The sequence below is a fragment of the Sminthopsis crassicaudata genome, chromosome 2 (assembly GCF_048593235.1).
Source record: "Sminthopsis crassicaudata isolate SCR6 chromosome 2, ASM4859323v1, whole genome shotgun sequence".
Lineage (NCBI taxonomy): Eukaryota > Metazoa > Chordata > Mammalia > Dasyuromorphia > Dasyuridae > Sminthopsis > Sminthopsis crassicaudata.
Window position 1 is genome coordinate 213,721,639 of NC_133618.1, and position 288,358 is coordinate 214,009,996.

A 288,358-nucleotide genomic window follows, 5' to 3' on the forward strand; every position below is an offset into this window, starting at 1 on the left:
TTCAAAATTTACTACAGTTTGCTAATTAATAAAAGATCAGTTTGATATTTATTGCCAATTATCAATATAGTAGTGCTTACTGATCCTATAAGAGCCATAATTAGAAAACTATTTTGGGAATTATATATCTCACTCAGGTGATATGAATTAATTCATCTATTACCACCTTGGAAGAAAAAAATATATATTAATAGATTTCTCATCACAACATTTTGTCTATTCATAGGAAATATAAAGAGTGAATGGAATTTTGGCTCTGATTGTTGATTTTTTTTTCTATTTCAAGGGTTCTCTGACAAAAAACCAGCTTGTCCCAGTGGAAAAGAGGGCAATGAAAAATTTTCCAGTTTGGGCCTTTTTTGGTGCTTTAGATCCTTTTGAATATTCAATGTGTGTCCCAGAGTACACACATTGTTTTCTCAATTTTCAGGTTGCAGGAGTGGGAGGCGGAGCTGCATACATACCTATTTAGGTTTTCCACAGCTGATTTGAGTGTGTAATAGAAACTGGTGATTCTGCAGGAAATGAATACACTCTCTTAGACCTGTGATTACCCCAGATCTGGAGAAGCTGACTACCCTGAAGCTGATAAAGTGCAGATCTCTGATTTGTCTTGGAAATAAGAAAAGATAATAAAAGAAAAAGAATAATAACTGCAAAAGCTGGGAAGAAAGCAAAACAGGAGACAAGGAAGTAATGAAGTTATTAAAAACAAAACCAATAGCAATATTCCATTGGAACATTCACAAAGAAATCTATCTACTTATACATGGTTCAACAACATAGATTTGCTTTAGTTTTACATATTAGTACATATAATTATATTTATAATACAAATATGAATACATATCTGTTTTATAGTACGTGTGTGTGTATACACACATGCATATTGTTTGAATCTGGAAAATAAAATATATCAAAGACTATTCCAGTCAGTGAAATAATATGTACTATACAGGCACCTAAGTTATGCTTCAACAGTTTAGACTTAGTTACAAAAACTTGCAGTTGCAAATGAAGTAGAAGTTAATTCCTATAAAAAATTCAATACTCTAAGGATTTTTTTTTACAAATCACAATATCATAATGTAAAAGCTGAAAAAAAAGTTACAGATCAGTACTCTAAATTTTTCATTTTACTCATGAGAAAAGTGAGACTCAGAGACATTAAGTGACTTGCCTGAGGTCACACAGGTGGTATGGATCAGAGCCAGGATTCCAAATGCATTCCTTCTGATTCTAGAGCCAACAATCTCATTAGTCTCTTCGTGATAACTTTTGACTGTTTTCTCTTGGTTGATTGGGAACCACAGAAAGCTTCCATGCAGCACAGATCTTGTCATCTTTAGAAAGATAAAACTATGACAAGATCTTTGCAGCTTCGAAGCTTTCTGTGGTCCTCAATCAACCAAGAGGACACCAAAATTCTCATAAAGGAACTAAATTGATAATGCTTCCACAACTTGCTCTTGATGTATCACAGGAAAAAAAACAGATTTGGAGTCAGAGAATTTAGGTTAGAAGCACAGTCCTGCTTTTTATTATTTTTATGACCATGGCTGACTTATCCTGGTTAGCTTTTGGTTCTTTCATCTGTAAAATCAGGGGTAAGACTGGACATCTTTAAACTTCCTTTCATCTCTAAGTTCTATGAAATATCATTTATGAAATCTCTTTTGTGAATCAAATATTTTGATTTGGATTTGGGCTAGTAATCAATTCAATTTTCTTATTTATTAAAATCATCTGATATATACAAGAAATAGTGCTAATATGCTAAATATAAACTCAATATTATAGAGAGGATTCTGTGAAGTCATAATATCAATAAGTTGTAAGACAAAATAATACATTGATTAATTCAGTGTCTGTAGGCATTTTGTAGAAAATTAGTAAAAATAAATAAATGAAAATAAAACAGAAGCATATTGCTTTGATGGATTGAAAAACTCTACATGTGCCCACTGTTTTTTGGGTCTCTGTTATTGATATTTGCTCAGGGGACAATATCACAATCATTTATATTTAGACTAGGGGGAAAGAATCAGACATTTCAAGCTTATGAAAATCTATCCTGAAAGAATCAAAAATGTATAGAGAAATGGTTTAATAGGCTTCTTGACCTGAAAGATGATCTATTACCTCTCCATAATTCTGCAAATTAAGAAATCAAACAGATTAGATAACTAAACTGAGACATGATTTGCTTAAGGTCTTATACTCACTTAACAGAAGAATTGGAACTAGAAACCATGATTCCTTATACTCCTTCAAAAGCTTTGTTTCTGTTATACCATGATTCATTTCAATGAAACAATTTGTTAATAAAGAGGTGTGTGTGTGTGTGTATGTGTGTCTTTTTGTGAAAGAGAGAGAGAAAGAGAAAGAAAGAGGGAGGGAGGGAGAAAGGAGGGAGGACAGAAAGACTGACATATAATATTTATTTCTTACATAGATGTATGGAAAGGTCACTGAGAAACACACCTAAACCATTTTCTGTATCTGAGTGTTCTATATAAAAAAAAATATTTCTTGAATGGAAATTTTATAATCTTGTTATATGACCTGTTTCAATGTGTAACAGCTCTCAGAACATGTTCATCCATGTTTATAGGATATATTATGAATTCTTCTAAAATCCCAGCCTATTCTAAATCTGGAGACAAAATCAGCAGTTGGCATTTGTTTAGGGGGCACATAGCATGGAAGGAAACTCAAAGAGATATGTTTTAATGGATGTATACAATTATATGAATATGTACATATGTATATCTATATCTATATCTATCTATATCTATATCTATATATCTATATATCTATATATATTAAACATTTATGAATGCTGAAAAATTGACTTTCTGTGGCACACTGCAAATTATATATGTATATGTTACATATTATATACATATATATACATATATATTTATATAATATTACATATTATATATATAATATATATTATTACTAATTATATATATACATATATAATTACATATATACATATATTACACATTTTATATATATATACACACACATATATATACACATATATACACACACACACACATATATATATATACATACACACACATATATATACATATATATATATATATATATACACATATATATATATATAATTTGCAGTGTGCCACAGAAAGGCAATTTTCCAGCATTCATAAATGTTTAATATATATAGATACACACACACACAAACACACACACACACACAATTTGTGATTGAACTTATAATAATGGATATAATGACCATATTGGTCAAGTAGTTCACATGATATAGGAGGGACAGAATTATTGATGCTTTGACAAGGTAACTTAAAGGCTTCAAGGGGTTCATGACAATAGAGTCACTAGTTGGGGGTGGAGGTGGAAAGAGTTGGTTTGTGTGTGTGTGTTCAAAGGATGCACATAAATCCAGAACTCAAAGTGTGAGAGAAAGATATAGAAAAAAATATGACATCTTCTAAATGAATCTGAAGAATTATTTCTTTCTGGCTGCTTATAACCTTTTTGCCTTGGTCCATTAGTTCTGAAATTTAACCATGATATTCCTTGGAGTTTTAATTTTAAGGATCTCTTTCAAGAGGTGTTTGGTGAATTCTTTCAATGGTTGTTTGTTTTATCTTCTGATTCTATGATATCTGGGCAGTTCTCTTTGATGATTTTCTGAAAAATAGTGTCTAGGCTCTTTTTTTCATCATGTTTTCACGGAATCCAATAATCCTTAGATTGTCTCTCCTAGATCTTGTTTCTAGGTTAGTTGCTTTCCCAGTTAGGTATTTTACATTTTCTTCTATTTCTTTCTTTTGTTCTTTTGGTTTTCCTTGACTGATTCTTGTTGTCTTCAGTTCTGAATTTTAGTGAATTATTTTCTTCATTTACTTGTTTTACTTCTTTTTGTATTTGTCTGGTTGAATTTTTAAGTGAGTTGTTTTGTTCTATGGATTTTTTCCCATTTCACAACTTCTGTTTTTTTTAATGAGTTATTTTCTTTTTCCATTTCATAAATTCTATTTTTAAGGAGTTATTTTCTTTTTCTATTTCACAAATTCTGTTTTTCTGGGAGTTGTTTTCTTTTTCCATTTTATCAAATCTATCTTTTGATGAGTTATATGCCTTTTTCCAAACACTCTTGCAAAGTTTTCATTTCCTTTCCCCATTTTTCTTCTAGTTTTTTTTTAAAGATCCTTTTTAAATCCTTCTAGGAGAGTCTGGTGTGATGGGGATCAGATTATATCATCTTTTAGGGTTTCATCTGAAGACAATATTCCTTTAGTCTCCTCAGAGTTTGAAATATGTTCTTCTCATTCACTCTCTATGGTCAAAGTACTCCTTGCTTTTTTACTCAATTTTTTTAAAAAATGCTTTTAGGGTATGGGAGATTTTCCAAGCTTCCTTACAAGTGGCAGCAGCTGCCCTGAGTCAGTGCTGACTCATTCCAGGTGCTGGGTAGGTGTGGCCACGTCCCTTTAGATTCTGGTGTTTCAGGGTTCACTATTTTCCCTTTGTGTGTTTGGTGGTTGTTTTATAACTTCTCTGCTTATCTACTGGCTTGCAACCAGGGCAGAGTAGCCAACACTGCTGGTGATTCCTCCCCATAGATTCTTCACTGTATGTGGTATGCACCTCTCTTGGAGTTCACAGGGCTCCCTGTCTGTCCTGTCTGTCCTTGGTGTCTGTGCTCAGCCTGCTTGAGCTTGGTCCATCTCCCTCCATTTCTGATTGAAACAGATCTTCAAAATTATCTTCTGCTGGTAATTTGTTGCACCACTAATATCTGTGGGTTCTTCCAATCCAGAACTAATTTAGAGGCTGATTTGCTAATTACTCTGAGGACTGTAGAAAAATGTCAAAAAGAAACATGTGTTCTCTCTGTCATCTCGGCTCCCTCCAGGTGTACTTTGAATGCACAGAACTTTAAGGGTGAGATCTATGATTTCCAACCCCTGCTACCGTTATTGCTGATAGTTCAGTTCTTCTGAGTCCTCAGTTATTTAGTTAATTAAACATCCCCAAATAATGTTAACATGGTTTTAACAATATCAAATAAAAAATGATAAATCTGTGGCAAAACTGAATTTTCTCTTTCCCTCCTTTCCTTCAGAAAGCATGATTATTACTACCCCTTTCCAAAATGCCTTTTCTGAAAGGTATTTTTGAAAGCTCTAGGAATAAGCATGCTTTTCTTTTACATACATACATATGTACATATATTTATACATAAGTATACACACACATACACACACACACAAACATACATAATGAGAAAAGAAGGTTATATTGTCTAACCTTTAATTTCATTGTTTTGGGGAACTAAAAGTATGTAAACTCACTCCACAGGGAAGCTTGGTAACTCTTGTATAATATATTCTTAGAGAGTTGCTTAGTTCCCTGGTAGCTAAGCTCACATAGTCATAACTCTCAGAAGCAAAATGTGAATGAGAGATTTCTAAGTCTTTTAACTATTATGCCATTCTCTTTCTCCATTCCCCTTCCCCCTTCACTCTTCCTCCCACAACCCTTCTTTCTTTCTTTTCCTCCGTATTTCCTGTCCCTTTGTCTCTGTCTTTCTGTCTCTGTTTCTCTCTGTCTCTTTCTCTCTTTCTGTCTGTCTCACTTTCTTTCCCCCACACCAAGTGACTCACTGTCACAAATCCCTAGAAGCCTTTAAGTTACTTATTCTGTTCCTTCAATATCATAGGAACTTCTTGACCTATCTGATCTAACTAGTACTTATTAGATATTTATCCTGTGACTTACATGGTTCCACTAAATATGATACTTTAATAAAGAATGAACAACAAAATTTATAAAGTTCCACTCTCACCTTAATGATTTTTTTTCACTGAGCTACACTCTCACATTATATCTGCCTCTCTCCAGTCCTCAGACAATCCATTTAGTTGATTCCTTTATAGTCTCACAGGACACAATTTGGTCCGGTATTGGGTGCCTACTGGCACTAATATCCCGAGTGATTTCTAGGAGACACAAATTAGATATAAGACTTAAACAGCTTTGACATTATCTCTCTTCAAATACATCAGAGGAGAAGTTACTTGACTATTAGAGATATAGCTGCACAAGATCAGAAATTATTGCCCAGATCAGAATGGTTAATATTAACATTTTTCAATGACCTTTTCCCTTACATTGCACATAGAGTTCCACATCTATAAAGGAGTCTCTCTCCAAAAGCCTTAATCTGGAAAGTCTTGTCCAGAAAAGTTACTTGCTTATGATGTTTATGGGGAATAAGATAGGTTAGGTAGGAAGAAGAAGGAAAAGTTTGTGATGTGACAGAGTATTTGGTATTTTAAAAATAAGCACTCTGTTTCTATTTTGCTGGATAACTTTGACCTTCAAACTTCTAAACATCAGTTTCCTCATTTATTAATGAAGAAACTAAAGTCACCCATAGTTCTACTATTCTATGATTCATCTTCATGAAATTTGTTCCCCCATGGTAGAGAGGAGTCTGACTTGATTATAAGTTTTCTGAAAAAAAGAACTACATCACATTTTTATTATGAAGGTCCTTAGTCTAGCAAATTGACCTGCTCACAGTGACCTTTTTAAAGATATTTATTATGTTTCATTTAATAAGTTATAACTTATTTTCCAAAATTTTCAGCCTGATTCTTGACCAAATCTTTTTGTGTTCCTCTGAGCACTGACATTTTAAATTTTTCAAATGTTTCATTATAGATAAATGGTACTTAAATGAGGTCTAACAACAAATAACCTTAAGATATCAAAGCCTATGTAATTACTTAATAACTATGAATATTTTTCATCTAACCAATAATTACTGTCACACTGCCTCTTTTATATGGATTGCATGCCAAATGTATTAACATCTGAATCACTCATGACACTGAACATCTTCACCCTCATTTGATCTTGGGCTATATTAATTGGATTTTAGTGTCCAGAATAAGGGAGGTCATTCACCCATTGAACTCTTTTCTAGAGAGATGTCAGCTAATTCTAAAAGAGCAAGACATATTCAAACCATTTTGAATGTCTGGTCCTAAAGAGTAATGATGAATAGACTTGTATCAGCCTGAATGGTATAAGTGGGAAGACTCCAAGAATGAGTCATATGGCCTTGTCCTTGATCATTTTCTCTTTTGTATCTTTATCTATAATTCAGATAAAAGCATTAGTGACTTGTTTATCAATTTTTTTAATTACAAGAAGCATAGATATCATGATAGCTAATAGACCAGAAAGACTATAATTTGTTTATTCAGTTTAACCTTCAATAAAAATAATAAAAGAAAAAAATGTCATATACATAGTAGAACATACAAAAGGATTCTCAATATAAAGGAATACATTTCCATTTTAAGGAAACCTATTTAATAAATATCACACATTATGTTCAGAACTGACCATAATTTCTTTGTTTCTTTTTTTTTTTAGTCATTTTTCCAAATTATCCCCTCCCTCCCTCCACTCCCTCCCCCCAATGGCAGGTAATCCCATACATTTTACATGTGTTACAATATAACCTAGATACAATATATGTGTGTAAATACCATTTTCTTGTTGCACATTAATTATTAGCTTCCGAAGGTATAAGTAACCTGGGTAGATAGACAGTAGTGCTAACAATTTACATTCACTTCCCAGTGTTCCTTCTCTGGGTATAGTTATTTCTGTCCATCATTGATCAACTGGAAGTGAGTTGGATCTTCTTTATGTTGAAGATTTCCACTTCCATCAGAATATATCCTCATACAGTATTGTTGTTGAAGTGTATAGTGATCTTCTGGTTCTGCTCATTTCACTCAGCAACAGTTGATGTAAGTCTCTCCAAGCCTCTCTGCATTCCTCTTGCTGGTCATTTCTTACAGAGCAATAATATTCCATAACCTTCATATACCACAATTTACCCAACCATACAGGTCCCTTTCTGCTCTTTAGTATTTCTTTGGGATATAATCCCAATAACAGCAATGCTGGGTCAAAGGGTATGCACAGTTTGATAAATTTTTGGGCATAATTCCAAATTGCTCTCCAGAATGGCTGGATTCTTTCACAACTCCACCAACAATGTATCAGTGTCCCAGTTTTCCCACATCCTCTCCAAAATTCATCATTATTTTTTCCTGTCACCTTAGCCAATCTGACAGGTGTGTAGTGGTATCTCAGAGTTGTCTTAATTTACATTTCTCTGATCAGTAGTGATTTGGAACACTCTTTCATATGAGTGGAAATAGTTTCAATTTCATCATCTGAGAATTGATTTCTTTGTTTCTTTATAGGCTTTCTTTGGTTCTCTGCTGTGCATTTTATACTTTATCCTTTTTTGTCTCCTTCCTTCCCTTCCCTAACAAAAGCTACAATTAAGTATGGATATAAAGAACAGTATATGCATGTATTGATATATACATGCATGATGTATATGTACAAATATACACACAATATATATGTGTATATATATATATATATATATATATATATATATATATATACAGATATAATATAGACAGATACCTATAATCACACACACACACATACCACACACAATTACATTCATATGCATCCATGTAAGACCATACTATATTTGTTTATCCTCTATTTCTCTGAAGGTAGATAATAACTTCCCTCATAAGCCAAGTCTTTCCATATTTTTCTCACTCCACCAACTCAACCTTATTGCATCCTTATACTGTCTGGTTATTTTAAACAGTCCAAAACAATATCAATTAATAAAACTGATATAAAGTGTCATTTGGTTATTTTTCTCTTTTGATTAAATTATTTTAGTTTTAACTTTGAGATAACAATTATTACACATGCTTTTTTTACATAATAATTCTACTTCTGATCTTATGTTTGTGTATATCTCTTATTTCCTAACCCTCTTGATACCAGTGCTTTATTTAACATAGTTCTTCTTCTAGGATTCCTCACTTATCCTCTTCCCTCCTCCCTATGACCTTATTATTTTATTTCTTTCTGAATTTGGAAACTTTTATACCCTTCTATATATATATATATATATATATATGTGTGTGTGTGTGTGTGTGTGTGTGTGTGTGTGTGTGTGTGTGTGTATGCATATATATATAATATATACACATATATACATATATATGTGTGTATATATGTATATATATACATATATATGTGTATATATATACACACATACACACACACACACACACACACACACACACACATATATATATATATATATAAATAATTCCCTCTTTAGAAGGCGGAGCCAAGATGGCAGAGAAGAAACACATGACTCTGTGAACGTCCCTACTCCCTCACAAACAATTAGATAAATCAGCCTCAGAATTAGCTCAGGACTGATAGATACCACAAGGACTGGAAGCACAACTTACCACCTGAAGAGAATGTGGAGTTTCAACAGAAAAGGTCAGTTCCCAGGGGAGGAAGAAGAGAGGCCAGCACAGACTGCCGGGTGCTAGCATACTGTGTCAGTCGCGCTGGGAAGGGCTCTGGGATCAGAGAAGCCACTGAGGTAAAGGAATCTGGCACAGGCTGTTAGCTCTTCTCTGCTTATAAGTCAGATTTAAATAATTGGGAAGACATTCAGTGCTCTTGGATAGGCCAAGAGAATATAATAAAGATGACAATACTCCCCAAACTAATCTATTTATTTAGTGCTATACCAATCAGACTCCCAAGAAACTATTTCAATGACCTAGAAAAAATAACAACAAAATTCATATGGAAGAATAAAAGGTCGAGGATTACAAGGGAACTAATGAAAAAAAACTCAGAGGAAGGTGGTCTAAGTGTACCTGATCTAAAGCTATATTATATAGTAGCAGTCACCAAAACCATTTGGTATTGGCTAAGAAATAGAACGGTAGATCAGTGGAACAGATTAGATACAAAGGATAAAAAAGGGTACATCTATAGCAATATAATCTTTGACAAACCCAAACATACCAACATTAGGGAAAAAAAATTCATTATTTGGAAAAAACTGTTGGGAAAACTGGAAATTAATATGGCAGACATTAGATATGGATCCACACTTAACACCATATACCAAGATAAGATCAAAATGGGTCCATGATTTAGGCATAAAGAATGAGATCATAAACAGATTAGAGGAACAGAGGATAGTCTACCTCTCAGACCTGTGGAGGATGAAGGAATTTATGACCAGAGGAGAACTAGAGATCATAATTGATCACAAAATAGAAGATTTTGATTACATCAAACTAAAAAGTTTCTGTACAAATAATACTAATGCAAACAAGATTAGAAGGGAAGTAACAAATTGGGAAAATATTTTTTAGAAGCAAAAGTTCTGACAAAGGTCGCATTTCCAAAATATATAGAGAACTGACCCTAATTTATAAGAAACTGAACCATTCTCCAATTGATAAATGGTCAAAGGATATGAACAGACAATTCTCAGATGAAGAAATTGAAACTATATCCACTCACATGAAAGAGTGTTCCAAATCACTACTGATTTGAGAAATACAAATTAAGACAACTCTGAGATACCACTATACACCTGTCAGATTGGCTAAGATGACAGGAACAAATAATGATGAATGTTGGAGAGGATGTGGGAAAACTGGGACACTAATACATTGCTGGTGGAGTTGTGAAAGAATCCAGCCATTCTGGAGAGCAATTTGGAACTATGCCCAAAAAGTTATCAAATTGTGCATACCCTTTGACCCAGCAGTGCTACTACTGGGCTTATATCCCAAAGAAATACTAAAGAGCGGAAAGAGGCATATATGTGCCAAAATGTTTGTGGCAGCTCTTTTTGTTGTAGCTAGAAACTGGAAGATGAATGGATGTCCATCAGTTGGAGAATGGTTGGGTAAATTATGGTATATGAAGGTTATGGAATATTATTGCTCTGTAAGAAATGACCAGCAGGAGGAATGCAGAGAGGCTTGGAGAGACTTACATCAACTGATGCTGAGTGAAATGAGCAGAACCAGAAGATCACTATACACTTCAACAACAATACTGTATGAGGATATATTCTGATGGTAGTGGAAATCTTCAACATAAAGAAGAGCCAACTCACTTCCAGTTGATCAATGATGGACAGAGGTAGTTACACCCAGAGAAGAAACACTGGGAAATGAATGTAAATTGTTAGCACTAATATCTGTCTGCCCAGGTTACATGTACCTTCGGAATCTAATGCTTATTGTGCAACAAGAAAATGGTATTTACACACATGTATTGTATCTAGGTTATATTGTAACACAAGTAAAATGTATGGGATTGACTGTCATCGGGGGGAGGGAGTAGAGGAAGGGGGGATAATTTGGAAAAATGAATACAAGGGATAATATTATAAAATATATATATATATATATATATTTATTTTAAAAAATTCCCTCTTTAGCCTATTCCTAATGAAAGTAGAGACCTAGAATTACCAGCTCTCCTTTCCCATTTATTTCTTCTATGTGAGTTCTTCCTCTAATACCTCACTTGTATAAAATAATAATTTTACTGTTTTTACAATTTTACTTTTTAGAATCACATCATACTTAGCTCTATTCCAATTTTTCTTTAAAACTACTCAATTACTAATGACAATCTTAGACATAAAGTTTACATTTCTACATATATATTTCTTACTTAGTCCCTTAAAATTAATCTTTGAAGTTTACCATATATTTCTCTTGGAACTTCTATGTAATTTTTTCTATATATATTCTTAATATATATATATATTTTTTTTTTCTTATGAGATATTTCACATTGTGTACTTTTTTTCATTTTTTTATATATTTTTTTTGTGTGTATTATAACTTCCTCAACTTTGTCTTGCTCAATTCAGATTTTCAAAAAGTCATTGTTTTCCCCCATAAGATTCTAGTACTCCTTTTCCAATTGGTTGGGTATTTTTTTAAAGTCTTATTTTTTTCTTGGATTTTTAAAAACAATTTCTTTAATCTCACTAATTTGATTTTTTTTTGAGTTCTTGTATGAATTCTTTCTGAGCTGGTAGAAAGATATTCAGGGATAAGAACAACAACCAACTCTTATGTAAGACTTGCCTTACAGGCTCTCACAACATGAACAAACCAAGTTTTCCTCTCTGGTTCTCTAGAAAATTTGAAAAAAAAATCACTACTTGATTCTATCCAGAATACCAACACCAATTCCATTTACTAACTTGTAAATCAGTAAATTAACAAAGGCAAGCTTTTTTGAAAGGTACGTGGGGGGGGGGGGGCAGCAATTGGTTGTATCAGAGCACTTATAGAAAATAATCACAGAACTCAAGACCAGCTACCTATCAGGAACTCTGCTACAAAAAGAGCCAAAAGATCCTTCCTGATCTCAAGGAGTACACAATCAAATGAAAAAGACTGCAAACAAACAAATGTAAACAAGTTATGTACTGGATAAATAGTAAATAATTAGCAAAGTGAAGGCAATAGAATTTATTTTTTTTTATTTTATTAATTTTATAATTATACATTTTGACAGTATATATGCATGAGTAATTTTTTATAAAATTATCACTTTTATTCATTTTTCCAGATTTTCCCCTCCCTCCCCTAGATGACAGGGAATCTCATACATTTTACATGTGTTAAAGTATAACCTAAATATAATATATGTGTGTAAATCCAATTTTCTTGTTGCACGTTAAGTATTGGATTCCGAAGGTATATGTAGCCTGGGTAGATAGACAGTAGTGCTAATATTTTACATTTAATTAAGGCAATAGAATTTAGAAGGTTTCTTGTATAGATCTTAATTGGATCTTAAAGGAAGACAGTAAAGCTAGTAGGTAGAGGTTAGAAAGTGCATTCCAAACCTAGGAGATAACCAGAGACAATCCCCAGAGCTGAGAGATAAAATGATTTGTTCATGGAAAAACCAGGAAGCAAGTGTCACTGTATTGCAAATTAATGGGGAATAAAAAAAAAAAATAGAAACATGACAGGAAGCTAGCTCTTGAAGGTCTATATATTATAAATCTCAAACATGAAGAAAAGGGAAAAAAAATGCCTCCCTCCTTTCTTTGCAAGGTAAGGAACTATCAGCAAGGAAATTTTCATATCTTCTCAGATTCAGCTGATATGCTGGTATGTTTTATCTAATCACTTTTCTCTGTGTCTTTATTCTTTATTATAAGAAGACATGGATATGAGATAAATTTGGAAATGAATGTGTTATAATAATGAACTATATTTTTAAAAGGAAAATAAAGACATTTTCCAATAAGCAGTTCTATCTTCAAGATTTATATAGAACTCTTGTTACTTCCAACCAGGACTAAAAAGGGACCCCAGTAAGAATTGGCTACAACAGTTCCTCAGTGGCTCTGGGTGTACGATCACATTCCCTCCCTTGTCTCTTTCTACAGTTTTATAGGAGCCCCACCATTCATGGCTACCATTAGTCTCTACCACAGGTTTCAAAATCCCGAATCCTTCAGTGATCTTCAGGTATATGTAGCCATTATTGAATGGCAGGTTTGTGTACCATAGAGAGGAATAACTTTAGGGTATGTAGTCTAGTAAGATGTACAGTTATCTCTACACTTAAGGTCCAATGATGCATTGTTAGACTAAGGAAAATAAAAAGGACAAACATTTTCAAAATACATGGTATATCTATGTCATTCAGCTAGACTTTGAAAATACAAAAACAGAAAGAAAACTTTATTTTCCCTCAAAGAACTCAAAGGAAAAAAAGTAGTTACATGTAGAATAGCAAGTGGGTTCAATAGAAAAGAGAATTGAATTGGGAATTAGAAAAACTTGAAATCAGATATAACTTTAGAAATTTCCTGGTAAAGTTTAGAATTGGATAAATCATTTAACCTACTTCAGTCTTAGTTTTATGTAAAATGGTGTTACTCACACTGGCTACTTGTATAAGAATAGAATGAGATAACCTATGTTTTCCCTTGGCAAACCTATAATTATTAAACAAATTTTAGCCAATGTTATTATTATTCAAAATATACATAAAGAAAACAAAATAATTTGAAAAGATAATGTAATTTTATGGCAGAAAATTCCTGATATAGAAAGTGGCATCTGAGCTATATTTTGAAGAATAGAAGGCAATGGCTATGTTATGATGCACCTCTAATTTAGGTAGTTTATTTTTCTAAAGTCACACAGGACTCATAGTTTTAGAAACTCTAAAAATATTTTTCTTTCCTTTTCTACTTTTTAAAAACATATTGCTAAGGTGGAAATAGTTTTTACTTGATTTCATGAATATAATGTTTGTTTTTTTTCTGTCTTCTCGATGATGGGAGAAAGAAAGAGTGGAATGTGTTGGAGAAAGGTAGAGTATTTAGAACTAAAAATAAAATAAAATTAAGTAACAATAATATATATATATATATACCAATTATTTAATTTAAACATAATATGGCTCAAGTATTATAAATATAACTTGAATATGAAGATCATCTGACATCTACTTACTAGTGCAAGAGTCATAATTTGCTGACTTCCAGCTTCTTTTATATAGCCTATTGAATTAAAAATAGTTTCTAGGTTTTGAAATAATATTTTATTGTTCTGAAAATGCAAAAAAAAGGTCTTAGTTGTAGGACTATACAAAATTGACTGATTTAGCTTGTAATGACTTCTGCTTTTTTATCTTTTTTTTTTTTTATATTTTTTTTCTTCCTGGTTCTATGAATTCCAGTAGAATGAGACTTAAAGGAAATTAAAATATCATACTTTTTTTTTCTGAGAATGATGACACTCTCCCCAGCCCCATATTCATTTCCTTACAATTTTATTGTATACTGAAGGTTTGGATTTATCATTGATGGTTTATCACTTTGGGTATATATATATATATATCCCAGTTACTAGCGCTTTCCAACCTGTATCTTAAGTTTGAGCTTCCTTAATCCCAGGGCAAGCAAAGTAGAAACTGAATGTCAACTGGAAAGAGTTTGTTATCCAAGATCTTCCCTTTCATTGCTTATTAAAATTTGAATAGGTCAATCAGGTACCAGTCTGACTCAAAATCATTTCTTCTATCAGCTCTCCTCATCTGTTTAACTACTTTGAAAAGATTAATAAGAGAAAAAATGGAATATTAAAAATAATCAAGCAACACTTGGAAAAAATAAAATGAAAAAAAAACTTAATATACTCTATTAGATTAATGGTATAAATGTGGTCAAATCAATGAAAAATGGAATTTTTCTTTGGAAAGTGGTGACTTACCGATCTTATGGAAAATCTGAATCACAATATGTCCTGAAAATTAATTCTCTTTCTGTATATACATATATTAATATATATATATATATATATATATATACACATATATATATATATATATATATATACACACACACATATATATGAACAAGTTGAGATGATAAGTAGAAAGGATCCTAACATTGTGAGAACAGAGGTATTTTATCAATACACTATCCAAAAGAGACCACTTTAATCACATGGCATTTGATTCCATTAACAAACATCAAAAATTTTCTATGTTTGAATAATAATTGAAGAAATACAAATTACAAAAAGTCAATTGAGAGCAAGTACAATCTATTGTTATACTAGTATAGTAGCAGTAGTAGTAGTAGAAGCAGCAAGAGTAATAGTAGTAGTAGTAGTAATAGTAATAGATGTTGTTGGCTGCTACTTCTGTTTGTCCTTTATTCTTGAGGATAAATGCATCAGGGAGGGAATGCTATGACTTCAAAGTGAATTGATTTCAGGTAAGGAAGAACTTTCCAAAATCACCCAGCTTCACCTTCTCTGGAGCCTTTAGAGTCCTATGGTCAGAAATAGATTATGATGACTAGAGATGACCTGGAATGCGAAGAGGGTATGGAACTGATTTTGATTTGCAAAATTCACACTCTGAAACTCTGTCCCCTTTGATCCTCTCCTCCAGTTTCTAGAGAGTATATTACAGCACGTCCTCCAGGTTGGCCCTTTCTAAGGCAAACCATCCCCAGTGATAGCCTGATAGCCAGATCCACATTCAAATCCTTTTGGGATACCTGGGGTAGATATTGATTAGTATCTAGGCCTGGGGACTTTGCCTTTCTTTTCAACCTGAAACCTGAGCTTCAAGATTTATTTTTTTAAAGGGCAATTTCAAACTCACTTGTTTGCAGAATGTCCAAAGCAGGACTATGCCTTGTCCCTTGATGTAACTGCTAGGACCTTGCCCACTAAGAAGACATTCTCTTCTCAGTCCCTGCCTCCATTTCCCTAATAGGACTTTGCCACTAAAGAAGTCAGTCTCTTAGCAAAACTGGCTTCCTATCCAACAATAAACTTCTATTTTTGTCATTAGTATTTCAGGATTTGTAAATTCTTTCGAGGAGGACCTGCACATCCAACCAAAAGGGGATTTCCACAACTCTCTGACTACCACTAACCTCATCAGATGCAGTGGGAAACCTTGGCTTTTTAAAGTAAAATCTTCAGCAGGTCTTAGTTGGACTGAGATAATGCTCAATCACTAGTCTTAACTAGTGAGGCACAGAATGGCTTCTTTTAATTAGTCAAAAAAAAAAAAAAACAATAAAAAACAAAAAGCAAAAAAAAAAAAATCTCTGGGAGGAGACCCTCAAGGTTTCTATTCAAAACTTCAATAATTACTATTTACATTCACTCTGAGCCAATAACAGCCCAAACAATGACTAACTGGAGCTTGGCCTGCTACCTTTTGTTGTTTTTTTTATTGTTGAAACCTCCCAAGGAATTAACTGTACCAGAAAGAAAAAAGTGGTTTATCTCTTGCCTAAGTGAATGAAGAATGAATAAGATGACATAAAGAGGTCTTATAAATCACAGAACTGTGGAATAAAATAGAAGTAATCAAGTGGTATTAAAAACACAAATATGACTTTCAAAAAATGAAAATAATTTTATTTTTTTAAAAAATACAGATAAAGTAATATTTGGAAAAGTTTACCTAAAAAAATCCTAAAGGATATTGAGGAACAGTAAATAAAAAACCAACCTCAAAGTCAGAAAAACTGATTTCAAGTCTTACATTAATATATATTTATGCATCTCAGGACAAGTCACTTAAATTCTTAGTTCCCCCAGGCAATTCTCTAAGACTTTAAATTGAAAAGTTGATATCAATTTGCATTTATAGAGTTTCTTCTCTGAGAGTTCCCAGTGCTTCTATAGTGAATGATTTCCTGTAGAGAGTTGAATTAGAACTGAGTCTTAAGAAAGGATTTTTAGAGGTAAAGGTAAGGAGGACAAAGTATTCCGGGGGGGGGGGGGGAAGGATAGCATGTACAAAAACATATAAAAGTGATGAGGTAATAGGGAACCTCAAAACGATGAGGTACTTGAACCACATCATGAGATAAATACCTAATAATGAGGTATATACCTCAATAGGATTAAGTGAGGTCTAGTGGCAGGATTGGGGTACAGGGAGTCACATGGAGCTCCCCTGCAGCCCCCTTAGGATTCGGCGCAAGGATACAAAGTTGAACCAGGTCTAGTGGGGGCGAGAGTCCCCTGTAAATGAATTTACAGGCCCGAAAACCTAGATGGGTAAAAGATGTTTATTGCAGGGTTTGGAAGCAAGGTTAAGGTCTGGGTAGTAAAAGGCATTAGATAGAGGAAGATATACGCCGAAAGCGGCGGGGACAGAGAATCTCTGATGCAAGCATCTTGGCTGGCATCTTTCAAATCTCTGAACCAAAGATGATTATAGCTTTGCTCCTTTTATCTGCTTGAAGAAGTAATGGGCAGAGCTGAGGTTAATTCCTAGAAGGCCAGATTTTTGGCGGGCTTTATCCAAACCAGCTCAGATCCAGTGGGGGCTGGGTACAAGCCCAAACTAGTTTGATCAGATCTTGTATCAAAGGTCCAAGTCCCAAAGGAAGTTGTAGATTAAACAAGGAATACCAAGGGGCTACCGCCCTCAACAAAAAGGAGATAGAAAAAATATTTTAAAAAGAGCAATTAGACCAGTGTAACTGGATTATAGAAAATATAAGGAGTAACATTAAAATTCTGGGAATGAGCCAGATTATGGAGAGACTTCATTGTAAACAGAAGAGAGTATACTTAATCCCAGAAATAGTAGGGAGCCACTGAAGTTCATTGAGCAGTGTAAATTCTTTATAAAACAATAACCTTGGCAGCTGAGTGGAGGATGAATTGGAGTGAAAAGAGACTGTAGTGAAGGAGATCACTTAAATGATAATTCAATAGCCCAGGAAAAAAGTAATATAAACCTGAATTAAGGTATTGGCCATATAAGTGTAGAGAAAGGAATAGAAAATAAAGATCTTGTGATTTTATAACAAGAAAATTTGGCAACAGATTGGTTTTGAGGGATGAACAAGATTGAGGAGTCAAGGAATTCATGGAGTTTTCAGAGTTAAATGACTGGAAAGAAAATAGTACCTTCCATAGTGATAAAGACTTTCAGAAGAAAAAAAAAAGGTATTTGGGGAAAACATAATTAGTCTATTTTAGATGTGTTGAATTTCAGATGCCTATTTGAAGCATAATTCAAGACATCAAAAAACTAGTTAGTAATATATGACTAAAGTTCAGGAGATTATTTAAGGTAGATACATCAGTGAATCATCATGATAGAAATAATCAATAATCATGAAGCCTATTTTAGCTGATGATGATTAGTTCACTAATAAAAAGCTAATAGAGACAAGGTGTCAGGACAGAGTCTTGGTAAAGGAATGGATGGACAGATAAACAGATAAGCAAATTACTCCAGTTTAATATACAAAAATACATATTTTACACTCAAGAGAATTTAAAATGGCTAATTAAATTACAAAGGGTTTTCTTTACTTTGTGAAAAGATTTATCATGAGGTCATTTTATTTTTTTTTTCTTAATTTTATAATTATAACATTTTTTGACAGTACATATGCATAGGTAATTTTTTACAACATTATCCCTTGTACTTCCTTCTGTTCCAAATTTTTCCCCTCCTTCCCTCCACCCCCTCCCCTATATGGCAGGCATTCACATACATATTAAATATCTTATAGTATATCCTAGGTATAATATATATATGTGCAGAACCGAATTTTGTTATTGTTGTTGTTGCAAAGGAGGAATTGGATTCGGAAGGTAAAAATAACCTGGGAGAAAAACAAAAAAATGCTAACAGTTTACACTCATTTCCCAGTGTTCCTTCTCTGGGTGTAGCTGATTCTGTCCATCATTGATCAATTGGAATTGGATTAGCTCTTCTCTATGTTGAAGATATCCACTTCCATCAGAATACATCATCATATAGTATTTTTGTTGAAGTATATAATGATCTCCTAGTTCTGCTCATTCACTCAGCATCAATTGATGTAAGTCTCTCCAGGCCTCTCTCTATTCATCCTGTTGGTCATTTCTTACAGAACAATAATATTCCATAACATTCATATACCATAATTTACCCAACCATTCTCCAATTGATGGGCATCCATTCATTTTCCAGTTTCTAGCCACTATAAAAAGAGCCGCCACAAACATTTTGGCACATACAGGTCCCTTTCCCTTCTTTAATATTTCCTTGGGATATAAGCCCAGTAGTAGCACTGTTGGATCAAAGGGTACATGAGATTATTTTAAAAACTATGTCCTATATATTTACAAGGACATTACAATAATGATTTATTCAACAGCCAGTACCTGTCTAAGGTCCTAGCTATTGTGGGGATCATTAAATAGTATTGATGCAGGGAAGCTAGGTAAAGCAGAGGATAGAGCATCAGCCCTGAAGTCAAGAGAATCTGAGTTCAAATGTGACCATCAGACACTTAACACTTTCTAGTGTGTGTGTGTGTGTGTGTGTGTGTGTGTGTGTGTGTGTGTGTGTATGAGAAAGAGAGAAAGAAAACAGACTGCCCATCTTTTGTCATGAGAGAGAAATAAACTTTTTTTCCTGCACTTATATTTGGACTCTTGATTGGGTTAGTGGTCACTACTATCCAACACAATCTGACAATGGATGCCCATCAATTGGAGAATGGTTGGGTAAATTATGGTATATGAATGTTATGGAATATTATTGTTCTGTAAGAAATGACCAACAGGATGAATACAGAGAGGCCTGGAGAGACTTACATCAATTGATGCTGAGTGAATGAGCAGAACTAGGAGATCATTATATACTTCAACAAAAATACTATATGATGATGTATTCTGATGGAAGTGGATATATATATATATATATATATATATAAAATTAAATTGGAGAAATGACACAAATTAGAAAATTGAAACCCAGAAGCACAGCAAAGAATCATGAAGGGTAGATGTTATTACCTCCACCAAAATAATGTAAGAATATAAACTCCTTGGGGACAGACTGGATTTTGTAATTGGGGTGGTGGCCTGAGATTTCCTAGCTTTCCTCCTCTATCTTCCATTTCTAGAAAGGAACCTCCTTAGGGGCAGAGTGGATTAAATGGGATGAAGTTTCCTCAGGGATTAAGAGATAAAAAGAAAGAAAACAAACTTATAAAATAATGGATAATAAAATACAGCTAGATATCAAATTATATAGTTCACATTGTGTGCTTTGTTCAGATTCCTGTGCTCATGTGATCAAGGAACTGATGGATATGTAGAATTTGGAGAAGGAGAAGGGAGAATGAAGCACAGATGAGGAAAAATCTGAGATTAAGGTGAAAGTAAGAGTCAGAAGTATTCTGAATTTATAGAAGAGTCAAATATAAAATATAATAGTATAAAATAATATATAATAATAAACATAAATATAAAAATATATAGTATAAAAGTAATAGTACCAGATTTTTTGAGAGCCATGAAAATATGCAAAGAAATTTGTATTGTGCAATGAAATTAGATTTAACAGAAGTAGCATTGAAAGATTAATATTACCCCATCAGTGTACCTTTTACCCAGTGTTGCCATACTTCATTACAAGAAATTATAGTAGGCCTTTTTCACCACCGCTCTTTCTATTTCTGTTCCCAGAAAAACATTATTGGTCTATTGTTAATTCATTCAAGTAAAATCCCAATAGATCAAATGGAAGTAGCTTCCATCTCCTCAGATATCCGCTTTCAAGAGGAATATGGAGCAATTACATTGAAGTTATACTTGTCTATGTCATAACTCATTTTCCCTTTACAGGAAATTTGATTATCCCTATATTGCTTAAATTATATTGTATTTTATGCCAAGATGTCATAATCCCAAAATCTATGCAATGTCCTTTCAGGTAGTTTTGGGAAAACCTTTTCTTTGGAATGCTTAAATTGATCTTTTTTTTTTTTTTTTTTTTTTTTTTTTTTCCCCTAGGTTAATTTATGGCAAGTTTATCTTCATTTACCTCTCCCTGCCTCAGTGTCAAGATGGTTTTCTATCCTCCTCTGCATTAATACCTTTCTCCACAGTCTTTTGGAGTTCTAAATTAAAGGCTGTTTTTGTAATATTTTTCTTTACATCCATTGTCAGATTGTGTTGGATAGTAGTGACCACTAACCCAATCAAGAGTCCAAATATAAGTGCAGGAAAAAAAGTTTATTTCTCTCTCATGACAAAAGATGGGCAGTCTGTTTTCTTTCTCTCTTTCTCATACACACACACACACACACACACACACACACACACACACACTTAAGTAAGCAAACAAGGGGCAGTGCCTTTTTATTCTCTAACAATCTCCTGGCTCCTCTCCCCATAGCCTGGAATTCAAAGTTTACATTCTAAAGCACAGCTTCTAAGAACATGTGATAGTTTTCTGCCTGGAGATAAAGAACACCAAAGAAGTTTTGAAAATATATAAGGTGAGATAGCCTGCAGCTAACAAATTTTAAGTGGCCAGGGTCCTATTAACAAAGCATATAATTGACTGTTTGTGACTGAGTTGGGGCATTCTATCTCTTAATCCCTGAGGAAACTTCATCCCATTTAATTCACTCTGCCCCTAAGGAGGTTCCTTTCTAGAAATGGAAGATAGAGGAGGAAAGCTAGGAAATCTCAGGCCACCACCCCAATTACAAAATCCAGTCTGTCCCCAAGGAGTTTATATTCTTACATTATTTTGGTGGAGGTAATAACATCTACCCTTCATGATTCTTTGCTGTGCTTCTGGGTTTCAATTTTCTAATTTGTGTCATTTCTCCAATTTAATTTTCATAACTTTGGAAACCAAATAAATTCCTATCCATTTCTCACAATATTTTGGAGAGACTGAGATGTTATGAACCTAACTTCACAATGTTTCTGGTAAGATTATCAAAAGGAAGGAATTATGATATCTCAGAAGTCATCTAGCCCAGTCCCTTTATTTTAAAATGAAGAAACTGAGATAGAGTTTGAATGGCTCACTAAAGGTTGTTATTGAGGCATTCAGTAATGTCCAGCTCTTCATGACCCTGGCGTGATTCTGGACTCTGCCACACTAATATTGTCCTTGAGGTATTCTTGTCAAAGATAGTGGAGTGGTTTGTAATTTCCTTCTCCAGTAAATTAAGGCAAACAGAGATGAAGTACTGTGCACAGGGTCACATAGCTAATAAGTATCTGAGACTAGATTTGAATTAAAATCTTTCTGACTTTAGGTCCAGCACTCTATTCAGTGAGCCATTTGTTGTTTCTCTCTTTTTCTTGAAGAGGACCTTGATATCAGAGAGGCAATGCCATTGATGATGGGAGTCCCAAAATTCTAAAACTCCTTGAAGGATAAATTCCCCTTAAATCCTGCCACTGTAAGGACCCTGCCCAAGGACAAACAGCTTCATTCTGTTATCTAGGTGGGGCTGGTTGAGTCCTAAGATGGAGAATTCCAACACTATTGAATTGAAGGTTTCCTATTCAATTCCAGCTCAAGCTGAAACCAAGCTTGTAGATAAAAAGAGCCAACTTGGAACTCAATCCTTGCAGAGGAGCTACTATGCCATGCCAAGGAAACTCTCTCTTCTTGGCATAGCAAACTCTGGCCACTGGGATATTCTCTTTCAGTGTTACCCTCTCTTTGTCCTCACCTATTTCTCAAATGAGACTTTATATCTCTCTGTTGGGACTTTTCCACTAAGGAATTCAGCCTTTCTATTCATGCATAGCAAAGGCTGACTTCCCAATACCAATAGTAAGATAGTAAGATTCATTTTTATCAATCCAGCATTTCAGGTTCATAAATTCCTTTACAAAGGACCTCTGCAATGGCAGAAGGGGTGGGTCCCAAAACTATCCATGCACTGAATTCCAAGGGAATTTAAGGGAGCCAAAGCAATTCATTTAGTTTGCTGAACCCTGATCCTGCCACTAACCTCATCATTTAACTCCTTGACCACCAGAAACCCTAATCTCATTACCATGACATGCAACTGAATTGGATTGGGAGAGAGAATTAACCAACTTTCCCCTCCAGTCTCATCTAAGTCCTGTGGACAAATACAGATCAGGATGACTAGAGATGGCTTCAGATACAATGGAAGACCTTGGCCTTTTTAAGTTGAAATCTTCCACAAGTCTCAGTTTAACTGAAATTGCCTCCATTCAGTAAAGGTGAGGTAGCAATTAAGGCAAAGCATGGATTATTTCACTTAGTTAAAACAATATAATATAAATAAATCTAGGAGAGGAAGAACCCTCAGTGTTTCTAGCCAAAACAGAAATGACTGCTATTTACATTCACTCTGAACCAATCAGGACCTAAATAATGACCACTTGAGGCTTGATCTACTCGTGAGAGTATAAATTCAAGAAACCCTTATTGACTTGCTGTTTCATTGGCTCATTAAGAAAAAAAGTTAATTGTGGGATAGTGGATTCTTCATTGTTGCTGAACTCCCTCTAAAGGGAGCTGAGGAGCTAAAGCGAAGGCTTGGCCAATTGGGCCTTTAGAGACTAAGATTCCTTCTTTATTTCCTCCATCCCTATTTCAGCACATTTCTTCTTGATCATAGACCTGATCCCTCCTCAAGCTTCCAGCTTATATAACTGTAGAGCATTAGGAGAGGGATTTGATATTAGTGTTTTCTTCAAGTTCCCACATTCTATACTCATCATAGGATTACTATGATCCAAAAGGAGAAGGACAATACTTTAATGCAACTATTGCTACTAAATAATTAGCCAAATGCTATTTTCAAAGGTTCAACCTCTATTCCATTATTTGCCATTTGCTTCCTTGTGTAAGCTTGACTTTGTAAATTTTTTTTTTCTTTTTAAATTGACATTAATTTTTCTCTACTAAGCTTTAGGGACACAATATATTGATTAAATGGAGAAAGCCTAAATAATGTTAAAATACATAAGCCACCTCTAATTTATAAACATGTGTCGGTGAGTTTTTGTAAAGTATAAAATACGCTGTTTGCTTTACAGTAACAGATGAAAAAGAAAAATACTTTATCCCTACTGAATTTGAATATCAATTGCAAAGCAACAAGTTGATTCATTATATTTTAGCAACCTTTAAATTCAATCTTGTATGTAGTTCAGAAAAACATGTAATATGTAATACTCTGCATGCCAGGGAGAAAAGAAATCCTTTCAACAAACAGATGTACACTGCCAACTAAATATGCACATATGCTTTCTGTCTCCTTTGCTATCATTCAGAATCCAGTAGGCTCCAAAGAGAAAACACTGTCTGATCAGTTATCTGAGAACTCATTCCCCTCATAATCTGATTTTGGTAAGTCATACAACTGGAATTTGTAAAATGTCAAAATTGGTGCATACCAAGATGCTAAATGCATCCTGATAGGGATTTTTAAAGATATTTAAGATATTTTACGCAAGATATTAGTTCTTCTATACTCCCTTTAAGAAAATGAATATGCCCAAGACATTCTCATCTCAGTCAAATCTAATATAAATCATGAGAATTATAGTATGTATTACAATCATATTTAAAACAAAATAATCTGCAGCCCCCACTCCCTTACTGTATACATCATGCTTTCTTTCACTGCTTCTATAAAATATTAATTTCAATTAGGAAACTGCATGGTGAAATTAAAAGTCTTTTAATGCTAATTCTCAGTGGTACAAACTACCTGTTTACAACCAAATCATATTTGGCCATAGGAAGAAATAATTATCAAAATCAGCCAAGCTAAAAAGGGAAGACTGCATAAATAAGTGTTCAATAAGCATATAATGATATCATTAAAGTTACTATATTATAAAAGAAATATTTCCATAAGATAGATGGTGCAGGGAATTGTCTTTTACTAGAATGAGCGATAGAAAGAGAGCCATAAGTAGCAATTCTATTGCACAAAGGTAACAACATAATCTTTACCCTTAACTCAACTGATTCATTCATACTGAAGAAATAATGGAAGAAGCAAGTAAGGTCCATTCAACTAATGAGAGAAAGAACCTTTGTGTCAAGAACTGCTGAGAAGAATAACCCCAAAATGTTTACTCATAGGAGCAAAACCCTGAAACTTCTTGAGACCATTATGTGTGGGTGGCAAGAAAGATCACCTGTGATGTAACTTTTGTGGCAAAGAAGCATACACTCTAATAGCTTTATATTTTAACTAATTATTCTTTTTGACAAAGCACAAAACTCACTTCTTATTTCACTGCTAAATGCATCAAAAATTTTAAATTGTATTCTAACATTATTTGTTCTATGGGGAAGAGCAACAGGAGCTTCACCTTAGTTTCTATTCTCTTCATATTTGCCACACCCAAGGTTTCATAAAGTTCATAGAAGAAGAATAGTTTATAAAATATAGTTAGTAAGAGATTCTCCTGGGTCTTGAATACCAACCAAGTAGAACAAATGCTTTATTTATTAAGAAAAATAAAACTGCTTTTTTGTTTGTTTGTTTAGTCAGGGAGAAAAGTGATTAAATAAATTCTTTGGAGACTGAGGTCTAGGACAGAGCCAAGATGGTGGATTAGAAGCAAACCCAGGAGAACTTTCTCAACATTCCTCTCAAAAAACAAAACAAAACAAAACAAAAAACCTTATAATAACACCTAAAATGAAATTTTGGATTGGCAGAGCCAACACAACATCAGGTTGAAACAATTTTTCTGGCCTAATAAAACTTAGGATGTAACTTGGATGGAAATCTACCTCCGGTTCAGCAGCAATAGCAGCTACAGCAATAGTGGCTTGTGTAGCAGTAGTAGTTTTACTAGCTCACATCCTAGAGGCAGTGAAGGAATCACAAACTTGCCAGAAAGATATTTCAATAGATGTTTTCCTGGCACTGGGTATAACTGGTACATATTGACAACTCTACTGGTTCTACACAGTTCTGATTTCTGATTCTAGGGAAGAGAGAAGTGTAAGGAGATTAGTTACTAGGGCTTAGGGCCCTTCATCATATTTCTAAAGCAAAAAAAAAAAAGTGTAACTATTTGTGACTACAGGGGTCATTTCTGAATAAAGGCCAGAGTATAGAACAGGAAAACAGTGATTAAAACTCTCCCAAGATAATGATAACATCACCTTAAAAAAATGAAAAAAAATTAAAGAAGCCAGAATTAGCTCTGAAAACAACAATACAAAACAAACAAAACAAAAAACAAAAACAAAAAATACCAACTAGGGATTATGCTTCCTCTCTCTAGGTGGACAGAACCCAATTATAGCAAAAAAGTTACAATTCAACAATTAGCCTAGCAAAGAAAAATAATAATAAAAGAATTTGGCTATAACCAACTAATAAGAAAGGTGGGAAGAACAAGTTATAAATCCAGACAAAGATAACAAACTGAAGACAGCTACAATAAAAGTCTCAAAAAAAATGTAAATTGGAGCTAAGCCTAATAAGAATTCCTGAAAGAGGAAAGAGTTATAGATGAAAACTTTTTTAAAAAATTAGAGTGAAGCAAGAAATTATAAGGAACATTACAAAAGATAGAATCTAGATGGCAGAGAGAGGACAGAATGTTGCCCAACTTCTCCCCAATTTCTCTTGGAAACAACATTGAATGAAACCTCTAAATGTATCCTGGAGCTACAAGATCAACAAAAAGTTGGAGTTAAATGATTTTCCAACTTAATATTACTTAGAAGATCTTCAGGAAAGTAAACACAGCTCAGCACAATGCCCAAGCAAGCCAGTGTGAAGCTATTAGCCACAGCATAGATCAGCAACTGAAACCACTTTGTCCTGTTTCAGCAGTCTAATGGCACAGCAGGCAAGCAGTGGAATGTTTAGCACCAGAGCAGAAAGCAAATTACCAGCCTTGGAAACTAGATAATGACAAATGTGACAAGGGCAAGCTAATCCAAACCAATGAGCAAACCATTACCACCTGAGGCCCCAGATATAGCATTAAGTCATCCCATCTCTAACACTTAGGACAATAATCTCTAGACCATGGTCCTCAAACTTTTTAAATAGGGGGGGCAGTTTACTGTCCCTCAGACTGTTGGAGGGCCGGACTATAGTAAAAACAAAAATTTACACTCTGTCTCCACCCCTCAGCCCATTTGCCATAACCCAGCGGGCCACATAAACATCCTCAGAGGGCCTCATCTGACCTGTGGGCCATAGTTTGAGAACCCCTGCTTTAGACAATACTCACAGTACCCCAGTAGAGTTCAACTTTAGAAACCATGAATAGGCACCCAAAATGATCAAGAAACAAAAAAGAACCTTGACCAAATAAAGCTACTATGGAAATAGGAAAGATCAATTTCAGAAGACAACATTGTCAAAATGGCTACATATAGAAATTCAAGGGGGATATTAATTCATCTCAAGACCAAGTCTTCTTGGAAGATTCAAAATTTACAAAGAATTTTAAGTCAATATAGAGGAAAAATGTGGGAAATAAATAAATATTTAAGAGAGTCAATAGCTTGAAAAAGGGAGGACAAAATTGGCTGAAGAAAAAAATTCTTAATTTTTAAATTACAATTTAAAAATACAATTGACTAAGAAAAAAGAAAAAAAAAGCATTCTTAAAAAGATGAATTGAACAAATAGAAAAAGAGTACAAATCTATATGAAGAAAACAATCCCTTGAAAATTAGAATTAGGTAACTGGAAGCTAATGACAGTAAGAACCAGTCTACCAAAATTTAAAGACTAATACAATAAAATAAAATATAAATTATCTCATTGGAAAAACAACTGTCCTGGAAAATAGATTCAGGAAACAGAATTAAAGAATATTGGACTACCTGAAAGTCCTGATCAAAAAGGGAAAAAAAAGAACCTGGAAAGCATCTTTCCAAGATGATTGCCTTAATATTCAAGAAACAAAAGCAAAAGTAGTTATTGAAAAAATCCACCAATCCACCCCTGAAAGAAATCCTAAACTGAAAACTCCAAGGAATAGTGTAATCAAGTTGAGAAAGAAACAATTCTAATATTAAGGAGTCATAGTCACAGGACTGAGCAGCTTCTACCTTAAAAGATCAGACAGCTTGGAATGTAATATTTTAGAAGGTAAAAGATTTTGGATTCTAACAGATAATTGACTTATTCAACAAAATCATCCATAAACTTTCAGGGGACAAGATCAATGTTCAACAAAATAGAGGACTATCAAAACTTTCCAGACTAAAACACAGAAAATTTTATCTTCAAACAGAAGGCTCACAGAAACATAAAAAGGCAAACTAGAAAGAAGAAAATGTTATTCCATAAATTCCAATTGTTTACATTCCTACAGGGAAGATGATACTTAAAAGTCTTGAGAACTGTATTTTTATTAGAGCAGTTAAAGGTGGTATACGTAGACAGAAGACTCTTAATTTACATTGATGTGATGATATAAAAAATTAAAAGGTGAAGAAAAAGGATCCTACTTGAAGAAGAGAAAAGGAAAGGCAAAATAAAATAATTTGTGTGAAAGAGCTATTACAACAGTGGGAAAGAAATTGGATGATCAATACCTTACTCTCACATGATTTGGCTTAAAAAGGAAATAATGTACATACCCAACTGAAAAGAAAAATTTATCTTACCCTATAGGGAAATAGGAAGAGTAGAAGCAGAGAAAAAGGAGGAGGGCTGATAAAAAGGAAAAAAGATTGAGGAAGTCAGTGATCAAAAGTAAAATGCTGATGAGGAGAAACAGGATGAAAGGAGAAAGAAAAGTATACACAGGGGGAAATAGGATGAAGAGAAATATATAGCTTCTAATCATACATGTTAATGGGAATAGGATAAACTCTCCCATACAATAGAAACATATATCATAGTAGATCAAAAAGCAGAATCTACATTATGTTGCTTAGAAGAAACACATTTGAAATAAAGCAATACACATAGAGAAAAGTTAAGGGATTAGAGAAGAATCAAGTATAATAATTCAGCTGAAGAAAAAAAAAAAAAAAGGAAGCAGTATCAATCCTGATCTAAGACAAAGGAAAAACAAAAAATAGATCTAAACAAGGGATAAGAAAGAAAACTACATTTTGCTAAAAGATACCACAGAAAATGAAGGAATATTAAATATTAAACAAATGCACTAAGTGGTATAGCATCCAAATTCTTAAAAAAAAATATTAAGTGAGTTACAGGAAGAAATAAAAAGCAAAACTGTACTAGTGAGGGATTTTAACCTTCTTCTCTCTTATCATGAAATAAACAAGAAAGAAAGGAGATAAATAAAATTTTAGAAAAACTAAACATGATAAACTTTTGAAGAAACTGAACAATCAAATGATGAAAGGAAGAAATAATAGATGCATCCTTTTCAAATCACAATTCAATAAAAATCAAATGCAATAAAGGATTATGGAAATGTGACTAAAATTTATTGGAAGCTAAATAATCTAATCTTATGAGTTGGTCAAACAACACATAATAGAAATAGTCAATAATTTCATCCAAGAGAATGACAATAATGAGACAACATACTAAAACGATTTAGAGAAAATTTATATATATATATATATATATATATATATATATATATATATATATATATATATATATATATATATATATATATTTATAGGAATAACATAGAGAAAGGAGGGATCAATGAATTAGTAATGCAACTAAAATAAGTAGAAAAGGGACAAATTAAAAATCTTCAATTAAATACCAAATTAGAAATTTTAAAAATCAAAGGAAAGATTAATGAAATTTAAAGTAAGAAAACTACTAAAATAATAAGTATAATTGGGAACTGGTTTTCTGAATAAATCAATAAATAGATAAATTTTGCTTAATTTAATTAAAAAAATAAAGAATACCAAAACACAGTATCAAAAATGAGGAGGGTGAATTCACCAACAATGAAAAGAAAAATGACAATAATTAGAAACTATTTTGCCCAAATATACGCCAATAACTTTGACAATCCAAGTGAAATATATGTATATTTCCAAAAATATAAATTGTTCAAATTAAAAGAATATGAAACAAAATATTTAAATAACCTCATTTTATACAAAACATAGAAATTAAAAAAAAAAAAAAAAAACTAAGGCCAGATGGAGTTCAAGACAATTCTATCAAACATTTAAAGAACAATTTATTCCAAAACTATATATATATATATATATATATATACATATATATATATGTGTGTGTGTGTGTGTGTGTGTGTGTGTGTGTGTGTGTGTATATATATATTATGTGAAAAAAATAGGTGAAAGAGCTATACCAAATTCTTTTGTTTTATAAGGTATGGTACTAAGATGTAAACTAGGAAAAGTCAAAACAAAGAAGAAAATTGCACAGCCTAACAAATATTGGTGCAAAAATATTAAACAAATTTTGGCAAAAATATTATAGTAATTTATTATCAGCATAATACATTATAATCATGCAGGATTTACATCAGAAATTCAGGCTGGTCCAATTTTAGGAAAAGTATCAGGAAAATTGCAAATGTCTATAACAAAATAACAAGTATGAAATCATAACATTATTTCAGTAGATACAGAAAAAGGATTTGATAAAATGCTGCATCAAATTCTATAAAACTACTATGGTGTAGGAATAAATGGAACTTTTAAAAATTATAAGTGGCATCTATCTAAAACTATTAGCAAGCATTATATGTAATGGAGATAAACTAGAAACTTTCTCAATAAGAAAAGAGGTGGAGCAAAGATGGAAATTATCATCACTATTAACCAACAAAATACTATAGCAATAAGAGAAGGACAAGAAATAGAAAGATTTCAAATAGACAATTAGAAAGGATTATCACTGTAGATATGAGGACATATTTAGAAACAAACTAAAAAATGACTTCAGGAAGCAGCTAGGTGGCGCAGTGGGTAGAGCACCAGCATTGAATTCAGGAGGACCCAAGTTCAAATCTGGTCTCAGACACTTAGCACTTCCTAGCTGTGTGACCCTGGCCAAGTCACTTAACCCCAGCCTCAGGGGGGAAAAAATGACTTCAAATAATTAACAACTTTAGCAAAGTTGCAGAATGTAATATAATCCTACACATGCCATCAGCATTTCTATATGTTACTAACAAAGTACAGCAGAAAGAAATGAGATAGGAAATTCCATTTAAGATAACTGTAGACAATATAAAAATACTTTGGCATCATCTGGTAAGAAAAATCCAAGAATAATAAAAACATGATTACAAAATATTTCAAATAGTTATATTTAATTAGAAAAAATAACAATTACTCATGGATCAGCTGAGTTAATATCATTAAAATTACAATTCTACCTTTATTAATTCACTTACTCCATGGCCTCATAATCAAATTGCCAAAAATTACATGATAGATCTAGAAAATATTTTTGCTAAAGCTTTTTTTTTATTTTTAAAAGATATGCATAGATAATTTTCAACATTCATCCTTGCAAAACCTCGAGTACCAAATTTTTTTTGTTTTCCTTCCCTTTACCCACTACTACAGATGGCAAGTAACCCAATATCTTAAACATATGCAAGTCTTCTATACATATTTCCACGATTATCATGTTGCACAAGAAAAATAAAATCAAAGAGAAAAAAAAATGTGAAAGAAAACAAAATGCAAGCAAGCAAGAATAAAAATTTTGAAAATACTATGCTGTGATACATATGCAGTCCCCACAGACCTCTCATGTATTTTTTGTTAGTTTGGTTACTGATACAGTTAATTATGCTGATAGTTTTCCTAATATTGAACCAGCCCTATATTCCTGATATGAATCCTGCTTGGTCATAGTATGTTATCCTGGGGATGAATTTCTGTAATCCCATTGCTAATATTTTATTTAAGATTTTTGTATTGGGCGGAGCCAAGATGGCGGAGAAGAAACACACGACTCTGTGAACGTCCTCACTCCCTCACAACCAATTAGATAAATCAGCCTCAGAAATAGCACTGGACTGATAGATACCACAAGGACTGGAAGCACGACTTACCAGCTGAAGAGAATCTGGAGTTTCAACAGTAAAAGTCAGTTCCCAGGGGAGGAAGAAGAGAGGCCAGGACAGATGGCTGGGTGCTAGCATACTGCGCCGACTGCGCTGGGAAGGGCTCTGGGATCAGAGAAGCCACTGAGATAAAGGAATCTGGCACAGGCTGTTAGCTCTTCTATGCTTATAAAGCAGTTCAGAAGGGAAATCTAAACACTTTAAAAATTCAGATAGATTAGATTTTCCCCGGATCCTGGGGGTGACTCAGCAGATCTCTGCACCAGGGGGTGTGGCCTCAGCTCCCACCTAAGACTAGTTAAGAGATTGACAAGTGGGCGGATACAGCCCAAGGCAACACACACTGCCTAGCTTAGCTGGAGGGGGTGGAACTCAGGTGTGGAACTCAGCTCCGGAAGTCCCAGAGAAGCAGAACCTTTGAACTAGGGGCCACGGTTTCTGGCAGACACTTCCAGTTTGAGCACAAGGGCTTTTCACATCACCTGCTGCAGACATCCACGACCCACCAGGAAGCATAGGCCGGGCTTTGTGCCTTCTTTACTTCAATCTCAAAAGTCAGGGAAGCCACTAGAACACAGCGCCCTCAAGGCACAGCAGTGCTAGTCACCTCTGAGGCACTTCCAGGGAGGGGGTGGGGAACTCTCTCCCAGAGCTCTATCTTAGCTTAGGCCCAAGAACCGCTGCATCCATCCAGTTTGGGAGGAAGCTGGTAAAGAAGTAAAATAAATAATTTCCTACCCCAGGGACAGACCCCAAAAGATTTTTTAAATATGAACAAAAAAGCCAGAAAAACTGTAGATTCCTTCTACACAGAGAAAGAGCGGGTATCCAACCCCGAGGAAATTAACAGCAAAGATTCAGCAGATAACAACCTAAAGGGGAATGATTCCTGCCCCCCATCACATAACTCTCTCCTAGAAGACCCTATTAAAAAGTTAAGAGACTTTGAAGAAAAATGGGGAAAGGAAAGGGAAGCTATGATAGAGAATAACAACGTGCTGAAATTGGAGTTGGAAAAAATAAAGAATTCACAGGAGATGCAGGGAAACAAAATTTATGAATTAGAAAAGGTTAAAAAAACACAGAAAAGTAGGATATCTGAATTGAAAAAGATAAAAAAGTCTCAAGAAAATAGAATTTCTGAATTGGAAAAAGAAAATAATTCTCAAAAAAAATTAGGGAAAAGGAAAAAAATTCAATAGAGCAAAATAATTCATTTAAAAATGAAGTTGGGCATTTACAAAAAGAACTAAAAACTGTGAAAGAAGAAAATAACTCCTTAAAAGTCAGGATGGAACAAATAGAAATGCATGATTCACAGAGAACCCAAGAATCAGTCAAACAAAACAAAAAAAAAAAAAAATGAGAAGCTGGAGAACAACGTCAAATACTTACTGGGAAAATCTATAGACCTGGAAAATAGATCTAGGAGAGATAATCTGCGGATCATTGGACTTCCAGAAAACTATGACCAAAAAAAGAGCCTAGATTCTATTTTACAGGAAATTATCAAAGAGAACTGTCCAGAGATAATAGAAACAGAAAGGAAAGTAGATGTGGAAAGAATTCATCGAACTCCTTCTGAAATAGACCCTAAAAAAAGAACACGGAATATAGTGGATAAGCTGCAGAATTACCACACAAAGGAGAAAATCCTGCAAGCAGCTAGAAAAAAACAACTTAAATACCAAGGTGCCAAAATAAGGGTCACTCAAGATCTGGCTGCCTCCACATTAAAATATAGAAGGGCCTGGAACCTGATATTCCGTAAGGCAAAAGATCAAGAACTGCAACCAAGAATGAACTACCCAGCTAAGTTTAGCATCTTTTTCCATGGAAGAAGATGGCCATTCAATGAAATAGAGGAATTCTATATGTTTCTAAGAAAAAAACCAGACTTAAACAAAAAATTTGATCTACATCCACAAGACTGAAGAGAAACAGAAAAAGGTACACAGAACCCTTGAGAACTGTAACTCTGTTGTGGGTATATAAAAAGTACTCAAGGATAATTTGATTTTACTGATATAAAAGAAAAAAAGGGGGGTGTAGTAAAGGGAAGGAGGTTGTTTCAGAAAAAGAGGAAGGAATGATAAAAAGAGGGAAACTACATCCCAGGAAGAGGCATAGAAAATACACCATATCTGAGAGAATTTAGTAAGGGGGAGAATCATTGTATGAATCTTACTTTCATCAGGAGAGGCTCAAAGAGTAAATAATTAACATATTTGTTTTTCAGAGAATTTTCTCTCACCTCATTAAAAGGGGGGAGAGAAAAAGGGAAAAGGAAAAGGAGAATAAGTGAAGGGACTTGGAGGGAGGGGAGAGGGATACTAAAAAAAAAAAAAAAGAGAGGGTTGGGGCGTCCACAAGGGGGTCTGTAAATTAAATATCGGGCAGGGGGATCAGGGGGGTCAAGGGAAAAAGCATAATCTGGAGATAATATGATGGCAGGAAAATACAGAATTAGTAATCTTAACTGTAAATGTGAATGGGATGAAACGATCCCATCAAAACAGAGGACGGATAGCAGATTGGATCAAAAAATCAGAAACCCTATGATATGTTTGTCTGCAGGAAACACACTTAAAGCAGGGAGATACATACAGAGTAAAGGTAAAAGGCTGGAGCAGAATCTATTATGCTTCAGGTAAAGCAAAAAAAGCAGGGGTAGCTATCCTTATCTCAGATAAAGCAAAAGCAAAAGTTGATCTAATTAAAAGAGATAAGGAAGGAAAACTATATTCTGCTGAAAGGTAGCATAAATAATGAAGCCATATCGATAATAAACATATAGGCAGCAAGTGGTATAGCATCTAACTTTCTAAAGGAAAAGTTACGAGAGTTGCAAGAAGAAATAGACAGTAAAACTATAATAGTGGGAGATCTCAAACTTGCATCTCAGATTTAGACAAATCAAACCACAAAACAAACAAGAAAGAAATTTAAAAAGTAAATAGAACATTAGAAAAACTAGGTATAGACCTTTGGAGAAAACTGAATGGCAATAGAAAGGAATATACTTTCTTCTCAGCAGTTCATGGATCCTATACAAAAATTGACCATATATTAGGACATAAAGATCTCAAAATTAAATGTAGGAAGGCAGAAATAATAAAATGCCTTCTTCTCAGATCACAATGCAATAAAAGCTACATTCAGTAAAAAGTTAGGGGTAAATAGACCAAAAAGTAATTGGAAAACTGAATAATCCCATCTTAAAGAATGACTGGGTGAAAGAGCAAAATTATAGAAACAATTAAACAATTTTCAACCAAGATAATGACAATGATGAGACATCATACCAAAATCTGTGGGATTGCAGCTAAAAGCAGTAATAAGGGGAAAATTTTTCTATCTTTAGAGGCTTATTTGAAGAAAAAAATAGAGAAAGAGAAGATTAAACGAATTGGGCTTGCAACTTAAAAGGCTAGAAAAAGACCAAATTAAAAACCCCCAACCAAATAATAAACTTGAAATACAAAAATTAAAAGGAGAAAATCAATAATATTGAAAAGTAAAAAAACTATTGAAATTAATAAATAAAAACAAAGAGTTTGGTTTTATGAAAAAGCTAATAAAATAGATAAACCTTTGGTAAATCTGATCAGAAAAAAGAAAGAGGAAAATCAAATTGTTAGTCTGACAAATGAAAAGGGGGATCTTTCCACCAATAAAGTGGAAATTAGAGAAATAATAAGGAGTTATTTTGCTGAACTTTATGCCAATAAATTTGATAACTTAAGTGAAATGGATGACTTCCTCCAAAAATATAGGCTCCCTAGATTAACAGAGGAGGAAATAAATTGCTTAAATAGTCCCATTTCAGAAAAAGAAATAGAACAAGCTATTAATCAACTCCCCAGGAAAAAATCCCCAGGACCAGATGGATTCACATGTGAATTCTACCAAACATTTAAAGAACAATTACCTCCAATGTTATATAAATTATTTGAAAAAATAGGGGACGAAGGAGTCCTACCAAACTCCTTTTATGACACAGACATGGTACTGATACCAAACCAGGTAGATAGAAAACTGAGAAAGAAAATTATAGACCAATTTCCTTAATGAATATTGATGCTAAAATCTTAAATAAGATATTAGCAAAAAGACTTCAGAAAATCATCTCCAGGATAATACACTATGATCAAGTAGGATTTATTCCAGGAATGCAGGGCTGGTTGAACATTAGGAAAACTATTAATATAATTGACCATATTAATAATCAAATTAATAAGAACCATATGATCGTCTCAATAGATTCAGAAAAAGCATTTGACAAAATCCAACATCCATTCCTACTAAAAAAATCTTGAGAGTATAGGAATAAATGGACTATTCCTTAGAATAATCAGGAGCATATATTTAAGACCGTCAGTAAGCATAATATGCAATAGAAATAAACTACAACCTTTCACAGTAAGATCAGGAGTGAAACAAGTTTGCCCACTATCACCATTACTATTCAATATAGTACTAGAAACGCTAGCCTCGGCAATAAGAGCCGAGAAAGAGATTCAAGGAATTAGAGTAGGAAATGAGGAAATCAAACTATCACTTTTTGCAGATGACATGATGGTATACTTAGAGAACCTAAAAGACTCTGCTAAAAAGCTACTAGAAATAATTCAAAATTTCAGCAAAGTGGCAGGATACAAAAAAAATCCACATAAATCCTCAGCATTTTTATATATCACCAACAAAATACAACAGCAAGAGATACAAAGAGAAATTCCATTCCAAACAAATGTTGAGAGTATAAAGTATTTGGGAATCCATCTACCAAAGAAAAGTCAGGAATTATATGAGCAAAATTACGAAACACTTGCCACAAAAATTAAGTCCGATTTAAATAATTGGAAAGACATTCAGTGCTCTTGGATAGGCCGAGTGAATATAATAAAGATGACAATACTCCCCAAACTAATCTATTTATTTAGTGCTATACCAATCAGACTCCCAAGAAACTATTTCAATGACCTAGAAAAAATAACAATAAAATTTATATGGAATAATAAAAGGTCAAGAATTGCAAGGGATCTAATGAAAAAAAACTCAGAGGAAGGTGGTCTAAGTGTACCTGATCTAAAGCTATATTATATAGCAGCAGTCACCAAAACCATTTGGTATTGGATAAGAAATAAAACGGTAGATCAGTGGAACAGATTAGATACAAAGGACAAAAAAGGGTACATCTATAGCAATCTAATCTTTGACAAACCCAAAGATACCAACATTAGGGATAAAAATTCATTATTCGGAAAAAACTGTTGGGAAAACTGGAAATTAGTATGGCAGAAATTAGATATGGATCCACACTTAACACCATATACCAAGATAAGATCAAAATGGGTCCATGATTTAGGCATAAAGAATGAAATCATAAACTGATTAGAGGAACAGAGGATAGTCTACCTCTCAGACCTGTGGAGGAGGAAGGAATTTATGACCAGAGGAGAACTAGAGATCATTATTGATCACAAAATAGAAGATTTTGATTACATCAAACTAAAAAGTTTCTGTACAAATAATACTAATTCAAACAAGATTAGAAGGGAAGTAACAAATTGGGAAAATATTTTTAAAAGCAAAGGTTCTGACAAAGGTCTCATTTCCAAAATATATAGAGAACTGACCCTAATTTATAAAAAACCGAACCATTCTCTAATTGATAAATGGTCAAAGGATATGAACAGACAATTCTCAGATGAAGAAATTGAAACTATATCCACTCACATGAAAGAGTGTTCCAAATCACTACTGATCAGAGAAATGCAAATTAAGACAACTCTGAGATACCACTACACACCTGTCAGATTGGCTACAATGACAGGAACCAATAATGATGAATGTTGGAGAGGATGTGGGAAAACTGGGACACTAATACATTGCTGGTGGAGTTGTGAAAGAATCCAGCCATTCTGGAGAGCAATTTGGAACTATGCCCAAAAAGTTATCAAACTGTGCATACCCTTTGACCCAGCAGCGCTACTACTGGGCTTATATCCCAAAGAAATACTAAAGAGCGGAAAGAGACATATATGTGCCAAAATGTTTGTGGCAGCTCTTTTTGTTGTAGCTAGAAACTGGAAGATGAATGGATGTTCATCAGTTGGAGAATGGTTGGGTAAATAATGGTATATGAAGGTTATGGAATATTATTGCTCTGTAAGAAATGACCAGCAGGAGGAATACAGAGAGGCTTGGAGAGACTTACATCAACTGATGCTGAGTGAAATGAGCAGAACCAGAAGATCACTGTACACTTCAACAACAACACTGTATGAGCATGTATTATGATGGAAGTGGAAATCTTCAACATAAAGAAGAGCCAACTCACTTCCAGTTGATCAATGATGGACAGAGGTAGCCACACCCAGAGAAGAAACACTGGGAAGTGAATGTAAATTGTTAGCACTAATATCTGTCTGCCCAGGTTACATGTACCTTCGGAATCTAATGCTTATTGTGCAACAAGAAAATGGTATTTACACACATGTATTGTATCTAGGTTATATTGTAACACAAGTAAAATGTATGGGATTGCCTGTCATTGGGGGGAGGGAGTAGAGGGAGGGGGAGATAATTTGGAAAAATGAATACAAGGGATAATATTATAAAAAATATATAATAAAAATTATTAAAAAAAAGATTTTTGTATTAATACTCATTAGAGGAATTGCTCTATAATTCTCTTTCTCTGTTTTAACCCTACCTGGTTTAGCTATTACCATCATATTTGCGTCATAAAATGAATTTGGTACAACTCCTTCTTTCCCTATTGTTTCAAATACTTCATATGTTATTGTAATTAATTGTTCTTTGAATATTTGGTAAAATTCACATGTAAACCCATTTGGTCCTGGAGATTTTTTCTTGGGGAGTTGATTAATAGCTTGTTCTATTTTTTTTTTCTAAAATTAGAGTATTTAAATAATTTATGTCCTCTTCTGTTAACCTTGACAATCTGTATTTTTGTAGATATTCCTCCATTTTTTTTGTTTACCAAATTTATTGATATATAATTAGACAAAATAACTCCTAATTATTGCTCTAATTTTTTCTTCATTGTGGAGAGTTATCATTTTTCATTTTTGAGACTAAAAAGTTGATTTTCTTCTTTCCTTTTTTTAATCAAATTAACTAAAAGTTTATCTGTTTTGTTGGTTTATCATAAAACCAATTCTTAGTTTTATTTATTAATCCAATACTTTTCTTATGTTTAGTTTTAATAATCTCTTTTATTTTCAGAATTTCAAATTTGATATTTAATTGATCATTTTAATTCATTCTTTTTCTAACTTTTTTAGTTGTAAGCCCAGTTCAATGATCTTTTATTTCTCTATTTTACTCTGAGAGATCAAGGTTGAAATCCCGTTTCTGTATAGTTTTGATCTCTATTATCTTTCTTCTCCTCTAGGAGTTTGTATGCTGTAGCACTTAGTGCAAATATGTTTAGTATAGATATTGCTTCATTATCTGTAAATTCCTTTAGTAAAATGTAGTTTCCTTCCTTATCTCTTTTAATTACATCTATCTCTACTTTTACTTGATCTGAAATCAGTATTGCCACCCCCGCTTTTTTTTTTTTTTTTTACTTTACCTGAAGCATAATAAATTATGCTCTAGTCCTATACCTTCACTCTGTATGTATCACTATGCTTTAAGTATATTTTTTGTAAACAACATACTGTAGGATTTTGACTTTTAATCCAGTCTTTTATTTGCTTACATTTTATGGGAGAGTTTATCTAGTTCACATTCCAGTTAAAAATAAATAAATAAACAAATAATTCTGTGGTTTCTGCCATCTTATTTACCCTGAGTTATGCTTTTCTTTTTCCTTTCCTCCTCCTATCCTCTCCAGCATTTTGTTTTTGATGGCCACCAATCTTAAACCATCCTTCCTGTTTAGAGCCCCCTTTTTAAAATCTTTCCCCTAATACTTTTCTTTCCCCTTCTATTGGTCTTTCCCTTTCTTTTCCCCTTTTCCCTCCCATGTTACTATAAGGTGAAACCAGTTATTTCTGTTATTCCCTCAGAGTCAAATGTAATGAGAATAAGATTCACACAATGCTTGTTGTGTGAGCATTCTTTCCCTCAATTATAATAGGTTTCATTTGCCTGTTCCTGAGATGTAATTTCCCTTATTTTATCTCCTTTTTCTAATTTTTCCAGTATTCCACCTTTCCACCTCTAGTTTCTTTTTCATATTATCATAATAAATAATCATCATTTAATCATAATAAATAAATATATTATATAATAATATATAATAAATAATAAAATCAAAGTATATCCGCATTCTTTAAGTATACCCATAACAGAAATGTAGTTCTCAAGAGTTCTTTCCTTTTTACCATTTTATGTTCTATGTTTAGAGATCAAATTTTTAATTCAGGTCTGGTATTTTCATTAGAAATAGGGGAAATCCACTTATATCATTGAATATCCATCTTCTTCTCTGAAATATAATGCTCATTTTAGCTGGATAGCTAATTCTTGGTTGTAATCCAAGTTCCTTTGCCTTTAAGAATATCAGATTCCAGGACCTTTGATCCTTTAAGGTAAAAGCCATTAGGTACTGGGTAATCCTAATTGTGACTCCTTGGTATCTATTTTTTTATTTATTTATTTATTTACTTACTTACTTACTTATTTATTTATTTGTTTGTTTATTTGTTTGTTTGTTTATTTATTTATTTATTTATTTATTTATTTATTATTTTTTTATTTATTTTTCTGGCTGCTTGCATTATCTTTTCCTTAGTGCAATAGTTCTGAAATTTAGCCATGATATTCTTTGATGATTTTAATTCTGGGGTCTCTTTCAGCAGGCGATTAGTGAATTCTTTTTATGTCTATATTTTACTTCTGATTCTAAAGATAGGGCAGTTTTCTTTTATGATTTCCTGTAAGATAATGTCTAGGTTCTTTTTTTTTTTTTCTTTTTTTTTATCATAGCTTTCAGGTAGCCCAATAATCCTCAGACTATCTCTCCTAGATCTATTCTCCAGTTCAAGTTATTTTTTCTAGGAGGTATTTCATATTTTCTTATATTTTTTTCATTCTTTTTGACTGATTCTTGGATTCTTATTGAGTCATTCACTTCCCTTAGTTTAATGTTAATTTTTAGTGTATTTTTTTTCAGTTACCTTTTTTTTAAGCTCCTTTAGAAGTTTTCTAGTTGGATTTTTTTTCTTTGCATTTTTTCCATTTCACAAATTTTGTTTTTCAGTGAATTGTTATCTTTTTCACATCTTTTTTGTAGGGCATTATGTGCTTTTTCATCCCTTCTTGCAATATTCTAATTTAATTTCCCCATTTTTTTTCTCATTCTCTTTTAAGAAAGCTTTCTTTCAAAGAAAGCCTTGTGAAATGGGGACCAACATTGATATCTCTTTTGGGGGCTTCATCTGGTGTTGCTTTGCCTTTAGGAACGTCAGGATTTGAGGCCTGTTCTTCTCTCTCTCCATAAAAGCTCTCTATGGTGAGAGTTTTTTTTTTTTTTAATTCATTTTTTAAGGCATGAGGTCTTTTAAATGCAAATGATTGACAGCTGCTTTAATTTGCTCTGGGGCAGTTTTGCTGATTGATTTCCAGTGCTGTGTAATCAGGGATAGGCCTGGTGTTCTTATGGGGCTCAGTGGTTTATAATTTGCCTTTTTAGCAAATCTGCCAAACCATCTGCTTGCAAAAAGGTCAGAGTAGCCTAAGAGACTCACAGAAGATTCCCAGGTGAATGGGAACTGCAAAGCTTTGACTCCATGCTCTAATTTCCCTGTGCTGTGGTCTGGGCTAGGCAGACTGTCCCTTTACCCATTTGAAACAGATCTGTTCTGAAGTTCCTTCACGGTATCTTCTTCTGGAAATCTGTTAAATATTTGTGGATTTTTGACTCCAAAACCAGTTTAGAGCCTTAATCTACTGTTGGTTCCAGAGAAGGTCAGAGGAGGTAATAGAAAGTTGTGTCTGCTGTCTTCAATGTTGGCTCTGCCTCCCCTATTTTTTTATTCTTTTGAATTCATTTTATTTATTGATCTTGCTTGAAACAATTAGTTTCCACTAATTTTTAGAAAAAAATTTTATTCAGGGAATGTTTATATCTCTTCAGACATTTTTTCACTTCTGTTTTTAAGGTGTTATTTTCTTCAAGATATTTGACCAATCTGTTAATTTTCTTTTCACAATTTTCTTTTTGTATTTTCATTTCTTTACATAATTTTCCTCTACTACTCCTATTTAATTTTGAAAAAAAAATAAAGTTATTTCAGCAATTCTTGTTCATCTTATGAAGAATTCACTTTTTCTCTGTGTAGAGATTTTGATTGTAATTGCTTTGACTTCCCATCTCTTTAAGGTTGTCTCTTGACCTTCTCTATCTTAATAGTAACTTTTTATGGTCAGGTAATTCTTTTGTTTGTTTGATCATTTTTTCCAACCTACTTTTAATTTGAATTGTATGTTAATATTGGGTTTTGTTGCCAGTATATAAGCGGAGGGTAAGGAAAACTGTTTCATTTCAGGCTTTTTAACACTGCTATTTTCTAAGTTGACCTGAACTTGAAGAATGTCTTGCTCTGATCATTTGTTTGAAAATTGAGGTGTTAAAAAAAAAAAAAAGAAAAAAAAAGAAAAAAAAAGAAAAAAAATTGAGGTGTTATATTAAGATTGTTTGTAAAGTGAATGTTACACTAGGAATTCCTTTCATGATGAAGGAAATACATCATGGTTGATTTGGTCCTTTCTAGTTTTAAAATTATGTGATTCTATTCTTTTATGTAAAAGATTCATAAATGGCACTTCATAAGGAGTCCTACCAAACTCCTTTTATGACACAGACATGGTACTGATACCTAAACCTGGTAGATCGAAAACTGAGAAAGAAAATTATAGACCAATCTCCTTAATGAATATTGATGCTAAAATCTTAAATAAGATATTAGCAAAAAGACTTCAGAAAATCATCTCCAAGATAATACACTATGATCAAGTAGGATTTATTCCAGGAATGCAGGGCTGGTTTAATATTAGGAAAACTATTAATATAATTGACCATATTAATAATCAAATTAATAAGAACCATATGATCATCTCAATAGATGCAGAAAAAGCATTTGACAAAATCCAACATCCATTCCTACTAAAAACTCTTGAGAGTATAGGAATAAATGGATTATTCCTTAGAATAATCAGGAGTATATATTTAAGACCGTCAGTAAGCATAATATGCAATAGAAATAAACTGCAACCTTTCCCAGTAAGATCAGGAGTGAAACAAGGTTGCCCACTATCACCATTACTATTCAATATAGTACTAGAAATGCTAGCCTCGGCAATAAGAGCCAAGAAAGAGATTCAAGGAATTAAAATAGGAAATGAGGAAATTAAACTATCACTTTTTGCAGATGACATGATGGTATACTTAGAGAACCCCAAAGACTCTGCTAAAAAGCTACTAGAAATAATTCAAAATTTCAGCAAAGTGGCAGGATACAAAATAAATCCACATAAATCCTCGGCATTTTTATATATCACTAACAAAATGCAACAGCAAGAGATACAAAGAGAAATTCCATTCCAAACAAATGTTGAGAGTATAAAATATTTGGGAATCCATCTACCAAAGAAAAGTCAGGAATTATATGAGAAAAATTACAAAACACTTGCCACAAAAATAAAATCAGATTTAAATAATTGGAAAGACATTCAGTGCTCTTGGATAGGCCGAGCGAATATAATAAAGATGACAATACTCCCCAAACTAATCTATTTATTTAGTGCTATACCAATCAGACTCGCAAGAAACTATTTTAATGACCTAGAAAAAATAACAACAAAATTCATATGGAAGAATAAAAGGTCAAGAATTGCAAGGGAACTAATGAAAAAAAACTCAGAGGAAGGTGGTCTAAGTGTACCTTATCTAAAGCTATATTATATAGCAGCAGTCACCAAAACCATTTGGTATTGGCTACGAAATAGACCGGTAGATCAGTGGAACAGATTAGATACAAAGGACAAAAAAGGGTACATCTATAGCAATCTAATCTTTGACAAACCCAAAGATTCCAACATTAGGGATAAAAATTCATTATTCGGACAAAACTGTTGGGAAAACTGGAAATTAGTATGGCAGAAATTAGATATGGATCCACACTTAACACCATATACCAAGATAAGATCAAAATGGGTCCATGATTTAGGCATAAAGAGGGAGATAATAAATAGATTAGAGGAACAGAGGATAATCTACCTCTCAGACCTGTGGAGGATGAAGGAATTTATGACCAGAGGAGAACTAGAGATCATTATTGATCACAAAATAGAAGATTTTGATTACATCAAACTAAAAAGTTTCTGTACAAATAATACTAATGCAAACAAGATTAGAAGGGAAGTAACAAATTGGGAAAATATTTTTAAAAACAAAGGTTCTGACAAAGGTCTCATTTCCAAAATATATAGAGAACTGACCATAATTTATAAGAAACCGAACCATTCTCCAATTGATAAATGGTCAAAGGATATGAACAGACAATTCTCAGAGGAAGAAATTGAAACTATATCCACTCACATGAAAGAGTGTTCCAAATCACTACTGATCAGAGAAATGCAAATTAAGACCACTCTGAGATACCACTACACACCTGTCAGATTGGCTAAGATGACAGGAACAAATAATGACAAATGTTGGAGGGGATGTGGGGAAATTGGGACACTAATACATTGCTGGTGGAGTTGTGAAAGAATCCAGCCATTCTGGAGAGCAATCTGGAATTATGCCCAAAAAGTTATCAAACTGTGCATACCCTTTGACCCAGCAGCGCTACTACTGGGATTATATCCCAAAGAAATACTAAAGAGCGGAAAGAGACATATATGTGCCAAAATGTTTGTGGCAGCTCTTTTTGTTGTAGCTAGAAACTGGAAGATGAATGGATGTCCATCAGTTGGAGAATGGTTGGGTAAATTGTGGTATATGAAGGTTATGGAATATTATTGCTCGGTAAGAAATGACCAGCAGGAGGAATATAGAGAGGCCTGGAGAGACTTAAATCAACTGATGCTGAGTGAAATGAGCAGAACCAGAAGATCACTGTACACTTCAACAACAATACTGTATGAGGATGTATTCTGATGGAAGTGGAAATCTTCAACATAAAGAAGATCCAACTCACTTCCAGTTGATCAATGATGGACAGAGGTAGCTACACCCAGAGAAGAAACACTGGGAGGGGAACGAAAATTGTTAGCACTAATATCTGTCTGCCCAGGTTGCATGTACCTTCGGATTCTAATGTTTATTGTGCAACAAGAAAATGATATTCGCACACATGTATTGTACCTAGACTATATTGTAACACATGTAAAATGTATGGTATTGCCTGTCGTCAGGGGGAGGGAATAGAGGGAGGGGGGGTAATTTGGAAAAATGAATACAAGGGATAATATTATAAAATATATATATATATATATATATATATATATATATATATATATATATATATATATATATATATATATATATATATATATAATAATAAATAAAAAAATAAATAAATAAATGGCACTTCATAAATGACAATTTTTCTGAGGCCACTACTATGCATAAGTGTCCATACCAACAAGGGTGAAAGCAACAAGAGGTGTAAGAAGTATCATAATCATATTCATAAGTTCTGAATCTTCACTTATTGCACAACCATAGAGAATACATGAACTGAAAGGTATCATATTGTCCACATTTCTATATCTTCATCAACATGGGGGCTAAGCAAACTGAAATGAACATTTTCCAGAACTTCTGAGTTCAGAGAAACAAATGTATTGTTTAGAAACTGGGAGAAACTATGTAAAAAATTCAAGACACTTTATCATATATTGTTTATTTCCTTTATTAGCTTGATGCTAAGAGCAAAATAGTCTATTTGGTCAAATCTGTTTTATGGATTATTGTGGATAAGCAATTCCATTATGACATGGTCATGAACTAGGACTCTGTGAGATATAATAATTTCACAGAAGAGATATTGTAAAGGGCTGAAACTCTGAACAGGTACACTGGAATCAGACAATGAACACTTAAGGTAATTACCAATTGGACAATACTAATGCTTGGAAAACATGGCTCTTCTCACTATTCTGTGCTGGCTAGTTATTTTGGTGTATACAGATAATCCTATGAGGGATTAAGGGGTGGAGTAAGACAAGCCAGAGTCACTTTGAAGGAAGATGAGAAGAAGGGAGGTCAGTGGAGAGCATGTGATGGTTTTGTCAATCCCCTTCACTTCTCCCCCTAAAGACGAAGGACTTTTGCTTATCCTGACTCAGGCTGCTTCTGAGGCCTCCAGGGAGCTAATCCAGACTTCATAAGATATGATTATTCATTAATCTATTATATAGATACTGTGCCAGCCAAGTCCACTGAAACATGTAGAGATGGAGTATAGGAGATTGTATATTCTCTGAAAACCACAGAAAGCTGGACACCAACCTAGATTCCCCCCATGTCCATCTGTGAGGAGTGGAACACCATAAGCAACAGGATGAAGTTCCATGATTTCTAGTATTTCTTTTTGAATAGGATCATGTTAGTGGCTAGTATTGCTATCTAGTGATTATATATTCTGCTAGAGATGTAACTATGTCATACTTAAATATAAAACATGATCATATAAAATAAAATAATATCAAAATCATAATCAGTTAGTTCTTAACCTCTAGCATCTTAATAGTAACTTTATCTTCATTTTATTTAGGTTTCTGTGACCTATATTGGTATCCAAACATTTGAAAAAATATGATTTTCAAAGAAAAGTTGAGTGTTAGCTTAAAACAAATGAGATGCATTCTCAGATATAACAATCTCATGTAAGCAAGGCCCCATCTCTTTGATTTCAAAGTAATAAGTAATTTTCTAGCTATGCTAATTCTAGATAATCATCAGTTTTCAAGTTTAAAAAGTTTTGTTAACTTTGGAAAAAGGAAAAGGTCTACTTTGACTTGGGGAAGCTCTTCTATTCTATAGCAGAACATAGTACAACCTGATAGAGAGGTGGGGCCTTTATTAAAGGAAAAAAAACAAACAAAAATATAAATTATATTATTAGTGGTAATTAATTTTTGTTGTACAATATCAAAGATATAATTTTGACTTTCATTTTGCAAAACTTTTAGTAGATTTTTCTTTTTATTTACATACCTACTCTATTATTGCCTGTTGACAAAAAAAAAATACTGGAGATAAACAAGTACATAAGGTTTTTCAAGCTAGGTGAATACAATTATGCTTTTTTAAAATTATTTTGATTAATAGCAATATAACAAGACAGATATGTTTACAAAAGTTTAAGTACTAGCTTTCACTTCAATGAACTTCTCATTATTTTCTCCTACAGTGAATTGATCTCTGTTATGAAATATGTTTTGGTAACAGAATTTCTCTCTCCTGATATAGAGTGATGGGGTCATTACTCATATTTTATGTCAGCCTCAATGGTTATGATATTTTATGTTCATTATCATATTTCACATGAGGACTTTGTGGGGGAGCTAAAGAAAATATTATTGATTCATTTTACTAATTATTAAAATGAGACTCAGTGACGTTATATGATGAACTGCTCATATAATCTTAAATGTAAGCAGTAGTGTTCTAGAGCTAGAGAGCTCTGGGTTCAGAGAATTGACTGTTAAGTTTATAATGTGAGCATTAACACTCAAAAAATCACAAATAATACAAATTAGAGATTGATTTATTGTCTTATTAATTTGTCTGTATTATTTAAGAAAGTAATAGAGATAACATTGCTTATGGAGATTTAACCCAAAAGTTTTTCATGCAGATTTTACTTTTCCTACAAAATGCTAGATTGTTAAACATTTACTATTATATCCCTTGTTGTAAAGTACCTTAGGCATCATCTTGTCCAGCCATTTTGTTTTTCAGATGATAAAACTAGAGTATAAAAGATTTACAGCAGTTGCTCAAGATTGTAGGAACTATTTCTAGGTTACAAAACATTAAGTTCATTATTCTTTCAATTATACTTAAAGCCTTCCCTGATGCCACTTTGTAGCCAGTCAACATTTTAGTTTAATGAAATAGATGAATGGAGTTACAAAAACATTGTAGAATTACTATTTTATTATTTTTACTATTTTATTTTTTATTTATTTATTTATTTTTAAATAAACAATTGAGATCAATGCATTGAGTTCCTAAAATACAGCATGTTTTCTGCCTTTTATGTCAAAATACTGGAGTTATTACAAAATCAATGGCATCAATAGAGTAAATTCAATTATTAGACTATTTAACATCTTATTCTATTCATGTTCACATGGACTCTGTTTCCCTCCTTTATCAGCCAATTCATTGATTCTGAACTACACCCCAATATATTGATCTGAAAGTCAAATGAGTCAAATTATTCTGCATAGCAACAGCTTCTCTAAGGTCACAAGTTTTTGACCATGCATTTTTGAATTTAAATTAATTGAGTCATACATAAAAAATCTTAAGGGTGTGTATGTGAGTGTGTATTGATACATATGTGTGTTTTATTATCCAGTCTTATAATTGATGTAAGAATACTAACATAATAAGAATGTTTAAACTTATGTTTAAACTTTTTGTATGTCATGAAGTAATTTGTTAGTTTTGTGAAACTTAACTGTGAACCCCTACTCAGAAGGAGTTAAAATTTACAAATTATATACTCATTGCAGAGGAAATAAATTTTATTGAAACTCAGTTATCAAAATATTTTTAAAATAAACTTGCAGATCTCATATTATGACTATTTATCTAGAGCATTGATTATACATTGTTAATCTAGCCTTTACTTAATAATATCAATTGCTGGAGAATTAATTTCACTTCATGACTATGAATTCTATTTTTGTGGGGGTCTGTTTAATTTTTAAATTTTGACTATATGAACCAAAAATTATTTCCAAATTATATATATATATATATATATATATGACAGCTATACTATTTCTTACTTTAATTTTGGATAGCTGCATGCCTCTAGTATATAACACAGTCAGAAAACCATATACTTTTCAATTGGGAGTTTAATATTAATAAATTTAGTTCTCACAAAATCCCATTAATCTAATAATTCTTATGGGCCAATTGTACCAAGTTTAATAGTTCTTTTTTGTGAAAACTTTTAAAATGTTTGTGAGATTTTAACCATTTCTTACCATTATTTCTACTTCTAAAGTTTTCCCTTCCCTAGATAAATATACTCATCTTTTAATTGATCCATTTATAGTACAATAGTAAGCTCCTTAAGATCTGGTAAATTTCTTTTTGGTCTATATGCCAACTCCCACAATTTCCATTTTAGACATATTTCTCCAAACTAAGCCTAACTGTCCTAATATCTCCATGACACTCACTACTATTTTTTTTTAGTTTTAATGTTTTAATGATCATTTAGTAACCACTTAAGAATACTTTATATAAGGATCATTCAGCATTAATTTTCTATAGGATTTATCTAGAGTATAAAGGCTGGTGCCCTTTAGACAGATGTTATCAAATGGTTGATGATGATGTACTCATACATCTTCAAACCAATCCAGTTGACAATGTTGCCATTTTCATGCTTTATTTCTCCATAATTATTTCACTTTTACTGTGGAGGAGGATGTAGTTATAAAACTAATGCGTTTTATCCACAATAAATTAATTCAAGAAATTGAATATGAGAAATAATGAAAATAAGGATGATTTTGCTCTTTATTGAGCCACTAACTCGGTGTCAGATCTTATTCTAGCTCTCATGCTATCACTTTAATATGCTTAAATCATTTATAGAAAATCTTAAAACTTGGTTCAGATGTTCAAATAATTCTTGATGATGTCATATGTTAAAAGATACCATTTGTTACCTTAATTTAGGTCACTGGCATATCTCCAATATATAATATTATCAAGAAGTCTTGTATTTTTAATTGGGAATTTCAGATTAATGAATTTAGTCCTCAGAAATACTTTATAAAATCAGAAACTCTCAGAGTTAAAAATGATTTCTTGTCAAAATCATACATTTTTTTGAATAAAAAAAAGAAAAAAAAATGCAGCCAAGATTAGAAAGGAAGCAGAAAACTCAGAGTGTGAAAGAGAATTTATATCCAGTATTTCTGCTAAAAGTCTCATTTCTAAAATTTATAGAGAACTGACTCAAATTGATAACAATATAAGCCATTCACCAATACATAAATAGTCAATGACTATAAACAGACAATTTTCAGATGAAGAAGTTAAAACCATCTATGGTCATGAAAAAATGCTCTCAATCACTGTTGATTAGAAAAATGCAAATTAAGGCAACTCTGGGACACTACCTCACAACTTGGGGATTGGCTGACAAGAAAAGATGATAAATGTTGGAGGGGTTGTGGGGAAAATGGGACACTGATACACTGTTGTTGGAGTTGTGAACTAATCCAACCATTCTGGAGAGAAATTTGGAACTATGTTCAAAAAGCTATCAAATTGTGCATATACTTTGGTACAACAATGTTTCTTGTAGCTCTGTTTCCCAACAAGATCATAAACAGGAGAAAAAGATCCACATGTGCAAAAATGTTTGTAGCAGCTCTTTCTGTATTGGTAAAATACTGGAAATCGAGCGTATCCCCATCAGTTGAGGAATAGCTGAATGAGTTGTGGGATATAAATGTAATGGAATATTATCGTTTTATAAGAAATAATGATTAGGCTGATTTCAGAAAAGCCTGGAAAGACTTATATGGACTGATTCTGAGTGAAGTGAGAAGGATCAAGAGAACATTGGACACAGCAACAAGATTATATGATGATCAAGTGTGACAGATTTGAGGTGATAATTCCAATAGACTTGTATCCATAAAGAAAACTATGGAGACTAAAGGTGGATAAAAGCATAGTATTTCCAGCTTGTTGTTGTTGTTGTTGTTGTTGTTGTTGTTGTTGTTGTTGTTTGCTTGTTTTTTTTTTCTTTTGTTTCCACTTTTGATCTGATTTTTCTTGTGCAGAATGACAGATACGGAAATATGTTTAATAGAATTTCATAGGTTTAATCTATATTAAATTGTTTACTGTCTATGTGGGTGGGAAAGGGAGGAAGAAAAATTTTGAACACAAGGTTTTGCAAAAGTAAATGTTGAAAACTACATTTGCATGTATTTGGAAAAATTAAAAAGTTATTATAAGAAAAGTATATGAGGAGCATCTAGGTGACACAGTATATAGAACACCAGCCCTGAAGTCAGGAGGACCTGAGTTCAAATATGGTCTCAGAAACTAGCTGTGTCCCTAGCAAAAAAAGTAAGAAAAAAAGAAAGTAAATGAAACACGAATTGGGAGAATTGGCCCAAAAGACAATTTTGAGGGAACAGAAAGCCTAGTACTTCAAAATAAATAAAATAAATCTGAACAAATATTTTTTATTATTTTGCCTTCCCCTGAACTCCCTCTATAATAGTTACAAATGGTAACAGACCAGATATATAATCGAATATTCTGAATAGCATAAAGTTTTCAGTTGACATTTAGAACTCTGGTCTATGGAAAACTAAACAAGTTTTCAATGAATAAGGAAATATTTAGTGATTTTCAGTGTTTGTTTTCTAGTGTGGTCATTCTTTTCCAGACACGGAAAATAAAAAAAAAAATAAAAAAAAAAAAAAAATAAAAAAAAAACTTCACATGATAACTTGACTAGATTTTGAATGACCAATTTCTGGATGTTTCTTGATCCCAGATATAGGAATCATAAAATTTTAAGTTGAAAGCTGTTGTTATGACCTTCTAGAACAAGCTGCTTTTTTGCAAATAAAAAATAGAATAAAAAAAATTTTGTTGAATTACCCAAGCTGGAATTTGAATGCAAAGTCATCACTCTTTCCATTATACCATACAATCACCTCTCTGTCTCTTATATAGAGTCTTCCTTCAGGTTTTGACTACTTCTCTTGAAGTTTCATTTCATTCAACTCAGTTCACTTCTAATTTCTTCCTCCAGCTTTTACTTCAGGTTTAACATTTCCTATTTTATCTTTCTTCTCATTTTTGCATCACATGTATCATAGCAGCTACTAACATCCCACAGCAATTGTTTCTTATTCTAAAATGTGGTCTTTTAACTGATGGGTATTCAACCATCAATTCTCATTATTCATGAGTGTGACTTTCCCTTTTTCTTTTTTTATTACATTATTTATTTACATTTTTATTAAAACTTGCTTATTGTTATATTTCTTAATATCTTTGAATAAATCACCAAGTCTACCATGGCACGCCTTTGTCAAAGTCTAAACCTTATAATCAATAAATACATCTGTAATACATTGGAAATGAATCTCTATTTTCAAGTGGTAAATCCAGTCTTGTTAGTCAATATGTACAGGACTAACCCTTTGCAAAATGAATAAGCAGGTCAAGGCTAATTATTTTTATGTTTTCTAGAAGGTAAATGTATGTTCCAAGTCCTTGTACATACTAGTCCCTAACTCAATTTTTGTGAAATGAAAAGATGAATTGAAAGTACATTGGAAAGATTAATAATGGGGTTAATCAGGAGGATTTGAATTCTAAACTTTACTATAATATCATGTCACTATAATCAACACATTTAACTTATCTTGATTTTCTTCCATTGCCTATAAAATGAAGAGGTAAGAACAGATAATTTGTAATTTCTCTTTCTGCTTCAAATGAATGAGGCTTTAATTAAATGTCTATTGATCTACTTATAAATATATGTTTGTATATAGGTGTATTATTAAAACATTTATAGACATGTAAATAAAATGCATAAATATGCACATGTTTAAATGCATGCATATATAATCCCAGTTCAAGATACACTCAGTGTCTTGGGAAAACCCAGCCAAAAGGCCAAGATATACCTTCTAAAAGCTTTCTTTTCCAACTCATTTCCTCAATTACAATTGGCATTTGCTTTTTCCCATTACCTCAGGGATTTATTCATTTCTACATGACAAGTCATTTAATTATATAAACATATATTAATTAGTTTTAATGACTAATATCTTAAGTATACATAATTTTTAAATATTTAATGACACTTTAAACCTGTGGATCATGAGAAGTAGGAGATAATGAGGAATCATTTTTATACAGGCTGACCTTTCATTATGTTTTCATTACTCTACTTTAGGCCATCTTAAAGAATAAGGTTCATTTATTGAAATAGGAGTGAAACATCCATTCTCAATCCCAGTAGGGATAGAATGTCTCTGCATTGTACTTGGTATAGATTAGGAAGGTTTTATAAAGGAAACCTGAATCCAACTCAATTGCATGTTATGGCATCATTTTCCCAACATCATTGTTGTTTTTGAGAGTGAAGAACAGTTAGAAATGACAGTTGTAAGACCCTTCTTTTCTCCTTCCCCTGCACAAAATGAGGGGTTACTGATCTCTCTTACCCCAACCAGAAGATTATCAGATCTTCATTATGGAATCCTGACCCCCCCAAAGTGTTCTTTATCCAAAAGAAGCCTGGGAGCAAATAGGTGACCTTTATGGAACAGAAGTATACAGGATTGAACACCTGACTCAGAGGCACTTGATTTGATTTCAAATTCATGTCATGGCAGTGAGTTTTTGTCACTTTGTACTTGTCTCAGACTTCCAATGCTTGAAACAAAGAGCAAGGCATATACAGGCTTTGTGTTGAGAGTTGTGAAAGGCTTCCTGTGGTTTGAACTCCTGGTGGACTGAAAAGTGGCTTTACAGTGTGAGAATAAAAGCCAAAGCAGTTCATTATATACTCACTATATTTTTCTCTTTTGTGAGTTCAGTTATTTGACAGCAATTGAATGTCACCAATCCTTCTGTCCCTAAATGACCTAAGCTGCAGCCTTACTTAAGTCAAATTAAGAATTTCCTAGTCGAGTGTACTAGTATCCTTATGTGTTGCTTGTATTTTGTGCAAAGGAATTGTCAAAGGGCACAAGGGCAGGAATTTTTAAATATTTTCAAAATATATTTTAAGCTCTGAAATATTATTTTAAGCAACAAGTAATTTCTTATCTCAGTTTAACAGTTTTTTTTTTTTGTTTTGTTTTGTTTTTTTTAAGTGGATAGTATATGTAGACTACTGTGGTGGGTTGTGGTTACAGATAAAATAAAGCATAAAGCAAACCAGTCTGGCCTGAAGGAGCTTATATTTCACTTGAGATGTATAGCATTTATGAAAACAAGTTTATTCACTTATCCCTATTATCACTTTTTCGGTCTCTGTCTTTGTCTCTGTTTCTGTTGTGTGTTCCCCCTTCCTTTGTATTCTATTCCCTTCCCTCTTTCTCTTTTTAATACTGTAATTTTGGCAATAATACAAATTTCTAGTGAAGAAAGTTGTTATTTCATTTACCTTGTTAGTACGTCCAGCAACTGTCTTAAGCTATAAATTTGAGAAAGTTTATTAACAACTTGACATCATTATTACGAATGCTCCTGGCTTGACAGAGGTTATAGAACCATTTGCATAGATTCCAGATTGCATTTTTTTTGTTTTTTTTACCATCTCTTGACTCAATTTTGTTCTTTTTTATTAATTTTTATAATTATAACACCTTCTTTGACAGTACATATGCATATGTAATTTTTTTTACAACATTATCTCTTGTACTCCATTCTGTTCTGAGTTTATCCCCTCCTTCCCTTCACACCCTCCCCTAGATGGCAGGCATTCCCATACATATTAAATATCTTATAGTATATCCTAGTTACAATATATATATTCAGAACCGAATGTTGTTGTTGTTGCTGTTACAAAGGAAGGATTGTATTCACAAGGTAAAAATAATCTGGGAAGAGAAACAAATCAAAACAAAACAAAACAAAACACAAAAACAAAACAAAACAAACAAACAAAAAAACAATGCTCACAGTTTACACTCATTTCCCAGTGTTCCTTTTCTAGATGTAGCTGACTCTGTCCATCATTGATCAATTGGAATTGGATTAGCTCTTCCCTATGTTGAAGATATCCACTTCCATCAGAATACATCCTCATACAGTATCATTGTTGAAGTGTATAATGATCCCCTAGTTCTGCTCATTTCACTCAGCATCAGTACATGTAAGTTTCTCCAAGCTTCTCTGTTGGTCATTTCTTACAGAACAATAATATTCCATAACATTTATATACCATAATTTACCCAACCATTCTCCAATTGATGGATATCCATTCATTTTCCAGTTTCTAGCCACTATGAAAAGAGCTGCCACAAATATTTTGGCACATACAGGTCGCTTTCCCTTCTTTAGTATTTCCTAGGTATATAAGCCCAGTAGTAGCACTTCTGAGTGAAAGGGTATGCACATTTTGATAATTTTTGGGGCATAATTCCAAATTGCTCTCCAGAATGTTTGAATTCTTTCACAACACCAACAATGCATCAGTGTCCCAGTTTTCCCACAGCCCCTCAGCATTCATCATTATTTGTTCCTGTCATCTTAGCCAATCTGACAGGTATGTAATGATATCTCAGAGTTGTCTTAATTTGCATTTTTCTGATCAATAGTTATTTGGAACACTCTTTCATATGAGTAGAAATAGTGTTAATTTCATCACCTGAAAATTGTATCCTTAGACCATTTATCAATTGCAGAATGGCTTGATTTCTTATAAATTAAAGTCAATTCTCTGTATATTTTGGAGATGAGGCCTTTATCAGAACCTTTAACTGTAAAAATATTTTCCCAATTTGTTACTTCCCTTCTAATCTTGTTTGCATTAGTTTTGTTTGTGCAGAAACTTTTTTAATTTGGTGTAATCAAAATTTTCTATTTTGTGATCAATAATTGTCTCTAGTTGTCCCTTGGACACAAACTCCTTCCTCCTCCACAAGTCCGAGAGGTAAACCATCCCATGTTCCTCCAATTTATTTATGATTTCATTCTTTATACCTAAATCTTGGACCCATTTTGATCTTATCTTAGTATGTGGTGTTAAAGATGGGTCCATGCCTAGTTTCCCCCATACTAATTTCCAGTTTTCCCAGCAGTTTTAGTCAAATAATGAATTCTTATGCCAAAAGTTGGGATCTTTGGGTTTGTCAAACACTAGATTGCTATTTTTATTCTCTATATTGCCCCATGAACCTAACCTATGCCACTGATCAACTAGTCTATTTCTTAGCCAATACCAAATGGTTTTGATGACTGTTGCTTTATAATATAGTTCTAGATCAGGTACAGCTAGAGCACCTTCATTTAATTTTTTTCATTACTTCCCTTGAAATTCTTGACCTTTTGTTGTTCCATATGAATTCTGTTGGTAATTTTTTCTAGGTCATTAAAATAGTTTCTTGGGAGTCTGATTGGTATATCACTAAATAAATAGATTAGCTTAGGGAGTATTTTCATCTTAATTATATTCGCTCGGCTTATCCAAGAGCACTGAATGTCTTTCCAATTATTTAATTCTGACTTTATTTTTGCTGCGTTTTGTAATTTTGCTCATATAATTCCTGACTTTCCTTTGGTAGCTATATTCCCAAATATTTTATACTATCAACCATTATTTTGAATGGAATTTTTCTTTGCATCTCTTGCTCTTGGATTGTGTTGTTGATGTATAAAAATGCTGAGGATTTATGTGGATTTATTTTGTATCCTGCAAATTTGCTAAAATTCTGAATTATTTTTAATAGCTTTTTAGCAGAGTCTTTGGGGTTCTCTAAGTATACCATTATGTCATCTGCAAAGAGTGATAGTTTGATTTCCTCATTTCGTACTCTAATTCCTTGAATCTCTTTCTCAGCTCTTATTGACGAGGCTAGCGTTTCTAGTACAATATTGAATTGTAATGGCGATAGTGGGTAACCTTGTTTCACTCCTAATCTTATAGAGAAAGGTTCTAGTTTATCGAAATTACATATGATGTATACTGATGGTTTTAAATATATGCTCATTATTATTTTAAGGAATAGTCCATTTATTCCTATATTCTCAAGCGTTTTTAGTAGGAATGGATGTTGGATTTTATCAAATGCATTTTATGCATCTATTGAGATGATCATATGGTTTTTATTAATTTGATTATTGATATGGTGAATTATACTAATAGTTTTCCTAATATTAAACCAGCCCTGCATTCCTGGTATAAATCCCACTTGGTCATAGTGTATTATCCTGGGGATGATTTTCTGAATTCTTTTTGCTAATATCTTATTTAAGATTTTAGCATCAATATCCATTAAGGAAATTGGTCTATAGTTTTCTTTCCAGGTTTTCTATCTACCTTGTTTAGGTATCAGTACCATATATGTGTCATAAAAGGAATTTAGTAGGACTCCTTAAATCACTATTTTTTTTCAAATAGTTTATATAGCATTGCAGTTAGTTGTTCCTTAAATGTTTGGTAGCATTCACATGTAAATCTATCTGGTCCTGGGGGTTTTTTCTTAGGGAGCTGCTTAATCGCTTGTTCTATTTCTTTTTCTGAGATGGGACTATTTAGACTACTTACTTCTTCCTATGTTAATCTGGGCAAGCTATGTTTTTGAAGATATTCTTCCATTTCATTTAAGTTATCGAATTTATTGGCAAAAAGTTGAGCAAAGTAGCTCCTAACTATTGTTCTAATTTCCTCTTCATTAGTGGTGAGTTCTCCCTTTCATTTTCAAGACTATCAATTTGCTTTTTATCTATCCTTTTTTTTAATCAGGTTTACTAAGAGTTTGTCTATTTTGTTGGTTTTTTTCATAGAACCAACTCTTAGTTTTATTAATTAATTCAATAGATTTTTTCTTTCAATTTTATTAATCTCACTTTTTTTTTTTTTTTTAATTTCAAGTTTTGTGTTTGTCTGGGGGTTTTTAATTTGTTCCTTTTCTAGCAATTTTAGTTGTAAGCCCAATTTGTTGGCCCTCTCTTTCTCTATTTCATGCAAGTAGGCCTGTAGAGATATAAAACTTATACTGCTTTGGCTGTATCCCATGTATATTGGTATGATGTCTCATTATTGTCATTTTCTTGGGTGAAGTTATTAATTATGTCTACAATTTGCTCTTTTACCCAATCATTCTTTAGTATAAGATTATTTAGTTTCCAATTATTTTTGATCTATTTTCCCCTCGCTTTTTATTAAATATAATTTTGATTGCATTGTGGACTGAAAAGGATACTTTTACTATTTCTGCCTTACTGCATTTGATTTTGAGGTTTTTATGTACTAGTATATGATCAATTTTTGTATAGGTTCCATGAACTGCTGAGAAGAAAGTATACTCCTTTCTGTCTCCATTTAGCTTTCACCAAAGATCTATCATATCAAACTTTTCTGGTATTCTATTTACCTCTTTGACTTCTTTCTTATTTATTTTGTGGTTTGATTTATCTAATTCTGAGAGTGCAAGGTTGAGATCTCCCACTGTTATTGTTTTGCTGTCTATTTCTTCTTGCAGCTCTCTAAATTTGTCTTTTAAGTATTTAGATGCTGCACCACTTGTTTCATATATGTTTAATATTGATACTGCTTCATTATTGATGCTACCCTTTAGCAGGATGTAATGCCCTTCCTTATCTCTTTTAATTAGATCAGTTTTTTGTTTTTGCTTGATCTTAGATGAGGATGGCTACCCCTGCTTTTTTGGCTTTGCCTGAAGCATAGTAGATTCTGTTTCTCCATTTTACTTTTAGTTTGAATGTATCACCCTGTGTCAGGTGTGTTTCCTGTAAACAACATATAGTAGGATTCTGACTTTTAATCCAATCTGCTAACTGCTTCCTCTTTATGAGGGAGATTACCCCATTCACATTTATAGTTAGAATGACTAATTCTATATTGCTTGCCATCCTGTTAACCCCTGCTTATGCTTTTCTCCTTTCCTTCCCTCTTAACCCCCTACCCAGTATTCAACTTGTGAACAGCACTTGCTTTTCACAGCTCTCCCTTTTTAGGATCCCTCCCCCACCTTAAAGTTCTTCCCCTTATTTTACCCCTTTCCCTCACAATTTCTGTTTTCCCTTCCCCTTAGCTTACTCCTTCCCTGTCACTTTTCCATGAAGTGGAAGAAGTTTCACCATAAATCGAATATATCTATTGATACACACTATGTTCATCTCCCTCCTTTATTTCTCTCAGATATAATAGGTTACCTTTGCCTCTTTATGACATGCAGTACCACCACTTTACACTTTTTTATGATATAATTTCCTTTCCACCTCTAGTTTCTAGGACAGATTATACATATGTTCTTTACATATTTTTTATGGCAGAAGTATAATTCTCAAGATTTCTTTTTACCTTTTTAGAAATCTCTTGAGTTCTGTATCTGAAGATCAAACATTTTATGTAGGTCTGGTTTTTTTCATCAAGAATAGATGGAATTCATTTATTTCGTTAAATGTCCACCTTCTTCCCTGGAAAACAATGCTAATTTTTGCTGGGTAAGTTATTCTTGGCTGCATACCAAGGTCCTTAGCCTTTCAGAATATCATGTTCCAGGCCCTTCATTTGTTCAATGTGGATGCTGCTAGATCCTGGGTTTTCCTTATTGTGGCTCCTATATATGTGAATTGCTTTTTTTCTAACAGCTTCCAGTATTTTTTCCTTTGTCTGATGGTTCCTGAACTTGGACACTATATTTTTTGGCATTTTGATTTTAGGGTCCTTTTCAGTAGGTGATCGATGAATTTTTTCAATGTCTATTTTACCCTCTGTTTCCAAAACGTCTGTGCGGTTCTCTTTGATAATTTCCTCAAAAAGAGTGTCCAAGCTCTTTTTTCCTCACATTTTTGAGGGAGTCCGATTATTCTCAAATTGTTTCTCCTGGATCTGTTTTCCAGGTCTGTTGTCTTTCTAATAAGGTACTTGACATTCTTTTCAATTGTTTCATTTCTCTGGTTTTGCTTGATGACTTCTTGGTTTCTTCTTTATTCATTCATTTCTACTTGTTTGAGTCTAATTTTCAATGAAGTATTTTCTTCACTCACTTTTTTATATCTTTTTGTAATTGTCCAATTGTGTTTTTAAGTCAGTTTTTTTCTTCTATGGAATTTTTTTCTATTTTATCCCTTTTATTTTTTAGAGAGCTGTTTTTTTTTGTTTGTTTGTTTGTTTTGTTTTCCCAGCTCACTAATCCTGTTTTCCTTGGAGTTGTTTACCTTTTCCAATTCACTAATTTTGTTTCTCAATGATTTGTTTTCTTTATCCACTCTGTGTTTAAATGCATGGAATGACTTCTCCAGGCTCTCTTGCCAAGCTTCCCATTTCTTTTCTAACTTTCTTTTGAGAGCCTTTTTGATTTCCTCTATGAGATTCTTTTGTATTGAGGAGCAGATCATATCCCTCTTAGGGGATTCCTCTGGGGACAATCTGCTTTTAGTGTCCTCAGTATTTGAAGTCTGCTCTCTCTCCATACAGAAGTGGTCAGTGGTTAGAGCCCTTTTGAATTTTTTGTTCACTTTGTCAGAGTGGAATTGAGGAAAACAAATTTACAAGAGAAACAATTGGTCTGTTTTAGGGTGGATGGGACTGGATGGTATTAATGGGCTTCCTCTACAGACCAGGGGTGAGGGCAGCAGTGAGCCACTAACAGGACAGCGATAGTTGTGCTGAGTCTGTGCTCTGAGGCTCTGAGAATGTGCTGAGTCACTCCAGGGAGTGGTTGGGTGTGGCCCGGTTCTGAGAGATGCTAGCTTTCTGGGGTTTTATTCTTCACCTCCTGTGTTTACACCCTCTCAGCTGCTCCTGGCTTGCTGCTAAGATGGAATAACCACACTGGGGTAAAAGTCTTTTTGCAGAAAGCCAGAGATCATACCCTTCCCCCCTCTGGTCTGAGCTGTGTGAGCTATCTGTCTCACTCTGGCTTGACTGCCCTTAGTCTGCACCCAGTCTGTTTAGCCCTCCCCCAAGCAAACACAGACCTTTTATGCTGAATTTCAAGGATGTCTTCTGTTGGTGATTATTTATGGGTTTCTTTTCAGGTCAAGCATTAACTCTGAGGCTTGTCATGAAGTAAGTCCTGAGAAAAAACACGGAGCTCAAGCAGCTGTCTGCCTCCACGCCGCCATCTTGGCCGGAAGTCTCTGACTCAATTATAATTGATTTGAATCAGTCTATCTGACTGGTAGCTGAGAAGAGTTTCATATATCACCTTGAAGGGATCTCCCCTCACTAAACTGTTCTAAGTCTGGGCAATTTGTCTCTGAATTCTTAGGCTTGGAATAATGGTGCTAATAAAATAAAAATTAATATGATTAATTTTAGCACAAAAGATAATGCATTAAAATTATGAATTTGTTGCAAGGGTCCAGTCTCTGCAGGGGATCCAGGGGATTAAGCAGGAGGAATAGGATAGGCGTCAAAGGAAGACAGTAGTTGTGGGGTAGTTTGGGTGAGGAGCTGATGGAAGTGATGCTCCCACTTCTCTCAGGCTTCTTCAGGCTTTATTTTATACTATATCATGATCATATAATTTTCCTTAGGTCAACATAGTCTTCAGACATGTGTCTGACTTATTGATTGTTATATGTTACTACATTAGAAATTTAATGTTTGAGTAAGTTTTTTTTTTGTTTGTTTTGCTTTGTTTTTTTTTTTTTTTTTTTTTATGGCAAAGTGTTAATTGTTGATTACATTATGCGAAGACAATAATGAAAGGTAAATGTTATACAAGGTTAAATGTCAATGAATTTTGTTAGTTTACTTATGTCTTCTTTGTCAATTCTATGGATTGTTTCATTCTTGACTTGAAACCATATACATAAGCATTCAGGGTAAGTCCTAGTTATACTTGAACCATCTTTTGGTTCTTAGATATACTTATCTTTTCTGAGTCTAAATAAGTAAACACCATTATTTCTTGGACCTTTGGATTCTCTCCCATAATGACAATGCTTTACATGATGTTTCCTCCTTTATCATTTGTCTCAGTGAGAGATTAGTTTTAATAGGATAGAAATATGCATATGGAATTGTTTCTAGTTAACTTGCCCAAATTCCCCTTTCACCAGATTTTTTAGATAATGTTTTAGTGCTGTAATTAAGCCAATTATAAATACTATAGGAAATAGTAGCCCACTAATGAGAATCATAGAAGGAAATGTTGTTCCTGCATGAGTTCTGTGCACATCTGATCTCAGTGCTGGGCTTTGCCAATCAGCTTAAAGATTGTGGCTTCCAACACTCTGTTATAATTTCTACTTTGAGATCTTTACAATTATTTTATTAGATTCTCTTCACTTGTTATCTATACTGAATGTATGTCAACATGGTCATAATTACAAATAGAAACTGCTTGTTGTCTCTAAAAATGGTTGAGATGACACCTAAGAACAATAGGAAGCTAACTTGTTGTCCATCATGAAGCTGTGAAGTGTTATCCTACTTTACAGATGATATATGCAGCTACCTCAATCATCTCAAAATCACATGTTTTCTCTCTTATCATCTCTTTTTCTTTGAAAACTAGTTTCCATGTTCTTTTCCTCTATGCATCTCCAGAATCATACTAGGTGTCAGGAGACAGAATGCCATAGAGCTATAATTCTTACAAATGTAACCACCTTCCAGAAATATGGCAAACGAGCCAATGAATTTTTTTTTTGTTTTGTTTCTTTGTTTGCTTGTTTGTTTTTTGAGTGAAGACAGATATAGAAATAAAGGTATTCTTAGCAGCTTTCAAAAAACAAAGGCTTGTGGGAAAATTGCATCACAAACTAACTTTAAATTTATTGCTTCTGAAAAGATTCTTGACTATCATACTAATTATATATGATAAACTTAAAAAATATATATATCCTCATCCTGTCCTGCCACTGAAATACGCCTAATCCCATCTCATTTTGGTCCCTTAACAATCTCAAATCTGTATTTCATCAACTGAACTTTACATTGCCCTCCATACTTGACTCCCTTGTCCCTTTAATTTTTCAATATTTATAACAATTTTCTTCCTTTCTCAAACTGTTGGCTCTCTCATGCATACCTCACATTTATTTTCTCATTTTTTCTACTATTTCTCTTATTTACCTTTTAAAATCTTTTACGAGTATTTCCAAGAAGGCTCTTTGGGCTTGAGACCAATTTATAACCTTCTTTGAGATTTTTTCTGTAGACATTCTGTACTTCTCTGAGTTTGTGTTTATGTCTGCCTTCTCACTATAGTAGCTTTCAATTTTTTTTTCTGCTTTTTGCTCATTTTCTTTCCTTTTCATTTGGTATTTCCTCTTTTTTTCACTTTTAAGATGGTGCTCTGCTCCTGGGTTGAAGGTGGTGCTGTCCCAAGCTTCCTGTGCAGCCCTTAGCCTTGGCTTTGAGCACAGGGGCAAATTGTGTCTGATTTCTGAGCTGGGACTGGAAGCTCGTGCTGATTTACTCCTCTACTGAGCCAGGACTGAGGGTCTTAGTTGCTGATTTGCTGTGATTAAGACCCTCTTGCTGGCTTTCCAGAATCTATCTGACCTGGGATGAATACCCTTTTCATCCCAGTAAGCAAGCGAGACCTTTCTTAAAGTTTTGCAGTCTATATTGATACCCAGAGAGTAGTTTCATTCCATCAGAATGTTCAGAGACTTGGTTGCATGTGAATTTTGAGGGAAACTGTGAAAGCCTGAGCAACTTCCTGACTTTACTCTGCCATTTTGGCTTCACTCCCAATTCTCCAGTGCTTCTTCATGTAATGTAATTTTTAATGTAATTTTACTTCTCCTTTTTTATTATCCCAGTATAATACTTTTACTACTTTTTTTACTTTATTTTTTATACCATCACATTAAAGCCAACTTACACCCACATCCTCCGTCTATGTATACCTTTTCTAATGGTCCTGAAAAAAATATAGTTCTCAAGAGCTACAAATATCATCTTCCCATGTAGGGATGTAATTATTTTCACCTTTAAAAAACATATTTTTTCTTTCTTGTTTATTTTTGTGCTTCTCTTGAGTTTTATATTTGAAGATCAAATTTTATATTCAATTCAGGTATTTCCATTGGAAATGATTGAAAAATCACCTATGTCACTTATCCATCTTTTCTCCTGAAAGCTAAGGATCAGTTGTTCTGAGAAGTTGATTGTTGATTATAATCCAAGCTTCTTTGCCTTCTTGATTATCACATTCTAGGACCTCCAGTCCTATAAAGTGGAAGCCGCTAGGTCATGGGTAATATTGATTGTTGCTCCTCAACATGTGAAATGTTTCTTTCTGATTGTTTGGAATATTTTTCCTTCGTCTGATAATTCTGGAATTTTGGAAACTCTTTCAGGAGATGATTGGTAGATTTTTTCAATGATTTTTATCTGCTTCTCAGATATCAGTGCAATTTTTCTTTCATGATTTCTTGAAAGCTGTTGTCCAGGCTCATTTTTTGATCATGACTTTCAGGTAGTACAATAATTTCTAGTTTATCTCTCCTGAATCAGTTTTTTTTCCCAGATCAGTTGTTTAATCCAATAATGTATTTTATATTTTCTTCTATTTTTAAATTTTGTCTAACTGATTCTTGATGCCTTCTTGAATCATTAACTTCCATTTATCCAATTCTAATTTATGATTTTCTTTGATGAGCTTTTTTTAACCCCTTTTACATTTGGCCATGCACTTTCAAAGGAGTTGCTTTATTCAGTAATTTTTTTTTATTTCACCAGTTGTTTTTTAAGGAATTGGTGTTTGTTTTTTTTTTTTTTCCCATTTCATCAATTCTATTTTTTAAACTTGTTTTCTTCAATATCTATATCTATATATGTATACAGCTATTTATTTTTCCATTTCACCAAATTTATTTTAAGGAGTTGTTTTCTATAGTCAATTTATGTGCTTCTTTTTTGAAGATATTGGATTTTCTCCCCTCCCCCAATTTCATAATCTTACTGCATAGCTATCATTTATATTCCACATTTTTCTTCTTTCTGCCTTTTAAGATCATTTTTGAGCTTTTCCAAGAGAGGCTTTTGAGCTTGAAATCAGTTTATATCATTCTTTGAGGCTTCACTTGTAGGCATTTTGCCTTTGCAATCATCTTCTGCATTTCTGTTCTGACCTTCCTTGTCTCTATAGTAGATTCTAGGATCACAGTTGTTTCTGTGGTTTTTGCTAATTTTTAAAAGTTGAGTTCTGTTCCTAAGGCACATGGGAGATTATTCCATCTCTTTTGCAGAGACAGGAATCTTTCACTGAGTTTCCATTATATAGAGCTTTATTACTGTATAGTCACTGTATAAGATTGTGATGGTTTGGCCTGTCCAAGTCTCACCTGTCAGGCCAGATTTAGGAGTTCACAATTTGCCTTATATGGTTGTGTTGAAGATCACACAACAAAACTGCTGATTTAGTAGTCTTCTGAACCAGGACACAGTAGCCAGCACTACTACACTCCTCCCTCTATCACTTAAACATTGATTTTTTTTTCTTTATGAATAATGTTTGGAAAGAAAAATCAGAACAAAAGAGGAAAAATACGTGGGAGAGAGAAAAAAATAAAGAAAAAGAAATAAACATAGCATGTTTTGATTCACATTCAGTTCCTACAATTCTTTTTCTGTATGCAGATAACATTTTATAATCAAAGTTTATTGGGATTGTTTTGGATTACTGAACCTGTTATGAGCCATAGCTCTGTACTTTAAATAAGGATTCTTGCAAGGTGCTAACTCAGTGGAATTGATAAACAATGGTTATCTAGTTTGGCAAGGTGATTAATAGTTCTCTAGTTAAGTACATGTACTTAGTACTTAATATAGTTACAAGATTCATACCTATTCTATAAGATTCACACCTATGATAATGTAATTATAATAGAGCATATAAGCTGTGAGAAACTCAGCCAGACAGATTAATTTCATACCCCACCTTTGTGGTGGCTGGAGGCTGGAGCACAGGCCCTCTAGGACAGATTTCAAGACAGAGACCGTAGTGGTGGTCCTCCTGCCTCCCCCATAGAAACCAAGGAAAGCTAACCAGGCCTGAGGCAAGTAAACTAGACTTTGAAGAGGATAATAAAGAATTTGGGCTTTATCCCTGGCTATTCTTGTGGTGATTAATCTATTAAAACGAAGGCTGCTTCAAGATCTCCAGAAAACCAATAATAACCCTACATGAACCAATGAGAAGAATCAAGTGTTTTATTGTTGATTATTGCACATTATTCCTGTTATTGTGTATAATATATTCCTGGTTCTGCTTGTTTCACTTTAGCATCACTTTGTATAAATCTTTCCAGGCCTTTCTAAAATCAGTTGATCATCATTTTTATAGAACAATACTATTCCATTAACTTCACCAACCATAACTTACTCAACCATTCTCTAATTGATGGACATCAACTCATATTCCAATTCTTTGCTACTACAAGAAGAGCTGCTACAAACATTTTTGCACATCTGGATCTTTTTTTCCTCCTTTATGATTTCCTTGGGATACAGACCCAGTAATGGCACTGCTGGGTCAAAGGGTAAGCACAGTTTGGTAGAACTTTGGGCATAATTCCAAATTGCTCTCCAGAATGGTTGGATCAGTTCACAATTCCACCAAGAATGTATTAATGTGCCAGTTTCCTACATCCCCTCCAACATTTATTATTATGTTTTCCTGTTATCTTACCCTCTGAGAAATACATAGAAGAATTGTACATGTTTAACTTTTATTGGCTTGCTTACTGTCTAGGAGTGGGGATTGGGGAGAAGGGAGGGAGAAAAAATTGGCAGACAAGGTTCTTCAAGAATGAATGTTGAAAGCTATCTTTACATGCATTTTGATAATAAAAAGCTATTACTTACAAACAAAAAAAATCCACGAAAGAAAAAGCAGTGGGCATTTTATCAGCGATATATACTATAGACCATCTAGATTGAAAAAGGAAATGAATGATGAAATTAAGAACAGGTTTTAGTCTTAGTGTAAAGAAATGATTTAAAATTGATGGAGAACTTCAATATTTAAGATATCTCCTAGGATTATCTCTCAGACAAAAACAGAACAATCATAAATTTTCAAATTTTATTAAAATTAATTTTGTTTTTTTTTTAAATTAAGAGAATTAAAGTTGTAATATCCCAATGGATCTCTAATTTTAAGAATGCGTGTATTCACTTCCACCATAAAGCTTGTAATTCGCATATAATAATGAATCCTGAACAGCTTTGACATGTGCTCACCCATAAAATCACCAGTTAGAGCACAGCCAAAAAGAACAATATCAACTCTGGATTTGTTTCATATCAGTAGGGTGGAATCTGTTGCTAGGGTGTTAATGATGTATAGTTTTGAGAAAAATAACTTTTTTCTTTCTGATTTTGTAATGAAAGAGAAGGAAAAGATGAACATAAACATATTTACTCTAGATTTTTGAGATAGAATTTTTCAAAATATTTAGAGTTAGGATAGGATAGAATTTTGGCAAGCTCTCCATAATTAAATCTGTAATTCTAGTAAGTAGGAAAAAATGTGAGTTGTCTAAATAGAATAATGGTCTTGAATAGATAACTCATCATCTGACTTAAATTTAAAATAGACATGTACAAAAATGGGAAATGATCATGAATAACAGAATTGATATAAAAGCACAGTACTAAAAAAACAGTGTCTAAAGAGTAAGAGTACTAAAGAGCAGAATTATCTAAGTCTAGCAAGGAAAGCTAAGAACATAAAAAAAATTATTTCAAAGTTATATTGGGGAAAAAGAGGAAAATGAAAGAAGGGGGGAAGCTACTTCTCTGGCTGGCTGGGGCAATGAAAGTTGATAAAAGAAGGAAAAGCTGTTCAATTCTTAGGGTCTCTCTGCTTTCTCTACATTGATTGGCTTGGAAAAGATAGAACAAAAGTAGTTGATAGTGAATATCCAAGATTAGTAAAAAAGAACATAGAGAACACCTATTGTTCTTGATGAGTCTGAATGAATCACGTGCCTCAGATAAACTATGTTCACTTTTATGAGGAAATATGTGGACATTATAGTTAACCCTCTGTCAATGATATCTGTCAGATTGAAAAGAATGGAAAACTACTGCTGGCTTATCAAAAGACAAATGTCCCAATTTCAAAATAGACAAGTAAATAAATGAATAAATAAAAGGAAGAATAGAAAATCTGAAATTCATTTAGGAGATAAGCTTTGATTTGTGACATATTCATTCCTGAATCCTTTGCAACCTGGCTTCAAGATCAGTTCTCAAAGTAAACTGCTTTTACCAAAGTTTCTTAATTGTCAGAACTGAAGGTTTTTCGTCAACCCTTATAGCTCTTGACCTCACTTTTTCAGCTGATATTTCCTGTATAGAATTATTTTGGCTAATTTAACCAGAAGGAAAAACTCATGGAGGACATTGATGTCAATCTCCAAATATTTGAAAAGTTATTAATTATGTAGAAAATAATATAATATTTTTTTCTGTTTGGATAAAAGAGGAGAACTAGGAATAATAGGTGGAAGTTGAAAGAAGGCTAATTTAACCATAGTATGTATGGGGGGAAAAAAAACTAAAGACTTTCCCAATAATTTGTGTTATCAAAAAAAAGACCTGCCTGAAGTTCCAATGAATTCCCATTCCTTGGAGACAATTAAGCTGGATCACTACTTGATAGATATATTATAATGGTAATTTCTTTATATATGAATTTATTAGTTGCCTGCTGAAATATGCTGCAATACAGATTCTATGATGCTATCAAAATGAAGGATAATATGAAATTTTAGAACAACTACAGCTGGAATGAGTTTTTCTTGGAACATTCCTTGGAGTTCATGAGTCATAAAAAATATTTAGTGATATTGAAGGGAGAGAATGCTACAAATGGTGGCTAATAGGATATGTAAAGATTCAGAGATGAAAGCAAGTATATGGGACCATAAGGATGTTTTCAAGTTTAATATTAATTAAAAATCATAGATCACTGGAAGGAAAGAATTGATGATGTAATTTGAAATTCTAGGCTTCCAAGCCATAAGATCTATATTTAGGAAAACTATCCTCTGAATTCCTAGACAGCAGGGCATTCCCTTTATCCTTTCTTTGAATACTCAGAACTCAGGGCTAAGTCCCTGAGCAAAAAGGCAATATTGTACAGCAAGAAAAGTGATGAAATAAAAAGCAAGAAGACTAATTAAAATTTCACTCATATTCTTTCTATAGGACAAGTCCAAATGAGTCTCTGAGCCTCAATTTTCACACCTGTAGCACAAGAATAGTAGTAATATATACTTCCCATAGAAATATGTATTTCTAGGAAAAATAAAATGTGATACAATAGTATATATTTTAATGGTATTATATATATATATATGATACTCATATTATATATCATATATAAACATATACCCATTTAATAGATATACATTTTCACATTCTATACAAATCTCTCACCTCATTTCTCATCTTTTTTGATTTATTCCAGATAAAAATGCTTCTAAGAATTTTTTTCTAATATTTTCTATATTCCTCATATATCAATTCAGTAGGTAATTTGCCAGTTTTTTGTAATCAAAAGAAAATTTTAAATAAAATTATATATATATATATATATATGTATATATATATGTGTGTGTGTGTATATATATATATATATATATATATATATATATATATATGTTAATAAGAGTATAAGGATATAAAGTTATCCTATGCAAACACGCTATTGACTCTTGGTAGAAAACCAGTACTCCTGTAGGAGGCTGATGATATATAACTCATACTGTTTCACATGCTTTTTTTTTTATTAATTTCATAATTATATATTTTTGGACAGTATATACGCATTATCCCTTGTATTCATTTTAACAGATATTCCCCTCCTCCCTTGACTCCCTCCCTTAGATGACAGGCAATCCCATACATGTGTTACATTATAACCTAGGTATAATATATGTGTGTAAATCCAATTTTCTTGTTGCACATTAAGTATTGGATTCTGAAGGTATAAGTAACCTGGTTAGATAGACAGTAGTGCTAATATTTTACATTCAATTCCCAGTGTTCCTTCTCTGGGTGTAGTTGTTTTTGTCCATCATTAATCAGCTGGAAGTGAGTTGTATCTTTTTTATGTTGAAGATATCCACTTCCATCAGAATATATCTTCATACAGTATTGTTGTTGAAGTGTAATAGTGATCTTCTGGTTCTGCCCATTACACTCAGCATCAGTTCATGCAAGTCTCTCCAAGCCTTTCTGAATTCATCCTGCTGGTCATTTCGTACAAAGCAATAATATTCCATAGCCTTCTTATACCATAATATACTCAATCATTCTCCAATTGATGGACATCCATTCATCTTCCAGTTTCTAGCCACTATGAAAAGAGCTGCTGCAAACATTTTGCCACACACAGATACCTTTCCCCTCTTTAGTATTTCTTTGGGATATAAGCCCAGTAGTAGCACTGCTGGATCAAAGGGTATGCACAGTTTGATAACTTTTGGGGCATAGTACCAGATTGCTCTCCAGAATAGTTGGATTCTTTCACAACTCCACCAACAATGTATTAGTGTCCCAGTTTTCCCACATCTCCTTTAACATTCATCATTATTTGTTCCCGTCATCTTAGCCAATCTGACATGTGTATAGTGGTATCTCAGAATTGTCTTAATTTCCATTTCTCTGATCAGTAGTGATTTGAAACACTCTTTCATATGAGTGGATATAGTTTCAATTTCAATATCTGAGAATTGTCTATTCATACCCTTTGACCATTTATCAATTGGAGGATGGTTTGATTTCTTATAAATTAGGATCAATTAACTATATATTTTAGAAAGGAGACCTTTATCAGAACCTTTAACTGTAAAAATATTTTCCCAATTTGTTACTTCCCTTCTAATCTTGTTTGAATTATCATTGTTTGGACAGAAACTTTTTAGTTTGGTGTAATCAAAATCTTCTATTTTGTGATCAATAATGATCTCTAGTTCTTCTCTAGTCATAAATTCCTTCCTCCTCCACATGTCTGAGAGGTAGACTATCCTCTATTCCTCGAATCTATTTATGATCTCATTCTTTACACCTAAATCATTGACCAATTTTGATCTTATCTTGGTATATGGTGTTAAGTGTGGGTCCATATCTAATTTCTGGCATACTAATTTCCAATTTTCTCAACATTTTTTTTTCAAATAATGAATTTTTATCCCTAATGTTGGTATCTTTGGGTTTATCAAACACTAGATTCCTATAGTTGTACCCTTTTTTGTCCTTTGTATCTAATCTGTTCCACTGATCAACTGGTTTATTTCTTAGCCAATACCAAATGGTTTTGGTGACTGCTGCTATATAATATAGATTTAGATCAGGTACACCTAGACCACCTTATTCTGACTTTTTTTTTTCATTAATTCCCTTGAAATTCTTGACCTTTTATTATTCCATATGAATTTTGTTGTTATTTTTTCTAGGTCCTTAAAATAGTTTCTTGGGAGTCTGATTGGTATAGCATTAAATAAATAGATTAGTTTGGGGAATATTGACATCTTTATTATATTCGCTCGTCCTATCCAAGAGCACTGAATGTCTTTCCCAATTATTTAAATCTGACTTTATTTTTGTGGCAAGTATTTCATAATTTTGCTCATATAATTCCTGACTTTCCTTTGGTAGCTATATTCCCAAATATTTTATACTATCAACCATTATTTTGAATTGAATTTCTCTTTGTATCTTTGCTCTTGGATTGTCTTGGTAATGTATAAAAATGCTGAGGATTTATGTGGATTTATTTTGTATCCTGAAACTTTGCTGAAATTCTGAATAATTTCTAATAACTTTTTATTAGAATCTCTGGCATTTTCTAAGTATATCATCATATGATCTGAAAAGAGTGACAGTTTGATTTCCTCATTACCTACTCTTATTCCTTTAATCTCTTTCTCAACTCTTATTGCCGAGGCTAACATTTCTAATACAATATTGAATAGTAATGGTGATAGTGGGCAACCTTGTTTCACTCCTGATCTTACTGTGAAAGGTTGTAGTTTATTTCTATTGCATATTATGCTTACTGATGGTCATAAATATATGCTCTTGATTATTCTAAGGAATAGTCCATTTATTCCTATACTCTCAAGCATTTTTAGTAGGAATGGATGTTGGATTTTATCAAGTGCTTTTTATGCATCTATTGAGATGTTCATATGGTTTTTATTAATTTGATTATTAAAATGGTCAATTATACTAATAGTTTTCCTAATATTAAACCATCCCTGTATTCCTGGTATACATCCTACTTAATCATAGTGGATTATCCTGGGGATGATTTTCTGAATTCTTTTTGCTAATAGCTTATTTAAGATTTTAGCATCAATATTCATTAAGGAAATTGGTCTTTAGTTTTCTTTTTCAATTTTTGATCTACCTGGTTTAGGTATCAGTATCATGCCTGTGTCATAAAAAGAGATTGGTAGGACTCTTCAATCCCTATTTTTTCAAATAGTTTATATAACATTGAGCTAATTGTTCTTTAAATGTTTGGTAGAATTCACATGTAAATCCATCTGGACCTGGGGATTTTTTCCTGGGGAGTTGATTAATAGCTTGTTCTATTTCTCTTTCTGAAATGGGACTATTTAAGCAATTTATCTTCTCCTCTGTTAATCTAGGAAGCCTATATTTTTGGAGGAAGTCATACATTTCACTTAAGTTATCAAATTTATTGGCATAACGTTGGACAAAGTAACACCTTATTATTTCTCTAATTTCCTCTTCGGTGGTGGAAAGATCCCCCTTTTCATTTGTAAGACTAATAATTTGATTTTCCTCTTTCTTTTTCCGATCAGATTTACCAAAGGTTTATCTATTTTATTGGCTTTTTCATAAAACCAACTCTTTGTTTTATTTATTAATTCAATAATTTTTTTACTTTTAACATTTTTTGGTTGGGGGTTTTTAATTTCGTCTAGAAAGCTTTTTAAGTTGCAGGCCCAATTCATTAATCTTCTCTTTCTCTCTTTTGTTCTAATAAGCCTCTAAAGATATAAAATTTCCCCTTATTACTACTTTAGCTGCATCCCATAGATTTTCGTATGATGTCTCATCATTGTCATTATCTTGGGTGAAATTATTAATTGTTTCTATAATTTGCTGTTTCACCCAGTCATTCTTTAAGATGGGATTATTCAGTTTACAATTATTTTTGGTCTATTTACCCCTAACTTCTTACTGAATGTAGCTTTTATTGCATTGTGATCTAAGAAGAAGGCATTTATTATGTCTGCCTTCCGGCATTTAATTTTGAGATCTTTATGTCCTAATATATGATCAATTTTTGTATAGGATCCATGAACAGCTGAAAAGAAAGTATATTCATTTCTATCACCATTCATTTTTCTCCAAAGGTCTTTCATACCTAGTTTTTCTAATGTTCTATTTACTTTTTAATTTTCTTTCTTATTTGTTTTGCGGTTTGATTTGTCTAAATCTGAGAGTGCAAGGTTGAGATTTCCCACTATTATAGTTTTACTGTCTATTTCTTCTTGCAACTCTCTTAACTTTTCTTATAGAAAGTTAGGTGCTATACCACTTGGTGCACATTTACAGTTAAAATTAATAATTCTGTATTTCCTGCCATCATATTATCCCCAGATTATGCTTTTTTCCCTTGACCCCCCTGAATCCCTTCCCCGATATTTAATTTATAGACCCCATTTGTGACGCACAGCCCTCCCTTTTTTAGTATCCCACCCCCCTCCTTCCAAGTCCCTTCCCCTTTTTCTGATACTACCCCCTTCCCTTTACTACTCCCCCCTTTTTTTAATATCAGTAAAATCAAATTATCCATGCAGACTTTCTATATATCTACAACAGAGCTATAGTTCTCAAGAGTTCTTTTTACCTTTTTCTGCTTCTCTTCATTCTTGTGGATGTAGATCCAATTTTTGGTTTAAGTCTGTTTTTTTTTTTTCTTAGAAACAAATGGACTTCCTCTGTTTCATTGAATGACCTTCTTCTTCCATTGAAGAAAATGCTAAACTTATCTGGGTAGTTTATTCTTAGTTGCAATCCTTGATCTTTTGCCTTTTGGAATACCAGGTTCCAGGCCCTTTGATCTCTTAATGTGGAGGCAGCCAGATATTGAGTAACCCTTATTGTGGCCCCTTGATATTTGAATTGCTTTTTCCTAGCTGCTTGCAATATTTTCTCCTTTGTGTGGTAATTCTGCAGCTTATCCACAATATTCTGTGGTGTTATTTTTTTAGGGTCTTTTTCAGAAGGTGTTCGATATATTCTTTCAACACCTATTTTCCCTTCTGTAAGAAGTTCATTTATTTATTTATTTACCAGCTTCCTCCCAGACTGCATGGATGTAGCGGCTCCTATGCCTGAGCTAAGAGAGAACTCTGGGAGAATGTTCCCCTCCCCCTCCCTGGAAGTGCCTCAGAGGTGATTAGTATGACTGCACTGTGAGGGTTGCCCAGTGAAGGACCCTGCTGTGTGTCCTAGAGACTTCCCTGAGGTTTATGACTGAATAGTAAAGGCGACACAAAGCCCAGCCAAAGTGTTCTGTGGGGCGTGGATATCAGCAGCTGATGTGAAAAACCCCTGCTCTAATACTAGAAGTGTCTGCCCAGAAACCGCGGCCCCTCTTTCAAAGGTTCCACTTCTCTGGGACTTCTGTAGCTGAGTTCCACAGCCTCCAGCCAAGCCCAGCACTATGTGAATTAGATGTTGTCTTGGGCTGTATCCCCGCTGTTCAAGCTCTTAACTACCCCAAGGTGAAGCCAGACAGTAGAAAGTGGCTGCACAGCCTTGCCGAGGTCTGTTAGGTCACTTCCAGATAGGGGTGGTTCTAGTATCTGGCTTTATATTTTAAAGTGGCTTGATTTCTCTTCTAAAATGCTGTTTCATAAGCAGAGAAGGGTTAACAGCCTGTATCAGATTCCTCTATCTCAGTGGCTTCTCTGATCCCAGAGTTCTCCCCAGCTGGATTGGTGCAGTGTGCTAGCACCTAACCCTGTCTGTGCTGGCCTTTTTTCTTCCTCCCCTGGGAACTGACCTTTTCTGTTGAAACTCCAGATTCTCTTCAGCTTTGTAATGAGGGAAGAAGGGAGTTTACAGATTCTCGTGTATCTTCTCTGCCATCTTGGCTCCACCGATCTGACCTGATTATAGGATTTTATGAACAATGTATTCAGTGTTGGAGTATTTGTGTTTTTCTGACTGTAATGACAAAAGAGTAATAATTGTTTAAGAGGAACAATGTGTTATTCCTTCATTTTGGGGTTCAGAACAGCTGATACACTCAGGAAAAAAAATCTATATGCCACAGTTCCTGAAAAGAAAGCTTTTTTAGATAATTTCCAAATTTTTCATATATAAGGAACTCTTGGTAAGATCAAATATTTTTTTTTCATATTCCCACATTGTAATAAATGGCCAATCAGTATTTCCAATCATTATTAACTAGTGGGAAAGATTTATGATTATCGAATCCACCAAATTTTGCCTCTAGATAGTTGTAGTAGAATTCAGTCCCCAATTTCAATGTAATTTGAAATGAAATAGCAGAAAGTACCTTTAGCAATTAAAGACACATCTCAAAGATAAATTCACTAAGGATATATATGAGTTCATTTTGTAGCCAGCAACTTTGCTAAAGTTGTGAATTATTTCTAATAACTTTTTATTAGAATCTCTAGGGTTCTCTAAGTGTACCATCATATCATCTGCAAAGAGTAGTAGTTTGATTTCCTCATTACCTACACTTATTCCTTTAATCTCTTTCTCGACTCATTGCCGAGGCTAGCATTTCTAATACAATATTGAATAGTAATGGTTGCACTCCTGATCTTACTGGGAAAGCTTCCAGTTTATCTCCATTATTTATTATGCTTACTGACAGTCTTAAATATATGCTCCTGACTATTTTAAGAAATAGTCCATTTATTCCTATACTCTCAAGCGTTTTTAGTAGGAATGAATGTTGGATTTTATCAAATCCTTTGTTTTTCTAAGAACCCTATATTTTTGGAGATAGTCATCCATTTCACTTAAGTTATCAAATTTATTGGCATAAATTTGTGCAAAGTAACTCCTTATTATTTCTCTAATTTCCTCTTCATTGGTGAAAAGATCCCTCTTTTCATTTGTAAGACTAACAATTGGATTTTCCTCTTTCCTTTTTCTGATCAGATTTACCAAAGTTTTATCTATTTTATTGGCTTTTTCAGAAAACCAACTCTTGGTTTTATTTATTAATTCAATCTTTTTTTTTTTACTTTCAATATTATTGATTTCTCCTTTTAATTTTAATATTTCAAGTTTAGTTTTTAGTTGGGGTTTTTTAATTTGGTCTTTTTCTAGTTTTTAAAGTTGCAGGCTCAATTCATTAATCTTCTATTTCTCTATTTTATTCAAATAAGCCTCTAAAGATATAGAATTTCCCCTTACCAATTTAGCTGCATCCCAGAAATTTTGGTATGATGTCTCATCATTGTCATTATCTTTGGTGAAATTATTAATTTTTTTGGCTTTACCTGAAGCATAATAGATTCTGTTCCAACCTTTTACCTTTACTCTGTATGTATCTCCCTGCTTTAAGTGTGTTTCCTGTAAATAACATATTGTAGGGTTCTTACTTTTGATCCAGTCTGCTATCTGCCTCCGTTTAATGGGAGAGTTCATCCCATTCACATTTACAATTAAAATTACTAATTCTGTATTTCCTTCCATCATATTATCCCCAGAATATCCTTTTTTCCCTAGTCACCCCTGAACCCCCTCCCCAGTATTTAATTTATAGAGCCCTCGCTTTTTAGTATCCTTCCCCCTGCTTCTAAGTCCCTTCCTCTTACTTGTACTCTTCCCTTATTCCCCTTTTCCTTTTCCCTTTTCCTCTCCCCCCTTTTAATGAGTTGAGAGAGAATTCTCTGAAAAACAAATATGTCTATTATTTACTCTTTCAGCCTATTCTGATGAGAGTAAGATTCACGCATTGTTTCTCCCCCTCTCTAAATTTCCTCAGATGTGGTAGATTTTCTATGCCTCTTCCTGGGATGTAGTTTCCCTCTTTTTATCTCTATTTTCCCTTTTTCTGATACTATCCCCTTCCCTTTACTACTTCCCTTTTTTATATTATATCAATAAAATCAAATTATCCATGTGGACTTTCTGTATATCCAGTGCAGAGATACAGTTCTCAAGAGTTCTTTTTACCTTTTGCTGTTCTCTTCAGTCTTGTGGATGTAGATCAATTTTTTTTGTTTAAGTCTGTTTTTTTTCCTTCTTAGAAATGAATGGAATTCCTCTATTTCATTAAATGACCATCTTCTTCCGCGGAAGAAAATGTGAAACTTAGCTCAGTAGTTCATCCTTGGTTACAATCCTTGTTCTTTTGCCTTTTTGAATATCAGGTTCCAGGCCCTTTAGATCGTTTAATGTGGAAGCAGCCAGATCTTGCATGCCCCTTATTGTGGCACCTTCATATTTGAATTGTTTTTTCCTAGCTACTTGAAGTGTTTTTTCTGTTGGTTTGGTAATTCTGCAGCTTAGCCACAATGTTCTGTGGAGTTCTTTTTTTAGGGTGCTTTTCAGAAGGTCTTTGATTAATTATTTCAACGCCTTTTTCCCTTCTGTTTCTATTACCTCTAGACAGTTCTCTTTGATGATTTCCTATAAAATATAATCTAGGCTCTTTTTTTGATCACAGTTTCCAATGATTCTCAGATTATCTCTCCTAGATCTATTTTCCACGTCTATAGATTTTCCCAGTAAGTATTTGAAGTTTTACTCCAGCTTTTCATTTTTTTTTTTGTTTGACTGATTCTTGGTTTCTCAATGAATCATTCATTTCTATTTGTTCAGTCCTGATATTTAATGAGTGATTTTCTTCATTCACGTTTTTAAGTTCTTTTTGTATATGCCCAATTGAATTTTTAAATTAATTATTTTGCTCAGTTGAATTTTTTTTTTATTTCACTAATTTTTTGGGGGGAGTTATTTTCTTTTTTCAATTCACAGATCCTACTTTCTTGTGATTTTTTTCACCTTTTCTAATTTGCATTTTTTTCCCTGCACCTCCTGTGAATTCTTTATTTTTTCCAACTCAAATTTCAGTACGTTGTTATTCTCTATCATAGCTTCTCTTTTCATTCCTCATTTTTCTTCAAACTCTCTTAACTTTTTAATAGTGTCTTCTTGGAGAGAGTTATGTGATGTGGGGCAGGTATCATTGCCCTTTAGGGTGTTATCTAGAGACTCTCTGCTATTAGCCTCCTCAGGGTTGCATACCCGTGCTTTCTCTGTATAGAAGGTGTCAATAGTTCTCTTCAGCTTCTTACTCATTGTTAAAAATCTGTGGGGGTCTGTCCTTGGGGTAAGAAATTTATTTACCAGCTTCCTCCCAGACCGGATGGATGCAGCAGTCCTTTTGCCTGAGGTAAGAGAGAGCTCTGGGAGAGAATTCCCCTCTCTCCTCCCCAGAACTGCCTTAAAGGTGTTTAGCACCGCTGCAGCCTTGAGGAGTGCCCAGTGAAGGACCCCGCTGTGTGGCCTAGCTACTGCCTTGAGATTTAAGGCTAAATAGTGAAAATGTCACAAACCCCATCCAATGCGTCCCATGGGGCGTGAATATCAGCAGCTGACATGAAAAGCCCCTTCGCTCAAACTGGAAGTGTCTGCCTCTAAACTGCGGTCCCTACTTCAAAGGTTCCACTTCTCTTGGAGTTCTGCTTCTCTGGGAATTCTGCTGCTGCTAGAATTCCACTGCCTCAGGATAATCCCCACTGTTTGTGGATTAGAGGCTGCCTCGGGCTCTATCCCTTGCTGTTTAGGCTGTCAACTACCCCAAGGAGAAGCCCTGGGAAGCAGAAGGCAGCTGCACAGCGGAAATTGGCGTTAGGTCACTTCCAGATTGGGGTGGATTTAAGAACTGGCTTTATATTTTAACGTAGCTTGATTTCTTTTCTGATCTGCTGTTTTATAAGCATAGAAGAGCTATCAACATGTGCCAGATTCCTCTATCTCAGTGGCTTCTCTGATCCCAGAGTTCTCCCCAGCTGGATTGGCACAGTGTGGTAGAACCTAACCCTGTCTGTGCTGATCTTTTTTTCCTCCCCTCAGAACCAACATTTTGTTTTGAAATTCCAGATTTTCAGCTGGTAAGTTGTGCTTCTAATCCTTGTGGTTTTTATCAGTCCAGCATTATTTTTGAGGCTGATTCAGCTGGTTGGAATTGAGGGAAGTAGGGAGCTTACAAATTCGTGTGTATCTTCTCCACCTTCTTGGCTCCACCCCCTGAAATGATAAAGTTAATATTCACTGTGTCCTGGCTTTTTTAATGACAAGGAGTTCAGTGAGAGATCTTGTTTCTTCTCCACCTAGTTCATATCATTGAAAAAAGATTCGTCAAAGGATACCAGATTTTAATGCAAATATTTACTTTATGATTCTGGCCTTTGCTAGTTTGCTACCATCCAAGCTTCTTTCTAATTAATTGATTTGTGTATTCATTCAAGTATTTGCATTTATGCATAAAAGTTATACATTTACCTATGCAGTTATATGTGGCTATATATATGGCTATTAAACAATTTTCCTCTATATATCTTTTATAGGTACCAGTCTTCTCCTCTCATAATATAAACTTCTTATAAGTAGGGTTCATATCATATTTTGTATTTGTCTCACCGTCGCCTAGAATAATCTTTGAAATAGACTAAGCACTTAATAAATTCTACTATGATTCTCTACATTTATTTATTCATCCACCGATTCTTAAAAAAAAAAAAATCAACCTATCATTTCCTTCAAGACTCAGCTCAGGTACCACCAATTGCATGAAGGACACTGCTAGTGCCTTTCCAAATCCCCATCTCCAAATTATCTTGTTTTTGTTTGTATAGACTAATACAATAGAGAAATATAAAGATAGAGATAAATTATAATATATAGAAATACATATATAGATACATTAATATTAATACCTTATTTCCTGCATTAAAATATAAGCTTCTTGAAGTCAGGGATTCTTTAGCATTAATCTAACCCTGTTTGTCTCAGTTCTTCATCTGTAAAATGAGCTGGAAAATGAAATAAAAAAAACTGTTCCAAAGTGTTTGCTAAATGTTATCACAAAGAGTTACATAAGAGTGAACACACACATTTTTTTAATTGATTTTATAATTATAACTCTTTTTTTGATAGTACATATGCATGGGTTGTTTTTTACATAATCCCTTGCAGTCACTTCTGTTCCAAGTTTTCCCTTGCTTTCCTCCACCCCTTCCCCTAGATGGCAGGTAATCCCATACATATTAAATGTGTTATACTATATTCTAGATACAATGCATGTGTGCATGACTGAATTTTTTGTAGCTCAGGAAGAATTGGATTCAGAAGGTAAAAATAACTTCAAAAGAAAAACAAAAATGCAAACAGTTTACACTCATTTCCCAGTGTTCCTTCTCTGAGTATAGCTGATTCTGCCCTTCATTGATCAATTGGAACTTAATTCGATCTTCTCTTTGTTGAAGATATCCACTTCCATCAGAATACATACTCACACAATATTGTTGTTGAATTATATAATGATCTCCTGGTTCTGCTCATTTCATTCAGCATCAGTTCATATAAGTCACTCCAAGCCTCTTTGTGTTCATCCTGGTGGTCATTTCTTACAGAACAAAAACATTCCATAACATTCATATACCATAATATACCCAACCATTCTCCAATTGATGGGCACCCACTCATTTTCCAGTTTCTAGCCACTACAAAAAGCGCTGCCACAAACATTTTGGCACATACAGGTCCCTTTCCCGTCTTTAGCATTTCTTTGGGATATAAGCCCAGTAGTAGCACTGCTGGATCAAAGTGTATGCACAGTTTGATAATTTTTGGAGCATAATTCCAGATTGCTCTCCAGAATGGTTGGATTTGTTCACAACTCCACCAGCAATGCATCAGTGTCCTAGTTTTCCCACATCCCCTCCAATATTCATCATTAATTTCCCTGTCATCTAGCCAATCTGACAGGTGAAACATACACATTCTTAATAAATTATTTATTCATTTACTTAAGGCTTTGTACATAGATGTTATAAGAACATATGATGATTTTTTTTCTTGTTTTTCTTCAATAACATAAGTAATTTAATATGTTTGAGCTTAAAATTATTTATAATTGTTATCAAAACCATTTGTTCAGAAGCTTGCTATCTCTCATGGAAAGACAACAATCCTTTGACTACTAATACTGACCTCAAAATATCTTGAAAGACTCAATCACTAAATTATACTGGAACAGAATGAATACTGAAGATTGAATTGTGGCCCCCATTCACCCAAACATGACATTGATACATGTAAACTTCAGAATATTTGTAACATAACATTATACCAAATATTTATCATGAGAAAATGACGAGGAATAAAAAGGTTAATTCTTTGAGGGAAAGAAAACCATTTTTGATAAAGAAAAAAAAAAAAAAGTGGGCAGAGCCAAGATGGCAGAGAAGATACATGTGAATTTGTAAGCTACCTTCTTCCCTCATTACCAATTAGTTAAATCAGCCTCAAAAATAACACAGGACTAATAAAAACTACAAGGATTAAAAGTACGACTTACCAGCTGAAGAGAATCTGGAGTCTCTACAGAAAAGTTCGGTTCCAAGGAGAGGAAGAAAAAAGGCCAGAACAGACTGTTAGGTGCTAGCATATTAAGAGCCTGAACAGCAGGTACATAGGCTGAGGCAACATCTAATCGACATAGGGCCAGGCTTAGCCTGAGGCCAAGGAACTCTAGCAACCACTGAATTCCCAGAGAAGCAGAACATTTAAAGTAGGGACCCCAGTTTTTGGGCAGACACTTCCACTTTGAGATAATAGAATTCATCAAACACCTTCTGAAAAAGACCCTAAAAAAAAAAAAAAAAAAAAAAAAAAAAAACTCCACGGAACATTGTGGCTAAGCTGCACAACTACCACACAAAGGAAAAAAATATTGCAAGCAGCTAGAAAAAACAATTTAAATACCAAAGTGCCACAATAAAGGTCACTCAAGATCTGGCTGCCTCCACATTAAAAGACCAAAGGGCCTGGAACCTAATATTCCAAAAGGCAACGAAGAATTAACTACCCAGCTAAGTTTACCATTGTCTTCCATGGAAGAAGATGGTCATTTAATGAAACAGAGGAATTCTATTTCTTTCTAAGAAAAAAATCAGACTTAAACAAAAAATTTGATCTACATCCACAAGACTGAAGAGAAACAGAAAAAGGTAAAAAAGAACTCTTGAGAACTGTATCTCTGTTGTGGATATACATAAAGTCCACATGGATAATTTGACTTAACTGATAGAAAAAAAAGAAGAAGAAAAAAAAAATGGCGAATAGCAAAAGGAAGGGGGTAGTATCATAAAAAAGGGAAGGAGTATTAAAAGGAGGGAAACTACATCCCAGGAAGAAGCATAGAAAAACTACCACATCTGAGGGAATTTAGAGAGGGGGAGAAACATTGTGTGAATCTTACCCTCATCAGAGTAGGTTCAAAGAGTAAATAATTGACATATTTGTTTTTCATAGAATTCTCTCTCACTTCACTAAAAGGGGGGAGAGGAAAAGGGAAAAGGAAAGAGGGAATAAGGTAAGGGCACAAGAAAAGTGAATGGACTAGGAAGAAGGGGGGAGGGATACTGAAAAGGGAGGGCTATGTGTCAAAAGTGGGGTTTATAAATTAAATATTGGGGAAGGGGTTCAGGGGGGTCAAGGGAAAAAAGCATAATCTGGGGATGATATGATGGCAGGAAATACAGAATTAGTAATTTTAACTGTAAATGTGAAAGGGATGAAATCTCCCATCAAATGGAGACTGATAGCAGACTGGATCAAAAGTAAGAACCCTACAATAAGTTGTTTACAGGAAACACACTTAAAGCAGGGAGATACATACAGAGTAAAGGTAAAAGGTGGAGCAGAATCTACTATGCTTCAGATAAAACCAAAAAAGCAGGGGTAGCCATCATTATCTCAGATCAAGCAAAAGCAGAAGTTGATCTAATTAAAAGAGAAAAGGAAGGAAACTCTATCCTGCTAAAAGGTAGCATAAACAATAAAGCCATATCACTACTAAACATATATGCACCAAGTGCTATAGCATCTAACTTTCTAAAGGAAAAGTAAAGAGACTTGCAAGAAAAAATAGACAGTAAAACTATAATAGTGCGAAATCTCAACTATGCACTCTCAGATTTAGACAAACCAAACCACAAAACAAATAAGAAAGAAATTAAAAAAGTAAATAGAACATTAGAAAAACTAGGTATGAAAGACCTTTGCAGAAAACTGAATGGTGAGAGAAAGGAATATACTTTCTTCTCAGCAGTTCATGGAACTTATACAAAATAGACCATATATTAGGACATAAAGATCTCAAAATTAAATGCAGGAAGGCAGAAATAATAAATGCCTTCTTCTCAGATCACAATGCAATAAAAATAACATTCAATAAGAAGTTAGGGGAAAATAGACCAAAAAGTAATTGGAAACTGAATAATATCTTAAAGAATGACTGGGTGAAACAGGAAATTATAGAAACAATAATTTCACCCAAGATAATGACAATTATGAGATACCAAAATCTGTGAGAGGCAGCTAAAGTGGTAATAAGGGGAAATTTTATATCTTTAGAGGCTTATTAGAACAAAAGAGAGAAAGAGAAGATTAATGAATTGGGCCTGCAACTTAAAAAGCTAGAAAAAGACCAAATTAAAAACCCCCAACCAAAAACTAAACTTGAAATACTAAAATTAAAAGGAGAAATCAATAATATTGAAAGTAAAACAAAACAAAACAAAACAAAAAAAAAAATATCTTGAATTAATAAATAAAACCAAGAGTTTGTTTTATGAAAAAGCCAATCAAATAGATAAACCTTTGGTAAATCTGATCAGAAAAAGGAAAGAGGAAAATATTAGGAAAAAGAATTCAGAAAATCATCCCCAGGATAATACACTATGATCAAGTAGGATTTATACCAGGAATGCAGGGCTGGTTTAATATTTGGAAAACTATTAGTATAATCGACGATATTAAAAATCAAATTAATAAAAACTATGTGATCATCTCAATGGATGCAGAAAAAGCATTTGATAAAATCCAACATCCATTCCTACTAAAAACGCTTGAAAGTATAAGAATAAATGGACGATTCCTTAAAATAATAACAAGCATATATTTAAAATCGTCAGTAAACATCATATGTAATATCGATAAATTAGCACCTTTCCCAGTAAGATCAGGAATGAAACAAGGTTGCCCACTATCACCATTACTATTCAATATAGTACTAGAAACGCTAGCCTCGGCAATAAGAGCCGAGAAAGAGATTCAAGGAATTAGAGTAGGAAATGAGGAAATTAAACTATAACTCTTTGCAGATGACATGATGGTATATTTAGAGAACCCCAAAGACTCTGCTAAAAAGCTATTAGAAATAATTCAGAATTTTAGAAAAGTTGCAGGATACAAAATAAATCCACATAAATCCTCAGCATTTTTATTCATTACCAAGACACTCCAAGAGCAAGAGATACAAAGAGAAATTCCATTCCAAACAAATGTTGAGAGAATAAAATATTTGGGAATTCATCTACTAAAGAATAGTCAGGAATTATATGAGCAAAATTACGAAACACTTGCCACAAAAATAAAGTCAGATTTAAATAATTGGAGAGATATTCAGTGCTCTTGGATAGACCAAACAAATACAATAAAGATGACAATACTCCCCAAATTAATCTATTTATTTATTGCTATTCCCAATCAGATTCACAGGAAACTATTCTAATGACCTAGAAAAAATAACAACACAATTCATATGGAAGAATAAAAGGTCGAGAATTTAAAGGGAATTAATCAAAAAAAAAGTCAGATGAAGGTTGTATAGGTGTACCTGATCTAAAGCTATATTATATAGCAGTAGTCACCAAAACCATTTGGTATTGACTAAGAAATAGACGGTCGATCAGTGGAACAGATTAGGTACAAAGGACAAAAAAGGGTGCATCTATAGTAATCTAGTCTTTGACAAACCCAAAGATACCAACATTAGGGATACAAATTCATTATTTGAAAAAAACTACTGGAAAAACTGGAAATAAGTATGGCAGAAATTAGATATGGATCCACACTTAACACCATATACCAAGATAAGATCAAAATGGGTCCATGATTTAGGCATAAAGAATGAGATTATAAATATATTAGAGGAACAGAGAATAGTCTACCTCTCAGACCTGTGGAGGAAGAAGAAATTTATGACCAGAGGAGAACTAGAGATCATTATTGATCACAAAATAGATTTTTATTACATCAAACTAAAAAGTTTCTGTACAAACAATAGTAATACAAACAAGATTAGAAGGGAAGTAACAAATTGGGAAAATATTTTTACAGTTAAAGGTTCTGATAAAGGTCTCATTTCCAAAACATATAGTGAACTGACCTTAATTTATAAGAAAACAAGCCATTCTCCAATTGATAATTGGTCAAAGGATATGAACAGACAATTCTCAGATAATGAAATTAAACCTATATCCACTCATATGAAAGAGTGTTCCAAATCACTACTGATCAGAGAAAAGGAAATTAAGACAATTCTGAGATACCAATACACACCTGTCAGATTGGCTAAGATGACAGGAAGAAATAATGATGAATGTTGGAGGGGATGTGGGAAATCTGGGACACTGATGCATTGTTGGTGGAGATGTGAAAGAATCCAACTATTCTGGAGAGCAATCTGTAATTATGCCCCAAAAGTTATCAAAATGTGCATACCCTTTGATCCAGCATTGCTGCTATTGGGCTTATATCCCAAAGAAATAGGAGGAGGGGAAAGGAACCTGTATGTGCCAAAATGTTTGTGGCAGCTCTTTTCATAGTGGCTAGAAACTGGAAGATGAATAGATGTCCATCAATTGGAGAATGGTTGGGTAAATTATGGTATATGAAGTTTATGGAATATTATTGCTCTATAAGAAATGACAAGCAGGGATGATGGAGGCGTGCAGGCAGACAGATGCTTGAGTTCCTTGTTTTCTCTCAGGACTTACTTCATGACAAGCCTCAGAGTTAATGCTTGACCAGAAAAAAAAGCCACAAATAATCACCAACAGACAGAAGGTCTGTGTTTGCTTGGCGGAGGGTCAAACAGACTGGGCACAGATTGAGGGTAGGTAAGCCAGAGCAAGACAGACAGCTCACACAACTCAGACCTTAAGGGGGAGGGGTATGATCTCTCTCGTTTGTGCAAAAAGATTTTTACCCCAGTGTGCATATTCTGTCTTGGCAGCAAGCCAAGAGCAGCTGAGAGGGTGTAAACACCAGAGGTGAAGAATAAAACCCAGGAAAGCTAGCATCTTTTGGAAGGTAGCCAACCCCAACCCCCACCTGGAGTGACTCAGCACGTTCTCAGAGTCTCAGAGCACAGACTCAGTGCAGCCAATTGCTGTCCTGTTAGTGGCTCGCTGCTGCCCTCCCCTCCAGTCTGTAGAGGAAGCCCATTAACACCATCCAGCCCCATCTCCCCTAAAGCAGACCAAATTTTTTCTCTTGTCAATTTGTTTTTTTTTTTTTATTCCGTTCTGACAAAAGGAACAAAAAATTAAAAATGGCTCTAACCATTGACAGCTTCTGTATGGAGAGAGGGCAGTCTTCAAATACTGAGGAGACTAAAAACTAACTGTCCCCAGAGGAATCCCCCAAGGGAGATATGAGCTGCTCCTCAATACAAAAGAATCTCATAGAGGAAATCAAAAAGGCTCACACAAGAGAGATAGAAGAGAAATGGAAAAAGGAAATGTAAGCTTGGCAAGAGAAGCCTGGAGAAATTGTCCAGATTGGACAAAGAGATAAAATCATTGAGAAATAAAATTAGTGAACTAGATAAAGAAAACAGCTCTCTAAAAAATAGAATTGATAAAATGGAAAAAAATTCCAAAGAAGAAAAAAACTCACTTAAAAACAAAATTGAACAATTATAAAAAGATATTAAAAAAAGTGAGTGAAGAAAATACATCATTGAAAATTAGACTCAAACAAGTAGAAATGAATGACTCAAGGAGAAAGCAAGAAGTAGTCAAGCAAAACCAGAAAAATAAAACAATTGGAAAAAATGTCAAGTACCTTATTAGAAAGAAAACAGACCTAGAAAACAGATCCAGGAGAGACAATTTGAGAATAATTGGACTCCCTCAAAAATGTGAGGAATAAAGAGCATGGACACTATTTTTTTGGAAATTATAAAAGAGAATTGCCCAAAAGTTTTGGAAACAGAGGGTAAAATAGACATTGAAAAAATTCATCAATCACCTACAGAAAGGGACCCTTAAATCAAAACGCCAAGAAATATAGTGGCAAAGTTCAAGAACCATCAGACAAAGGAAAAAATACTGGAAGCTGCTAGAAAAAAGCAATTCAGATATGCAGGAGCCACAATAAGGATAACCCAGGATCTAGCATTGTCCACATTGAAAGAACACAGGGCCTGGAACATGATATTCTGAAAGGCTAAGGAACTTGGTATGAAGCCAAGAATAACTTACCCAGGAAAAATGAGCATTGTTTTCCAGGGAAGAAGATGGATATTTAATGAAATAAATGAATTCCATTTATTCATTATGGAAAAACCAGAGCTACATAAAATGTTTGATCTTCAGATACAGAACTCAAGAGATTAATAAAAAGCATAAAAAGAAATCTTGAGAACTATACTGCTGCCATAAAAAATATGTAAAGGACATATGTATAATTTTCCCTAGAAACTAGAGGTGGAAAGGAAAATATATCCTAAAAAAGGGTAAAGTGGTGGTACTACATCTCATGAAGAGGCAAAGGTAATCTATTATATGTGAGAGAAAGAAAGGAGAGAGATGAACATAGTGTGTATCAATAGACATATTCGATTTATGGTGAAAATTCTTCCTTTCATAGAAAAGTGAGAAGGAAGGAGTAAGCTAAGGGGAAGGGACAACAGAAATTGTGAGGGAAAGGGGGAAAATAAGGGGAGGAACTTTAAGGTAGGGGAGGGATACTAAAAAGGGAGGGATGTGAAAAGCAAGTGCTGTTCACAAGTTGAATACTGGCTAGGGGGTTAAGAGGGAAGAAAAGGAGAAAAGCATAAGCAGTGGTTAACAAGATGGCAAGCAATATAGAATTAGTCATTCTAACCATAAATGTGAATGGGTAAACTCCTTCATAAAGAGAAAGCAGTTAGCAGACTGCATTAAAAGTCAGAATCCTACTATATGTTGTTTACAGGAAACATACCTGAAAAAGGATGATACATTCAAACTAAAAGTAAAAGGGTGGAGCAGAATCTATTATACTTTAGGCAAAGCCAGAAAACCAGGGGTAGCCTTCCTCATCTCAGATCAAGCAAAAACAAAAATTGATCTAATTAAAGGAGATAAGGAAGGGCATTATATCCTGCTAAAGGGTAGCACAAATAATGAAGCAGTATCAATATTAAACATATATGCACCAAGTAGTGTAGCATCTAAATACTTAAAAGAGAAATTAAAAGAGCTGCAAGAAGAAATAGATAGCAAAACTATAATAGCGGGAGATCTCAACCTTGCACTCTCAGAATTAGATAAATCAAACCATAAAATAAATAAGAACGAATTCAAAGAGGTAAATAGAATACTAGAAAAGTCTGATATGATAGATCTTTGGTAAAAGCTGAAGGAGACAGAAAGGAGTATACTTTCTTAGCAGTTCATGGAACCTATACAAAAATTGATCATATACTAGGGCATAAAAACCTCAAAATCAAATGCAGTAAGGCAGAAATAGTAAATGCATCCTTTTCAGACAAAATGCAATCAAAATTACATTTAATAAAAAGCCAGGGGAAAATAGACCAAAAAATAATTGGAAACTAAATAATCTTATACTCAAGAATGATTGGGTAAAACAGCAAATAATAGACATAATTAATAAATTCACCCAAGAATATGACAATAATGAGACATCATACCAAAATGTGTGGGATATAGCCAAACCAGTAATAAAGGGAAGTTTTATATCTCTACGGGCCTACTTGCATAAAATAGAGAAAGAGAGGGCCAACAAATTGGGCTTACAACTAAAATTGCTAGAAAAGGAACAAATTAAAAACCCCCAGACAAACACAAAATTTGAAATTTAAAAAATAAAGGGTGAGATTAATAAAATTGAAAGTAAAAAAAACTATTGAATTTATTAATAAAACTAAGAGTTGGTTGTATGAAAAGACCAACAAAATAGACAAACCCTTAGGAAACCTGATTAAAAAAGGAAAGAGAAAAAGCAAATTGTTAGTCTTGAAAATGAAAAGGGAGAACTCACCACTAATGAAGAGGAAATTAGAACAATAGTTAGGATCTACTTTGCTCAACTTTATACCAATAAATTGGATAAATTAAAGGAAATGGAAGAATATCTTCAAAAATATAGCTTGCCCAGATTAACAGAGGAAGAAGTAAGTAGTCTAAATAGTCCCATCTCAGAAAAAAAAAAAAATAGAACAAGCTATTAAGCAGCTCCCTAAGAAAAAATCCCCAGGACCAGATGGATATACATGTGAATTCTACCAAACATTTAAAGAACAACTAACTCCAATGCTATATAAACTATATGAAAAAATAGGGATTGAAGGCATCCTACTAAATTCCTTTTATGACACATACATGGAACTGATACCTAAACCAGGTAGATCAAAAACTGAGAAACAAAACTATACACCGATTTCCTTAATGAATATTGTTGCTAAAATCTTAAATAAGATATTAGCAAAAAGGCTTCAGAAAATCATCCCCAGGATAATACACTATGACCAAGTGGGATTCATGCCAGGAATGCAGGGCTGGTTTATTATTAGGAAAACTATTAGTATAATTGACCATATTAATAATCAAATTAATAAAAACCATATGATCATCTTAATAGATGCAGAAAAAGCATTTGATAAAATCCAACATCCATTCCTACTAAAAACGCTTGAAAGTATAAGTATAAAAGGACTATTCCTTAAAATAATAACAAGCATATATTTAAAATCATCAGTAAACATCATATGTAATATCGATAAATTAGCACCTTTCATAGTAAGATAAGGAGTGAAACAAGGTTGCCCACTATCACCATTACTATTCAATTTAGTACTAAAAATGCTAACCTCGGCAATAAGAGCTGAGAAAGAGATTCTAGGAATTAGAGTAGGAAATGACAAAATCAAACTATAACTCTTTGCAGATGACATGATGGTATATTTAGAGAACCCCAAAGACTCTGCTCAAAAGCTATTAGAAATAATACAGAATTTTAGAAAAGTTGCAGGATATAAAATAAATCCACATAAATCCTCAGCATTTTTATACATTACCAAGACAATCCAAGAGCAAGAGATACAAAGAGAAATTCAATTCAAAATAATGGTCGATAGTATAAAATATTTGGGAATATAGCTACCAAAGGAAAGTCAGGAATTATATGAGCAAAATTACAAAACACTTGCCACAAAAATAAAGTCAGATTTAAATAATTGGAAAGACATTCATTGCTCTTGGATAGGCCGAGCGAATATAATTAAGATGACAATACTCCCTACACTAATGTATTTATTTAGTGCTATACCAATCAGACTCCCAAGAAACTATTTTAATGACCTAGAAAAAATAATAACAAAATTCATATGGAACAGCAAAAGGTCAAAAATTTAAAGGGAAGTAATGAAAAAAAAATTAAATGAAGTTGGTCTAGCTGTACCTGATCTAGAACTGTATTATAAAGCAACAGTCACCAAAACCATTTGGTATTGGCTAACAAATAGACTAGTTGATCAGTGGCATAGGTTAGATTCATGGGGCAATATAGTGAATAAAAATAGCAATCTAGTGTTTGACAAACTCAAACATCCCAACTTTTGGCATAAGAATTCATTATTTGACAAAAACTGCTGGGAAAACTGGAAATTAGTATGGCAGAAACTAGGCATGGACCCACCTTTAACATCACATACTACAATTAGATCAAAATGGGTCCAAAATTTAGGCATAAAGAACGAAATCATAAATAAATTGAAGGAACATAGGATGCTTTAACTCTCAGACTTATGGAGGAGGAAGGAGTTTGTGTCCAAGGGACAACTAGAGACCATTATTAATCACAAAATAGAAAATTTTGATTACACCAAATTAAACAGTTTCTGCACAAACAAAACTAATGCAAACAAGATTAAAAGGGAAGTAACTAATTGGGAAAACATTTTTACAGTTAAAGGTTCGGATTAAGGCCTCATCTCCAAAATATACAAAGAATTGACTTTAATTTATAAGAAATCAAGCCATTCTCCAATTTATAAGTGGTCAAAGGATATGAATAGACAATTTTCAGATGATGAAATTAAAACTATTTCCACTAATATGGAATACTCATATGAGTATTCCAAATCACTATTGATCAGATAAATGCAAATTAAGACAACTCTGAGATATCATTACATACCTGTCAGATTGGCTAAGATGAGAGGAACAAATAATGATGAATGTTGGAGGAGCTGTGGGAAAACTGGGACACTGATGCATTGTTGGTGGAGTTGTGAAAGAATCCAACCATTCTGGAGAGCAATCTGGAATTATGCCCAAAAAGTTATCAAAATGTGCATACCCTTTGACCCAGCCATACTACTACTGGGCTTATATCCCAAGGAAACACTAAAGAAGGTAAAGGGACCTGTATGTGCCAAAATGTTTGTGGCACCCCTTTTCATAGCGGCTAGAAACTGGAAAATGAATGGATGTCAATCAATTGGAGAATGGTTGGCTAAATTATGGTATATGAAGGTTATGGAATTTTATTATTCTGTAAGAAATGACCAACTGGAGGAATACAGAGAGGCTTGGAGAGAATTACATCTACGGATGCTGAGTTCAACGAGTAGAACTAGGGAATCATTATACACTTCAACAATGATCCAGGATGGCAAGATGGCGTAGTGGAGGCAGACAGCTGCTTGAGCTCCTCGTTTTCTCTCAGAACTTACTTCATGACAAGCCTCTGACTTAATGCTTGACCCAGAAAGAAATCCACAAATAATCACCAAGAGAAGACATCCTTGAAAGTCGCCAGAAAAGGTCTGTATTTGCTCGGGGGAGGGTCAATCAGACTGGGGGCAGATGGAGGGCAAGCAGCCAGAGCAAGACAGGCAGCTCACACAGCTCAGACCTGAGGGGGAGGGGTGCTATCTCTGCCATTTTTGTGAAAGAGCTTTTGCCCCAGTGTGGATGCTCCGTCTTGGCAGCAAGCTAGGAGCAGCGGAGAGGGTGTAAAAACCGAGGTGAAGATTAAATCCCCAGAAAGCCAGTGTCTCTCGGAGCCCGGCCACCCCCAACCCCCACCTGGACTGACTCGGTGCGTTCTCAGAGCCTCAGAGCGCAGACTCAGTACAGTCATTGCTGTTCTGTTAGTGGCTCTCTGCTGCCCTACCCCTAGTCTGTAAAGGAAGCCCATTAATACCATCCAGCCCCATCCCCTGCAAAACAAACCAATTGTTTCTCTTGTCAGTTTGTTTTCTTTGATTCCTACTCTGACAAAATGAACAAAAAATTCAAAAGGGCTCTAACCATTGACAGCTTCTGTGTGGAGAGGGAGCAGACTTCAAATGCTGAGGAGACTAGGAACAGACTGTCCCCAGATGTATCCCCTGGGAGGGATGTAAGCTGCTCCTCAATAAAAAAGAACCTCATAGAGGAAATCAAAAAGTCTCTCACAAGAGAGCTGGAAGAGAAATGGGAAAAGGAAAGGGAAGCTTGGCAAGAGAGCCTGGAGAAGTCATCCCATGCATTCAAAGACAGAGTGGATAAAGAAATCAAATCATTGAGAAACAAGATTAGTGAGCTGGAAAAGGTAAACAACTCCAAGGAAAACAGGATTAGTGAGCTGGAAAAAGAAAACAGCTCTCTAAAAAATAAAATGGATAAAATGGAAAAAAATTCCATAGAAGATAAAAACTCAATTGGACAATTACAAAGAGGTATAAAAAAAGTGAGTGAAGAAAATACATAATTGAAAATTAGACTGGAACAAGTAGAAATGAATGACTCAAGGAGAAACCAAGAGGTAGTCAAGCAAAACCAGAGAAATGAAACAATTGAAAAGAATGTCAAGTACCTTACTAGAAAGACAACAGACCTGGAAAACAGACCCAGGAGAGACAATTTGAGAATAATCGGACTCCCTGAAAAATGTGAGGAAAAAAAGAGCTTGGACACCATTTTCGAGGAAATTATCAAAGAGAACTGCCCAGAATTTTTGGAAACAGAGGGTAAAATAGAGATTGAAACAATTCATCGATCACCTACAGAAAGGGACCCTAAAATCAAAACGCCAAGAAATATAGTGGCCAAGTTCAAGAACCATCAGAGAAAGGAAAAGATATTGGAAGCTGCTAGAAAAAAGCAATTCAGATATGGAGGATCCAAAATAAGGATAACCCAGGATCTAGCAGCGTCCACATTAAAAGAACGCAGGGCCTGGAACATGATATTCCGAAAGGCTAAGGAACTTGTTATGCAGCCAAGAATAACTTACCCAGCAAGAATGAGCATCGTTTTCCAGGGAAGAAGATGGACATTTAACAAAATAAATGAATTCCATCTATTTTTGATGAAAAAACCAGACCTACATAAAAGGTTTGATCTTCAAATACAGAACTCAAGAGATTTCTAAAAAGGAAAAAAAAAATCTTGAGTACTATACTTGTGCTAAAAATATATGTAAAGAACATATGTACAATTTGTCTTTGAAACTAGAGGTGGAAAGGAAATTATATCATAAAAAAGTATAAAGTGGTGGTACTACATCTCATGAAGAGGCAAAGGTAACCTATTTTATCTGAGAGAAAGAAAGGAGGGAGATGAACATAGCATGTATCAATACGCATATTTGATTTATGGTGAAACTTCTTCCACTTCATTGAAACGTGAAAGGGAAGGAGTAAGATAAGGGGAAGGGAATACAGAAATTTCAAGGAAAAGGGGTAAAATAAGGGGAGGAACTTTAAGGTGGGGGAAGGATCCTACAAAGGGAGGGCTGTGAAAAGCAAGTGGTGTTCACCAGTTTAATACTGGGTAGGAGGGTAAAAGGGAAGGAAAGGGGAAAAGCATAAGCAGGGGTTAACAAGATGGCAAGCAATATAGAAATAGTCCTTCTAACCATAAATGTGAACGGGGCAAACTGCCTCATAAAGAGGAAGCAGTTAGCAGACTGGATTAAAAGTCAGAATCCTACTATATGTTGTTTACAGGAAACACACCTGAAACAGGGTGATACATTCAAACTAAAAGTAAAATGGAGAAACAGAATCTACTATGCTTCAGGCAAAGCCAAAAAAGCAGGGGTAGCCATCCTCATCTAAGATCAAGCAAAAACAAAAAACTGATCTAATTAAAAGAGATAAGGAAGGGCATTACATCCTGCTAAAGGGTAGCATCAATAATGAAGCAGTATCAATATTAAACATATATGCACCAAGTGGTGCAGCATCTAAATACTTAAAAGACAAATTTAGAGAGCTGCAAGAAGAAATAGACAGCAAAACAATAACAGTGGGAGATCTCAACCTTGCACTCTCAGAATTAGATAAATCAAACCACAAAATAAATAAGAAAGAAGTCAAAGAGATAAATAGAATACTAGAAAAGTTTGATATGATAGATCTTTGGCGAAAGCTAAATGGAGACAGAAAGGAATATACTTTCTTCTCAGCAGTTCATGGAACCTATACAAAAATTGATCATATACTAGGACATAAAAACCTCAAAATCAAATGCAGTAAGGCAGAAATAGTAAATGCATCCTTTTCAGACCATAATGCAATCAAAATTACATTTAATAAAAAGCCAGGGGAAAACAGACCAAAAAATAATTGGAAACTAAATAATCTTATACTCAAGAATAATTGGGTAAAACAGCAAATAATAGACATAATTAATAACTTCACCCAAGAAAATGACAATAATGAGACATCATACCAAAATGTGTGGGATACAGCCAAAGCAGTAATAAGGGGAAGTTTTATATCTCTACAGGCCTACTTGCATAAAATAGAGAAAGAGAAGGCCAACAAATTGGGCTTACAACTAAAATTGCTAGAAAAGAAACAAATTAAAAACCCCTAGACAAACACAAAACTTGAAATTCAAAAAATAAAAGGTGAGATTAATAAAATTGAAAGTAAAAAAATTATTGAATAAATTAATAAAACTAAGAGTTGGTTTTATGAAAAAGCCAACAAAATAGACAAACCCTTAGCAAACCTGATTAAAAAAAGGAAAGAGAAAAAGCAAATTGATAGTCTTGAAAATGACAAGGGTGAACTCACCACTAATGAAGAGGAAATTAGAACAATAGTTAGGAGCTACTTTGCTCAACTTTATGCTGATGAATTCGACAATTTAAATGAAATGTAAGAATACCTTCAAAAATATAGCTTGCCCAGATTAAAAGGAAGAAGTAAGTAGTCTAAATAGTCCCATCTCAGAAAAAGAAATAGACCAAGCTATTAACCAACTTCCTAAGAAAAAGTCCCCAGGACCAGATGGATTTACATGTGAATTCTACCAAACATTTAAAGAACAACTAACTCCAATGCTATGTAAACTATTTGAAAAAATAGGGATTGAAGGAGTCCTACCAAATTCCTTCTATGACACAGACATGGAACTAATACCTAAACCAGGTAGATCAAAAACTGAAAAAGAAAACTATAGACCAATTTTCTTAATAAATATTGATGCTAAAATCTTAAATAAGATATTAGCAAATAAACTTCAGAAAATCATCCCCAGGATAATACAGTATGACCAAGTGGGATTTATACCAGGAATGCAGGGCTGGTTTAATATTAGGAAGACTATTAGTATAATTGACCATATTAATAATCAAATTAATAAAAACCATATGATCATCTCAATAGATGCATAAAAAGCATTTGATAAAATCCAACATCCATTCCTACTAAAAACGCTTGAGAATATAGGAATAAATGGACTATGCCTTAAAATAATAAGGAGCATATATTTAAAACCTTCAGTAAACATCATATGTAATGGTGATAAACTAGAACCTTTCCCTGTAAGATCAGGAGTGAAACAAGGTTGCCCACTATCACCATTACTATTCAATATAGTACTAGAAACTCTAGCCTCGGCAATAAGAGCCAAGAAAGAGATTCAAGGAATTAGAGTAGGAAATGAAGAAATCAAATTATCACTTTTTGCAGATGCCATGATGGTATACTTAGAGAACCCCAAAGACTCTGCTAAAAAGCTATTAGAAATAATTCAGAATTTTAGCAAAGTCGCAGGATACAAAATAAATCCACATAAATCCTCAGGATTTTTATACATTACCAAGACAATCCAACAGCAAGAGATACAAAGAGAAATTCCATTCAGAATAACAGTCGATAATATAAAATATTTGGGAATATATCTACCAAAGGAGAGTCAGGAATTATATGAGCAAAATTACAAAACACTTGCCACAAAAATAAAGTCAGATTTAAATAATTGGAAAGACATTCAGTCTTCTTGTATAGGCCGAGCGAATATAATAAAGATGACAATACTCCCCAAACTAATCTATTTTTTTAGTGCTATACCGATCAGACGCCCAAGAAACTATTTTAATGACCTAGAAAAAATAACAACAAAATTCATATGGAAGAATAAATGGTCGAGAATTGCAAGGGAACTAATGAAAAAAAATTCAGAGGTAGGTGGTCTAAGTGTACCTGATTTAAAGCTATATTATAAAGCAACAGTCACCAAAACCATTTGGTATTGGCTAAGAAATAGTCTAGTTGATCAGTGGCATAGGTTAGGTTCACAGGGTAAGACAGTGAATAAAAATAGCAATCTAATCTTTGATAAACCCAAAGATCCCAACTTTTGGCCTAAGAATTCATTATTTGACTGGAAATTAGTATGGCAGAAACTAGGCATGGACCCACATTTAACACCACATACTAAGATTAGATCAAAATGGGTCCAAGATTTAGCCATAAAGAACGAAATCATAAATAAATTGGAGGAACATGGGATGGTTTACCTCTCAGACTTGTGGAGGAGGAAGGAGTTTATGTCCAAGTGAGAACTAGAGACCATTATTGATCACAAAATAGAACATTTTGATTACACCAAATTAAAAAGTTTCTGCACAAACAAAACTAATGCACACAAGATTAGAAGGGAAGTAACAAATTGGGAAAACATTTTTACAGTTAAAGGTTCTGATAAAGGCCTCATCTCCAAAATATACAGAGAATTGACTTTAATTTATAAGAAATCAAGCCATTCTGCAATTGATAAATGGTCAAAGGATATGAACAGACAATTTTCAGATGATGAAATTAAAACTATTTCCACTTATATGAAAGTGTTCCAAATCACTATTGATCAGAGAAATGCAAATTAAGACAACTCTGAGGTATCATTACACACCTATCAGATTGGCTAAGATGACAGGAACAAATAATGATGAATGTTGGAGGGGCTGTGGGAAAACTGGGGCACTGATGCATTGTTGGTGGAGTTGTGAAAGAATCCAACCATTCTGGAGAGCAATCTGGAATTATGCCCAAAAAGTTATCAAAATGTGCATACCCTTTGACCCAGCCATACTACTACTGGGCTTATATTCCAAGGAAATACTAAAGAAGGGAAAGGGACCTGTATGTGCCAAAATGTTTGTGGCAGCCCTTTTCATAGTGGCCAGAATCTAGAAGATGAATGGATGTCCATCAATTGGAGAATGGTTGGGTAAATTATGGTATATGAATGTTATGGAATATTATTGTTCTCTAAGAAATGACCAACAGGAGAAATACAGAGAGGCTTGGAGGGACTTATATCAACTGATGCTGAGTGAAATGAGCAGAACCAGAAGATCATTATACACTTCAATAATGATACTGTACGAGGATGTATTCTGATGGAAGTGGATTTCTTCAACATAGAGAAGAGCTAATCCAATTCCAATTAATTAATGATGGACAGAATCAGCTACATCCAGAAAAGGAACACTGGAAAATGAGTGTAAATTGTTATTTTTACCTTCTGAATCCAATTCTTCCTGTGCAACAAAAAATTCGGTTCTACCCACATATATTGTATCTAGAATATACTGTAATATATTTAACATATATAAGACTGCTTGCCATCTGGGGGAGGGGGTTGGGGGAGGAAGGGAAAAAATCTGAATAGAAGTAAGTGCAAGGGATAATGTTGTAAAAAATTACCCATGCATATGTACTGTCAAAAAATGTTATAATTATAAAGTAAAATAAAAATTAAAAAAAAACAACAATGATACAGTATGAGGATGTATTCTGATGGAAGTGGTTATCTTCAATCTAGAGAAGAGCTAATCCAATTCCAATTGATCAGTGATGGATAGAATAAACTACATCCAGAAAAGGAACACTTGGAAATGAGTATAAACTGTGAGCATTGTTTTTTTTTTGTTTTGTTTTTGTTTTTTGTTTTGTTTTGTTTTGTTTTTGCTTTGTTTTGTTTCTCTTCTCAGATTATTTTTACCTTCTTGAATACATTCCTTCCTTTGCAAGAACAACAAAAAAATTCAGTTCAGCACATATATACTGTATCTAGTATATACTATAAGTCATTTAATATGTATGGGAATGCCTGCCATCTAGGGGAGTGGGTGGAGGGAAGGAGGGGAAAAACTTGGAACAGAAGGGAGTACAAGGGATAATGTTGTAAAAAAAAAATACCTATGCATATGTACTGTCAAAGAAAGTGTTATAAGTATAAAAATTAATTTTAAAAAATTAAAAAAAAAAGAAATGACCAGCAGGATGAATATAGAGAGGCTTGGAGAGACTTACATCAACTAATGCTGAGTGAAATGAATAGAACCAGAAGATCGCTGTACACTTCAATGTTGTATGAAGATGTATTCTGATGGAAGTGGATATCTTCAACATAAAGAAGATCCAACTCACTTCCAGTTGATCAATGATGGACAGAAACAACTACACCCAGAGAAGGAACACTGGGAAGTGAATGTAAATTGTTAGCACTATTGTCTATCTACCCAGGTTACTTACACCTTCGGAATCTAATACTTAATGTGCAACAAGAAAATGGGATTTACACACATATATTGTATCTAGGTTATACTGTAACACATGTAAAATGTATGGGATTGCCTGTCATCTAGGGGAGGGAGTAGAGGGAGGGAGGAGATAATTTGGAAACATTAATACAAGGGATAATGTTATTTTAAAATTACTCATGCATATATACTGTCAAAAAAGTTTAAAAATAAAAAAAATAATCATGTCAGATCTTACCTATTACCTCATTCAAAACTTTTATATTATGAATAAGGACAATGGACACTCAGCTTATAAACTCCCCAAGAGAAGACATTGTATTTTATCTCACTTTTTTATTCCACAGGAGCTAGCACATATAATTGAGAATAGGAGAAACTTTTAAAAATGTTTGAATTTTAGTTTATCTGTTCAAGATCTTGCAACAAGATAATTGTAAAGCTAAGCTAGGTATAAACCACTACATTCTCGTATCTCCTTATACATCTTATTCTCACTAAGCAAGACAAAGTTAGATAGCTGAAAGAAGCATTTTTTAATAGCAATTCAGCATTTTAAAAAAATTCTTCCATCTCTCTAAATCCTTTTCTATTCTTTTGATCTTTGTGCCTTTCAAAGAGATAGATTCAGAGCTACATAAACCTTAAGGGTCTTTTTGTCCAACTCCTTCATTTAAAAAAATGAAGAAACTGATATTCAGAGATACTCAATGGTTTGCCCAAGCTTTACCAATGCAATAAATAGCAAAATTTGAATGTTAATTCTGGTGTGCTTATGCCAAATTAACATATTTTCTTTTGTGCTATATTGCTTTATATCTTCTCTATAACAAACTACTTTATTTTTCACAAGTAATTCTTTAGTCCCCCAAAATAAAGTGACCTGCTGTGTATATGTATGAGATAATAAGGATACATTTTGATATATGTATGTATATGTGGGGATTATAATTGCCAATTTGCAAGAAAAAGCACTAAGGCATAGTGTGAGTCAATGGCACTTTATCAGTGTGTCCATGGTCTCCTCTAATGAAGTGGACCTCAGCTCTTCCTCACAATCTGAGATTTTCTCTCCTTTCAAGAGTTTATTTTTATAAGGCTAGATAACAGGGTTGTTACCTGAATTCTGTGAAGGAGTTAAACAAAGTAGAGAATACCATAATTGATAGACCTTGCTTAACTAGCCAAAAATAATACAACAGCTAGAAAAGGCATATTGGGGGAAGATCTTGGATTGAATGAAACATTGGTTGTTTTTACTGACTATATAATCAATAGATGCTCATCTACTCATGTTGGACAAGAAAGAGTAATCCAAAATTAGAAATATAAGTTGTTGGATTGTAATGTGATTGAGTAACTCTGCCACACTGGGTTTGATCACCATACAAAGATGATTAAGCAAGTGAATCTGCAGCCTGCAGTTAAAAGCTTTAAGGTCTAATATATAGAACTTATAATCACTATTCATATGAAATCAGATCAAATCTACTAATACTGATAGGAATAGAGTTAGGGTCCAAATGAATTATTTCTCACATACCCAAATAAATATATATACATACATGTATTGCATATAACATATGCATAAGTAGTGTATTTAAAATTAATATATGGACATGTATATACAATCATATAGGCACATGTATGTGTAGTATGAAGCAGATCAGTAATTTCATTGGTTAAAATAACTCATTTAATTTACAATTTTAAAGAAATGCATGGGGATACAGAGAGGTGGCTATTTTTTCCAGTCAAATAGCCAGTACATAATAGAGACTGTAACTGAATCTAGATATTCATAAATGTAAGGCCAGCCCAGCTTTCTATTATGCACATTACCTCTCAATAATAGTGATGATAATGAGATGATGTGATAATGTTGATGACTGATGATGATTAATATAATAATAGTTGACATTTAGAAAGTGTCTTAAGTTATACTAAAAGTTTCTTATTGTAATGCTGGAGAAACTGAGCAAGATAGAGATTAGAGAACAATTTAATAATTTATTTAATGGAGAGATTTACTGGGACCAAGTGGATCTCATGTTTGGGTACCAGGGCTGAATGGGACTATAGTCTCAATGGATCCAGCAGTGAATGTCAGATACAAGATTCTTTTATAGGGTAACAAGAAGAATGACATAACGGGAGGTACTGGAGAGGTTCCTGATATTCTAATGACATCTAAAATGGATAAAGACATTTATCCTATCAAACATTAAGAGGGAATGGTTATAACCTGAGGCAGAGTAACTAAATAGGACAATTAGGGAAATTGAGTCAGGACATTACAAGAGAACTGCAGCACAACATTCTACACTAACTCTCTTCTAACTATTCAAATATTTGAATTATCTTCATCTAGAAGGTTTTAGCAACATAATTTTGACCAAACATATGTGAAGTAAATAAACCAAATAAAAATCAAAATAAAGCTACAACAATGCAAGGACTTATGACAAGGACAAGTCTCTCCCTGATAACCCCAGAGTTAATCAGCAATACACAAAGCTCCTTATTGGAATCATGTCAGGTCCTCTGCAGTTGGGGAGCATATGGACAGTTCACTGTGAGTTAGGTCTATGGTCATTTGTGCATTTGACTCACTCTCTGCTTACAGAGTAGCAGGGCTTGAGACAGTTGTGCTGCCCATTCAGAGGGGCAACCCACTCCAGGGAAGAAGCTTGGAGTATCTCCACCTGTCCCTGCCCAGAGGAACAGACAGGGCTGCAGAAAGGATCAGATTTCTGGGCAGATAATGCAGTTAGACAAAGGCAGGCAAACCCCACACTTTTAGAGGCCTGATACCAAACTTAAAGGTCCTTTTAAGTATGCAGAAGTACTAATTAAGGACCTGGGGTAACAAGAGTGGAGAAACAGATCAGAGAGACTGTCAGTCCCAAGACAGGTGTCTGATTTCTGGTAGCATAACCAGCACATTATAATCCAATAAATTTAAAAATTTAATTTATTTAAAAATTTGATTTCTGGGGCAGAAGTGCCTAAGAAAATACACCAGTTTCCCCAATTTTCTATGTCTTACTCCCTCTTTTTTTTTTCCTCATAGAAAGAAATTATCAAATAACCATCCTACGCATAAATCCCAAGAGTGAATCAAAATTCCTATACATATACATAACAGACTAAAAATCCATCAAACATAACAGCAATAGTTTAACAATTTCCATCCCAAATCTTAAACACAGTAATAAAGTTAAAATTTTAACAATTCAGCCACTTTCCCACTCCCCCATATCAGTCCAAATTACATCAGGAGCAGGGGCTCTGGTTTTCTCAAAAAATACTTCCTGCTGAAGATGGGTAGAGATGCTCAGTCTAGGAAGGGGGATGGGTGTGGTGTGACATGCTGACAATCATAGCTTGATCTAGGTCCCAGAAGCAAGTAAATATATCTGTAATTTGACCAAATCTAGAAACAAAAACAAATATAACAGAGGAAAGTTAGAACAGTCTGAGATAGAGAGACTGGTCCACAAGGACTACTTACTATAAGATGTGGCCTCTCATTAGTTATAAACCTTAAAAAAACTTGAATATCCAGACACAGACACAATATCTAGTAACCAATAGTTGACTAGACTAAATACTTATTTGCTCAAGTATTTAGGGTATGACATAATTGAATTGCATTAACAGGTTCTAATTGACCATTACTATGATTATAGAAATCAGTTACAGGAGGAAAAAAATGCAGTGACATATTAACTACAAATCCAAGAAATTTTACCTCCAATAACAAATCACATTAGCCAACGTTTTGGATAAATCCTAAACAGATATTTACCATAACCTTATATTTATACAAATCAGTGTGCTCCTTTTAGCCAAGAACCAGGTGGCTACAACTTGATAAAAAAAAGTCTGGAACAATTTAGAGGGGGAGGAGAGGATTCCACATGGCTATCCTTCCCCCCACTCCACCTCCAAAGAGGCAGGGGGAAAGGAAGGCAAACTAAACTACAGCCCAAGCTAACTAGATGCTCCATACCTGAATTAGCAGAGAGCAATGGGGGGTGAGTTTAAATCTTCACCTTTAAAGACAAAAGATCCCTACCCCCCACCAGCCTTTAAAGTAGCAGAAATCATTGGAGTTTAAAGCATAACTTACAATGTTATAATATAGGTAACAAACTCTGGACCAAAATACAGCTTTAAATTCTCAATATAAAACTGCTTTTTTATTTCAAATAATAAAACTTCATAGTTTTCCTTTCTCTCTCTCTGGCACCACGTGGCCATTATTCCCAGTGGACTTCTCCTAACCTCCAAGTTGGCTAGAGTTGAATCCTTCAGAAAAGTTAGATCCTTTTTGTTACATACTTTACTTAATTAAATGCACCTGACTCCTTTCAGGAAAGTTAACAGCTCTTTAACAAGCTATTTTTAAAGATCTTATACTAAATCTAGGTTGCATAGGCAACAGTAAAATTATTTCCCACAATTTTTAAAACTGCCCAAAATATTCAGAACAAATCTGGCATGAAAAGGCAATAGTAACATTATTTGCCAAATTTATAATCATCTTAAAATTCCTAATCAAATGTTTTCTCCACCTGGAGTTCAGAATTATACTGAGTACAGTTGCCACATTGGAATAACCAATTCCCAAATTTGATCATTGTTCTTAAACTTAATAGAGCTCTTAAATTAACAAAACAGACAAACAAATCACACAGGACACAGAACACATAGACTAGACTGCACAGTCAAAACATTTAACACAGACCAGGGGCTATCTGGAAAGAATAGCCCTGAGGGAAGTTGTCAGCTCCAAAGTCTTCCCTCCCATAATCCAAAGGGAGCCTTTTTTTTTTTTTTTTTTTTTTTTTTTTTTTGCCAAATGATTTCAAAAGACACCCAGATTTATGCTCTGGAATGCCAAGAGTTGTGTCAACTGGCACATAGAACCAGATGTGTCTTAGAAGACCCCAGATAGGGTCCCCTATTCCCAGAATTTATGCTCATCATCATTTCATAATTCTGGGAATCCAGATGCTAGCATACAGAATGGAACAGAACAGGTCTTAAGACTTAACCAGATGATACACAAAAAGGTAACCAGACAGAGTTACTCTCCTATGGCTGAAATAGGGGTGTCTACCATCAGGATTTTGTGGCTGGAAACTGCTCGTTTTCCTGGAGGCTCTGAAAAAAAATCCAGGGGGCTGGCCTCTCCAAGCCAAGAATTCAGATCTGCAGCCACCCTGAGGCCCAAGGCAGAGACCTGAAAATCTCTTATCTCTAATCCTGCTCTTTTTCTAACATCTCCCTGGAGAGCTCCAAAATGTAATGCTTAGAGAAACTGAGCAAGATAGAGATTATAGAACAATTAATAATTTATTAAATAGGAGAGATTTACTGGAACGAATGGATCCATGTTTGGTTCCAAGACTGAATGAGACTATTGCAGCAAAGAATCCAGCAGTGAATGTCAGACACAAGATTCTTTTATAGGGTAACAAGAACAATGACATAATGGGGGAGGTACCTGGATGGAGATGACCTAATGGGGGGAGGCACCTAGGATGACATAATGGGAGGTACTGGAGAGGCTCCTAATATTCTAATGATGTCTAAAATGGATAAAGACCTTTATCCCATCAAAAATTAAGAGAGAATAAGTATAGCCAAAGGTATAAGATAAAAGACCTTTATCCTATCAAACATTAAGAGAAAATGGTTTAATAACATCTCCCCCACAGAAACAGACCAACTGTTTCTCTTGTTAGTTTGTTTTTTTTGATTCTGCTCTGACAAAATGAACAAAAAATTTAAAAGGGCTCTAACCATTGACAGCTTCTGTATGGATAGAGATCATATTTCAAACCCTGAGGAGACTAAAATCAGACTGTCCCCAGAGGAATCCCATGAGGGGGATATGATCTGCTCCTCAATACACAAAACTCTCATAGAAGAAATCAAAAAGACTCTCACAAGAGAGCTAAAAGAAAACTGGGAAAAGGAAAGGGAAGTATGGGAGGAGAGTCTGGACAAGTCATCCATAGTGGATAAAGAGATCAAATGATTGAGAAATAAAATTAGTGAGTTGGAAAAAGAAAACATCTCTCTAAAAAATAAAATTGATGAAATGGAAAAAAATTCCATAGAAGAAAAAAAAACTCACTTAAAAAATCAATTGGACAATAACAAAAAAGATATTAAAAAAGTGAGTGAAGAAAATACATCATTGAAAATCAGAATAGAACAAGTAGAATTGAATGACTCAAGGAGAAACCAAAAAGCAGTCAAGCAAAACCAGAAAAATGAAACAATTGAAAAGAATGTGAAGTACCTTATTGGGAAGACAACAGACCTGGAAAACAGATCCAGGGATGCAATTTGAGAATAATTGGACTCCTTGAAAAATGTAAGGAAAAAAAAAAAGAATCTGAACACTATTTTCCAGGATATTATCAAAGAGAACTGCCCAGAAGTTTTGGAAGGAGGGTAAAATAGACATACTAAAAAGGAAGGGCTGTGAAAAGCAAGTGGTGCTTACAATTTTAATACTGGGGAGGCAGTAAGAGGGAAGGAAAGGAGAAAAGAATAAGCAGGGGTTAACAAGATGGCAAGCAATATAGAAATAGTTATTTTAATCATAGATGTGAATGGGGTAAACTCCCCCATAAAGAGGAAGCAGTCAGCAGACTGGATTAAAAGCCAGAATCCTACAATATGATGTTTACAGGAAACACACCTGAAACATGTTGATACATTCAAAATAAAGGTAAAAGGGTGGAACAGAATCTACTATGCTTCAGATGAAGCCTAAAAAGCTGCCGTGGCCATCCTCATCTCAGATCAAGCAAAAACAAAAATTGATCTAATTAAAAGAGTTAAGGAAGGCCATTATATCTTGCTAAAGGGTAGCATAGATAATGAAGCAGTATCAATATTAAACATATACACACCAACTGGTGCAGCATCTAAATTCTTAAAAGAGAAATTAAAAGAGCTTCAAGAAGAAATAGACAGCAAAACTATAATAGTGGGAGATCTCAACCTTGCACTCTCAGAATTAGATAAATCAAACCACAAAATAAATAAGAAAGAAGTCAAAGAGGTAAATAGAATACTAGAAAAGTTTGATATGATAGATCTTTGGCAAAAGCTAAATGGAGACAGAAAGAAGTACACTTTCTTCTCAGCAGTTCATGGAACCTATACAAAAATTGATCATATACTAGGACATAAAAACCTCAAAATCAAATGCAGTAAGGCAGAAATAGTAAATGCTTCCTTTTCTGACCACAGTGAATGAAAATTACATTCAATAAAAAAAACAGGGGAAAATTGACCAAAAAATAATTGGGAACTAAATAATCTCATACTAAAGAATGATTGGGTAAAACAGCAAATCATAGACATAATTAATAACATCACCCAAGAAAATGACAATAATGAGACATCATACGAAAATGTGTGGGATATAGCCAAACCAGTAATAAAGGGAAGTTTTATATCTCTATAGGCCTACTTGCATGTAAAAGAGAAAGAGAGGGCCAATGAATTGGGCTTACAACTAAAAATGCTAGAAAAGGAACAAATTAAAAACCCCAAGACAAACATGAAACTTGAAATTCTAAAGATAAAAGGAGAGATTAATAAAATTAAAAGTTAACAAAAACTATTGAATTAATTAATAAAACTAAGAGTTGGTTCTATGAAAAAAACAACAAAATAGACAAACATTTAGTAAATCTGATTAAAAGAGGAAAGAGGAAAAGAAAATTGTTAGTCTTAAAAATGAAAAGGGAGAACTCAACACTAATGAGGAGGAAATTAGAACAATAGTTACAAGTTACTTTGCCCAACTTTATGCCAATAAATTTGATAACTTAAATGAAATGGAAGAATACTTTCAAAAATATAGCTTGCCCAGATTAACAGAGGAAGAAGTAAGTAGTCTAAATAGTCCCATCTCAGAAAAAGAAATGGAACAAGCTATTAAGCAGCTCCCTAAGAAAAAATCCACAGGACCAGATGCATTTACATGTGAATTCTACCAAACATTTAAAGATCAACTAACTCCTATGCTATATAAACTATTTGAAAAAATAGGGATTGAAGGAGTCCTACCAAATTCCTTTTATGACATAGACATGGTATTGATACCTAAACCAGATAGGCTGAAAACAGAGAAAGAAAATTATAGACGAATCTCCCTAATGAATATTAATGCTAAAATACTAAATAAAATATTAGCAAAAAGAGTACAGAAAATCATACCCAGGATAATACACTATGACCAAGTAGGATTTATACCAGGAATGAAGGGCTGGTTCAATATTAGGAAAACTATTAGCATAATTGATTATATCAATAGCCAAATTAACAAAAAAACATATGATCATCTCAATGGATGCAGAAAAAGTATTTGATGAAATCCAACATCCATTCCTACTAAAAAAGCTTGAGAGTGTTACACCCCTATGGACTACTCTAACCTGGTAGCACCCCTTAGAGCTACTCTTAATGCCCATCCATCAACGGCACGGCTAGGCCACACTTACCCGTCTTCGGGCACCAACCCGGATCCCAAAGAGACAGAACACCAAGAGGTAGAGGTGAAGCAAAAGAGAGTTTTATTTTGAGATAGCATATATTTATACCCCACTGATGATATGGGGGGAAAAGGGGGTGTCCTCTCAGAACATGGCATAATGGCATTGGCCCTAGAAGAAGGAGGGAGGCATGCTAGGCCTTGAGACCACTAAGGAGGGAGGCGTGGTACCTGGAATCAGACACTACCTCAAAGGGCTATGCCCCACCTCCATGTAGGACTCGCCTGCACCTCAGAACCTCTCATCTCTCAGGTCCTCCCACATGCCTTGAACTGCCTTTCTTGCTCCCAGAGGCTTTTTAACCCTTACATGAGAGTATAGGAATAAATGGACCATTCCTTAAAATTATCAGAAGCATATATTTAAAACCATCAGTAAACATCAGATGTACTGGCGATAAACTAGAACCTTTCCCTATAAGATCAGGAGTGAAACAAGGTTGCCCACTATCACTATTACTTTTCAATATAGTACTAGAAACTCTAGCCTCGGCAATAAGAGCCGAGAAAGAGATTCAAGGAATTAGAGTAGGAAATGAGGAAATCAAATTATCACTCTTTGCAGATGACATGATGGTATACTTAGAGAATCCCAAAGACTCTGCTAAAAAGCTATTAGAAATAATTCAGAACTTTAGCAAAGTTGCAAGATACAAAATAAATCCACATAAATCCTTAGCATTTTTATACATTACTAACACAATCCAACAGCAAGAGATACAAAGAGAAATTCCATTCAAAATAACTGTCGATAGTATAAAATATTTGGGAATATATCTACCAAAGGAAAATCAGGATTAATGTGAGCAAAAATACAAAACACTTGCCACAAAAATAAAGTCAGATTTAAATAGTTAGAAAGAAATTAAGTACTCTTGGATAGTATAATATATATAATATAATCAAGAGCAAATATAATCAAGATGACAATACTCCCTAAACAAATTTATTTATTTAGTGCTATTCCAATCAGACTCCCAAGAAACTATTTTAATGACCTAGAGAAAATAACAATAAAATTCATATGGAAGAACAAAAGGTCAAGAATTTCAAGGGAATTAATGACAAAAAAAAAAAAAAAATCAAATGAAGGTGGCCTCCAGCTGTACCTGATCTAGCACTATATTATAAAGCAGCAGTCGCCAAAACCATTTGGTATTGGCTAAGAAATTGACTAGTTGATCAGTGGAACAGGTTAGGTTCACAGGACAAGATAGTGAATAAAAATAGAAATTTAGTGTTGGACAAACCCAAAGATCCCAACTTTTGGGAGAAGAATTCTTTATTTGACAAAAATGCTGGGAAAACTGGAAATTAGTATGGCAGAAACTAGGCATTGACCCACACTTAACACCACATACTAAGATAAAATCAAAATGGGTCCATGATTTAGACATGAAGAACAAAATCATAAATAAATTAGAGGAACATAGGATAGTTTACCTCTCAGATTTGTGGAGGAGCAAGGAATTTGTCACCAAAGGAGAACTAGAAATCATCATTGATCACAAAATACAAAATTTTGATTACATCAAATTAAAAAGCTTTTATACAAACAAAACTAATGCAAAAAAGATTAGAAGGGAAGTAATAAATTGGAAAAACATTTTTACAGTAAAGGTCCTGATAAAGGCCTCATCTCCAAAATGTACAGAGAATTGACTCTAATTTATAGAAATCAAGCCATTCTCCAACTGATAAATGGTCAAAGGATATGGACAGACAATTTTCAGATGATGAATTTGAAACTATTTTCACTCATATGAAAAAGTGTTCCAAATTACTATTGATGCGAGAAATCCAAATTAAGACAATTATGAGATACCACTATACACCTGTCAGATTGGCTAAGATGATAGGAACAAATAATGATGAATGTTGGAGGGGATGTGGGAAAACTGTGACATTGATGCATTGTTGATGGAGTTGTGAACAAATCTAACCATTCTGGAGATAAATCTGGAATTATGTGCAAAAAGTATCAAGACTTCCGGCCAAGATGGTGGCATGGAGGCAGACAGCTGTTTGAGCTCTTTGTTTTCTCTCAGAACTTACTTCATGACAAGCCTCAGACTTAGTGTTTGACCCAGAAAGAAATCCACAAATAATCACCAAGAGAAGACATCCTTGAAAGTCACCAGAAAAAGTCTGTGTTTGCTCAGGGGAGGGTCAATCAGACTGGGCGCAGACTGAGGGCAGGCAAGCCAGAGCAAGAGAGGCAGCTCACACAGCTCAGACCTGAGGGGGAGGGGTATGATCTCTGCCATTTTTGTGAAAAGGTTTTTACCCAAGTGTGGATACTATGTCTTGGCAGCAAGCTAGGATCAGTGGAGAGGGTATAAACACTGGAGGTGAAGATTAAAACCCTGGAAAGCTAACGTTTCTCAGAACCCGGCCACCCCAAACCCCCACCTGGACTGACTCAGTGTGTTCTCAGAGCCTCAGAGCGCAGACTCAGTACAGTCATTGCTGTTCTGTTAGTGGCTCTCTGCTGCCCTACCCCCAGTCTGTAGAGGAATCCCATTAATACCATCCAGCCCCATCCCCTGCAAAACAGACCAATTGTTTCTCTTGTCAATTTGTTTTCTTCGATTCCTACTCTGACAAAATGAACAAAAAATTCAAAAGGGCTCTAACCATTGACAGCTTTTGTATGGAGAGAGAGCAGACTTCAAACACTGAGGAGACTAAAAACAGACTGTCCCCAGAGGAATCCCCTAAGGCGGATATGAGCTGCTCCTCAATACAAAAGAATCTCATAGAGGAAATCAAAAAGTTTCTCACAAGAGAGCTGGAAGAGAAATGGGAAAAGGAAAGGGAAGCTTGGCAAGAGAGCCTGGAGAAGTCATCCCATGCATTTAAAGACAGAGTGGATAAAGAAATCAAATCATTGAGAAACAAGATTAGTGAGCTGGAAAAGGTAAACAACTCCAAGGAAAACAGGATTAGTGAGCAGGAAAAAGAAAACAGCTCTCTAAAAAATAAAATGGATGAAATGGAAAGAAATTCCATAGAAGATAAAAACTCAATTGGACAATTACAAAGAGATATAAAAAAGTGAGTGAAGAAAATACATCATTGAAAATTAGACTGGAACAAGTAGAAATGAATGACTCAAGGAGAAACCAAGAGGTAGTCAAGCAAAACCAGAGAAATGAAACAATTGAAAAGAATGTCAAGTACCTTACTAGAAAGACAACAGACATGGAAAACAGAGACAGGAGAAACAATTTGAGAATAATTGAACTCCCTGAAAAATGTGAGGAAAAAAAGAGCTTGGACACAATTTTCGAGGAAATTATCAAAGAGAACTGCCCAGAATTTTTGGAAACAGAGGGTAAAATAGAGATTGAAACAATTCATCGATCACCTACAGAAAGGGACCCTAAAATCAAAACACCAAGAAATATAGTGGCCAAGTTCAAGAGCCATCAGAGAAAGGAAAAGATATTGGAAGCTGCTAGAAAAAAGCAATTCAGATATGGAGGATCCACAATAAGGATAACCCAGGATCTAGCAGCATCCACATTAAAAGAACGAAGGGCCTGGAACATGATATTGTGAAAGGCTAAGAACTTGGTATGCAGTCAAGAATAACTTACCCAGCAAAAATGAGCATCATTTTCCAGGGAAGAAGATGGACATTTAATGAAATAAATTCTATTCTTGATGAAAAAAACCAGACCTACATGATCTTCAAATACAGAACTCAAGAGATTTCTAAAAAGGTAAAAAGAAATCTTGATTACTATACTTCTGCCAAAAAATATGTAAAGAACATGTGTACAATTTGTCTTAGAAATTAGAGGTGGAAAGGAAATTATATAATAAAAAAGTGTAAAGTGGTGGTACTACATCTCATGAAGAGGCAAAGGTAACCTATTATATCTGAGAGAAAGAAAGGAGGGAGATGAACATAGTGTGTATCAATAGACATATTTGATTTATGGTGAAACTTCTTCTACTTCATGGAAAAGTGAGAGGGAAGGAGTAAGCTAAGGGGAAGGGAATACAGAAATTGTGATGAAAAGGGGTAAAATAAGGGGAGGAACTTTAAGGTGGGGGAGGGATCCTAAAAAGGGAGGGCTGTGAAAAGCAAGTGGTGTTCACAAGTTTAATACTGGGTAGGTGGGTAAGAGAGAAGGAAAGGGGAAAAGCATAAGCAGGGGTTAATAGGATGGCAAGCAATATAGAATTAGTCATTCTAACTATAAATTTGAATGGGGTAATCTCCCTCATAAAGAGGAAGCAGTTAGCAGACTGGATTAAAAGTCAGAATCCTACTATATGTTGTTTACAGGAAACACACCTGAAACAGGGTGATACATTCAAACTAAAAGTAAAATGGAGAAACAGAATCTACTATGCTTCAGGCAAAGCCAAAAAAGCAGGGGTAGCCATCCTCATCTAAGATCAAGCAAAAACAAAAAACTGATCTAATTAAAAGAGATAAGGAAGGGCATTACATCCTGCTAAAGGGTAGCATCAATAATGAAGCAGTATCAATATTAAACATATATGCACCAAGTGGTGCAGCATCTAAATACTTAAAAGACAAATTTAGAGAGCTGCAAGAAGAAATAGACAGCAAAACAATAACAGTGGGAGATCTCAACCTTGCACTCTCAGAATTAGATAAATCAAACCACAAAATAAATAAGAAAGAAGTCAAAGAGGTAAATAGAATACCGGAAAAGTTTGATATGATAGATCTTTGGTGAAAGCTAAATGGAGACAGAAAGGAGTATACTTTCTTCTCAGCAGTTCATGGAACCTATACAAAAATTGATCATATACTAGGACATAAAAACCTCAAAATCAAATGCAGTAAGGCAGAAATAGTAAATGTATCCTTTTCAGACCACAATGCAATCAAAATTATATTTAATAAAAAGCGAGGGGAAAATAGACCAAAAATAATTGGAAACTAAATAATCTTATACTCAAGAATAATTGGGTAAAAGAGCAAATTGTAGACATAATTAATAACTTCACCCAAGAAAATGACAATAATGAGACATCATACCAAAATATGTGGGATATAGCCAAACCAGTAATAAAGGGAAGTTTTATATCTTTATAGGCCTACTTGCATGAAAAAGAGAAAGAGAGGGCCAACGAATTGGGCTTACAACTAAAATTGCTAGAAAAGGAACAAATTAAAAACCCCCAGACAAACACAAAACTTGAAATTAAAAAAAAAATAAAAGGTGAGATTAATAAAATTGAAAGTAAAAAAAAAAACTATTGAATTAATTAATAAAACTAAGAGTTGGTTCTACCAACAAAATAGTCAAACCCTTAGTAAACCTGATTTAAAAAAAAGGAAAGAGAAAAAGCAAATTGTTAGTTTTGAAAATGAAAAGGGTGAACTCACCACTAATGAAGAGGAAATTAGAACAATAGTTAGGAGCTTCTTTGCTCAACTTTATGCCGATTAATTCGATAACTTAAATGAAATGGAAGAGTACCTTCAAAAATATAGCTTGCCCAGATTAACAGAGGAAGAAGTAAGTAGTCTAAATAGTCCCATCTCAGAAAAAGAAATTGAACAAGCTATTAACCAACTTCCTAAGAAAAAGTCCCCAGGACCAGATGGATTTACATGTGAATTCTACCAAACATTTAAAGAACAACTAACTCCAATGCTATGTAAACTATTTGAAAAAATAGGGATTGAATGAGTCCTACCAAATTCCTTCTATGACACATACATGGTACTGATATCTAAACCAGGTAGATTGAAAACTGAGAAAGAAAACTATAGACCAATTTCCTTAATAAATATTGATGCTAAAATCTTAAATAAGATATTAGCAAAAAGGCTTCAGAAAATCATCCCTAGGATAATACACTATGACCAAGTGGGATTTATACCAAGAATGCAGGGCTGATTCAATATTAGTAAAATTATTATCATAATCGACCATATCAATAACCAAATTAACAAAAAACATATGATCATCTCAATAGATGCAGAAAAAGCATTTGATAAAATCCAACATCCATTCCTACTAAAAACGCTTGAGAGTATAGGAATAAATGGACTATTCCTTAAAATAATAAGGAGCATATATTTAAAACCTTCAGTAAACATCATATGTAATGGTGATAAACTAGAACCTTTCCCTATAAGATCAGGAGTGAAACAAGGTTGCCCACTATCACCATTACTATTCAATTTATTACTAAAAATGCTAACCTCGGCAATAAGAGCTGAGAAAGAGATTCAAGTAATTTGAGTAGGAAATGAGGAAATCAAATTATCACTCTTTGCAGATGACATGATGGTATATTTAGAGAACCCCAAAGACTCTGCTAAAAAGCTATTAGAAATAATTCAGAATTTTAGCAAAGTCGCAGGATACAAAATAAATCCACATCAATCCTTAGCATTTTTATACATCACCAACACAATCCAAGAGCAAGAGATACAAAGAGAAATTCCATTCAAAATAACTGTCGATAGTATAAAATAATTGGGAATATATCTATCAAAGGAGAGTCAAGAATTATATGAGCAAAATTACAAAACACTTGCCACAAAAATAAAGTCAGATTTAAATAATTGGAAAGACATTCATTGCTCTTGGATAGGCTGAGCGAATATAATTAAGATGACAATACTCCTTAAAGTAATCTATTTATTTAGTGCTATACCAATCAGACTCCCAAGAAACTATTTTAATAACCTAGAAAAAATAACAACAGAATTCATATGGAACAACAAAATGTCGAGAATTTCAAGGGAAGTAATGAAAAAAAATTAAGTCAAGGTGGTCTAGCTGTACTTGATCTAGAACTATATTATAAAGCAACAGTCACCAAAACCATTTGGTATTGGCTAACAAATAGACTAGTTGATCAGATACATAGGTTAGGTTCATAGGGCAAGATAGTGAATAAAAATAGCAATCTAGTGTTTGACAAACCCAAAGATCCCAACTTTTGGGATAAGAATTCATTATTTGAGAAAAAACTGCTGGAAAAACTGGAAATTAGTATGGCAGAAACTACTCATGGACCCACATTTAACACCACATACTACAATTAGATCAAAATGGGTCCAAAATTTAGGCATAAAGAACGAAATCATAAATAAATTGAAGGAACATCGGATGGTTTACCTCTCAAACTTGTGGAGGAGGAAGGAGTTTGTGTCCAAGGGAGAACTAGAGACCATTATTGATCACAAAATAGAAAATCTTGATTACACTAAATTAAAAAGTTTCTGCACAAACAAAACTGATGCAAACAAGATTAGAAGGGAAGTAACAAATTGGGAAAACATTTTTACAGTTAAAGGTTCTGATAAAGGCCTCATCTCCAAAATATACAGAGAATTGACTTTAATTTATAAGAAATCAAGCCATTCTGCAATTGATAAATGGTCAAAGGATATGAACAGACAATTTTCAGATGATGAAATTAAAACTATTTCCACTTATATGAAAGTGTTCCAAATCACTATTGATCAGAGAAATGCAAATTAAGACAACTCTGAGGTATCATTACACACCTATCAGATTGGCTAAGATGACAGGAACAAATAATGATGAATGTTGGAGGGGCTGTGGGAAAACTGGGGCACTGATGCATTGTTGGTGGAGTTGTGAAAGAATCCAACCATTCTGGAGAGCAATCTGGAATTATGCCCAAAAAGTTATCAAAATGTGCATACCCTTTGACCCAGCCATACTACTACTGGGCTTATATTCCAAGGAAATACTAAAGAAGGGAAAGGGACCTGTATGTGCCAAAATGTTTGTGGCAGCCCTTTTCATAGTGGCCAGAATCTAGAAGATGAATGGATGTCCATCAATTGGAGAATGGTTGGGTAAATTATGGTATATGAATGTTATGGAATATTATTGTTCTCTAAGAAATGACCAACAGGAGAAATACAGAGAGGCTTGGAGGGACTTATATCAACTGATGCTGAGTGAAATGAGCAGAACCAGAAGATCATTATACACTTCAATAATGATACTGTACGAGGATGTATTCTGATGGAAGTGGATTTCTTCAACATAGAGAAGAGCTAATCCAATTCCAATTAATTAATGATGGACAGAATCAGCTACATCCAGAAAAGGAACACTGGAAAATGAGTGTAAATTGTTATTTTTACCTTCTGAATCCAATTCTTCCTGTGCAACAAAAAATTCGGTTCTACCCACATATATTGTATCTAGAATATACTGTAATATATTTAACATATATAAGACTGCTTGCCATCTGGGGGAGGGGGTTGGGGGAGGAAGGGAAAAAATCTGAATAGAAGTAAGTGCAAGGGATAATGTTGTAAAAAATTACCCATGCATATGTACTGTCAAAAAATGTTATAATTATAAAGTAAAATAAAAATTAAAAAAAAACAACAATGATACAGTATGAGGATGTATTCTGATGGAAGTGGTTATCTTCAATCTAGAGAAGAGCTAATCCAATTCCAATTGATCAGTGATGGATAGAATAAACTACATCCAGAAAAGGAACACTTGGAAATGAGTATAAACTGTGAGCATTGTTTTTTTTTTGTTTTGTTTTTGTTTTTTGTTTTGTTTTGTTTTGTTTTTGCTTTGTTTTGTTTCTCTTCTCAGATTATTTTTACCTTCTTGAATACATTCCTTCCTTTGCAAGAACAACAAAAAAATTCAGTTCAGCACATATATACTGTATCTAGTATATACTATAAGTCATTTAATATGTATGGGAATGCCTGCCATCTAGGGGAGTGGGTGGAGGGAAGGAGGGGAAAAACTTGGAACAGAAGGGAGTACAAGGGATAATGTTGTAAAAAAAAAATACCTATGCATATGTACTGTCAAAGAAAGTGTTATAAGTATAAAAATTAATTTTAAAAAATTAAAAAAAAAAGAAATGACCAGCAGGATGAATATAGAGAGGCTTGGAGAGACTTACATCAACTAATGCTGAGTGAAATGAATAGAACCAGAAGATCGCTGTACACTTCAATGTTGTATGAAGATGTATTCTGATGGAAGTGGATATCTTCAACATAAAGAAGATCCAACTCACTTCCAGTTGATCAATGATGGACAGAAACAACTACACCCAGAGAAGGAACACTGGGAAGTGAATGTAAATTGTTAGCACTATTGTCTATCTACCCAGGTTACTTACACCTTCGGAATCTAATACTTAATGTGCAACAAGAAAATGGGATTTACACACATATATTGTATCTAGGTTATACTGTAACACATGTAAAATGTATGGGATTGCCTGTCATCTAGGGGAGGGAGTAGAGGGAGGGAGGAGATAATTTGGAAACATTAATACAAGGGATAATGTTATTTTAAAATTACTCATGCATATATACTGTCAAAAAAGTTTAAAAATAAAAAAAATAATCATGTCAGATCTTACCTATTACCTCATTCAAAACTTTTATATTATGAATAAGGACAATGGACACTCAGCTTATAAACTCCCCAAGAGAAGACATTGTATTTTATCTCACTTTTTTATTCCACAGGAGCTAGCACATATAATTGAGAATAGGAGAAACTTTTAAAAATGTTTGAATTTTAGTTTATCTGTTCAAGATCTTGCAACAAGATAATTGTAAAGCTAAGCTAGGTATAAACCACTACATTCTCGTATCTCCTTATACATCTTATTCTCACTAAGCAAGACAAAGTTAGATAGCTGAAAGAAGCATTTTTTAATAGCAATTCAGCATTTTAAAAAAATTCTTCCATCTCTCTAAATCCTTTTCTATTCTTTTGATCTTTGTGCCTTTCAAAGAGATAGATTCAGAGCTACATAAACCTTAAGGGTCTTTTTGTCCAACTCCTTCATTTAAAAAAATGAAGAAACTGATATTCAGAGATACTCAATGGTTTGCCCAAGCTTTACCAATGCAATAAATAGCAAAATTTGAATGTTAATTCTGGTGTGCTTATGCCAAATTAACATATTTTCTTTTGTGCTATATTGCTTTATATCTTCTCTATAACAAACTACTTTATTTTTCACAAGTAATTCTTTAGTCCCCCAAAATAAAGTGACCTGCTGTGTATATGTATGAGATAATAAGGATACATTTTGATATATGTATGTATATGTGGGGATTATAATTGCCAATTTGCAAGAAAAAGCACTAAGGCATAGTGTGAGTCAATGGCACTTTATCAGTGTGTCCATGGTCTCCTCTAATGAAGTGGACCTCAGCTCTTCCTCACAATCTGAGATTTTCTCTCCTTTCAAGAGTTTATTTTTATAAGGCTAGATAACAGGGTTGTTACCTGAATTCTGTGAAGGAGTTAAACAAAGTAGAGAATACCATAATTGATAGACCTTGCTTAACTAGCCAAAAATAATACAACAGCTAGAAAAGGCATATTGGGGGAAGATCTTGGATTGAATGAAACATTGGTTGTTTTTACTGACTATATAATCAATAGATGCTCATCTACTCATGTTGGACAAGAAAGAGTAATCCAAAATTAGAAATATAAGTTGTTGGATTGTAATGTGATTGAGTAACTCTGCCACACTGGGTTTGATCACCATACAAAGATGATTAAGCAAGTGAATCTGCAGCCTGCAGTTAAAAGCTTTAAGGTCTAATATATAGAACTTATAATCACTATTCATATGAAATCAGATCAAATCTACTAATACTGATAGGAATAGAGTTAGGGTCCAAATGAATTATTTCTCACATACCCAAATAAATATATATACATACATGTATTGCATATAACATATGCATAAGTAGTGTATTTAAAATTAATATATGGACATGTATATACAATCATATAGGCACATGTATGTGTAGTATGAAGCAGATCAGTAATTTCATTGGTTAAAATAACTCATTTAATTTACAATTTTAAAGAAATGCATGGGGATACAGAGAGGTGGCTATTTTTTCCAGTCAAATAGCCAGTACATAATAGAGACTGTAACTGAATCTAGATATTCATAAATGTAAGGCCAGCCCAGCTTTCTATTATGCACATTACCTCTCAATAATAGTGATGATAATGAGATGATGTGATAATGTTGATGACTGATGATGATTAATATAATAATAGTTGACATTTAGAAAGTGTCTTAAGTTATACTAAAAGTTTCTTATTGTAATGCTGGAGAAACTGAGCAAGATAGAGATTAGAGAACAATTTAATAATTTATTTAATGGAGAGATTTACTGGGACCAAGTGGATCTCATGTTTGGGTACCAGGGCTGAATGGGACTATAGTCTCAATGGATCCAGCAGTGAATGTCAGATACAAGATTCTTTTATAGGGTAACAAGAAGAATGACATAACGGGAGGTACTGGAGAGGTTCCTGATATTCTAATGACATCTAAAATGGATAAAGACATTTATCCTATCAAACATTAAGAGGGAATGGTTATAACCTGAGGCAGAGTAACTAAATAGGACAATTAGGGAAATTGAGTCAGGACATTACAAGAGAACTGCAGCACAACATTCTACACTAACTCTCTTCTAACTATTCAAATATTTGAATTATCTTCATCTAGAAGGTTTTAGCAACATAATTTTGACCAAACATATGTGAAGTAAATAAACCAAATAAAAATCAAAATAAAGCTACAACAATGCAAGGACTTATGACAAGGACAAGTCTCTCCCTGATAACCCCAGAGTTAATCAGCAATACACAAAGCTCCTTATTGGAATCATGTCAGGTCCTCTGCAGTTGGGGAGCATATGGACAGTTCACTGTGAGTTAGGTCTATGGTCATTTGTGCATTTGACTCACTCTCTGCTTACAGAGTAGCAGGGCTTGAGACAGTTGTGCTGCCCATTCAGAGGGGCAACCCACTCCAGGGAAGAAGCTTGGAGTATCTCCACCTGTCCCTGCCCAGAGGAACAGACAGGGCTGCAGAAAGGATCAGATTTCTGGGCAGATAATGCAGTTAGACAAAGGCAGGCAAACCCCACACTTTTAGAGGCCTGATACCAAACTTAAAGGTCCTTTTAAGTATGCAGAAGTACTAATTAAGGACCTGGGGTAACAAGAGTGGAGAAACAGATCAGAGAGACTGTCAGTCCCAAGACAGGTGTCTGATTTCTGGTAGCATAACCAGCACATTATAATCCAATAAATTTAAAAATTTAATTTATTTAAAAATTTGATTTCTGGGGCAGAAGTGCCTAAGAAAATACACCAGTTTCCCCAATTTTCTATGTCTTACTCCCTCTTTTTTTTTTCCTCATAGAAAGAAATTATCAAATAACCATCCTACGCATAAATCCCAAGAGTGAATCAAAATTCCTATACATATACATAACAGACTAAAAATCCATCAAACATAACAGCAATAGTTTAACAATTTCCATCCCAAATCTTAAACACAGTAATAAAGTTAAAATTTTAACAATTCAGCCACTTTCCCACTCCCCCATATCAGTCCAAATTACATCAGGAGCAGGGGCTCTGGTTTTCTCAAAAAATACTTCCTGCTGAAGATGGGTAGAGATGCTCAGTCTAGGAAGGGGGATGGGTGTGGTGTGACATGCTGACAATCATAGCTTGATCTAGGTCCCAGAAGCAAGTAAATATATCTGTAATTTGACCAAATCTAGAAACAAAAACAAATATAACAGAGGAAAGTTAGAACAGTCTGAGATAGAGAGACTGGTCCACAAGGACTACTTACTATAAGATGTGGCCTCTCATTAGTTATAAACCTTAAAAAAACTTGAATATCCAGACACAGACACAATATCTAGTAACCAATAGTTGACTAGACTAAATACTTATTTGCTCAAGTATTTAGGGTATGACATAATTGAATTGCATTAACAGGTTCTAATTGACCATTACTATGATTATAGAAATCAGTTACAGGAGGAAAAAAATGCAGTGACATATTAACTACAAATCCAAGAAATTTTACCTCCAATAACAAATCACATTAGCCAACGTTTTGGATAAATCCTAAACAGATATTTACCATAACCTTATATTTATACAAATCAGTGTGCTCCTTTTAGCCAAGAACCAGGTGGCTACAACTTGATAAAAAAAAGTCTGGAACAATTTAGAGGGGGAGGAGAGGATTCCACATGGCTATCCTTCCCCCCACTCCACCTCCAAAGAGGCAGGGGGAAAGGAAGGCAAACTAAACTACAGCCCAAGCTAACTAGATGCTCCATACCTGAATTAGCAGAGAGCAATGGGGGGTGAGTTTAAATCTTCACCTTTAAAGACAAAAGATCCCTACCCCCCACCAGCCTTTAAAGTAGCAGAAATCATTGGAGTTTAAAGCATAACTTACAATGTTATAATATAGGTAACAAACTCTGGACCAAAATACAGCTTTAAATTCTCAATATAAAACTGCTTTTTTATTTCAAATAATAAAACTTCATAGTTTTCCTTTCTCTCTCTCTGGCACCACGTGGCCATTATTCCCAGTGGACTTCTCCTAACCTCCAAGTTGGCTAGAGTTGAATCCTTCAGAAAAGTTAGATCCTTTTTGTTACATACTTTACTTAATTAAATGCACCTGACTCCTTTCAGGAAAGTTAACAGCTCTTTAACAAGCTATTTTTAAAGATCTTATACTAAATCTAGGTTGCATAGGCAACAGTAAAATTATTTCCCACAATTTTTAAAACTGCCCAAAATATTCAGAACAAATCTGGCATGAAAAGGCAATAGTAACATTATTTGCCAAATTTATAATCATCTTAAAATTCCTAATCAAATGTTTTCTCCACCTGGAGTTCAGAATTATACTGAGTACAGTTGCCACATTGGAATAACCAATTCCCAAATTTGATCATTGTTCTTAAACTTAATAGAGCTCTTAAATTAACAAAACAGACAAACAAATCACACAGGACACAGAACACATAGACTAGACTGCACAGTCAAAACATTTAACACAGACCAGGGGCTATCTGGAAAGAATAGCCCTGAGGGAAGTTGTCAGCTCCAAAGTCTTCCCTCCCATAATCCAAAGGGAGCCTTTTTTTTTTTTTTTTTTTTTTTTTTTTTTTGCCAAATGATTTCAAAAGACACCCAGATTTATGCTCTGGAATGCCAAGAGTTGTGTCAACTGGCACATAGAACCAGATGTGTCTTAGAAGACCCCAGATAGGGTCCCCTATTCCCAGAATTTATGCTCATCATCATTTCATAATTCTGGGAATCCAGATGCTAGCATACAGAATGGAACAGAACAGGTCTTAAGACTTAACCAGATGATACACAAAAAGGTAACCAGACAGAGTTACTCTCCTATGGCTGAAATAGGGGTGTCTACCATCAGGATTTTGTGGCTGGAAACTGCTCGTTTTCCTGGAGGCTCTGAAAAAAAATCCAGGGGGCTGGCCTCTCCAAGCCAAGAATTCAGATCTGCAGCCACCCTGAGGCCCAAGGCAGAGACCTGAAAATCTCTTATCTCTAATCCTGCTCTTTTTCTAACATCTCCCTGGAGAGCTCCAAAATGTAATGCTTAGAGAAACTGAGCAAGATAGAGATTATAGAACAATTAATAATTTATTAAATAGGAGAGATTTACTGGAACGAATGGATCCATGTTTGGTTCCAAGACTGAATGAGACTATTGCAGCAAAGAATCCAGCAGTGAATGTCAGACACAAGATTCTTTTATAGGGTAACAAGAACAATGACATAATGGGGGAGGTACCTGGATGGAGATGACCTAATGGGGGGAGGCACCTAGGATGACATAATGGGAGGTACTGGAGAGGCTCCTAATATTCTAATGATGTCTAAAATGGATAAAGACCTTTATCCCATCAAAAATTAAGAGAGAATAAGTATAGCCAAAGGTATAAGATAAAAGACCTTTATCCTATCAAACATTAAGAGAAAATGGTTTAATAACATCTCCCCCACAGAAACAGACCAACTGTTTCTCTTGTTAGTTTGTTTTTTTTGATTCTGCTCTGACAAAATGAACAAAAAATTTAAAAGGGCTCTAACCATTGACAGCTTCTGTATGGATAGAGATCATATTTCAAACCCTGAGGAGACTAAAATCAGACTGTCCCCAGAGGAATCCCATGAGGGGGATATGATCTGCTCCTCAATACACAAAACTCTCATAGAAGAAATCAAAAAGACTCTCACAAGAGAGCTAAAAGAAAACTGGGAAAAGGAAAGGGAAGTATGGGAGGAGAGTCTGGACAAGTCATCCATAGTGGATAAAGAGATCAAATGATTGAGAAATAAAATTAGTGAGTTGGAAAAAGAAAACATCTCTCTAAAAAATAAAATTGATGAAATGGAAAAAAATTCCATAGAAGAAAAAAAAACTCACTTAAAAAATCAATTGGACAATAACAAAAAAGATATTAAAAAAGTGAGTGAAGAAAATACATCATTGAAAATCAGAATAGAACAAGTAGAATTGAATGACTCAAGGAGAAACCAAAAAGCAGTCAAGCAAAACCAGAAAAATGAAACAATTGAAAAGAATGTGAAGTACCTTATTGGGAAGACAACAGACCTGGAAAACAGATCCAGGGATGCAATTTGAGAATAATTGGACTCCTTGAAAAATGTAAGGAAAAAAAAAAAGAATCTGAACACTATTTTCCAGGATATTATCAAAGAGAACTGCCCAGAAGTTTTGGAAGGAGGGTAAAATAGACATACTAAAAAGGAAGGGCTGTGAAAAGCAAGTGGTGCTTACAATTTTAATACTGGGGAGGCAGTAAGAGGGAAGGAAAGGAGAAAAGAATAAGCAGGGGTTAACAAGATGGCAAGCAATATAGAAATAGTTATTTTAATCATAGATGTGAATGGGGTAAACTCCCCCATAAAGAGGAAGCAGTCAGCAGACTGGATTAAAAGCCAGAATCCTACAATATGATGTTTACAGGAAACACACCTGAAACATGTTGATACATTCAAAATAAAGGTAAAAGGGTGGAACAGAATCTACTATGCTTCAGATGAAGCCTAAAAAGCTGCCGTGGCCATCCTCATCTCAGATCAAGCAAAAACAAAAATTGATCTAATTAAAAGAGTTAAGGAAGGCCATTATATCTTGCTAAAGGGTAGCATAGATAATGAAGCAGTATCAATATTAAACATATACACACCAACTGGTGCAGCATCTAAATTCTTAAAAGAGAAATTAAAAGAGCTTCAAGAAGAAATAGACAGCAAAACTATAATAGTGGGAGATCTCAACCTTGCACTCTCAGAATTAGATAAATCAAACCACAAAATAAATAAGAAAGAAGTCAAAGAGGTAAATAGAATACTAGAAAAGTTTGATATGATAGATCTTTGGCAAAAGCTAAATGGAGACAGAAAGAAGTACACTTTCTTCTCAGCAGTTCATGGAACCTATACAAAAATTGATCATATACTAGGACATAAAAACCTCAAAATCAAATGCAGTAAGGCAGAAATAGTAAATGCTTCCTTTTCTGACCACAGTGAATGAAAATTACATTCAATAAAAAAAACAGGGGAAAATTGACCAAAAAATAATTGGGAACTAAATAATCTCATACTAAAGAATGATTGGGTAAAACAGCAAATCATAGACATAATTAATAACATCACCCAAGAAAATGACAATAATGAGACATCATACGAAAATGTGTGGGATATAGCCAAACCAGTAATAAAGGGAAGTTTTATATCTCTATAGGCCTACTTGCATGTAAAAGAGAAAGAGAGGGCCAATGAATTGGGCTTACAACTAAAAATGCTAGAAAAGGAACAAATTAAAAACCCCAAGACAAACATGAAACTTGAAATTCTAAAGATAAAAGGAGAGATTAATAAAATTAAAAGTTAACAAAAACTATTGAATTAATTAATAAAACTAAGAGTTGGTTCTATGAAAAAAACAACAAAATAGACAAACATTTAGTAAATCTGATTAAAAGAGGAAAGAGGAAAAGAAAATTGTTAGTCTTAAAAATGAAAAGGGAGAACTCAACACTAATGAGGAGGAAATTAGAACAATAGTTACAAGTTACTTTGCCCAACTTTATGCCAATAAATTTGATAACTTAAATGAAATGGAAGAATACTTTCAAAAATATAGCTTGCCCAGATTAACAGAGGAAGAAGTAAGTAGTCTAAATAGTCCCATCTCAGAAAAAGAAATGGAACAAGCTATTAAGCAGCTCCCTAAGAAAAAATCCACAGGACCAGATGCATTTACATGTGAATTCTACCAAACATTTAAAGATCAACTAACTCCTATGCTATATAAACTATTTGAAAAAATAGGGATTGAAGGAGTCCTACCAAATTCCTTTTATGACATAGACATGGTATTGATACCTAAACCAGATAGGCTGAAAACAGAGAAAGAAAATTATAGACGAATCTCCCTAATGAATATTAATGCTAAAATACTAAATAAAATATTAGCAAAAAGAGTACAGAAAATCATACCCAGGATAATACACTATGACCAAGTAGGATTTATACCAGGAATGAAGGGCTGGTTCAATATTAGGAAAACTATTAGCATAATTGATTATATCAATAGCCAAATTAACAAAAAAACATATGATCATCTCAATGGATGCAGAAAAAGTATTTGATGAAATCCAACATCCATTCCTACTAAAAAAGCTTGAGAGTGTTACACCCCTATGGACTACTCTAACCTGGTAGCACCCCTTAGAGCTACTCTTAATGCCCATCCATCAACGGCACGGCTAGGCCACACTTACCCGTCTTCGGGCACCAACCCGGATCCCAAAGAGACAGAACACCAAGAGGTAGAGGTGAAGCAAAAGAGAGTTTTATTTTGAGATAGCATATATTTATACCCCACTGATGATATGGGGGGAAAAGGGGGTGTCCTCTCAGAACATGGCATAATGGCATTGGCCCTAGAAGAAGGAGGGAGGCATGCTAGGCCTTGAGACCACTAAGGAGGGAGGCGTGGTACCTGGAATCAGACACTACCTCAAAGGGCTATGCCCCACCTCCATGTAGGACTCGCCTGCACCTCAGAACCTCTCATCTCTCAGGTCCTCCCACATGCCTTGAACTGCCTTTCTTGCTCCCAGAGGCTTTTTAACCCTTACATGAGAGTATAGGAATAAATGGACCATTCCTTAAAATTATCAGAAGCATATATTTAAAACCATCAGTAAACATCAGATGTACTGGCGATAAACTAGAACCTTTCCCTATAAGATCAGGAGTGAAACAAGGTTGCCCACTATCACTATTACTTTTCAATATAGTACTAGAAACTCTAGCCTCGGCAATAAGAGCCGAGAAAGAGATTCAAGGAATTAGAGTAGGAAATGAGGAAATCAAATTATCACTCTTTGCAGATGACATGATGGTATACTTAGAGAATCCCAAAGACTCTGCTAAAAAGCTATTAGAAATAATTCAGAACTTTAGCAAAGTTGCAAGATACAAAATAAATCCACATAAATCCTTAGCATTTTTATACATTACTAACACAATCCAACAGCAAGAGATACAAAGAGAAATTCCATTCAAAATAACTGTCGATAGTATAAAATATTTGGGAATATATCTACCAAAGGAAAATCAGGATTAATGTGAGCAAAAATACAAAACACTTGCCACAAAAATAAAGTCAGATTTAAATAGTTAGAAAGAAATTAAGTACTCTTGGATAGTATAATATATATAATATAATCAAGAGCAAATATAATCAAGATGACAATACTCCCTAAACAAATTTATTTATTTAGTGCTATTCCAATCAGACTCCCAAGAAACTATTTTAATGACCTAGAGAAAATAACAATAAAATTCATATGGAAGAACAAAAGGTCAAGAATTTCAAGGGAATTAATGACAAAAAAAAAAAAAAAATCAAATGAAGGTGGCCTCCAGCTGTACCTGATCTAGCACTATATTATAAAGCAGCAGTCGCCAAAACCATTTGGTATTGGCTAAGAAATTGACTAGTTGATCAGTGGAACAGGTTAGGTTCACAGGACAAGATAGTGAATAAAAATAGAAATTTAGTGTTGGACAAACCCAAAGATCCCAACTTTTGGGAGAAGAATTCTTTATTTGACAAAAATGCTGGGAAAACTGGAAATTAGTATGGCAGAAACTAGGCATTGACCCACACTTAACACCACATACTAAGATAAAATCAAAATGGGTCCATGATTTAGACATGAAGAACAAAATCATAAATAAATTAGAGGAACATAGGATAGTTTACCTCTCAGATTTGTGGAGGAGCAAGGAATTTGTCACCAAAGGAGAACTAGAAATCATCATTGATCACAAAATACAAAATTTTGATTACATCAAATTAAAAAGCTTTTATACAAACAAAACTAATGCAAAAAAGATTAGAAGGGAAGTAATAAATTGGAAAAACATTTTTACAGTAAAGGTCCTGATAAAGGCCTCATCTCCAAAATGTACAGAGAATTGACTCTAATTTATAGAAATCAAGCCATTCTCCAACTGATAAATGGTCAAAGGATATGGACAGACAATTTTCAGATGATGAATTTGAAACTATTTTCACTCATATGAAAAAGTGTTCCAAATTACTATTGATGCGAGAAATCCAAATTAAGACAATTATGAGATACCACTATACACCTGTCAGATTGGCTAAGATGATAGGAACAAATAATGATGAATGTTGGAGGGGATGTGGGAAAACTGTGACATTGATGCATTGTTGATGGAGTTGTGAACAAATCTAACCATTCTGGAGATAAATCTGGAATTATGTGCAAAAAGTATCAAGACTTCCGGCCAAGATGGTGGCATGGAGGCAGACAGCTGTTTGAGCTCTTTGTTTTCTCTCAGAACTTACTTCATGACAAGCCTCAGACTTAGTGTTTGACCCAGAAAGAAATCCACAAATAATCACCAAGAGAAGACATCCTTGAAAGTCACCAGAAAAAGTCTGTGTTTGCTCAGGGGAGGGTCAATCAGACTGGGCGCAGACTGAGGGCAGGCAAGCCAGAGCAAGAGAGGCAGCTCACACAGCTCAGACCTGAGGGGGAGGGGTATGATCTCTGCCATTTTTGTGAAAAGGTTTTTACCCAAGTGTGGATACTATGTCTTGGCAGCAAGCTAGGATCAGTGGAGAGGGTATAAACACTGGAGGTGAAGATTAAAACCCTGGAAAGCTAACGTTTCTCAGAACCCGGCCACCCCAAACCCCCACCTGGACTGACTCAGTGTGTTCTCAGAGCCTCAGAGCGCAGACTCAGTACAGTCATTGCTGTTCTGTTAGTGGCTCTCTGCTGCCCTACCCCCAGTCTGTAGAGGAATCCCATTAATACCATCCAGCCCCATCCCCTGCAAAACAGACCAATTGTTTCTCTTGTCAATTTGTTTTCTTCGATTCCTACTCTGACAAAATGAACAAAAAATTCAAAAGGGCTCTAACCATTGACAGCTTTTGTATGGAGAGAGAGCAGACTTCAAACACTGAGGAGACTAAAAACAGACTGTCCCCAGAGGAATCCCCTAAGGCGGATATGAGCTGCTCCTCAATACAAAAGAATCTCATAGAGGAAATCAAAAAGTTTCTCACAAGAGAGCTGGAAGAGAAATGGGAAAAGGAAAGGGAAGCTTGGCAAGAGAGCCTGGAGAAGTCATCCCATGCATTTAAAGACAGAGTGGATAAAGAAATCAAATCATTGAGAAACAAGATTAGTGAGCTGGAAAAGGTAAACAACTCCAAGGAAAACAGGATTAGTGAGCAGGAAAAAGAAAACAGCTCTCTAAAAAATAAAATGGATGAAATGGAAAGAAATTCCATAGAAGATAAAAACTCAATTGGACAATTACAAAGAGATATAAAAAAGTGAGTGAAGAAAATACATCATTGAAAATTAGACTGGAACAAGTAGAAATGAATGACTCAAGGAGAAACCAAGAGGTAGTCAAGCAAAACCAGAGAAATGAAACAATTGAAAAGAATGTCAAGTACCTTACTAGAAAGACAACAGACATGGAAAACAGAGACAGGAGAAACAATTTGAGAATAATTGAACTCCCTGAAAAATGTGAGGAAAAAAAGAGCTTGGACACAATTTTCGAGGAAATTATCAAAGAGAACTGCCCAGAATTTTTGGAAACAGAGGGTAAAATAGAGATTGAAACAATTCATCGATCACCTACAGAAAGGGACCCTAAAATCAAAACACCAAGAAATATAGTGGCCAAGTTCAAGAGCCATCAGAGAAAGGAAAAGATATTGGAAGCTGCTAGAAAAAAGCAATTCAGATATGGAGGATCCACAATAAGGATAACCCAGGATCTAGCAGCATCCACATTAAAAGAACGAAGGGCCTGGAACATGATATTGTGAAAGGCTAAGAACTTGGTATGCAGTCAAGAATAACTTACCCAGCAAAAATGAGCATCATTTTCCAGGGAAGAAGATGGACATTTAATGAAATAAATTCTATTCTTGATGAAAAAAACCAGACCTACATGATCTTCAAATACAGAACTCAAGAGATTTCTAAAAAGGTAAAAAGAAATCTTGATTACTATACTTCTGCCAAAAAATATGTAAAGAACATGTGTACAATTTGTCTTAGAAATTAGAGGTGGAAAGGAAATTATATAATAAAAAAGTGTAAAGTGGTGGTACTACATCTCATGAAGAGGCAAAGGTAACCTATTATATCTGAGAGAAAGAAAGGAGGGAGATGAACATAGTGTGTATCAATAGACATATTTGATTTATGGTGAAACTTCTTCTACTTCATGGAAAAGTGAGAGGGAAGGAGTAAGCTAAGGGGAAGGGAATACAGAAATTGTGATGAAAAGGGGTAAAATAAGGGGAGGAACTTTAAGGTGGGGGAGGGATCCTAAAAAGGGAGGGCTGTGAAAAGCAAGTGGTGTTCACAAGTTTAATACTGGGTAGGTGGGTAAGAGAGAAGGAAAGGGGAAAAGCATAAGCAGGGGTTAATAGGATGGCAAGCAATATAGAATTAGTCATTCTAACTATAAATTTGAATGGGGTAATCTCCCTCATAAAGAGGAAGCAGTTAGCAGACTGGATTAAAAGTCAGAATCCTACTATATGTTGTTTACAGGAAACACACCTGAAACAGGGTGATACATTCAAACTAAAAGTAAAATGGAGAAACAGAATCTACTATGCTTCAGGCAAAGCCAAAAAAGCAGGGGTAGCCATCCTCATCTAAGATCAAGCAAAAACAAAAAACTGATCTAATTAAAAGAGATAAGGAAGGGCATTACATCCTGCTAAAGGGTAGCATCAATAATGAAGCAGTATCAATATTAAACATATATGCACCAAGTGGTGCAGCATCTAAATACTTAAAAGACAAATTTAGAGAGCTGCAAGAAGAAATAGACAGCAAAACAATAACAGTGGGAGATCTCAACCTTGCACTCTCAGAATTAGATAAATCAAACCACAAAATAAATAAGAAAGAAGTCAAAGAGGTAAATAGAATACCGGAAAAGTTTGATATGATAGATCTTTGGTGAAAGCTAAATGGAGACAGAAAGGAGTATACTTTCTTCTCAGCAGTTCATGGAACCTATACAAAAATTGATCATATACTAGGACATAAAAACCTCAAAATCAAATGCAGTAAGGCAGAAATAGTAAATGTATCCTTTTCAGACCACAATGCAATCAAAATTATATTTAATAAAAAGCGAGGGGAAAATAGACCAAAAATAATTGGAAACTAAATAATCTTATACTCAAGAATAATTGGGTAAAAGAGCAAATTGTAGACATAATTAATAACTTCACCCAAGAAAATGACAATAATGAGACATCATACCAAAATATGTGGGATATAGCCAAACCAGTAATAAAGGGAAGTTTTATATCTTTATAGGCCTACTTGCATGAAAAAGAGAAAGAGAGGGCCAACGAATTGGGCTTACAACTAAAATTGCTAGAAAAGGAACAAATTAAAAACCCCCAGACAAACACAAAACTTGAAATTAAAAAAAAAATAAAAGGTGAGATTAATAAAATTGAAAGTAAAAAAAAAAACTATTGAATTAATTAATAAAACTAAGAGTTGGTTCTACCAACAAAATAGTCAAACCCTTAGTAAACCTGATTTAAAAAAAAGGAAAGAGAAAAAGCAAATTGTTAGTTTTGAAAATGAAAAGGGTGAACTCACCACTAATGAAGAGGAAATTAGAACAATAGTTAGGAGCTTCTTTGCTCAACTTTATGCCGATTAATTCGATAACTTAAATGAAATGGAAGAGTACCTTCAAAAATATAGCTTGCCCAGATTAACAGAGGAAGAAGTAAGTAGTCTAAATAGTCCCATCTCAGAAAAAGAAATTGAACAAGCTATTAACCAACTTCCTAAGAAAAAGTCCCCAGGACCAGATGGATTTACATGTGAATTCTACCAAACATTTAAAGAACAACTAACTCCAATGCTATGTAAACTATTTGAAAAAATAGGGATTGAATGAGTCCTACCAAATTCCTTCTATGACACATACATGGTACTGATATCTAAACCAGGTAGATTGAAAACTGAGAAAGAAAACTATAGACCAATTTCCTTAATAAATATTGATGCTAAAATCTTAAATAAGATATTAGCAAAAAGGCTTCAGAAAATCATCCCTAGGATAATACACTATGACCAAGTGGGATTTATACCAAGAATGCAGGGCTGATTCAATATTAGTAAAATTATTATCATAATCGACCATATCAATAACCAAATTAACAAAAAACATATGATCATCTCAATAGATGCAGAAAAAGCATTTGATAAAATCCAACATCCATTCCTACTAAAAACGCTTGAGAGTATAGGAATAAATGGACTATTCCTTAAAATAATAAGGAGCATATATTTAAAACCTTCAGTAAACATCATATGTAATGGTGATAAACTAGAACCTTTCCCTATAAGATCAGGAGTGAAACAAGGTTGCCCACTATCACCATTACTATTCAATTTATTACTAAAAATGCTAACCTCGGCAATAAGAGCTGAGAAAGAGATTCAAGTAATTTGAGTAGGAAATGAGGAAATCAAATTATCACTCTTTGCAGATGACATGATGGTATATTTAGAGAACCCCAAAGACTCTGCTAAAAAGCTATTAGAAATAATTCAGAATTTTAGCAAAGTCGCAGGATACAAAATAAATCCACATCAATCCTTAGCATTTTTATACATCACCAACACAATCCAAGAGCAAGAGATACAAAGAGAAATTCCATTCAAAATAACTGTCGATAGTATAAAATAATTGGGAATATATCTATCAAAGGAGAGTCAAGAATTATATGAGCAAAATTACAAAACACTTGCCACAAAAATAAAGTCAGATTTAAATAATTGGAAAGACATTCATTGCTCTTGGATAGGCTGAGCGAATATAATTAAGATGACAATACTCCTTAAAGTAATCTATTTATTTAGTGCTATACCAATCAGACTCCCAAGAAACTATTTTAATAACCTAGAAAAAATAACAACAGAATTCATATGGAACAACAAAATGTCGAGAATTTCAAGGGAAGTAATGAAAAAAAATTAAGTCAAGGTGGTCTAGCTGTACTTGATCTAGAACTATATTATAAAGCAACAGTCACCAAAACCATTTGGTATTGGCTAACAAATAGACTAGTTGATCAGATACATAGGTTAGGTTCATAGGGCAAGATAGTGAATAAAAATAGCAATCTAGTGTTTGACAAACCCAAAGATCCCAACTTTTGGGATAAGAATTCATTATTTGAGAAAAAACTGCTGGAAAAACTGGAAATTAGTATGGCAGAAACTACTCATGGACCCACATTTAACACCACATACTACAATTAGATCAAAATGGGTCCAAAATTTAGGCATAAAGAACGAAATCATAAATAAATTGAAGGAACATCGGATGGTTTACCTCTCAAACTTGTGGAGGAGGAAGGAGTTTGTGTCCAAGGGAGAACTAGAGACCATTATTGATCACAAAATAGAAAATCTTGATTACACTAAATTAAAAAGTTTCTGCACAAACAAAACTGATGCAAACAAGATTAGAAGGGAAGTAACCAATTGGGAAAACATTTTTACAGTTAAAGGTTCTGTTAAAGGCCTCATCTCCAAAATATACAGAGAATTGACTTTAATTTATAAGAAATCAGGCCATTATCCAATTGATAAATGGTCAAAGGATATAAACAGACAATTTTCAGATGATGAAATTAAAACTATTTCCACTCATATGAAAGAATGTTCCAAATCACTATTCATCAGAGAAATGCAAATTAAGACAACTCTGAGATATCATTACATACCTGTCAGATTGGCTATGATGACAGGAACAAATAATGATGAATGTTGGAGGGGCTGTGGGAAAACTGGGAAACTGATGCATTGTTGGTGGAGCTGTGAAAGAATCCAACCATTCTGGAGAGCAATCTGGAAGTCTTCCCAAAAAGTTATCAAAATTTGCATACCCTTTGACCCAGCCATATTACTACTGGGCTTATATCCCAAAGAAATACTAAAGAAGGGAAAGGGACCTGTATGTGCTAAAATGTTTGTGGCAGCCCTTTTCATAGTGGCCAGAAGCTGGAAAATGAATGGATGTCCATCAATTGGAGAATGGTTGGGTAAAGTATGGTATATGAATGTTATGGAATATTATTGTTCTCTAAGAAATGACCAACAGGAGAAATACAGAGAGGCTTGGAGAGACTTACATCAACTGATGCTAAGTGAAATGAGCAGAACCAGAAGATCACTATACACTTCAACAATGATATTGTACGAGGATGTATTCTGATGGAAATGGATATCTTCAACATGAAGAGCTAATCCAATTCCAATTGATCAATGATGGACAGAATCAGCTACATCCAGAAAAGGAACACTGGGAAATGAGTGTAAACTGTTATTTTTACCTTCTGAATCCAATTCTTCCTGTGCAACAAGAAATTCGGTCCTACACACATACATTGTATCTAGAATATATTGTAATATAGTTAACATGTATAAGACTGCCTGCCATCTGGGGGAGGGGGTTGGGGGAGGAAGGGAAAAAATCTGAACAGAAGTAAGTGCAAGGGATAATGTTGTAAAAAATTACCCATGCATATGTACTGTCAAAAATAGTTATAATTATAAAATAAAATAAAAATTAAATTAAAAAAAGAAAAGAAGACATTGAACTAGTAAATAAAAATGTAGCTAGTATATTAATTTTTAATTAAAGCTTTTCCTTTATAAAACATATGTATGCATAATTAAAAAAAAGTTTTCAAACTGTGCATACCCTTTGACCCAGCAATGCTACTACTGGGCTTATATCCCAAGGAAATAATAAAGAAGGGAAAGTGACCTGTATGTGCCAAAATGTTTGTGGCAGCCCTTTTTGTAGTAGCTAGAAACTGGAAAATGAATGGATGTTCATCAATTGGAGAATGGTTGGGTAAATTATTGTATATGAATGTTATGGAATACTATTGTTTTGTAAGAAATGACAAGCAGGATGAATACAAGAGAAGCTTGGAGAGACTTACATGAACTGATGCTTAGTGAAATGAGCAGAACCAGATCATTATAAACAGCAACAATAATCTTGTATGAAGATGTATTCTGATGTAAGTGGATATCTTCTACAAAGAGAAGATGTAATTCAGTTCCAATTTATCAATGATGGGCAGCATTAGCCACACCCAGAAAAGGAACACTGGGAAATGAGTGTAAACTGTTTGCACTTTTACTTTTCTTCCCAGGTTATTTTTACCTTCTGAATCCAATTCTCCCTGTTCAACACAAGAACTATTTGGTTCTATACATATATATTGTATCTAAGATATACTATAATATAAATAATACTGCATATTGCATATATATACTGTATAATATTGCTTGCCATCTAAGATCGGTGGTGAAGAGAGGGAAGGGAAAAGTCTTAACAGAAGTGAGTGCAAGCGATAACGTTATAAAAAATTACCCAGGCATATATTCTATCAATAGAATGTTATAATTAAACTAAATAAATAAAGTGTCATGTTTACAAATCCCTTGATATTTTCTCCACATGACCTAAAAGGAAGCAAAGAAAAGATGGAAAGTCATGAAAATAAAATCATCTATTATTATATATGTTTTCTTGAAATGGAATTTTTGTTGTTACATATTTTGAATTCTCCCTGATATTCTGCTGGGCACATGACAGTGTTTGTTTTATTTTGTTTATTTTCCTTTTCTGTTTTTCTTTTTACATTTTGTTTTTTCTTATTTGTATTCAGTTTAAATTATGTATATTTTCTTCTTCTTCTTCTTCTTCTTCTTCTTCTTCTTCTTCTTCTTCTTCTTCTTCTTCTTCTTCTTCTTCTTCTTCTTCTTCCTCTTCTTTTTTTTTTTTTTTTCTGAGGCACTTGGGGTTAAATGACTTGCCTAGGGTCACACAGCCAGTAAGTGTTGTGTCTGAGGTCAGATTTGAATTTAGGTCCTCCTGACCTCAGGACTGATGCCCTAATAAATAATTTAAACATAAACATAATAATTATAATAATAATAAATTTATGAAAATAAAAGAATTTGGATTTGAACCTATCTCTAGTGTTTTTTTTAAACTGCCTTATACTACTTTTGTTATTTTTGACTGCTTTGAAATACTTATTTAAATACCTATAAAGAGAATAAGCAATTGGCAATACTTAGTTTTTGTCCTGATTTAGTTCCTAATTATAATGCTCAATCCTGCAACATCACCCTTCCCTCTTAATCATCAGAATATCTGATAAGATGAAGATCTTATATCTCTGACATCATTAGAATATCAGGTGCCTTTCCCTCTCAATTGCCTCCCCCCATTATCTCATTCCCATCCAAGGTGTCTCTCCCTGTTATGACATCGTTCTTGTTACCCTATAAAATAATCTCTGTATCTGACATTCACTGATGGATTCTTGGAGACAATAGTCTTGTTCAGCCCTGGTACCAAACCATGGATCCATTTCGTCCCAGTAAATCTCTCCCTTTTAAATAAAATATTAAAAACTCTCTAACATCGATCTTGCCTAAGTTTCTCTGGCATTACAATCTTACCAATAAGGTTTGCTACAAACTTTGACAAATCACTTAAATTAAATTTGCCTGAAGAAGTATGTATGTGTGATATGCCCAGAAATAATATGATGGTATTAAGGTAAATTCAGAAGACCAAGTGTAAATAAATCACTTGTTTATAATACTTTGTTGGACAGAGCCTAAGAGTTCTTTTCAATCCTCATGCTCATTGCTGGAGAAAGACTTGATCCATACTACAGAGCAGAGCAACAACAGTCCAGATTTTCAGTCATCAATCAAATTAGGTCATGATTGAAAATTGCTAGTAGGGAACAGAAATATAGAAAGGAGAGTGAAAGAAAACAAAACTGAATGGAATCTAAAATAGAGAAAGATGGTATCAATTGCCAAAACCCAGGGAAGAAAAGACCACCAAATACCCTTACTTAACAGCAAGAGATTTTGTCTGAAAAGGAAATACAGATAACTTAATGCAACTTTCTTATTTCACAGAAAATGTAAATAAAGTCCAGAGAGGTCACATAAGTTGATTAAACTCACATAGCTCTGGTTGTCAAACCTGAACCAAAATCTAAGTTACCTGATTGTATTTTGCATGACATAGCTTATTTATTTGGAGATGAGACCAAGTCCATCAGAACAAGCAGTCAGAGTTGTTAACTGTTTACTTGGTATAATGGAAGTAAAGGCACTTTTTTATAATTAAAATTCAATAGACATTTGTTAGTTATTGTATATAGAGATTATGTTAGATGTTGAGATACTTAAAAAAAAAAAGGCCAGTTCTTGCCCAAAAGAAGTTTCAATCTCCAAATATCTTCTTTTTTTTTTCATCAGTCTGACATGCTACCTGGCATCCCTTCAATTAGCTTCAGTCTTTGGGACTAAACTACTATTTCCACAAAACTCCTATTAAAATGTAAATGTCTTTCAGGGAGGGATAGCACATTAAACCAATAGCAATTCCTGACATTTTAGTGACACTATGTTTATTAAGAGTATTGAGTGCCATACATAGCCTGTGGGAATGACAGGCAGGATAGTTATTTGGAGAGGGGAGAGAACTTCTGAATCTAGGCTTATTAGTGTAAGTGAGTTTGTGATCAAAGGAAGGGTAGGTAGGAGGGTACCTGGAAGCCAGGACACAACATCAAGGCATTATGTCTCCTAAAGGGAAAAGGAGGGGTGCAGAGAGGCTGAAATGAAAAAAAAATCTAAATCATTAAAAATCAGCCTTCTATTTCACTGACTTGCCACAGGAAGTAAAAGTCATACTCCACTGATTCAGGTAAGACTAAATCTGTGCGTGTGGATTTGGTTGCAGCTTTTTTTCATACAGAATAGTTTGTAATATTCTCTCTCTGGCTGTATTCTCCCAGAAAGGAGGTTTCCAGCTGATCTGTTTGATTACCTTATTCGAATATGATGATGAAAATACTTTCAGGTGTGAATTGTTTTGGTTTCTCATGTGGAACTAAGCCAATCTAGGATTCTTAGGCATGTTTAGGTATGACAGCTAGTTCTCTGACATGTGCAAAGATCAGGCCTGGAAGGAAGAGAGAAAATAAAAAGGTGGGTGGGTGGGGAAGATCAGAAGTCATTGAATTTAAGAAAATTTGAGACAGTGATTCAAGGGGGAAGGTAGTAGCCTCTGGACAAAGCATTACTATGGGAAAAAGCCAATTTTTATTATTGTTGATCAGGCAACTGTATTTGTTGTTGTTGTTGTTGTTTTGTTTGTTTTTCTGTTATTTCCTCCCCTTTCTGTAAATATTCAAAAGTACATAAATTTACTCACACATTTTATTAAGTCTTTGGGTATGATTTTCTGTCTAAAGTTGTCTAATCAGGAGTAAAAAATATTCTCACTAATCATCACAACTCAAAAACTGAATAAGAAAATTATGCTACCCAAATACAATGTTTGTGCTTGGGGTTAAATCATTTGTTTTGGAATCAAATCTTGGGTTTACATATGTTAAATGGGAGTGAAATGCAACAATAGTTCTCTCTCCTTTCCATTGGGTTATTTCAAATAATCTATGTAAAGTTGCAAATCTTAAAGTTCAACCAACTGTTCTTAACTTTTTTATGTGCTCTGGATGCCTTTCGCACTCTGATGAAAACTACAAACCTTTTCTCAGAAGAAACAAATTATATTAAAATACAATTTAACAAAATACTTTTAAAAAAAATTAGTGGACCCCAGATTAAGGATCCTGTTCTATATAAATATTGGTTATTTGATTCAGGTATAGCTATTTACAAAAGAAAAAACAAAACTCAAAACCATTCTTAAAAAGTGTCAGAGTTATGAATATCATTTCTCAATTCTCATTTGCTAATTGTCTTGAAGATTTTTATTTTAAAGTGAAATAATATAAATATTAGGCATAGATCCTTCTATTTCTAGTCTTAGTCATAAATACAGAGAATTAGAAACTAGAAAAGGTCATAGATGTAGTTATAGTGGAGGGAATTTTATTGGAGAGGTAGTGTAAAGGGAGGAAGATAAGAAATCAATCCAAGACACAAAAGAGGTATAGTAAAAGATTTAGGAAAAGAACGAAAAAAGAAGCTATGATTTGAGTCCAGGAGCATAAAAAAGTTATTTCACAACTTCTTTTTTCCCCTCCACTCAATATACCCCCTACAAATATTTACTTGTTATTTTAAATTAATTTAGTAGGAAATAAAGCATTTTATTCCACATTTAGAAATCAGGCTTACCATGAACATGCCAAATAGGGGAAAGGAAGAGATTAGTCTACTATGATTAAAGCATGTGGCTAATCCTGAGAGAGAGTTTTGATAGAGAGTGAGGAAGAGACAGTACAGAGGTCTTGGGCACTAATAAAGTGCTAAGCAAAAGAAAAGAAAAAAGGATGCACAGAAGGTGACCAATTTTTAGCAATGAAGCAAATTCTATCTCTTTTCTAACTTTTCTGACTCTGATTCCAGATTCTGATTACTTCTTTTCTACTTCTCAACTTGTTATTACAGGGTCAGACACTTGGTATCACTCAATAAATAATTGTTGAAATAAGGGAAGTCTGCTCTTTCAGAAGATGCTCTGCCAAGGTTGTACAGGTGTATGTGCAGATGAAACAGGTAAGAACAGACAATCTGTACTGATGTGCTGTGTTTCTTCAAAGTTTCAGTATTTCTTTGATCTTAAACTATTGACTTCTACCAGTTTCTTCTTGAGACACAATAAGGTTTTGAACCAAAATAACTAAAAGAAAAATAAAATTATATTTTAGCCTTTACCTATTATTCATTATTAGAGGGATGTTTGGTTCAGACACATTTTGAAATACCAACGGGGCACCTACTCTGTATTTTGAACTCATAGAGTTGCCCAGAGCACTGAGAGATTAAATTATTTATCCATAGTCACATATCCCCAATATATCAGAGGAGTAATTTGAGTCAAATGTAAGATATAGCTTGTTATCCACTGCACCAGAGCTATTAATTGGGTAGCATGCAACTTACTCTGGAGTCCTGCTGGAACTAGATTAAAATGTAATTGGGAAATATTTAACAAAATAAATAAAAATACAGTTGAATGTAAATTATGTTAACATGAGGCAGCAGCTAGGTGGTCCAGTAAATGGAGCACTGGATCTAGAGTCAGGGAGACTAAGTTTAAAATTTAACCTTATATTGGAACTATGCCCAAAAAGCTGTCAAACTGTGCATACCCTTTGATCCAGCAATATCTCTATTGAGTCTGTATCCCAAAGGGATCATAAAAAAGAGAAAAGGACCAACATTTCCAAAGATGTAGAAATCTTTTTTTTTTTTTAGCAGCAAGAAAACTGAGTCGATGTGCATCAGTTGGAGAATAGCTGATTAAGTTATGGTATATTAATATTATGGAATATTATTGTTCTTTAAGAAATTATCAGCAGGATTATTTCAGAAAGGTCTGGAGCAACTTACATGAACTGATGCTAAGTGAAGTGAATAGAACCAAGAGAAAAATTTACTCAGCTACAGCAAGGTTATACAATGATCAATTCTGATCTTTTTTTTTCCTTCTTCCAACAATGAGGAGATTCAGACCAATTCCAATAGATTTATGATAAAGAGAGCCATCTGCATCCAGAAAGAAGACTGTTGGGATTGAATGCATATCACAATATAATAGTTTCATCATTTTTCTTGTTATTTGCTTGCCTTTTTTCTTTTTCTTTTTCTCTTTCTCTTTTCTTTTTTTTTTAATTTGATTTTTTTTTGTGTGTGTGTGTGAGCAGCATGATAATTGTGGAAATAAGTATAGTAGAATTACATATGTTTAACATATATTGTTTTTCTTGCTGTCTAGGAAAGGGGGAAAGGAGAAAGAAAAATTTGGAACACAAGAGTGAATGTTGAAGACATATTTTGAAAATAAAAAAGCTATTACAAAAAAAAAATAACCTCAGATGTTTGTGATTTATGTGACACTAGGCAAAAGCATTCTATTTGCTTTTATTCACTGGAGATAACCTAGTCCAGAATCTTTGCCAAGAAAATATCATAGATGGTTTTGGTGTCCATGGGGGTCATGAAAAGTTGAACACAGTTGAATTACGAAACAACAATGTTTATATATAATTTTCTAAGTCAATCTGCCTTTGGTAGAGTTCATTATACATGAATTTTTATTTGAGTTTTATAAAACTGTGCTGCACCATGCTACATCTCATTTTAAAAGATTTTTACCTCTTTTTGAAATTAGTAGAATTTATATTACATCATAATTATCAGAAAGCAAAAACAGTTCTTATCTTATAGGATACATGTATACTATGTCTCAGGTTATTCCTTTTTGATCCTGTGCTCTAGTCATCATCTCCCCCTTTTTCCCTTTTAATTTTGTTAAATTATATTCAAGTTGGCAAAATTCATTTTCTCTTGATAACATGAGGAACCTAAAGGAATTTTAAAAACTTTATTTCTTTCATAACCTTACTTATTCTAATTTTACAGTCAGAAGGACAATCCAAAGCTCTTACTTCTACCATCTCCATTTACTACAAGTATTATACTTTCTACAAACAGTTTTTTTTCCCTACAGATCCCTATTTGTAATAATATATCATCTCTTGAATTACTATAGTGCTTTGCTTTTATCCTTCAAAACATGGTTATCATATTCTGCTTTGCATTTTCCATGCTTTGTAAAGTATTCAATGGTTACCTATTACTTTTGGGATGAAATAAGAAGCCCTCTGTTTGCACACTCCATAACAAAATAAGGTTAAAAATGGGTACACAATTTGGGCATAAAGGATGATACCATAAGCAAATTAGGAGAGCAAAGGAGGAGGAAGGAATTTGTGACTAAAGAAGAACTAAAGAACAAAATGGACAACTTTGATTACATTAAATTAAAAAAGGTTTTGCACAAACAAAACCAAAAGAAGCAACATTACAAAGGAAGTACAAAACTTGTAAAAAATCTTTATTGCCAGTATTTCTGATAAAGGTCTCATTTCTAAAATATATAAATAATTATGTTAAATGTATAAGAATACAATCATTCCCCAATTGATAAACATAAAAGGATATGAATAGAGCATTTTCAGATGAAGAAATCAAAGCCATCTACAATAATATGAAAAAATGCTCTGCATCACTATTGATTAGTGAAATGTAAATTAAAACAACTCTCAAGTACCACCTCATACCTCTCAGGTTGGCTAAGACAACAGGAAAATATAATGATAAATATTGGAGGGCATGTGAGAAAACTGGGACACTGATACATTGTTGGTGGAGTTGTGAAATGATCCAATCATTCTCGAGAACAATTTGGAACTATGCCTAAAGTGCTATCAAACTTTTCACACTCTTTGACCCAGCCATGCCACTACTGGGTCTGAATCCCAAGGAAATCATAAAGGAGGGAAAATGATTCCAATGTGCAAAAATGTTTGGAGTAGCTCTTTTTTGTGGTAACAAAGAATTGAAAAATGAGTAGATGCCTATCAGTTGGGGAATGGCAGAATAAGCTGTGGTACATGAAGGTAATGAAATAGTATTGTTCTATAAAAAAAATGATGAAGAAGCTGATTGTGTAAAGGCCTGAAAAGATTTACATGAACTAATGCTGAGCAAAACAAGCAGAATCAGCAGAATAAGGAATATGTTGAACACAATAACAGCAAGAATGTGTAATGATCAAATATGAAAGACTTGATTCTTGTTAGTGGCTTAGTGATCCAAAGCAATCCCAATAGACTTTGGACAGAAAATACCACCTTCATTCAGAAAAATAATTATGGATATTAAATGCAAATCAACACATTATATGTTCACTTTTCTTTCCTGTTCTCTCTCCCGTGGTTCTTCCTTTTGATCTGATTTTTGTTTCCCAATGTGATGCATGATGCAATGTGTATTGAAAATAAATTAATTAATTAAATTTTTTGGATCATAGGTTTTGCAAATATGAATATGGAAAATTATCTATGGATATATTTTGAAAATAAAAAGCTAAAAAATAAAATATTATCTCAAAAAAAGACAAAATAAACCATGAACTCCTTTGTTTGGCTTTTAATAATCATTACAAGCTAAGGTTCCAACCTATCCTTCTAGTAAATATAGAATATTTATTTTTCTTCATTCTATGAGTCAGTCACACTGGCCTTCTTGTGATTTATCATTCTTTTCTGCTGTTTATCCTATGTCTGGAATATGCTCCTCATCTCTTTCTTTTGAAATTTCTCTTTTTCCTTTTTCAAAACTCAGCTCAATTATTTTCTTATATATAAAACTTTTCCTGATCCTCTCTATTTGCTAGTACACCCCTCTCAAAGTATCTTCTTTTAAATGTTCTACCTTTGATCCTTACATCTTCTATTTATTTTCTACATATTCTGTATTGAATATACTTATATATGTATCTTCTCTCTGTCTTGTCAAGAAACTTATTTGACTTTTGCCTTTGATTTCAATTGCACCTAGAAGAGAGTATGGTATAAATGCTTCTTGATAAATTAGTTGATTGATTTGGAAGACTAGTTTGGAATTATGTTCAATGGTGAATTATCGTTACTTATGCAAATGGCTTTTAAGATCTTTGTGTATAGATACTGTGCTGTTTCAGCTTTAATTTCCAGGACTTTGCATAGTGTTTCAGATTGTAGGCACTCAATTACAATTTCAGAAGGAATGCTGACTTAGTGTTTTGTGACTTTAGAAGCTAAGAATAACAATAGTCTTAGAAGGGATTTTAAGCTTCACTTTGATTATTCCTTTTTTTTTTCTAACATATCTAAAATATTCTCAAATAGTTGATTATTCTGGAAACCAATTAGATCAGCCAAGATTTTTATCTTCTAATAGCCTCTATCAATACTTACTAAACTTTACTATTAAGAAATATTTTCTTGACCAATTTCCTTAATGAATATTGATGCTAAAATCTTAAATAAGATATTAGCAAAAAGACTTCAGAAAATCATCCCCAGGATAATACACTATGATCAAGTAGGATTTATACCAGGAATGCAGGGCTGGTTTAATATTAGGAAAACTATTAGTATAATTGACCATATTAATAATCAAATTAATAAAAACCATATGATCATCTCAATAGATGCAGAAAAAGCATTTGACAAAATCCAAAATCCATTTCTACTAAAAACTCTTGAGAGTATAGGAATAAATGGACTATTCCTTAGAATAATCAGGAGCATATATTTAAGACCGTCAGTAAGCATAATATGCAATAGAAATAAACTGCAACCTTTCCCAGTAAGATCAGGAGTGAAACAAGGTTGCCCACTATCACCATTACTATTCAATATAATACTAGAAATGCTAGTCTCAGCAATAAGAGCCAAGAAAGAGATTCAAGGAATTAGAGTAGGAAATGAGGAAATCAAACTATCACTCTTTGCAGATGACATGATGGTATACTTAGAGAACCCCAAAGACTCTGCTAAAAAGCTATTAGAAATAATTCAGAATTTTAGCAAAGTGGCAGGATACAAAATAAATCCACATAAATCCTCAGCATTTTTATGTATCACCAACAAAATGCAACAGCAAGAGATACAAAGAGAAATTCCATTCCAAACAAATGTTGAGAGTATAAAGTATTTGGGAATCCATCTACCAAAGAATAGTCAGGAATTATATGAGAAAAATTACAAAACACTTGCCACAAAAATAAAGTCAGGTTTAAATAATTGGAAAGAAATATTATATCTAATGGAAAAAAGGGATCTGTAAATTTAAGCCTTTTCCTTGTAATTCAGTACTCTTTGCAAATAAAGAAGAGCTGATCATTACCTTGCTTCAATTTAATTTGACAGGCATATACTTAGAATCTGCTGCAGGCAAAGGCCCTATGACAAACATTAAAGCATTTGTCAAGTTATCTCTTAGTAAAACATCCTCAGTAAAATGAAAATCTTTCATAAGAAAGTAAGTGATTGGACATAACCCAAATTTACTTAATCTCTAGCTCTATCTCTCTGTCCCTACATATGTCTTTTTTCTGTCTCGTCCTTTCTTCTTTCTTCCTTTTTCCCTTTCTCTCTTTCTCCCTTTTTCTCTCCTCTCTCCTCCCCCTCATCCATCTCCACCTTTACCACCTCCTCCTCCTCCTTCTCCTCCTCCTCTTTTGCATCATCATCATCATCATCATCATCATCATCATCATCATCATCATCTTCTTCTTCTTCTTCTTTTTCTTCTTCTTCTTCTTCTTCTTCTTCTTCTTCTTCTTCTTCTTCTTCTTCTTCTTCTTCTTCTTCCTCTTTTTTTCTTTTTCTTTTCTATTATCTTAATGATGTTTATTGCATTCCTTTGGACTATCTTTAATTTCTTCACTTCCCCCTCAGAAGGTAAAATGTCTAACTGGAACTAATACTTAAATGAAGGAGGGGGAAAATTGAATCACTCTCACATGAATGTTCTAATAGTGAAGAAGAATCCATAAAGATTATGAAACGTGCTGTTTTTCCTGGCTGAAAAATGTTGCTTCTATTGATCCAATACTGCATTTAATTTGAGTGTCTTTCCCACTTCACTTCTTATTCCCTAATAGCATGAATAAGTTAATTTAGAGTCATCCAGATCCTTGTTTACTTCACTCTTGTGGCTAATAACACTATTTTCAAGGCAGTTGCCTGGGATTAAGGATGCAATCAGCTCATATAACTGACCCAAATGTAATAATAACCTGGAAAGTCAGCTTTAATTACACTGTTTCAAACAACTGTCCTTAATTGGGACAGTCTCTCTTGATTCATCTTTATCTAAGCATCATGAAAAGAATGGTAACAAGAAAAACAAAATAATATAAAACATGAGAAGTGAAGATTAATGTTAATGACAAATTTAGGGTTATTTTAAGCAGATATGAGAGCAGATTTAAATGAAGGAGAAAACTGAGAAAACATCAATCAATCGATTAATATAGTCTCTTTAAAAAATCATATAGTATGTGTTTTTTGAATTGTCCAACCCTCTCATCTTAGAAATAAAGAATTCTGAGCTCTGACATCTAAAATCTAAAGTCTCTCAGGGAGTAAAAGGAAGAACTGGGATTGAAAATCAGGTCCAGATCCAGTCTTCTTTTCACAACATCATGCTTTTCTTGATTAGTATATTTTATTTTTTAAATCTTATGATGAACTTTTAAAAGTGATTTTTAAAAAATGATATTTCTTCCTAGATATTCCAGTATAGGATAGGCTACAATCTGCACAACTTTCTTTTTGTTCATCTCCATCTACCCAGATAAAGCTAGAACGTTTAATGTAGTAGTTCAGAATACTTCTCTCACGCCTGCTAAAATCCCCATAAATTCAATTATTTTGTAATTTTTGAAAATATTCATGCAAAATGATAATACAGATAATTCATAATGACTCATACAGCAAGTGCTTCAGAAGGATAAAGTGTACACCTTAGCAAGCATCCTAGGAAATAAATCACTATTGTTGACCAATATAGAGAATGGTATCTTGGTTGAAAATTCTATCTTTTACTGGATAAGGACACAGTATCAATCTGGTGCTTCCTTTTAAAAATAATCTTCAGGCTTAGAGCAAATCTAGCTATAGCAGAGTTAGGAGAGAGACAAGTAACATATACAGCTAGATACCAGACAGTTAGTTAAATGTATAAAGTTTGCAGGCTATTGGCAATTTTTAAAATTCTAAATTTTGCTTCTGAGGCAGAACAGACATTATCTCAAGCTAGGTCATTTGTTTTTGATCCTCTGCAGTTTTTAAGGGCATTTTTAACCAAATGACCAATCTGGGAAGACCTCAACAATAAATGTCTTATCTGTTATGGCTTCAAGGTCTCAATGCACCAATCATAAATCAAATGCCAACAGATGCTACATGAGACAAACTTTAACTCCAAGATTCAGATATTATATTGAAGTTCCAATGGTAATTCCACAGAAAAACTGATGGATGAGCAAAAAGGGGAATAAAGAAGGGCTACGGTTAAAGAAAAAAAAAAAAAAAAAGAACAAACCTAAATAGAAGATTTGTAAGAGGTTTGTTGAGATCAGAACAGGTACATCACAAGACTGCCAATCTCTTATGGACTTTTTACATTTAATTTTATTTTTACTTAGATTTATACATATGAACTATAATTTACATTAATTTTTATAATAAGTAATTTTTCAAGTATTTTATTTTCATATTAACATATAACAATTGGATAACAATGGACTACTAATTATTTCCTGAACTTAACATATCTTCTCCATCCTTCTTGTATATGTGCATATGTAATGTTCTAATCATCTTTCAGTTATAATCCTTCTCTGGGAGGAGGCTTCTTTTCTGTAAAATCTTTTCCTCTGTGAAATCCAGAGAGAAGGTAGAATCTCGAATCCTCTTCTTGCTTGATCCTTGACTTTGAATCTCCTCGAGCTTCCCTGAAGTTGTCCAGGGAAGTCTTGTTCTTCTCCCTGTCTAGACTGACTCCTTGCCTGACTTCCCTCCTCTTTGATTTTAGCAGAGATTGGGCTAGTGAGAATTCCCAGGCTTATGGGAACTCCTTCAACCAATGAATTTGCTCCTTTTAAAGGTTGTGTAAACTCATTTTCAGAACACTTTTTAAAGGTATAAACTCCTTTAAATATGTAAACTCCTTTTCAGAAGTCTACAGGTGTAAACTACTAAAGGTGTGAACTCTGAGCTAAAGAATTGTTTACACAACTTGAGTTATCGCCTTGTAATCCTAAAATGCATAGATTGTTAGCTGTGCTTGAAATGCTCTTTTCTTACATATACTTAAAATTTTTTTCATTTCTCTTATGATTCAGCTTAAAAATCACCTCCCTGATAAGACTTCCAAGTCTCCCTAGATTAAAGTTTTCTCCTAATCTTCAAAATATTCTGAAGCACTTTGATTCACTTGTTTATACTAACTGCATACTTTTTGTCATTATGTTTTTTCTGTACTTAAATATGATATACTTCTACTACAGTATAACCTTCATGAGGACAGGAATTGCATTAATAATTTTTGTTTCTAGAATTTAGAATGATGTCTTGTATATTAAAATGTTTAGGAGGAATATGATAAAAATTATTACATTTCAATATGATAGTTCAAATAATAGCCACTGTCAAATTATATCTCTCCCATATCTATTATTATAGAGAGTCTCACCCACTCTCACTCATCATAACTTTATTATATTGGAGTTTTCTTTGTCCTTTCATACCAATGATCAAATAGGGTTCTGGGCAGCTAGATAGTGGAGAGAGGGCCAATCCTATAGTCAACAGGACCTAAGTTCAATAGGTCCTGAGATACTAGCTCTGTGATTCTGCTAGTCATTTGACTATCCTGTAAGTCATTTAATCCTGTCTGTCTCAGTGTATAAAATGTAGAAAATAAGCAGAAGTAAGAAATTATAAAGAATATAGTATCTTTGCCAAGAAAACTCCAAATAGGTTCACAAAGGGTTGGATGTAGCTAATATACCAAATAACAATAACAACAAAAAAAAATGTTCTATTTTAATTGGTAAGAAGTTATGGGGCATCAATCCTTATCATTCTGTTTATTGTTACTGGTTTCTTAAAGTTCTATTTCATAATACTCTTTGACTTTGGGATTTGGATACAACTAAATCTCAATTGTGGAGCAATAAACACTGTAACCTATCAGAAATATGTTCAGAATTGTTTAATTTGTATTTCTCTAATAAATGTTAATTTAGAGCATTTTAATATAATTATATATGGATTTCTTCTTATGAATATTGTGTGGTTATACCCTTTGACCATTTATCAACTGCAGAATGGCTCTTATTTTTATAAACTTGTCTCAGTTCCATAGTCAGATGTACTTTCTGGTTATGTAAATTATGTTAGCCTGCCCCAGCAACGATAAAGTTATTAGGAGTTACATGGATCATTTTCCCCCAGATAGGAATATATTAAATGGTTTAACACATATGATTCACTTATAATTTCCTTTTTTTTTTGTTTAAGCTTTTATGCTTCTATTAAATTTTATGTTTGAATGCCAAATTTCTCTTAAGCTCTGATCTTTTCATCAGGAATGATGGAAATTCCTTTATTTATTAAATATTTATTTTCCCCTACACAAGCCCTTTAAAATTTCTTGAATGACCATATTGCTGAGAAGAGCTAAGTTTATCATAAATGATCATTACCAATTTCATTGTTCCTAGTTGTGCTTGCTTCACTTGTTAATTCATGTGTTTATTTAAATTTTCTAGGTTTTTTGAAGTCATCCTGCTCATTATTTTTTATTTTTATTTTTTTTTTTATTTTTTTATTTTTTTATTTTTTTATTTTTTTTTAATTTTTTATTTATTTTATAATTATAACATTTTTTGATAGTACATATGCATGGGTAATTTTTTACAACATTATCCCTTGCACTTACTTCTATTCAGATTTTTTCCCTTCCTCCCCCAACCCCCTCCCCCTGATGGCAAGCAGTCTTATATATGTTAAATATATTACAGTATAATTTAGATACAATATATGTGTGTAGAACCGAATTTTTTGTTGCACAGGAAGAATTGGATTCAGAAGGTAAAAATAACAGTTTACATTCATTTCCCAGTCCTTTTCTGGATGTAGCTGGTTCTGTCCATCATTAATCAATTGGAATTGGATTAGCTCTTCTCTATGTTGAAGAAATCCACTTCCATCAGCATACATCCTCGTACAGTATCATTGTTGAAGTGTATAATGATCTTCTGGTTCTGCTCGTTTCACTCAGCATCAGTTGATGTAAGTCTCTCCAAGCCTCTCTGTATTTCTCCTGTTGGTCATTTCTTATAGAACAGTAATATTCCATAACATTCATATACCATAGTTTACCCAACCATTCTCCAATTGATGGACATCCATTCATCTTCCAGCTTCTAGCCACTATGAAAAGGGCTGCCACAAACATTTTGGCACATACAGGACCCTTTCCCTTCTCTAGTAGTTCCTTGGGGTATAAGCCCAGTAGTAGTATGGCTGGGTCAAAGGGTATGCACATTTTGATAACTTTTTGGGCATAATTCCAGATTGCTCTCCAGAATGGTTGGATTCTTTCACAACTCCACCAACAATGCATCAGTGTCCCAGTTTTCCCACAGCCCCTCCAACATTCATCGTTATTTGTTCCTGTCATTTTAGCCAATCTGACAGGTGTGTAATGATACCTCAGAGTTGTCTTAATTTGCATTTCTCTGATCAATAGTGATTTGGAACACTCTTTCATATGAGTGGAAATAGTTTTAATTTCATCATCTGAAAATTGTCTGTTCATATCCTTTGACCATTTATCAATTGGAGAATGGTTTGATTTCTTATAAATTAAAGTCAATTCTCTGTATATTTTGGAGATGAGGCCTTTATCAGAACCTTTAACTGTAAAAATTTTTTCCCAATTTGTTACTTCCCTTCTAATCTTGTTTGCATTAGTTTTGTTTGTGCAGAAACTTTTTAATTTGGTGTAATCAAAATGTTCTATTTTGTGATCAATAATGGTCTCTAGTTCTCCCTTGGACACAAACTCCTTCCTCCTCCACAAGTCTGAGAGGTAAACCATCCCATGTTCCTCCAATTTATTTATGATTTCGTTCTTTATGCCTAAATCTTGGACCCATTTTGATCTAATCTTAGTATGTGGTGTTAAATGTGGGTCCATGCCTAGTTTCTGCCATACTAATTTCCAGTTTTCCCAGCAGTTTTTGTCAAATAATGAATTCTTATCCCAAAATTGGGGATCTTTGGGTTTGTCAAAGATTAGATTGCTATTTTTATTCACTATCTTGTCCTGTGAACCTAACCTATGCCACTGATCAACTAGTCTATTTCTTAGCCAATACCAAATGGTTTTGGTGACTGTTGCTTTATAATATAGCTTTAAATCAGGTACACTTAGACCACCTTCCTCTGACTTTTTTTTCATTAGTTCCCTTGCAATTCTCGACCTTTTATTCTTCCATATGAATTTTGTTGTTATTTTTTCTAGGTCATTAAAATAGTTTCTTGGGAGTCTGATTGGTATAGCACTAAATAAATAGATTAGTTTGGGGAGTATTGTCATCTTTATTATATTCGCTCGGCCTATCCAAGAACATTGAATGTCTTTCCAATTATTTAAATCTGACTTTATTTTTGTGGCAAGTGTTTTGTAATTTTGCTCATATAATTCCTGACTCTCCTTTGGTAGATATATTCCCAAATATTTGATACTATCGACTGTTATTTTGAATGGAATTTCTCTTTGTATCTCTTGCTGTTGGATTGTGTTGGTAATGTATAAAAATCCTGAGGATTTATGTGGATTTATTTTGTATCCTGCGACTTTGCTAAAATTCTGAATTATTTCTAATAGCTTTTTAGCAGAGTCTTTGGGGTTCTCTAAGTATACCATCATGTCATCTGCGAAAAGTGACAATTTGATTTCTTCATTTCCTACTCTAATTCCTTGGATCTCTTTCTCGGCTCTTATTGCCAAGGCTAGAGTTTCTAGTACTATATTGAATAGTAATGGTGATAGTGGGCAACCTTGTTTCACTCCTGATCTTACAGGGAAAGGTTCTAGTTTATCACCATTACATATGATGTTTACTGAAGGTTTTAAATATATGCTCCTTATTATTTTAAGGAATAGTCCATTTATTCCTATACTCTCAAGCGTTTTTAGTAGGAATGGATGTTGGATTTTATCAAATGCCTTTTCTGCATCTATTGAGATGATCATATGGTTTTTATTAATTTGATTATTAATATGGTCAATTATACTAATAGTTTTCCTAATATTAAACCATCCCTGCATTCCTGGTATAAATCCCACTTGGTCATAGTGTATTATCCTGGGGATGATTTTCTGAAGTCTATTTGCTAATATCTTATTTAAGATTTTAGCATCAATATTCATTAAGGAAATTGGTCTATAGTTTTCTTTCTCAGTTTTCGATCTACCTGGTTTAGGTATCAGTACCATGTCTGTGTCATAGAAGGAATTTGGTAGGACTCCTTCAATCCCTATTTTTTCAAATAGTTTACATAGCATTGGAGTTAGTTGTTCTTTAAATGTTTGGTAGAATTCACCTGTAAATCCATCTGGTCCTGGGGACTTTTTCTTAGGAAGTTGGTTAATAGCTTGGTCTATTTCTTTTTCTGAGATGGGACTATTTAAACTACTTACTTCTTCCTCTGTTAATCTGGGCAAGCTATATTTTTGAAGGTATTCTTCCATTTCATTTAAGTTATCGAATTTATCGGCATAAAGTTGAGCAAAGTAGCTCCTAACTATTGTTCTAATTTCCTCTTCATTAGTGGTGAGTTCACCCTTTTCATTTTCAAGACTATCAATTTGCTTTTTCTCTTTCCTTTTTTTAATCAGGTTTACTAAGTGTTTGTCTATTTTGTTGGTTTTTTCATAAAACCAACTCTTAGTTTTATTAATTAATTCAATAGTTTTTTTACTTTCAATTTTATTAATCTCACCTTTTATTTTTTGAATTTCAAGTTTTGTGTTTGTCTGGGGGTTTTTAATTTGTTCCTTTTCTAGCAATTTTAGTTGTAAACCCAATTCGTTGGCCCTCTCTTTCTCTATTTTATGCAGGTAGGCCTGTAGAGATATAAAACTTCCCCTAATTACTGCTTTGGCTGTATCCCACACATTTTGGTATGATGTCTCATTATTGTCATTTTCTTGGGTGAAGTTATTAATTATGTCTATGATTTGCTGTTTTACCCAATCATTCTTTAGTATAAGATTATTTAGTTTCCAATTATTTTTTGGTCTATTTTCCCCTGGCTTTTTATTAAATGTTATTTTGATTGCATTATGGTCTGAAAAGGATGCATTTACTATTTCTGCCTTACTGCATTTGATTTTGAGGTTTTTATGCCCTAGTATATGATCAATTTTTGTATAGGTTCCATGAACTGCTGAGAAGAAAGTATATTCCTTTCTGTCTCCATTTAGCTTTCGCCAAAGATCTATCATATCAAACTTTTCTAGTATTCTATTTACCTCTTTGACTTCTTTCTTATTTATTTTGTGGTTTGATTTATCTAATTCTGAGAGTGCAAGGTTGAGATCTCCCGCTATTATAGTTTTGCTATCTATTTCCTCTTGCAGCTCTCTTAATTTCTCTTTTAAGAATTTAGATGCTGCACCACTTGGTGCATACATGTTTAATATTGATACTGCTTCACTATTGATGCTTCCCTTTAGCAGGATATAATGCCCTTCCTTATCTCTTTTAATTAGATCAATTTTTGTTTTTGCTTGATCTGAGATGAGGATGGCTACTCCTGCTTTTTTGGTTTTGCCTGAAGCATAATAGATTCTGCTCCACCCTTTTACTTTTAGTTTGAATGTCTCATCCTGTTTCAGGTGTGTTTCCTGTAAACAACATATAGTAGGATTCTGACTTTTAATCCAGTCTGCTAACTGCTTCCTCTTTATGAGGCAGTTTGCCCCATTCACATTTATGGTTAGAAGGACTAATTCTATATTGCTTGCCATCCTATTAACCCCTGCTTATGCTTTTCCCCTTTCCTTCCCTTTTACCCTCCTATCCAGTATTAAACTGGTAAACACCACTTGCTTTTCACAGCCCTCCCTTTTTAGGATCCCTCCCCCACCTTAAAGATCCTCCCCTTATTTTACCCCTTTTCCTCAAAATTACTGTATTCCCTTCCCCTTAGCTTACTCCTTCCCTTTCACTTTTCAATGAAGTGGAAGAAGTTTCACCATAAATCGAATATGTCTATTGATACACGCTATGTTCATCTCCCTCCTTTCTTTCTCTCAGATATAATAGGTTACCTTTGCCTCTTCATGAGATGTAGTACCACCACTTTGTACTTTTTTATGATATAATCTCCTTTCCACCTCTATTTTCTAAGACAAATTGTACATATGTTCTTTACATATTTTTTTGACAGAAGTATAGTTCTCAAGATTTCTTTTTACCTTTTTTAGAAGTCTCTTGAGTTCTGTATTTGAAGATCAAACCTCTTATGTAGGTCTGGTTTTTTCATCAAAAATAGATGGAATTCATTTATTTCGTTAAATGTCCATCTTCTTCCCTGGAAAACGATGCTCATTCTTGCTGGGTAAGTTATTCTTGGCTGCATACCAAGTTCCTTAGCCTTTCGGAATATCATGTTCCAGGCCCTGCGTTCTTTTAATGTGGACGCTGCTAGATCCTGTGTTATCCTTATTGTGGATCCTCCATATCTGAATTGTTTTTTTCTAGCAGCTTCCAATATCTTTTCCTTTGTCTGATGGTTCTTGAACTTGGCCACTATATTTCTTGGCGTTTTGATTTTAGGGTCCCTTTCAGTAGGTGATCGATGAATTTTCTCAATGTCTATTTTACCCTCTGTTTCCAAAACGTCTGGGCAGTTCTCTTTGATAATTTCCTCGAAAATGGTGTCCAAGCTCTTTTTTTCCTCCCATTTTTCAGGGAGTCCGATTATTCTCAAATTGTCTCTCCTGGATCTGTTTTCCAGGTCTGTTGTCTTTCTGGTAAGGTACTTGACAGTCTTTTCAATTGTTTCATTTCTCTGGTTTTGCTTGACTCCCTCTTGGTTTCTCCTTGAGTCATTCATTTCTACTTGTTCCAGTCTAATTTTCAATGATGTATTTTCTTCACTCACTTTTTTTATATCTCTTTGTAATTGTCCAATTGAGTTTTTATCTTCTATGGAATTTTTTTCCATTTTATCCATTTTATTTTTTAGAGAGCTGATTTCTTTTTCCAGCTCACTAATCCTGTTTTCCTTGGAGTTGTTTACCTTTTCCAGCTCACTAATCTTGTTTCTCAATGATTTGATTTCTTTATCCATTCTGTCTTTGAATGCATGGGATGACTTCTCCAGGCTCTCTTGCCAAGCTTCCCTTTCCTTTTCCCATTTCTCTTCCAGCTCTCTTGTGAGAGCCTTTTTTATTTCCTCTATGAGGTTCTTTTGTATTGAGGAGCAGCTTATATCCCTCCCAAGGGATACATCTGGGGACATTCTGTTCCTAGTCTCCTCAGCATTTGAAGTCTGCTCATTCTCCACACAGAAGCTGTCAATGGTTAGAGCCCTTTTGAATTTTTTATTCATTTTGTCAGAATCAAAGAAAACAAACTGACAAGAGAAGCAATTGGTCTGTTTTGCGGGGGATAGGGCTGGATGTTATTAATGGGCTTCCTCTACAGACTGGGGATAGGGCAGCAGAGAGCCACTAACAGAACAGCAATGACTGTACTGAGTCTGCGCTCTGAGGCTCCGAGAACGCACCGAGTCAGTCCAGGTGGGGGTTGGGGGTGGCCGGGCTCTGAGAGACGCTGGCTTTCTGGGGTTTTAATCTTCACCTCCGGTGTTTACACCCTCTCCGGGGCTCCTGGCTTGCTGCCAAGACGGAGCATCCACACTGGGGCAAAAGCCCTTTCGCAGAAACTGCAGAGATCACACCCCTCCCCCTCCGGTCTGAGCTGTGTGAGCTGCCTGTCTTGCTCTGGCTGTCTGCCCTCAGTCTGCGCCCAGTCTGATTGACCCTCCCCCGAACAAACACAGACCTTTTCTGGCGACTTTCAAGGATGTCTTCTCTTGGTGATAATTTGTGGATTTCTTTCTGGGTCAAGCATTAAGTCAGAGGCTTGTCATGAAGTAAGTTCTGAGAGAAAGCGAGGAGCTCAAGCAGCTGTCTGCCTCCACGCGGCCATCTTAGCCGGAAGTCCTCATTATTTTTTATAATAAAATACTATTCTGTTACACTAAGATACTAAAACTTCTTCAGCCATTTACCTATTGTTGGGCATCCCTGTGATTTTCAATTATTTCCATCACAAAATCTTTTTGTACATGGAGGCTTTTCCCATGTTTTATAATCCCTTTGGGATATAGAGCTAGTAATGGTATTCTTGGACCAAAAGGTACTTATAGGTTCATTTCCCTTTTAGTATAGCTCCAAATTGTTCTCCAGAATGTTTGAATAAGTTACAATTCTACAAATAAAGTTTCCATTTTAACACATTTCCCACACTTATCATTTTCCCTTTTTCTTTTGTCATATTGACCTATCAATTTGATAGCTCTGAAGTGATATATCAAAATTGTTTTAATTTGCAGTTCTCTAATCAAGAGTGATTTAGAGGCAGAGCCAAGATGGCAGAGAAGCCACACTCGACTTTCTAAGCTCTCTCTTACCCTCACTACCAATTATTTAATTCAGCCTCAAAAATAGCGCTAGACTGGTAAAACCCACGAAGATTAGAAGTATAACAACTTAGCAGCCTTAGAGAATCTGGAATTCCATCAGAAAAGGTCTGTCCTGAGGGGTGGAGAAAAAGACTGGGGCAGACAGTGATAGACTAAAGGCTAGCATAGTGTGCAGATTGGGCTGGGGAGACCTCTGGGGTTAGAAAAGCTACAGAGACAGATGACTCTGGCATAGGCTGATTGCTCTACTCTGCTTGCAAAACAGCAGATCATCAAAGAAATCAAAGCCACTTTAAAAAATACCAGAAAATATAGTCTGCCTATAGCTACCCCAAACTTGAAGTGACTCAGCACAGATCACAGCACAACTGTGCAGACCCATTCTGCTGTATGGAGATTTTCCTTGGAGAAGTTAAGAACCTGCACAGCAGGGGGACAACATGTACAAAAACATATAAAAAGGAGATAGAAAAAAATATATATTTTTTTAAAAGATCAATTAGATCAGTGTAACTGGATTATAGAACATATAGGGAGCAATATTAAAATTCTGGGAATAAGCCAGATTATGGAGAGTCTCTAATCTGCTCAGTGAAGGGCTCAGCCTGAGTGAGTGGAACTTCCAGAATAGCAAAACTTCCACAGCAGCGACTGTGCTTCCTGGGGCAGAAACACTTCCAATCTGTGCACTGGGTCTATTCGTTGGTCAGCTACTAATATCCACAACCTCAAGGGGGCCATTGGCCTGGGGTTGTGACACTTTCACTGTTCATCCTCTAGCCTCAGAGCAGACGCTAGACCAAACAATGGGGGCTCTCCACTGGGCTCTTCCCCAGCCCAGTCTGTGCTAACTAGTTCTGAATCTCTCCTGGTGGTGGTGGAGGGGAACTCTCTCCCAGAGCACCCTCATACCTTTCCAGCCCTTTCACAAGACAGCTGCCTTCCATATACCTACCCCAGTTCTGCAGAGGAAGCTGGTAACCTCCTTGCCCTGAAGGCAGACCCTATAGGTTTTTTAAAAATGAATAAAAAAATTAAAAGGAAAACCAATAGTTTCTATATAGAAAGAGAGCAGGTTTGCAATTCCAAGGAGACTAATAGCTGACACTCTCCATATAATACCCTGAAGGGGAATGTTACCTGGCCCTCATAACATAACTCCCTCCTAGAAGAGATTATTAAAAACCTCAAAAAAGAGTTGGAAGAAAAATGGGGGAAAGAGAAGCTATGCAAGAGAGTAACAACTTCCTGAAATGTGAATTGGAAAAGATAAAGAATTCACAGGAAGTGCAGGGAAACAGAATTTGTGAATTGGAAAAGGTTAAAAAATCCCTGGAAAGTAGGATTTGTGAATAGTAAAAGATAGAGAATTCCTAAGAAAGTATGATTTCTGAATTGGAAGTAGAAGATAACTCACTAAAAAAAAAAATATATATATATATATATTATATAATAAAATGGAAAAAAATACAATAGAGCAAAACAACTCATTTAAAAACTCAATTGGACATATACAAAAAGAAGTAAAAAAAAAGCAAATGAAGAAAATAACTCATTAAAAATCAGAACTGAACAAATAGAAATGAATGATTTATTGAGACACCAAGAATCAGTCAAGCAAAACCAAAAAAATGAAAAGCTGGAGAAAAATATCAACTATATACTTGGAAAATCAACACACCTGGAAAATAGATCTAGGAAAGAATCTGAGGATTATTGGACTTCCAGAAAATTATAATGAAAAAAAAGAGCCTAGATTCTATTTTACAGGAAATCATCAAAGAGAACTGCCCAGAGGTAATAGAACTAGAAGGTCAAATAAGCATTGAAAGAATTCCTCGAATGCCTTCTGAAAAAGAACTAAAAACAAAACAAACAAAAACTCCATGGAATATTGTGGCCAAACTTCAGAACTATCAGAATAAGGAAAAAATATTACAAGCAGCCAGGAAAAAAAGAAAACAATTCAAATACCAAGGTTCTATAATAAAAGTCACTCGAGATCTGGCTGCCTCCACATTAAAGGATTGAAGGGCCTGGAATCTGATATTCCAAAAGGCAATAGAACTTGAAATGCAAGCTAGAATCAACTACACAGCTGAGTTGAGTATTTTCTTCCATGGAAGAAGACGGATATTTTATGAAAAAGATGAATTCCATTTGTTTCAAAGGAAAAAAAATAGATCTAAACAAAAAACTTGATCTCCAACCACAGGATTCAAGAGAAGTAGGAAAAGGTAAAAGGAACTCTTGAGAACTGTATTTCTGTGGTGGATATACAGAAAGTCCACATGTATGATTTGATTTTACTGATATGACATGAAAAAGGGAAGTAGAAATGGAAAGAGCATAGTATCAGAAAAAGGGAAAAGGGGAAATAAAAAGAGAGGAAACTACATCCCAGGAAGAGGCAAAGAAAACTTATCATATCTGAGGGAATTTAGAGAGGGGGCAGAGGGAACATTGTGTGAATTGTACTCTCATAAGAACTGGCTCAAAATGAAAATAATTGATATATTAGTTTTACAGAGAATTCTCTCACCTCATTAAAAAGGGGGAGAGGAAAAGTGAAAAAGAAAAGAGTAATAAGGGAAGGATACAAGAAAGGCAAAGGTATTTAAAGGGAGGGGGAGTAATAATAAAAAGAGAGGGCTGCTGGGGAAGGGATTCAGGGGAGCAAGGAAAAAAAAAAACATAATCTGGGGATAATATGATGGCAGGAAGTATAGAATTAGTGATTTTAACTGTAAATGTGAATGAGATGAACTCTCCCATTAAGCAGAGGCAGATAGCAGACTGGATCAAAAGTCAGAACCCTACAATATGTTGTTTAGAAGAAACACATTTAAAGCAGAGAGATACATACAGAGTAAGGCTGTAGCAGAATCTATTATGCTTCAGGTGAAGTCAAAAAAGCAGGGATCAAGCTCAGATCAAGCAAAAGCAAAAATTGATCTAATTAAAAGAGATAAGGAAGGAAACTATATCCTGCTAAAGGGAAGCATAGAGAATGAAGCAATATCACTACTAAACATATATGCACCAAGTGGTATAGCATCTAACTTCCTAAATGAGAAGTTAAGAGAGTTGTAAGAATAGACAGCAAAACTATAACAGTGGGAGATCTCAACTTTGCACTCTCAGAATTAGATAAATCAAACCACAAAACAAATAAGAAAGAAATTAAATCGGTAAGTAGAATATTAGAAAAATTAGATATGATAGATCTTTGGAGAAAACTGAATGGTAATAGCAAGGAGTATACTTTCTTCTCAGCAGTTCATGGAACCTATACAAAAATTGACCATATATTAGGACATAAAGATCTCAAAATTAAATGTAGGAAAGCAGAAATAGTAAATGATTTCTTCTCAGATCACAATGCAATAAAAACTACATTCAATAAGAAGTTAGGGGTAAATAGACCAAAAAATAATTGGAAACTAAAAAATGTCATCTTAAAGAATGATTGGTTGAAACAGCAAATTAAAGAAAAACTTAATGATTTCACTGAAGATAATGACAACGATGAGACATCATACCAAAATTTCTGGGATGCAGCTAAAGTGGTAATAAGGGGAAATTTTTCTAAAACTTGCTCTTTGAGTCACATATCATTTAATAGGATTTCATTGTTAATTTTTTTATTTTGATCTTACATTTTAATTATAGTCCCTGAATCAGTTACTCTTTTATTGTGCAATAGATTATAAAAGATGTATTAAGAATTCCAGAGGTTTGTAACAGCTTTATGCCCTTATACATAGTTACTTTTTCAACTTTCCATGTGATGCTAAGAAATATGTAGAGATATAGAAATGTGAAATGTGTGTGTCTGTGTGTATACATACATACATATATATATATATATATATATATATATATATATATATATATATATATATATATATATATATATATATACATAGTCTTAGAATTTGTTGTATCTTTTAACTATAGCTTCTCTAGAAGCTTGATTAGTTCTGTATTTTCCTGTTTTACTTTCTATCAGACTTATTCCAAAATAGAGAAGAATAAACTGAAATTTTCTATTAATATGGTGTTACTATGTTTTAAGTCTTATACCTGAGATACTTCATTTGTGTATTTAAATGATAAGATGGTTGAAGTATATAGTTATTACTGTTGTTAGTTCATAGTCCTCTCAGTATAATATACTTCCTTTGTTTATTTCTTTATAATATTTTAGGATGTTTGTTTATACTTTATTGGATGATTGCAACTCGTGTTTTTTTTTTTGTTTTTTTTTTTTGATTCACTTGATGTGTAATATTGAGGTCATTTTGTCCTTGCAACTCTTCACTTTTTAATTTGGGGTTATACCAGTAGGTGTTTTGACATTGTCCTCTTTTAAGTTTCTATCTTGGTCTGCCTTCTCAACACATTAACTTTCTTTGGTCCAGTACTTTTGTTGTTGTTCTTGTTTCATTCATCTTTCTTTTTTCTTTGCTCTTTCCCTTCTTTAAATTCAAGCTGTTTTCTCAGGTGAGGAAGAGCAGTATCTCAGGCTTCTTGTGTCAGAGGTGCAAGTCCTGTAATTTACCTAATGCTATACTGATACTCCCCTGAAGCCTAAGGAGACACTCATGTCTCATGCTCCCACTGAGGAGTGTGGTGGGGTGATTGGTTATGCTGGATATTATAGGGGTCTGGCAGTTTACCTCCCACTGAGTTGGTATCCTAGTTGTGGTGTCTGATGTGTTCTGAGACCAGTGAAGTGTTTCTGATTTTCCCCAGATCTACACCAAAACATTTGGAGGTCTGGTCTCTGGAGGTTCCCTGTTTGCCCAAGAGCTACATTCATTGGTTCTTGATTGCAGAAGTCTGCCTGTTCTACTAGTTATGCTAAGACAAGTGGGAGATGGGAAGGAGGTATCCTAGTGTTTGCACTTGCCTGCCCCACCACCCTAGGAATAAGGATTTCCCATTGATTTTCAGAATTCGGGCTTGCTGTGATGCTTCCTGTTCTGGAATGGGCTCCCCTTTTACCTATGTGAGACAGACCTTTCTTTTGACCTTTCAAATTTCTTGGGTTGAAAGATTGTTTCCCCCCATTTTTTGCTGGTTCTACGGTTTCAGGATTTGTATGGGGGGTGCTATTTAATGGCTGATTGAATACGGGAGATGATAGCTATTACTACACTCTCTTAACTCTTAGGAAGCCTATGGATACATTTTTTTCAATGTTTTTCAAACAAGTTTTCAAGTAAATTTGTGGTTAAATTTGAAATCTCAAGATAGGTCACCCAGGACTGTTTCCTATGCCCTATTCTTATTTTGAAAACATTCCATTTTCTCCCTCCTACATTTTCTGATCGATACAGAAGTGTTTCATTGTTCCAATTTCTTTAGTTTTTGAAGATCTTTTTCCTGATCCTTATAAAATTCTCCTAAAGAGGAGAATTAGTTCATGGGAGCTCCTGTTATTATCAAGGTGGATGAAATAGAGATTAAAGAGAAGGGTCCCAGGAAAGAACTTGAGAGTTCACACATGATTAGGTAGGGCTGAATGGGCTGTGTTGTGCCTTTTGTTTCTAAATCTATGATCCTATGATTTGCTAAAGATCACACAGGTATAATAGTAGAAACGACATAGGAATTTACTGGGGCCTTTAGAGAATATTGAGTGCAATGTTTTAGGAATCAGAAAACTGAAACTCACAAAAGTTAAATGATTTGTCAATATGGCTGTTCAGCATCAGGGACAATATTTAACTCCAAGTATGCTGGACTCCATGGACAGTTCTATTTACTATATTATATTAATTATATTAAATTATACAACATTTCATTGCTACTATTTGTTTTTAAGTGTACTCTCTTTGTATATCCTCTCTCTCCTTGAAACAAAGTCTTCAAACAAAAAGAAAAAAGTTTATATAAATAATAATTCATTAACTGCATCAAATGATATGCACAAGATGCCTTTTATTTATTGTATGAACAATTCCAAGAATTTTCAGGAGGAAATTTTAAAAAATAAAGCAACTGATTTTATTTCCCTCCTTTCTAACTCTGTGGACTACTTTCTAAGAGTTATTCTATTTCCTTTTAAAGGTAATTGCCCTGTTTACTCATAGATTTTTCTCCCTCTCATTTTTCTACTGTAACATTCCCATAACATTCCCATTTATTTTCCTATTTAATTATAAGTTATCATTCAATTCTCATTTACATGCTTAAATGGTGAGTTCTAACCACATTGTATTTCAGTGGCCTAATTAGCTATGTCTTAAATTTAAAGATATTTATGGTAAACACAAGAATATAAAATCATCCCTTTCCCTAGTATTTATTATTGTTATCATTATAATGATTACGATTATTACTTTGCTTTCCTCTCATTGCCTATTTTCTGGGAGGTCTTAGTCAAGAGGACCAATATAAACATAAATTGCTATTACTTTAGGTTTGCCAAAGGACATTAATTCTTTCCTGATCTGAATTATATCAGGTGAACACTAACTTAACCTATCATTATTTATCACATAATTAAAATATGCTCATGGCATAAATAGTCTATATCAGCAGCTATGTAGTCAATCTTTATTGCTTATCAGAATGAAACAATAGTAATTCACAGATGCCTTTAGCATTTTGCAAGACAGGTTTTTCCAATGTTATGAATGTAAAGTAAAAATCTTGCTTTTGGGTAAGATTATATGTGGTAATAACAAAAGTTATGAAGAATATCAGGATGTGAGCAAGCCTTTTAAATAGTTTTAGGAATACTTTTCCTACAATTTCTATCTCACTTTATTGTTTCAACTCTATGGGAGTCCTTACAACTGAAAAATGCACTTAAATGGAACTGTTGTAGGAAGCAAAATGAAATGATATGGAGAGGTAAACAAGATTCATGTTTTTTGATGCAGGAAACTAAAACATGGGCTTCATCATTTTAGTAATTTGAAGGCATTTTAGAAGTGACATAGTAGCTAGAGATCTGGCCTCAGAAGAAGGACGATCTGGGCTCTATTTCCACCTGTGACATTTGTTCAAAATGTTGAAAGTCACCAACAGTCTCTGTATTTTTCCATGCAATTCTATAAGGTATCAAGTAGTATTTGATCTGCTTTGATAGAGAATATAGCTTATAAGAATATAGAGCAATGAATAGAATACCAGGTCTGGAGTTCAGAAGACATCTTCTGAGTTCAAATCTGGCCTCAGATACTTCCTACCTATGACCTTGGGCCAGTTAGATATGTTTAACTCAGCTTTCTCATTTGTAAAATGATGTGGAGAAGGAAATGACAAATCATTCCAATGTCTTTGCCAAAAAAAGCAAGTGAGGTCATGAAGAGTCAGACATGACTGAAATGACTAAACAAGAACAATATCCTAAAAGAAGTTCCCTACCCGACTGAAATCACAATTCTTGTCAAAATAAAGAAATAAAAAAGAAAAGAAAAACCAAGGCACTAGGAATAATGCAAATAGTTCCTCATAGAAATATTTTGACAGGACACATGGATATGATTAGGTAACAGAAAAATATTTGATCATACAAAGATATGTGGTAGGTTTATAATTTCTAATAATAATATTGAAATGGAGTAGGCATGGATAAGGACAGAGAAGAAACTCAAATAGAAGAGATGTCCAAACATTGCTTGAAGGGAAATTAAAACTGGAATGACAGGGGGAAATAAGAAACAGGAGAAAGAGAGGCTATAAAGATCAAAAAAATAAGAAGCTTGGAAAATGAAAAAAAAAAAAAAAAAAAAGATCAAAGTCTAAAAACACATCAACCCATTTGGAAGTGGCTTATTTTAAATGAAGGTTTTATGCAGTGTATAAATAGTCAAAACTGAAGAGAATTCAATCAGTGTGCTTCATAAAATGATTTAGTACAAAACTAATTTTGCATCTACTCATATGGAATGGATTAGAGATGTGTAGAGGATATTTCAATTTGGATAGCCATAGCAAATACTTAATAACTTTTGTCTTTTCCTCCCATTATATAAGTAGTAATAGGATAAAACTTCCCTGTAACATGTTGAACTAATAGTATTTCCATTATTTAAAAAAATTGGTGTCCTATAGAGAATGTTTAATTCTTCCCAACTAATATAACTATACCTTGAAATAGGGATTGTTGGGTGTTCTTCATTAGAGTATTATAGGTCTGGTAGTTAAACTTGCTTCAGGTATGAATACCCAACAGGAATGGGAATATATTATATGGCAAGGAAACAATAAGGGAACAGTGTATAGAGAGCTGGACTCAAAGAAAGGAAGAACTTTATTCAAGATCTTATATCTCTAACATATTGTGTGGTCATGGCCAAGTCATTTAACAACCTGGTATCCCAATCAACTCTATAAAATTTCATAGTGGTTGTTATTTTATGTTATTGTTTAGGGAAGGACCATCAATAGGAGTCCACTATACCAAAATAGTCATAGGAATTAATTTAAAAAGAAACACAAATATTGTCTGAGAAAGTCAGCTATATAATTATGCTAATGAATATTTTAGATACCAAAACATTATTTTTTCTGCTTATATTACTTCAATTACCTACTCTAAATTAAATGTAGAAAATATTTTTGAAACTTCTAAATACTAATTAACTACCTTATATCTGATAACTACTAAGTATACCAATTTTCTGAGTATTTATTTGCTCATTCATTTTTCAACCAACAGTGGGCTACAATAGCCCTTTTTATAGTAACCAATTCCATATAATGTAACTTAAACTTGAGGCTATTTAAACATAGATGTTACTAATTATACTAATAAGTGAGGCTTAAATCTTCCTATCTGGTTCCTCATTTCTAATGAATTAAAGTTCTCCCTCTCTAGATTTCAAAGAACCTATATTTTCTATTTTCCTTTTCTTCCTACTGAACTATCATTTCAAAGGATTTCTCAAAATGTCTGTCTTGAGCAATGTCAAACACACTAAATGAGGAACCTTCTCTTTAAGTAAATTATGAATATCTTTTTTTTTTCATTTATCTAGGTATTTCCTGGTTGCTCATGTATGTTACTTTTAAAATTTAATTTCATTATCTTTAATTATTTTTTCCTTTTCTCCTACTTTTTCTACCTCCTCCAGTTGAAAGAAAGGGAATGAAGGAAGGAACAAAGGAAGAGAGGAAGGGAGGGAGGGAAGGAAGGAAGGAGGGAGAGAGGAAGGGAAGAAGGAAAGAAGAGAGGAAGGGAGGGAGGGAGTAAGGGACTGAGGGAAGAAGGATCACTAAGAACACAAATGCTGCATTTGACATGCATTCTAGCCAAAAGTCTCTGGTTGTGTCTTGATAGATTCTCAAATATTTTATAAATTTTTTGATTATTTTGAATATAATTTTCTTCCTATTTCTTTCCTCTGGGTTTTGCTAGTAACACATAAGAATGTTAATGATTTATGTGGACTTATTTTTTATCCTGAAACTTTGATTAATTTATTGTTTTAAGTGATTTAGACTCTTTAGAGCTTTCTAGATAGGCCAATTCAAACTAACTAATTTTTTAAAGGGCCAGACCTCATTTTTTCTTGCAGAATAAGAAAAAGAAGTGACATTGTGTAGTGATAAGAATCTTGAAGCTGGAGCTTCTAGAAATGGGCTCCTTTTGGAGGGGGAGAAAAGGAAGAAAGGAGGGAGATGAGGAGTATCAAACATTTCAGGCCACACTAAAGACTACTTAAAGACACAGAACTCCTGAGGTGGGGTTACTGACCTCTAACACAAAAGTGCCTCAGAAAATAATAAATGACTTGTATCATGTGGCCCAGTAAACAACTCATACCAATCTCATGAAATACATTCACCAGCACCCAACATATCCCTGTGTCTAAAGTCTCAGGAAACTGTGAACTAGATGACTATGAACTAGCTCCAATGTCCAATACTTAGAGCAGCTGTGGATCAATTTGGAATAAATTCAAGATAGCTAATTCACTGAAGATGTCTAATTTTACTTTGCTCATCTTAAAAATAGAAATATGTGAGGAGATTTATCCATGTGCTGCTTCTTGGATGCTACAGAAAGCTAAGCAGAGTCCATGAACTAAATTACTAGAAACAACTGATCATTTGAGTATTCACCATTTTGTGAAGTGGATTTGTGAGGGACTGCATCATGTCCCATTTTTCAAAGTCTATTTATGATCAAAGTATTTATCAATTGACTTAGAAAAAATTCTTGGTAAACATACTTTTCAAAGTGGTGAATACTATGATGGTGGTGCCCATTATGTATAAGTCATTGTAATATGGCTTTTAAGTCATATTATAGCACTGCAAAGCAATTTCCTGAATGCACACAGAAGTAGAATAAAGAGTAGGTAGACACAGATCAATGATTTATGACAGTTGAATAATGAAATGCTAAACAGGGTTTAATATGGGTTGTGCAAATATATAGTGAGCATCTATGTATATGCAATTGCTATTTTAAATTCATAGAGTGTTTTTATAATTGTTTATAAATTCAGATACATTTTATTTTACTTTAAACCTCAGATAAGTTGAAAAAGCAGTGAGTTTTTGTTGGAAAAGCAATTATTTTTTTTTATTTTTCCTTTGATCTGTTGTGGAGATGTAGTCATGTTAGCTCTGAGTTATTAATTTCAAAGTGAATCTCTCTTTAGATTGAGGAACAAGGAGAGGAATATGTAGTTTTATAAGCATCAAACTTATTTTATCTTATACAAAAGTACATCCTTAATAAAATATGCATTATTTAATGATATAAATACAGATTCCTCTCATTTATAACCATCTCCATGTCCTTGTCAATTAACAGAGCATATGTCCTTAAACATCTTATGTCATAAGAGCACGAAGACAAGATAGTATAATGGAAAAATTATATTTGTAGTCTCAGAACTTGGATTCAAATTTCAGTTCTACCCCTTTGGATCTTTAGTTAAATTATTGGAACTCATTTTATTCCTATGCAAATAAAAAGTTTAAGTAGATGACCACTTAGCCACCTTGGAGTTCTAAATCTCAACTTCAAAAGCCTGAAGTGAAATTTTATATTCATATTCCTGTTGATGAAACTATAACATTTTCATTCCCTTAGCATATAAGATGATATTTTCATGAAAAAATCAATATAAATGTAAATAGAAACAAAATAGTCCTTGAGTCTCATAGAAAGTTTAACCTATTGATTCTTACCATTCCTGAAGCAGATCTATAAAAATGAATGGTCACCACTCTTGAAAAAAACTTCACCACACTGGTGTTGGTACAAACATGTATAATTGAGACATGTTCACCTTTGAAACTATATTTTCCAAAAATCTGTATATATTATAACAGGTAATCTAGCATCAGCTTTGTTCACAAGGGAATACTTGCAGTGCATTTGATAAGAGGCAGAAAATGAACTCTTGAAAGAAAGATGACACATGAGAAATAGTCTATTAGGATGCTAGAAGAGACCAGAAAAAATAGATATATATGGACTTAACTGTGTCACGTCTACAAATAATCCCTAATGTTAAGAACAGGGACTTTTCCATTTCTATATCAATAAACAATAGCTACAGATGCTCTCCTAACTGTACATCCCATTCCAAGAAACCAGAGTTATAAATTTTCATGCTTCTTAAATCTAGTGCTAATGTCCAACAATCTTTCTGATCGAGGCTCCAGAATTTGATCACTTTGAAAGTTGTTAACACCATCTTAATGTTCACCTTCTTGCTGTAATGTGCTGAAAAAGAAATCCCTAAGCAAAAACATGTTCCTCACCACTGTTCTACACAAATAGCAGCTGGTTTCTGTGAATAGAGCACAATAACTTGAAATATTTTTCTCAGAGTCCATTGCTTACTTCTTAGAATTACCTTGTACACTAAGATCTTGGCTGAGTCAATTTAACTCATGATGTGTTTTATTTTTTTATTAAAGCTTTTTGTTTGCAAAACATATGCATGGATAATTTTTCATATTCACCCTTGCAAAACTTTCTATTCCAAAATTTTCCCTCCTTCCCTCCACCTTCTCCCCTAGATGGCAAATAATTCAATACATATTAAATATGTTAAAATATATGTCAGATGTAATATATGTAACATATTTATACAGTTATCTTGCAGCACAAGAAAAATCAGATCTAGAAAGAAAAAAAATTAGAAGGAAAACAAAATACAAGCAACCATCAACAGAAAGTATAAAAATGCTATGTTGTGGTCCACACTCAGTTCACTCCCTCTGGGCATATATGGCTTTCTTCATCACTGAACAATTGAAACTGGTTTGAATCATCCTATTGTTGAAGAGAGCCATGTCCATCAGAATTGATCACCATATAGTCTTGTTGCTGTCTATAATGATCGCCTGGTTCTTCTCATTTAATTTATCATCAGTTCATGTAAGTATCTCCAGGCCTCTCTGAAATCATCCTGTTGGTCATTTCTTACAGAACAATAATATTCCATAAAATTCATATACTCTAATTTATTCAACCATTTTCCAGTTGATGGGTATCTATTCAGTTTCCAGTTTCTAACCACTACAAAAATTACCTTGTACACTAAGGGCTGCCTCAAATGTTTTTTTTTCACATGTAGGTCACTTTTCCTCCTTTAAGATATCTTTGGGATATGAGCCCTGTAGAAACACTGCTGTCAAAGCTTGATAATTTTTTGAGCATATTTCCAAATTGGTCTCCAGAAAGATTGGATCCATTGATAGTTCCACCAATAATGTATCATGATGTGATTTCAACAGAGATAATATTTCTCTTTAATTTAAATGCTACCTAACTAATATTTGAGAGACTGGGGGTAAGAAAATTTTAATAACCAGGAGCATCCATGTGTATTTATATGGGGAACTGGATATAGATATAGACTTAGAGATAGAGATAAATTGCACTTGAGGAAAATCATTTAAAAAGAAATGAAGGCTAAGGAAGAAACACTTAGAAAAAATAAGTCAAAGCTTGTCACGATAGATATAAAATTTTGTCCAAACAACAAACCTCCTGAAAATTGCAGTGGATCAAATAGTTGTCAACAACATTTTGATACACCAAAAAAAAAATTCAAACAAAAAGAAGATAGGTATATAGAGCTACAATACTACTTCAATATGATGATGATAAAGCACTCAACTGGAACATATTCTAGAAAAAAATAAAACCTATGTTAAATTTGAATATAATTGAATTGTGAATTCTTAAGCTGTCTTCAATTCTGTGTTTAAAAATTCTTTGGTGGGGTTCCGTTTATTAATTATTATTATGGAGAAAGCAGGGTTAAAAAGCAAACAAAAGAAAAAAAAGTACAGCTATATGGGCAAAGAAACAAAGAAGTAGGGGGACAAAGATAAAATGAGGAAAGAAGTAAAGGGCTCTCAAAAATTATCAGTAATTCCAAAAAGTGAGAAGTCATGTCAAGGGACATAAATAAGGAAAAAGTCTCACTACATATATGTTAGAAAGAATAGTGGACTTATGGAGTTTTAATGTTTGAGTACAAAGTTAGACAAGTTAGTTAACCTGAGTGTAAACTGTTTCTTCTGGAAAATGCGAAAAGAGAATAATATTTGTCTTGTATATCATAGTAGCTAGATAACTCACTAAAAGAATACTGGGACTGAGCTCAGGAAGAATTGAATTTTAATCCAGTCAGCTTTGTAACACATGACTCTGGGAAGTCTATCTCTAAACTTTCAGATGCTCATCTGTAAAATGGAGATAATATTAGTATCTATTTCCCAGAGTTGTTGTAAGCATAAAATGAGATAATGGTTTTAATTTTATTTGTACAACTTAAAGAACTATATAAATGATAAATAATTGAGATCATATATATAAAGAGTCTTATAAAGTTTTACATAATTTTATTAGTAATAATACATGATGGAAGTACCATCATTGATAAAGTAAATTATGTTATTTTAAAATTATTCTGAAAAACCCTATGTTGAATTGATAGATACTTTAATATTTAATTATTAATAGCTTGTGTGGCATTATTCTCTAATATTTTTTGGAATTATAGAAATGTTTCTTATTGCTTACAGAATCAACAAAAAAATGTATGTTTCCATCATACACTAACTTGTATCTTTACTGAACTCCTTTTAACAATTAGTTATACACTAACTTCTAATGCAATGGGAAGTTTACTGGTGAATATACTTCTACCAGATTCCTAAGAAATCTACTAAGAATCAATTGAATAGATGTTTAATATTTTCACTGAGCTTTTGAGAAGAAAGGTGCTGGATAATTTATGTTCTGAGAGCCGAAAAGAAAAGATATGCATATAGATGTAGATATATAGATATAGACATGGATAGTTGTATTTTGCGCTATAATAATTTACTTTAATCTATTTGTTTGAACTGAATAATTTTAATACAATTATGTTTATGTCATCAAGCATATTTAAATTACATGTTAAAATTCTAACACTTATTTTTAGAAAATTTTGAACTCTAAATTTTGTCTTTCTCTCCAAGCCTTACCTAACCTTAAGAAGGCAAGCAATCGGACATCAAATATAGATGTGAAGTCATGTAAGCCAATTTTGGACACATTACAAAGGTAAAAAAAAAAAAAAAAAAAAAAGAAAGGGGGAAATATGTTTCAATGTGCCCTTAAAATGAATCAATTCTCTCTGTGGAGGTAAATGACATTTTTGATGGGTTCTTCGGAAATGTTATCTTTATTAGGAAAATTATCTTGATTAGGATAGCTAAATCCTTCACAGTTGATCACCCCTACATTTCTCTTACACTGTACAATATTCTCCTGGTGTGCTCAATTTACTTTGTATGGATTCATGGAAGACTTTCTAGATTTTTAAAATTCATCCCACTCTTCATTTTTTTCTACTACTCTAGTAGTAACACATATCACAACTTGTTAACCCATGTCCTAATTCATGTCATTCCAATTTCAAATTCTTTATTATCACAAAAAGAGCTGGTAGAAATATATTTTTTGTAAAAATAGATATGATTCCCTTTTACTTTGTCTCTTTGGGATATATACACAGTTGTGGTATTTGACATCAAAAGGTATGCATGGTTTTATAACTCTTTGGATGTAGTAATAAATTATTATCCAAAAAATACTATATCAATTTGCAACTCCACCAACAATACATTAGTGCCATAGTTTTTCCACATAGCTTCCAGTATTTGTCATTTTTGTTTTTTCTCACACTCTAAATTGCATAGTTTTGAGGTAATATATCAGTTTTTTTTTGTTTTGTTTTTTGGGTTTTTTTTTGGCATTTTAATTTTTGATGACCCAATAGTGTTAAGTGACCTGTCCAGAGTCACACAGCTGGTAAATGGTTAAGTGTGTGTGGCCAAATTTGAACTCAATTCCTTTTCACTTCAGAATCAATGCTGTATCCACTGAGCCATCTAGCTGCCTTCAGAATTATTTTGATTTTTATTTCTCTGATCTAAACTTAAAGCTATTTTATGTGACTTTATTGCTTTGGTTTCTACTTCTGAATGTTCATATGATTTGTCCAATTTACAATTGGGGAATGACTCACATTCGTTTTGTTGTTGTTTTTGTTGTTGTTTTGTTTTATTTTTACAATTGGCTCAGTTCTTTATGTATTTGAGAAACAAAGCCTTTATAAAAACAAAACAAAAACAAACAAAAAAATTGATGTAAACATTTTCCCCAGCTTCCTGTTTTCATTTTTGTTTTGGCTACATTCATTTTTTTATGCAAAAACTTTTTTTTATTTCATATAATCAAAACAATACATTTTGCTTCCTACAATCCTCTTTATAACTTCTTTGCTCATAAACTCATCCTTAACTACAAATCTAAGAGGTATTTTTTCCATGTCACCTTATTTCACTTATGATATCATTCTTTATGGCAAAATAATTTATCCACTTTGATTTCACCATGGCAGGCAGTATGAGATATCTAATTTCTTCCTAATGATATTACACTTTTTCTAGTAATTTTTGTCATATAATCAGTTCTAGCCCTGAACCTTCAAATACCAGCTTATTATGGTAATTTACTCTATGTTTTGGAAAATTAATCTATTCCATTGATAAAACAGCTATTTATTTTCAAATAGTATACATACTATAAGGCATGTATAATTTGGTTTTTTTTTCAGTTTTTTTAATTGTATGTCCAGTTCATTTTTCTCTTCATTTACTGTTTTATTGAAAGATATAAATTTGATCCATAGTACCGCTTTAGCTGCATCCCACATATTGTTATATTGTCTCATTATCATTATTCTCTTTGATGAAATTGTTTCTATAATTTAACACACTAATTCTTTTGTATTTTTATGTAGTTTTTTTCTCTTTTTTTGTAGCCTTTACTTCTCCCATTCACTCTTTTATTTTTTTTATATTTTTATTTTTTTAGGTTTAGACTTTATTTATTTATTTTTATTAACTTTATAATTAAAACTTTTTTTTTTGAAAATACAATATGCATGGGTAATTTTTTACAACAATATCCCTTGCACTCACTTCTGTTCTGAATTTTCCCCTCCATCCCTCTTCCTCCTCCCCTAGATGGCAGGCAGTCACATACATGTTAAATATGTTATAGTATATCCTAGATAAAATATATGTGTGCAAAAACGAATTTCTTGTTGCACCAGAAGAATTGGATTCACAAGGTAAAAATAACCTGGAAAGAAAAACAAAAATGCAAACAGTTTTCACTCATTTCCCAGTGTTCCTTCTCTGGCTGTAGCTGATTCTGTCCATCATTGATCAATTAGAACTGAATTAGATCTTCTCTTTGTTGAAGATATCCACTTCGATCAGAATACATCCTCAAATAGTATTGTTGTTGAAGTGTATAATTATCTCCTGGTTCTGCTCATTTCACTCAGCATCAGTTCATGTAAGTCTCTCCAAGCCTCTCTGTATTCATTCTGCTGATCATTTCTTACAGAACAATAATATTCCATAACATTCATATATCATTATTTAACCAACCATTCTCCAATTGATGGGCATCCATTCATTTTCCTGTTTCTAGTCACTACAAAAATGGCTGCCACAAAGATTTTGGCACATACAGGTCGCTTTCCCTTCTTTAGTATTTCTTTGCGATATAAACCCAGTAGTAGCACTGCTGGATCAAAGGGTATGAATAGTTTGATAACTTTTTGGGCATAATTCCAGATTGCTCTCCAGAATGGTTGGATTCTTTCACAACTCCACCAACAATCCATCAATATTCCAGTTTTCCCACAGCCCCTCCAACATTCATTAATATTTGTTCCTGTCATCTTAGCCAATCTGACAGGTGTATAGTGGTATCTGAGAATTGTCTTAATTTGCATTTATCTGATCAATAGTGATTTGGAATACTCTTTCATATGAGTGGAAATAGTTTCAATTTCATCATCTGTTAATTGTCTATTCATATCCTTTGACCATTTATCAATTGGAGAATGGGTTGATTTCTTATAAATTAGAGTGAGTTCTGTATATATTTTGGAAATGAGGCCCTTATTAGAACTTTTAACTGTAAAAATATTTTGCCAGCTTGTTACTTCCCTTCTAATCTTGTTTGCATTAGCTTTGTTTGTACAGAGCTTTTTAATTTGATGTAATCAAAATTTTCTATTTTTTGATCAATAATGATGTTTGGTAACAAATTCTTTCCTCCTCCACAAGTCTGGGAGGTTAATGATCCTATATTCCTCTAATTTATTTATGATCTCGTTCTTTATGCCTAAATCATGGACCCATTTTGTTCTTATCTTGGTATGTGGTCTTAAGTGTGGGTCCTTGCCTAATTACTGCCATACTAATTTCCAGTTTTCACAGCAGTTATTTTTTTTTGTTTTTTATTTTTTTATTTTTTTATTTTTTTTTATTTTTTTTTTTGTCAAATAATGGATTCTTATCCCAAAAGTTGGGATCTTTGGGTTTGTCAAACACCAGATTGCTATAGTTATTCACCATTTTGTCCTGTGAACTTAACGTATTCCACTTATCAACTAGGCTATTCTTAGCCAATACCAAATGATATTGATGACTGTTGCTTTATAATATAATTTTAGATTTGTACATGTAAGCCACCTTCATTTTATTTTTTTTCATTAATTCCCTTGAGATTCTCAAACTTTTTTTCTTGTGTATTAATTTTGTTGTTATTTTTCTAGGTCATTAAAATAGTTTATTGGGGGTCTAATTGGTATAGTACTAAATAAACATTAGTTTAGGGAGAGTTGTCATCTGTAGTATATCCACTCAGCCTATCCACGAGCACTGAATGTCTTTCCAATTATTTAAATCTGACTTTATTTTTGTGGCAAGTGTTTTGTAATTTTGCTCATATAGTTCCTGACTTTCCTTTGGTAGATAGATTCCCAAATATTTTATATTATTGACAGTTATTTAAAATGGAATTTCTCTTTTTATCTCTTGCTGTTGGATGTTGTTGGTGATGTATAAAAATGCTGAGCATTTACGTGGATTTATTTTGTATCTTACAAGTTTGCTAAAGTTGTGAATTATTTCTAATAGCTTTTTTTGTAGAATCTGTGGATTTCTTAATGTATACCATCATTATAATCTACAAAGAGTGATAGTTTGGTTTCCTCATTACCTGCTCTAATTTCTTTCATCTCTTTCTCAATTCTTTTTGCTGAGGCTAGTCTTTCTAATACTATATTGTATAGCAATGGTGATAGTGGGCAACCTTGTTTTACTCCTGATCTCACTGGGAAAGGTTCCTGTTTATCCCCATTACATATGATGCTTACTGACAATTTTAAATATATGCTCCTGACTATTTTAAGGAAGAGTCCATTTATTTCTATATGATGAAATGTTTTTGTAGGAATGGATGTTGGATTTTATCAAATGCCTTTTCTGCATCTATTGAGATGATCATATATTTTTTGATTAATATGGGCAATTATACTAATAGTTTTTCCTAATATTAAACCAGCCCTGCATTCCTGGTATAAATCCTACTTGATCATGGTGTATTATCCTGGGAATGATTTTCTGAAAATTTTTTGCTAATATCTTATTTAATATTTTAGCATCAATATTCATTAAGGAGATTGGTCTATAGTTTTCTTTCTCAATTTTCAAGCTACCTGCTTTAGGTATCAGTACCATGTCGGTGTCATAAAAGGAATTTGGTAGGACTCCTTCATTCCCTATTTTTTCAAATAGTTTAAATAACATTGGGGCTAATTGTTCTTTAAATGTTTGGTAGAATTCACATGTAATTGGGGATTTTTTCTTAGGGAGTTGATTAATAGCTTCTTCTATTTCTTTTTCTGAAATGGCACTATTTAAGCAATTTACTTCCTCTTCTGTTAATATGGGGAACCTATATTTTTAGAGTTAGTCATTCATTTCGCTTACGTTATCAAATTTATTGGTATAAAATTGGGCAAAGGAACTCTTTATTGTTGCTCTAATTTCCTCTTCATTGATGGAAAGTTCCTTCTTTTCATTTTTAAATCTAACAATTTGATTTTTCTCATTCCTTTTTCTGATCAGATTTACCAAAATTTTATCTATTTTATTGGTTTTTTCATAGAACCAACTCTTAGTTTTATTTATTAATTCAATAGATTTTTTTACTTTCAGTATTATTAATTTCTCCTTTTAATGTTAGAATATCAAGTTTAGTATTTGATTGCAGGTTTTAATTTAGTCTTTTTCTAGCTTTTTAAGTTGCAAACCCAATTCATTGATCTTCACTTGCTTTATTTTCTTCAAGTAAGCCTCTAAAGTTATAAAATTTCTCCTAATTACTGCTTCAGCTGCATCCCACAAATTTTGGTATAATGTCTCATCATTGTCATTCTCTTTATTGAAATTATTAATTATTTCTGTAGTTTGCTGTTTCCCACAACCATTCTTTAAAATGAGATTATTTAGTTTCCAATTACTTTTTGGTCTATTTGCCCCTAACTTTTTGTTGAATGTAATTTTTATTGCATCTTGATCTGAAAAGAAAGCATTTACTATTTCTGCTTTCCTACATTTAATTTTGAGATCTTTATGTCCTGATATATGGTCAATTTTTGTATAGGTTCCATGAACTGCTGAGAAGAAAGTATATTCCTTTCTATCGCCATTCAGTTTTATCCAAAGATCTATCATGCCTAATTTTTCTAATGTTCTACTTACCTCTTTAATTTCTTTCTTATTTGGTTTATGCTATGATTTATCTAATTCTGAGAGTGCAAGGTTGAGATCTCCCACTATTATAGTTTTGCTGTCTATGTCTTCTTGAAACTCTCTTAACTTCCCCTTTAGGAAATTAGATGCTATACCACTTGGTGCATATATTTTTAATATTGATATTGCTTCATTGTCTATGCTACCATTTAGCAGGATATAGTTTCCTTCCTTATCTCTTTTAATTAGATCAATTTTTGCTTTTGCTTGATCTGAGATAAGAATGGCTACCCCTGTTTTTTTGACTTCGACTGAAGCATAATAGATTCTGCTCCAGCCTTTTACCTTTACTCTGTATGTATCTCCCTACTTTAAATGGGTTTCTTGCAAAGAACATATTGTAGGGTTCTGACTTTTGATCCAGTCTGCTATCCGCCTCTGCTTAATGGGAGAGTTCATGCCATTCACATTTACAGTTAAAATGACTAATTCTGTATTTCCTGCCATCATACTATCCCCAGATTATGCTTTTTTTTTTCATTGCCCCCCCAGATCCTCTGCTCCAGTGTTAAACTTATGGGCCCCACTTGCATCACACAGCCTCCCTTTTTCATATCCCTCCCTCCTCCATTTAAACTTCTTCCCCTTTTTTGGTACTCTTCCCTTATTACTCTTTTCCTTTTCCCTTTTTCTCTCCCACTTTTTAATAAGGTGAGAGAGAATTCTCTGTAAAACAAATCTGTTAATTATTTTTTCTTTGAGCCAATTCTGATGAGCGTAAGATTCACACAATGTTCCTACAACTGTCTAAATTCCCTCAGATGTGATAGATTTTCTTTGTAGAATGTAGTTTCCCTCCTTTTATCTCCACTTTCCCCTTTTTCTGACACTATCCTTTTTCCATTTCTATTTCCTTTTTTATGTTATATCAGTATAATCAAGTTATACATATGGACTTTATGTATATGCACAAAAGAAATACTGTTCTCAAGACTTCCCTTTAACTTTTTATGCTTCTCTTGAGTCCTATGGTTGGAGATAAAATTTTTTGTTTAGATCTGTTTTTTTTTTTTTCCTTAGAAACAAATGAAATTTACCTGTTTCATTAAACGTACATCTTTTTCCATGGAAGAAAATGCTCAGCTTAGCTGGGTAGTTTAATCTTGGTTGTATTCCAAGTTCTTTTGCCTTCCAGAATATGAGATTCCAGGCCCTTCTATTTTTTAATGTGAATACAGCCAGATCTTGAGTGACCCTTATTGTGGCACCTCGTTATTTGAATTGTTTTTTTTTCCTGACTGCTTATAATATTTTTCCTTAGTCTGATAGTTCTATAATTTGGCCACAATATTCCATGGGTTTTTTTTTTTGTTTGTTTGTTTTTTGTGGTTTTTTTTTTGTTTGTTTGTTTGGTTTTTTGGGGGGGTTTCTTTTTCAGAAGGCGTTTGATGAATTATTTCAATGCCTAGTTTCCCTTCTGGTTCTCTTACCTCTGGGCAGGTCTCTTTGATGATTTCCTGTAAAATAGAATTGTGGCTCTTTTTTTCATCATAATTTTCTGGAAATCCTCAGATTATCTCTCCTACATCTATTTTCCAGGTCTATTGTTTTTCCAAGTAGATATGAAGTATTTGTTTCTAATTTTTCATTTTTTTGGTTTTGGTTGACAATGTCTCAAGGAATCATTTGTTTCTATTTACTCTGTTCTGATTTTTAATGAATTATTTTCTTCATTAGCCTTTTTTTTTTTTACTTCTTTTTGTATATGTCCAATTGAGTTTTCCCATTTCACTATTTTTTTAGTGAGTTATTATCTTTTTCTAATTCACAAATTTTACTTTCCTGGGCATTCTTTATCTTTTCCAATTCACAAATTATTTTTCCCTGTACTTCTTGGGAGTTTTTTTTTTTTTTTTTTTTTTTTTTTTTTCATGTATTGACCATTGTATCTTTTTTTTTTTTAATTTTTTATTTTATTTTATAATTATAACATTTTTTGACAGTACATATGCATGGGTAATTTTTTACAACATTATCCCTTGCACTTACTTCTATTCAGATTTTTTCCCTTCCTCCCCCAACCCCCTCCCCCTGATGGCAAGCAGTCTTATATATGTTAAATATATTACAGTATAATTTAGATACAATATATGTGTGTAGAACCGAATTTTTTGTTGCACAGGAAGAATTGGATTCAGAAGGTAAAAATAACAGTTTACATTCATTTCCCAGTCCTTTTCTGGATGTAGCTGGTTCTGTCCATCATTAATCAATTGGAATTGGATTAGCTCTTCTCTATGTTGAAGAAATCCACTTCCATCAGCATACATCCTCGTACAGTATCATTGTTGAAGTGTATAATGATCTTCTGGTTTTGCTCGTTTCACTCAGCATCAGTTGATGTAAGTCTCTCCAAGCCTCTCTGTATTTCTCCTGTTGGTCATTTCTTATAGAACAGTAATATTCCATAACATTCATATACCATAGTTTACCCAACCATTCTCCAATTGATGGACATCCATTCATCTTCCAGCTTCTAGCCACTATGAAAAGGGCTGCCACAAACATTTTGGCACATACAGGACCCTTTCCCTTCTCTAGTAGTTCCTTGGGGTATAAGCCCAGTAGTAGTATGGCTGGGTCAAAGGGTATGCACATTTTGATAACTTTTTGGGCATAATTCCAGATTGCTCTCCAGAATGGTTGGATTCTTTCACAATTCCACCAACAATGCATCAGTGTCCCAGTTTTCCCACAGCCCCTCCAACATTCATCGTTATTTGTTCCTGTCATTTTAGCCAATCTGACAGGTGTGTAATGATACCTCAGAGTTGTCTTAATTTGCATTTCTCTGATCAATAGTGATTTGGAACACTCTTTCATATGAGTGGAAATAGTTTTAATTTCATCATCTGAAAATTGTCTGTTCATATCCTTTGACCATTTATCAATTGGAGAATGGCTTGATTTCTTATAAATTAAAGTCAATTCTCTGTATATTTTGGAGATGAGGCCTTTATCAGAACCTTTAACTGTAAAAATTTTTTCCCAATTTGTTACTTCCCTTCTAATCTTGTTTGCATTAGTTTTGTTTGTGCAGAAACTTTTTAATTTGGTGTAATCAAAATGTTCTATTTTGTGATCAATAATGGTCTCTAGTTCTCCCTTGGACACAAACTCCTTCCTCCTCCACAAGTCTGAGAGGTAAACCATCCCATGTTCCTCCAATTTATTTATGATTTCGTTCTTTATGCCTAAATCTTGGACCCATTTTGATCTAATCTTAGTATGTGGTGTTAAATGTGGGTCCATGCCTAGTTTCTGCCATATTAATTTCCAGTTTTCCCAGCAGTTTTTGTTAAATAATGAATTCTTATCCCAAAATTTGGGATCTTTGGGTTTGTCAAAGATTAGATTGCTATTTTTATTCACTATCTTGTCTGTGAACCTAACCTATGCACTGATCAACTAGTCTATTTCTTAGCCAATACCAAATGGTTTTGGTGACTGTTGCTTTATAATATAGCTTTAAATCAGGTACACTTAGACCACCTTCCTCTGACTTTTTTTTCATTAGTTCCCTTGCAATTCTCGACCTTTTATTCTTCCATATGAATTTTGTTGTTATTTTTTCTAGGTACCTTTTCTATTTCACATTTTAGGAAGTTGTTACTCTTTTGCATATCTTCTCTTTCCTTTCCCCATTTTTCTTCTAACTCTCTTTTAAGATTTTTAATAGTGTCTTCTAGGAGAGACTTTTGTATTGGGGACCAACAATTATCTGGAGACTGCTATTACTCTCCTTGGTGTTGAAAACCTGCCCTCTCTAGGTACAGAAGCTTTCAATCATCTTTTTATTTTTTTTTTTTACTCATTTTTTAAAGCCTTTAGGGTCTGCCTTCAGGACCAGGAGGTTACCAGCTTCCTCTGCAGAACAGGGATAGGTGTATGGATGATCTGGGAAATAGTTCCCCAACCAAAGTGACTCCGGCCTGCAAGGCTGAGCTGGGCGGGGGGGGGGGGGTACCCTCTGAAGGTCTCCTCTCTGGATTAACAACTCCTCTGTTGCAAGAGGTTGAGCAGTGAAAATGTCATCATCACAATTCAAAGCCTGCTGCGGGGCTGTGGGTATTAGCAGCTGACCAGGGAATATCCCTTCACAGACCCGAAGTGTCTCTGCCATGTCATGCTGAGGATCTTCTGTTGCCCCAGGCCGAGTCCCCCACTGTGCAGATTAGAGGCTGCCCCAGGCTGCACGCCCCTGCCATGTAGATTTGCAGCTGCCCTGGCCGAGCTTCAGCATATAGCTGCACAGTTATGCTGGTCTATGCTGAGTCACTTCCAGTTTTTTGGAGGGTATTATCAGATGCTGTTAGGTTCTGGCATTTTTAGAGTACCCTGTAGTTCTGGCTCTAATCTCTTTGCTGGTCCAATGCTGTACAATCAAGGCAAAGCAGTCAGCCTATGGCAGAGTCATTTCCACTACTCTTCTAGCTATAGAGGTTACCCCATTCCTTGTTCGCTCAGGACGCCAGTGTTTCCTATCTCCTTTCCTGCCTCTGGTCTTTTACCACCCCTCAGTACAAACTTCCATTGGCTGTCCTCCAGGTTATCTTTGGCTGGTAAATCACTGTACCTTTAAACTTTTTGAATTTCACCAGTCAAGAGCTATTTTTGATGCTGCATTCAAAGATTGGTAGTGAGGGTATGAGAGGAGCTTACAAAGTCACATGTGCCTTCTCCGCCATCTTGGCTCCACCCCCTCCCCCTTTTATGTAGTTTCTAATTAATTATAATCTATGCTTCCATGGTCATTTATTAAGTGTATATTTTCCCACTTAATGGTATTTTTTCAAATTACTCAAAAATATAGTTTTCAACATTGAGTTTTACAAGATTTTGATTTCTATTTTTTGTCTCCATCTTTCCTCTTTTTCCTCCATAAGATAGTAATCTGATATAGATTATACATGTCCAAATATCTTTAAAATATTGCCAATCAGTCTTCTTGAGAAAGAAATATCAGAACAAAAGGGGAAAAGAACAAGATAGAAAAAAAATTAAAATAGTGTCCTTCTATCTACATTCAATCTCCATAATTGTTTCTCTGTGGATAACATTTTCTATTATGAGTATCTTGAAATTGTCTTAGATAAATTGCTGAGAAGAGCTAAGTCTGTCAAAGTTGATCATCTCACAATATAGCTGTTATTTTGCACAATGTTCTCCTGGTTCTGCTCACTTCCGTCAGTATTAGTTCATATAAGTCTTTCTAGTTTTTTCTCCAACTGGTCATAATTTCTTATAGAACAATAATATTCCATTACATTCATATATAAAATTTGTTCAAATATTGAATGTAGTTATTATTGCATTATGGTCTGGAAAGGGTGTACTTATTTTTTTTTATTTTTTTCCAGATTTGGTTGCAAGATTTATATTATATAATGAACACGTTGTTTTTTGGAAAGTGCCATATACTGCTGAGAAAAAAAATATATAACTATCTATTCCCATTCAATTTTTTCAGTGGTTTCTCTTGTCTAACTTTTCAATATTTTTCTACCTACCTAACTTCTTGCTTATTTATTATAAAGTTAGTTTTATCAAGTTTTGAGGGGGAAAATTTGAGGTCCCCCTCTGGCTTAGTTTTACTATTTCTTTCTGTAATTCATTTAATTTCTCCTTTAAGAATTTGGATGCTCTGTCATTTGGTATACATATTTATCTTTAGTATTGATTTTACTTCTTTGTCCATGATGTCTGTTAGCAAAGTAGTGTTTAACTGATCATTTTGGATTTTTGTTTTTATTTTGATCATAATTGCAACCCCTTTCTTTTTTTGGTTCAAGTGAAGATCATGCTCTAGTCCATCATTTTAACTCTTTGTATATCTATGGGTGTTTTTCTCATAAATAACATGGGATTTTTTTATTATAGCTTTTTATTTACAAGATACATACATGGGTAATTTTTCAGCATTGAGAATTGCAAAACCTTTTGTTCCAATTTTCCCCTCTTCTGCCCAACCACCCCCAGATGGCATGTTGACTAATACATGTAAAATATGTTAAAGTATAAGTTAAACATAATATATGTATACATGTCCATACAGATATTTTGCTGTACAAAAAGAATCAGACTTTGAAATAGTGTATAATTAACCTGTGAAGGAAATCAAAAATGCAGGTGGACAAAAATAGAGGAATTGGAAATTCTATGTAGTGGTTCATAGTCATCTTCCAGAGTTCCTTCACTGAGTGTAGCTGATTCAATTCATTACCGTTCAATTGGAATTGATTTGGTTCATCACATTGTTGAAGAGGGCCACTTCCATCAGTATTGATCATCATATAGTATTGTTGTTGAAATATATAATGATAATCCCAAAGGCTTCCTGCCAAGATAGCAGAGAGGAGGCATATAGCTGATTGTGTTCCACGTTTTCTCTCAGAATTTACTTCATGACAAGCCTCAGAATTAATGCTTAACCAGAAAAAAAAACTCCACAAATAATTATCAACAGAAGACATCCTTGAAATTCACCAGACTGGGTGCAGGCTGAGGGCAAGTAGGGAGAGCAAGGCAGGCAGCTCTCACTGTGCAGATTGAAATGGGGAGGGGTGAGATCTTTGTTGTTTGGGTGGAACAACCTGTACCCCAGTGTGGATACTCCATCTTGGCAGCAAGCCAGGATCAGCAGAGAAGGTGTAAACACAGGAGGTAAAGAATAAAACCCTGGAAAGCTAGCATCTCTCCAACTGCCCACCCTCACCACCACCTGGAGTGACTCAGCGCATTCTTAGAGCCTCAGAGTCTCAGAGCACAGTCACAGCACAGCCATTGCTGTCCTGTTAGTGCTTTGCTGCTGTCTCCCACAGTCTGTAGAGGAAGCTCGGTAACACTATCAAACCACATCCCCCCAAAAAAACAGACCAATTGTTTCTCTTGTCAGTTTGTTTTCTTTGATTCTCCTCTGACAAAATAAACCAAAAATTTAAAATGTCTCTAACCACTGACAGCTTGTATATGGATAGAGAGCAGACTTCAAACCCTGAGCAGACTAAAAACAGACTTTCTCCAGAGGAATCCTCTAAGGGGGATATGATCTGCTACTCAATACACAAAACTCCCATAGAAAAAATAAAAAAGGCCCTCACAAGAGAGCTAGAAGAGAAATTGGAAAAGGAAAGGGAAACTTGGCAAGAGATTCAGGAGATGTCATCCCACTCATTTAAAGACAGAGTAGATAAAAAAATCAAAATCATTGAGAAACAAAATTAGTGAATTGGAAAATGAAAACAGGTATCTAAAAACAAAATTAATGAAATGGAAAAAATATTCCATAGAAGAAAAAAAAAACTCACTTAAAACCTCATTTGAACAATTACAAAAAAATATTAAAAAGTGAGTGAAGAAAATACATCATTGGAAATCAGAATCGAACAAGTAGAATGGAACGACTCAAGGAGAAACCAAGAAGCAGTCATGCAAAACCAGAAAAATGAAACAATGGAAAAGAATGTCAAGTACCTTATGGGAAGACAATGGACATAAAAAATTGATCCAGGAGAGACAATCTGACAATAATTAGACTCCCTGAAAAATATGAGGAAAAAAAAGAGCCTGGACACTATTTTCTAGGCAATTTTCAAAGAGAACTGCCCACATGTTGTAGAAACTGAGGGTAAAATAGACATTGAAAAAATTCATCAATCACCTACTGAAAGGAATCCTAAAATAAAAACACCAAGAAATATAGTGGCCAAGTTCAAGAACCATCAGACAAAGGAAAAAATATTGGAAGCTGCTAGAAAAAATCAATTCTGATATGGAGGAGGCACAATAAGGATAACCCAGGATCTAGCAGCATCCACATTAAAGGAGTGAAGGGCCAGGAATACTATATTCTGAAAGGCTAAGGAACTTGTATGCAGCCAAGAATAACTTACCCAGCAAAAATGAGCATCTTTTTTCCAGGGAAGAAGATGGACATTTAGCGAAATAAATGAATTCCATCTATTCTTGATGAAAAAAACAGATCTACACAAAAAGTTTGATCTTCAAATACAGAACTCAAGAGATTTCTAAATAGGTAAAAAGAAATCTTGAGAACTATATCTCTGCCATAAAGATATATAAAGAACACATGTATAATTTGTTCTAGAAAATGGAGGTGAAAAGGAAATAATATCATAAAAAAGGGTAAAGTGGTGGTACTACATCTCATGAAGAGGCAAAGGTAACCTATTATATCTGATAGAAAGAAAGGAGGGAGATGAACATAGTGTGTATCAATAGACTTATTTTATTTATGGTGAAATTCCTTCCACTTCATTGAAAAGTGGGAGGAAAAAAGTGAAAATGGAAGGAGTAAGCTAAGGGAAAGGGAATACAGAAATTGTGAGGAAAGGAGATAAAATAGGGGGAGGAACTTTAAGGTGAGGAAGGATACTAAAAAGGGAGGGCTGTGAAAAGCAAGTGGTGCTCATAAGTTTAATACTGGGGAGGAGAGTAAGGGGGAAGGAAATGAGAAAAGCATAAGCAGGGGTTAACAGGATGGCAAGCAATATAGAGTTGGTGATTCTAACCATAAATGTGAATGGGGTAAACTCACTCATAAAGTTAAATTAGTTAGCAGACTGGATTAAAAGTCAGAATCCTGCTATATATTATTTACAGGAAATACACCTGAAACAGGGTGATGCATTCAAACTAAAAGTAAAAGAGTGGAGCAGGATCTACTATGCTTCAGGTGAAGCCAAAAAAAGCAGGGATAGCCATGCTGATCTCAGCTCAAGCAAAAGCAAAAATTGATCTAATTAAAAGAGATAAGGAAGGGCATTATATGTTGCTAAAGGGTAGCATAAATAATGAAGCAGCATCAATATTAAACATATACACACCAAGTAGTGCAGCATCTAAATTCTTAAAAGAGAAATTAAGAGAGCTGCAAGAAGAAATGGACAGCAAAACTATAATAGTGGGAGATCTCAACTTTGCACTCTCAGAATTAGATAAATCAAACCACAAAACAAATAAGAAAGAAGCCAAAGAGGTAAATAGAATACTAGAAAAGTTTGATATGATAGATCTTTGGCAAAAGCTAAATGGAGACAGAAAGGAGTACACTTTCTTCTCACAAGTTCATGGAACCTATACAAAAATTGACCATATACTAGGACATAAAAACTTCAAAATCAAATGCAGTAAAGCAGAAATAGTAAAGTCATCCTTTTCAGACCACAATGCAATGAAAATTACATTCAATAAAAAGCCAGGGGAAAATAGCCCCCCCAAAATAATTGGGAACTAAATAATCTCATAGTAAAAATGATTAGGTGAAACAGCAAACCATAGACATAATTAATAACTTCACCCAAGAAAATTACACTAATGAGACATCATCAAAATGTTTAGGATACAGCCAAAGCAGTAATAAAGGGAAATTTTATGTATCTAGAGGCCTACTTGCATAAAATAGAGAAAGAGAAGGTCAAAGAATTGGGCTTACAACTAAAAATGCGAGAAAAGGAACAAACTAAAAACCCCCAGACAAACACAAAACTTGAAATTCTAAAATTAAAAGGAGAGATTAATAAAATTGAAAGTAAAAAAAAAAAAAACAAACTATTGAATTAATTAATAAAACTAAGAGTTGGTTCTATGAAAAACGCAAGAGAGGCTTGGAGAGACTTACATGAACTGATGCTAAGTGAAATGAACAGAACAAGGAGAACATTATACAATTCAAAAACAATATTGTATGATAATGTATTCTGAAGAAAGTAGATATCTTCAACATAGAGAAGATCTAATCCAGTTCCAATTGATCAGTGATGGACAGAATAAGCTACACACAGAGAAAGAACACTTTGCATTTTTTGTTTTTCTCACCAGGTTATTTTTACCTTCCAAATCCAATTCTTCCTTTGCAACAGCAACAACAACAACAAAAAAAGTTCAATTTTGCACACATATATAGTATCTAGGATGTACTATAACATATTTAATATGTATGGCAATACCTGCCATCTAGGGGAGGGAGTGGAGGGAAGGAGGGGAAAATTCGGAACAGAAGGGAGTACAAGGGATATTGCTGTAAAAAAAAATTACCTATGCATATGTACTGTCAAAAATGTTATATTTAAAAAATTAATAATAAAAAATAATGGGTGGGAAATAATTAATTAATTACTTTTTAAAAATCAAATATATAATAATATCCTGGATCTGCTCAATTCACTCAGCATCAGTTCATGCAAGTCTCTCCAGGCCTTTCTGAAATCAACTCACTGGTCATTTCTTACACAAATTCATGTTCTTACACAACAATAATTTTCCATAATATTAATATATCACAATTTATTCACCCATTCTCCAATTGATGGGCATCTACTCTGTTTCCATTTTCTGGCAATTATAAAGAGGCCTGCCATAAACATTCTTGCACATACTTTTCCCTTTTTTAAAATCTCTTTGGGATATAAGCCCAGTGTTAACACTTCTGTATCAAAGGGTATATACAATTTAATAACTTTTTGAGCTTAGTTCCAGACTGCTCTCCAGAATGTTTGGAGGTATTCACAATCCTACTAACAATGCATCAGTGTCCCAGTTTTCCTACACCCCTTCCAACATTCCCCATTATCTTTTTCCTGTCATGCTAGACAATCTGGGTAGTGGTATCCCAGAGTTGTCTTAATTTGCATTTCTCTGATTAATAATGACTTAGAGCATCTTTTCAAATGGCTAGAAATAGTTTCAATTTCTTAGACTGAGAATTGTCTGTTCATATCCTTTGACCATTTATCAATTAGAGAATAGCTTTCATTTTTTATAAATTAGGGTCAATTCTCTTTATTTTGGAAATGAGACCTTATTAAAAATTTTGATTGTAAAAAAGTGTGTTCCCAGTATATTGCTTCCCTTCTAATCTTGTCTGTATTAGTTTTGTTTGTACAAAAAACTTTTAAATTTGGTCATAAACAAAATTTTCTATTTTGTGACCAATAATGATCTCTAGTTATTCTTTGATCATAAATTCTTTCCTTTTCCTCAGGTCTGAAAGACAAACTATCCTATGTTCTTCTAATTTATGTATAATCTTATTCTTTATGCATAGGTCATGAAACCATTTTGACCTTATCTTGGTGTATGGTGTTAAGTATAAATCATTGTCTAGATTCTGATATACTAATTTCCAATTTTCTCAGCAATTTTTGTCAAGCAGTGAGTCCTTCTCCCTAGAACTGGGAACTTTGGGTTTGTCCAACACTAGATTATTAAAGTTATTGAGTGTTTTGTCCTTTGAAGCTAACCTATTCCACTGATCAACTAGTTTATTTCTTAGCCAATACCAAATGATTTTGGTAACCACTGCTTTATAATATAATTTTAGATCTGGTACAGCTAGGGCACCTTCATTTGATTTTTTTTTTTTTATTAGTTCCCTTGAAATTCTTGACCTTTTTTTTCCCATATGAACTTTGTTGTTATGTTTTTCTAAGTCATTAAAATAGTTTTTTGAGGAGTCTGATTGGCATAGCATTAAATAAATAGATTTGTTTAGGTGGTATTGGTATCTTTATTATATTTGCTCGCCCTATCCAAGAGCATTTAATATTTCTCCAATTGTTTAAATCTGACTTTATTTGTGTGGAAAGTGTTTTGTAGTTTTGCTCATATAGTTCCTGATGTTTCCTTTGGCAGATAAGATTCCTAAATATTTTATACTATCGGTACTTACTTTGAATAGAGTTTCTCTTTGTAACTCTGTCAGATTTTATTAGTGATATATAATAATGTCAATGACTTATGTGGGTTTATTTTGTATCATGGAACTTTGCTAAAATTGTGGACTATTTCTAATATCTTTTTAGTAGAATCTCTAGAGTTCTCTAAGTATACCATCAGCAAAGAGTGACAATTGGATTTCCTCATTACCTACTCTTACTCCTTTATTTTATTTTATTTTATTTTATTTTGAGTGAATTTCTTATTATTGCTCCAATTTCCTCTTGATTGGTGGAATGTTCTCCCTTTTCAGTTTTAAAACTAACAGTTTGATTTTTCTCTTTCCTTTTTCTAATCAGATTTAACAAAGATTTATCAATTTTCATGGTTTTTTCATAAAACCAATACTTGGTTTTATTTATTAATTCATTTTTTTTTAATTTTCAAGTTTAGTGTTTGATTGGGGGGTTTTAATTTGGTCTTTTCTAGTGTTTTAAGTCTTTGATCTTCTCTTTCTCTATTTTATTCAACTAACCCTCTAAAGATACAAAATTTCCCCTTATTAACACTTTGGCTGCATCCCATAAATTTTGGTATGATGTCTCATCATTGAGTGAAATTATTAATTGTGTCTATAATTTTCTATTTCACCCAATCATTCTTTAAGATAAGGTTATTTAGTTTCCAAATACTTTTCTATTAACCTTAACTTTTTGTTGAATGAAGTTTTTATTGCATCATGATCTAAAAAGAAAGCATTTACTATTTCTGCCTTTCTGCATTTGAATTTGTTGTGTTTATGTCCTATTATATGATCAATTTTTGTATAGGTTATATGAACTGTCGAAAATGATGAGTACTACTTTCAGTCTCCATTTAGTTTTCTCCAAAGTTCTATCATACCTAACATTTTTAGTGTTCTATTTACCTCTTTAACTTCTTTCTTATTTATTTTGTTATTTGATTTATTTAGTTCTGAGAGTATAAATTTGAGATCTCCCACTATTATAGTTTTGCTGTCTATTTCTTTTTGCAACTCTCTTAACTTTTTCTTTAGGAAGTTAGATGCAATACCAGTATATGCATATATATTTAGTACAAAATTGATATTGCTTTATTGCTTTATTGCCTATGCCTATTGCCTATGCTACCCTTTAGCAAGATAGTTTCCTACCTTATCTCTTTTAATTAGATCAATTTTTGCTTTTGCTTCATCTGTGATCAATATGACTACCCCTGCTTTTGTACTTCACCTGAGGCATAATAGAGTCTGCTCCAGTCTGCTATTTGCCTCCATTTTATGGGATAGTTCATCCCATTCACATTTATGGTAAAATTACTAATTCTGTATTTCCTGCCATTTTATTATCCCCAGATCATGATTTTCTTTTTCTTGTCCTCCCTTACACCCTTTTCCAATATTAAACTTATGTGCACCACTTACACCACACAGCTCTCCCTCTTTAGAATCCCTCCCATCCCATTTGAATCCATTCTCCTTCCCTAATTATTCTTTTCCTTAGCTCTCCAACTTTTTAATGAGGTGAGAGAAGTTTCTCTGTAAACCAATATGTCAATTATTTTCTCTTTGAGCCATCTCTGATGAGAGTAAGATTCACACAATGTTCCTCCCCTCTCTAAATTCCCTCTGATATGATAGGTTTCCTTTCCCTCTTTGGAGATTGTAGTTTTCCTCTTTTTATCATCCCTTTTCCCTTTTTCTGACATTATCACCTTTCCATTTCTACTTCCCTTTTTATGATATTTGAGTAAAATCAAATTATACATGTATTCTTTATGTATATCCACAACAGAAATTCTGTCCTCAAGAGTTCTTTTTTACTTTTTCTGCTTTTCTTGTGTCCTATGGTTGGAGATCAAATTTTTTGTTTAATTCTGATTTCTTCCTTAGAAACAAATGGAATTCATCTGTTTCATTAGAAAATGCTGCATTCCAAGTTCTTTTGCCTTTCAAAATATCAGGTTCCAGGCCCTTCAATCTTTTAATGTGGAAGCAGCTAGATCTTGAGTGATCCTTATTGTGGCACCTCAGTATTTTAATTGTTTTTGTTTGTTTGTTTATTTGTTTTGTTTTTTTCCTGGCTGCTTGTAATATTTTTCCTTAGTCTGATAGTTTTGGAATTTAGCCACAATCTTCCAGGGAGTGTTTTTAGGGTCTTTTTCAGAAGGTGTTTGATGAATTCTTTCAATGTTTATTTTATCTTCTGATTCTATTATATCTGGGCAGTTCTCTTTGATGATTTCCTGTAAAATAGTATCTAGGCTCTTTTTTTCATCAATTTTTTGGGAAGTCCAATAATCCTCAGATTATCTCTCCTAGATCTATTTTCCAGGTCTGTTGTTTTTCCAAGTTGATAGTTAACATTTTTCCTAATTTTTCTTTTTTTCTTTTTTTTTTTTTTTGGTTTTTGCTTGACTGATTCTTGATGTCTCAATGAATCATTCATTTCTATTTGTTCAGTTCTGATTTTTAATGAGTTATTTTCTTCGTTGTTTTTTTTTTTTTTTACTTCTTTTTGTATATGTCCAATTGAGTTTTTAAATAAGTTGTTTTGTTCTATGTTTTTTTTCCAATTTCATTATTATTTTTTTAATGAGTTATTTTCTTTTGCAAATTCATAAATCCTACTTTCTTGGGAGTTCTTTACCTTTTTCAATTCACAAATTTTGTTTCCCTGCACTTACTTGGAGTTCTTTACCTTTTCCAGTTCACATTTCAGGAAGTTGTTCCTCTCTTACATAGTTTCTCTTTCCTTTCTCCATTTTTCTTCTAGCTTTCTTTTAAGATTTTTTATAGTTTCTTCTAGGAGAGCCTTGTGTGATGGGGACCATGTTACATCCCCCTTTGTGGTATTGTCTGGAGAGTGTATGCTATTAGTCTGCTTGGGATTGAAAACCTGCTCTTTTTTCAATATAGAAGCTATCTATTGTCTTTTTGATTTTTTTATTCATTTTTTAAAAGCCTGTAGGGTCTGCCTTCAAGGCAAGAAGTTTACCAGCTTCCTCTGCAGAGCAGAGATATGTATATGAATAATAGTTATCCTGCCAATTAGCTGCAAAGAGTGGCCAAGTTGCCAGGAAGATCTGGGAAAAGCTCCACACTGGAAGTGACTCAGACCGGAGTCCTACAGGCCGAGTTGTGGAAGTGCCCTGTGAAGATCAACTGCCTTGGGACAAGAGGCTGAGCAGTGAAAGTGTCATTATCCCTCTCCTCAAAAGCCTGCTGTGGGTATTAGCAATTACCCTACCCCTCATGGCAATGGACGTATCTCTGCCTGGGGAGCACAGCCATGCTCAGAAATTTTATTGCCCCAGGCCAAGCCTCTCACTGTGCAGATTAGAGGCTGCCCAGTGCTGCTTCCCCCCCCACCCCTGCCGTGCAGATTTTTGACTGCTCCCGAAAAAGCACCTGCAGCAGAATGCTGCTGCACAGCTGTGTTGTAGCCTGTGCTAATTCACTCACTAACAGTTTTGGGTGGGTATAGCCAGATACTATTAGATTCTGGCATTTTTAGAGAACATTCTACCTTTGGCTTTAATTTCTCTGCTGGTCTACTGCTTCACAACCAAAACAGAAGAGCCCAATCTGTGGTAGAGGCTTCTCTGTAAATTTTCCAACGGCAAAGATCACCCCCCGTCCTGGTTCATTCCAGATGCTAGTTTCTGGTTCTATCCCAGCTTGCACTGGTCTGCTCCTGCCTGCTCAGGGCAAACCTTTTCTGGCAATCTTCCAGATTATCTTCAGCTGGTAAATTGTTTTACTTCCAAACGTTGTGAATTTTACCAGTCAAGTGCTATTTTTGAGGCTGATTTTAATAATTAGTAATGAGAGTATGAGAGAAGCTCAGAAAGTCTTGTGTGCCTTCTCTGCCATCTTGGCTCCACCCTCTGGTATTCTGATTTTTAATGGATTGTTATCTGCTTCCATTTTTATGGGTAAATGCATCTCATTCACATTCACAGTAATGATTATTAACTCTGCACTTTCATCAATCCCATTTTCTTGGGTACATTCTTTTCTCTCTCTTTTTCTCCTATCTCTATTCTAAAATCTGTTTGCTGTCTACCTTCCTTTATTCACCCTCTCTTTGATTACATAAGGGCCAACCTTTTTTTCATTCATCCTTTTCTCCTTCTCTGTTGGGTAAGAGCTTTCTTTACCCATTTTTTTACCTTATTGTTCATGGTATGTGTATGTATGTGTGTGTGTGTGTGTGTGTGTGTGTGTTCTACTCTTTGAACCAATTTATAAAAGAATAACATTCACCCATTGCTTGTCCCCTCCCTCCATTTTACCCTTTGCTGTAAAATCTCTTCCTAGTACAACCTTTTTAAACGAAATAATTTCCTCTCTTAGTTCTCTCCTTTAACCTTTCTTTTTTGTATCCTCAATTTTTCCTCTTTTTCAAATAATGTTTTTTTTTTATTTTCAAAATATATGTAAATATAGTTTTCAACATTCACCTCTGCAAAACTTGTGTTCTAAATTTTTCTTCCTCCCTTCCCCCCACTCCTATCTTTAGACAGTGGGTAATCTGATAAATGTTAAATATATGCATTTCTTTTATGCATGGTTTTATATATGCCATGCATCCAGCAAAATCAGATAAGAAAAAAAATGAGGAAGAAAACAAAAAGCAAGGAAACAACAACAAAAAAATGGTGAAAATACTATGTTGTGATACACATTCATTTCCCACAGTCCTCTTTCTTGATGCAGATGACTCTCTCTATCACAGGTCTATTGGAATTGGCCTAAATCATTTAATTGTTGAAAAGAGTCTTGTACAACAGAAATGGTCATTGCATAATCATGTTGCTATGTATAAAATACTCTAGGTTTTATTCACTTCACTTAGCATCAGTTCATGTAAGTCTCTCCAGCCCTTTCTGAAATCATCCTGTCCTTTAGCACTTCTTCTTGTGTATTTCTCTTTGTCACATCCCTTTTAGATTGTCCCAACATAATCAACTACTTCTAATTCCCTCTGGAATATCATATTACAAATCCTCTATTTCTTTAGTATGGTAGTAACTAAATCTTTTATAAACAAAATGATGGTTCTATGGCATATAAATAAATTGTTTAAAGTATTTTCTCTTTAACAGGGAAGTTCTGGAATTTGCCTATAATATCTCTTGGAGTTTTCATTTTGGGATCTCTTTCAAAAAAGTGAGTGATAGATTCTTTTAAAATCCATTTTATTTTCTGGTTCCACAATATCGGATAACTTTTCTTTGATAATTTCTTGAAATTTTCTTTCTTTGATCCTTCTTTCAGGTAGTTCAATAATTCTCAAATTATCTGACCTTACCCTAGTTTTCAAGCCACTTGTTTTTCTCAGAAGATATCTCACATTTTCATCTTTTTTAAAAAAAATGTCTACTTAATTTTATTGTTTCTTCATATATGATTGGTGTTATTGGCTTCCAGTTACCCAATACTAGTTTTTAAGTAACTATTTTCTTCATGAGCTTTTTTGTATCTTTTTTCCCCCAATTTGGCCAAAATTTATTTTAGACCTTTTGATTTTCAAAACATATGCATAGATGATTTTCAACATTCACCTTTGCAAAATCTTGTGCTTCAATTTATTTCTCCCTCTTTTCCCCCCATCCCTACCTAGATGGCAAATAATACAGTATATGTTAAACTTTTGCAATAATTCCATACATATTTTCACAGTTATCTTGCAGCATAATAAAAATCAGATCAAAAAAATGAGAAAGAAAACAAAATGCAAACAACAAAAAGGTGAAAATACAATGATGTGATCCACACTCAGTCCACACTATCATCCCTCTGTTTGCAGATGATTCCATCACAAGACCACTGGAACTGACATGAACCACCTCACTGTTGGAAAAAGCCATGTCCATTCAGAATTGGTCATCATACATAATCTTTTTGTTGTTGTGTACAATGTTTTTTTTTTTGCTTGTACTCATTTCAATCAGCATCAGTTTATGGAAACTTCTGCAAGCCTTTCTGAAATCATTCTGCTGGTCATTTCTTATAGAGTAATAATATTTCAAAGCATTTATATACCATAATTCTCAGATATTTTTCAATTTATGGGTACCCATTCATTTTCCAGTTCTTTGACACTCCAAAAAGGGCTGTTACAAATATTTTTACACATGTGCATCCTTTTCCCTTTTTATGATTTCTTTGGGATACAGACCAAGAAAGACACTGTGGAATCAAAAGGTATGCACAGTTTGAGAGCCCTTTGGGCATAGTTCCATATCACTTTCCAAAATTGTTAGATCAGTTCACAACCCCACTAACAATGTATTAGTGTTCTAAATTCTCTTCAGTATTCATCATTATCTTGTTTTCTGTCATCTTAGCTAATCTGAAAGGTGTATAGTAATTGTCTTAATTTGTATTTCTCTGATCAATAATGATTAAGAACACCTTTTCATATGACTAGAAATGTTTTTAATTTCTTCATCTGAAAACTGTTCATATCCTTTGACCATTTATCAATTAGCTTGTACTCTTATAAATGTGAGGCAATTTTCTATATATTTGAGAAATGAGGTCTTTTTCAGAACATGTAACATAGGTTAAACATGTGCAATTCTTCTAAACATATTTCCACATTTACCATGCTGCATGAGAAAAATCAAATCAAAAAGAAAAAGAAAGTGGGGGGAGAAGCAAACAAACAACAAAACCAACAAAGATGAAAATACTAGGTTGTTCTCCACATTCAGTCCCCATAGCCCTCTTTCTGGATGCAGAGGATCTCTTCATCACAAGTCTATTGGAATTGGCCTGAATCACCTCACTGTTGAAGAGTCAATTCCATCACAATTGATAATCACATAATCTTTTTATTGTTGTATACAATGTTCTCTTAGTTCTACTCACTACACTCAGCATCAGATTATGATAGTTTCTCCAGCACTTTTTAAAATCATTCTGCTGATTGTTTCTTATCAAACAATAATATTCTGTTACATTCATGTGCCATAGCATTCAGCCATTCCCTAATTAATGGACATTTACTCAGTTTTTAGTTCCTTGTCAAACAGGAAGTTTACAAAAATGATTGTTATAATGATTTTTGCATATGTATGCCCTTTTCCCCTTTTTTATGATTTCCTTGAGATACAATAGCAGTAGAGACAATTCTTCCTCATGATTGAAAGTGCTCCTCTCTGCCTTTGAACTGTCTCCTAGAATTGTGTGCAAGCAATGGATCTGGCCTAACAGCCTTCAGTCCTATGTCTATGTGTAGTACAGAGTAGCCCCTGTAGTCTTTTCTTGAACAATTGCAGTATTCCTTTACCTTCTTTATTTTAGAGAGTTCATGTAGCTTCTGCTGTTGTGATTGCCTCTACAGAGTTCCTAGCACTGGTTTTACATATTTACATGGGCTTAACATTAGTCTTCACCCTTATGCCACAGATCTCTCCTTCCAACTTTCTAAATTTTCTTGCTCAGAAGAATGTGTCACTTTGACCTTTTCTTGACTTTGCCACTCCAGAATTTTATGTGAGACTTTATTTTAATGTTGTTAGGGAGGTAATGTTAGGAGAGCTTGCCTGAGTCCTTCCTTTACTCTTCCCTATTGGCTCTGCTTCCAAAAGTTGACTATTAAAGGTTTTTTTGTTTTGTTTTGTTTTGGTTTGGTTTTTGTTTTGTTTTGCTTTGTTTTTTTAATTGGACCAATTGTCATGGAAAGAAGGCATATATAGTAGGCCTCTTAGCAAAAGTAACAGAGTCCAGTGGAAGACCTTGGGAATTTCAGACATGGCTCCATTGCCAACTTTGTAGCTTTGAGTAAACTGCAATCTTAAAATTATTTATTTGTTTAAAAATGTGGATAAGACCTTCACTAACACAGAAGGGTATTATGAATAAAAATTAGATATATTCTATTCTCCCCTGAGATCAAGGCATTTCTCATTACATTAGAGTGATTCCCACCTAGCTTTATATCATCCATGGTGTTACAAGCTCTCTCAAAGGTTGTCATGACATTCTCAAAATCAAATTAATTTGAAATTACATTAATAATTTTAAAGTGTATGATACATAATCTTTATTTCTTCCTTTAAAAAATCTTGCCAAAGTTTATCCCTGCAAGTAGTCAGAGCCTTGAGAGAAATTCAATTTTGGAGAGGTCAAGGAAATATCACCCCAAATTTCCACACAAAATTTCAGATAAACAAATGCTTGAAATTCTACGAGTAGGGTTTGTGCTCTTTTTAAATGGAAATACTTCAAAGTAAGTAAGACTTTAAGCCTAATCAGTTTAACTTAGTATGTATGAGTTATTCACATCTTTTCCTGTGAATAAACATATTGGGGAAATAGGAAGAGAGAGCAAGAAAATGTCACATATAGGAACAAAACACCAGGAAATTAAAAAGAGGCAGAGAACTAGGAAGTAGTAGATAATAAAACATAATGTTGCCCAGTTTTCTATATAATTTAAAGTCTGCAAATGGTATATATAAACTCTTTTAATTCTCACAATAATCTTATAAAATTCCATTATCCCCAGTTTTTCACAAAAGTCTTTTTTAGCACCATAGTTCAAAGACATCCATTCTGCCACACTCACTTTTCTTCATATGCTAACTTTCACAGTCATAAATTGTTAATGAAAAAACAAACAGACAAAAAACAAAACAAAACAAAAACAAAGCATGGACTAAGTTATAGACCTTTCTTGGTGATGATCTTGGAATCCAAGAATATAAAATCTGACATTGTTCCCATTTTCTTTCCTATTTGATAGAAAGTTCTGGGACCTGTTGCCTAGATCTTAGTGTTTTGTTTTGTTTTGCTTTATTTTGTTTTTTTTTTTTTTTTTATTAGCTTCCAAGTCAGTTTTATGCTCTCATCTTTCACTCTCATGAAGAGGCTTCTTAATTCCTCTTTACTTTCTGACATCAGAATAGAATCATTTACATTATCTGAGATTGCTATTATTTCTCCCAGCAACATTAATTCTGGTCTTTGATTCTCCCAGCCTTGACTTTCTTATTTTTTATTCTATTTTTTCCATACCCTATGACATATGATTGGCACACTACATCATGTGATGTCACATACTGTTATGGGATAAAATAACAGGTCATGTTATAGTCCTAGCATGGCATGCAACAATCTCAGTTTATTAAAGATTAGTCTTGTGGTTACGATATCATGACAGGCCATGTGACAGAACACATTAGTATGCTACACCATGTAGTGAGCATGATGTCCTTGACACATGGTGACATACTGTATCATGTGACATAAATGTTACCTCATGTGATGGGTGGCACACACCACATGATTGTGTGCTGCATCATGCAACTGGCACACTGTAACATGTGACTGGCTTCTGTGATATGCAGTATATCATGTACTTACCACACCACAACATACAATTGTTACATTATGTCACGAGGTGGGCATTCTTCATCATGGGATGGACATGACATAAAGCCTGGCAGGTTATGACTGAATGGCTGAACCAAAACCATAATCTCCAGGAGATTAAGACAAACAATGGTTTAAATTATTTCTCCAGTGTCACACAGCTAATAAATGTCAGATGTCAAATTTGAACTCTAGTCTTACTGACTTCAGCCCTAAAATTTTATCCATTGAGTCACCTAGTTTCCTTTATTATTATAGTTATACTATGTTATAGCTATGTGTTATATTATATATTAATTATGTTACTTATGCTGTGTTTTATCATTTAACATTACATAATATCTTTCATATCACAGCAAAATATATCAATTGTAGTAAAACATTATAACATCACATCAGGGATATTCAATTTAATCCTCTAGATAAATCCAACCTAGCCTCTGTCAGTTTTAAGTACTTGGAGATACTTCCTAGTGGCCTGAGAAGCAGAAGGTACAAATCATCATTTTCAGGCTAAGTGCCTTTTTATGTCCAGAATGAATATTGTGCTATAGAGTCTGTCCTACACAAGTGAGCAAAGGAAGTTGATACTGAACTAGTGGCTTAAGAAAGGTGCCACCTTTTGCAAAATACTGAAGTTATACTTCCTGGATAAATGATACAAATGTAAAATTTCATACTCTGGGCTTAAGTAAAACAGCAAATAAGCCACCATGAACTTTTATCAGTCCTGCACTACACTAAGACATATCACAGAGTATCACTTTTATAACTCTTATACAAACCTTAAAGTGTTAGCCAGCTGTCAGATAAGATTAGTAGTATAAAATTAATACTTCCAAGAATGTGAGGAATGAAAAAATAAGCATATGAAACATTTACAGGGTCATTAGATTTCAAATTATGAAGAATTTTGGAGATAATGTAATCTAATCCCTGCATTGAACAGATTAGGAAATTTAGGTCCAAATAATTAAGTGATTTATTCAAGGTCACAAAACTAGCAAATTGAAGAGTTAAAATTAAGACCCAGCTCTTACAATTTCAAATTCAATGCATTTTTCCTTTCAACATATATAGCTGAGGAAGGTACTTAGCTAGCACTCATGAAGCAAGTGGAACAATGAAGTTAATTTTTAATCTAAGTTCAAGTTGAATTCTTATGGAATGTACTTCAATCTAAAAAGATTCTTAGATGGTTTAGCACAATTAAAAAATGAATAGTGTGTTGTAATAACTAGAAGTCTAAACTTGGAATCAAGACCTGGGTTTAAGGCCTGCTTCTAACCTATTACCTATATAACCATGGAAAAATATTTTAATAAATAAATAAATAATAATAATAATAATAATAATAATAATAATAATAATAATAATAATAATTTCTCTCAAATAGGCAATTCTTTCAAACGATAAGTTGAGGAAGTGCTAACATTTTCTTTGATGGAGATAATTTCTGTGCTATAAGTTCCCTACAAAGATGAAATCACACACATAAGCACAGGATTTTTACCTCCTTTGGTCACTTCCTATTACATTCTTCACTCCCATCATCAGACCTTCTTTCTCCACTTCTGTCCCAAAACACACCCTCCACCTACCTTACCTAATAAATATATCTGAATTTTAAAGTTAATATATTAAAAGGCACCTGTAAAAAAATCTTCAAAGATCCTAGATGATTTCAAATCTTACACTAGCTCTAAAGAAAGAGGAGGCAAAATCTTTTTTTCTGTCTTTCTAGTTATGACAACCAATTCATATTGGCATACTATAGCTACATATCCTAAATTTTTTTAGTCTAAGCTTCCATGACATCTGTGTGTATTTTATACAGTGCTGAGGAAAGCATGCATTATTATAAAAATTAAAAAATTAAATAACATCATTCCCCATCTTGACATATTCCATCTTGTTGCTTAGTCACTTTGTTCGCTCAAATTTCAGATTCACATCAATTCTGCTAAGCAGAAGGGAGAAAGAACCCAGCTTTTCAGACAAGGATCACACAACTAGATTTGAAATCTAGAGGAGTTAAATTTGAATTCTGATTCTATAGCATATTGTGAGATCTCAGGTAAATCATATGTGCTCCCTTGGTTTTATTTTTGCCATTTGTAAAAATAAAGAAGCTAGACTATTTGTCTCTAATGTCTCTTTCAATTCTAAAGCCTGTGATCAGGTGACCTTTGGAGGGAAGTTCTCTTTTAACACATGGTGAAAGACTAATTTTTCCTTTCATGATAGCAACACTCTAGAGCACTATATTTGCACATTCACAAGATTGAATGGGACCAGTTGGGAGACAGGGTTTGTCGGAGTAAAAGAGTAGACTCAGAGAATAGTTTCAGTAATTTTGCTACAGTAAATACAACTTCTTGGTTTGGAGTCAGAGGACCTAGGTTTCAGTCATAATTTGTAACATATACTTATCACCTTGGATAAACCACTTACATTATTTGGACTTAAATGTTCTCATCTGTAAACATAAGAAGTTTGAATCAAATGACTTTTAAGAACTCTTTCATTTCTCAGTGTATAATCTTATAATCTCTCAGATCCAGTTTCATTACACAAAAATTTTACATTAAGTATATTCCAGGAGTAACCTGGGCATAATACTAACCATTTTGGAGACTTCCTATTGGAAAGTGAAAATGCTTTATCCAGGGAAACAAGAAAGGAGAAAACTCACAGAATCTGCTTCTCTGTTTCCAATAGTCCAATTCTTAGATGGAAGTTAATTGTCTATTGAAATTAAGATCTCTCCTAGAACTTTAAGTAGCATCACACTTCTTAAATTCAATTTTGTCATTTTTATATTCACTATGTTAAGCAATTGTCTGCAGATTTAAATAATTCTTTTTAAAAAACAAAGAAAAATATATTTCTGTTCTGGAGGAAGGTTTGTATGTTATGGCTGATGAAACACTAACTGGTATTATCATTCTGAGTCAAATCACTCAACTCAATTACCAGTTAAGGCTATAAATGCAGGTTGTATTGAATTTGGAAGGAGTAATGAAAAAAATATAAACCCCATCACTCCCATCATTTTATTTTTTTTCTCATAAAGAAATGTTCTAATCATTGTGAGGTGACTTAAGAGTAAAATATATATATATTCTCAAGTGATGCATTTAAATAAGCATTCTGTCAGCCTCCAGTTGTTACCTAAACCAATTTCAGAAAGTGTATCTGTGGATGGAATTGCAAATGAATCAGCTGGCTGCTGTTCATGGCATTTATGTGACGAAAAGACCAACTATGGTAATTATTTTTTCTTTCCTGAAAAAAAAAAAAGAGAGAGATGGAACTGGCTATTGAGGAAATCCAGAATTCTACAGACCATACACATATTAAAATTAGTTAACTGATAGCTCATTAACATAAGAAGCTTGTGGGATTATCTTAAGATAACAGACTTTAAAAATGAAGTTCATTTCCAATTTTGAATTTCATATTTCAAGTAAGATAACTCAAAAATTAATTTCAAATATCTTCTTGGTCAAAGAACTTACATCTTTTTTTTCTATATGTTAATAAGAGTCTGGAAATTAGATAAAATAGAGAAAGAGTTATTCATCAACAGATCTGCAAAAGGTCATTATTATGAATTTTAATGGTATTAGAAAAAGCTGACAAAATGATGTCAAGCAACTTTGAGTGACATTTTGGTTTCAATACACATACACATATGTATGTTTGTATGTGGGCATATATGTTTCTATGTATGAACAATATTGTTTCTGGGACAAATATAGCACCAATTATGGGTTTAAGTATGTAATGCTTAATAATCCAAAAAAAAAAAAGTTGGAGCCACATTTCAAAGAATTCCTCTTTTCCTTCTTCTAATTCTTTTTTTTTCCTTTCTTTTTTTTAAACCAGATCTATGATTTCAATGGTGTAGGTTTCCTGGTAAGTAAATGTCCTTTATCAAAACAGAACAACAAAATGCTTTGCAACTTAGTCTTTCTTAATTGATTTATGTGCCATGAAATATTTCCCAATTATATGTATTTTTGATGTTCTGGTTATATAAGTTCATATAAGATTTACCAGATTTTCCTGAAATTATACTGTTTTTCACTTATATGTCCAAATAATATTTGATCAAAATCATATACTACAATTCAATTGTTTGGTAATTCTCCAGTGGCAATGCTCCTCAAATTTGAACCCATTGTCACTACTGAAAGAGCTACTTTAAATATTTTTTGTATGAAGAGGTCCTTTTGCCTTTTCTTTTATCTCCTTGAGACATGAATCTAGTAATGAAATAGCTGATCAAAATCTCTGTGCAGGGCAGAGCCAAGATGGAGGAGAAGATACACGCAAATTTGTAAGCTCCCTTCTTCCCTCATTACCAGTTAGCTAAATCAGCCTCAAAAATAACGCTGGACTGATAGAAACCACAAAGATTAGAAGCACAACATACCACCTGAAGAGAATCTGGAGTCTCTACAGAAAAGGTCAGTTCCAAGGGGAGGAAGAAAAAAGGGCAGCAAGATGGTCAGATGCTAGCACACTGTGCCAGTCGGGCTGAGGAGAACTCTGGGATCAGAGAAGCCACTGAGATAGAAGAATATGACACAGGCTGTTAGCTCTTCTCTGCTTATAAAACAGCAGTTCAGAAGATAAATCAAGCCACTTTAAAATATAAAGTTAGATCCTAGAACTACTCCAATCCGGGAGTGACCTAACAGATCTCAGGATGTCTGTGAAACCGCCTTCTGCTGTCTGAGGCTTGACCTTGGGGTAGTTAAGAGCTTAAACAGCAGGTACACAGCCCAAGGCAACATCTTATCCACATAGTGCCAGGCGTGGCCTGAGGCTGGGGAACTCTAGCAGCCTCGGAATTCCCAAAGAAACAGAACTGCCAGAGAAGTGGAACCTTTGAAGTAGGGACCGCAGTTTCCAGACAGACACTTCCAGTTTGAACACAGGGGCTTTTCATGTCAGATGCTGATATTCACGCCCCATGGGACGCATTGGCTGGGGTTTGTGTCACTTTTACGGTTCAGTTTTAAACCTCAAGGCAGTAGCTAGAACACACAGCTGGGGTCCTTCACTGGGCCACCCTCAGAGTGCAGCTTTATCACCTCTGAGGCATTTCCAGGGAGGGGGAGGGGAATCTCTCCCAGAGTTCTCTCTTAGCTCAGGCACAGGAGCTGCTACATCCATCCAGTCTGGGAGGAAGCTGGTAAATAAGTAAATAAATAAACGTGTTACCCCACGGGCAGACCCAAAAAGATTTTTAACAATGAGTAAAAAGCTGAAGAGAACTATTGATTCCTTCTACACAGAGAAAGAGTGGGTATACAACCCCGTGGAAGTTAACAGCAGAGAGTCAGCAGATAACACTCTAAAGGAGAAACGGTACCTGCCTCCCATCACATAACTCTCTCCTAGAAGAGACTATTAAAAAGTTAAGAGAGTTTGAGGAAAAATGGGAAAAGGAAAGAGAAGCTTTGATAGAGAATAACAATGTCCTGAAATTTGAGTTGGAAAAAATAAAGAATTCATAGGAGATAGAGGGAAACACAATTTGTGAATTAGAAAAGGTTAAAAAAATCACAGGAAAATAGGATTTCTGAATTAGAAAAGAAAAAAAGTCTCAAGAAAGTAGTATTTCTGAATTGGAAAAAGAAAATAACTCTCTAAAAATTAGGGAAATGAAAAAAAATTCAATAGAGCAAGATAATTCATTTAAAAACTCAATTGGGCATATACAAAAAGAACTAAAAATGTGAATGAAGAAAATAACTCATTAAAAACCAGGACAGAACAAATAGAAATGAATGAGTCATTGAGAACCCAAGAATCAGTAAAACAAAACAAACAAACAACCAAAAAAAAAAATGAAAAGCTGGAGAATAACGTCAAATACTTACTGGGAAAATCTATAGACCTGGAAAATAGATGTAGGAGACATAATCTGAGAATCATTTGACTTCTCGAAAACTATGATCAAAAAAAAAAAAAAAAAAAAAAAAAAAAAAAAAAAAAAAAAAAAACAACCTAGATTCTATTTTACAGGAAATCATCAAAGAAAACTGTCCAGAGAATAATAGAAACAGAAGGGAAAATAGGCATTGAAAGAATTCATCAAACACCTTCTGAAAAAGACACTAAAAAAAGAACTCCACTGAACATTGTGGCTAAGCTACAGAACTACCAAAGAAAGGGAAAAAATATTACAAGCTGCTAGAAAAAAGCAATTCAAATATCAAGGGGATACAATAAGGGTCACTCAAGATCTGGCTGCCTCCACATTAAAGGATTGAACAGCCTGGAACCTGATATTCCAAAAGGCAAAAGAACAAGGATTGCAACCAAGAATAAACTACCCAGCTAAGTTTAGCATTTTCTTCCATGGAAGAAGATGGCCATTTAATGAAACAGAGGAATTCCATTTGTTCCCAAGAAAAAAACCAGGCTTAAACAAAAAATTTGATCTACATCCACAAGACTGAAAAAAAAAAAAAAAAACAGAAAAAGGTAAAAAGAACTCTTGAGAATTGTATCTCTGGTGTAGATATATAGAAAGTCCACATGGATAATTTGATTTTACTGATATAAAAAAGGGAGAGTAGTAAAGGGAAGGGGTTAGTATCAGAAAAAGGGAAAGTAGTGATAAAAAGAGGGAAACTACATCCCAGGAAGAAGCATAGAAAATACACCACATCTGAAGAAATTTAGAGAGGGGGAGAATCATTGTGTGAATCTTACTCTCATCAGAATAGGCTCAAAGAGTAAATAATTGACATATTTGTTTTTCAGAGAATTCTTGCTCACCTCATTAAAAGGGGGCATAGGAAAAGAGAAAAGGAAAAGGGGAATAAGGGAAGGGACTTGGAAGGAGAGGGGAGGGATACTAAAAAAAGGGAGGGATGCGCATCACAAGTGAGGTCTATAAATTAAATATTGGGGAAGGGGCTCAGGGGGTCAAGTAAAAAAAGAAGAATCTGGGAATAATATGATGGCAAGACATAAAGAATGTCATTTTAACTGTAAATGTGAATGGGATGAGCTGTCCCATCAAATGGAGACAGATAGAACACTGGATAAAAACTCAGAACTCTACAATACGTTGTTTACAGGAAACACACTTAAAGCAGGGAGATACATACAGAGTAAAGGTAAAAGGTTGGAGAAGAATCTATTATGCTTCAGGTAAAGCCAAAAAACAGGGGTTGCCATCCTTATCTCAGATCAAGCAAAAGCAGAAATTGATCTATTTAAAAGAGATAAGAAAGGAAACTATATCCTGCTAAATGGTAGCATAAACAATGAAGGTATATCAATACTAAACATATATGCACCAAGTGGTATAGCAACTAACTTTCCAAAGGAAAAGTGAAGAGAGTTGCAAGAAGAAATAGATAGTAAAACTATAAGAGTGAGAGATCTCAACTTTGCACTCTCAGATTTAGACAAATCAAACCACAAAACAAATAAGAAAGACATTAAAAAAGTAAATAGAACATTAGGAAAACTAGGTATGATAGACCTTTGGAGAAAACTGAATGGTGATAGAAAGGAATATACTTTCTTCTCAGCAGTTCATGAAACCTATACAAAAATAGAGCATATATTAGGACATAAAGATCTCAAAATTAAATGCAGGAAGGCAGAAATAATAAAGGCCTTCTTCTGAGATCACAATGCAATAAAAATTACATTCAATAAGAAGTTAGGGGTAAATAGATCAAAATGTAATTGGAAACTGAATAATATCATTTTAAATAATGATTGGGTGAAACAGCAAATTATAGAAACAATCAATAAATTCACCTGAGATAATGGCAATGATGAGACCTCATACCAAAATCTATGGGATGCAGCTAAAGCATTAATAAGGAGAAATTTTATATCTTTAGAAGCTTATTTAAACAAAATAGAGAAAGAGAAGATTAATGAATTGGGCCTGCAATTTAAAAAGCTAAAAAAAGACGAAATTAAAGCCCCCAACCAAAAATCAAACTTGAAATACTAAAATTCAAAGGAGAAATCAATAATATTGAAAGTAAAAAAACTATTGAATTAATAAATAAAACCAAGAGTTGGTTTTATGAAAAAGCCAATAAAATAGATAAAGCTTTGGTAAATCTGATCAGAAAAAGGAAAGCAGAAAATCAAATTGTTAGTCTTACAAATGAAAAGGGGGGTCGTTCCACCAATGAAGAGGTAATTAGAGAAATAATAAGGAGTTACTTTGCCCAAGTTTATGCCAATAAATTTGATAACTTAAGTGAAATGGATGACTTCCTCCAAAAATATAGGCTTCCTAGATTAACAGAGGAGGAGATAAATTGCTTAAATAGTCCCATTTCGGAAAAAAGAAATAGAACAAGCTATTAATCAACTCCCCAGGAAAAAATCCCCAGGACCAGATCGATTTACTTGCGAATTCTACCAAACATTTAAAGAACAACTATCCCCAATGTTATATAAACTATTTGAAAAAATAGGGGATGAAGGAGTCTTGCCAAACTCCTTTTGTGACACATACATGGTACTGATACCTAAACCAGTAGATTGAAAACTGAGAAAGAAAACTATAGACCAATTTCTTTAATGAATATTGATGCTAAAATCTTAAATAAGATATTAGCAAAAAGACTTCAGAAAATCATCCCCAGAATAATATACTATGATCAAGTAGGATTTATACCAGGAATGCAGGGCTGATTTAATATTAGGAAACCTATTAGTATAATTGACTATATTAATAACCAAATTAGTAAAAACAATATGATCATCTCAATAGATTCAGAAAAAGCATTTGATAAAATCCAACATCCATTCCTACTAAAAACGCTGGAGAGTATAGGAATAAATGGACTATTCCTTAGAATAATCAAGAGCATATATTTACGACTGTCAGTAAGCATAATATGCAATGGCGATAAACTGGAACCTTTCCCAGTAAGATCAGGAGTGAAACAAGTTTGACCACACTCACCATTACTATTCAATATTGTATTAGAAATGTTAGCCTCAGCAATAAGAGTAGAGAAAGAGATTAAAAGAATAAGAGTGTGTAATGAGGAAATCAAACTGTTACTCTTTGCATGTGATATTATGGTATACTTAGAGAACCCCTGAGATTCTAATAAAAATTATTAGAAATAATTCACAACTTTAGCAAAGTTGCTGGATACAAAATAAATCCACATAAATCCTCAGCATTTTTATATATCACCAACAAAATGCAACAGCAAGAAATACAAAGAGAAATTCCATTCCAAACAAATGTTGAGAGTATAAAATATTTGGGAATCCATCTACCAAAGGACAGTCAGGAATTATATGAGCAAAATTACAAAACACTTGCCACAAAAATAAAGTCAGATTTAAATAATTGGAAAGACACCCAGTGCTCATGGATAGGCCGAGCGAATATAATAAAGATGACAATACTCCCCAAACTGATCTTTTTATTTAGTGCTATACTAATCAGATTCTAAGAAACTATTTTAGTGGTCTAGAAAAAATAACAACAAAGTTCATATGGAAAAATAAAATGTCAAGAATTTCAAGGGAATTAATGATGGTGGTCTAGGTATACCTGATCTAAAACTACATTATATAGCAGCAGTCACCAAAACCAGTTGGTATTGAATAAGAAATAGACTGGTCGATCAGTGGAACAGATTAGGTACAAAGGACAAAAAAGGGTACATCTTTAGCAATCTAGTGTTTGATAAACCCAAAGATACCAAGATTAGGGATAAAAATTCATTATTTGAAAAAAAACTATTGGGAAAAGTGGAAATTAGTATGGCAGAAATTAGATATGGACCCACACTTAACACCATATACCAAGATAAGATCAAAAGGAGTCCATGATTTAGGCATAACAAATGAGATCATAAATAGATTAGAGGAACAGAGGATAGTCTACCTCTCAGACCTGTGGAGGAGGAAGGAATTTATGACCAAAGGAGAACTAGAGATCTTTATTGATCACAAAATAGAAGATTTTGATTACATCAAACTAAAAAGTTTCTGTACAAACAATACTAATTGAAACAAGATTAGAATGGAAGTAACAAATTGGGAAAATTTTTTTTATAGTTAAAGGTTTTGATAAATGTCTCATTTCCAAAATATATAGAGAATTGAGCCTAATTTATAAGAAATTAAACCATTCTCCAATTGATAAATGATCAAAGGGTATGAATAGACAATTCTCAGATAATGAAATTGAAACTATATCCATTCATATGAAAGAGTGTTCCAAATCACTACTGATCAGAGAAATGTAAATTAAGACAACTCTGAGATATCACTACACACCTGTCAGATTGGCTAAGATGACAGGAACAAATAATGATGAATGTTGGAGGGATGTGGGAAAACTGGGACAGTGATGCATGGTTGGTGGAGTTGTGAAAGAATCCAACCATTCTGGAGAGCAATCTGGAATTATGCCCAAAAAGTTAACAAACTGTGAATACCCTTTGATCCAGCAGTGCTACTACTGGGCTTATATCCCAAAGAAATACTAAAGAGGGGAAAGGGACCTGTGTGTGCCAAAATGTTTGTAGCAGCTCTTTTCGTAGTGGCTAGAAACTGGAAGATGAATGGCTATCCATCAATTGGAGAATGGTTGGGTAAATTATGGTATATAAAGGCTATGGAATATTATTGCTCTGTAAGAAATGATCAGCAGGATGAATTCAGAAAGGTTTGGAGAGACTTGCATGAACTGATGCTGAGTGAAATGAGCAGAACAAGAAGATCACTATACACTTCAACAACAATACTGTATGAAAATGTATTCTGATGGAAGTGGATATCTTCAACATAAAGAAGATCTAACTCACTTTCCAGCTGATCAATGATGGACAGAAACAACTACACCCAGCAACACTGGGTGAATGTAAAATATTAGCACTACTGTCTATCTACCCATGTTACTTATACCTTCGGAATCCAATACTTAACATGCAACACAGAAAATTGGATTTACACACATTTATTATATCTAAGTTATATTGTAACACATGTAAATATGTATGAGATTTGCCTGTCATCTAGGGGAGGGAGCAGAGGGAAGGAGGGGAAAATCTGGAAAAAATGAATTCAAGGAATAATGTTATAAAAATTTACTCATGTATATATACTGTCAAAACATGTATAATTGTAAAATTAATAAAAATTTAAAAAAAGCTCTGTGCAATTTTGGGGCATAATTCCAAATTGTTCTACAGTCTTCTACTTTTTCCACATTCCTCCAGCATTTGTCTTCTTCCATTTGTATCATGTTAGCCAATCTGAAAAATGTAAAGTGGTATCTCAAAGTTGTTTAAATTTAATTAAATTTAATAATTTAATCCATATTTAAATGAATGTTTTAATTTAATTTGTAGTGATTTGGAGAATTGTTCATATACCTACTAATAACTTTAATTTCTTCTTCTAACAATCATTTTTATATATTTTGACCTTTTACCAACTGGGGAATAGCATTTATTTTTATAAATTTGGCTCAATTTACTATATATTTGAAAACTGAAGTCTCTGTCAGAGAAATTTATTGCACAAATTCTCACTTTACAGTTTTCTTTCAAATTTTAGCTGCATTAGTATTATTTGTGTGAAAAGCTTTTAATTTCATGTCATCAAAATTATCCATTTTACTGCTCATAATCATTTCTTTGTTTGGTCATCAACATTTCCCTTTACCAGGGATCATAGAAGTATTTTTTTCATTATCCCCTAAATTGCTTATGATATCACCCATTATGTCTGAGACATTTATCCATTTTGACCATTTCTTAATATGTGGAGTGAGATAATAATCCATTTAAATCAGTTCTGCAAAACTGCTTTCTAGTTTTCACATCAATTTCTATCAAATAATGAGTTCCTACTCCAAATTCTTAGATCACTACATTTATCAAAAACTACATCACTATAGACATTTACTACTGTGCATTTATGTACTTAATCTATTCATGATTTACCATCATATATTTATCTTTATATACCATATTTTACCAGATTATTCATTGTTAGCATTTTGTAAAATATTTTGAAATCTTTAATTTTTGATTACAATCCTTTATATTTTTTTAATTGATTTCCTTGGTGTTTTTGACTTTTTGTTCCTCCAGATGAATTTGATTATTACTTTTATTAGTTCTATAAACTTATTCTTTAGTATTTTGAGTGGTATGGCAGTGGATAAATAAATGAGCTTGGACAGAACTGTCACTTTTATTATATTCTCTCCATCTATACAGGAGAAATAGATAGATAGATAGATAGATAGATAGATAGATAGATAGATAGATAGATAGATATTTACCAATTATTTTGATCTGTCTTTAATTTTATGAAAAGCATTTTGTAATTGTGCTCTAAATTTCTGGTTATGTTTTGGAAGAGAGGTTCCCAAGTAGTTTATATTATCTGGTTATTTGAATTGGAATTTCTTTTTCAACCTCTTGCTCATGTGCTGTGTTAATAATATAGAAAAATGCTTATGGTTTATGTGAATTTGTTTTACATCCTGCAACTTTGCTTGAATTAATTGTTTCAATTGGATTCTTGTTTCTCTAGAGTTCTCTAAATATGCCATCATCTCATTTGCAAAGAATAACAATTTTGTTCTCTCATTACCTGTTTTTATTTCATTTTTTCTTGTCTTATTGTTATAACTAGCATTTCTAATATAATATTGAATAACAGCAGTGATCATGTATATCATTAAACCATTACATTTTTTCTTGTTGATCATCAAACAAATTTGTTCTTACTATGCACAATGTATTTTTGGTTCTACTTGTTTCTCTCAGCATCAGTTTGTATAAATATTTCCAGGTGTTTCTAAAACCTTTTCAGGCCTTTTTGAAATTTGGCATCTCTTTAAAATGATGATTAGGGGATTGTTTCTATTTCTATTTTATACTGTGTCTAGAATAGCTGAGCTGTTTGCCCAGATAATTTCTTAAATATCATGTGAACTTCTTTTTTTGATAATATTTTTCAAGTAATACTTAAAGTGTCTCTCCTCCATCAATTTTCCAGGAAAACTTTTTATCCAATGACATATTTCACATTTTCATCTATTTTTCCTATTCTTTTGATCTTGTTTTGATGCTTCATAGAGTTGTTGGTTTTCACTTACCTAATCTAAATTTTTAAGGATTTGTTTTTATTTAGTAAATTTGTGTGCCTCTTTTTTTCATTTGCCTAATTCTGCTCCTTGAGTAATTTTTTACATCTTTTTTCATTTGTCCAGGTATTTTCTTCAATATTCAATATTTTCTTCAACATAATGGCCTTTTTGTAATTTTATTCTCTTATTTTAATTTCTTAATCTAATTTTTTCCTTTACTACTCATGTGACTTTGAAAATTATTTAACCTCTTCTGGGAATTCATAGTGAACTTCCATTCAATTCACATCTAATTTAAAAAAAAATAATAATAATAAAAAACAGCATAGTTCTGACCATGTATATGACATGGGAGAATCTCAGGAACCCTTTCGAAATCCACACAGAACTTTAGGAATCACTTCCCACATCATATTTTTCTTAGGAAAGTAGTTTGCCTAATAATCTGTTTTTGCCATAGAATTTCTAATTAATTCATTTGTTGAAATGTCTATTTTTCTAAAATACCAAAAGAAGAAGATTCAATTGATACATATTGTAAAGAAATCATCATTGAATTTGGGGTATATCTATCTCTGGTGGTCAGGTTATGTTCTCTGCACTAATTATGAGATTATAAAATCCTTAAGAGGCTATATTGTATTGTATTTTCCTATCATCATTTTTGCTTAAAAACAGTAGGAAATCAATATATATGCTTAATTAATTTCAATTTAATTTAAAATGACTTAGAGAGGCAGAATAGGATGATGGGGAAAGCATATAATAATGAGAAGGAAGTTGAGAACTTGATTTCAAATGCCAATATTTATTATTTAACTAGACTTATGAACTTTGTCAAGTTATCTAACATTTCTCAGTCTTCATATGTACTTCTTTAAAATGATGTATATTCATACATTTCCTATCTCACTCAATTTCTGTGAGGACAACATGTGAACTGCTTTGTAAATATAGAGCCATTATATAAATTTAAGCAATGATAATGATAACAATAATAATGATGATGACAGCAAGGGAAAGAGAAGAAAAGGAGAGAATAGTAAAATCTAGGAGAGCCAAAGTAATGGGAAGATCTAAAAAAAACAAAGAGATATAAAGATAAAGTTATGACAGATATATAATAGAATTAAATTTATTCTATGAGCACTTAGCTCTTTTGATAAAAACAATGTTTTCTTAATTTTAGGGGGGTAGAATATGTTTTCTTTTATAACATGACTTTTGTAGAAATGTTTTATAAAACTTCACATGCGCTTTCTCAATGGGAGTAGAGTGGAGAAAGGGAGAGAATCTGGAATTCAAAATTTAAAAACAGATATGAAAAATGTTTTACAGGGAAGTGTAAAAATAAAATATTATAAAATGAATAGTGAGGTGAATAAATAGGAAGAAGAAGTTAGAAATTCAGAAATGCTTCAATCAGTATTCAAACACAATCAGTAATTTCTCTGGGTATGGATAACATTTTTCATTGTAAGTCTTTCAAAGTAATCTTGGATCATTGCATTGCTGGGAATAGCAAAGTCATTTATAAAACATTGGTATTGCTTTAAACACAATACATTTCATTTTGCAGGAGCTCATGGAGGACTTTTCAGGTTTTTCTGAGAGCATTCTGCTCATTTCTTATAGGATACTATTGTATCCTATCATAATTACATACTATAATTTATTCAGCATTACCCAGTTGATAGTCATCCCCTCCATTTCCAATTCTTTGCCCTGAGAAAATAGCTGCTGTAAATATTTCTGTCCATATAGGTCTTTTTCAGGGAAGGATTTTTGGAAAATGGAGTAGGTTGGTAAATTTCAAGCTCTCCAGATTTTCCTCACAAACAGAACAAATATGCACCTCAGCTTGAACTAGACTGGTGAAAGATCAAGAAGATTAGGTGCTGAACTGAAGTCTTCCTGTAACAACTAAAAAAAATTTGAAGAAAGACTTCAGACTATGATTGATGTAAAAACCTCAGAGTTAGTTGGACAGAAATATCTAGTAGGGATCCCTAGAGCTAGCTGGATTTGGCTGGAACCACAGAGACTTTCACCTCCGAATCTACTTGAAAAGTTGGGGATCTGAATGAACCTCAATTAATTAGGAATACTAGGTCTAGCTGTGCTACTAAGATGTCCCTGAATGATAAGGAATCAGCACACCTGTTAATGGGACAGAAACACTGCTAGTTGTAGTCACTGGCAGAAGGGAGGAACTTTTAATTTAGGGTTCCAAGTCAGAGGGGAGAGCTGAAGTAAAGAAAGAGGTACTATCTTCCCACCACATGATTAGAGATGATTACCCTAATACTTTTTATTTAAAAAAAAAAAAAACATAAGTGCCAAAAAAAAGGCAGAACCCAACCATAGAAACTTACTATTAGAATAGAGAATATTGGAATTCATTTTCAGAGGAGGACAAGGAATTAAAAAGAGCTTTTTCTACCCCAAAGAGTAATGGTAAGCATCATCCTAACCAAAGAGAATTTATAGAAGAACACAAAAGAGAATGTAAAAATCAAGTAAGAGACACAGAGGAAAAACTAACCAAAAAAAGTCCAAGAAGATTATGAAAAAAAGAAATTATCCAACTAGAAAAAAAGACACAGAACCTTAAGGACAAAAATAACTTTTTGAAAATTAGAATTGGGCTAAGGGAAGTCAGTGAAGCTATGAGACCAAGAAATAGCAAAAGAAAATATAATGAATGATAACAGTAGAACAGAATGTGAAAGATATAGGAAAAACAACAGATATGGAGAATAGATCAAGAAGAGAAAATTTAAGAATATTGGACTATCTGAAAGTTGTGAAAAAAGAGAGAATCTTGACACAATTATGTAATAAATAATCCAAGAAAATTGTCCTAGAATGATAGATTATGAGGGAAAAGTAGAAATAGAAAAAAAAAAAAAAAAAAAAAAAAAAAAACATTGATCACTACCTTAAAGAGTTCTTTGTGGAAAACTACAGAGGAATGTTACTGCCAAATTTTGAAGCCCACAGATCAAAGAGAAAATTTTGCAAGAAATAAGAAAAAAGCAATTTAAATATACTGGAACTACAATTGGAATTGTACAGGACTTATCAGCAGCCACAATAAAAGATCACAAGTCCTGAAATCACATATACCGTCAATCAAAAGAAAAAGACCTGAGGCCAAAAATATTTTATCCAGCAAAATTATCCACAATTTTCAATGAAAAAAAAAAAAAGACTTTCAATGAATTTGTAGATTTTTCAGGTATTAACCATAGTAGATAGAACTCAATAGAAAATCTAACACATAAGAGTCAATATCCAAGACTAATTTTAAGGAATTGAAAGTGGACAATTTTTTTTCTTTTATGTTTGTACATGGAAGTGTATACCATACATTTATAATTAACATCAGAAATTGGATAGCTCAAATCCAAGCTAGATTTATACTAATGAGGTGCAAATGAAGAAAAAAATGATTCAAGGAGGGGAGAAAGCTCATAGTTTTGAAAAACTACTTACATAGGGAATGGGTTAAATAGGCAACATTACATATATACCATGAAGGAAATAGCACCCTCAAAAATCTGTAAAGAAACAAGAGCAGAACAAAAGGTGGAAAGAGATTCAAAGAAGTGGAGGAAGAAGATAAGAGAGGGACCCATGGATAGAAGGACGTCAAGTAATAGCAAGGCAAGTTATAGAATAGAATTAAAATCTTTTTTATTTTTGTTTTTGTGGCTTTTTTATTAAAACTTCTTGTTTACAAACCATATGCACAGATAATTTTTAACATTGACTCTTGCAAAACCTTGTGTTCCAAATTTTTCTCTTCTTCTCCACACCTTCTTCCCTAGATGGCAGTAGTCCAATGCATGCTAAATATGTTAGAATATATGTTAAATCATATATATATATATATATATATATATATATATGTTAAATCATATATATATATATATATATATATATATATACACACATATATATATGCATATTTATACAGTTGTCTTGCTGAACAAGAAAAATCAGATAAAGAAGGGAAAAAACCTGAGAAAGAAAACAAAATATAAGCAAACAATAACAGAAAGAATGAAAATGCTTTATGGTCCACATTCAGGTCTCACAATCCTCTCAGCATGTAGATGCTCTCTTCGTCACAAGATTAGTGGAACTGATCTGAATCATCTCACTGTTGGAAAGACCCATGCCCATCAGAATTGATCATTGTATAATCTTGTTATTGCATACAGTGGTCTCCTATTTCTGCTCACATCAAATAGGCTCCAGGCCTATCTGAAATCATTCTGCTGATCATTTCTTACAGAATAATGACATTTCATAACATTTATATACCATAACTTATTCAATCATTCTTCAACTGTTGGATATTCACTCAGTTTCCAGTTCTTTGCCACTAAAAAAGGAGGACTTCCAGAAACATTTTTGCACATGTGGGTCCCTTTCCCTCCTTTAAAATCTCTTTGGGACTGAGCCTAGTAGAAACAGTGCTGGATCAAAGGATATGCACCCTTTGTTTGATAACTTTTTGAGCATAGTTCCAAATTGCTCTCCAGAATGGCTGGATATGGTCATAAGACTTAGCAAAGATATGAAAGAAGAGATATACATAAAGGCCACATTATAAACTAGGAGTCAAATTTATTGAGAAAAATATGGCTAGTATTCATTGATTTTAGACACAGTCCAAAAATTAAATTAGGAGAGAAATTTATATTATATTTCAGCCATACTAATATTGTTTTACATGCATGTTTATACATGCATAAATGTGTATGTATACATGCATTATATGTGTGTGAGTATATGTAGATGTATATGTATACTGATCTATGTATGTGTGTATATAGCTATATGTATATGTGGGTGGTCTCTGAATGGGTTTGGGTATATATATACATATATATATATATATATATATATATATGTATATATATACATACATACATACATACATACATACATACATATGTATATATGTTTGTGTGTGTGTGTTTGCCTGTCTGTAGGCAGATGTGTGGAGATATTTTTGGGTGCTTGCATCTATAAAATATAGCTGAATTTAACTATAGCTTGCTTGGGAAAGGTAAGGGGATGAAAGAAGAAAAAAAGAACAAAGTAAAAAAAAGTGCACAAAAGAGAACAAAAGAACTATCTACAGGGAAGTAAAGATGGACACTCATGAATATAATTTCCTTTACTATTGTATAGCCTGTATATTGAACTGAAAATTCATTTTTTACATTTCGAACCTTTCATGACATTCTTCTGGGCACATGAAAATGTTCTGCTTTGTTTTTTCTTGAAGGCTTTAGATGAATAAACTTTCACTTTGTGTTCTTCTGAGTGTGATCTTCTTTTCATTATAGTAACTTTAGAATCTTTTCCAATCATTTGCTCATTTTCCATATTAGTTGGCTTTTACCTCTTTATTAAAGGAGGGTTCTGCTTCCAGACTGCAGGATGTAATGTCTCATACTTCAAGGATTTTGTGCAGCTTTTTTCAGATGTCCTTCCAGGACCTGTACTATAAGCCAGCACTGCAAACCCAGATCTGAGTAGGGGTAAAGCCACGAAATCCTGCTTCAGTGCTGGAAAAGAGACTCCTATAGTCTTTTTCTGACCAGTTGTTTTTCTCCCTTACCTATGGGATGAGATCTTTAGAAGCTTTTGCTGCTGCTGCTCTTGCTTCTGCTGTAGCTGCTGCCCCAACTGTTGATTTGGTGGCTCCTACTGCCAGCTGGGGCTCCCCTCACACCCTCATGTGAAAAGACTTTTCTGACAATCTTCCAAATCATCCTTGTCATCTGTGGGCTGACTTCTGAAAAATACTGCTGCATTGATTCAGAGGCTGTAAGGACTGTTCCTGGTTTGCTGAGCCCTGCCTGTGCTGATTCAGCCTGAATCTTGATTGCACTTCTATTCCATCATGGTACAGCATATCTTTCCTACTGATCTTCTAAGTTAAATTTCATTGAAAAGTTGTTCAGCTCCATCTTTTTAAGGGTTCTAATGCTCTAACATTTGTTAGAATTATTATTTAAAGGTATTTGGAGGATTTTGATGGAGAATTCCAGGGAATCCCTGTCTTTAATCCACCATCTTGGTTCTGCCTCTCCTCAACTCACTGTTCTTAAAAATTTATAAGGTTCTTGCATTTGATTTCGAAGCTGTGTACTCTCATTGTATTATTTCTGCCTCCTGATAGATTTGTTGAGAAATAACAATAAGATTATTTCTTCTGAGTTATTATTCCTGACTTTAAGGATCCTCCTCCAGATAGATGATACATATGTTCAGACTTGAAGAAAAGGAATATGTATGTGTGTGTATAAATGTGTTTATGGAATATAGTATTCTTTTCTACCTAGTTATTGTTTCTCCTCTAAAAATAGTATTTTATAATTAGGCCAACATAATTATTTAAGAAACTGTAATTCCCAAATGTTTCCTAGAGCAAGATTCAAAGAAATTCAAAACCCAAGAATATCAAAAAGTTGTATAGTGAGATATTTTTCTCACATATTCCAAATTGCTTATCAATCTTATCCATGCCTTCTAATCCTAAATATCCTAAATAGAGAATTGACTTTTTAAATTATCTTGAATATTTTTAGAGAATCCTTATAGCTTACACATAGTTTGAGATCATGGTCTCTGAAGCTTCACAGTCTCAAAGAGTCAGAATTCAATTTTGAAAGTCATCCTCTACTTCCATTTTAATTAATAAAAATTTTGTCATGAATAGACAACTGGGAATATGACAAAAAAGCCAAATGTAGGGACAAATAGGCTTTCCTCAATATTGCAAAGCCTAACAAGCATAGGTTAATAGTAGGACCTTTTCTGTTTAATAATTTACAAAATTTCCGTAGGAGGGACTGGCAAGAAATTTCCAGGTTTATGGGATGCTACTTAACTTTTAAAGATAGTATAGTTGATTAAAATAGATTATAGAAAATTCTTAATAGTCTGTGGCTAGATAAAAAAAAGTAGGTGAGTTTGAAGATGGAAAAATGCCAGGTAGCTAAAATTTAGTGACAAATAATTTAAATTTTAACTAGAGAATGAAAGACTGTAGCTACCTAATTATTCTGCCTAAATAATGAAGGCTTGTTTAAGGTGATTTGAAGATGTTGTAAAAGGACTAAATTTCAGAATATTTGAGCAAAACCTGATACTCAAATAGTAGCAATATTAAAGGTTCAAGTCCCTGAAGTATTACTGAAAAGCAAGCAACTAAGAAATTATGATATCCATCTATAGATATGCAGGAAATTAATATTGCAGAAATAGGTATATAGTTCAAAGTATTTCAGGCTAAGGTAACTGGTTAAAAAATACAAGTAATATAAAGTAGTGAATGGAGCCGCAGACTCTGAGACACGAAGATGGGGGGTTAAGTGGTGTTTCCAATGCTTAATTGCTATATGATACTGGATAAGTCACTTAGTCTCTGTGTGTCCTAGTTTTCTTATCTGTAAAATAAGAGGGTTTGATTTCATAACTTTTATGATCCTTTCCAACTCTGAATCTATTATGTATGATTCTTCAAAATCTACATTCGTGTGGGAAATAAAGACAAAAAAAAAATTCGAGAAGTTGATGGCTACAATATCAGTAATAATTTTGTGCTTATGATGTCTTTTAAATTGAGTATATTCAAGGATTTTGTTTCAGTCTTTTGCCACATAGACAACTTCTGCCCTCTTCAAAGATTTTCACCTATGTGTGAACAATTTTTGTCAAGGAAACAAAAATTCTTGCAGTAGATTGGTGGTGGAATGAATGGCAGTGAAAAAGTCCAAACTACCAGGTTGTATTGATTGGGTACAGCATTAGGATAATTTAACATGTGAATTTAAACACAAACTAGGTGCAAACCAGAGCCCTATCTTTAGGAACCCTGATAATTATGGCATATGGTCTATGAACCTTGAGAAGAACCTGATAATTTCTCCCTGCAAAAATAACAAAAACAAAAGGCATAAAATATGCTTATTATCATATAATGAATATTATCCAGGATTTCACTGCAAACACAGAGAATTGTATTTTGTTCCCTTACATTAAAAAAATGTGACATATTCATGCCTATCATACTGCATAAAATCAATGCTCCCTCAACAATCAAAAGAGAACTCAGAAGTTATAAATTAATTTTATGTTAAGCAACAATTCCTATAATATCTATCATGGACTCAATAAATTTTCATCTATATTCCAGGTTGTTAAGATGGGATACTTACTACTGTGGCTGCCACTTATGGATTGATTTAATTTTAGAAAGGTTTTTTATGCATTTTATCTGTTTTATTCAATTTTACATCACATCTTCTTTCACTTATTGCTAATTGTTTTGACCTTTGATACCAAACATAACAAACTTAAAACCTTGTCAATAGGAGGACAATTAAAATAACTGAATACTGTAGCCCAGTTTATTCCACTAATTTTCAACAAATTCATACTCCACTTAAGTAATAATGATCTAGCCTATATTTCTCTCCTTCATCTCTATATAAATAATTCTACTAAAAGCTTTATCATTAAGGACATTAAAAATCCCCTTCCTTTAAGGAGATGACAAACTATGAGTACAGAGTATTAGCTGGACTGTCAGATGTGGTTGCTGGGGTGGTTGTTTTTTATTAACCATTTATTTTTTATATAGCAATGAACTTTGTATATTTAGAAAATGATCATTAAGAAAACTTTAAAAATTAAATAACATTTAGTTAATAATATTCATATCCATCTCCTGATGTGGCGGCCTATCAAAACTGTCAAAGAAGAAAGTAATGTTAGCCTGATTTTGCCCAAACATGATCAAACCACATTGTTATTTTGATATTGTGCCACTATTTTCTAGCTGTCATACTCAATAACTCCTACAATTTTAATAGAATTTGAAATTTTCGAGATCAAGTATGTACCCTCCCTCCATCATTCCTTTAAAGTGATAATTTGTCTTCTTCAATTCCAAGGTATCTTTCTCTTTCTTCATGATTTTCATGTCACTTATCAAAACTTAATCATCTCATTTTTTTTATTTCTTCCAAAAACTGAAATAGTAGTTCATGTGAAGCTGGAGATTTAAAGTCATCTCTTTCATCTTCTTCTTGGGCAGAAACCTCATTTAGGCATTTTTGATCTTTCTTTTCAAATTCAAAGACCAATCTCCTTCCCAAAGAAAATAGCAATAAAATAAAGGTTGTGGAACTCTGTATTCTCTCTATCATTGATTCTCATTGTTCTATCCTAAAATATTTTATTATTTCTCTTGTTTATTATCAATTTTTAATTGATATGGATGAATAAATAAATGAATGGAGGATGGATGGAGAAAAGAAGAGAAATACAGAGACAGAGAGACAGAGATAGGGAAAGAAAAATTAAAAAGAAGGGGGAGGGAGAGAGAGAGAGAGAGAGAGAGAGAGAGAGAGAGAGAGAGAGAGAGAGAGAGAGAATTTGTTACTCTATTATTCTACCAATCTAACCACTTTCTCAGCTTTAGTTCTTGTAGCATTATTTTAGAAGGCTACGATGATCATTTTAAAATTTATTTTCCTTTAGACACTCTTCTGTACATGACATTTTGAAATCTATGACATTTCAGTTCAGCTCAACTGAACTTAGAGGCAGGTGGATTGAGCCCAAAGCTTGAAGTCAGATAAAACTGAATTCAAACTCAAGATCAGATACTGGGCAAGTCACTTAACCTCTGTCTTCCTTAGTTAGTTCAACTAAAAAGTGAGCAATAATAATAATCACACATTTATGATTCAAGGTTTTTCTGAGGAACAAATGTGCTATTTGTAAAAAAAAAAAATGCTTAGCACAGTGCCTCTCACATAGTATATGCTAAGAGTTTCCACTATTTACATTCAAGTCCCAGTAGATAGCTTTCCCATTTCCTCTTCATTAAGAATATTTCTTATTGTTTCTTTAAATTTTCATTATTAAAAGCATTTAATTTATATTGGCATGGCTCCCTGTATAAAATTATAGTATTCTTCCTCTCTAGCACATATTCTATAATGAGGTGGACATTTTCCCACTGTAGCCCCATCCAGACTCTGATACTTTACCTGAACAGTCTCTCTTTGAAGCTGAGATTTATATCCTATTGCTCAGTTGTGTTAACTGTGTCTGGCTCTTCATGACTCTATTTGTGGTTTTCTTGACAATGATATTGGAGTGGTTTGCCATTACATTCTCAAATTCATTTTACAGATGAGGAAACTGAGATAAACAAAGTGACTTGCCCAGAATATATATTTAGTACATGTTTAAGGCTAAATTAATGTTGGCTTTTCTTTACCTCAGATCTCATGCTCTATTCACTGTGCCAGTTAGCTGTCTTATTCTCTTCTATGTCTTCAATAGTCCCTCCATATTTTAAAGGGTGATGTTATCATTAAGACAAATCCAGAAATTATGTCTGAGAAGCTATTGACAGAAAGAGAATGCCAGTTAATCAAGCAATAGAATTTTTTTCCTCCTAGTCTCCCTATCTCACCAATGTTGCAAATACAATGGTTATTCACAGTACTGATCTCATTGCTAATCAGCACAGAAACTTTGACAATTTCTGTTTTTAGCCTGAATTGGTTCCCCACCTCCTTAGGCAGTCTGGCAGTCCCATTGGGCTTAGCATATTGGTGCTTATCTGGACACGAAATTGCATTAGTTCTTTTGAATCTCAGAACTCCTGAGCACAAACAATCAATGATTTTGAGTTTTCTTAATAGAAGAATTAGAGAAATTTGCAACCATAACTATCTATACAAATATTTTTAATCACTTACTATATGCCAGATACTCTACGGGTGTTGGGAATACAAGTAGAATGAATGAGTAAATTTTACTCGCAAATATGTTAAATTCTAAAACATGAAATGTACAACTAAAAACATCTATAGAAAAATATAAAGTGAATAAATATAAATAAATGCAAAAAAATAAAACTTAAGTCAACAAGCATTTATTAAGCATATTAAGCATCTACTATGTTCCTGAATCTGTGTTGAACATTAGAAAAAGGCTTTAGCTGCTAAAGGAACAAAAAAACATTTTAGGGGGGGGGGGGCGGAGCCAAGATGGTGGAGAAGATGCACGCGAATTTGTAAGCTCCTTTCTTCCCTCAATATCAACTAGTTAAATCAGCCTCAAAAATAACTCTGGACTGATAAAAACCACAAGGATTAGAAGCACAATTTACCAGCCAACAAGATTCTGGAATTTCAACAAAAAAGGTCGGTTCCAAGGGGAAGAAAAAAAGATCGGCACAGACAGAGTTAGGTGCTAGCACACTGTACCAAAGGCTGGAGAGAACTCTGGAATCAGAGAAACCACTGAGATAGAGGAATCTGGCACAGGCTGATAGCTCTACTCTGCTTATAAAACAGCAGATCAGAAGAGAAATCAAGCCATTTTAAAATACAAAGCCAGATCTTAGATTCACCCTAATCAGGAAATGCCCTAGCACCTACCTCAGCACAGCTGTGCAACTGCCTTCTGCTGCCAGGGGCTTCTCCTTGGGGTTGTTGAGAGCCTGACCAGCGGGGGACACTTGGGGCAGCCCCTAATCCACATAGTTCAGGGCTCAACCTAAGGCAGTGGAATTCTAGCAATAGCAAGCAAAAACTCCAACAGCAGCAGAACTCCAAAACAGTGGAACCTCCAAAGCAGGGACCATGGTTTCCAGACAGAAACTTCTGGTTTGAGCACAGGGGCTTTTCACTTCAGCTGCTAATATCCACGGCCCCACAGGAGGCTCTGGCTTGGGTTTGTGATGCTTTCACTGTTCAGCCTTAAACCTCAGGGCTGTAGCTAGGCCACACAGCAGGGTTCATCACTGGGCACTCCTAGCAGAGCAGCAGTGCTAAAAACCTCTGAGGCATTTCCAGGGCAGGGGAAGCGGAACTCTTTCCCAGAGCTCTCTCTTAACACAGGCACAGGGTTGTTGCGTTCTACCCCCGGTCTGGGAGGATAAATTTCTTACCCCAAGGGTAGACCCCCCCACAGAGTGTTAACAATGAGTAAGAAGCTGAAGAGAATGATTGACACCTTCTATACAGAGAAAGAGCCGGTATCCAACCCCAAGGAGGCAACAGAAAGTCTCCAGATAACACCTTAAAGGAGAATGATACCTCTCCCCCATCACATAACTCTCTCCTAGAAGAGACTATTAAAAAGTTAAGAGAGTTTGAACAAAAATGGGGAAAGAAAAGAGAAGCTATAATAGAGAACAACAACATCCTGAAATTAGAGTTTGAAAAAAAAAAATTCACAGGGGGTGCAGGGAAAAAAAATTGTGAATTAGAAAAGGTTAAAAAATCACAGGAAAGTAGGATTTCTGAATTGGAAAAGATAAAAAATTCTCAAGAAAGTAGGATTTGTGATTTGGAAAAATAAAAAAAACTCACTAAAAATAGTGAAATGGAAAAAAATTCAACAGAGCAAAATAATTCATTTAAAAACTCAATTGGACATATACAAAAAGAACTAAAAATGTGAATGAAGAAAATAACTCATTAAAATCAGTACAGAACAAATAGAAATGAATTATTTATTGAGAAACCAAGAATCAGTCAAACAAAACAAAAAAAAAAAAATTAAAAACTGGAGAATAACATCAAATACCTACTGGGAAAATCTATAGACCTGGAAAATAGATCTAGGAGTGGTAATCTGAGGATCATTGGACTTCCCGAAAACTATGATCAAAAAAAGAGCCTAGATTCTATTTTACAGAAATCATCAAAGAGAACTGTCCAGAGATAATAGAAACAGAAGGGAAAATAGGAGTTGAAAGAAGTCATCAAACACCTTCTGAAAAAGACCCTAAAAAAAGAACTCCAAGGAAAATTGTGGCTAAGCTGCAGAACTACCAAACTAAGGAAAAAAATATTGTAAGCAGCGAGGAAAAAACAATTTAAATATTAAGGTCCCACAATAAGGGTCACACAAGATCTGGGTGCCTCCACAATAAAATATCAAAGGGCCTGGAACTTGATATTGCAAAAGGCAAAAGATCAAGGATTGCAACCAGGAATAAATTACCTAGCTAAGTTTAGCATTTTCTTCCATGGGAAAGATGGTCATTTAATGAAACAGGAATTCCATTTGTTTCTAAGAAAAAAACAAGACTTAAACAAAAAATTTGATCTACATCTACAAGAATGAAAAGAAGCAAAAAATGATAAAAAGAACTCTTGAGAGCTTTATCTCTGTTGTGGATATACAGAAAGTCCACATCGATAATTTGATTTTACTGATATAACATAAAAAAGGGAAGTAGTAAAGGGAAGGGGATAGTATCAGATAAAGGGAAAGGAGAGATAAAAGAGGGAAACTACATCCCAGGAAGAAGCATAGAAAATCTTCCACATCTGAGGGAATTTAGAGAGGGGGTGAATCATCGTGTGAATCTTACTCTCATCAAAGTAGGCTCAAAGAGTAAATAATTGACATATTTGTTTTCAATATAAGTGGGGAGAAAAAGGGGAAAAGGAAAGGGGAATAAAAGAAGGATACAAGAAATGGAAATGGACTTAAAAGGAGGGAGGAGGGATACTTAAAAGGGAGGGCTATGTGTCACAAATGGAGTCCATAAATTAAATACTGGGGAAGGAGCTCAAGGGGGACAAGGGGAAAAAAAGCATAATCAGAGAATAATATGAGGGCAGGAAATACAGAATTAGTAATTTTAACTGTAAATGTGAATGGGAAGAACTCTCCCATTAAACGGAGATGGATAGCAGACTGGATCAAAAATCAGAACCCTACAATATCTTGTTTACAGGAAATACACTTAAAGCAGGGAGATACATACAGAGTAAAGGTAATACATCAGAGTAAAGGTAAAAGGTTGGAGCAGAATCTATTATGCCTCAGATGAAACCAAAAAATCAGGGGTAGCCATCTTGATCTCAGATCAAGCAAAAGCAGAAATTGATCTAATTAAAAGAGATAAGGAAGGAAAGTATATCCTGCTAAAAGGTAGCATAGACAATGAGTGTATAGCATCTAACTTCATAAAGGAAAAGTTAAGAGTGTTGGAAGAAGAAATAGTCAGCAAAACTATAATAGTGGGAGATCTCAACCTTGCACTCTCCAAATTAAATAAATCAAACCACAACACAAATAAGAAAGAAATTAAAGAGTAAATAGAACATTAGAAAAATTAGGTATGATAGATCTTTGGAAAAAACTGAATGGTGCTAGAAAGGAGTATACTTTCTTCTCAGCAGTTCATGGAACCTATACAAAAATTGACCATATATTGGGACATAAAGTTCTCAAAATTAAATGCAGGAATGCAGAAATAGTAAATGCCTTGTTCTCAGATCACAATGCAATAAAAACTACATCCAATAAGAAGTTAGGGTTAAATAGATCAAAAAGTAATTGGAAACTGAATAATATCATCTGAAAGAATGACTGGGTGAAACAGCAAATTATAGAAACAATTAATAATTTTACCCAAGATACTGGCAACGATGAGACATCATACCAAAATTTGTGGGATGCAATTAAAGTGTTAATTAGGTGAAATTTTATATCTTTAGAAGCTTACTTGAATACAATAAAGAGAAGATTAATGAATTGGGCCTGCAACTTAAAAAGCTAGAAAAAGACCAAATTAAAGCCCCCAACCAAAAATCAAACTTGAAATCCTAAAATTAAAAGGAGAAATCAATAATATTGAAAGTAAAAAAAAAAAACTATTGACTTAATAAATAAAACTAAGAGTTGGTTTTATGAAAAAGCCAATAAAATAGATAAAATTTGGTAAATCTGATCAGAAAAAGGAAAGAGGAAAATCAAATTGTTAGTCTTAAAAATGGTGTAGGAAAGGAAATTAGAGAAAGAATGAGTTACTTTATGCAAATTTATGCCAATAAATTTGATAACTTAAGTGAAATGGATGACTACCTCCAAAAATATAGACTTCCTAGATTAACAGAGGAGGAGGTAAACTGCTTAAATAGTCCCATTTCATGCAAATTAAGACAACTCTGAGATACCACTATACACCTGTCAGATTGGCTAAGATGACAGGAACAAATAATGATGAATGTTGGAGGGGATGTGGGAAAACTGGGACACTGATACATTGTTGGTGGAGTTGTGAAAGAATCCAGCCATTCTGGAGAGCAATTTGGAACTATGCCCAAAAAGTTTTCAAACTGTGCATACCCTTTGACCCAACCATACTACTACTGGGCTTATATCCCAAAGAATTACTAAAGAAGGGAAAGGGACCTGTATGTGCCAAAATGTTTGTGGCAGCTCTTTTTGTTGTAGCTAGAAACTGGAAGTTGAATGGATGCCCATCAATTGGAGAATGGTTGGGTAAATTATGGTATATAAAGATTATGGAATACTATTGCTCTGTAAGAAATGACCAGCAGGAGGAATACAGAGAGGCTTGGAGAGATTTACATCAACTGATGCTGAGAGAAATGAATAGAACCAGAAGATCTCTGTATACCTCAATGTTGTATGAAGATATATTTTAATGGAAGTGGATATCTTCAACATAAGGAAGATCCAACTCACTTCCAGTTGATCAATGATGGACAGAAATAACTACACCCAGAGAAGGAACACAGGGAAGTGAATGTAAATTGTTAGCACTACTGTCTATCTACCCAGGTTACTTATACCTTCGGAATCTAATACTTAATGTGCAACAAGAAAATGGTATTTACACACATATATTGTATCAAGGTTTTATTGTAACACATGTAAAATGTATGGGATTGCCTGTCATCGGGGGGAGGGAATGGAGGGAGGGAGGGGAATAATTTGGAAAAATGAATACAAGGGATAATATTATAAAAAATTACTCATGCATATAAAAACATTTAAAAAAAAAGAAAAAAATAGTCCCATTTCAGAAAAAGAAATAGAACAAGCTATTAATGAACTCCCCAGGAAAAATATTCCCAGGACCAGATGGATTTACCTGTGAATTCTACCAAACATTTAAAATACTAGTAATGCAGGGCTGGTTTGATATTAGGAAAACTATTAGTATAATTAACCATATTAATAACCAAATTAATAAAAACCATATGATCATCTCAATAGGTGCAGAAAAATCATTTGATAAAATCCAGCAGCCATTCTTACTAAAAACACTTGAGAGTATAGGAATAAATGGACTATTACTTAAAATAGTCAGGAGCATATATTTAAGACCATAAGTAAGCATAATATGTAATGGAGATAAACTGGAACCTTTCCCTGCAAGGTCAGGAGTGAAACAAGTTTGCTCACTATTACCATTACTGTTCAATATTGTATTAGAAATGCTAGCTTTGGCAATAAGAGTCAAGAAAGTAATTAAAGGAATCAAAGTAGGTAATAAGGAAATCAAAATGACACTCTTTGCAGATGATATGATGGTATACTTAGAGAACCTCAGAGATTCTAATAAAAAGTTATTAGAAATAATTCATAACTTTAGCAAAGTTGCTGGATACAAAATAAATCCACATAATTCCTCAGCATTTGTATACATCACCAACAAAATGCAAGAGCAAGAGATAGAAAGGGAAATTCCATTCAAAACAAATGTCGAGAGTATAAAATAATTGGGAATCCATCTACCAAAGAAAAGTCAGGAATTATATTAGCAAAATTATGAAACACTTGTCACAAAAATTAAGTCAGATTGAAATAATTGGAAAGCCATTCAGTGCTCATGGATAGGCTGAGCGAATAAAATAAAGATTACAATACTCCCCAAACTAATCTATTTATTTAGTGCTATACCAATCAGACTCCTAAGAAACTATTTTAATAACCTAGAAAAAATAACAACAAAATTCATCTGGAAGAATAAAAAGTCGAGAATTTCAAGGGAATTAATGAAAAAAAAAAGTCAGATGAAGTTAGTCTAGCTGTATCTGATCTAAAGCTATATTATAAAGCAGCAGTCATCAAAACATTTGGTATTGGCTACGGAATAGACTAGTCGATCAGTAGAACAGATAGGTACACAAGACAAAATAGGGCACACCTATAGCAATCTAGTTTTTGACAAACTCAAAGATACCCACATTTGGGATAAGAATTCATTATTTGAAAAAAAAAACTGTTGGGAAAACTGAAAATTAGTATGGCAAAAATTAGATATGGACCCACACTTAACACCATATACCAAGATAAGATCAAAATGGGTCCATGATTTAGACATAAAGAATGATATCATTAACAGATTAGAGGAACAGAGGATAGTCTACCTCTCAGACCTGTGGAGGAGGAAGTAATTTATGACCAAAGGAGAACTAGAGATGATTATGGATCACAAAATAGAAGATTTTGATTACATCAAATTAAAAATCTTTTGCACAAACAAACCTAATGCAAATAAGATTAGAAGGGAAGTAACAAATTAAAGGCTCTGATAAATGCCTTATTTCCAAAATCTATAAAGAACTGACCCTAATTAATAAGAAATTAAACCATTCTCCAATTGATAAATGGTCAAAGGATATGAACAGACAATTCTCAGATAATGAAATTGAAACGATTTCCACTCATATGAAAGAGTGATCCAAATCACTACTGATCAGAGAAATGCAAATTAAGACAATTGTGAGATACCACTACACACCTGTCAGATTGGCTAAGATGACAGGAACAAATAATAATGAATGTTGGAGGGGATATGGGAAAACTGGGACACTAATGCATTGTTGGTGGAATTGTGAAAGAATCCAGCCATTCTCGAGAGCATTTGGAACTATGCCCAAAAAGTTATCAAGTGTACATACCCTTTGATCCAGCAGTGCTGCTACTGGGCTTACATCCCAAAGAAATACTAAAGAGGGGAAATGGACCTGCATGTGCCAAAATATTTGTGGCAGCTCTTTTTGTAGTGGCTAGAAACCGGAAAATGAATGGATCTCTATCAATTGGTTAATGGATGGGTAAATTATGGTATATGAAGGTTATGGAATATTATTGCTCTGTAAGAAATGACCAGCAGGATGAATACAGAGAGGTTTGAAGAAACTTACATGAACTGATGCTGAGTAAAATGAGCAGAACCAGAAGATCACTATACACTTCAACAACAATACTGTATGAAGATATATTCTGATGGAAGTGGATATCTTCACCATAAAGAAGATCCAACTCACTTCCAGTTGATCAATGATGGACAGAAACAGCTACACCCAGAGAAGGAACACCGGGAATTGAATGTAAACTGTTAGCACTACTGTCTTTCTACCTAGGTTATTTATACTTTCGGAATCCAATTCTCAACGTGCAACAAGGAAATTGGATTTACACACATATATTGTATATAGGTTATACTGTAACAGATTTAATATGTATAGGATTGCCTGTCATCTATGGGTTGGAGTAGATGGAAGGAGGGGAAAATTTGGAAAAATGAATACAAGGGATAATGTTATAAAAAAAATAAAATTACTCATACAAAAAGACAAAAAAACAAAAAAAATTTAGTGGTATTTCAGCTGCATCAGGTAGGAAAAGAGAAGTAATGTACAGTGGAAATGAGGAAGGTGTGCATTTCAAGCATAGGAGACAAGGTGTATATATATCTGGAGGTAGTTGGAAGATAACATGTTGCTTTGTGAGTAACTAAAAGAGGACCAGTTTGGCTGTTTGACAGATTAAGGGACAGGAAGTGATATAAAATGATACTGGAAAGATCAAGGCAAGATTATGAAAGCTTTTAAAAACTTAATAGAATTTATGTTTGCTCCCAGGGGCAAAAGGGACCAATGAGTTTATTGGCTAGAAGAATGATATAGACAAATCAACACTTAAGGAATATAATTCTGATAGTGATGTGGAAGATGAGTAAGATAAGAAAATTACTGAGTCAGTGAAATCCATTAGGAGGCCTTAACAATAATCTAGATGAGAGGTGGTTAGGGTCTGAAGTAAGATAGTGGTCTATGTAGTGAAAAAAGGACAAAAATAAAAGATATATGGAGTTTGAAACATAAAGATTTGGTCACTGATTAGATATGTGAAGTAAAAAGAAGTTCAAGGAGTACAGAATAAGGCTAAGATTATGAATCTGGGAGACTGAAAGTGTGGAGATGCATTACAGAAACAGGGAGATTTGGAGGAGATAATTTTAGTTCCCTATCATTACTTTGTTATTTATTTGTGGCAGGTTTATATTTGTCACCCTAATTCATGGTAAATTTCTTTATTCTCCCTAGGTAGTCTTTAGTATTCGGTAAGGACAAAATAACGTCATAACGTCAGTTTGATCTTCCTCCAAATGCTTTTTATTGTGATTCATTGCTTTCCTCACATGATTTTATCTTCATAATGTACAAGGAAAATTGGTTGTCCTTTTCCCTTTTCTGTACCTCTTAAATAAGGTATAGTTTTCCACAGCCAAAATCTAGACGTGAGTCTAGGGTCAAATTCACTTTTTTTTTTTTTTAATTGCTCATTCAACTTGTAATAAACTTCTCAGTAGATGGAGGGCTACTCTTCTTTCTTCATTATATCACTTCCTCTGGTATATAGCTTTGTTCAAACATATATACTGTTCTTTTTAATTTTCAAGCCTTTTTTTAAAGTTATAATTATAATGCTGCTAACAAATATATTTCTATTGATAACCATCTAATACTCTCTTTAAAAGAGGGAATAACAATTAAATTTCATCCTCAGGATGTATTTGATTAACTATCTTTTGATTTCCCAAACCACTTTTCTTGTCTTCCACACCCTAAATCCTTTTCTTCTAAAGTCCTTGCCTTTGATGAGTAATAATGAAGAAAAAGAAAAAAAAAGAATTAAATATTTAGAAAAAAACGACTAAACTAAAAGTATTACAGATACTAGAGGAGCTTCTTTATTGATAAAAATAAAAAAAGATTAGCATACAAACTTCAAAGAATGAGCTGAGAAGGGTCTGAATCCTGCTGGTCAATCACTATCTTGGTTATTTTTCCCCAAGTCACTTCAGTTTTCTGTGCCTTAGTTTATTGAAGTGTAATTTAAATGAATTGGGGGGTGTATGTGTATGTGTCTCACTATCCATTCTCAAAGTTTGCCAGAGTTATTCCCACTGAGAGACTGGTCCACACCATCATTCAAAAAATTTGGCTATTCCTCATTGACTTTTTTTTTCCTGTGTAAATCGTTAAGCTAAAATCATTTGCTCCATGTAGGATCTTAATTGATAGTCTTTGCAAAGTTCCAGGGCTTGATGTAATCTACAAGTAAAAGATAGGTTAGGTAGAATAGTAAACAGTGTGCTTAACTTGGGGTGACAAAAAGCTAAATTTGAATCTTCCCTTAGATGTTCCTTTGTGACTCAAAACAAGCCATTTAACCTTTCTGTGCTTCATTTGTAGAATGAAATAATTGCACTTGATGTCTTCTAAGGTTCTATATGGTTCGAAATCTTTGATACTCTGTAAAATTTATATGGAAAGTCATCCATACCCAATCTATAATGTAGATGCTGCATACAGAAAACATTCAGAAAATGTTTGTTAATGTATTACATTGTGGAACACTAATGACTCAACATTTAGGTGCATAAAGAAAGGGAAAATCACAAGGTAAATTATATAATAAATTTGGAGTCAGTGGCAATATAATGATGAAATTTTAGAGTTTCGGGCAAAATGTATACAACATAAGACACTATAATATTCCAAATGAGATAAGCTTTTATAATTTTTTTAATTGGGATTCTCTACTGGATATTGTCTATAATGATACCAAACAATATTGATGAATGTCTTCCTCTTCTATTGCTTGCTAAATGTTAATAATCAGAGAATAATAGGACAAGTATATGTTACATGTTTTTCAAGTAATCTTATATGATTTTGAGGCACCACAGAAAAGAGATAGTGTAAGTAGTATTACCACTCCACTCCAACCCCCCACCTTTCCCCTCACCCAATATTTAATAGGTGAAAAATTAAGGTGGGTTAATCTCCCCAATGCAATACAATCCTGCTATAATAAGAAAGACAATTGAACTGTGAAATTGTAAATGGAACAACTTCCATTAATAGCCCTGAGGAGAGCATCAGCTTCTTTCCCAACCTGAAACTTTCTATAGTCAGCATATTAATAATAATGAGAAGGAAGGTCTATTTGCCAGTCATTTACACATTGACCCATTAAACAGTTTCAAAGCTGATAATTCTTGAGGAAGAAGAAAGAGAATAGAGAGTTGTAAAGTCTCTTTGTAGCAGAAAAGGGAAGCTTTGGAAGTTCAGTGCTTGTCAGCAACTTTCCCAACGTGTTAATGTTTCTGCTACATTGTACTTTATGTTGTTAGCTTCAGGAATTTTTGTTGTCCCAGAATATCATTGTCAAGTTGCTCAAATGGTTGGGCAGAAAGAACACTGAAAACTTTGAATAATGCATATTCCATGCCAAAAGGTGAACAGTAGGCTCATCATTATTGGACCTCCTAAATAATTTCCTTTTCTCTCGTGAAAATCTATGGGACCCTGACATACAGCACACACTCACAAAACCTATTTTGAAACTAATGTGCTGTGACTTCAAATCTATAGCACATCTGACTCCTGATGGTGTACATTATTTGATAAAAGGAAGCACTTTATTTTACCTAAGAAGCAGGACACTTATCAAAGCTCATGTAATATAAGCAGAAAAAAACTAAATGGAAATAAGTAGAACTTGAAAATATCTAGGAATGATGAACTCATACTTTGTTGGCACTTAAGAATACTTTCAGGATTTTTCACATTGTATGGCAAGTGTACCTGTTCAACAGAATGTCCCCTAGGGTCATCACCCTCAACTTAATATCAGGAGATATGAAATATATATCTGAAGCACCAATATCTCCATAAAACTAGAATATTTCTTGGCCTATGACATTTCCTTCAAAAAAGTTATAATAACCTTTCATGTTTGCCAGATAAAAATGCCCTTCATCCTCTCCTGTCATGGTAAAGCTCAAACATGAGAGTGCAAAGGACTATATTTGCTGCCCTGTGGTTCACAACCACAATGTGTACTCACTTAATTTGTCTTTCCAATGGGGACATGCACTTCCTGCCAGCCAATTTCTAAGCTGGTGAAACTCTCCTTCCCTTATCAGGTGCCTTGAAGTTAGCATTAAATTGGTTCTCTGGAGATTCCCTACCATTCAATAGCCTGGTTTGTGACCTAGATCTCCATCAGAAACCACTTATTTTTTCCATAAGTATTTTTTTGTTTTGCTGAGGCAATTGGGGTTAAATGACTTACACAGGGTCACACAGCTAGGAAGTGTTAAGTGTCTAAAGCCTGATTTGAACTCAGGTCCTTCTAACTTCAGGACTGGTACTCTATCCATTGCAACACCTAGCTGCCCCACTGAGTAATTTTGAAGTTGCAAAATTCCCCATTTATATCAACCTTAATTTTTATAACAGATTTAAATGCAAACTAAGAAGGCTTGTAAATAATTATAAAGTGATTTTCCCAATATTGGATTACTGTAAGAGCAGAATTATGGTAGGACCTAGCATTGACCTATTTGATCATTAGAATAGATCCTTCAATCTCATTGCATATGCTCTGTCACTTATTATTTTTTTACCTGATTTTTTGAGGGTACTAGGCTTGCCCAGCTAATAAGTGTTAAGTTTCTGACCACATTTGAACTCAGGCCTCCTGACTTCAGGCTGGTGCTTTATACACAGTGCCATCTAGCTGCCCCTCTTTCACATATTTTTTATTCACACTTTTTGCTAAATCCTTTTTTGACTATTCTGGTCCATTGTGGCTCTATCATTTTGCATTTCTTAAAGTACTTATTATCTATAATACTTTCTATTCAGTAGTATTTACTATTTATCAATTAGTTCTCTCTTCTTTCTGTCTCTTTCTCCCCATCATCCTCCTTCACTTTTATTTCATTACTTTCCCCATCATACAAATACATGCTTAACACTTCCTGTTCTGTGACCCTGGGCAAGTCACTTAACACCAATTGCTTCAGCAAAAAGCAAAAATAATAATAGTGATGATAATAATAAATAAGAACAAAGAGAGATAGGGTGTAGTTCAATTTTTCAAGGATTTGTGATATTGGCATATGGCATCAATGACATTGTTTGAACCTCCTCTACTAAAGTAAATCATATAAATTAATAGATTGATATCCAAAACTCTGTGTACAGAAATCAACATCTTGTACATAACCTTATGTTAAATCTATCTGATTTTTGCTAGATTAGGTCCTCTAACTGACTAGGACTAAAAGGAGAACACTATATTCCCCATAATAGCTAAAACCTTAAGAATGATGATAAAGTAACAAAATTCCTGAGTGATATGAGTGATTAAATATACTCTTATCCCATCAAACTCTCCTTATCCAAATGATTCTAAATCTCTACCCTAGCTCCCACTGACAGCTCCCTCTTTTCTATTCCCATATACCCATTCCAAAACTTCCAGACCCTTCTACTGTAATCTCTAAAATCTCCTCCAGAAGATGGCGGAGTTGTTCAAAAAATTCCAAGCTTTCCAGATTTCACCCACAAACAAAACAAAATTGCACTTCAGAAGGAACACAGATTGGTGAAAAACAAATAAGTGTTGAAGCAGAACAGGTATCTTCCTGGGACAACCGCAGAAAACCCAAGGACCCTAGAACTGGGGTTTAATTAGTGTGAAGTGTAAATACCTCCAGACTAGCTGTGAAGGAACAGCAAGTTTGGAACTCTGGGGTTAGGGAGATTTGGAGGTACTAACCTCCAATCATAGAAACTTTTACCTCACAGACTACATGGGGAATTGGGGATCTGAATCTGGAAAGACTGAAGGAATCTCAAGTGATTAGAAATGCCAGACCCAGTTGTGTTACAGAGGTTTTGTCCTGGTTTAGAAGAAACCAGCACACCCTGAAAATGCAGAAGCAGTGGTCAAGGATGCTGCTGACTGCAGAAGGGTGGAGCAGTTGGTTTGGGGTTTCATCTCTGAGGGGAGGGCTGAAGTGAATTTATAGGTTTCAACTTACTCCTTTTAGAATACTAGTCCAGTTTAGAGATGATTACACTAATCTAATTTTTTTTTTAATGAACAGGAAAATAAAAAAAAAAAAAACTAAAAGACTAAAAAAAAAAAAAAAAAAAAAAAAAAACAACCATCTAAACTTATGGGAAAAAAAGGAAGACTAGGGTTCATCTTCAAAGGAGGTCATTGAATTAAAATCTTCTATCTCATAGAATAACATCAAGTGGCTACCTTTCCAGAAAGTATTTATAGAGACACTCAAGATTTCAAAAATCAATGAGACAGATTGAGGAAAAACTAAAGGAAAAAAAAAAGGAACAATAATACCTCCTCCATATTTTATCCTAAACCTTTTCCTTTTTTACTCCTTCCATCTTATTGTACTCACTGAGACCTAGCTCCCATCTAATGAAAGAGCTTCCCCAATCTTCTTTAATTATACTCCTGACTCATTTATCCCAGAGGAGGAATAAGAATGCAACTTGTTTCCCACTGCCCTTTATAGGTTCTCCTTCTACTATAATCACTCAGTAATCCATTTTCCTTTGAAGTTCAGTCAATCTATGTTTACCACCCAATAAAAAATTCTGATAAATGTTATGCATCTATATACAAGAAACACTTCCTTTTTCCTCAATGAGTTCACTGCTGAATCACATTCTTTATTTCTTTCCTTCCAAACTCCTTCAAACACCCTAACATTCCAATATCTCAACTTACCCATTTCTTATGACCTACTCTTGTAACTTACATCTACTACACAGAGATGATTTTGTATTCTTGAACCAGCTCAAACTGGCTTTCTAGAGTCAATTATTAAATGCTTCAGTATGAATGTTCATACATTGTATATCAATAAATGCCACATATGATGGCTTGATTTATTATTTTGTTGGTTTCTCTAGAATGAAGAGAGTGATGGATAAAATACTAAAGATAGAAATTAAATTTAAAATATCATGGCTTCCTCTCTTCGATTGTCTGCTCGAGGAGTGGGACGCCCTTTTCCAGAGAACGTACAATAAACTTTGCTTTTCTCTAGATATCTCTCCAGCTTTTCTTTCTTTTTTTTTTTAATTAAATGGTGACCCCTCACCATTTCCATACCACACAGTTTTGGGGATCCTTTACTCGGTAAGTAAGTGAACTGCTAGGTGCTGGCAGGGAGGTGCCCTGCCTTGGTTTAGGCAGCCCGCCAGCATCCAGGAACTTCTCCTTGCTCCCCAATGTAAAATGGGCCCTGAAGTGGAGAAACTCAGAGAAAATCAAAGTGAGAAACTCTGGGGTGAAAATCCCAACCGGTTGGTGGAGGACAGATCAGTCAAGTAATTTGCTGCGCAGCAACCCAGAGGTAAGCGTCCTGTGAACTCTTGAGTCTAGTTATAGGTTCTGGAGGGGTGCTCTAGACAGGAAGATAGCTAGGCCTTCTGGGTGACTGGAGTTAACCGGTGATAGTTAGTGTGTTTGGACATTTAGGAGTCTATTAAACTCCTTCCAAATTCAATGGGTGTGGCCTAGTCCCAGCCTGTCCTCAAGGAGAGAAATGAGAAAAATATCAGAAAATACTGGTAGATAGTCCCTTGGGAGATAAATTAAGTAATTGGAACAAACTGCCAAAATATGAGAAAAAAAAAAGCAAGAAAAAGATGACAAGGTATTGTTGTTTTATTGCAGACTGGGTGTGCCAAAAGGATTAAATGGCATACCTGAAGGGAAGGACCTGAGAGGATTTTTTTTTTGTTTCATTATCCTGTGGAATACACATCTATAGTTTTCTTTTTTTTTAATTAATAATTTTTTATTATATATATATTTTATATAATATTATCCCTTGTATTCATTTTTCCAAATTATCCCCCCCTCCCTTTATACCCTCCCCCCAATGACAGGCAATCCCATACATTTTACATGTGTTACAATATAGTCTAGATACAATACATGTGTGTGAATATAATTTTCTTGTTGCACAATAAACTTTAGATTCCGAAGGTACATGTAACCTGGGCAGACAGATATTAGTGCTAACAATTTACATTCACTTACCAGTGTTTCTTCTCTGGGTGTAGCTACCTCTGTCCATCATTGATCAACTGGAAGTGAGTTGGTTTTTCTTTATGTTGAAGATTTCCACTTGCATCAGAATACATCCTCATACAATATTGTTGTTGAAGTGTACAGTGATCTTCTGGTTCTGCTCATTTCACTCAGCATCAGTTGATTTAAGTGTCTCCAGGCCTCTCTGTATTCCTCCTGCTGGTCATTTCTTACAGAGCAATAATATTCCATAACCTTCATATACCATAATTTACCCAACCATTCTCCAACTGATGGACATCCATTCATCTTCCAGTTTCTAGCTACTACAAAAAGAGCTGCCACAAACATTTTGGCACATATATGTCTCTTTCTGCTCTTTAGTATTTCTTTGGGATATAAGCTCAGTAGTAGTACTTCTGGGTCAAAGGGTATGCACAGTTTGATAACTTTTGGGGCATAATTCCAGATTGGTCTCCAGAATGGCTGGATTCTTTCGCAACTCCACCAGCAATGTATTAGTGTCCCAGTTTCCCCACATCCCCTCCAACATTCATCATTATTTGTTCCTGTCATCTTAGCCAATCTGACAGGTATGTAGTGGTATCTCAGAGTTGTCTTAATTTGCATTTCTCTGATCAACAGTGATTTGGAACACTCTTTCATGTGAGTGGATATAGTTTCAATTTCTTCCTCTGAGAATTGTCTGTTCATATCCTTTGACCATTTATCAATTGGAGAATGGTTCGGTTTCTTATAAATTAGGGTCAGTTCTCTATATATTTTGGAAATGAGACCTTTGTCAGAACCTTTGCTTTTAAAAATATTTTCCCAATTTGTTACTTCCCTTCTAATCTTGTTTGCATTAGTATTATTTGTACAGAAACTTTTTAGTTTGATGTAATCAAAATCTTCTATTTTGTGATCAATAATGATCTCTAGTTCTCCTCTGGTCATAAATTCCTTCCTCCTCCACAAGTCTGAGAGGTAGATTATCCTCTGTTCCTCTAATCTATTTATTATCTCCCTCTTTATGCCTAAATCATGGACCCATTTTGATCTTATCTTGGTATATGGTGTTAAGTGTGGATCCATATCGAATTTCTGCCATACTAATTTCCAGTTTTCCCAACAGTTTTTTCTGAATAATGAATTTTTATCCCTAATGTTGGAATCTTTGGGTTTGTCAAAGATTAGATTGCTATATATGTACCCTTTTTTGTCCTTTGTATCTAATTTGTTCCACTGATCTACTGGTCTATTTCTTAGCCAATACCAAATGGTTTTGGTGACTGCTGCTATATAATATAGCTTTAGATCAGGTACACTTAGACCACCTTCCTCTGAGTTTTTTTTTCATTAGTTCCCTTGCAATTCTCGACCTTTTATTCTTCCATATGAATTTTGTTGTTATTTTTTCTAGGTCATTGAAATAGTTTCTTGGGAGTCTGATTGGTATAGCACTAAATAAATAGATTAGTTTGGGGAGTATTGTCATCTTTATTATATTCGCTTGGCCTATCCAAGAGCACTGAATGTCTTTCCAATTATTTAAATCTGATTTTATTTTTGTGGCAAGTGTTTTGTAATTTTTCTCATATAATTCCTGACTTTTCTTTGGTAGATGGATTCCCAAATACTTTATACTCTCAATATTTGTTTGGAATGGAATTTCTCTTTGTATCTCTTGCTGTTGCATTTTGTTAGTGATATATAAAAATGCCGAGGATTTATGTGGATTTATTTTGTATCCTGCCACTTTGCTGAAATTGTGAATTATTTCTAGTAGCTTTTTAGCAGAGTCTTTGGGGTTCTCTAAGTATACCATCATGTCATCTGCAAAAAGTGATAGTTTAATTTCCTCATTTCCTACTCTAATTCCTTGAATCTCTTATTGCCGAGGCTAGGGTTTCTAGTACTATATTGAATAGTAATGGTGATAGTGGGCAACCTTGTTTCACTCCTGATCTTACTGGGAAAGGTTGCAGTTTATTTCTATTGCATATTATGCTTACTGAAGGTCGTAAATATATGCTCCTGATTATTCTAAGGAATAGTCCATTCATTCCTATACTCTCAAGAGTTTTTAGTAGGAATGGATGTTGGATTTTGTCAAATGCTTTTTCTGCATCTATTGAGATGATCATATGGTTCTTATTAATTTGATTATTAATATGGTCAATTATATTAATAGTTTTCCTAATATTAAACCAGCCCTGCATTCCTGGAATAAATCCTACTTGATCATAGTGTATTATCCTAGAGATGACTTTCTCAAGTCTTTTTGCTAATATCTTATTTAAGATTTTAGCATCAATATTCATTAAGGAGATTGGTCTATAATGTTCTTTCTCAGTTTTCGATCTACCTGGTTAGGTACCAGTACTATGTCTGTGTCATAAAAGGAGTTTGGTAGGACTCCTTCATCCCCTATTTTTTCAAATAATTTATATAACATTGGGGCTAATTGTTCTTTAAATGTTTGGTAGAATTCACATGTGAATCCATCTGGCCCTGGGGATTTTTTCCTGGGGAGTTGATTAATAGCTTGTTCTATTTCTTTTTCTGAAATGGGATTATTTAAGCAATTTATCTCCTCCTCTGTTAATCTAGGGAGCCTATATTTTTGGAGGAAGTCATCCATTTCACTTAAGTTATCAAATTTATTGGCATAAAGTTGGGCAAAGTAACTCCTTATTATTTCTCTAATTTGCTCTTCATTGGTGGAAAGATCCCCCTTTTCATTTGTAAGACTATCAATTTCATTTTCCTCTTTCTTTTTTTTGATCAAATTTACCAAAGGTTTATCTATTTTATTGGCTTTTTCATAAAACCAACTCTTGGTTTTATTTATTAATTCAATAGTTTTTTTTACTTTCAATATTATTGATTTCTCCTTTGAATTTTTGTATTTCAAGTTTAATTTTTGGTTGGGGGTTTATAATTTGGTCTTTTTCTAGCCTTTTAAGTTGTAAGCCCAATTCGTTAATCTTCTCTTTCTCTATTTTCTTCAAATAAGCCTCTAAAGATATAAAATTTCCCCTTATTACTGCTTTAGCTGCATCCCAAATATTTTGGTATGATGTCTCATCATTGTCATTATCTTGGGTGAAATTGTTAATTGTTTCTATAATTTTCTCTTTCACCCAGTCATTCTTTAAGATGAGATTATTCAGTTTCCAATTACTTTTTGGTCTATTTACCCCTAAATTTTTACTGAATGTAGCTTTTATTGCATTGTGATCTGAGAAGAAGGCATTTATTATTTCTGCCTTCCTACATTTAATTTTGAGATCTTTGTGTCCTAATATATGGTCAATTTTTGTATAGGATCCATGAACTGCTGAGAAGAAAGTATATTCCTTTCTATTGCCATTCAGTTTTCTCCAAAGGTCTATCATACCTAGTTTTTCTAATGTTCTATTTACTTTTTTAATTTCTTTCTTGTTTGTTTTGTGGTTTGATTTGTCTAAATCTGAGAGTGCAAGGTTGAGATCTCCCACTGTTATAGTTTTACTGTCTATTACTTCTTGCAATTCTCTTAACTTTTCCTTTAGAAAGTTAGCTGCTATACCACTTGGTGCATATATGTTTAGTATTGATATGGCTTCATTATTTATGCTACCTTTCAGCAGGATATAGTTTCCTTCCTTATCTTTTTTAACGAGATCTACTTCTGCTTTTGCTTGATCTGAGATAAGGATAGCTACCCCTGCTTTTTTGGCTTTACCTGAAGCATAATAGGCTCTGTTCCAATCTTTTACCTTTACTCTGTATGTATCTCCCTGCTTTAAGTGTGTTTCCTGTAGACAACATATTGTAGCGTTCTGCTTTTTGATCCAATCTGCTATCCTTCTCCATTTGATGGGATCGTTCATCCCATTTACATTTACAGTTAAAATTACTAATTCTGTATTTCCTGCCATCATATTATCCCCAGATTATGTTTTTTCCCTTGACCCCCCGATCCCCCTCCTCGATATTTAATTTACAGACCCCCCTTGTGACACGCAACCCTCCCTTTTTTTTTTTTAGTATCCCTCCCCCCTCCCTCCAAGTCCCTTCACTTATTCTCCTTTTCCTTTTCCCTTTTCCTCTCCCCCCTTTTAATGAGGTGAGAGAAAATTCTCTGAAAAACAAATATGTTAATTATTTACTCTTTGAGCCTCTCCTGATGAGAGTAAGATTCACACAATTATTCTCCCCCTCACTAAGTTCCCTCAGATATGGTGTATTTTCTATGCCTCTTCCTGGGATGTAGTTTCCCTCTTTTTATCATTCCTTCCCCTTTTTCTGAACCGACCTCCTTCCCTTTACTACACCCCCCTTTTTTTCTTTTATATCAGTAAAATCAAATTATCCTTGAGTACTTTTTATATACCCACAACAGAGTTACAGTTCTCAAGGGTTCTGTGTACCTTTTTCTGTTTCTCTTCAGTCTTGTGGATGTAGATCAAATTTTTTGTTTAAGTCTGGTTTTTTTCTTAGAAACATATAGAATTCCTCTGTTTCATTGAATGACCATCTTCTTCCATGGAAAAAGATGCTAAACTTAGCTGGGTAGTTCATTCTTGGTTGCAGGCCTTGATCTTTTGCCTTACGGAATATCAGGTTCCAGGCCCTTCTATCTTTTAATGTGGAGGCAGCCAGATCTTGGATGACCCTTATTGTGGCACCTTGGTATTTAAATTGTTTTTTTCTAGCTGCTTGCAGGATTTTCTCCTTTGCGTGGTAATTCTGCAGCTTAGCCACTATATTCCGTGGTGTTCTTTTTTTAGGGTCTATTTCAGAAGGAGTTCGATGAATTCTTTCCACATCTACTTTCCCTTCTGTTTCTATTATCTCTGGACAGTTCTCTTTGATAATTTCCTGTAAAATAGAATCTAGGCTCTTTTTTTGGTCATAGTTTTCTGGAAGTCCAATGATCTGCAGATTATCTCTCCTAGATCTATTTTCCAGGTCTATAGATTTTCCCAGTAAGTATTTGACGTTGTTCTCCAGCTTCTCATTTTTTTTTTTTTTGTTTTGTTTGACTGATTCTTGGGTTCTCTGTGAATCATTCATTTCTATTTGTTCCATCCTGACTTTTAGGAGTTATTTTCTTCTTTCACAGTTTTTAGTTCTTTTTGTAAATGCCCAATTTCGTTTTTAAATGAATTATTTTGCTCTATTGAATTTTTTTTCCATTTCCCTAATTTTTTTTTGAGAATTATTTTCTTTTTCCAATTCAGAAATTCTATTTTCTTGAGACTTTTTATCTTTTCCAATTCAGAAATCCTATTTTCCTGTGTTTTTTTAACCTTTTCTAATTCATAAATTTTGTTTCCCTGCATCTCCTGTGAATTCTTTATTTTTTCCAACTCCAATTTCAGGACGTTGTTATTCTCTATCATAGCTTCCCTTTCCTTTCCCCATTTTTCTTCAAACTCCCTTAATTTTTTAATAGTGTCTTCTAGGAGAGAGTTATGTGATGGGGGGGCAGGAATCATTCCCCTTTAGGTTGTTATCTGCTGTCTCTCTGCTGTTAACTTCCTGGGGGTTGGATACCCGCTCTTTCTCTGTGTAGAAGGAATCTATGTTTTTTTTGGCTTTTTTGCTCATATTTAAAAAATCTTTTGGGGTCTGTCCCTGGGGTAGGAAATTATTTATTTACTTCTTTACCAGCTTCCTCCCAGACCAGATGGATGCAGCGGCTCCTGCGCCTGAGCTAATATAGAGCTGTGGGAGAGAGTTCCCCACCCCCACCCTGGAAGTGCCTCAGAGGTGATAAGCGCTGCTTGCCCCGAGGGTGCTGTGTTTTAGAGGCTTCCCTGAGGTTGAGACTGAACAGTAAAGGCAGCACAAAGCCCAGCCTATGCGTCCTGGTGGGGCGTGGATGTCTGCAGCAGGTGATGTGAAAAGCCCCTGCGCTCAAACTGGAAGTGTCTGCCAGAAACCGCGGTCCCTAGTTCAAAGGTTCTGCTTCTCTGAGACTTCCTGGAGCTGAGTTCCACTCCCTCCAGCTAAACTAGGCAGTGTGTGTTGCCTTGGGCCGTATCCACCCACTTATCAATCTCTTAACTATTCTCAGGTGCTAGCTGAGGCCACACCCCCTGGTGCCAAGATCTGCTGAGTCACCTCCAGTATGGGGGGAAAATCTAATCTATCTGAGTTTTTAAGGTATTTTAGCTTTCTCTTCTGAACTGCTAAATAATTAGCAGAGAAGAGCTAATAGCCTGTGCCAGATTCCTTTATCTCAGTGTCTTCTCTGATCCCAGAGCCCTTCCCAGTGCAATTGGCAGAGTATGCTAGCACCCAGCCGTCTGTGCTGGCCTCTCTTCTTCCTCCCCTGGGAACTGACCTTTTCTGTTGAAACTCCAGATTCTCTTCAGCTGATAAGTCGTGCTTCCAGTCCTTGTTGTATCTATCAGTCCTGGGCTTATTCTGAGGCTTAATTTATCTAATTGGTTGTGAGGGAGTGAGGACGTTCACAGAGTTGTGTGTTTCTTCTCTGCCATCTTGGCTCCGCCCCCCCCCCACCTGAGAGGATTTAATTCCATTAGCCCTTCTAGGGGCCTTCAGGTGGGGAGGAGAAATATGTCTTTTGAAGCAGGGGTAGTCTCAGCTGACCAGAAATACCTGTTAGTACATCCCATTTAGGATCAATAACCTTGTACATCAGGAAGTATGTGGGATTGAGTGAGTGAAGATGGTGGCTTCCTTCCTTTTCCTCCCACGTGTCCTGACTGCAGCAAGGCCACATGGGCCAGGGAAAGAAACTGCTATTTAGTGAAGTTCATTGTTTTAAATGTGATGGCAAAGTAGTTTTATATTATTGGGTAATTTGAAACTGAGTTATGCCTTAAGTATTTGTCAACTCTGTTGGGCATATATTAAGTTTTATGAAGTTTGGGTCACTTACTTGCGAACATTGAAGTGTAAAGTTTAAAAATATATACATATATATTTACTTAAAGACGGGACAGGAAAGATTGATTTGCAAAAGTAATTAATAGTTTAAATGGAGCTATGATATATTGGGTTGGGAAACATGGTGGTGTTGGGGAAGGGTGACCACTTGGAGAGGGACCCGGGAGGGATCTCCCATTAAGTATAGTGGTTTTTGTTTGTTTGTTTGTTTGTTTGTTTGTTTGTTTTGTTTTTAATAACTGCACCTCCTTGCTGATTTAGATATTAATTATTTCTACTGTTTAAAGGAACAGCCTACATTTATATGGTGTTAATAACTGAATGTTTTATTTTTATTTTTCAAGTCTATAACTGTTCTAAGGAGTTGGAACTGTAAGTTTTCTGAAAGCAATTCATTTCTACTAAGATCTCATCTGACTAAAGCAAATTATTTAATGTTTATTTATATCCGTGATAGTCTCCTTGTTTAAAGATTATTTTAATTTGATCTGATAATTTGATAGAGTTATTTGCAAAAATTTTAATCCTTTTCAGAATGAAGAGAGTATTAATGTTAAATCTGAAAGATCTGAACATTTCTTTTCTGTGGAAATGGGATGGACAACATGAGATTTAAATTTTTTCTTTGTATTAAGTATTTTGAAGGCAAAATAATCTTCTCTTTATTTTTTAGACCATTTTGCTTGATGACCTCAATGGCTATTCTAACTTCAATTATTTAATTATTATCATCATTGTAATCATCCTGATTACCATGTTTCTTGATCTAATTATAACCTCTCACCTTGTCTCTAACTTCACATCTCCCATTCTTTATTTATGAGTTTATATAAGGAGAATAAACTAGAGGTTTTTCAAATAAGATCAAATGTAAAGTAGGATTTCTAGTGTCACAACTATTATTTGATATAGTTCTAGAAATTCTGATTATGCAATTAAGGTTAAAAAAAAGATGAAGGAATTATAATAGGAAAAGGGGAGACATGTTGCATTTTTGTAGATAATATGATGATCTACTCAGAAATACTACTGATTCAAATAAAAATAATTGAAGGAATAACTTTGCAAAATACTCTATCATAAAGCACAATTCCACACATCATAAGCATTTTTCTATTCCAAAAACAAATCCAAAGAGAGAGATAGAGAAATTATGTTAAAAAAAAAACCAATAGAATATATAATAACATTTAAATAAAAAAATAGTTTACTTAAAAAAATCATGCATAATAATCATATGAAGTAAAAATAGACTTTAGCAAAATAAAGGACACATTTAAATAATTGGAGAAACAGCAATTATTTATAATAGAGTTCTGGTAATAAAATAAAAATAAAATCACTAGTATTATTTAGTGTCATGCCAGTCAAACAACCAAATAATTATATTATAGAACTAGGAAGAAACAATAACAGAATTTAGCTTGAAGAAGAAAAACTCAATCTCAAAAGAATTTTTTTTTTTTTTAAGAAAAATGTTGGATGGACTGGGCCTACTAGTTCTTATACAAAATCTCAAAGTATAAATTAAATCAGTAATTGTGAAAACTATTTATTAGGACAGAGAAATCCATTTGTGGAACAGATTAGAAAAACAAAATGCAGAATCAAATAAAGATAGCATCAAAATTGTTAAATTAACTTAAAAATCTTATCTAATACAGTAAGGACTTACAAGTTTATACCATAAAGAAATTAGAAAAGTAAGGAAATAAATAACTAATTCAGCTATAGATAAGAGAAGATCCATAACATATAAAAGGATTTAGAGGAATTAGAATTTAAAATGTATAATTTTGACTGTAAAATTGATAATTGGATAAACTAATTTTTATTAATTTTTATAGTTATAACATTTTTTGACAGTACATATGCATAGGTAATTTTTTTACAACATTAACCATTGTACACCCTTCTGTTCCGAAATTTTCCCCTCCTTCCCTCTACCCCCTCTACTAGATGGCAGGCATCCCATACATATTAAATATCTTATAGTATAATTGGATAAACTAAATTAATATAGTTAAAAGAATAAGGAAAATGTAACAGCAGAAAAAAATTTGCAATGATTTTTTAAAAATATATCCAAAACATATAAAGATCTGATTCAAATTATAAAAAATTAATTGTTCTCAACAAAGAAATGATCAAGGATATGAATAAGCAGTTCTGATCAAAAGAAATTCAAATTACCAGTTGATATGAAAATATTCTAAAAACTAATATTTAGAGAAATATAATTACAAATTCATTTGAGAAACTTTCTTATACACATTATAATATCAGCAGTAACATAAAAGGAAAAAATTATAGTTTTTGGAGGTAATGTAGGAAGGCAAGCACACTAATGCCCTATTGATGGGGCTATGAGTTGATCCAGAAAACAATTTGGATCTATACTTAAGTCATTAAATTGTACAAACTTTTTGACTTATATCACTACAAGGGCTATGGCTATCAAAGAAAAAAAAAAGGATGCAAATGTACTATACATGTATGTGTGTATGTTTATTTATAAGAACTATTAGAATTTTTTAAGTAGATAGAAAGATAGCTAGATAGATAAATGGGTAGGCATAAACAGATATCGAGATAGATATGTTTTTTTAAGATAATGAGAACTAAAACCCTAAGGGGAAGCACATAATTTGAGGAACAGTTGACCAAAATAAAAGTATATTAATGTAATGAAATATTATTTCACCACAAAAATAATAAAAGGTACAGTTTCAGAAAACCTGAAAAGACTTGCATGAACCTATGAGGAGTGAACTAAGTGGAAATGAGGATATAGGTTATATAATAATAATGTTTTAAAGAAAAACAACTAAGATGTTATAATTCTTATCAAAGCAATGAACAATAGTGATAAAAATGAATCAATTATTCCAAAAAATCAGTGATGAAACATGCCATCAACCTCTTAGTGGTGAGATGATTAGTTCAAGATGCAAAAAGACAATTACAAAAAATATTTTTGCATATGCCCAATATGGATATTTGATTTGATTGTTGTTCATGAACATGGGTGGGGGAAATTATATCCTTATTTCTATTAATGTTTAACTTTAATTCAGCATCTCTTTCAATTAAAGAATGTAAGTAACCATTCACAGTAATATTACCAATACCAGTGATTTTTGACGTTAATATAAATCATAGATTTATTGATGTTATATTACAATTACTTTATGTATCTCAAAGTATTACATATAAATAACATGAAATGTGTGTATATATGTATGTGTATATATATATATATATATATATATATATATATATATATATATATATATATATATGTGTGTGTGTGTGTGTGTGTGTGTGTGTGTGTGTTTGTGTGTGTGTGTATGCATGTATGTGTGTATCTCTGTATAAATTCATTCATTTATTTGTTTCCAGAGAATCAGTGGAGTATCAAGGATTAACAACTGTGAGAATCAGGAAGGAGTCTTGTAGAAAAAGATATTTGACATAATATTTGATGGAGTTTAGGAAGTAGAGATTCTTATAGACAGAGATGAGTCAAGAGTTCATTCTAAGCCCTCACAAAGGCATGAGGTAGGAGAGAAATTAAGATCATATATAAATTTAGTGCTGGATGAAATTTTTAAGGTGATTTAGTCCAATTCCTTCATTCATAGATAAGGAAACAGAAACATGAGAGATTGTTACTTGCACCAGGTCTTAAAGAAAGTGAGATAGATTTTGAATACAGGTCCTCAGATTTCAAAGCCAGCTATTTTTGTGATTTTATATTGTGTATATAGGGCATCAACTAGACCAATTGAGATAGATATCATGACTTTTGAATTGATTTTGCTGGATCTTTAAAACCTGTAATGATATATGCAAATCATAAAGTAAAATTTATGAGTTATTTCCACCATTTGTTGCTATTAGTAGTAACTTTTTAAGTTATGCTTTAAATTTTATACATTTTGTTTTACAAATATCATTTCCTTCTTTCTTCACAATAACCCTGTTAGCAAGTACTCCTATTAGCTCTGTTGTACAGATGGGGAAGCAACAACAAAATGATTAATAAGGAATTTTTTTTGCATTATTGAACATGTATAACGCATTATCAAATTGTTTACTCTCTCAGGGAGAAGAGATAGAAGGGAATAAGGGAAGGATAGAGTTTGGAATGTAAAACTTTAAAACAAATGCCTAAAATATTTTAATACGCAATGGGATGAAATAAAATATTTTAAAATTGGAGAGTGACACAAATGATTTTTAACATGTTCTAACAAAAATAGTAAATAAAAATAAATTAAGACAGAAAAAGATTAAATGATTGGCCTAGGCCAAATTTGAACTCGGGTTTTCCTGACTCCAGGTGTGCCAATCTATTCAGCACTGTTAATGAATGGAAGAGCACAATAGGATAATGGCAGTCATATTCAAAAATAGCTTTTCATTCCTTTACTTACTTTCAAAGGTAAGTAAGCAGAGACAGGAGGAAAATATACAAATAATGGAGAGGAAAACATCATTGAAAAACATCAGAATTATGATTATAATAGTTAAGTGACTTGAGAGGACTAATAGTGAAAATGAGTGAATTGATCAATACATCAATGAAAAACATTGGTTAATCATTTACTCTGTGCAAAGTACTGACATTGCATACAGAAAAAATAGTGTATTAACTGCTATCAAGAAGCTCATATATAAACAGCAAGAGACAATGAAAATAGGAGAAATCAATAGCAAGGCAGTTGGAAAAGCCCCATGTTGCTTAGGGTACAGTTTTAAAGCTATTGATAAACATCTTCTTTGACATCATTTCCATTGATTAAAAAATCCAAAAATTGTGCTTTATTTTTTACAATACCAAAGACTTTGGTGGCAAAGAATTTATTTTCTGAGTCTTCAGTAAGTGTTGTTGCTGAGCAAACAGAGATTCAAACATATGAAAAATGTTAGCAGGTTGCTCTGCTTCCCTAGATGATGGATAATAAGGCTAGAATGGAAACAGGATTGTTATTCTGAAACAGTACTATTTTTTCCTTAATATTCTTTGGTCCTGTATTCTAGATTAGCTCCAAAAAGATCTGAGGGTAAATGGCATTTTTTTTTTTTGTTTGACACACTCTTATCTTTCCCACACATTGCCTTCTTGTTTCAGTTAGGTTACAAGAAAAATGATAAGCTATAAGCCCTGAAGGATATATCCATTTTCAGTCAAAGCCATTGTGGTATTTTGTTGTTGTTGCTGTTGTTTTCCTTAAATGCATTTATTTGCTTTAGCAGAAAAAAAAACCAGGTAGATAGGAAAGAATTTGACTTTGGGAATTGAATGTTTTTGAAAAAAAATAAAAGAATAAAACATACTTAATTAAAAAAAAAAAAAAACTCCAATCTCATAGAAAAAAGAATAAAAGAATAAAAGGGATTTGGGTTCTACATCTACACCTCACTCTTTCACATATTATTTTTGGACTTCTCACATTCCTATTAATGACTTATTCTAGAAAGATTTTTATCATTTGGAGAGTATAGATTCTATGTTTTTTTTTTCATTAAAAAAAACAATTATATTTATGGGAAACTTTTCATATCCAGGCTAGATCTTTTAAAGAGAGACAAAGAGATTCCTGAACAAGAAAGAATAAACCTTTATTCCCATTCTTCCACTAGTGTATCACTGGACTTTTCAGATTACAAGCTGGTCCTTAGAAAATACTACTAGGACCTACTGAAAGGGACCCTAAAATCAAAACGCTAAGAAATATAGTGGCCAAGTTCAAAAACCATCAGACAAAGGAAAAAATGTTGGAAGCTGCTAGTAAAAAAACACTTCAGATATGGAGGAGCCACAATAAGGATAACCCAGGATCTAGCAGCGTCCACATTAAAAGAACGAAGGGCATGGAACATGATACTCTGAAAGGCTAAGGAACTTGGTATGCAGCCAAGAATAACTTACCCAGCAAAAATGAGCATCGTTTTCCAGGGAAGAAGATGGACATTTAATGAAATACATGAATTCCATCTATTCTTGATGAAAAAACCAGACCTACATAAAATGTTTGATCTTCAAATACAGAACTCAAGAGATTTCTAAAAAGGTAAAAAGAAATCTTGAGAACTATACTTCTACCATAAAAATATGTAAAGAACACATGTTTAATTTGTCCTAGAAACTAGAGGTGGAAAGTAAATTATATCATAAAAAAGTGTAAAGTGGTGGTACTACATCTCATGAAGAGGCAAAGGTAACCTATTATATCTGAGAAAAAGAAAGGAGGGAGATGAACATAGTGTGTATCAATAGACATATCTGATATATGGTGAAACTTCTTCCACTTCATTGAAAAGTGAGAGGGAAGGAGTAAGCTAAGGGGAAGGGAATACAGAAATTGTGAGGAAAATAAGGGGAGGAATTTTAAGGTGGGGGAGGGATACTTAAAAGGGAGGGCTGTGAAAAGCAAGTGGTGTTCACAAGTTTAATACTGGGTAGGGGGGTAAGAGGGAAGGAAAGGGGAAAAGCATAAGCAGGGGTTAACAGTTTGGCAAGTAATATAGAATTAGTCATTCTAACCATAAATGTGAATGGGGCAAACTCCCTTATGAAGAGGAAGCAGTTAGCAGACTTGATTAAAAGTCAGAATCCTATTATATGTTGTTTACAAGAAACACACTTGAAACAGGGTGATATATTCAAACTAAAAGTAAAAGGGTGGAGCAGAATCTACTATGCTTCAGGCAAAGCCAAAAAAGCAGGGGTAGCCATTCTCATCTCAGATCAAGCAAAAACAAAAATTGATCTAATTAAAAGAGATAAGGAAGGGCATTATATGTTGCTAAAGGGTAGCATAGATAATGAAGCAGTATCAATATTAAACATATACTCACCAAGTGGTGCAGCATCTAAATTCTTAAAAGAGAAATTAAGAGAGCTGCAAGAAGAAATAGACAGCAAAACTATAATAGTGGGAGAGCTCAACGTTGTACTCTCAGAATTAGATAAATAAAACCACAAAATAAATAAGAAAAAAGTCAAAGATGTAAATAGAATACTAGAAAAGTTTGATATGATAAATCTTTGGCAAAAGCTAAATGGAGAAAGAAAGGAGTATACTTTCTTCTCAGCAGTTCATGGAAACTATACAAAAATTGATCATATACTAGGGCATAAAAACCTCAAAATCAAATGCAGTAAGGCAGAAATAGTAAATGCATCCTTTTCAGACCACAATGCAATCAAAATTACATTTAATAAAAAGCCAGGGGAAAATAGACCAAAAAATAATTGCAAACTAAATAATCTTATACTACAGAATGATTGGGTAAAATAGCAAATCATAGACATAATTAATAACTTCACCCAAGAAAATGACAAAAATGAGACATCATACCAAAATGTGTGGGATACAGCCAAAGCAGTAATAAGGGGAAGTTTTATATCTCTACAGGCCTACTTGCATAAAATAGAGAAAGAGAGGGCCAATGAATTGGCTTACAACTAAAATTACTAGAAAGGGAACAAATTAAAAACCCCCAGACAAACACAAAACTTGAAATTCAAAAAATAAAAGGTGAGATTAATAAAATTGAAAGTAAAAAAATTATTGAATTAATTAATAAAACTAAGAGTTGGTTCTATGAAAAAACCAACAAAATAGACAAACTCTTAGTAAACCTGATTAAAAAAAGGAAAGAGAAAAAGCAAATTGTCAGTCTTGAAAATGAAAAGGGAGAACTCACCATTAAAGAAGAGGAAATTAGAACAATAGTTAGGAGATACTTTGCTCCACTTTATGCCAATAAATTCAATAACTTAAATGAAATGGAAGAATACCTTCAAAAATATAGTTTGCCCAGATTAAGAGAGTAAGAAGTAAGTAGTCTAAATAGTCCCATCTCAGAAAAAGAAATAGAACAAGCTATTAACCAACTTCCTAAGAAAAAATCCCCAGGACCAGATGGATTTACATGTGGATTCTACCAAACATTTAAAGAACAATTAGCCGCAATGTTATATAAATTATATGAAAAAATAGGGGATGAAGGACTCCTACCAAATTCCTTTTATGACACAGACATGGTACTGATACCTGAACCAGGTAGATCGAAAACTGAGAAGGAAAACTATAGACCAATTTCCTAAATGAACATTGATGCTAAAATCTTAAATAAGATATTAGCAAAACGACTTCAGAAAATCATCCCCAGGATAATACAGTATGACCAAGTGGGATTTATACCAGGAATGCAGGGCTGGTTTAATATTAGGAAAACTATTTGTATAATTGACGATATTAATAATCAAATTAATAAAAACCATATGATCATCTCAATAGATGCAGAAAAGGCATTTGATAAAATCCAACATCCATTCCTACTAAAAACACTTGAGAGTATAGGAATAAATGGACTATTCCTTAAAATAATAAGGAGTATATATTTAAAACCGTCAGTAAACATCATATGTAATGGCGATAAACTAGAACCTTTCCCTGTAAGATCAGGAGTGAAACAAGGTTGCCCACTATCACCATTACTTTTCAATATAGTACTAGAAACTCTAGCCTCAGCAATAAGAGCCGAGAAAGAGATTCAAGGAATTAGAGTAGGAAATGAGGAAATCAAATTATCACACTTTGCATATGACATGATGTTATACTTAGAGAACCCCAAAGACTGCTAAAAAGCTATTAGAAATAATTCAGAATTTTAGCAAAGTTGCAGGATACAAAATAAATTCACATAAATCCTCAGGATTTTTGTACATTACCCACACAATCCAACAGCAAGAGATACAAAGAGAAATTCCATTCAAAATAACGGTCGATAGTATAAAATATTTGGGAATATATCTACCAAAGGAGAGTCAGGAATTATATGAGCAAAATTACAAAACACTTGCCACAAAAATAAAGTCAGATTTAAATAATTGGAAAGACATTCAGTGCTCTTGGATAGGCTGAGCGAATATAATCAAGATGACAATTCTCCCTAAACTAATCTATTTATTTAGTGCTATACCAATCAGATTCCCAAGAAACAATTTTAGTGACCTAGAAAAAATAACAACAGAATTCATATGGAACAACAAAAGGTCGAGAATTTCAAGGGAAGTAATGAAAAAAAATTAAATGAAGGTGGTCTATCTGTACCTGATCTAGAACTGTATTATAAAGCAACAGTCACCAAAACCATTTGGTATTGGCTAAGAAATAGACTAGTTATTCAGTGGCATAGGTTAGGTTCACAGGGCAAGATAGTGAATAAAAATAGCAATCTAGTGTTTGACAAACCCAAAGATCCCAAATTTTGGGATAAGAATTCATTATTTGAAAAAAACTGCTGGGAAAACTGGAGATTAGTATGACAGAAACTAGGCATGGACCCACATTTAACACCACATACTAAGATAAGATCAAAATGGGTCCAAGATTTAGGCATAAAGAATGAGATCATAAATAAATTGGAGGAACATGGGATGGTTTACCTCTTGGACTTGTGGAGGAGGAAGGAGATTTTGTCCAAGGGAGAACTAGAGACCATTATTGATCACAAAATAGAAAATTTTGATTACACCAAATTAAAAAGTTTCTGCACAAACAACACTAATGCAAACAAGATTAGAAGGGAAGTAACAAATTGGGAAAACATTTTTACAGTTAAAAGTTCTGATAAAAGTCTCATCTCCAAAATATACACAGAATTGACTTTAATTTATAAGAAATCAAGCCTTTCTCCAATTGATAAATGGTCAAAGGATGTGAATAGACAATTTTCAGATGATGAAATTAAAACTATTTCTACTCATATGAAAGAGTGTTCGAAAACACTATTGATCAGAGAAATGCAAATTAAGACAACTCTGAGATATCATTACCCACCTGTCAGATTGGCTAAGATGACAGGAACAAATAATGATGAATGTTGGAAGGGCTGTGGGAAAACTGGGACACTGATGCGTTTGTGGAGTTGTGAAAGAATAGAACCATTCTGGAGAGCAATCTGGAATTATGCCCCAAAAGTTATCAAAATGTGCATGCCCTTTGACCCAGCAGTGCTACTAAATATCCCAAGGAAATACTAAAGAAGGGAAAGGCACCTGTATGTGCCAAAATGTTTGTGGTAGCCCTTTTCATAGTGGCTAGAAGCTGGAAAATGAGTGGATGTCCATATGGAGAATGGTTGGGTAAATTATGGTATATGAATGTTATGGAATATTATTGTTCTGTAAGAAATGACCAACTGGAGGAATACAGAGACGCTTGGAGAGACTTACATGAACTTATGCTGAGTTAAACAAGCAGAACTAGGGGATCATTATACACTTCAACAATGATACTGTATGAGGATGTTTTCTGATGAAAGTGGATATCTTCAACATAGAGAAGAGCTAATCCAATTCCAATTGATCAATGATGGACAGAATTAGCTACATCCAGAAAGGGAACACTGGGAAATGAGTGTAAACTGTATGCATTGTTTGTTTGTTTGTTTTTGTTTTGTTTTGTTTTATTTCTCTTCCCAGATTATTTTTACCTTGTGAATACAATCCTTCCTTTGCAACAACAGCAACAACACAATTCGGTTCTGCACATATATATTATACCTAGGAGAGACTATAAGACATTTAATATGTATGGGAATGCCTGCCATCTAGGGGAGGGGGTGGAGGGAAGGAGGGGAAAAACTTGGAACAGAAGGGAGTACAAGGGATAATGTTGTAAAAAAAAAAAAAAAAAAACAATTACCTATGCATATGTACTGTCAAAGAATATGTTATAGTTATAAAAATTAATAAAAAACAAAATTAAAAAAAAGTAAAAGAAAATACTACTAGGAATGTTGTCTTCATATATGCTTCTTATCTTCAAGGCAGTTGAGTTTTCTATCTCCTCTTCTACTAAACATACTCCATCTTATTGTGCTCTTCCACCCAGATAAAATCTTTCAATTCTCTTTTGGCTGCTAACTGGATAAAAAACTTGAGGTACTCCTTTACATTTGTTAACAAATCCTAGTTGTTACCATAGTCCAACCAGCTTCTCACCATTGGCCATTCTGATGTTGGTTCTCAGTAAAGACCAATTTTGAACTTTTATAGCCTGCATTTCAGCTACACAGGAATGTATTTCCAATTTCATAACATTGTTGCTATGGAAATAATTGCACCCTTGGAATGATGTTTCACCCAAGGTCCTTTTTTCATTGAACCAATTAGGCAGAATATATTTGTACAATACACTCTATTCAATATACAATTGTCCTTTCAAATACTACATTCTATTTCAGCATGATCAGTTTCTATTTCTTAAACCTATGTTTTTTGTTACTTTCCAAGGTTTATTTTCCCATTTTAAAAATGTTTTGTTTTTTGCTTTTTAAAATTTTTCCCAAAAGGCATTAATTCATTTCATCCAAGTCATATTAGTATTCCCCTTTTCCCCTAAGACTTTAAAATATCATTGTCAGATAATTTCCTTCTGCATGTGAAATGAAGGGCCTATCTTAGTGAGACCCAACTGCACCTGGCTTTCAAATGACTGTGATGGCAGGGTAAGGCTGGTGATAATAGTAGTTTCAGGTCTCTCAGTGTTGACACTGGAAATAGTAGCAGTCATATTCAGAAAAACCTTATCATTCTTATAAATGATAAAGAAAGGAAGACTAAAATTGAATTTCTGATTGTGCTACAATTTCAAAAACTTAGTTAAAACATATAGTGACAAACCCAATGTGCTCAGCAGACCTTTGATAATCAACCTAACAATTTCAGCCTTGAGCTGTATTTGAACATGTTCATTAGCGAAGACTGCCAATTAGGCATTTCTGACAGCAGTGGATATTGAAAGGATCTTTGTTGAATTTCTGTCAGGTTTTCAGTTTATGAAAATAAAATTTTAGCAGCAAGGAACTAGGAGCTGAGAATACACTCCAAAGAAATAAAAATTGATCTATAATAATAATAGAGCTGATGGGAAGAGGTATTTTTCTAATTAAATGAATGACTTTCTAATTGCACATCAGTCCAAAAAAAATAGAAACTAAAAAGGAAGCAAAAGGTGAACTTTGCAATTCATTCAATGGTGACTTATCAAAGAAAACAAAACTTAATTCTCAAGTTGGAGCTAAAAACTCAAATTCAAAAGAAATGTGTTTAAATGATTGTATGTTATAAAACTGTTGCTATTTGTTTTTATAGATAAAATTTTGTTTTATGGATAAAAAATCCAGTCAAAAATGTTTGCATTGTCCTGGCATGATCTGTTAGATTACTTCTCCAATATCTCACTCAGGACTTTCCTAGTTCACCTTATCTGGGCTCATTGAATAATGATGTTATTTTTTTAGCATAACTTCCGAATTTTTTTACAGATCCAGGTGCATCTTAATTAAGTGCCTCTTTCCTAAGTTTAAGTCTAACTAGTGACTGGGTTGAAAACTAACCCGGAGTCAGGAACCAAAAAAAAAATGACAGACTAAATCACTGGACTAAATAAAATGAGATGAAATATAGAAATAAATATAAAGTTTTATACTTTACTGAGGGATACGGAAGCCATGTTAGATAAAATTTTCTTTGACACAATCTAAATCAAATGTGTAAGGCTACAGCAATCTCTAAAACTAATGTGGTGTTGTTTATAATAAGAAAGATAATTATCTTTAGAATACTATGATAATTTTGCTTTCTTTGCCCTAGTCAGATCACAGTTGGAGTTTTATGTTCAGTTCTGGATCCTACTGTTTACATAAGATAATGGTAAACTGGGAAAGATTCAGGGTAAGAAAAAGGTTAATAAAGGGTTTTGAGTTTTTATGATAAGAAGAAAGATAAAATGGACAGAAGGAGGAAATATGGATAGAAATTGCAAAGAGGAAAATTTTGGCTTAATGTCAGGTAATATTTCTCCCAAGTGAAAACTTGACCACATTGTGATGGGATTCCTAGGGAGGTAATGGGTTCCCATTATCTGATTCTATAGATCTCTAGGATCTCAAAATAGAAAATATCAAATTTTCTCATGAAAACAGATTCCCCAGCTTTAGTCATTATGTTTTTTCTCCTTTTTAAGAGAGGAATAGTAATGCCAAGACAAAACAAAATTAAAATTAAAAACCATATTTAATCTCAATTTTGAAAACGTATGAGGTTCTTGCCTGAAAAGACTACCTTACATGAAAATTATCACTAGCTCAAAAGAAAAATTTTTCCATTTCCTGTTCTTTGCCTGTATCTGTAATATTTTTATACCATATGCCTTCTTTTGGGCAAGATAATACTAATCATGTTCTGAGGAGAAAAGCAAAGTTTCTAAGTTGCCTCAATCTCTCTTTTATTTCCTTTTAAAAATTTGTCTCTCTCCTACTTTTCCCCTTCACCCCTCCACCATCCTGAAATTTTGTTTTATATCAATAAGCTTCTCCAACTTCATCAGTACTTGGCTTGCTTTTTTTAAGTTTCTTATCACAATGCATATACTTACTTTTTTTCAGCCTGAATACAAAGTAAGTAAAACACATTCCTTAATTGTTCTGAACATATTTTTTATTTTACTGCTAAATTTCATTTAAATATTCACTTCCACAGGGAGAAAGCATGTGGAGAAATAAAAAAAAAAAAAACAGGAAAATATTAAGTAGAGGAAGCATTGAATATAACTGATTTCTTCTATTCCTTTTTCTTTTTTCTGTAATTAGTTTCTCATATACTCTAAACTATTTAAGTGACCAGAAAATTAAATAATCCAAGAAGTACTGAAATGTAAGAGCTATTTTTAAAAAGATAGCAGGGCTTAAATTCTGTAATTAATAAACACCATCTACTTCCTTCACTCTTATAAACTGCTAACAAGAGCTGGAGTAAGTCACACAACAGCAATAATTGGGTTCATTATAAGTGGCTTTTATTGAATTTCAACTGAGGCCTCACTGAAGCAAGGCAATATTTTTATGCTTCTCTAATTTATCAATATAAATTGATAATATCATATTCAATATCAATACCTCACAATGTTTTGGTGTTTTTTTTTTCTCCCCAAAGCATATTCTTTTTTTTTTTTCTGTAATCTTCCTCAACTCCTTTTCTACCATCTCCTTAGTTGAGGATTTCAGTCCTTAGTTTACTGACAATTGTATTTTTCAACTGACAATTACTCTTGTCTTCATCTCGAAAACTCTTGACAAATATCCCATTTTCTGTTAATTTACCCTTATAACATGATCTTTTTCCATGACAAAGTCACCTTTTGCCTGTACCCTTGATTCCATTCCCTCCCCTAGTCTTCAGCAAATCACAACCTCAATCACCCTTTCTCCTTTCATAATTTTCCTCTTTAATGGTTCCTTTCCTTCTGCCTTCAAATATGACTAAATCTCTCTCCAATCATTAAAAAAATTCATTAGACTATTCTGAATATTCTCTTCTCACTGTACCTTCACATTATTACTTTTGCTGTTCTACTCATGTCTAGCTGGTCTTTCTTCTTTGCTCATCATCATTTGGATTATACCCTGTGTGAGCATTTCCTGGGACTCTGTGCTAGTCTACCTATTTTTCCTCTCATCCCTTTTTGTTAACTTCATTGACTTCCATGTGTTTGAATATCATCTTTATGTTAACTCCAACACTTCCATGTCTAGTCCCAGAATGCCACTTCCGTGAGCTAAATGAATATATCACTAATTGGAGTTTGGATATATCAAATTAGATATCCCAGAAAATTTCAGATTCAATAAATAAAAAGCAAAACTTAAACCTTTTTCCCCAAAGCCCTTATCTCTTACAAGCTTCCATATTACTGTCAAGAAAAAAGCTAAGATGACCAGTGATGTTTTGAGATGCAGTACATGACTTTTGTCTTGCCACTAAACTCTGAAAATTATGTAAGAGAGAGTAAGACTTCTGACTTTGTGCAACTCTATCTCCTTTAAATCCAACCAACATGCAAGTCAAGACATTGCCCCATGCTATCAATGTCTTCAAAAACAAAGGACAAACAGCATTTATTATAAATATATTTATTAATTATATATTTATATATGCCCTATGGTTTCCTCAGTTACAATATAAATCATTCTTGGTATATATTATTTTATTGGTTGCATTTATATACCTAACAAAAAGCACAGTACCTTGCATATAGTCAGTGCTTAATGGATTTTTTATTTGACTTTTTCTTAAAGGCCAAAAGGTCTTTAAATTGATATATTTAGCATAATTTTGTGACTAGTGATCTCAACATGTATTTGTATTTGAGGGATAAGTTTAGCCTCCTTTATAGAATTGCATAATTTCCTAAAGGTAATGCAATCTATTCCCTCTTAGTTCTATTCAAGGCCTAATTTATTGTCAGGATCAGTTTCCATTCAAGAGAATCCATCCAGTTTTATATTAGGACCTGAACAGCAGAGATTCTTTATCCATTTGTTTCCTTATAAAATATATAGATACATATACATATGTATGTTTACATATGCATACATGTATACATAAATGCCTTATTTATAATGACTGGAAACAGAACAGTATTCAGTGAACGATCTTAGTGTCTTCTATGTTTGGCCAAGTTCGAAACACTACACAGCACATATTTCAGCTGCTTGAATAACTATTGGAATAAAATTATGCAGTTCTACCCATTCCTCTAGGAGACGTCTTCACATTCTTGAGTAGGCTTCCTTTGACTTACCTATTGGCTACTCTCATCATGATGTGGCCTGTCTGCCAAGGAAGTTTTGCCAGAGTACAACTACAAGGTATACCATAGCTTCTTAGAGCAACAGTGAGAGTTAAGAGACAGGTGGACACCATAGGTCAGTAATCAGCTCTCAAAAAGCTTAGTAAGCCTCCAATCAGATGTACTGGTCCTCCCTAATCCCCTACATCCCATTAATAATATTAATAAAGGCTTCTCATAGAAGGTGGAAGTTTATGTGCATACCCTTTGATCCAGCAGTGCTACTACTGGGATTATATCCCAAATAAATACTAAAGAAGGGAAATGTGCCAAAATGTTTGTGGCAGCCCTTTATGTAGTGGCTAGAAACTGGAAAATGTATGGATGCCCATCAATTGGAGAATGGTTGGGTAAATTATGGCATATAAATGTTATGGAATATTATTGCTTTGTAAGAAATGACCAGCAGGATGAATACAGAGAAGTTTGGAGAGAGTTACATTACTACCTGATGCTGAGTGAAATGAGCAAAACCAGGAGATCATTATACACTTCAACAATGATACTGTATGAGGATGTATTCTTATGGAAGTGGAAATCTTCAACATAGAGAAGATCTAATTCAGTTCCAGTTGATCAATGATGGACAGAATCAGCTACACCCAGAGAAGAACAATGGGAATTGAGTGTAAACTATTTGCACTATTGTCTTTCTAGCCAGGTTACTTTTACCTTCTGAATCAAATTCTTACCGTGCAACAAGAAATTCGGGTTTACATACATATATTGTATCTAGAATATGCTGTAACACATGTAACATGTATGGGATTGTATGTCATCTAGGGGAGGGGGTAGAGAGAGGGAGGGGAAAATTCGGAAAAGAAGTGAGCACAAGGTATAATGCTGTAAAAAAATTACCCATGCATATGTAATGTCAAAAAATTATAATTATAAAATTATTTTTTAAAAAGGTGGAAGTTTAGCTGGGACCAGGAGGTAGAAAAGAGAAGAGATAATTATAAGCAAGGAGAACTGAGTAAAAATGTTACAAATAGGGAGATGGATTATATGTTTTGCAAATAACAGTAAGGAAGTCAATGTTACTGTATCATAATATATATGAAGGGGAAAGATGTGTAAGAGTACTTAAAATGTAGGAAAAGTAATGAAGAGCTTTAATAGGTAATCAAAGGTTTCTCTGTTGTTGTTGCTTTTATTTTATCCAAGTGGTGATTGGAAGGCAAAGAAACTGATATAGTCAGATCTAAACTTTGGCAAGATCGATTTGAAAATTGAATGGGAAGTTTAATAAAATATGGGAAGATTAGGTAGGGAGACTTACCAAAAGTCTATTATAAGAGTCCAGACATGAGTTGATGAGAGCCTGAAGTATGGTGGTGAATTATCAAAGGGAATGAGAATTGTGAAAATAGAACTAATTGGACTTGAAAATATATTGCATATGGGAATGTGGGAGAGAAAAAATGAAATAAGGATGAGATTTAAGTTTTGGGTCTCAATGACTGGTAGGATGATGAAATCCTCAGCATTAATAAAAAACTTAGGAAGATGAGAGGGCTTATGGTGGTGGGAGGGAAAGAGACAATCACTTTAGTATTGTGAACTATGGGACACAAAGTTTGAAAATGTCCAATAGACATTTGGAGATGTGAGGATTGAGGTTAAGACAAAGATTAAATCTGTCTACATAGAAATAATAACCATAACCTTGGGATTTGATGAGACAATCATTTCTGATTGTGAATAATAATCCCCTTTAAACTTACCCTGTAATAGCAATGCATATTTTGTCAGCAATATCAAAACTATTGACTCATGTTGAGCTTGCAGCATACAAAAACTTTTATATATTTTTCACATGAATTTCTGTCTAGCCACATCTCTACTATATTGTTTTCTTGAACTTAATCTGAACCAAATTCTTCATATTTATTTTTATTAAATTTCATCTTACTCCATAATTCAGCCCACTGATTTAAAGTACTCTGAACTTTTTTGTATACTAACTTTATCATGCAGTTTCTTATCTATCTCTCTTAAGTTTTCTCTTAGTTAGAAAGGCAGTTTGGGACTCAGTGGATAATATATTAAGACGAATCAAAAAAAAAACAACCTCAAATGTGATGTCAGACACATTCCAACTGTAACCTTTAACAAGTCACTTATTTTTTCTCATTGCTTCAGCTTCCTCAAATGTGAAATGAAGATGATAGCAACAGTAACCTCCTAGGGTTATGGGAATTAAATGAAATAAATATTTTGCTTTGTTTTTTTAAGTGCCTAGCACAATACTTACTACTGTGCAGTAGGTATTATATACATACTCATACATTCCACCTTAGATATTTTTAATCATTTGCAAATTTGGAACATATACACATTATCTTCCCAATTTCACACTGTCATTAATGATTTATCTTTTAGCCATTCAACCAAGTATGAATGTACCCAAATGTTACGTACAGGTTAAAAATATAAGATTGTTAATAGGTTCCACATGTGTTCACATTCATCTTTTTTAAACACCTCACCATTTTCTTCTTATGAAAATTGTTTAGAACATTGGACTCAATGTGATAAGATGAAATGTATTAGATGTAAATGTAAAGATGTCACATAGGGGTTCAAAAACCAAATTTACTCACAAAAACAGGAGATAAATTGCAAGATTGATATTTCTTTTTAGAATTTCATTTCTGATGCTCTCTATTCCTTTGGTGCTGACTTGTCATATATACTTCTGAGCACAGAGGATCTTACCACCCTATTCCAGAACATTTAAAAATCTTTTACTTCCCCGCAAACTATACTTCAATTCATACTATAGCGAGTTTTTTTCTCTCCTTCTTTATCAAAAATATAAAATATAATATTAACTTATCCTCAAAGTTTCCATTATTTCTACCCTTACAACCAGTTTTTCTTGCTGGTCACAATCAAATCCAGAATAAAAGCTCCCTGTTAATGATTCTCTCCATCTTTGAAAGAATTAAATTGGTGTCTAGGCATTATAACCTATTCTCCTTTAACAGAGACAGTAGAAATCCAGTTAGGTGAAATGCCTTATCACTACTACTTCATATCTTAGCATTAGTGTTCCCATTCTGAACTCCTCAGCCAATCCTTCTTCTTCTTGGCCACATGGCCTATGTGCATCAAGCATTATCATTTTATGAAGTTACTTATTTTGTTTATTTCTTCTTTGATTTTCACCAAGTATTTTCCATAAAGTTCCTTTGATTCCAATCTTTGATTTTGCTTACATAGATATTTATGTTATTATAATTTTAATTTCCTCCAATCTTCAAGTGTCATAGACAGTGCCAAGGATACCAAGATAAAAACAAAATAATCATTGCCTTCTAGAGACTTAGTTTCTACTAGAAAGGACAAAACTGGGAGGTAGAGCCAAGATGGCTGAATAAAGGCAGGAACTTGCCCAAACCGTCCCCAAACTACTCCAAATTTCTTTAAATAATGACTAATTTTTTTTAGAAAGTCAGAACAACCAAAAAATGGAAGAGAACATTTTCCAGCTGAAGGCACCATAGAATCTCAGTAAAAAAGGTAGGATTACAGCATGTAGTCCTCATGCAGGAACTCTGCCCCAGCCTTGCTGGAACACAACCTCTAAATCAGTGGCAGTACTAGTGGCCTCCAAACCTCTCAGCTCAGAGACAACAAAGAGGACCTGGAAGGTCAGCAGAAAAGGTCTGTGGAACCAGAGTGGGATTCCAATGCGCAATCTAGCAAAAACCTAGCAGTTGCAGTGAAAAAGAGTGCTGAACTTCTCAGCCTGGAGATACCTGAGAGAACTTGGAAGATAAGTGGAGAGGTCTGGGACAACAGGATAGGAGACTGGTGTGAAGTCTTAGTGTAGCCTCAGTCAGTGAAGCACGGGCCCTGGCCAGCACATTAGATCCTACAGCCACAGTTGTCAGGGACACTTCTAACAGCTCCAGGGTAGAAAAGAGTGCTTGTGCTCATATTCCTAGAAAGATTTATGAAAACAGCTGCACCTGGAAACGAAGCCCTATTTTAACAAAGAGTTAAAAGTAAAGTAATAGGCTATATAAGTGAACAGAAAACAAACAAACAAAAAAAGTTTCTGACCATTGAAAATTATTATGATAACAAAGAAGATCAAAACATACACTCAGAAGATGACAAGAAAGCCAAAGCTCCCACATCCAAAGCCTCCAAAAATAAGAATTGTGCTCAGCCATGGAAGAGCTCAAAAGAGACTTTGAAAAGCAAGTAAGAGGGATAGAGGAAAAATTAAAGAATTGAGAAAGATCCAAAAGGAAATACAAAAAGTTAATTAGGAGAAGACTGTCTTAAAAAGCAAAATAGGCCAATTGGGAAAGGAGATACAAAAGTTCACTGAGGAAAATAACTAATTAAAAAACAGAATTGAGCAAATGAAAATTAATGGCTTTGTGATAAATCAATATACAATAAAGCAAAACCAAAAAATAATGTAAAAATAGAACAAAATGTGAAATATCTCATTGGAAAGAACAACTGACCTAGAAAATAAATCTAGTAAAGATAATTTTAAAATTATTGATCTGCATAAAAGTTATGATCAAAAAACAAGATCCTGAATCTTTTCAGAAATTATCAATGAAAACTCTCCTGATATTTTAGAACCACAGAGTAAAATAGAAATTGAAAAACCCACTGATCACCTCTGAAAGAGATCCCAAAATAAAAACTCCCAGGAGTATTATAGTCAAATTCTGCAACTTCCATGTCAAGAAAAAATATTGCAAGTATCCAGAAAAAAAGCAATTCAAGGATCATTGGAGCCACTGTTAAGATAACACAAGATTTAGCAGCTTCTACATTATAGGGCCAGAGGGCTTGGAAAATGATATTCCTGAGAACATTGGAGCTAGGATTGCAACAAAGAATCATTTACCCAGCAAAACTGAGTGTAATCCTTCAGAGGAAAACATGGTAATTCAAAGAAACAGAATTTCCAAGCATTCATGATGAAACAAACCAGAGATGAATTTCGAAAATCTGATTTCTGGAGAAGCATAAGGAGGTAATCTGGAAAGTATTATCATAAGTGACTTAAGATTTGTCTGTTTACATTCCTACATGGGAGCATGATACTTGTTATTCATTAGAATGTTCTTATTATGACAGTTAGAAGGAGTATATGTAGGCAGATGGGACAGGTGTGAGTTAAATATGAAGGGATAATATCTATTTTAATGGTGAAATTAATAGGTGAGAGAAGAATGTCCTGGGAGAAAGGGAAAGGGGAAAATGGAATGATGCAAATTATCAGCCAAAAAAGAGACAAGAAAAACATTTTACAGTGGAGGGAAAGAGAGAGAGGAGAGGGAGAAGGAATGAACCTTACTCTCATAAGAACGGGCTCAAATAGGGAATAACATACATACTCAATAGAGGTATAGAAATCTATCTTATCCTGTAGGAAAAGATGAGAACAATGGGATATGGGAAGGGTATGGATGATAAAAGATAGTGCATATTGGGAGAGGGAGTAGCAAAACACTTGAGGAGGGACATGGGGAAAGGAGAAAAAGAACAAATTGAGGTAAATACAATATCAATTGTAAAAAAAAAATTCAAAGCCAGTTGCTCTAATGGATTATTGTTGTTCTCTGGGAAATGATAAGGTACTCTCAGGAAAAAAATAAAACCTGAAAAATCCTCCATGACCAAAGTGAAATACAATATATTCAAAGTTATAGCAATGTTCTGGGATGATCAGATGTAAATCACTTTGTTATTCTCAGTAACACAAGTGCCTGAATATAGATCAAAACATTCTCTATTTCTTTATATATACATTTTAAATTTAATTTTTCTTGAGGTTTTTACTTTTATTAGGGTGGGAAACCTATTTTTTATGACTTGACTTGCATGGAAATGTTTTGCATAACTTCACATTGGAATCTATAATTCAAAAATCTTTAAAACAAAAGTAAAAAAAAAGGAGTGTAACTGGGGAAAATTGAATAAACTAATAAATAAAATAAAATATGAAAAAGCCTTCCTATGTCTGATATTAAAAAAAGAATAAAGCATATGCACCTGATAAATAAATGAATAGAAATAAAAATTCAAGGCACTTTTTTTTTTGGAAATAGAAGAATGCTGATAATTGGAGAATCAAGAAAATTTCTTCTAAGAAGTGGCATTTGAGCAGCTTCTCTCTGATTCTATTTGAAAAGGGGATAGTTTTTGAAATATCAGTTTCCAGCATTTTATCTCACCAAGTCTCTATAGTAACCATGAGGTCAAATTTGCTTCCCTGCATTAAGATCTCTTGATCTACTTTTTAAGTTTCTTACCATTTGTTCCCTTAGGTATAGACACCAGAGGACATGTGTTTTTGTTTTGTTTATTTTTTTGTTTTTGTTTTGTTGACTACTTGCTTAGATTTAACTTTTGTGAATTTCTGGGTTTTGTAATACTCTTTTCTTTATTCTGCATTGCACTTATCTAATATTGCTAATAAATATGGGTAATTCCATTCCCTTTCTTCTTTTCCAATTTAAAGTCATTTTGATTAGATTTGAAAGACTCCTGGCATATTAATAATAATCTTTGTCCTACTAAATAGTTGGCTGGGGCCTATTATTCCATATATTTTAAGTTATGCTCACAAATTTACAACATTTTTTCATATTATTTTCTTAATCAATTACTCTTTTCTTAAACTTGTTGCTCTCTTTTAACTCTTGCATTACATTACAGAAAGATGGATGTGCAGTGGATAGAAGTGCTTGGCTTAGAGTCAGGAAGATTTTTCTTTCTGAGTGAAAAATCTGTCCTGAGATATTTATTAGCTGCGTGATCCTGGGCAAGTCAATTAATTCTTTGTGCCTTTGTTTCCTTTTCTGTAAAATGAGCTGGAAAAGGAAATGGCAAACCACTCCAGTGTCTTTGCCAAGAAAACTCCAAAGGAATTACAAAGAATTGGACATGACTAAAAATAACTAAACAAAAACAACTGTTCCCCTAAGATCTTAAATTTCTTGGTCTTGATTTTAACATACTTATCAATTATTTCTAGACTTTTTTTTGACAACTTTAACTGTGCCCACATGAACTATTAGAAGCAGGTTGTTTCCTTTCAGTTTGTTAAGTCTTGGGAAGTTCTCTATTATATTATAGCTATAGTACACTCAAATAAAAGAAAAGTCCTCTAAAAACTACTAGATCAACAGATTGTGATCAAATTACCCACCTCACTTCCAATCAAGAAATCTAGGAATAAAGGCAATTGTTTATCTCCTCTTTGAATGACTTACTGGAAGATTTCTCACCAGTCTCTACTGATCCATATCACTACTTTTGATGACAAACAACACATCTTCACAATAGAATTAAGCTAATTTGTCTGTGGGAAGAAACTCAATTATGCAACTCATTCCCTAAATAGCCATGGTATTTTTTTTTCTTTTTCCTTTGTGTGACACTATTCCATCTTCCTAGCTCCTGATACACGTCAAAATTTTCCTCTACCTTGTCACATGCTTTTTTATTCTTTTCATCTTTATATTGAAATATGTGTAAAATACATACTCTATTTAATAACAAAATATGAGAAATAATATATCTGATGAATGATCATTGTTTAAATAACAAATCAAGTTTAATCTGGCAGTTTAATAGTACAATGGATAGAATGCTAAGTCTAAAGTTAAGAAAACCTGAATCTGACTTTGGATACTTAGCTGTGTTATTTTGGGTAAGCTACTAAACTATTTTGTGCTTTAATTTCTTCAATGACCCTTTCTTCTCTGTGTGACACTATTGAACCTTCCTATATCCTGATGCAAGTCAGGATTTCCCTCTAGCTTTTCACATACATTTTCTTATTATCATTTTTATATTAAAACCCTTTTGAAATATTAAGAAATGCTCCATTCCCCCTTTTTAAAGGTTTAAAGAAGTATTTGTCATATGAATACAATCTATCATTGGGGGGAGTTAACATTTTTATTTTATTTTAAATTTATGGAATAAAAAAGCATTTTCATAACATAGTATAATTTAAAAAAAAAAAAGATGATTGCACATGAATCTGTTATATTCCAAGACAGTCTATCTCATTCTTAAACAACTGAAATTGTTAGAAAGTTTTTCCTTATATCAGTCCTAGTTCTATCCACCGGTACCAAGCAAAATAAGAATAATTTGTTTACCTCAACACATTCCTTCAAATATCTTATATATAAGGTCCCTGCCTCTTCAACTCTTTGCTTCTGTATGTTCTAAGATGCCCCATTTCCTTCAGTAAAATGTGTGAGATGTTCCCTAGACTTCCCACAATTCCTAGCTTTTTTTTTCCTGCACAACACGCAGATTAATCATGTTCTTCCTAAAATGTTACACTCCAAATTGAATATAATTTTCTGTGTAATATTTTATGAGATACTTTAGGGAAGCAAAACCCTTATTTATTTGTTCTTTCTAGTAGATGTTCTCATCTATTTATAAAATTTGTCACAAAACACTATTTAACTGAGCCTTCTTCATACAGATTCTTATACCCATTAAAATTCTGACTGAAGAGGAAGCTTTCTCAAAAATCTTCTGAGGAAATGGCAGGGTAGCTTTTAGACCTTAGAACCCCTTTCCAGTACATAAAAACAGCATGGTGGACATACAAAATAAAACCTTTTATTGCAAGATCTTGATCAATGTTTTCTTCTTTATTATGTATCCTCTTGCCCAAAACTCAAATCTCTAGTAACTTTGGCATGCATTGCTTTACAGAATTTGGCTGCTTGAGGATTTTAATAGGACAATTCTATTTTACAAGTTTAATTTCACATAAGATATAGCTGTATTTGAGGATTTCTGGGAAAGAACCCTAGGGGAAAATAAGCTTACTTGTTCTTTCTTCATCACAGAACTTGATTACAACCATAAATTATTTTTTTCAATATTTTCAGGTCACTTTTTATAGAACATTCTGTGACTAGCTTTCCTTCAAAAAAGCATTTGAATCTTATGGCAAAGTAGAAATATCCTAGAGGTACAGAATCAAAAAACATCCTAAGGCATAAGCAATGTATTGTTTTGTTTTGTTTTGTTTTTTTGGTAGGGGGGTTGTTTTGTGTTTTGCTATACACATTTTTTTTAATCTGTAAGGGAAGGATGTTACTAAGTTTGAGAGGAAAGAAAATTATGTAGAGGTTAAGTTGGTAATGAGAAGAAAAAGGAATAAAGTCTAGATCTGTATATTAGAGATCTTGTGCATAAAGAAATCCCCTCTACCCATGTAGGTTGGCTACTTTTCTGACACTTTTAATGAAAGTTCTAATAAAAAATGAAATACATAAGTTCACAAAATCAGTATATGTCAGATGAGACTTGAATCCATTTTTTCTGAATAGGAGGTCAACAATCTGTCCATTATACCACTGTTTTACACAGTAAATATGAATGGATATAAACACAAATAATAACTAAAATAATGTTAATGACCAGAAAGGGGGTGGGGGTACAAAAGATACAAATAGAAATTTTTGTTACCACCTTAAGTTTAATGTGTGCTTCTTTAAAATATATTTTTAAATCTGTGCATGACAATTCATAGTGTAACAACTCTTTTAGTTTTCTTTGTCACTTTGAACAGCTTGATAGAGCAAGTAGATAGAAAACTAGACCTGAAGTCAGGAAGGCAGACATGAGTTCAAATCTAGGTTAAGATGCTCTGTTTACCTTGGTTTATTCAAATATAAAGAGTGGAATATAATAGAATGTAACTCACAGGGTTTTTGTGAGCATCAAATGAGATAACATTTGTAAACCATTTTGCACTGTGCCTGGTACAAAGTAATTATGTAATTAAGTAATTAAAAATACTTATTTCCCTTTCCCTATCTTGAAATATTTGTTGAAGATTTTTAAGTTCACAATTTAAAGGAAAAAAAAGCAAAGAAACAAAATCATTTAGAAATGCACATTTCAGAATAATTTGCAGTATAGAAATGTTTCCATATGCTATAAATTGGTCTCACCATTTTGCTGAGAGGGAAAATAGGAAAAAAATATTTTGTGGTTAGCTTGCATATAAACATTAAGTTACAGTATGTGATCACTTAGTGATGGTATCCCTCATAGTAAACAACTTTTAAGCCCTGCAGACTGCCTTAATCAATGATGAAGAAATTCTATCACAAAACATGACTTTTAATAGTATTCTATCATGATTTATACCAGTTATAAAAATATGATAACTCAGTAAATTCTAAATCAGATGAATTTTAGCACCTAACTTGTACTAATGATATTTATTTAGATATTTTGTAACTGAGTAAATAACATGAAAGTCATAAATCTAGGAGACTTTTGCTCCCAGCTCTCCTGGAATAATAGTTAATACAGTCAGTGTGCATTGTAACTTAGTCTTTTCAAGTGAAAAAAAAAAAAAAGAAGAAGAAGAATGTATAGGTTCATTGATAGAGAGTTGAAAGAGATATTAAAGCTTGCTTATCTTACAGATAAACTGATGAAGAAAGGAGTGAAATTACTTTCCCACATAAGTAATAAAAATCAGAGGCAAGATTTGAAACCAGATCTTGTGAGGCATTATTCTTTCCACTGTATCATGCTGCTTTGAGTTGATTAACCAACTTTAACAAAAGGAGTTTTGTGAGCACAAAAAGGTACTTCCTTGGCCTATCAAAATGACAATGACCCTGAAAGTTTGAAGATACCTGGTTGTTGCAATTGACAACCTATTATAGGAAAGAATTGGTCATGACTTGTAACTATAGATACATAAAAATCTCTTGAAAAAGTTTTAGAAATAATCTTAAAAGAGCCAAGAAAAGCCCAATAGCTATATAGGAATATGCTATTTTAAACACATTCATTCATAATAAAAAAAATCAACCTCAAAAAGTGTCTAGTTTTTCCAGGAAAAGTAAAAAGCATAAAACCTCTTGCCAGAGGAAGAGAGTAGGGTAGAAACAGAGAAAACACATTTTGTCTGTTTTCAATTTCCCACCTCCCACTCCCAAGATTTCCCCTCCTCCTTCAAGCTCTTTGCACATATCCATATCCTGGAACAACCCTGGTAAAATGGCCTGGGAAATGGTAATGATGAAGCAAGCACACGCAAACCATTCTTGCCTGTCACAATTGCACTAGAATACTACATAATAAATCCTTAACAAGAATATGTTGCTTTATTTTTCATTGCGCCCCGCACACTTTTCCCCTAGTACTTAACACACTGTATTACATATAGCAGGTGCTTGATAAATGTTTATTGAAGAAAATAATGTTTAAATTCAAGAAACACTGCCAAGATCTTGTGAAGTACTCATGATCAGAGAAATGTAGGAATTTGCTGAAATTTAGTATGAAGACAGGAGTTGTGGCACACATCTGTAGTCTTCTCTAAATAGGAAGGCTGAAGCTGGTGGATTATTGACCTCCAGAGTTTTGAGCTTTTATAGAAACTAAAGTCATTAATTTTCCAAATCTAATGGCCTTTTCTCAGTCTTCATCCTTCTTGACTTTTCTGTGTCAATTTGTACCATCATTCATTCTCTACTCCTGGATATTCTCATCTATCTAGATTTTCATGATACTACACTCTCCTGTTCTTCCTATTTGTGAGATTTGTAACAACTTATTCTCATTCTCCCTTGTTAAATCTTCATGCTAGTCATTTTTGTTAAACATGATTGTACTCCCACTCCAGATTCTGTCCTGTTCCTTCTATATACTATTTCCCTGGTTAACGTCCTCTCCCATAAATTCAATTATCATCTTTAGACAGATAATTATTGCATCTATTTGTCCGTCCTTATCTTTCTCTTGATATCCCGTCTTAAACTTCTTCTCAAAACTCAGAGATATAGCTACATTTTTCTACTTGCACAGGGGAAAAGTACCCCATATACTGAAAATGTTTTATATTCATGACAATTCTGAAAAAAATATATCTTTTAGCTGAGCCCATAATATCATATTGTATATAGTTCAAGTCAAAAAAAAAAAAAAAGGACTCTGTCAAGTCCTTACTCACAAACTCACAATAGGAATTTTATACAGAGTACTTTTTTTCATGGAGAACCTGTCACCAAGCTACCATTTTTCACCCTGGATGAAAAAAAAAAAAAAGGAGCTTACCCTATTGAGACGTGGCTTGAGGATCATTATTGATTCCAATGGACAGTAAGTTTCTTAGCTACATTTTCAATAGATAGTGGTGACCTTAGAAAGAAGTTGTTGGAAGAAGTACAACTGGGGGGGGGGCATTTAATTTTAAATAAGAGAACCTGGATGCTAGTCATATCTTTTTCAGTTATTGTTAGTGTGAAACTGTATGGTTAACTTACCTTCTATTTACCTCATTTTTCCAATCTATAAAAGAAGAGAAGAAAGAAATGAGTTGTTTGGCTGCTAAGGTATTTTAAACATTAAAAATATGCTCTGATGTAAGAAGAAGTCAAGAAAAGTTCAATTCAGTAGCATTTAATTCATACTAGGAAATGTAATAGCTTCTCAGTCTTTCAGTACTTTCTTCATAGAGTCTTATGATTATTAGGGAAAAATGAGATATAGTCTATAATAACCTTAATTCAAATTAGGAGATGATTCATAACATAAATGTCAAATCAAGCAATCATTCAGCAAGCATCTATTGACAACTATGTGGTAGGCATCATTCCAGGCACTGGCGATATAAAGCTATAAGAGAAAAAGAACTTAAAATAGCTTGTAGTTTATCAAGATAGATAACAGTTATGCATAAACATTTATACAATTCTTCTCCACCCAAATTACCTTCTTTCCATTATATATATATATATATATATATATATATATATATGAACTCTTAAAGATGCTAGGAATTCATAGAGAATAGGATGAAAAGGAATTGAATTCTAGGCATAGGAATCAGCCAGTGCAAATTCATGGAGATCAAATAAATAGTTTCATACATGAGGAACATCAAGACAGAATGGTATTTAGGGATCAAGTGAAGCTTTCCAGCTAGCAGATAAAGAAGTATTCTGGAAGAAGCAATTCCTAAGTTGATTCTGGAAGAAGGATTTCAAATCCTTTGTTTTGTTGGATTCAATATATTTATATTGAATATTCACTGTATTTGGAGTTCTATATTTACAAATATTAAAATCTAAGTAAAATTCATAAACACCCCGTTGGACAGATAATATGGATATATGAATAACTTAGCTGTTTGGACAAATACAATACAAATCGTTATGGTTACCAGGTGAAATGTTTGAAAATTCAAAAAAGATATGTTCAAGCCCCTAAAATCAGCCATCTCAGCACATTATAGGGGTACTTCAATTGATGCAATCAATACATACTTTAAAAAAAGTTGTATGAAGATCAATTTCTATAAACCGAACTGGACTTTAAATGCATAAAGAAGTTCACTATTAAATGGAACCCTGTAGTGATTTTGGCATAATGTACAATCTAGCATACTGCTGAGAACATGGTAGATATTTAATAAATACTTTTTGATTGACTGATAAGGCAAAATTATCTGTTTGTCTATTTTGTAAGTTTAGATTTCTTAAAATAAGATATACCTGGGCATCTTTCATTACAGTATTCCTACTTGCATTAATATCACATCAATTTTTCTCCAAAATATTTTAGGTATTTTTGATTTCAATTATAAGCATCACTTTTATTCCAGAGAGTTCACATTTCTCAGGCATTCTCTTTTCAATTTATTTTAAATATCTGTCTTTACTGTCTGTTCCTCCTCAAACATGAGTCAGTAAACCACCATCACTTGTATTGAATCCACTGTGGAGATATATAAAGAAATAATAAACTCAATTTACTTTCTCTGAAGAATTTATAATGCAGCTGGAATGTGGATTATACACATGAAGTTAGTTTGGAACACTTATCAAGAAATATGTAAGCAAACTGTTAGGTTCTTACTAAGTGCTAAGTCGGTACTTAACAATTCTCTAGTCCACATCTTTTGGTTCCAGCTTACATGTTTAAAAGGAGCAAGTTCATTGGTAGAAGTAATTTTCCCACAAGCCCTTGCATTCTCACACGCCCATTCCTCGGTAGGATAAAAGAAGACACCATTGAGAAAGGAGTGAGTCTACTCTAGGATAGAGTCTGGAGGGGAGATTGAGTTGAGACAGCAGATCTCCTCCCAGAGAGGGATTGGCAGTTTCTGGAAACAACAGGACATTACAGCAAACAATAATGAACTTTCTTCTTTTTTATAGTTTTTTATTTACAAGATATATGCATGGGTAATTTTTCAGCATTGACAATTGCAAAACCTTTTGTTCCAACTTTTCCCCTCCTTCCCCCCACCCTTTCCCCCAGTTGACCAATACATGTTAAATATGTTAAAGTATAAGTTAAATACAATATATGTATACATGACCAAACAGTTATTTTGCTGTACAAAAAGAATCAGACTTTGAAATAGTGAACAATTAACCTGTGAAGGAAATCAAAAATACAGGCGGACAAAAATAGAGGGATTGGAAATTCTATGTAGTGGTTCATAGTCATCTCCCAGAGTTCTTTTGCTGGGTGTAGCTGGTTCAGTTCATTACTGCTCTATGGGACTTGATTTGGTTCATCTCATTATTGGAGAGGGCCACATCCATCAGAATTGATCATCATATAATATTGTTGTTGAAATATACAATGATTTCCTGGTCCTGCTAATTTCACTCAGTGTCAGTTCATGCCTTTCTGAAATCATCCTCCTGGTCATTTCTTACAGAACAATAATATTCCATCATATTCATATACCACAATTTATTCAGCCGTTCTCCATCTGATGGGCATCCACTCAGTTTCCAGTTAATGAACTTACTTCTAACTATATGCATGGGTCCTGTGGAAGTATATAATATGATGGTGCTTAGTTAATGGGGAAAAAATTCTGCTAAAGTGAGTTGCAGTGGAGTCTAGAAGGAAGGAAATGCCACATATTGATTAATAGAGAATTAGGGTAGATATCTCAAATAATGGCATATAGATTTGTGCCAAATTATTAAGAGACAGGAATAAACAAATAATGAATAGAAAATGGTAAGAAATTTAATTGGCAGGAACACAAAGTCTGGGCTAGGGCAAAATTTAAAATAAGTTAGAAAACTTAGACAAAGACAAACAAAACAGGGAATTTTAGTTTCACAGGTTAGGATAGCATGTCAATATAGTCTCATGATCATGAACATTTATGATTATATGTAATAGTAATTGGAATATTTCACCATGGCCTAACAGAGGCCCCCGGGGCTTGGTCTGGGCCTGCCCAGATTATCAAACATGGAAAAACTAAGTCTCCTACTATATGAATGAGGGTAGCTTCCTTTGATTGGCTGAATAACCAAAAAAAAAAAACAAAACTCATCTTTCAAACTGTTAGACAGTCTCCTTTTTTCTTGAATTTTTTTTCTTTCATTTAAAAAAAATGTAAACTTTAAAAATAAAACAAGCATTTCCATGATATAGTAGAATAGAGAAAAAATATTGCACCTGAAACTTTAAATCAATTATGTACAATTTGCTGTTCCTTTTAAATATATAATAAAGTTATTGTATATTGTTCTTTCTATTCTCCCTGCTCCCCATTATGCACTTTTCTCTTGCATCCAGAGACTGAAGATCACAATCACCAACAACCAAGTCTCTGTGAATTGAACTTGCAAGAGGGAAAATAATTTGCTTTCCCTGCTCTTCCTCTCATTTTTCTGCTTCAGAGAAGTAGTCCAGGGGGTGGCCAGATGGCCAGAATAGGGGAGTGGGGGTGGAGGGGATGTTGCTATTATGTTTTATTTGTCCTCAATTTCAGGTGCCAGTGGTGAGTCCTACAGGATCTAAAAGTTTGTGCCAGATTTGGAAATCCTGAGACAAAATTTCAGACAAAATAGTACAGCCAGCTAGCCCAGTAATAAAACTCTGAAACCACAAGATACCTGGGGCTCAGAACTGGTAGTTATGCTCAAAGCTATCTGAGAATCCTGGGAAGGAGGGAAATGTAATATAACTAGCCTTTAGGCAATGAGGGCTGGAACTCTGAAAGGGTGTACTTGAATCTAAGACAGCAGGGTCCTTGTAGTTAAGTAACAACTTGGTGTGAGATGGTGGTTTTCTAAGCACATTTGTGATGTAATGTAATGATGTGGTCAATCTAACTGGTGTATACTTAGGGTAATGTGGAGATGTGATGTGGCTGCTCATGCCAAGTGTGGGATCTTAATGTAGTCATGCTGGGGGATTTAAGAGAGTACCAGAGACAGAGGGCTCTCTCTCGGCCACAAAGGTCTCAGAAAAAACTTCAGTCTCCAGACTCCAGAGGCCAGACTCCATCTTTGACCAGTCACGGGGTGGCTGCTCTCCTGTTTCCTTCACTTTACCCCCCTTCCACTAAGCCCAAGGCCTCAGAATCAGCCCAAGACCCACCAGCAAACTAGACCAGACATTACAGAAGTGGGTGCTTGAGATAAAGGAAAGAAATGGTTCTAAAATTTTAATAGTTAAATATTTATAGCTTAAGCATAAATATGAATATGAAGTAGGAATTCCCTATAAGTGAAACATTCATCTAACAAATAAGTTTAGATTTAAAAGTATAATATTAAGATTTAGGTTTTACTTCATTAAATCCATAATATATTCACAGTGTGAACTCTATGCCTTGTCTCATAGATCATATTATTTTTCAAGACTTCTCCTACACAAGTAATACTTATAATATCCTATAGACTACTTGTGCTTACCATATGAACTTCCACTTCCCTCTGGGAAACTTGAAATTTTCTATATCTTAGAGTCACATATTACCATAAGAATGAGTGATATTAGGTAAAATGGCTTTCGTTTTAGGAAGAAGCTTGGGGATACTAAAGACACTTTTTAGTTTCCCTAAAATGCAATCTGTATTCTTTTTTTCCTCCTCTGCAATTGAAGGCTCAGTTTGTTGTCCATTTGCAGTTGCTATTTAATATATATGTACTAATGGACCACTTTTATGGTCTGTCCACACTGTTGTATATCAAAGTCTTGGCAGATGTTTTTATCCATTTATATATTGCCTTGCATAGCTATTTATACTGATATTTTTGAGTGATTATGGATTCTATGCAGATGTTTTTAAATTGTTATGGGGCTTGACTCCATCACTAAAATATCATCTAAAAACAATGTCTAGAGAAGTTATCTTGTATAGGAAATCCCTCTTCATTTCAGCTTTTACACTAGCTATGCTCAACAAAGGTGGCAAATATTTTAATTGACACGTTTCTTTATGTTTTATGCCCAATTAATAGTAATAATCAGAAGTCATCATATTAATCTCTGTTGCCTCAAGAAATCAGAAAAGGATATCTAAAACAAACACTTCGTTTTACCAATGAAATAATTTTTTTTAAAAAATAGACACAATCGATTATGAATACATGCATAGATATCTTATTTCTCTGAACATTTTCTTCAGTAGTCTGATCATAGGGCCCTTAGGAAGAAAGAAGAGGAGGAGATGATGATGATGATTTTTTTTTTTTACAAAGGGAAAAAATAAAGTCTGAAAATCATATTGGTCATATGAGCAACAATAGGACAGACTTGATATTTTTTTTCTAATCCACACAACCTCTCATATCTCTCCAAACAGAAATAATGTATCAAATATAAAGCAACCTCAGCCTACTGAAATTCTAGGACTCCTAGAATCCAAAAGAAGGTTAAAATATGGATTTATGAATTCTAAGATAACTCAGTACCTTTTCCATATATCCCAAGCTAGCAACAGTCAGATTTAATTAACAAACCCAATTTACATGACCTAGGCTTCCATCAACCTCACCTTCTCGATACCTTAGTTCCCCTACATCTTTCCAGTAGCATGGCACCTGACCACTGAAGTTTTCTCAGAATTTGATAGCCAGCTTAGCCATAGTTCTTAAGAAAAGTTGGAAGGGTATACAATCTAGAAGCACCAATACTGCAAAGTTCTGAACCAGCAGTGGCAGGAAAAATAGTTTTTGATGAACTGCTGACACTGAGCCAGTGAATCAAAGAACAAAGGCAATGAGACACATTACTAAAACAGGACACCATATGTATAGAATGATATGCAATAGTCCACTAAACCTCAGATAAAGAGAACATCATGCAATTGGAACCAATTCTGATCCACTAAAAGTCTTGTTAGACATAAATAGTCTGGTAAATTGCCCAGTATAAAAGAAGCCTGAGACACTTTGAGATTCAACTCCTAGAGAAATTATACTTACAGGAATGATTAAGAAAGTAATAATCTTCCTTTACCAGACAAATACATGATCAATCAAACAAGAAGCGATGGAAGAATGAAGGCATGAAAAATTTCAGAAAGATGAAAACTCAAAGACCTTGAATATAAATGGATAAACAGAAAAAAATAAATAATAGAAGGAAATATGGCCTTCAGATTTAATAAAAAAGCATACTAACAAGCAAGGTAATCCTGTCCCCATGTCTTTACAATTTCAATCTATGTTTATTTTCAACCAAATGCAAGGACTTTAAATGCATTCCTATTAATTATAATATTTTTTTTGTTTAGGCCCTAGTACAAAGACATTTGAGAGATTTGATATTACTTATTCTTTCTTCTGGAACATGAGCTAATATTCCACATTTGTGACATCTGCAATTTTAATAAGCTTGCTTTAAATGTCTTCATATATATCATTTATAAAAAGATTTTGCATGTTACAACTATATTGCATAAAACCTCTACTTTGACATAGTGTTGATATAGGTTTTATAACAAATACTGATAAAAAATATAAGTTCCTTGAGAACAAGATTTTTTGTTTTGTTTCATTCAGGTTAATATCTCTTCAAAGTCTAATATTGTGATTGGTACATAGAAGATATGAAGTAAGGAATGCTTTAATTAATTTAGCACATTGATACATATATTTCATCATTTATTGTTCATCAGTATATCAAGTAAAATTCTATGAAATGTTTTATTAAAATCAAGGAACATATTATACCCATGTTGATTGTATTCTCTTATCTACCAACCTAATAACAATATTAAGTAAATAAATGAAATTTGGTAGGAATTAGTAGTGAATCTATATATCAAAAATCACAAATTACCTATAAAATATAGACATATTAGAGCATTAGCTGTAACTCATAAAGTTTAAGTGTTTGGACCATAGTTACACAACTAGTAAAGATAAAGACAGGATTTGAATTTAAATCCTCCTGACTTCAGGTTCCACAATCTATTTCTTAGTGAATCCATACTTATTCCTAATAATAAGCCAGACATTGTTATTAAATATCCCTAGATCATCTGTTTCATCATTTATAAGATATTTTCCAAAGGAGGCAGCTAGGTGGCGCAGTGGATAAAGCACCAGCTTTGAATTCAGGAAGACTGGAGTCCAAATCTGGTCTCAGACACTTACTACTTCCTAGCTGTGTGACCCTGGGCAAGTCACTTAACCCCAGCCTAAAAAAAAAAAAAAAAAAAAAAAAAAAAAAAAAAAAAAGATATTTTCCAAGGACCATTGACAACCTTACCAGTATGTGCTTCCTAAGAGCACCTATTTTTCCTATCATTTGTCTCTCTCCAGCCTTATGGCACCTCTTTTGGTATCCATGATTTGGTAAATTACTGACAGTACCTTTGAAAACACATCTTCAAGTTTCTCTATGCCAGTAGAAGTGAGGAGGCTTGGATTCATCCATCATTCTTGGCCTGCATCCATCAAATTACACTCATGCCATGAATGATGATCCTAATGATCCCATCCAAAAGTGTCTTTTCCTGAACTCCCAAATAACTTTGTGATTCATTTGTATGTTTATGCACTGTAAATTATTATATAAATTTCAATGTGTGTATATTCCCCCCCTCACTAACTAAATTGTAATCTCCTTAAGTGCCAGAACCAGATTTGATTTTTTCATCCTTTTTCTTTCTGTAGCACCCAGCCTATTCCCTAAAATTTGTAGGCACTAAATACATATGTATTGAAATTAAACTAAGGAATTCGTAAGTTACCCTCTTCTGTCCTCATAAATCTTGTGATAACAATTTTCAAGAATTATTGTTATGATTTTCATTACAATGTCACTCAAATACTGAAAGCTGCAGATCATGCAAATTTCATCTGCCAAGAAATAATTCATTCCTTCAACAATCACTTTTTCTAAGTACTTACTCTATAAGACATTGTTAAGTGCTGAGGATACAAAAACAAAATGAAATTATTTTTGCCTCTTGGCTACATTAGATTGGGGGAAATCAACATATAGACAGATGAATCAATATAAAATATATGCAAAGTGCAAAAAGTCATTAGCAACTAGGAAAATTGGAAATAAACCTCTATCTACTTCACTAACTACTAATGGCAGACTCTTCAATCCAACATTAACAGATTGATCAAAGTGCTTAGCATTTTTTTAACATGATCTCCAAAAAATTTACCAAAGTCAACTTCTTCTAATACATCAGAAAAATAATGTTTCAAGATTTATAGTGCATAACAGATGCCTTTTGATATATTTCATGCTGACATTGTTTAAATTAAAATTATAACAAAAAAGAAAGCATTCAGGCCTTTCATTGTATTAAAATTGTATATGCAATTTCACTGATATCAGCTGCTTGCAATATTTATTAAGTTGTCAATTGAATCCTGAAAATCTAATTAAAATTTTAAATCATCAATCTGCCCCAAGAGATAGTCACAAGAGTGGTACAAAGAATTGTCATCATGTAAATAAATCTTTTTTTTTTTTATCTTTTCAAGTCTAAGAAAGCAGGCAAGGAAATCATTCTAAACCTGTACAAATAAATATTACATAGATTTTTCAGATAGGATTCCATTACACTGAGTTAAACTTTCTGTTTCCTTTGTCATATAGCCCCTAGCCAGTAGAATTCAGAAGCACAACAAACACCCAATGTATTTTAGGACTGACTAAACAGTAGCTCACAAAATGGGTGGTTATTACATAACTCCCCAGAATTATTTAAATTGGAAGGGATCTTAGAAAATCTATCACCCATATCTAAATCGGAACCCTTTTTACAGCATTCCTGGCAAACCATCTTTCAGCCCCTGCTCAAACACTTCTAGTTATTCTCTCATTACTTGACAAGGCAGCCTATCCAATGATCTTCTGCACAGCTTGTGTACTACTTAACAGTCTTATTGTGTGTGGGGAGTGTGGGGGGGTTTATGTACATCTATATATTATATTGAATCCTCCATGACTAGTAGTATTTATTGTAATTTTCCTCCATTAAATTTTACCCTCTTGAATATTATTTGTATTTGACCAGTAATTCCCTACACTAACCTAACCATAAAGTGTTTGTGTGTCTTTCAGGCAACTTCATAATTTGAATATTTCTCAAATGACTTTTGTTTTTAACATTTAACCCCAATTCTAATTATTGTATCTAATTCACATATTAGATTTTTTGAAACACTTTTATACCTTTTCTTCATCATTTCATTTTTTAAACATTATGTTGTTATAACAAGCATATGTGTATGTATATAACCTCTTTTGTGCAATTCTTACTACTTCACTATCAGCTATACTTTTTTTTTATTCTTTAGCAAGCAGCTCCCACTCATTACTCCCTAAAGTTGATGAAAATGGCAATAAATCTTTTTTATTTCTATTCAGATACTTTGAAATGAAAAGAGGAAAAATAATTATGGGTAGATTTGTCAAACTTATCAAAAGACAACTGAAGTAGCTTCAGTTAGTGGCAGCCTTAGTTAGTGGCAGCCAACCTGCCCTGATATATACTGGCTGAGTGGCATTAGCAAATGTCTTAGCTGCTCAGAGTTCAAAGACTGTAAGTTTTTAAGAAAGTGATGACCTGCATTAGTGGAGGGAGTTTCCTTATCTAGAAGTTTCCTATATAAATGGAATGTGAGATTTAGTCCCTATCATAATCCCTTTCCTAGGCAGACACAATCTATAAATGACATATATGAAGATAATTGAAATTTGGGAGAATGGTATTACACAGTTTTTGTAATATGGTCTTCCTTCTGATGTTATGGAAAAATTTTAAAGTTCAAATTTTTCATCTAGCTAATAGAATCTAAATCCTTACCAAGAATAAGAAACCACTATTTATTGTAAGAAAGAGTACTGATTGATTCTTTCACCTCCTTTAGTAAAAAATATAAAACCCTCAGAAAGGGAAGAAATAAACAATTAAGTGTATATTATGTGTCAATTACTATGCTAAGTATTATACAGATAAAAGATACCATCATCCCTTTTATAGAGTTGAGGAACTGAAGCAATTAATTGTCTCGGTGGATAACATGCTGGGTCTACAGACAAGAAAAGTCATATTTCTGAGTTCAAATCCAGCCTCAGACACTTAGTAGCTGTGTGATCCTGAGCAAGAATAATCCACTGGCAAAGGAAATGGCAATTAATTCCAGTATCATTGACAAGAAAACCCCATGGTATAATATAGTCTATGGTGTCATGAAAAATTGGATACAACTGAACAATTATCATTATCCCTATTATATAGTTGAGGAAACTGAGGCTTGATCAGGGTTGTATAACTCTATGTAGTAAGCTTTTGAGTCAAATTTGAACTCAGGTATTCCTGGCTCCAGGGCCAGTGTTATATCCCCTGTAACATCTAATTACTATCTGAGGTCCTGGAAAAAGACTTTGGGGACACATAAAACAAGTCAAATACATCTTCTACATGATGGATTTTAAAAGAAAGTTGTTATGGCTAGGAAGTAGAACTGGAAGAAATAAGATAATCTAATAGAACACCTTCATTTTACAAATAAGGAATATGAGAGACATATTTCTGAAGTGACTTAACCAATGACACATGTTCCTCTAGTTCATATCTTCTCAAGATGAGTCTTATTTCCTTTAACTAATTCATGATTGACATGTATTTGCCATGCTGCTTGTCTTTCTCTAACCATTTCTCCAGTTTGATATGTTTTTATGAAATGTAGGACCCTTAAATGCGCACAACTCTGACTCAGTGAGAATACAATGGTACAATTATTTTCCTCTTTCAACATAATATCCTTGGCTTAAAGTAGCCAAGGGCTACATTAGCCCTTCAAAATGTCTTGTTTCCAGATAATTCTTATTGAGATTACAAGCTATTGAAACTTCAACATCTTTTTTTTCCTGAACTGTCATTTGGCTATTCCATACATGTATGACTTATTTATGAAATGATTTATGTAACTTTACATTTATCTATGTTAACTACAATCTTATTTAATTGACCTTTTATTCTACTAAAAGAATTTTAAATTCCTAAATTTTAAGGCCACATGGTAGCTATTTCTCCCATATTTTTCATTTACACATTTGACAAGCATGTCATTCATATATTTCTATAGTTTTTATGTTTTTAAATATTACATTTATTTTGTTCAGAGAAGATCTGCCTTTCCATCCTCCTCTCCAAATTCTACTCCAATATTCAGAAAATATGAAAAACAAAACCAATTAAAAACACATATAGTCAATTAAAACAAATTTTCAGATTGACTATGGACAAAATAATGTGCCTCATTCTTTATCAGAAAGTGAGTGACATCCTTACAACCTTAAGCCTCTTTGGTTTTTATTCTGATAGAGTCGAGCATAACAGTATTCTATTATATTTATATGCCAGATTTTTTCATCCATTCTTTAATTTATAGATATTCTCTCAGATTCTCATCTTTTGCCATCTCAAAAAGAGCTATAAACATTTTTTTATATCCTTAGAATCTGTTTTGCTTAGAACCAATCCCTCCTATAATCTACTATCCCTCTCCTTCCTCCTTCCCCTTTATTCCTTTCCCTCCTGTTTCCCTATCAGATGAAATATATTTCTGTACCAATCTTTGTGTGTTTATTCTTCTTTCTTTTGAGCAGTTCAAGTAAAGTAAAATTATAATGTCAGTTATTCTCCTGTACCACACTGCTTCCTACCATTCCACCATTCCATTTCTATCTCTGGATTTTGTTTCTATGAGCCATAGGGCAAATTTGCATTTCCAAAACATAGCAGTTCTTTTAAAATTTGCAATAATACTTGAAGCAAAACTATATAATGTATAGCTATATGAAAATAAATTTCCAAAATGTCAATAATTTTCCTTTAAATTATTTTATTTACATAGGGGAGGATAAAAAGTTAGATATGAGACATAGACTTTCAATTTGTAGATAAAAATGGTCGATAATATAGTGTTAGGAACACATTCCTAAAGTATTCAAGTCAAATAAATGCTTATCAAGCATATACTTTGTACCAACTACTGGAATACTGGAAGTATAAATACAAGCAACAATGAGAACAACCATTTCACTAAATAGATTACATTTTTATAGGGGAAGGAAATACATTAAAGGAAACTTAAAAGTAGGGGATGTGAAGATAAAGGTATCCAGAGGCATTATAGAGAAAGTCCAATAAGAAATATAGTTTAAAGAGAGATGAAGACATGACAAACTTGTTTGTCTTCCTTAAAATGGAAATTTTTGGAATAATCAAGGAGAGAATGTAGATTGAGTGTTTTTTCAATATGAGAATTAGCTATCAATATTTTAGTCAATCTATCACTTCTGGATGATTCCAATTGTAAAATCCTGGAACCCAAATTTGTTTTATGTTGCCCACAAGGTAAATCAGTATAGCTGATCAAAGCAAATATTAGGCTTTGAAGAGCTGAATAATTCTAAATGACATCTTTTCAAGAAAACAAATTTAGAATTCTGAATAAAGCTCGTATAAAAATTATCTTCTCTCCTGCAACATAAGAGGAATTTTCTGTGCTTAATACAAGCATCCATCAGGGACAAGAGGAAGCTTATAGTTTTACTCTTCTTTAGAACTTTTGAACACATATAACATATGGTTAAAGTTATTGATAGTGGAGTCAAGAAGACCTGGATGGAAAAATACTTTAATATTTACAAGTTATATGAGTATAGACAATTTATTTATTCTCTTAGCCTCATTTTCACAATCTATAAAATGAAGGAATTATTTTACATCAGAGATTTCAAATTTCTTTGCAAGGCCCACAACATTCCTGATCATATCCAAAGTAGATTAATGTGTAATTTCTCTCTGGTTTTAATGCATTGATATGTTAAGTTTAAAAAGGAATATATAAACATGTGTAATTTTCTAAATCAATATGTGACCTGAAGAGAAACTTGGTATTACTTAGTTATCTTTGTTTCTATTTGAATTTGATACCTCTGTTCTAAATGACCATCTGTGATTCTAGAATGGCAATAATAAATATATACTATTTCACTAAGTGGTGATGTACTCAGGGCATAAAAGAAGAAAAAAAAATTGAGCTGGAAAAGTGGAGGATTTGTTCTATTGCAAAGAATTTGCCTTTCCTCTCTCAGTGGGGTGAAAAATGGGAGAGAAAGAAAATAGATTTATATTAATTAAAAGATATAACTTTAAAAAAATTCAACATTAAAAAGTAAAACTCAGGTTAATCATATTAGACAACACAATGGTATTAACACATTGAGATTTAAGCACAATCTTTTTGTAAAAAAAAAAAAAAAACCTTAATTATAGCTACTCTTCAGTGTTATTTCCTAAATTGCTTTAAGTATGTTTTTAAGTGTATATTCATCTTCTATGTTAAATCAAAATTTATTCATAAAAAAAGATACAACACAAAGCAACTGAAATTTGCACAATTAAAATTCCAATGGAGGTATGCTCATTGAATTGTCATGGCTACTGTTGACTGTTGAAAGACAGTCACTTAGCAAAACTCATTGCCTGCTAAGTAAAACTTTGCTGTTGCTGTTGCTGTTGCTGTTATTGTTCCTGGTGCTGGTGCTAATGCTGATGTTGTTTAAAGAATGATAATATGAAAAAAGGAATAAAGTACTCTGTTCTTTCCTTTTTTCCCCTTTCTCTTTGTTTCTACCTAATTGTCTCCTTCTGGTTCTCTTGTAGGAGTATCTCCTCCACTTCTACATTACCCTTTCTTTCTTATCTAATCAACTAGAAACAGATTAACTCATTCAACCAAATCCAAATATTTCCTGGGTTAACCACAGCTGTACCTTTTAACCAAATGCTTGTTATTAACTACAGGTGAAGTCATTCAAAAATGTCAAAATTGAAAATCATAATAGTAGGCATTAAATGTATGTTTATTGAATTGAAATAAAACTCATAAACATAAATATCACCCAACATGTCTTCTAAGGTGACAATTATACCAATCAATATGCAGAGATGTTTTATGAACCAGCCTTTATTATATATGTTCAACATAGGCTGAAGATTTCTAAATTATCTCTGAGCCACAGACAAAATTTCTAAGAATGATATAGTTTCAAGAAAGAAAAAATAAGAAGATACAGTTAAGATTTATATTTCAAAGATAGACTTGTAAAATTCATAACAAGTAAAAAAGGAAGTTGATTTGCATGCCTATGATAACAGAAGAGGAAAAAATACATTTGATAAATTGATATAGTACTTAGTCCAATAAATGGTTTTCTTAAAATGGAATCAAATGGTTTTTTTGTTTTGTTTTGTTTTGTTTTTTAACCTCTAACCAGTTCATCATCTTGCCAAATTCCATGCTATAAGAAAAGTCTGTTGGCTAGATGATTTTTCTTTTAATGAAAATGGCCATGCTGGAGCTTAAAAAAAATCATGACAACATTTTGGCAGCCAAATAGAGTATGGACTAAAAAAGGGAAAAATAAAGTTAAAGAGAGAAATTGAGAAGCTACTGCAGTAGTCCAAGTAGTCCAAGTAAGGGATGATGGAATGCTGGTAAATATGGTGGTTATAAGTGAAGAGAAAAAGAGAAAAATGCATGTGATGCAAAAGTAGAAGGGATAAGACATGATAACTGTAGAGATATGAATATGGAAAGAAAGTAATAAATTGAGAATAACTCAGAGGTTTCACACCAATGTGACTAGAATGATAATTTTTTGAAAGATATAAGGAAAAACAGGAAGAGACTGAATTTTAGAGTAAGAAAAGGAGGGGAAATGAATTATGTTGTTGATACATTCAGTTTGAGATAACATGGGATATTTATTTGGAAAAAATCAATAAACAGTTTATGATACGATTGTTGGTCAACAAGGTAATAAGAGCAAAAAGCTCTAAAAGTTCCTGGGAAATGGAAAATACTATATAAATGATTTAGCAGTATAGTCTGAAGAAAAAAGGAAGACATCTTAAGCCTAGGCCACAGGTATTCATGGTAGTCATCCTTCTTCTGAATGTAAACTTGATAGGACCTATACTATACAGAAAATAGACTAAATGTGAGCTTACACTCCTTAGGAATTGAGGTAGTATATAGAATATCTTGCCTGCAAGATATTGGGGCAAGAAAAACTGTTTCTGAATGTATTCTTGTTGTCTTTAAAATAAATATCTCTTCACAAAATATACTAGAAATTAAATAGTTAAAAAGGAACTGAGATGCTATACATTAGAAAAGAGACAGACCTCCAAATCCTTTAGTGTACACCTCAAAGGGATAGATGTTGTGACCTGCATCATGAGGCAGACTAGGCTTTCTACATATATAAAAATAATTTTTATGATTCAAAATTATGTCTGAGAAATTGAGAGCAAAAGTTAATTTTGTAAAAAAAGTGGTATTTCCTTTTTTAAGATTTTTTTTAGGTTTATATTATGTATAGAGATTTGTAATTGGCTAGTCATTAGTAAAAGTAAAAAAACTAAGATGTACTTCTAAGCATGAGATCGTGTCTTTCTTGGTGCTTAGAAGGTAAAACAAAGAGAGAGACTATAGCAATATGTTTCACTATTCTTTTTTACGCACCTGATTTAAACTGATAGTTAATGTAGAATCCTTATATAAGTTCTATAGGTTTCTAAGAAAATAACTGGGTCCTGAATTGTCAGCATAGACCTCACTTTTTTTTTATAAACATATGTGAATGATAACAATTAGTTCTTTATTCTTTTTCAAACTATTATTGGATGATTTGATATGGATGTCACCCATGAAAGGTTGTTTTGTTTTTTTTCTTTTGTTTTTTTTTGTTTGTTTGTTTGTTTTTATAACTCTATTCCTGGATCCAGTTATTTCATGGGCACCATGCAAAATAATCCTTTTTTGGATAAATTTGACAAATTCAATGGTATGACCAGTTATTAGCCACTAGTATTTCTAGGTTAAGTTATACCTACCAATTCCAAAAGTACTTCTGAGGTTTTAGCACTATTTTTCATATATTATAAAAATGTGTGTTGATCCTATTCTTTCTTTTAAGAATAGAATTATTAGATTGTCTATATCAGCTTTATAGTGATTGAAGTTCATTTCCTTTTTGTTCTTTTTTCATTATTTGTGAGGATATGTACAAATATTTTGTGGTTCATTTTGCAATTCTAAATATGATTGTTAAGACTAGTATTGAGTGAGTGTTAATTACTTTTCAATTTGTTTTCATTCAGCTTTGATTTCTGTATACCAGTGGGATTTTTAATGTATTCAACCACAATCTCCTCTTTGACATATTTGTTCTTGATACATTTTGTATTAGGTAGATAATGACATTTATAGGTATCCTGCCAGATTCAAGCAATAGCCTTTAATCACTATCTTTCCTTGGGGCACATTAAGAATTTTATAGTTATTAAATATAATATTTTAAATCATTAAAAATATTTAATGAGATGCAAATGTTGTTTAACTTTCCACCTACCTATATACCCAAGTGGAGCTCTCTATATATGTAATAGTATATTATTTTTCCCTCATTACATGTCAAATTTTTTAGCATTCATTAATTTTAACTTTAATTTGATAATAGTTTTTTATTGTTCCAAATACATGCAAAGATATTTTCAATATTTACCTTTGAAAAATTTTCTGTTCCAAATATTCCCTCTCCTTTCCTCACTTCCATAGACAGCAAGCAATTTTGTATAGGTTGAATGTGAAATTCAACATCTCCATATTCATCATGCTGCACAAGAAATATCAGATAAAAAGTAAAAAAGAGCCAAAGGCTAGAAGTTTTGCTCCTCATCACATTAATTGTGCTCAAAATTTTAGTCCACCTGACTTTTTCATTGCTTTGAACTTTTTTGTCCATACAAGTAATCATAAAGTTTCAACATGTTCTTTCTTCAAGGCATTTATTTTGCCTCAAATTTCTTTATTTCTCAAATCTATGTAATAAAGTTTGTAGTTGATATTGAACTTTGTATTTTGTTGTGTGCGTTGTCTTTAACTACATTTTATTTCCTAAACTATTTAATTTTTGTTTTTAACTAATGATTAAGAGAATCTAAAATTTCTGATATATTTTGTTTTCCTGAGTCATATGACTATTTCTTTTCTTATTACTATTAATTGGGCAACATAATATTTAAAAAATTTACTGCTTATAATAGAAAAATATTGATGTAATATTTAATTACCTTTCTAAATATATCTAAAAAGTCTCTCAAAGCACTAGCTCAATATTTTCACATTCCAGTTGGCTAATATTGGAGGTTCTTATAAGTCCTTCACATACAGCTATAATATCAGTCACTGGGTAAACAAGTTCTTATCTCTACTTCATTCACATTTTTTTCTCTTTCACAGTATAAAAC

At 33.5% G+C, this 288,358-nt stretch overlaps 1 long non-coding RNA gene across 1 annotated transcript; it reads left to right on the forward strand.

Moving 5' to 3' along the window:
• The first annotated feature begins 21,720 nt into the window (after nt 1-21,720).
• On the forward strand, nt 21,721-140,348 carry LOC141553355 (uncharacterized). Its single transcript, XR_012485419.1, has 4 exons — nt 21,721-21,775; nt 24,558-24,633; nt 138,967-139,074; nt 140,297-140,348. It is a non-coding gene; the product is annotated as an uncharacterized LOC141553355 (long non-coding RNA).
• The last annotated feature ends 148,010 nt before the right edge of the window (nt 140,349-288,358 follow it).